The sequence below is a fragment of the Oncorhynchus mykiss genome, chromosome 19 (genome assembly GCF_013265735.2).
Source record: "Oncorhynchus mykiss isolate Arlee chromosome 19, USDA_OmykA_1.1, whole genome shotgun sequence".
NCBI classification, from domain to species: Eukaryota; Metazoa; Chordata; class Actinopteri; order Salmoniformes; family Salmonidae; genus Oncorhynchus; species Oncorhynchus mykiss.
The window spans coordinates 37,821,658-38,110,015 of record NC_048583.1 but is presented as its reverse complement, the minus strand read 5'-3'; the positions used below and the strand labels follow the sequence as shown (position 1 = coordinate 38,110,015).

The 288,358-nt window shown below is 43.3% G+C and overlaps 3 protein-coding genes and 2 long non-coding RNA genes across 11 annotated transcripts; 3 read left to right on the top strand and 2 right to left on the bottom strand.

Moving 5' to 3' along the window:
• Nucleotides 1–53,153: 53,153 nt before the first annotated feature.
• Nucleotides 53,154–68,864, bottom strand: bmp4 (bone morphogenetic protein 4). Its single transcript, XM_021574116.2, has 4 exons — nucleotides 68,528–68,864; nucleotides 63,888–64,010; nucleotides 62,811–63,175; nucleotides 53,154–57,410 (listed from the first exon to the last, which is right to left on the bottom strand). The coding sequence occupies exons 3-4, from the start codon at nucleotides 63,166–63,168 to the stop codon at nucleotides 56,545–56,547; spliced, it is 1,224 nt and encodes a 407-aa protein (XP_021429791.1). The 5' UTR covers nucleotides 63,169–63,175; nucleotides 63,888–64,010; nucleotides 68,528–68,864; the 3' UTR covers nucleotides 53,154–56,544.
• An 11,102-nt stretch (nucleotides 68,865–79,966) lies between these two features.
• Nucleotides 79,967–84,243, bottom strand: LOC118941375. Its single transcript, XR_005037605.1, has 2 exons — nucleotides 83,929–84,243; nucleotides 79,967–81,387 (listed from the first exon to the last, which is right to left on the bottom strand). It is a non-coding gene; the product is annotated as an uncharacterized LOC118941375 (long non-coding RNA).
• Nucleotides 84,244–127,800: 43,557 nt separating this feature from the next.
• Nucleotides 127,801–149,867, top strand: LOC110497764. The gene is made up of 3 exons (XR_005037711.1): nucleotides 127,801–127,936; nucleotides 148,389–148,571; nucleotides 148,981–149,867. It is a non-coding gene; the product is annotated as an uncharacterized LOC110497764 (long non-coding RNA).
• Nucleotides 149,868–152,903: 3,036 nt separating this feature from the next.
• Nucleotides 152,904–185,507, top strand: ddhd1a (DDHD domain containing 1a). 2 transcript variants are annotated; one of them, XM_021574113.2, is made up of 14 exons: nucleotides 152,904–154,223; nucleotides 156,503–156,682; nucleotides 163,309–163,410; nucleotides 168,391–168,519; nucleotides 172,298–172,445; nucleotides 178,198–178,307; nucleotides 178,828–178,934; nucleotides 181,716–181,978; nucleotides 182,158–182,233; nucleotides 182,365–182,514; nucleotides 182,813–182,877; nucleotides 182,983–183,155; nucleotides 183,696–183,905; nucleotides 184,242–185,507. In XM_021574113.2, exons 1-14 carry the CDS (start codon nucleotides 153,395–153,397, stop codon nucleotides 184,421–184,423), a joined length of 2,724 nt encoding a protein of 907 aa, XP_021429788.2. In that variant the 5' UTR covers nucleotides 152,904–153,394; the 3' UTR covers nucleotides 184,424–185,507. The 2 variants fall into 2 exon arrangements, with proteins under 2 accessions (XP_021429788.2, XP_021429789.2); XM_021574114.2 differs by lacking the exon at nucleotides 163,309–163,410 and having other exon boundaries at nucleotides 152,906–154,223.
• A 7,944-nt stretch (nucleotides 185,508–193,451) lies between these two features.
• Nucleotides 193,452–275,355, top strand: LOC110497761 (fermitin family homolog 2). 6 transcript variants are annotated; one of them, XM_021574108.2, is made up of 16 exons: nucleotides 193,452–193,906; nucleotides 194,645–194,802; nucleotides 232,233–232,466; nucleotides 245,548–245,676; nucleotides 249,610–249,642; nucleotides 255,036–255,364; nucleotides 259,129–259,236; nucleotides 262,210–262,344; nucleotides 267,324–267,373; nucleotides 268,523–268,647; nucleotides 268,788–268,894; nucleotides 269,037–269,261; nucleotides 271,565–271,585; nucleotides 272,387–272,511; nucleotides 272,741–272,882; nucleotides 273,078–275,355. In XM_021574108.2, the coding sequence occupies exons 2-16, from the start codon at nucleotides 194,646–194,648 to the stop codon at nucleotides 273,249–273,251; spliced, it is 2,094 nt and encodes a 697-aa protein (XP_021429783.1). In that variant the 5' UTR covers nucleotides 193,452–193,906; nucleotide 194,645; the 3' UTR covers nucleotides 273,252–275,355. The 6 variants fall into 6 exon arrangements, with proteins under 6 accessions (XP_021429783.1, XP_021429782.1, XP_021429786.1 ...); XM_021574107.2 differs by having other exon boundaries at nucleotides 245,548–245,679; XM_021574111.2 differs by lacking the exon at nucleotides 249,610–249,642.
• The last annotated feature ends 13,003 nt before the right edge of the window (nucleotides 275,356–288,358 follow it).

The following is a 288,358-nucleotide window of genomic DNA, read 5'->3' as shown; positions in this document are numbered from 1 at the left end:
TGTGGGACTTCACTGAGGACTATGGGTTCCTCAGGATTTATCTTGTTATCTTATCTTGTATGTTATGTTATAATTTCAGTCATGGGAATACACTGTAAATGTGGAACTAGTATTTACTGTACTTCTCTAGATGATTGAGCCAAACATTTCACAAGTATGTTCTCAACTCAAAATCTCACCACCAAACTCTAAACTATACTAACAGTTGCTGGCTGGATTATGGTCATTGTGCAAGAAAATGACAGGTGAAAGGTTATGCACAGTTCTCGACCAAACCCTGACCTTATGGTCCTGTTGTCCACCCAGTGCATTGACCATAACCCAACCAGGACAGGGTTCGGCTACTGTCTTGAGGTCTAAGGCATGAAGCAGCATACTGTATGTATGACACAACCATTCCCCATTCATGGGAGAGTGACCAAAGCAAACACAAGGCCTTGTTACTGTGGGGCTGTGTGGGCTGTTCCCCTGTGTCGTTCACATGTCAATGACCTCATGTTACAGAGGAGACAACAGACAGGCTTAACACACACACACACGCACGTCCTTCCCCCTTCTACCCAACCAGCCTGTCTCCGGAACATTCTCCTGACTTAATTCATAGCTAAAGTAGAACTGGGCAGCAGCGTTCTGGGAGTGTTTCTCATTAACAGGGGGCCTGCCTGGTCCCTGAGCTGCATGCTGTGAAGTTGTGTAAGTCCTCCACTCTGCTTACTCACTCCAACGGAGGACCATAAGGACCATAAGAAGCAGGTGCTTGCTGATCCAGCGGCCCTTTGGTCCCCCTGCTAGGGATCCCTGGCCATTTTAGATGTGCTTTATTAGTTAGAGGGAGTGATCCCAGCTCTGGCAACACGCGCCTCTGGCCTGGTGGGACTTGCACCAGGGCTGGTGGGGCTTGCAGCTGTGCATGCTAGTCCTAACTAGCCCTGTATTTCTGTTGTTCTTTCTCTTCTACACACTCATTCGATAGTTCTCTCTGTCAGTCCATCTCTCTTATTCTATTTTCTCTCTCTCTCTCTCTCTCTCTCTCTACTGTATGTTGATGTTCTCTATGACCCCTGACCCCTGGAGTTAATGACCACATCACAGAGACCTCTGCTCCGTACCAACACAGAGGCACAGGGAAGTGGAGAGGGTCGAGCTCTAAAAACAATCCTGTCTGACAATGGCCTCTCAGTCCTTGAAGGCAGGCATCTTGGATTTCTTCAATGGGGTGTGTTTGGAAAGCAATCATCCTGCAAACAGAGTTGTATACAGTCACAGGATGAAAGAAAATACTAACCTTGAGTCAGGCAAGCACCTGTGAGGTGGATTACAGGTCAGCTCCTAGTCTCTGGGAAGTATCTCAGTGTTCTCCTTCCCTCTTCTTCACTCCCCTCTTCTGCACGTATCCATAAAGACATGACAGGTGAAAGGAACATGGTGGAGGCCTTAAGGCTTCCCATCCGGAAAAGTTTGTGCATACTGTTTATTATGACAACATTTTGTGACTTTTTTTTTCTTTTTTTTTCTTCGAGAAGTAATTTTCTCGGCTGTTCGTTCACATACAAACAAGTCTATGCCCCTACGTCGGTGATTTGTCAACAGTAGGTATTCTTCAATTAAGTGTTTGTTGTCATTCAACAAGAAAAACATTTGAGAAATACTGCACCAAACATCTTAGATAGATGTAAAATTGCACAAATATGATTTCCTCAGCAAAAACTTTAATATTTATGTCAGATTTCTTGAGTTATCTTAGATTATTTTGGACTATTTTGAGGAAGTGTATACTGGCTTTGGCATCTCAAGATGGACAAACAGTACTATTGCCGCTTTCTTTTTGTTTTTTAATCAAAGCTATTTTAAGGGAGTATCCGAGCACAATCGTTCGGTTTGGATAGCCGAATTTGGCAATGCGCTAGCCGTTTCGAAGCGTGTGGAAGGCATTAGTTTCTAGGGATTGATTGAAACTGAAAAACACAAACATAATTTTTAGCACTAACAACATCTTAGTAGGAAATGGACGAATAATGATTTTAATGCTAAAGATTATCTTTTTGTGTTTGGGAAACTGACCCCAGCTATTTCAAGGACGGAAAGGAGACAAGGAGTGTGATGGCCCCGGAGGGGATGGCTGCCGTCCAGTCCGCTCTTAATCAGCCATGCTATTTGTTTGTTTTTTCGAGTTGTTTGTACATAATGTTGCTGCTACCGTCTCTTATGACCGAAAAGAGTTTCTGGGCATCAGAACTGCAATTACTCACCTCAAATTGGACAAATAGTTTTTCTTATATGAGTCGGATGGAAGGATATACTACAGACACCCGACCAGGCCCAGATCCCCGTCATTCGCTGGAGAACGAAACTGAGATTTTGCGGAAAAAGATTGGGGTGCCTTGTGAGGATCAGGCAAAGAGTGGCTAATCTGCCTTTGCCTTCTGTCCTGCTAGCTAATGTTCAATCACTGGAAAATAAATTGGACGAACTGAAAGCACGTATATCCTAACAACAGGGCATTAAAAACTAATATCTTATGTTTCACCGAGTCGTGGCTGAACGACGACATTAAGAACAAACAGCTGGCGGGTAATACACTCTATCGGCAGGATAAAACAGCAGCCTCTGGTAAGACACTGGGCGGGGCCTATGCATATATGTAAACAACAGCTGGTGCATGGTATCTAAGGACGTTTTGAGGTTTTGATTGGCTGTTGTAGAGTATCTCATAATAAGCTGTACACCACACTATCTACCTAGAGAGTTTTCATCTGTATTTTTTGTAGCTGTCTACATACCACCACAGACCAATGCAGGCACTAAAACCGCACTCAATGAGCTGTATAAGCAAACAGAAAAATGCTCATCCAGGGGCTGGAGACTTTAATGCAGGGAAACTTAAATCAGTTTTACCTAATTTCTATCAGCATGTTAAATGTGCAACCAGAGGGAAAAAATTCTAGACTACCTTTACTCCACACACAGAGACTTGTACACAGCTCTCCCTCGCCCTCCATTTGGCAAATCTGTCCATTATTCTATCCTCCTGATTTCTGCTTACAAGCAAAAATTAAAGCAGGAAGCACCAGTGACTCAGTCTATAAAAAAGTGGTCAGATAAAGCAGATGCTAAACTATAGTACTGTTTTGCTAGCATAGACTGTGATTTGTTCTGAGATTCTTCCAATGGCATTGAGGAGTACACCACATCAGTCACTGGCTTTATCAATAAGTGCATCGAGGACTTCGTCCCCACAGTGACTGTACGTACATACCCCAACCACTGAACACTGAAACATGCATGAGAGCATCAGCTCTTCCGGACAACTGTGTGATCACGCTCTCCATAGCCGATGTGAGTAAGACCTTTTAAACAGGTCAACATACACAAGGCTGCAGGGCCAGACGGATTACCAGGACGTGTACTCCGAGCATGCGCTGACCAACTGGCAAGTGTCTTCACTGACATTTTCAATCTCTCCCTGTCTGAGTCTGTAATACCAACATGTTTCAAGCAGACCACCATAGTCCCTGTGCCCAAGAACACTAAGGTAACCTGCCTAAATGACTACCGACCCATCACGCCTGTAGCCATGAAATGCTTTGAAAGGCTGGTCATGTTCATATCAACACCATTATCCCAGAAACCCTAGGCCCACTCCAATTTGCATACCGCACCAACAGATTCACAGATGATGCAATCTCTATTGCACTCCACACTGCCCTTTCACACCTGGACAAAAGGAACACCTACGTGAGAATGCTATTCATTGACTACAGCTCAGCGTTCAACACTATAGGCAGTCTCATCGTTGTCGGTGATCAGGCCTACCACTGTTGTGTCATCAGCAAACTTAATGATGGTCATGAGTGAACAGGGAGTACATGTGGGGACTGAGCATGCACCCATGAGGGGCCCCAGTGTTGAGGATCAGCGTGGCGGATATACCTACCCTTACCACCAGGGGGCGGCCCGTCAGGAAGTCCAGGATCCAGTTGCATAGGGAGGTGTTTAGTCCCAGGATCCTTGCATACAGAGGGTGGTGCGGACAGCCCAGTACTTCACTGGGGCCAAGCTTCTTGCAATCCAGGACCTCTATACCAGGCGGTGTCAGAGGAAGGCCCTAAAAATTGTCAGACTCCAGCCAACCTAGTCATAGACTGTTCTCTATGCTAACGCACGGCAAGCAGTACCGGAGTGCCAAGTCTAGGTCCAAGAGGCTTCTAAACAGCATCTACCCCCAAGCCATAAGACTCCTGAACAGCTAATCAAATGGCTACCCAGACTATTTGCATTGCCCTCCCCTTCTATGCTGCTACTCTCTGTTATTATCTATGCATAGTCACTTTAATAACTCTGCCTAAATGTACATATTACCTCAATTACCTTGACAACGGTGCATCCGCACATTGACTCTGTACTGGTACCCCCTGTATAATATCCCCGCTATTGTTATTTACAGCTGCTCTTTAATAACTCATCCTTTTTTTTTGTACTTTCTTAAAACTGCATTGTGTGTTAAGGGCTTGTAAGTTAGCATTTCACTGTAAGGTTAGGGTTGTATTCGGCACATGTGACAAATAAAATTTGATTTGACATTAGACTATTGAGATGCTCCCAGTCCCTACGTGTGGGTACTTGATCTGTTCACCACTAGAGGGCAGTGTCTTCCAATGTGATGAGGTGTGTCCTGACTGCCCCAGTGCACTACCCACCTCTTTCCTGGATGGATACAGCCATAAGAATGTGTGAACAAGACCAGAGACAACTAACAGAGGTGTTGTCATACCAGATCTCAGAAACACAGAGAGGTGGCAGTGTTGTATTATGGGTGCACCTCAAAGAGAAAGGGAGTCCTGCCATTCTACAGTTCCACAGAATGACAGAGGAACATGTTTGCTCATGCTGCAGGACGCAATGTTTTCAGAGGAAAAGCAGGAGCGATGAGAGTGAGGTAGAGAAAGGGAGAGATGAGGGAGTCTGGTGGCCACATGTCCCTTCTTTTGCTCAGTGCATGGTTATTGCAGGGTAGGGTTTCATGCTAAACATCCACAGAGAGGCTGAAAATAAACCCTCTCCAAACACAGGGGCTGGGTGGTGTTGTGGTGAGGACAGGCCCAAGACAACCCCCAGCCAAACCTCTACATCCTCAGCTTTAGCTCAATTAGACTGCCTATACTATAGTATACTCTCCTGAACCACCTTGTCCCAGCTGCATATAACCCCTGACACACACACACACACACACACACACACACACACACACACACACACACACACACACACACACACACACACACACAAGGTAGCATGTATTTCAAATGTTAGGCCAAAACATATGGCTAAAAACCTTGGGTTTCTTTGACCCAAATAGGCCTGCAGTTTCGTGGGAATATTCTGTAAAAGGAGTAAGACAATGGCAAAAGGCCTAATCGTAGTGATCCTCAACCAAAGAGATGCACACATACCAGCCAGACAGTGTTAAAGGAACACTGTGCAACATTAGCAGCCTGTAAAACATGGAAAGAAGACGTTAATTGCCGTTTGCCGTCCTTTGAAATTCTTCTACTCTTCTGGAGAACACGTTCCCCTGCCAAAAGAGAAGTCAAAGTAGGAGCGGAGTTGGGGAACCACATCAAACAGACTTTGATTATGAATCTGTCAGCGTTGAAGGGCTATTACTATAGTAGCAGCTCTGTGCCTTAGGGAGGAACCTGTCAATATCCTCATTAAAGGGCCTTCACCCTCACATGACTTTTAGCTGGTTCACTCGAGGCACTGCAACTGTCTCTGTTTCTGTATGCTTTTACATAACCCAGGCCTCAGAGCTTTGTGCTGCAAGCTGGATCATATGTAAGAGAGAGGGGCAAGAGTGTGTGTGAGGGTGTAAGTGTGTGAGTGCACTGCAGTGTGAAAACCTATGTCCATGAATGTGTATTGAACATGTGTATGCATATGCACATGTGTGCGTGTGTATGTGTCTACGGTGTGTGTGTGTGTGTGTGTGTGTGTGTGTGTGTCTGTGTGTGTGTGTGTGTGTGTGTGTGTGAAGGGATAAGTGGGGGTGGTGGGGTTGAGGGGGGAATGAGGGGGTTATGGAGGGGGGACAGGAAAAAGAGTGAGGGAGAGGCGAGAGGTGAGGTCTCGGGTTGGGGGGGCGGTAATGATAAACAGTGTTTGTCTGAGTGAGTGAAAGAAAAGAGTGCGAGAGAAAGAGATACTTTGCTTCTCTCCTGTCACCACACTGTTGCTTTTCTGTGCCTGACCCAATTGAGGTGTTGTAAGATAGCTCCTTTCTCCCCTCCTTAACGCCTCTTTTATTTCCGATAGTTAACTGATATGACACACTCACTGATGACAGTGGCTAAAAAATATATGATTGATGATTCCATTGAGGAAGTTATTACATAGGAAGGATGCATTTCTGAGAAATTTGGATGAGAATATTTGATTTCCCACTCTGACGCAGTGATTATTCAATCCCACTTAATAACATGATCTCCCTCTCTCTAGCTCTGCTTTGACACAGACTCACCCATTCATCTCAAAGTCTCTCTCTATGTTTCTGTCTCTATCTTTCTCGATCTCTCCCCCCTGTATTTCCTTTCCTCTCAAAACAGCAGAGGCATACCAACCATCTCTGTCTCTGTCTCTCTCTCTCTCTGTTTCTCTCTCTGCCTCTCTCACTCTCTCGCTCTTATAGAGCTTGTAGAGTCTATATGCATACATGTCGGAGCTGCCCCCTCCTCTCTCTCATTGGGCCAGACGGCCTGACCCTGACATTCTGAAATTGATTCACAAGAAGCTCTCTATGCCCCATGGCTCTTTGTGTGTCCTGGTGGGTCTGGGCCGGGCAGTATATTACATGACCTGTGTTCAGAGAAGAGAAGAGAAAAGAAGAGAAGAGAAGAGAAGAGAAGAGAAGAGAATAGAAGAGAAGAGAAGAAAGACAGCCCTTGTGTTGAGAGACTTAACCTTTAGTGCCTCTATGGTGAGGAGTGCTATGAGACACTCTTTGTTCCCCCTTGTTCCAATCGTCTGATCTCTGATGTACTCAGTGACCAGGGGTGTGTGTGTGTGTGTGTGTGTGTGTGTGTGTGTGTGTGTGTGTGTGTGTGTGTGTGTGTGTGTGTGTGTGTGTGTGTGTGTGTGTGTGTTTGAAGCCCTTCTGATGGTTCCTCCGGTGCACTCCAGGAAACGTTTGTCTGTGCATTGGGTGAGTTCCTCCAGATGTTGTCGTAATTCTGGTGGACTGTGTGTGTGTGTGTGTGTGTGTGTGTGTGTGTGTGTGTGTGTGCGTGCTTGCATGACTGTGTGTGTGTGTGTGTGTGTGTGTGGTGGGAGGGGGTGTGGAGGGGCATGTTCCAATTAGCCATGGGTAAACTGTTGATGTAAAAGTAGCTAAAGCTAACATTTACAGGCCATGACTCTATGACGTTTCCAATTGCTCAATCCTACTCAGGTCTACATAGCAGAATTATAAGGCTCTTTCATTCAAGAGGCTGGCTGGCTGTCCAATCAAATGTACTATTATTTAGGAGTGTCATTCACCTCGCGCAGTGTCCCTTTTGGCTCCTGAGAATGGGGTTGGCATCATCCATTTAGTGTAGAGAGTGTCCATTTTGGCTCCTGAGAGTGGGGTTGGCTTCTGGGACATCCTCTCCCTTCTCATTCAGCAGATAAGACATACCCTCTGTCTGGACATTGCCTCTGTTCTCTGGTCCGGCTCCAACATTCACATCCCTGGCTCTGGTCTTTAATAGGTCCAGCTCTCTCAATACAGTCCATTCATTCAGCTAGCCACTAATTGGCTACGGAAGAGCAGACAGTTACAACAGGAAGTAGTTCTCTCCTCAGCCTTCCATGTTGCACCTAATCCGCTAATGTGCATTTCCTCACTGAGAGGCCGTCTGGACTTGCCTTCCTGAAAATGTTACCTCAGAAAAACGACCAAATCCATACTTTCACAAACCCGGTGGGATTTTCCTGGAGATTGTTTTTTGTCTTTACAGTTTCCTGAGAAAAATAACAGTAAATGAGTTGTGAATGTAAATACCTGTGGATATAGGGGGGAAAACATCAAGGAGATTTGTGTAAGACTCAATGGTGGAGAGAGACACAATGAGCACAGGAAATGTCAGGATGAAAATACCTGCATGTGCCCCCAACAAATAAGGAGGACAATGGGACTGTGTCTGTGTCTGTGTCTGTGTCTGTGTCTGTGTGTGGGCCTGATGGCGAGCAGGCTGTTCATGGCCATTCTTCACCAGGCTTCTTATCTCCATGTAATTGTCTGACATCTTCTGTCCATTTCTCATCTGGGCTAAAGTTTAGCCAGAGGCCTCTGCGCTACGAGTCTGGAACAGAGTGCAGCCTAAAACCCCAAATATCCAACCGACAATGTGATCAAAGACAATAAAATAGTTTTAATTTCACCCATTTTCTTCCTCTTTCTTGAATTCATTCTCATATGCTCCCCCCCTTTTTGTCCCTCTCCTCCCTCTTCCTCTTATGTGTTTATGTGTTTCACTCTGTCTGTCTGTCTGTCTGTCTGTCTGTCTGTCGTTCTATCCCTCTCACACACCCTCCCTCTCTCTTCTATTAAGACAGATGGGATCTCTCAAACCCAAAATGTTCTGTTCTGTTCTCTTCACTCCTATTGTTTGCAGGTGGGCCAAAAGTAGAGGGTTGAACAGCAGATCTGAAGCTCAAAACAAGTATTTATCAGCGTGTGCACACAAAAAAAGATACACCTTGCAGGGTGATTTATTCACGTTCTGGAGCTAGTAGTGTTTCCCTCTGAACCAGGACTCGGGTGACTGCTGGCAATGTTGAATTTTGGATAAGAGTCATGACCCCTAAAAGGTAACACAAGAATATGTGTGTTAAGTCGCATGATGACTGTGATCTTTTTATCAGTAGCCTTCCTACACTGACAGGCTAAGTGTGTGTGTATATGCATGTCTCTCCTCTAGCAAGTGTGTGTGTGTGTGTGCTGTGTGTATGTGTTCTCCACATCTTATCCCAGCACTCCTAGGAATTCTAATCCCCCTCTCCCTCTGAAGAGGTGCACTTGAGCTGTGACCTCATTTAGGAGGCGAGCACCTGTAGAGTGCAAACAATTATCTGATTAGTGGCAAAAGGACAGTCTCACCCTACCTACCTATCCACCTATACCCCCCTACCCCCCAAATAGGCTTTGGTTTCTCCCAGGTCCTACATCTAAGACTGGGGAGTATTTGAGAGGTGTGGTAGCACTCTAAAGGAGAGAGGAGGAAGCAGAGAGATCAATGGTGTGACAGAGCTGGTTGACAGAGCTCAGACAAAAAGGGCCTTTTTCTCTCAGACAGCCGGGTGCAGCCCATACACACCTGGACAGGCAGAGTAGAGGGAAATCACAGGGAGGGAGGGAGGCTAACCGCGCTTCAACGCTACACTGCCACCTGGGAGTGGGGGGAAGGAGGTGAGGGGGGAGATGAATGTGACACACACACACAAGCGTGCAGACACACACACAAGGAAGCAGACACAAACACACTGTATGCTGTAACACACCACCCAAGACAAAACAATGTTTGAGACCACTAACACCATCAGGACTCCACCCCTGTATCATATAAATATATACAGACACACAAACCGCACAAACACACATACTGTACATACATGCCGATCTACAGAAACATAAACACCACCCATCGTCCTACCACCCCACCCTATAGAATACAACACAGGAGGTTATCGGCACCTTAATTGAAGAGGACGGGCTCATGGTAATGGCTGGAGCGGCATAAGGGAAATGGTATCAAATACATGGTTTCAATTTGTTTGATGCCATTCCATTTGCTCTGTTCCCGCCATTATTATGAGACGTCCTCCCCTCAGCAGCCTCCTGTGACAGAAACACACATGCCACAAAACACTCGTACACACATGATACACAGAAACGTACACTCAACCTCTCCCCACACATTGGCCCTTCGGTGTGGGGCTGCTGCATGCATGGGAACCAAGGTTTGGGGTGCTGCTGTGCTGCAGGAGCTGTTTGAAGCCAGCTGTCACAACCTGACAGGCTGTTGTTTTAGAGGCCTTTGGTATGGCCGAGGGGGCCAAGGGGAGAAAAACAACACCAGGAATGTGTACAAGTCAGGACCCAACAATAAATCCTTCGTCCATTTCCTCTCTCTCCCACTGCAGACTGGGGAGGGTAGCAGGGTCGGCTGAGGAGGGGAGCAGGGACGTGGGAGCAGGGAGCAGACTCAAGTTGATACTCAGGCTATGGGACTACATAGCCACTCCTCTCTCTCCCTCTCTCTGATGGTCATTTTCTATCTTTATCTTTCTCTCTCTCGCTCACTCCCTCGCGCTCTCTCTGTCTCTCTCACGCTCTCGCTCTCGTGTGTCGTCACTCGTAGTCTGTTTATCACTTCTGAAGCAGTGCTCAGTCAGAACAGGCACACATAAACAACTGCTCAGAGAGAGAGCAAGAGAGGGGAGAAGAAGGACAGCCAGACAGACAGACACACACACACACACATACACACTCCATGCTACTGTAGATAGTGAGACATGAGAACATCCTGAAGCAGACAAGTGTAGACAGACATAGAACAAAAACAGCAGGCCTGTTGCATCCTGGAAAATCCTGGTTGTGTTTCCAAGCTGCCCTACAAGGCTGTTCTTCCCTACCCTTCGCCCACCGCCCACCACCCCTACCACCCACAACCCAGGGTTCCTCTCAGAAGAGAAACAAAACCATCAGTAATGTCCTATGGGTTCATAGCACACTGGAGCCATGGAAACGGTCTGTTTTTATACTTTTTGGGAGGGGTGCTCAGTGCATGTATATGTGTTTTTACAGTATTTGTGTGAGATAGTGTGCATACGTGTGTGTGTGTGTTCACTCCATCCCTGAAACACACACACACACACACACACACACACACACACAACAAAGCCATGTTCCGTGACCCTGGTGGTCTGCTAAGAGCTCCAGGCCAATACATCATCCTCCTCAACACTCGGCTCACTCCTCTCCCTGCTTTGAACTGAGCACAGTTCACTGAGCTAACTACTGCCGCTCTATGGGGATACATACAGAAACCCCCACAATCACCCCAAACTATGTGGAGTAACTTTATGGGGCTCTCAATGGAAAAATCAACAGATGTTTAAGGCAGGGTCTTAGTTTTTTTTTATACCTACTATTGTTTGGTGAGTATGTCCTCTCCTCCTTTTCTCTACTGTATATTTCAGTCATTGGTTTTACGGTTGAATATCCGATTACTTAAACAGCCATACCCTGCCAGTGGTCTACATTGCCTAACATGACTGTGGCTGGGATGAGCATTCGTTGAATAACACAGGGACTGAGGGTTTTGAAAGCCGTGCTGTAAATATCTTTGGCTAGCGAGCGCTCTCCAACATTCTCAATGAGTAATTAAGTGTCTGAGTAATTCCATCAGCAGGCCACAGAGAGAGTCTTCTCCGAGAGGAATGGTGGAGTTTACGCAATTACTCTGCTATGTTTCCTCTGGAATGGTTGAGGATGTGATGTGTGCGTGTGGGGGGCTTAGAGTGTTTTGTTGCCTGCTTAGCTTCGAGGTCAAATGGTGTTGCCCTCACTCAACTACACTCTTAGAAAAAAGGGTTCCATAAGGGTTCTATGGCTGTTCCCATAGGAGAACCCTATTTTGGTTCCAGGTAGAAGCCTTTCTGTTGTTGTTGAAGAGTGTACTTGAGCTCACATCTTCCTTGATCATATGGGTAGCGTGGTTACAGCGGGCTCACTAAAATTCTAGAATGAGCAATGACTAGGGGTGTGGCGGTCACAAAATGTTGTCAGCCGGTGATTGTCAAGCAAATAACTGTCGGTGTCACGGTAATTGAGCTTTAATTAACATAAACACATTTAGCATCTCCTGGCTTCCAAACATAGCCTACATAGCCTACAAGGAATGTCTACATTTCAGAAGTCTAATAAATCCCTGTAATATAGCCTACACCTTCACAATAAATCCATTATTTTAGACAGGTCTAAAGAAGCATGATATGAAGAACATGTAGTCTATTTCAGAAGAACAGAATAGCATACTCTGAGTTGTCCTTATGTTAGGTCCTTATGTTAGGTCCTGATCAGGCTATGCCAAATGGCTGTGGGCTACACAAGTTCATTTAGCAGACAAGATTAGCTTAGCATTATTTTGGCATTATTTTATAGTATGAAAAATACAATTGAATAAAGATGAATAAAATAGAAAGGATATTTTCTCCAAACGATTTGAGGGAGTGCGCACATAACGCTGTTCTGTGTTGAGCGCTTAACAAAGAAATAGGTATTCCTATATGCTTAATTTAGAGTTATTAATGTAACTTTAGTTGTTCTACAAACGTTGGACTATATGTTTTGATTTTTAATACATTGTAAGGCTGCATGATGCGACATGATGATTTGAAAAAAAGTTTATTGAAAGGCATGAGCTCTGCTTTGTTTTTTTGCACAGGCTATACACACTAGAATTTCATGGCGGCATTTCCCTTTGTGTGGCTGTAATGCACCCTAAAAATATCAACGCCTTCTGCGGCCAATGGCTGTTGTGTCCCTCTTCCTGAGTGCTGAGCAATCTGAATCACCTCTCACTCACTATCATGTGATCAGGTCTTCCTCACAGGCTATAAGTGAAGACCAACACATCGGGGACGCAACTGCATGAGTCCTTATCCAATTCTGAGGCGCATATTGAAGATATTGGAAGAACTGTCCACATTTACTTTTCATCATCCATCAAGATGAGTAGGCCTAACGAACAGCAAAAGCATTAGCCTATGTCAATCTACTATCCCCCTTAGTACAAAAGTCGACCTATTCTATTCTGTGTGAGAAATAAATATTCCAGACATAGTCTGGAACAGTTGCGGGATGCGATAGATCCCAAATTATACAACCACTAGCATCAAAAAACTTTTTTACGCAATGTGGCTGAAGCAACAGATCAGAACGTTTAGGCTATATCTTCACATTATAAGCGCAGCAATGTGCACATGGTAGTAGGCTATAAGCAGGAATGTTCCATTAGAGGAAAACACCATTTTCATAAGTGACCACAAATGCAATTATTCATGTAATGCTTTTATTATAAAAGGAAAATTTATGTTGAAAATTATCTTCCCCAAACTTGAAACTCACGTGCTGCTTATGTATTCCAGTTAGGATCTACACCCCTTGTAAAGGGGATTCATGTGCTTCATTTTAAGAAGTTATTTGATACAAACCTTATCAAAACATATAGGCCTATGGGCTAGGCTACATGAGGTGTGATACAAACCTTATTAAAACATATAGGCCTATGGGCTAGGCTACATGAGGTGTGATACAAACCTTATTAAAACATATAGGCCTATGGGCTAGGCTTCATGAGGTGTGATACAAACCTTATTAAAACATATAGGCCTATGGGCTAGGCTTCATGAGGTGTGATACAAACCTTATTAAAACATATAGGCCTATGGGCTAGGCTACATGAGGTGTGATACAAACCTTATTAAAACATATAGGCCTATGGGCTAGGCTACATGAGGTGTGATACAAACCTTATTAAAACATATAGGCCTATGGGCTAGGCTACATGATTAGAAAAAGTGTAACGGTTTTCCTCCTCTTCTGAGGAGGGGTAGGAAGGATCGGACCAATGTGCAGCGTGGTAAGTGTTCCTCATTTTGTTAAACTGAACACTACAATACAAAGTAAACAAAAAAGAACAACCGAAACAGTTCCTTCTGGTAACTAATACAAAGACAGAAAACAACTACCCACAACCCATAGTGGGAAAACAGGCTGCCTAAGTATGGTTCTCAATCAGAGACAACGATAAACAGCTGCCTCTGATTGGGAACCATACCAGGCCAAACACAGAAATACAAAAACATAGAACAACACATGGAATGCCCACCTCAACTCACGCCCTGACCAAACTAAAATAGAGACATAAAAAAGGATATCTAAGGTCAGGACGTGACCAAAAGTCACACAAAAAAGGCATTGTTTCCTATGCTGGGCATCATTCACAAGTGATAGGCTAATATTGTCACCCATCAGGCTATTCTTGATTTAATCTTATCTTTACATATACTAAATAACATATGTGTGAAATGTGTTTTGATTTAGAATGGACCATTATCATGCACCTGTATGGAAACAGGGGCAGCGGGAAAAAATACATGTCATCTAACCGCTTTACGAGGGGTTCGTTTTCATGCCAGCCTGGTAGGCTATACTCCTGTTGTAAATATAAGCAATATAATATAAGCAAATAAATATAGTCGGCCTAGCCTATAGAAAGATGATTGGATCCTCTTCTTAATAGAGCCATCACTTTGTTTTCTCGCGCAATTGCATAGCCTATAGAAATGTTGCGCAACATGAGCTCATGGGCTCTCATTAAGTGTTTGATTAGATTTTCAATTACATTTGCATTGATGTCAAAGTTATTAGAGAGACAATAGAATGCTGGGTACCAGGCAGATAGTATGTTTGGTAGGCTACTAATGACCAGCAGCAGCATCGGAGCTTGGAGAAGCCTAATTACAGTGACTAAACCGTCACGTGGAATTTGACTGCCTTCATGACTTGTGACTGCCTGTGTGGCGGTAATACGGTCATCCGCAACAGCCCTAGCTATGACCCGTTTTTGTGGTTATGGAATATTCTTGCACCACTGACGTGCTGCTCTGTGTAAGAGAGGAAGGGTATAGGTAAAAACAAATGTCCTCTGTATATGTGAGGCCTGTACAGAAATGCTAACAGGGGTCTTCTGAGCTTAGGGCTCCATGTCAGTGCCTGAACCCCCTTTTAACTGCCCTCTCACTCTCCTCGGAATTCGTAGTAGTTGGATCACTCCAGGATTGACCCTGGGCCCCAGAGCTGCCCCGTAGTGCAGGCTGGGGGTCCCCACACACCCCCACCCCAGCCTTGGGGGTCATCCCTAACACCTCCCCAGGCCGCCCTGTCAAGTTAGGACCTATGGGGACCAATGTTAGCAACCCCACTCCTCTGGCTCTCTCCCCTCCAGGAAACAGGGCCCTACTCCTCCACCACTCTGGCCGCTGCAGCGCTTGACAGCTAATATTTGTCTGCCAAAATCTGTGTCTGTAATCCGTACTTCCACGCAGGGATCCCGTTACGGCCTGTCTTGAGTATGCCAGCTGTTCAAACATGGTGATTAATTAAAGGAATTCTGTTTGTAAAACAATCCCCCAGCCTCTCTCTCTTTTGGCCCCGTTCACCAATTCCCCCTCCCCTCCCATCCTCTCCCCTCGGACCCCCAGCTCGGCCTCAGCCTCGGCCCGTCGAGCGGTTAGCCATTATTAAGACCCCCAAGCGGCAGAGCGAGCGGTCTCCTTGCATTAAGCATGATTCTCCCAGAGGTCCCCCACATTAGCAAGACAAACATCTCAAATGGCAGGGGGGGGGGGGGGGGGGGTAATGGAAGGAAGGATTGGACCTCTCAGGCTAGCAGGACAGCAGATGGGTGGGAGCCGGTAGAGTCGGGCTAGTGGTGTGGTTGTTAGATGTATGTTTTATTGCTCCATTCCTTAGCAGGTGAGGTCTCTTGTTGCTGATTGAAACTGGACGTTCTCTCTTGCCCTCCCTCATCCGTCTCTCTCTCCCTCTTGCTTTCTCTCTCCCCCTGGTTCTCGTGAGCAGTGCAGGTGCTTTCTATTCATCATGAGTGAGACAGATGCCTCAACTCTCATCAGGCCATGGTAAGCGGTGACCTTGCTCATTCACACCACGCTGCAGCACCAGGGCTAGAGGTCACATGGGCTCCAGCGGCACCCTGGCATCTGTCTGCACACACACACACGTGCAAATGCGAACACTCTAACACACACACTCGCACAGCTGCCTCATCACAGGAACCCCAGAGCACATAAAAGTCTAGCCTTGGAGACACCAGAGAGTAGGGTGTCCAATCAAAAACGCATCTTTTGACCAATGGGTACAATTGTGTAATCGTGTAGATAATCTTCAAAGAAAACCAATGGTTCAAACCTCATGTCTCTATCATAATCCATTCAAAAGTTATTGGAGTTTTTATCCTTATAAAGGGACAAAACTAGAGTGACTAACCAGAGAAAAAAGTGGTCAAAAATCAGGAAAATGTCTATAGCATCGCATAAGCTAGGCTGGATGCTGTACGAGAATTAAGGCTACCTGACAGGCTCTCTTTCCTGTTGAACTCATCATCTTTTGATATCAATTTTGAGACATGATGTAGTATTTTCATGTTTTAGAAATTCCTGGTCTTTTTCGAAGATTTCTCACAAAACAAGTGTATCTATGAAATGTCAACAGAGCGCTGAGCATATAGCAAGATTATTATCTTCAAAGCATTTTTCATTTAATTCAGCTCGTGTCATCCTAATTTGACTTTTTGTGACTTGCGGAAACAACTTTGAAGACACGTACCACAACATGCAAAATCCTCAAAAGTGACTGTGAGTAAGCTGCATCGCTCTGTCAACAGAACTCAGTGCTTATTACCGGGGGGTATTAGGTTAAGAAATTCGACTTTTTGAAAATAATGTTAATGATATGTTAAAGAAGACACCACTGAATGATTCAGAACATGAAGAATTATATTTATCTTGGTAAAATGTATTTGATAAAGTAAGGAAGTGAAATTGAATCACCAAAGTGTGTTTTCATCCACTCTGGGCTGTCACGCCCTGACCTTAGAGAGCCTGTTAATGTCTCTATTTGGTTTGGTCAGGGTGTGATTTGGGTGGGCATTCTATGTTCTTTTTTCTATGTTTTGTGTTTCTTTGTTTTGGCCTCAGTCAGGAACAGCTGACTATCGTTGTCTCTGATTGGGAACCATACTTAGGTAGCTTTTTCCCTCCTATGTTTTGTGGGTAGTTGTCTTCTGTTTAGTGTTTTCTGCACCTGACAGGACTGTTTCGGTTTCATTATTCACGTTGTTATTTTTGTTTCAGTGTTCAGTTAAATAAAAGTAATGAACACTTACCACGCTGCGCTTTGGTCCGATTCCTCCTCATCAGACGACAACACCCGTTACATGGGCAGACACCCTACAGAGAGGTTGGCGTGCTCACAGGACGTATGTGACTCACCACCTGGATTCGGTCTGTTGTAGCAAAATTTAAAACGTGATTTCTTACATTGGTAAAAAGTAGAGACTCAGAGCTACAACGTGTTATGTCGTACACTGCATTTCTGAGGAACAATGGGGAGGAAAAATCTGCTTTTAAAGTTGCCAACTTGTTAACTTACTTTTGAGAAAAGGGCCTTTGAATGTCTTGTACCAACTGGAGAACTCTCATTTGTCTACACCCATTCAGCATTGGTCACACCCTCTTAAGCCAGCCCCACCCATCTCTTTAAGGATTCATGTGTGAGGTCAGGTGCTAAACAGTGAGCAGTGTAGTAAAGATTAAGAGTGAAAGTGGTAGAGCCTACAATAAGGAAAAAGTGTCCAGATCAAAATATTTTATAACTGTTAGATGACGCTTACCCAGACACACTTGTCTAAATTGATGGGTCATGTGAAAAAAATGCTATAACCCCCAGCCACATCCAGTGGTGGAAAAAGTACTCAATTGTCATACTTGAGTAAAAGTAAAGATACCTTAATAGAAAATGACTGAAGTAATAGTCACCCAGTAAAATACTACTTGAGTACTAAAAGTCTAAAAGTATTTGGTTTTAAAAATACTTAAGTATCAAAAGTAAATGGAATTGATACAATGTACTTAAGTATCAAAAGTAAACGTATAAATCAATTAAAATTCCTTATATTAAACCAGATGGCCTAAATGCTTTTATTTTTTATTGACGGATAGGCAGGTGCACACTCCAACACTCAGACATAACTACAAAAAAAGCATTTGTGTTTAGTGAGGCAGAAGGGATGACCAGGGATGTTCTCTTGATAAGTGTGTACTTCGGGTGTCATGGAAAATGTTTGGAGTAAGAAGTACATTTTTTTGCCAAAAGTTGCCAAAAATATAGATACCCCCAAATATCTATATACCCCACTGCCCAAATGCCTTCACAACAGTACATGAGCATATTTTATATACTGTTACACACACACTTATCACAGTGTATTCCATACATAAGTTAAGGCCATGCAACCTGAGTTGAAACCTGAGTGAGGTGCACATGTACATACAGTACATAAACAGTACGTAAACAGATTTATGCGCCATATATTTATGTGGTGGACTCTTGATATGGTCACATGATATTGTTGTGGTATGTCACAAAATCATGTTACGACCACACATATCAATATTCATTTTACATATCAATATTCTGCTATGTCTTGCTAAGTGGATGGGTCTCTACAGAAGGTGCAAACGGTACAGCCAAATGGTTAATTGTATAGTAGCAATATCAGAAATAGCATCAATATAAATAAAATATACAGTATGTACAAGAACAATATCAATATCAGTGATAGACAAGGTAGTTATATGCATACAATCAGGGGTAAAGTGGCTGAGCAGCAGGATAACTTTTTGTTTTTTGTAGCAGCAACGTATGGCGCGTGTGTGTTAGGAGAGAGTCATTTGAATAGAGGAACTGCAGATAGTGCTGATGACTGGTCCATCCGAACCACGCATGAACAAGGGAATCTACATTCGTAGAGCCTGTTTCTGTCCTGCCCTTGACTTTGGCGCAGGGCATGTGACATCCACAGCCTCTTCATCTCAAAACTTCCTGATCTTGTCAAAAAGATACGTTTGTCTGTGTAAAGTCCAGGTGGGGATTGTATAGGCAGACCATCTATGGGGAGGAAGGATGTCAGTGTTGCGCAGCAGCTGAAACCTGGTTCCGACTGAGTCCGAACACTCCATGGCGACAACAACACCAGGCTCCAGAGCACCGAAGCTGTAAAACATGGAATAACAACAACAAAAAATCAGAAGACATTACAACCTCGCACAACATCAATTCACCTCCCCAGTTTATATAAGAAGAATAACCTCATACAATGCAATGAAAATGTTTTTCACCTGAAGTGCTGGTACTGCTTGATCTGTGGTACAGAGACAGGTGTTGTTTCCAACCATAGCTTTCCACCAGCACAGTATCATCCTCCAGTCCAACCAGCTGTGGGATGTTGACTCTTGTTACACTATATTATAGTGTTCTGCTGGAAAACAGGAGGACCAGGAGATCGTAAACAGCCAGGGCCACATCTAGCACACGAGACATGCTATGGACACTGTGCTCTGAACAAACCAATGGGTCTGTCTGCAAATGCACACAGATATCTCTTCACAGAAACCTAAAGAGCTCATAAAAGCAATTGGACCGGAGCGCATCAAACACCACCAAAGGAATCTGGACTTTCTAAACAGCCAATAGGAAGTTCCGTAGGTTATTTTTATGTGTCTGCCTAATAACGGCAAAAAAAGTGTTCCAAAACGGTTCTTCAGCTGTCCCCATAGGAGAACCCTTTTTGGTTCCAGGTAGAACTCTTTTGCAAATGGAGAATTGACCAATTTAGTTATTTATGGCAATTGACTTGATCTTTCCAGTCCTGTTTATTGAAATCTACTCTTATTTCCTTCATGTGAGGTAACCAAATAGGCAGTGTGGGGTAGACGGAGGCACGGTGCTAAGCTGACAGACTGTAATGCAGAAAGGTAGAACTTACAGTGGTATTACAGCGCTCCTGAGCGGCTTATGATGGCCTGGGCTCTTCCACTCTGGATTCAGGGAAATCTGGGATTCCTGGGAGGTATTAGATGACTCTAACCGGAAATCCCCTCTCTGTGACCACTGGTGTTTGTTTTTCTTAGCCAGGCCCCGAGATGGGTGGCATTCCGGGCTAGGCCACCGCTCTCTCACTTCCAGATGCCCAGGAGTGAATCGTTAGTGGCGGTCTTCATGCCTGGCTGGCATTGTGTGGAAGGGATCCAGCCTATAACAAGCTGAGAAAACCAGCTACAGCTACAGTACACTCTTCCAACACCACCACCTCCTTCTTCCTCCACCTCCACCTTGCACTGTAGCAAAAATACCACCTGACCGGGGAGAGAACCATGCCACGCAGGATGGGGGCTCAGAGGCCTTCCTGTGTAATCATGGACATACATGGAGAGACTTTTGGTAAATTGACAATCTCACACCCTCCTCTGTTCTGTTCTTTTGGCTACCCTACACAGTTTATAGGAGTGAGCCAAGGGACAGGCAGGCGGGCAAAGAGGCAGAAATGCAGGCAGGCACAGAGGCAGGCAGACAGCCAAGGAGACAGGCAGGCAAGGCAAGGAATCAGGAAGAGAGGCAGCAAGATAGAGAGGCAGGCAGAGAGGCAAGCAGAGAGGCAGGCAGGCAGTTAGAGAGGCAGGCATCAGAAGCTAGGTATTAAAATTGCCCGTGGTCGAGGTGGTTTGTGATGACAAAAACCTGTTTTAAGAAGCCAGAAGACTGGGCTTCACTGTGATGTGTGGGGCTGATCTGGACCTGCTGTTCCCCTTCTACACTGAAGCCCTGCTTGCCTGCCTGGAAACAACTCAGAGGAATAGGGAGGGAAGAAAAAAGGAAAGAGAAGAAGAAGAAAAAACATCTTGAGCTGGAAGCATTCATTTATTCTGGCGAATCTCGGCTGCACCTGCGATGACAACGCCTTGTGTGCAGTGTAGTGATTTTGTATTGTTGAATTGGGGGCTGAGGCTGGGGTGGTGCAGGGCTACATAGAGGGAGAGAATGACATCAAGCGTTCCCCCAACCTGTATATCCATGACAAGACCCAGACGGTCGCACCGAAACCCCCACCCAGCTCCCCCCCCCATACACTACAGGGGGAGATAGGGGGAAAGCTGGGGCAGAAATCCACATCTCCCCAATACCACCCTGTTCACCAACCCTTCCTGCCCCTTTCCTGCCCCTCTCACATACACACACACACACACACACACACACACACACACACACACACACACACATACATACACTACCATTCAAAAGTTTGGGGTCACTTAGAAATGTCCTTGTTTTTTAAATAAAAGCACATTTTTTTGTCCATCAAAATAACATCAAATTATTTATCCATTACCAGCAACCATCACACCTGTGTTCCAATGGTCAGAAACTGGAAGGAATAGCCCTCATTTCTCAGAACAAGTATAGACTGATGAGTTTCAGAAGAAAGTTCTTTGATTCTGTCCATTTTGAGCCTGTAATCGAACCCACAAATGCTGATGCTCCAGATACTCAACTAGTCGAAAGAAGGCCCGTTTTATTGCTTCTTTAATCAGACCAACAGTTTTCAGCTGTCCTAACATAATTGCAAAAGGGTTTTCTAATAATCAATTAGCCTTTTAAAATTATAAACTTGATTAGCCAACACAACTTGCCATTGGAACACAGGAGTGATGGTTGCTGATAATAGGCCTCTGTAGATATTACATAAAAATCATCAGTTTCCAGCTACAATAGTTATTTACAACATTATAATGTCTACACGGTATTTCTAATCAATTTGATGTTATTTTAATGGACAAGAAAATAGCTTTTCTTTCAAAAACGAGGACATTTCTAAGTGACCCCAAACTTTTGAACGGTAGTGTACACAGACATACACATACACATTCACGTACACGTACACACGCAGACACGTTTGTTCTACTATCCTTGTGAGGACCAAACAATTGATTCCCATTCAAAATCCTATTTTCCATAACCCTTTAACCCTAACCCTAAACCTAACCTTAATAAACCCAAACCTCTGACTCTAACTTTAAATCGAACCCCTAACTCCAAAACTTACCCTAACCCTAATGGTGTTGGGGGAGGTAAACCTAACCCCTAAGCCAAAAATAGCCTTTTTCCTTTTGGTGACAGGCAAAATGTCCCCACTTCTCCGAATTGTACCTGTTTTACTGTCGTTGTGAGGATATCTGGTCCTCACAAAGATAGTAAAACCAAAAACACACACACACACTCTCAAGTTGTTTTAAATCATAATATGTAACCAGGCTGTAATCACATTATTGCACACATGGTGATTTTGACAAGTGAAGGGGAGTCATGTGCTGGGGCTTTGGCAACGTTCACACACACCACTCTCCCAGCTGTGAGCTCAGTCCTTCCTCCCCACCACGCTGCCTCCCTCCCAGACCCCAGACTATGTGCTGCTCCAATCCACTTCATTCGCTCTGCTCATAGTTCTGGACTTGTGGCAGAGTGTAGGCTACATGAAAGGTATTCATTTGTCCACCTCTATGTTGATAGTAGCTTTCTAGCCTTCATTCAAGGTGTTATGTTTGGTACCTATATGTGGCCAAGTATATTTTGGATGTGCTTTACATCTGCCCTCTTATGAGCAAAACACTTCCTTTAATCTTCCTAGCTGGTTTGGTGCTAGTCAACCCCCGCCCCTCGTGTGTCTGTACGTGCGTGGATGTGTAAATGATCTGTATCGTGTGTATGTATGGATATAATTTGATGTGTACTCGGTGTGTGTGTACTGCACATGTTTGCGTGCAAGTGTGTGTGCGCAAGTCATGACAGTGATCAGATGGAGATGGCGCCCGGGGATGGCCATGCCGTCAGGCCCCAAGCTGCAGGCCAGTTAACCGGCCCCAGAGCCTCCACAGAGCCTCCACGGAGCCTCCACAGAGCCTCCACAGAGCCTCCACGCCTCAGGATAACGTGAGAGAGGAAAGAGGTCGACGGCGGAGCACTCGCTCTTCCCATCTTCTCTTTCATTCTTTCTGAGGTGTGGCTGCACTCACAGCCGCTCTACTAACAAGATCAGGCTGTGGGTTGGGCCTCCCTCTGCCAGCTGTGTGTGTGTGTGTGTGTGTGTGTGTGTGTGTGTGTGTGTGTGTGTGTGTGTGTGTGTGTGTGTGTGTGTGTGTGTGTGTGTGTGTGTGTGTGTGTGTGTGTGTGTGTGTGTGTGTGTGTGTGTGTGTGCTAGGAAGAGGGTGTGGGGGAGAGGGTAGAACTTATTTCCAGATTTACTTCTGCAATTTTACCTGCACTCTTTTACTTGTACATGGACTAACCTTAATTATTGTTGCACAAAATCAACATAATGTCACATTTCCATTCACAACTGGAGGATGTACTAAAAACATGCTTGAAAACAGTGCACACAGAGTAAGATCTCATCTCTAAATGCTCACAGGTTCAACCCTGTCTCTTATGAGCTTTCTCTAGGACGATGGTCAAAACAGAAGATAACGCTCATGTCCCAGGAATGTCAGGAATGGCTTTGTTTGACGTTCCCTTCAGGGGGAAATATATTGTTACGATGCCTGGAAATATGATGCCCATATTTGCCTCTTATCTACATTTCTGAGGCCCAAAGAACCGAAACCGCTCCAACGCCTTGCTATCGGGCTTTAATAGCCAGAGAGATAAGTATGGTTAGTGGCTAAGCATGGTGGGGAGAGACTGTGAAACAAACACAGGCAGGCTGCAGTACACCTCTTCAGAAATCTCCCAGACTGTTATCTTGTCTCCACCACGTGGAGGGGGGACGACTGAGGTACATCTTCTTATCGGCACATGTGGGTGACTTGGCTTTAATCCTAACAAAGTATTAATGTGTGTGTTTGTTTGTGTGCATGTGTGCATGTGTGTGAGTATGCGTGCATATATGTGCAGACCATTTTGTAAAAACAAGGAATTAGTATTTTTTTGTGTCAATGGAAGTACACAGAATTTAATCTCAAACCAAGAGAGTAAGCAATAGGGTTGAGCCTTGAAAGAAAACCATGTGTTTCTGTGTAAATGTATTTGCCTGCCTGTTCTGTATTTGAGTCAGGGTGTATTCATTTCAGAAGAAAGATGGCCAGCAAGAGCGCACAGATGCCATGCCCCAGTTAGTACATAGGCTCTAATTTCTGCTCCCTTTGAAGTGTGTGTGTGTGTGTGTGTGTGTGTGTGTGTGTGTGTGTGTGTGTGTGTGTGTGTGTGTGTGTGTGTGTGTGTGTGTGTGTGTGTGTGTGTGTGTGTGTGTGTGCGTGCATGTGTGTGTGTGTGTGTCTGGGAAATATAGGCTACACTATAATGGAACATGACTATACTAGCCTACACTGAAATATTCTAGGCCGCTGACCTTAGATAAATTGGCACAAACTACAGTTCAAGGACCTTCCATGTTGCATTTGAGATTCACTGAGATGGATCCTTTGAAGCCAAATTGGTGGACATTTGGCCAAACTGTACCGTACTGTATTTCAATGGCTCAGGCTCTGGACCATACTCTCATCAGAATAACTAATTCTCCAGATATCCATGCTATTCCTGTCCACAGGCACTAGGGCTGCCATGAAAGGAGTCAACTCCCTCCACTCAACACTGCAGAGATACTGTAGAGGGGAAAGGTTGGTAGCCAGGGAGCCATTTGAGGGTACAATTGTGCTGTTCCTATGGTTGGGTTGTATGGCTTGACCTGGAGAGTCCCTTTTGTAAGGTGATACTTAGTGTATGGGAAAAGATCAGGGAACATTGTGTGTGTTTTTGTGTCTGTGTGTGTGTGCGTCTGTCTGTCTGTCTGTCTGTCTGTCTGTCTGTCTGTCTGTCTGTCTGTCTGTCTGTCTGTCTACCTACCTACCCTTAGATGGGGAAATGTAGTGAAGCTGTGGTAACAAGGCAGTTTTAGTCAGGGCCTCTGTTTAGTAATACTCGTACAACCCTCTTAGTTGGGAACATCAAAGAAGCCTCAAATTAGGGAACCATTTTGTTCAAAACAGCAGGTACCTAGAAAAATTAGGAAGTCTCTGTGTAGCAGGAAATACAATGACTCGAGTCATAAACTGACTCACAAACAGCGTTGACTCACAAAGTGACTCACAGACACAATGGACTCACTATCTGAGGAACTCCAAATGACTTTGGGTAAAAAGGTTCTGTGGCATGCCGACATGTTGTTTCCTCCCACAGTAATTGGCTCAAGAGTTTTCTGATAAAGTAACACAGATATAAGATCCATTTACAGTGCATGTAACACAGATATAAGATCCATTTACAGTGCATGTAACACAGATGTAAGATTCATTTACAGAGAGAAAAAAGGCTAATCTGACCTTAAACCAGGTCCTATAGGGCCAACTTCAAGCAACACTCTTCAACTCCTCTCAAACTTCAGACGGATCATATTAAACCCAAATAATGTTCAGCTCTAATGGAAGCAAATCTTTAATTTGGAAAAACTTGCTTGATACAAAACCCAACTATCCCACTGTCTGGCTATCTTGAATCTCCAGAGTGAGTTTTGCAACATCACCTGAGTGTTGGCATGGCGTGGACTTGTCTGATCTTGCGTCGGGAGCCATCTCCGCCCCTGGTGCCCCCATGGCCAGATAAAGTTCAGTCGCCGTCCAGATAGCGGCCCCTGAGCTGTGAATCCCCATGCTTGGCAGGATGAAGGGATGTGATAGGATGAGATAACTCACCTGTGTACAGATGGAAGCAGAGACAATGTCCAAACTAGATTAGAGAGAAAGAGGGGAAGATATCCAAACAAGATGCATAGTTTTCCCCAGAAGGAAAACATGATAAACACACAAGTGAGATGAAAGAAGGTGTTTGATCTTGTGTTTGATTCAGTGCTGGATCTCTGTGTGGGAGTGTGTGTGCGTGTGTGTATTCATATTGGAGTATTTATATAAGGGTGTGTACTTGCATGTTTATATACTGTATATGTGTGTATTTCAATATTCTGTTGTTTATATTTACACTCCTGGCCTGTGGCCACTCTAATATCAAACCACTTGCTAACTTGATATGAACCTCTCCTTCATGGCAAAACTCATTGAAGAGGAGAGTTCCTGAGAGCCTCAATCGCAATCTGATCTCCTCTCCTCCTGTTGCTTTTGGAGAGATGGTCTGTTGTCACGCAAAAGTCTTCACGGTCTGATGGCAAAAATGTCATTTCAAACAGTTCCACTGTCAGGGCGGGTGAGAGATTGGGCCATCTAATCTCTAACCACAGACGTAATAGGATCTGTTTTGTATGTTTGTAAGGACTGATGTGTGAATGTTTGTATGTATCTCCCCTGAAGATAAACTCCAGGTGGTGTGATGACGATTGGGCTTCTCTGGCATGCAGTTGTCACAATGATATGAACACTACCCTGAGTGAGTGGATGTATAGCCTACGCACAGCTAGTAACAGTTCTGTTCTGACCAACAACAATAACCCCAATGGTAGAATCTTAAAGAGATTTATTTAGAGCAAACTAAGTCAAAAAAAAGTTTTTAATTGTTTTGTCATTTTTTGCTGCAAGTAAGAAATATATACAGTTAAATATAGAAGTGTTAAGAAACATATTCTATTCTTATTTACAATAAAAGTGACTCCAAAATGACACAATACATTATTTACCTTGAATTTCGATTTGGCACAAAATAATCTGAAACACAACCAAAACATGAAGCAAATGCATCCATTTTGACTACTTTAATACACAAAGAAGTGAATTTGTTCATTTACTTTTGATCCCCTATGTACAAAGATATGGATGAAGATACCCTCAAATTAAATCTGACAGTGTGAACTTTAACCTCATAGTTATTGTATCATTTCAAATCCAAAGTGCTGGAGTACAGAGCCAAAACAACAACAAATGTGTCACTGTCTCAATACTCTTCGAGCTCACTATAGTGCTGTGGAAAAGTATTTGCCTCCTTTTAAATTGTCTCTCTGTTTGCATATGTTTTATACTGAATGTTATCAGCTCAAAACCTAGTGTTAGATAGGGAACCTGAGTGAACAAATAACACAATTACATATTTATTTCATATACAAAATTATACAACACCCAATGCCCCTGTGTGAAAAAGTAATTTCTGCCACCTTTAGCTGCAATGACTGCAACCAAATGCTTCCTGTAGTTGTTGATCAGTCTCTCTCACGTCGCTGTGGAGGAATTTTGGCCCACTCTTCCATGAAGAGCTGCTTTAACTCAGCGACATTTGTGGGTTTTCAAGCATGCAACTGCTCGTTTTAAGTCCTGCCACAACATCTCAATTGGGATTAGGTTTGGACTTCGACTAGGTCATTCCAAAACTTCAAATGTGTTGCTTTTTAGCCATTTCCATGTAGACTTGATTGTGTGTTTGGGATCATTGTCTTGCTGCTCACGGACGGATGACCTGACATTCTCCTGTAGAATTCTCTGATACAGAGCAGAATTCATGGTTCCTTCTATTAAGGCAAGTCACCCAGGTCCTGAGGCAGCAAAGCATCCCAAACTATCACACTACCACCACCACCATGCTTGACCTTTGGTATGAGGTTCTTACTGTGGAATGCAGTTTTTGTTTTTGACAGGTATAAATGGGACCCATATCATCCAAAAAGTTATACTTTTGATTAATCTGTCCGTAGAACATTCTTCAAAGAATATTGATGATCATCCAGGTGTTTCCAGGTGCTTTCTGGCAAACTTGAGTCAACTTCCTGGGCGAGATGGGTCCCATTATGTCTGGTGAAAACCAAACACTGCATTCCACAGTAAGAACCATATACCAACGGTCGAGTATGGTGATGGTAGTGTAATGGTAGTTGCAGTAATCGTCTCTGATTGATCGAGAGATTCAAGGAGCTATCATCATTAAGTAACATAACAGATGCAATATTTAAATTCATGCACTTCAAAAATAATTTTGTAACTTTGCCCCAGAAGCATTTAAAATCAAAATCAAATCAAATCAAATGTTTTTGTCACATACACATGGTTAGCAGATGTTAATGCGAGTGTAGCGAAATGCTTGTGCTTCTAGTTCCGACAATGCAGTAATAACCAACGAGTAATCTAACCTAACAATTCCAAAACTACAACCTTATACATACAAGTGTAAAGGGATAAAGAATATGTACATAAAGATATAAGAATGAGTGATGATACAGAACGGCATAGGCAAGATGCAGTAGATGGTATCGAGTACAGTATATACATATGAGATGAGTAATGTAGGGTATGTAAACAAAGTGGCATAGTTTAAAGTGGCTAGTGATACATGTATTACATAAAGATGCAGTAGATGATATAGAGTACAGTATATACATATACATATGAGATGAGTAATGTAGGGTATGTAAACATTATATTAAGTAGCATTGTTTAATATGGCTAGTGATATATTTTACATCAATTCCCATCAATTCCCATTATTAAAGTGGCTGGATTTGAGCCAGTGTGTTGGCAACAGCCACTCAATGTTAGTGGTGGCTGTTTAACAGTCTGATGGCCTTGAGATAGAAGCTGTTTTTCAGTCTCTCGGTCCCTGCTTTGATGCACCTGTACTGACCTCGCCTTCTGGATGATAGCGGGGTGAACAGGCAGTGGCTCGGGTGGTTGTTGTCCTTGATGATCTTTATGGCCTTCCTGTGACATCGGGTGGTGTAGATGTCCTGGAGGGCAGGTAGTTTGCCCCCCAGGTGATGCGTTGTGCAGACCTCACTACCCTCTGGAGAGCCTTACGGTTGTGGGCGGAGCAGTTGCCATACCAGGCGGTGATACAGCCCGACAGGATGCTCTCGATTGTGCATCTGTAGAAGTTTGTGAGTGCTTTTGGTGACAAGCCGAATTTCTTCAGCCTCCTGAGGTTGAAGAGGCACTGCAGCGCCTTCTTCACAACGTTGTCTGTGTGGGTGGACCAATTCTGTTTGTCTGTGATGTGTACGCCGACGAACTTGAAGCTTACTACCCTCTCCACTACTGTCCCATCGATGTGGATAGGGGGGTGTTCCCTCTGCTGTTTCCTGAAGTCCACAATCATCTCCTTAGTTTTGTTGACGTTGAGTGTGAGGTTATTTTCCTGACACCACACTCCGAGGGCCCTCACCTCCTCCCTGTAGGCCGTCTCGTCGTTGTTGGTAATCAAGCCTACCACTGTAGTGTCGTCCGCAAACTTGATGATTGAGTTGCAGGCGTGCATGGCCACGCAGTCGTGGGTGAACAGGGAGTACAGGAGAAGGCTGAGAACGCACCCTTGTGGGGCCCCAGTCTTGAGGATTAGCGGGGTGGAGATGTTGTTACCTACCCTCACCACCTGGGGGCGGCCCGTCAGGAAGTCCAGTACCCAGTTGCACAGGGCGGGGTCGAGTCCCAGGGTCTCGAGCTTGATGACGAGTTTGGAGGGTACTATGGTGTTAAATGCTGAGCTGTAGCCGATGAACAGCATTCTAACATAGGTATTCCTCTTGTCCAGATGGGTTAGGGCAGTGTGCAGTGTGGTTGAGATTGCATCGTCTGTGGACCTATTTGGGCGGAAAGCAAATTGGAGTGGGTCTAGAGTGTCAGGTAGGGTGGAGGTGATATGGTCCTTGACTAGTCTCTCAAAGCACTTCATGATGAAGTTTGCAAGGCACTCCCACATCATTTAAAGATATGTGCCTATCCGATTTAGAGGACACAGTGAACAGTTGGGAGTCAGGGATAATTTAATCGTAAAATATTTTATTGGTGTTAAATACAGTCTGTGTACAAACTTAAAATGTATAAATTGATGGTTCGGATTATGGGATGCCAAGGTCATATTTTTCCATTTTCTGTTCCAGTTGTTCAGATTTAATTCGATTTGTGGACCATACTTTTTTATGGCTAGCTCAGAATATGAGCTTTCCTAAAGTTGTTCATATATTATAGAGATCAGTCCTTTCGGGACACCAGATAATTTTTTTATAAATCCCATCATTGGATGGTTCGGTAGTTGGGTTTCCCAGGGGACTCCATAGGCCAGTTGTAAATATAAGTTGTAATATAGGAAAAAGAAGTTGCCTTGTAATGTGTGTGTATCTTTCAAATCTTGGAATGTTCTCAAACCATCACTCTCTCACTTGAGTATTGTTATTTTGCTCTTTTGTAGCTTTGTCAACAATGTGTATGTTTTCTATACCTGTTCTCTCCTCTCCCTATAGGCTTTACAGACACTCCCACCCCTTGGCTGCAGCCCTCCTAATTTAGTGTACTCTGCGCACAAACCCCATATGGAATTCCTGGTCCTTCTCCCTCCTGTCTCCTGATTTTATCTCCTCGACCCTACTCTCCTCCCTTTGCGCATCCAATGACTCACACTGTCCCCTTTCCTCCAACCTGGCTCAGCTCTCCTGCTCTTGGTTGAGTGACTTGTGAGCTTACAGAACAGGGATGTAGGCAGCTAAGTAAAAATTGAGGAAAACAAAACTTCCGGAGGACCTATCATGCTTTCACCCTCCTCTACCTTCCTCTGTATCCACTGCTAAGTCACTTTCTATGGCTCTTAATTTCAAGCTTCTGCCTCTAACCCTAGGAAACTATTTTCTACCTTCTCCTCCCTCCTAATCCCCCACCGCCTCCCTCTCTGCAGACAACTTTGTCAACCACTTTGAAAAGAAGTTTGACAACATCCGCTCCTCATTCATTCAGCCTATTGAGTCCACTGGTCCCACACAGAACTACCCTACGCCTTGTAACTGAGGTCCGACTGCCCGACAACCTGCCCGCTCGTCCCCATCCCCTCCTCCCTTCTCCAGACAATCTCTAGAGACTTTCTCCCATTCCTCAGTTCCCACATCAACTCATCCCTGACCCCGGGCTGCATCCCCTCTGACTTAAAAATGGCCATAGTCACTCCCCTCGTCAAACATTAAATTCCTGATGTCATAAACTACAGACTGGTATCCCTTTCTTTTCTTTCCAAAATACTTGAGTGTGCCGTCTCTGATCAACTCTTCTCTCAGAACTATCTTCTTGACCCTAACCATCATGACTGGCCAATCAATCGAGACCGCTCTCCTCTGTGTTATGGCAGCTCTCCTCACTGGCAAAGCTGACTTTCTCCTCTGTTCTCATCCTCCTAGATCTATCCTCTGCCTTTGACACCGTAAACCATCAGATCCTCTCCACCCTCTCATGGCTGGGCGGTCCAGGCTCTGCACACACTTGGATTGCATCCTACATTGCAGGCTGCTCCTACCAGGTGATGTGGAGAGAATCTGTCTGCACCATGTACTCTCACTACTAGTGTCCCCCAGTGCTCGGTTCTAGGCCCTCTTCTCTCCATACACCAAGTCACTCGGCTCTGTCATATCCTCACATGGTCTCTCCTATCATTGCAATGACACTCAACCAACCCCCCACCTCCAAATATGTCAGCTTGAATGCCGGCCCACCACACCAACAAGACGGAGCTGCAGTTTCTCTCGGGGAAGGCCTGCTCACTCCAAGACCTCTCCATCATGGTTAATAACTTCACAGTTTCCCCCTCCCAGAGTGCAAAGAACCTGGACAACACTCTGTCGTTCTCTGCAAACATCAAAGCAGTTACTTGCTCCTACATGTTCATGCTCTACAACATACGTATAGTACGACCCTACCTCACACAGGAAGTGGTGCAGGTCCTAATCCAGGCACTTGTCATCTCCCGTCTGGACTAGGCAGCTCCCGCTTAGCCCAGTCTTCTCTGTCCTGGCACCTCAATGGTGGAACCAGCTTCCCCCTGAAGGTAGGACAGAATAGTCCCTGCCGTTCTTCAGAAAACATCTGAAACCCTACCTCTTCAAAGAATATCTTAAATAATCCCACAGCAGATGTGTACAGTTCTTTATAGAAGCGGGAGAATCTTTGATTGATTTGGGTTGTGATAGTAATTCCTGTTTCAGATTCAATAGTTGTTATATAAGCTATCATTACTGGTAGCTTATTGACCAGCAAACAACTAGGACGATTACCATGGAAGTAATGGTTTAGTTCAACTCCACAAATGGCAAATTCTGCTCTCTGGCTTGACGTTGGAAAGAGTAATAGCTACCTGGTCTGAAGAGTGTTTGTTGAGAATGATGTAATGCAGTTAACAACATTTCCAATTGTGATACCTTGTTTAATTGTAATTTATTCAACTCCGATGCAGTTGCATTATTTTGGTGGCGTCCCATAGAATCCAGCTATCATCGACTGAATTTTTATTGATCATTATGAATTAATTTAGTTAAAATTTATCACAATGTAGCAATAAAGCATTGAAATGCCATCTTGTGGCTCTTTTAGTAGATTGTAAGATTTGAAGTTGGCATTAGTAAGTATGGTGGTCAGACAAGCTCATGTCGAATTTCTATTTTCTTAATTTAAGAAAATAGAGGTGTCGATAGTCTGAAATCAATTTGTGAGAATGTTTTATGCCTGTTTGAGTAGAAAGTGTACTATTTTGCTTTAGGGTTAATAATCAGAGTATATGCTGGAGAGTCTTGGTTATGTGTGGATTGTAGTTGGTCTTATTACATTTGTCCCGCATTCATGTCTGTCCCAATAATCAGATGAAATTCAGTTCATTCTAAAAAATATGCTGTTCAGACAATCCAAAAACGTAGGATATATGAATTTGGAGTGTACACATTAATAAAGGCCATTTTCTTTCCAACATGGTTTCCTTTAAAGGAAAGTGAGTCTGCCTTCAAGGTCTTCATCTTTACCAAAGATAGTGATTTTTAGTTTCTTGTGTTCCATTATGATTATACCTTCAGTTGTGTTTGGGATGATGAAAAAAACAGCCAGTTTGTAGAAATGGTTCTCTATTCTATGTGCGGCCTTGGAGTCCAATGTATTGTACAGCAATAATAATGTTCCTTTTACCCTATTGAGGGGTATTAATCACAAACTCCTAACCTCTTAACAAATGTATGTTTTAATGTGGTTCAATTGGATTGAGTACATCGGCCCCACCCATGCAGTGTACAGGAAGTCTATTTACCATAATGTAAAACATTATTGCACAATAAAGAATGATATCACCACTACTGTTGAGGCCATTCTGAGCTCAGAATCACAAAGGAGACACAACTTAGCATACAGTATAAAATGACCAGAGCACTGAAACATCCACTTCCAGCACATTTAAACACAAAGACGTGGACATAAACGGTGAATACAAAGTCAGGATAACTCCTATGCAGACTAAAAAGACTTTATGAAATCATATAAATAAAGTCAGCCAAGGATCTGACCAAAACAAATAAACAGAAAGCCACTAAAAAGAAGAAACTCCCAAAGTGCAGGTCTCTTTCTCATCTGTCTTTCTGTCTCTCTCGCTCTGTCGAGTGTCTGTGTAGTACAGCATCTGAGAGTATTTATGGACTGGCTCTAAGTGGAAGTCATTACGAGCCGTTTGAGTATACTTGTTGCTGATAGCGCTGGTTCTGGGTCCACCCAAGGCCCCTGACGTTGGTGGTCCCAGCTGGAGAGAGAGAAGGATGAGGGGAGAGAGAGAGGGCGAAGAGGAAGAGCGGGAGAAAGAGTTGAGAAATATAGCGAGAGAGAGAGCAGAACCCTTGGCCTCTGCCCTTCCCCTTCTATTTGCCTCTGCTGCAGATGTGGTTGCACTAAGGGAGGAAAAAATCTCCATAAAGTTATAATTATCCACATGAACGGAGAGCACATTTTGAACAGCTACACTCACGCATACGCACACGCAATAACCTTGACTACATAAGAAAGATAATATGGGAGCCATTCCACATTTTCCAAAGGGTTACCATCTGTAAAGTGATTTTCATGATAAATCAATGTAACAAAGGAATACAAGGAGATAAGTTACGGTTAGAATAATCAAACTGGAACGATCAGGTATTTTCTTCAAAACATTACATGGTCAGTATAGCAACACGAACCTCTTAAATGTCAACATTGATGGAGCAGCTGTAAAAGGATCACGGGGGCCATGCCAAATTGTTTCAGCCTTCAGGCTACCCAAGAGGAAAAGTCGTCGAAAGAGGCAGGAGAGTGGTGTCCTAGTGAGACTAATGCAAAGAGAGAATAGGCCACCAATTCCCTCAATTCTATTGGCCACTTGATAATAAGATGGATGACCTCCGACCGTGGATTTGCGATCAATGGGACTCTTGTAACTGCAATATCCTCAGTTTTCTGAAACATGCCTTTTGGACAAGATATCCCCATTTCTATTCATCAACAACAACTGGTGTGCTGACTCAAGTGCAGTGGTAGTCTCAATCTATTGTTCACCTGTCTTGGAATACCTGATGGTCAAATGCTGACCCTTCTACCTCCCGAGAGATTTTTCATCTGTTATCTTAATGCAAACGCTGTGTCAGATTTTTTTTAAACGTTACGAAAAAAGCCTACCATGCAATAATCTAAAACGGCGCTAAGACGTAAATATATTTCTCCGCCATGTTGGAGTCAACAGAAATACGAAATTACATCATAAATATTCCCTTACCTTTGATGATCTTTCATCAGAATGCAGTGCAAGGAGTCCTAGTTCCACAATAAATTGTTGTTTTGTTCCATAATGTCCATTACTAGTGTCCAATTAGCTGCATTTGCTACCACTTTCAACTCACGTGCCCAAAAGCTGACGCTGGTCCAGGCGAACTCGGACAAAAACTTCAAAAATATATATTCCAGGTCGAATAAACTGGTCAAACTAAGTAGAGAATCAATTTTCAGGATGTTATTTTCATATATATCCAATAACGTTCCAACCGGAGCATACGTTTTCATCTGCAGCCAAATGGAACGATGGTGATATCAACAGACAAATGCGCAACAGGGAAATTGCATTCTGCCAGGACAGTGACTCATTCCCCTCCCATTCGGTCAAAGTTCACACCAGAGGCTCCATTCCACGTTCTACTGGATGATGGCATCTAGTGGAAGGCGTAGGAAGTGCTAACAGATCCATATCTTGTTTGGAAGTGAAGAGGCGATGACTTAAAATTAGACCCGCATTCAGAATTTCACTTCCTGTTTGGAAGATTTCCTGCCCTATGAGTTCTGTTATACTCACAGACATAATTCAAACAGTTTTAGAAACTTCAGAGTGTTTTCTATCCAATAGTAATAATGATATGCATATATTAGCAATCTAAGAATTTCGGATGTTTTCACTCAGGAGACTCCCAGTTAGATAGCAAATGTTCCTTTTTACCAAAACTATTATTTTTGTTGACGAAATAGCTTTGTTTGTTCTTCACGTTTGGCTGAGAAATCGACCGGAAAATGCAGTCACTACAATGCCGAACTTTTTTCCAAATTAGCTCCATAATGTCGACAGAAACATGGCAAACGTTGTTTAGAATCAATCCTCAAGGTGTTTTTCACATATCTATTCGATAAAATATCCACCGGGACAATTGGTTTCTCATAAGAAGCGATTGGAAAAATGGCTACTTGTGTACTTTACGCAAGATTTTCTGCGGGAGCCATCATGTGACCACTTGCTCAATGTGGTCCCTTACGGCTATTCTTCAACATAAATGCGTAAAAAGACGTCACAATGCTGTAGACACCTTGGGGAATACGTAGAAAGCGTAAGCTCATTCGTAGCCCATTCACAGCCATATAAGGAGTCATTGGCATGCAGGGCTTTCAAAAAAATGGGGCACTTCCTGGTTGGATTTTTATCTGGGTTTAGCCTGTAACATCAGTTCTGTTGCACTCACAGACAATATCTTTGCAGTTTTGGAAACAGAGTGTTTTCTATCCAAAGCTGTCAATTATATGCATAGTCGAGCATCTTGTCGTGACAAAAAAATCCAGTTTAAAACGGGAACGTTTTTTATCCAAAAATGAAAATACTGCCCCCTAGTTACAAAAGGTTAACTTCTTAGGGCTGAAATCCCGTTAACTGCATCAAAAATCTCAGAATTTAAATTCCTCAAACATACATGTATCTTATACCGTTTTAAAGGTTGTCACGATTCTTCAAAATCGAACCCAGAAGCAGACCAGGACAAGGAGAGTAGGAAGAAGGTGAGTATTTATTTACAAGTGAATGTGAATGGGTAGATATATCCAGGTGGTGTAGCGGGTAGCGGTGGTGAGTTGATGGGAGTAAATAGGTGGATCCAATGGGGAAGCGGAATCCTCTGACGACCAGGCGGGAATGGGGTAAATGATCCGGGTGAGTAACTGAAGACAGAACAAACAGAGGTAAGTTCAAGGCAAGCAATACGTAACAAACAACAAAACAAATTCTATCCAACTTGAGGCTGATACACTGGCACAACATACTGTTCATGGCTAACGATCCGGCAGGGAATGGATGTCAGGTCAGAGCTTTTGAAGGGGAGAGGTGATGATCAGGACAGGTGTGCAGATTACTGATGGGATACAGGTGCGGGTGAACATTGATCTCCCAACAAGCTAATTCGCCCAGCAACCAGACAGGGTGCGTTCCAGGACACCGGAAACACACTCCAGGACAGAAACACAGGCAAACACAGACTCAGGAAGCGGGATTCGTGACAAAGGTAGTCTTGTTGTTAATCCCACCACAGTGTCCGATTTCAAATAGGCTTTACGGCGAAAGCACCACAAACGATTATGTTAGGTGACCACCAAACCACAATTAAAAACAGCATTTTCCCAGCCAAAGAGAGGAGTCACAAAAAGCACAAATGAAGATAAAATTAATCACTAACCTTTGATGATCTTCATCAGATGACACTCATAGGACTTCATGTTACACAATGCATGTATGTTTTGTTTGATAAAGTTCATATTTATCAAAATATGAGTTTACATTGGCGCGTTACATTTACTAGTTCCAAAAACATTTTGCATAGCCACATAATTCAACAGAAATACTCATCATAAATGTAGATGATAATACAAGTTATACACATGGAATTATAGATATACCTCTCCTTAATGCAACCGCTGTGTCTGATTTCAAAAAAACTTTACGGAATAAGCAAACAATGCAATAATCTGAGACGGCGCTCAGAAGAAATAGTCACAATAGCCGCCATGTTGGTGTCAACATAAACAAGAAATTCCATGATAAATATTCCCTTACCTTTGATGATCTTCATCAGAAAGCACTCCAGGAATCCCAGGTCCACAATAAATGTTTGTTTTGTTCGATAATGTACGTTATTTATGTCCAAATGCCTTCTTTTGTTAGCGCGTTTGGTATACATATCCAAACGCTCATTCTGGTCAGCGTTACGCCAGACAAAAACTTCAAAAAGTTATATTACAGGTCGAAGAAACATTTCAATCATTAGGATGTTTTTAACATCTAGCTTCAATGAAGTTCCAACCGGAGTATTCCTTTGTGTCTTAATGAGCAATGGAACGCAAGTGGAAACCATGAGGAATGCGCGTGATCAAAAAATGGCTGACTGCTAGTCACCTGATAGATTCTGCTCTCATTCAGTCCCGCAACACAGTAGAAGTCTCATTCAAATTTCTATACATGGTTGACATCTAGTGGAATCCCTCAGATTTCTCACTTCCTGTTTTGATTTCTCCTCAGGATTTTGCCTGCCATATGGGTTCTGTTATACTCACAGACATCATTCAAACAGTTTTATAAACTTTAGAGTGTTTTCTATCCAATACTAATAATAATATGCATATATTAGCAACTGAGACTGAGGAGCAGGCCGTTTACTTTGGGCAACTTATTCTTCCAAGCTACTCAATACTGCCCCCCAGCCATAAGAAGTTAAAAAAAAGTTTTTGTCTCAAGAGTTGTGTACAGGAGATGAGAATGTGTTGGCCTACGTTAGTCGCTTTCGTGAGTGCCTACACCAAGCCTGTGCTCTCGCAAAGGAAGCTCTGTCTTCCTCACAGAGGAGTTTGAAAAGACACTATAATAAAGAGGCTGTTTCTCGTCCACTACAGCCAGGTGACCAAGTACTGGTGTTATTGTCTGTTCCAGGATTTAATTGAAAATGTCAGGCAAACTATGCAACTATTGAACAAGAAGCTCTTGCTTTGTTGTTAGCTCTGCAATACTTTGAAGTATATATTGGTTCCAGTGCCCTACCAGTGATCGCATATACTGATCATAACCCCTTAGTGTTTCTCCACCGGATGTACAACCAAAACCAGCGCCTTATGCGTTGGGCGCTTATTGTACAAAATTATCATTTGGAGATCCGCCACAAAAAGGGTTCTGAGAATGTATTAGCAGATGCTTTGTCTCGTGTGTGTGAAAATAATGATTTTTGTATGTTATAGAATTGGTCTTTTACCAAATATGGCTATCTTCTGTATACCACCCCTACCTTGTCACAACACAACTGATTGGCTCAAACGCATTAAGAAGGAAAGAAATTCCACAAATTGTAACGGTTGTTGGAAGTAGTGGAGGACCAAGTTGCAGAGTGGTACGTGTTCATCTTTATTATTGGAACTGAACACTGATTAACCAAAATAACAAAGAGAATGAACAAAAACCGAAACAGTTCTGTCTGGTGAAGAAAGACACAAAACAGAAAACAACTACCCACAAAACCACGTGGGAAAAGCTACCTAAGTATGGCTTTCAATCAGAGACAACGATAGACAGCTGCCTCTGATTGAGAACCACACCCGGGCAAACAACAAATAAATACAAAACATAGAAAATGAACATAGAATGCCCACCCTAGTCGCACCCTGGCCTAACCAAAATAGAGAATAAAAGCCTCTCTGTGGCCAGGGCGTGACACAAATTAACTTTTAACAAGTCATACCTGTTAATTGAAATGCATTCCAGGTGACTACCTCATAAAGCTGGTTGAGAGAATGCCAAGAGTGTGCAAAGCTGTCATCAAGGCAAAGGGTGGATACTTTGCAGAATCTGAAATATAAAATATATTTTGATTTGTTTAACACTTTCTTTTTTTTGGTTACTGCATGATTCCATATGTGTTATTAAATAGTTTTGATGTTTTCACTATTATTCTACAATGTCGAATAAAGGAAAAACCCTTGAATGAGTAGGTGTGTCCAAACTTTTTACTGGTAGTGCGTGTGTGGTATTAGTTATACAATTTTGATATTAATAACTGCACTGTTGGGTAGAGCACGCAAGTTAAGTATTTCACTGTACCTTTGCATGTGATGAACTTGAACACAAAAGGAAGATAAGGTAGTTGATACTCCATATCTACAAAAAAATTATCAAAAACCTGCTCTTTTCAACTTTCAGGAGGCGGTGCAGGCAGTGCACTCGACACAGGGATTCAACCATCTCATGAGTGGTTCCAATGTGTTTACTATTGCCTGTCTACAACTGGTTTGATTCAGCTTACTTAACAGTATATTTTACTTCAGGACATTTGGAGAAATAACCAAATAAACCTTTCAAGACAGGAATGTTCCCTGGAGCTGCCAGGTTCAAAGCAAAGCTAGGTCCTTGTTGTCCCCTGGGTTGCCCGGGGTAGGTGCCTGCTGCCTGCCTTTCCGCCTGTGTTTGGAGTGAAACATGTTTTACCAAGGTTCCTCTGGTCACAGAGGCATTGGGTGAGATGGGGGCACAGGAAGAACATTTAGGATGTGAAGAGGGTAAGAAAAGAGGAGTGGAGATGGAGGGGGGGGGGGGGCAGCCGACAGCTGCCCCAGCTTTGACACTTTGCCCAGAAGAGCACACTGAGAATTCAAACAACATCGTCTCTCAGATGTTCCACTTCCTCTTGTAAAGCGCAAGAATTCTTTCATGTTACAAGTGCTTTTGTTTTATGGCCATGGCCCCGGCAAGTGGCTCCCTCCTTCGCCTGGTGCAAAGCCCAGTCGCTCGCAAATTTCTCCACCCGGCCACCTTACTCAGGGGTGGAGTGTGTGTGTGTGTGAGTGTGTGTGTGAGTGTGTGTGTGTGTGTGTGTGTGTGTGTGTGTGTGTGTGTGTGTGTGTGTGTGTGTGTGTACTGGTGGTTTGGACGAGGGTGGATGCGGGGAGGGTACATCCCTTTCTACTAGCCACTCCATCCATCATGTTGTCCCAGCTGCACCAAGGACCACAGTGCGGTGCATCCCTTTTGAAAAGTCAACATGATAAGAATTCCTTGGTATAAGTGGCAGGGCCCACGCTTTTGTGGCATCTGGACTGCTTCTTCATAAAGGCCTATGGTATGGTCCGTTGACTGTCTGGGGGACTGACTGTCTGTGGTTGACTGTCTGCTGAAAACTAACTCCGAGGTTGACTCACATTTCAAACACAACACTTCCTGTGTCATCATGACAATGATAGGGTGTTCTTGCACCCAGACTGTGATGTCACATTGACGCATAACGTTAAAGGAAGCATCACACTCAGCTCTGGTTTACACACACACACACACACACACACACACACACACACACACACACTATAAGGTCTGGACTCCCCAACCATCTAATTAAGACTGTTTACATGCGTCACCATGACGACAGCAAGCGGACCACGGAGGCCGGAGTTGATACCAGCCGCTACACTAACTTCATAGTGACTTGAACTAAAATAATGTTTATTTCTTACTATATAATATTTGATTTGTATAGCATGTTTTCTAAGAAATCTGCCCAACAGAAACTAGACCAGAAAATAAGGCACAGCATGCGCTCCCTGAATAACAAGCCAAGAATGAAACGGAAGTCACATACTTATTTTTCTAAATGTAAGTCTGATATGATCCTACTCTTATGCATGATGGATGGAGGGTATGATCATATCACACAGCCATGAAGAAAAAATATATGTGGCTTCAGTTTCTTTTTTATTTTGGGCTCTATTCAATCCATAGCCCTGAAGATCCATGCTACACTGCGATTGAAATGTTAAAGTAATTTCAGAAAGAGCAGACATGTGCAGTGTTTACTGTCTCACCGAGCACAAAAATATTGCCCGGTTCTTCAGTGCTACGGATTTAAATCTCATTATTTTCAAGTAGGAAGAGGATGTTCAATCCAAATTGTGAAGGCACTACACAGACACACTTTCTAAGATCAATGCTCCTCCACTGTTGGGATTTCCTAAACCCTGGACCCCATCCTTGTTTTTGCATTTCCTTCCAATTGAATTCATCATGTGTTCCACAGACAGACGACGTAGGCCAGACACCTGCCATATGGCCTTTCTATCTAGAGAGAGAGAGAGCGAGAGAGAGCGCAAAGCTCTCATCAAGGCAAAGGGTGGCTACTTTGAAGAATCTCAAATATAAAATATATTTTGATTTGTTTAACACTTTTTTTTGGTTACTACATGATTCCATATGTGTTATTTAATAGTTTGGATGTCTTCACTACTATTCTACAATGTAGAAAAATGTTTAAAAAAAAACTGGAATGAGTAGGTGTGTCCAAACGTTTGACTGGTATACGTGCCTGCTTTTGTTTTCTGGTCCAAGTGAATAGAGTCAAGGGTCTGTAGAAGAAGAAGCGGTCTGACTTGGTGTGCGTCCATGTTGAGAGAAATGGTTGTGTCAGAGGCACACATGGTACAGCGAGAAACAGTAGAAAGGAACAACACCCACATGAACAAATACTGTAGTATATGGTATAAATACTATAATATTCACTGTAGTGTTTTTGCAGACTTTACTTTAGTATTCACTGTAGTGTTTTTGCAGACTTTACTTTAGTATTCACTTTAGAGTTTTTGCGGACTGAAGTGAATACTTTATTTTCTGAAGTATACTGTAGTATTTTCAGTTAACTATAGTATAAATACTGTAGTAAAATAACTGTAGTGTATACTATTGTGATTAATGTAGTGTTTATGTATACTGTAGTATTTACTGTAGTGTTTTTGTTTTATTATCTTTGACATAGAAATGGAGGCTTTCTCCTTGAGGAAACCTGGCAGAGATGAACTAAAATACAACATTTTCCATAACTAGATATGGTTATAGATATGGTTATAGATATGACTGGGTTCTGACTGGGTTCTGAATGGAGAGTTCAGAGCTTCTGCTCTTTTCTGTAACCATATGGAACACAACATATAGCATATACTTGGTATGTAGGTTTCTCACTCATGGGTGGCACAAATTGGGATATGGGGAGGGGAATGGGCAGGGCGTATTCCTACAGTATACTACAACATTCTATAGTAAGTACTACACATGATTGAGGGATTATACTGATTGTAGTATAATATTCTACAGTATACTACAGTTTACTACAGAATTATATACTAAGTACAGTAGTATTCTAAAGTAAACTGTCATATTTTTTTTTATGTGGGCAGATACATATACCGCTGGACTGGTGCCTCAAACCTCAGATGAATTGACTGAGAATATATCTCTCCTTTCCTCCTTTTCCATCTGCCTCTCCTTTTTTCTCTCTTTCTTCCTCTTGTTCTTTCTCCCTCATTCCCTGCTTCTCTCTCTCTCCCTCTCACTGTCCCAGTACACCTGCACTCTGCAGAGGGAGATTTAGAAATGAAAGGCATTAAGGCATTAACCTAGACTCCCAGAGGCTGGAAGAGAAACGCCGCTGCACTGAGGATTGATTTTCCAACAAAATCATTGTTATTGGTGCTAAGGAGTATGGATGGTGTACATGCGTAGGTTTGTGTCCGAGTGTGTGTTCAATTGTGTGTACAAGCAGACATGCATGGTTCAGGAGTCTGTGTGTATGTGTGGGTTGGTTCTTCTATCCTTGTGGGGACCTAAAATCCCCAAATGTCCCCGCAAGGATAGTAGAACAAGAGAAATTATCCCTTATGGGGACATTTCCCACATCCCCAATGAGGACTTTATAGTTAGGGTTAGAATTAGGGTTTTGGTAACGGTAATGGGTTTAGGGTTAGGAGTTTGGGTTAGGGTTAGGGTTAAGATTAGGGTTAGGGTTAAGATTAAGGTTACGGTTAGGAAAGGGGTTAGGTAAAATAGATTTTGAATGGAAATCAATTTTAGGTCCCCACAAGAATAGAAGAACATAAAGTGTGTGTATGTCTGGTTTGTGAGTGTGTGCGTGTGTTTCCTATAAATTGGGTTAGGGGGTCCGTCCACTGCCAACTACCCAAACAAAATAAATCAAACCAGGTGTCTGATGTTACACTCTGCTTGAACATTCTCAACGAGCCCATTCCAGGTAATTCCTTTCCTTTTTTGCCCCTAATTCAGAAAACAGGGCACAGGATGAAATCAAGATTTCAAAGATAATCTTGGACATGGAAATAAAATGACCTGGTGCATCCTGTTATAGAGCAGGTATGAGGTTAATAGGATTACAAGACAATCAAATAAACTAACACTAGAAAGAACACACACACACACCTTCATATGCAGTATGTGGTTCACAATGGATGTCTGATAAGGTAGGACCAGGTGATAGGCTCGGTAATCTGTATCAACCAATCAGGAAGTGGCCTGATGCCAATTGATCACATAGTTGAAGTACATAGTAGCCAACCAGAGAAAGAGCTGGATGCAGTGATTGTCAGGTGAGTCTACTCTTCTCTGCATTAGATTAGGAGGAGAATGGGAGGAATGTGATGAGAGAGAGACGGAAGAAGAAAGAGTTGGAGGGAGAAACCAAAGAGCAAGTTTCCCTATCAATAAACACATAAACACCCCTGCTTGAGTGCTATAATCACCCAAAAAACTAGAGACTCAGCATCCCTATCCTCATTCACACATCCACTATGACTGCAAAAAAAACACACAAAGGAATTGACGGATTTCCCCTAAAAGTGTGCCCTGAGAGTGCAGCAGTGGAGGATTGTGGGTAATTGTTCCATTTGGGTTGAACACTGCACATGCTCAGTTTAAACCCTGATGTGGGCTTTGGTCTACTGGTGCAGGATAAGTGTACTTCTGTTTATGTCATCTGATATGTCTCACTCAGCTCTCCGTTCCTCATATCCACTCATCTTCTCTCCTGCTTTTCTATTCGGGAGATAGAAGGCCACAGAAGCAGAAGCCGACATGATATATGATGAATGTAGAATTTGTCTTCTCTCCTCATCCCTCTCTCTCTCTCCCTCTCTTTTTGGTCTCAAGTGAATCATGTATGTTTGATGAAACTCCGACAGAGCCAATATAAGCAGTGGTTTGACGAGAAACACCAAAAACTGTCAAACTGTTTAAGGCTGCAGTCCAAACGGCAGCTGTGTCGAACGTTTTAGCGCTCGGTTTCTCCCTCCCCTCCTCCCTCGTTCTTCCTCTCTTCTCTACTTTCTTGCCTTTCCGTCCCTCCCTCCCTGCCTTCCCTCTTTTTTCTGGGCTAGCAGTGGCTAACATTTCAATACTGCCTCTTGCCAGTCTCATGCAGGACACTCTCTTTCTCTCCTCCCTCTCTCTTCATCCCTCCCTCCTTCGTATTTGGGTTGAATTGATACCAGCCTGTGCTTGTAAGAGTTACAGTACCCTGACTGTAATGCACTCCAGACAGTCCTGACTTCCTAATGACTGGTTGTGCTCCGAGCCTTTCCGGGCACGGCTGTGGCCTCCAGCCACTCTACACACACACACACACACACACACGCACACGCACACGCACACACACACACACACACACACACACACACACACACACACACACACACACACACACACACACACACACACACACACACACAGTGACCAGTCTTAAAGCATAAGCCTCCCCCTGTCCACCTTTCTCTTCTCCAGCCGTGTTCCCCTCTCTCTCTCTTCCTCTATTTGTCATCATTCTCTCTTCCTCTGTAAACACTTGGTTATAAAGGCTGTCTTCTCCCCCTCCCCTTTCCAAAATGCCCTGTCTTTCTCTATCTTCCCACCACTAAAACCCTGACAGCGAACTGGTAAGAGAGTTGGCTTGTACGGTTCGTCAAAAAAGAGCAACATGGCCTCCTGGGTGGCGTAGTGGTTAAGGGCGCTGTACTGCAGCACCAGCTGTGCCATCAGAGACTCTGGGTTTGTGCCCAGGCTCTGTCATAACTGGCTGTGACCGGGAGGTCTGTGGGGCGATGCATAATTGGCCTAGCGTTGTTAGGGAGGGCTTGGCCGGTAGGGATGTCCTTGTCTCATCGTGCACCAGCGACTCCTGTGGTGGGCTGGGTGCAGCGCATGCTAACCAAGGTTGCCAGGTGCACGGTGTTTCCTCCAACACATTGGTGCAGCTGGCTTCTGGGTTGGATGCGTGCTGTGTTAAGAAGCAGTGCGGCTTGGTTGGGTTGTGTATCGGAGGACGCATGACTTTCAACCTTCATCTCTCCTGAGCCTGTATGGGAGTTGTAGCGATGAGACAAGATAGTAGCTACTAAAACAATTGGATACCATGAAATTGGGGAGAAACAAACATTTAAAATAAAATGTAATTCCTTTTTTTTTTTAAAGAGCAACATGAGAGAAATGCTCCCACACATCCTTACCACTGGACAAATGAATGACAGTAGGTGACACGCCCTCAGTGTATCCAGTGGAAGGCTCCAATCCATTGGGATTGCCAGTCTGGTCTTCATTAAGTTGCTTTTCATTTCCCTCCTAATGTTGTTAAGGCACATTAGAACAAAACAAAAGACAAAAGAGGCCCTCTATCCTCAAAGTGATAGACCTCCCCAGCCTTATGCCTAAACTTTACCCAACTCTTAGGCATAGTGCCTGTAATCCTGCGTGCCGAGGCAGTGCCAGTAGCACGTAAAAAAGGTCACAACCTCACACCTGGATCGTACCCATCCCCCAAATCCTGAGGGCAACACCTCAGCAGGTCTCTTCCGTTACTACGGTAACGGCCTTGTTTGTTTGGTCTGGCTCTCAATTTTTTGTAATTTGTTTTATTACAAGATGGAATGGTTTAATTGAAAGTTTGTGTTGCTGTTTTTTCCACTCTTCAACTTTTTGCTGGCCCCAGAGGAAGTATTCACTCACAGGAAAAACAACCATCACAAAGTGAGTAACACAGAGAAGAATGCAACGATACTGACACAACCTCCCCAACTCTTACACTTATCACTAATGATTCCATTAGTGAGGGATACAGAATAGAGATCGAAATCTCTAATGTGCTTGATACCAGTTAGACGGGCACTTTTCACTTCCACTGGGATACTTTTCACTTTCACTGGGATGTTGGCTGAGTTGGCTGGACATGGCTAACTACTAGTAAAATTTAAAGCTGAACATGCTCATCTATTAAACATGAATCCAGATCATGAGAACTGGACAACAACCATGTGAATTATAACAGAACTGCCATGCAATATTTCATATTAATTCCATTGTCATTCCCGTTTTTTATTTGTCTTCACTGTGTGGACATGTTTACCTCACAGGGAGGGGTAATAGTATTTATACATGACTAGCATTCACTAACATAGCCAGGGTGTACCTCAAGCTTCAATGCTGGCCCATATGTTCATGATCTCACCCTAATGTTCATGGCTGAATGTATACAGTTGTGTATGTCCATGCCAAAAGCAACAAGCAGCCTCTTGACAAAACCTTGCAATGGAGGGAGTGTCAACGTTTGTTCAAGCTTAGGAATAATCTGGGTAAAAGTGCAGGTTTATTTTCACTATGCTAGTCGTACATGTACAAATACACACACTGATACACTGGTGGATGAAACAATGTCTCTCCACAATTTGAAAATCCAGGGTTTATAAATGTCATAATCAGAAAGGAGATGGTAAAAGTCAGCATAACAGCCATTAGGTTTTATGTGGTGTTGACGGATCAGTTTTTGTGGTGACTTTTTTTTCTGAGGCTAATGTTGTTATTCTTTTTCCACCCCTACAGCCTTCACCCTTCAACCTCCATCTCCAGGTGGCAATGCCCTTGCGTTGCATCACTCCCTGCGAAACGAACAATGTTGCTTTTGGCAAAGTTCAAACCTCTTACTCTGAGTCAGGTCTCCTATCTTTGTCAAGCTATTCAAGCAGTTGCTGGGTGGTCTGACCACAGAGAAATATGTTATTGTTTACATTTTACCCATTGTGGGTGCTTACTTTTGTACTATTTTGCGCGTGCATTCATAAACATATGTGAATTGGAAATATGTTTTTTGCATATCTCAAATCCCCCTGAGACCATCAGAGTGGGGTCACGGCCAGGATCAGCCATTATTAACGTCAACCCTGGAGCAATTGGGACTAAGTGCCTTGCTCAAGGGCACATAGACAGATATTTCACCTTGTCAGCTCAGCGATTCGGACCAGCAACATTTTGGTTACTGGTTCAACGCTCTAACCGCTAGGTTACCTGCCGCCTCACCAGCAGTTGCAAACCGTCCCTGTGTGTGCACCTTCAGAGGGGTGGAAACAACTGGATGCATCCGGTTTTCAGGGGAAATGGAAAGAGAGCCTGTGACACAACACTCCAGTTTAACTCCTCCTCCACACATACTGGATTGGTTAAACAGTGCAGAAGAGAACCTCCTCCTCCTTTGTTTTTTCTCATCATGACCAGAAAGAAAGAAACACCGCTCAGGCTTTTCTTTTACGCCTGCTTTGTTAGCTTACTGTGTGTATGACGTGTGTGTGTGTGTGTGTGGCCAGACACATACAGTGTCATGTTGTATCCCACCAGCAGAGGGGGCACATAATGTACCCCTGCTAGCTTTGGCTTTACATTTAATGTTGTGACCATCACACGAGTTAACATGAGAACAATTGTCCCTGATACATCTTATGTATCTTTTACAGTGTATTTGGAAAGTATTAAGACCCCTTGACGTTTTCCACATTTTGTTATATTACAGCCTTATTCTAAAATTGATTAAATACATTTTTCCTCAGCAATCACCACATAATACCCCATAATGACAAAACGAAAACACTTTTTTGTCAATTTTAGCATTTATTTTTTTACAGAAATACCTTATTTACATAAGTATTCAGACCCTTTGCTATGAGACTCGAAATTGAGCTCAGGTGCATCATTTTTCCATTGATCATCCTTGAGATGTTTCTACAACTTGATTGGAGTCCATCTGTGGTAAATTCAATTGATTAGATATGATTTGGAATGCCCCATACCTGTCTATATAAGGTACCACAGTTGACAGTGCATATAAGAGCAAAAAATGAGCCAAGAGGTTGAAGGAATTGTCCGTAGAGCTCCGAGACTTGTTACATTATCTCTTATTCTTATCTGCATTTTTTAAAAACTGCACTGTTGGTAAGGGGCTGGTAAGTAAGCATTTCACTGTAAAGTGAAATGTATTCGGCGCATGTGACTAATCCAATTTGATTGGATTTTAGACCGGATTGTGTTGAGGCACAGATTTGGGGAAGTGTACCAAAACTTGTCTGCATCATTTTTTAAAATGTTTTATTTATTTTTTATTTCACCTTTATTTAACCAGGTAGGCAAGTTGAGAACAAGTTCTCATTTACAACTGCGACCTGGCCAAATCATTGAAGGTCCCCAAGAACACAGTGGCCTCCATCATTCTTAAATGAAAGAAGTTTGGAACCACCAAGACTCTTCCTAGAGCTGGCCACCCGGCCAAACTGAGCAATCGGGGGAGAAGGGCATTGGTCAGGGAGGTGATCAAAAACCTGATGGTCACTCTGACAGAGCTCAAGACTTCCTCTGTTGAGATGGGAGAACCTTCCAGAAGGACAACCATCTCTGCAGCACTCCACCAATCAGGCCTTTACAGTAGAGTTGCCAGACGGAAGGCACTCCTCAGTAAAAAGACACATGACAGCAAGATTCTCTGGTCTGATGAAACCAAGATTGAACTCTTTGGCCTGACTGACAAGCGTCACGTCTGGAGGCAACCTGGCACCATCCCTACGGTGAAGCATGGGGGTGGCAGCATCATGCTGTGGTGATGTTTTTCAGTACAGAGAGATATACACATACAGAAATTTCCCCCATGGAAAGCAGCAGCACATTTTTTCATGATCCTGAAGCAGCCATGCTCCAGTCGCTCAGAATGAAACCCAAAAGGCCTGGCTGGGTTCCCTCACTCATGCTCTCTCTTTACCCCTCATTCTACTCCTTCCTCTCTCCACCTCTGTTCTCTCCCTTGTCCATTGCCATGTCTATACTGTCCCTTGTCCCTTCTCCACTCCATGTTGTTCACTCATCCTTTTCCATTCTACCTATTCCTTTCTTTCTTTCACTCCCTTCTTTCTTCCATATTGTGCAACTGCAGAACTGCACACTCTGACCTCTCTCTACACTCACCTCTTTAGTACCCCCCCCCATCTTCAGTCCAGCTGCATTTAAAAAACCAGGCCAGAGCCTGGATCCAAAAGCTTCCTAGGAATTTTTTTGTTCTCTTACTGTGTATTTTTAATCCATTTTTCCCTCTCTGTGTAGAATTCATATTTGGCTGGCTATGACACCACAACAACTATCTGTTTGTGGCCGATAGAGATGGGAAATGAGGCCAACCCACCATCATCTGAGTTCAACCCTACGGGCTGGTTGTTCATTTTAAACACACACACACACACACACTCTCTTTAAAAACCACCCTGGAAACACTGCAACATCCTCTATAACACACCAGCCCTCTTCAAATAGTGTCCTCCACTGGTGCATCTTGATAACTCCTGCAGCTCTCGTTTAGTTCAGTCTAGAGAAGAGCCAGACCACCGCCCCCCCCCCCTCCCCGCACACACACACACCCCCAGCGTCCCTAACCGTGTCTGACACATCAAAGGCCTTGGTCCGTGGAGGGAAGCAAGGGAGGGTCTGGGGAATCATGGGAGACAAAGGAAGCGATTAAGAGATAAAGATCAGTCTGAGATATGACATTTCATCCCAGGCAGATCCGGTGGACACACTCCATTCAGGGAAGAATACGGCAGCGAAAGGGAGGGAGGGAGGGAGGGAGGAAGGTGGGGAGGTGCCGGTCTCTCCCTCCCTCTCCCCCCTCTAGCTACCCCTCTATGTAAGTCTGCAAACATGGGAAAGGGACGACTGCACTCCGACAAAACTGTTTCCATTAACTTCATGTCCCTCCCTCAACTTCCAACTGCCCCACTTTTAAAAAAGCAAGGTGAGACAACTTCCAAAGAGTGCACAGCCCAAAAACGACCTTTGGGCACAGCCCAAAAACTATTTGCCTGACATATGCTGTGATTACACCCCAAAAACTACAAGTATGGCTGATTTCATCCATTACATGAGTTTATTTTCTCTACTGATCCAAGAAATGCTAACGTTTCTCCTCGTATTTCCCCCCTTAAATAGTGTTTAGCAGCATAAAACAGGTGGAAGAAAAAACGGACCTATTGTTAGCCTAATTGCCTCAAGGTCGCATTACAGCTCTGGTTTCACGTTGTTGCTTTCAAACTGTAGCCCACAAAAACCCCGGGCATAATCCAACTGCCTCTCTGAGGGCCCACACAAAGGCCCTACGTACCAACATAGAGGGAGTCTGTTATCAAATAAACACTCAGGTCCAACACAGGCAGGCCGCCCTCGGTCGAGTTGTATCTCAGAACCTAGCTCTGTTTCCCTATGTTTAGGCGATCTGAATGAGAAAAGTCTAGTAACCTAATTCACAAAGGGAAACTGCTCCGATGTAAACACTATTATGTCAGTGGATGAGGTTGCATGTCTGACTATGAACCTGACCTATGTCTGAAAAGTGGATTAGTCCATTGAAGTGGGTGGTGGCAGATGGGTTAGAGCCCTTCAGCTTTGAGAGTTGCTTTGTCTCTTTAAAAGAGTGTGTTTACAACAGACCAGTTTGCAACAGTTAGCTAGGGCGTTGGTGGACTCACTTTGCGCTGAGTGATACTTATAGTGCAACATAGCTTTTGGTAAACTTCCTGCCACAGGAATACTGAAGGAAGAGGGGTGGCAAAACCTGAGTCTACCACCGTCATCTCCTTTCCTTCATGATCACAGATTTTCAAGCAAGTTTATAGGTGAATGCAATATTGTCATCTATCTGTTCATCTTTAGTTGAAGAAGTAAAGTAGGCTTAGACAGTTAAGGTAGAAACACACCTGTAGGTAGAGAGGAGATGGGAGCTGGGCCACTGCCTTAACTACAGGCCAGGAGACAGTTGGGGGTCTGGGCTGTCCAGCGGCCATTTTTTCATTAGGCATAGGGACACCCTGCCCTGACGAAAATTAGACTGCAGACTCACCCAACAAAAGAGTCATTCCGTCCACACAGCGACACCGGCACTTTCAATTTAAAAACCTGTCGGTTGTTTCTTCACCAAGTGGAAATTTCCACTAAAATCCCCCTCTCAGTGTGTAATAGTGAGAAGACTGTCGTTAAGACCTGGTGTGCTTTAATCACTGTATGTGTTTTTCCCCCGTGCTGTGTTTCGGAACAGTTATTAAGGTGAAATATCTGATAGACAAGTGAAGAAAATAACAAAATATTTGTCTTTACGTTACAGTAACCATTGACACCAGAGTTGCCAGTGAAGGACTCAACTTTTTCCACTCCTCTGAGAGTGTGTGTGTTGCAGATGACCCTGAGGCCAGTTTATTCCCTTGATGACAGTTTCATACCCTCAGCGTACAAGGGTCTGTCCTGGTACCATGTGTCAGAGCAGAGGTGTTTGATAAGTGGAGATGAGTTACAGGCAGGGGTGAGGGGTAGTGTGTGACACAGATAACCCCTACAGATGGGCAATGGTCATGATCTAGTGTTTCAACCCCCTCAGCTCGGTGTGTGTGTGCGTGTTTTACCATTCCATGAGTGGGAGAGTGAAACGAGAGGCCCTGACCTCCAGCTGCACTGACATCAGCTCTCATCACTCCCCCACCCAATCCTCCTCCACCCTCACCCAATCCTCCTGCACCCCCACCCAATCCTCCTGCACCCCCACCCAATCCCTGGTAGATGAGGGGTGGCGTGATGCAGGGCAAAGATGCACCATGGAACAGGCGACAGGGCGACGCCCCGTTCCAACAGGGGCTTTTAAGATCTCATTCTAGCGTAGGGACGCACCCCCCTTTAATCTGAAATGACCGCTTTCAAACCAATCGAAGGACTTAAGTCCAGCGAGGCCATGTGCCCAATGGCTGCCATTGGAATCTGGTCATATTAAGGGCAGGGAGAAGAAGAGAGAAGGAAAGAAAGAGCGAGAGCTTTGTCCATAAGCTCTCTGTCCATAAGAACATTGGTGGGCCCTACATGTATTCTGTCCACAAACAAAAGGCTAGCCTTCCTTTATCAGCTGTAAAATGTAGTGTTTACTGCCTCAAAGCAATAGAAACTAAACAGAAAGATGTAGCTATAGCCCAGGGTTCAGAATAGGAATGTCTGCCTTGGTGGTCTGCTGCCCTGATACATTTCAGTGATGATAATGTTTTTTTGTTAGGTCGTGTGCAGGGCCTTCAGAATACTACAACATAATCCCATTAGCCTAGTAGCCTACCTGTTATAGCTATTTAAAAAGCGAGGCTACTGCAGAGGGCTTGTCAGCAATATAAACCGTGTCTTCTAGGAAAGCAAGACTGATAGGCCTTATGTTTTGTCTAAACGTCTAACCTGGGGATCTCTGATTTATAGACAATTATCTCCATGAACTTCGAGGAAGAGATTGGAATGATAAGGATATGGAGCACCCAGTAAGGCCAAGCAAAGTGAGATCATCTTTCCATATTCTTGAAGGACAGTTTATCGTCGATAAACGCTAAACTTTTACTGCGGAAGGTCCGAATTAAAAGCTTTTTGAAGAGTTCAACCAGGAAATGTGTTGTCCCTTGTTAACAGACTCGGCGTGTAATGACTCACCTGCAATTTTGTGAGAATGGCCTCTTGCATCACATCAGAATGCATGACAAAGCACCCTGAAGGAATCTGTTCTCTAAAATAAATATTCATTTTGTAAATCCAGAAAAAGTCCAAAGTAATATATCGTCTGCATTAGAATGTATGCACAACCATTACAACTGATGAGTAATCTTAAAATAGTTTCTCAATATGCCATTTGAATAACCCCTCCCCCTCCCCAGTTCAGACTTTGAAGATCCTACATCGGCCTTGAAGTTAATAGTAGGTTGTTGACTATTGGCTCATTACATAATACGTTGCTTTCCGGGCATTTTAATAAACATGCGTAGTCTTTGTGGAAGGTAGGCTATACACAATACAAATAGAAAGTCTTAAAATACCATGATTGTGTCATGAAAAGTTGAAAAGCTGAGCTCTGGTGTTTGGCTGTAAACACAACACAGGAGGCTACTGAGGGGAGGAAGGTTCATAATAATGGCTGGAATGGAGCAAATGGAATGGCATCAAACCATGTTTGATATATTTGATACCATTCTACTGATTTCACTCCAGCCATTAGTGGAATCACTAATCACTAAAACACAGAATGTGTTTTAAAAGAGAAATGAAGTACTCTGAAACACCCAAAGTGGTTCTTCAACCTGAATATCTGTGTTTTTAAGAGAGTGTTGTGAAAACCCTTTTTGGAGTATCAGTGCATGTAAAAGGCAGCATCAAAACACAAAAACAGTGTTTCTCATACAATCAATGGTTTATAAATGCAAATGGTTTATAGCCTAAATATTGATTGATGATAAGGGACTATGGAGAATATTTTTTGTGGAATTCCACCTTCATTTTTTCAACGCTTTATTTAGACAGATTGGAAACAGGGGGGCAATAAGATGGTACATTTCGTTGGAATTTTACCCACTCAACCACACAGCAAGAAATTATTATGGGTTGAATTAAAAGTGACAAAACAACAACAGCATATACTTAATCAAAATGAATGCAAGTAGTCCAGAGCCTGTGGTCTAGCGATAACTCACCTGGCTTAGTCCCCCCCCTCTCCCCACTGAAGACCGGGGTTCAATTCCCCTCTCCAACTCTTCAATCTGTTTCTCCCACCTATCTGTATCCCCTCTGTCATTTCAGAACTGTCTCAATAAAGTTTCAAAATATCTTTAAAATAAATGTATGTAAGTTGCTTAAACTATTTGTTAATTCAATTTGACCAAATTAATGTAAGAATAAATCCAACTGAATATGTTGCTCAAAATGTAAGTATCTTTCATGAGGATAACCGAAGAGAGAAAATGTAGTGATTGAACTTATTGGAAGTCTTTGGTTTTAATTACCTTGCATTTCCTATCTTTCCAAGTGACTCTGTTTTTAGAGGATTGTGGGTACTTCCCAAAAATGGGACTTTATGATTTTTTCACACAGTATATGAAGTTTGAAGATAGACAATTATATTTATATATTAGTATTAAGCTTGTTGTGCCATCACGTGTAATGGATCATAGTGAATGAATATCAAAACCGTTAGACAAATTGACATGCAATGAGGACAGCAGAGAATTCCCACAGAATGTCATGGTTGTTAAGAGAAGAGGTAAGGTAAGAATCTTACATTTTTACAGTACACCTGACAGTTTGTGCTGGTGGTTTGAAAACTGTTTGACAATGCCTGACAAAATGATGTAAAATGTCCACTTTTAAAATACATAAAACAATGGTATACATTATGACACTTAAGAAAAGGGGATCAAATTCTTCACTAGACAGAATTCAAAACATCATAATGGTGTTTCGAAGCTTTAGAGAGAGAAAAAAACAACACCAAAAGAGAAGGTATCTAATTCTGCACTAAACAGGACTTGAATAACCAAAATAATGTTTTCAATCTTTTCTGTTAGTGCTCCCAGTCCCTAGCAAGGTGTTACACAACACTTGATGATTTTGTGGTGTTACAACACACCATGTAATGTTTCGAAACATCTCAGGATGATGTGTTTCAATACTCCAGCAGTTCAGGTTTCATCTCCTTCAAGTTGGTGGCAGCTCAGTTGCCACAAGTTTTGGTGTTACAAAGCACTTAATTTTAACAGTATAGGTGGGATAATGACCAGGCAGACAGTTACCATAAGTTGCTGATGTTATCTAAACTCAGGAGATCAGTTGAAATGTGTGTAACTGCGCTGTCAAGCTGCTAAAAAGAAGAACTCCCCTCTGCCTTCAGCCACTTCAAAATGAAATTATTTTCAGCCTCTTTTTGACGAGGCTGCGCCTGATATGCGGGCATCAAAGGCAAGCCCAACAGCTGTCCGAGAGCCTGAGGTTGACTGTGGTAAACTTCTCTGAGGTGAGCAGAAATCATGGTTTAAGATGGAAAGACTAAATAACACCAACAAAACCATGCCACACACATTCCATTGGAATATAGACAAGTCTACCACATAATTCCACCCGTCAACCTGTGATCTAAAATGCTAATTGAGTAAACCCAAAATATTGGCACATTAATTTGCATTACTTTAGCAATTGGGAGGTTAAATGAAAATCCTTAGATTTTTTTTTAGGTCAAAGCCTTCAGAAACAACCGGCTGACCTCAACCATGGCAAAAAGGCTTGTTTGGGTTTGTGTGACTCCCGTGGTGATGCATTTGTTGCGGATTGGAGACATTGCTTTTTCTGAGTGTTGTGCATTGGGGGAAGAAAAGTTTGCCTTCTACTCTTTCCAAGCACGCAGGCCTAAAACATTTCCAAGGTAAGCTGAAAAATAGAATTTCTCCAATAATGCCAAATGTATTTATCTTACATGTCCCCTAGCCTATACAAAGCTCGTGCAGGGACATGGGGGGAATGCTACATACAGTGGGATGTCCTGAAAAGTTAAAAGGACTCCCCTCTCCAAACCTTATCACATAATTTGGTGCAGTCATCCGATTGTAAATAAGTGATGTAGAAGTGCATTGTCTAATGGGGCACAAGTTGGAGACGGGCGTCTTTATTCTGTCGGCATGAGCCGCCGAAGACAAAGGATGGAGACAGACGGTCTAACCTTTGATTCTTCCGAGAACGTGTATCGCCATGTGTCAGTGTATGACCCATCGTCCACAGTCGTGCCCCGAACACTAAACCGTCGGAAACATTTGGATCACTTCTCAACTGTCTCCAACAATCAATTTCAACTATCCACCCAGATGGCAATTGGATTAGCGAGTGTCAAACCACCCCATATAAACTAATTGACATAAAAGTGAAATTTGAGCATGGTGTAGCCCATCCCCAAGTATCCCATGCCTAGGTCTATTTGGTCTCTAATTGTTACATTATTCTTTATGCTTATAAATGGCAAAAGGTGAATCTTACAAAACAGCTATGTTGAGAAATTACTAAAGGCCTTTCCTCAAGTGTGAATCAATCCAAGTTGGATAATGCCAGACCGAACATTATTTTATTTGGGAGAGAGAGCATCAGAAAGATTCCTCTGTTATAATGAATTGCAACAATTACTTGAGTACATTTTCAAAAGTATCAGACCCAAACGTGTTAAATACAAACTCATATAAAACAGTCATGGACCTTTGCTGTCAACTTTTCATTTTTCACAACCCATATTATCTGATCGATTTTTACAGTTATACATAAATCTAATTCTTACTCAAGGGACTTATCTAATAAAATAATTGGTTTAAAGATCTATGTAAAGAGGTGAATTAAAATCAATGCACATTTCTGATTACTTCGATTGATTCATAACAAATCAGTGCTTTCACACAGTGCCCTATTTAAGTACACAATTTGAGCTTCTTGTGATCTGCTCAAATGTAATATTGGAAGGCAATTTGTTTGAATTTTTTATTTTAAATGTATATAATATAAACGCAATAAATATTACCAGTAAATAAACTTTATTTTTATTTTTTTTTATACTATTTTCTCATTTTAAAAACCTTATACAATCTAATATACATTATGAAAAGTTGTACAGCTTTTTATTTATGTTTAAAATAAGGACTCACTTTTATATGTAGATATAAATATATATATATATATATATATATATATATTTTGTCAAAATATATGATCATATTGTCAAGGAAACCAAAAAATTAGACAAACATACATCGCAACATAAAAGTTATAAATAAAGGTCCAAGTGAACATTTTTGGGAGTAAAGTGGGGTCTTTTCTTAGCGTCTGTGCTGCCTGCCTAAAGTTGCCCATAGTCAGTGTTAGCGGCAACCGCACCCTTCCACTACCATTTCCTGGTAGTTTTTTAGGACTACCTTGTCGTGTTCGTCCAGGTAGAGCATGGAGATGGCACTGAGCTCCGTGGGCACGCAGCAGGCCTTGGGAATGTTGGTGTTCACCGAGTTCACCAATGTCTGCACGATGGCGTGGTTGGTAGAGTTCAGGTGGTCTGCCAGGGGGAAGGGGCACTCCCCATGGCAGTAGTATGCCTGGTACCCTGGGGGCGCCACTATCCAGTCATTCCAGCCCACATCGCTGAAGTCCACGTACAGCGCGTGACGGCGGCAGTTGCGGTTGCGCTTACGCCCCCGCTGCTTTGGGCTACGCTTGGCCCGGCGCGTCAACGGGTGGCCCTTGCCGTCGTGGCCGAAGGTGACCAACAGGGGGCGTAGCTGCTCCCAGTCCTCCCCGGGTTCCTGGTGCAGTGAGCGGCTGATGCGCACGTGGCGGCCCTGGTGGCGCGGTGTCTGGTTGAGGTGCTGGACCTCCACAGCCAGCCCGTGGTTGGGCAAGCGCTCCCGTGTCCAACGCAGCACGGCGGGGCTCACGTCGAAGCTCTCCCAGCGCGAGGCGTTATGGCGAACCAGCCGCGTGTCCAAGAGCCGCGTGATTAGCTGCCCGGCCCGCGGGGGCTTCAGAACCTCGTACACGTTTATCCGGTGGAGCCCCTCCTTGTCCCCCCCGCTCCCCGAAATGGCCTCGTCGATCTCCTGCCGGAACAGACGCAGCTCGGCCGACGAGAGCAGCTCGTCCTCTGGGATGCTGCTGAGATTGAAGAGGAAGCGCAGCGGGGCGGCCTCGCCATTCTTCGTCTGAAGATCCCCCGGATGAACCCGCTCCATGTGCTCTGAGAAAGAAAACCGGACACAGTCAATGTCAGCACTTTTATCAAGGGAGTCTGTACGAGCTGCCATCTTGACTCTGATGAAAGCATCTATAGGTTTGATTTAAGAGTTCATCCTTGAACTGAGTGAAGTGATTGCTTCAATTCAGAATCCAGTTCAATAGGAAAAAACTGTTGACCTATGTGAGCTCTCAAAGGAAGGACCTTACATGAAAAATATGGTCAAATATGAATATATTGAATTTCCTTTCCCTTCTCTCTTGTTACTATTTACTTGTTCCCTCCAAAACGATTACACCGCCGGTTGTTTAAATCCGTTCCCTTTCTGTCAATTGTCAATCGTCAGTGTAACATGCTTTAACTATACTTACTTACCTATCCATAAGGACCTTCCAGGACTTCCCACAATGCCTTTCTCTGAGCGCTTTGATGAAACATGCATTACTTAGAGGGTGGTGATTAACGTACAGGAGCTACAGTATAAACATAGTAGAGGGTAGCTATTCCATGCAAAGTCTGCAGATTTCTGGCAAGATCACCATTGTTGGGAAAGGAATGTTGTGTCTACTATTTTTCTGCTCAATCTGGCCCTGTTATTTCACACCGAGGCCTTAATCTTACCCAGGTGGTTTGCATTATTAAAACCTGCTGTGTTTTTTGATTGGCTCTGCAGTTTGTTAACTGGGGACATTTATCATTTTCATCATGAATAATCATTACGGATTCCCACAGACAATCCTTTGGTGGTGGGGCAGCTAAGACTAAGTGGAGGCCTGAAAAACAGGTTTTTTTAACCATGGTTCAAACTCCTGCAGTATTCCATGGGTAATTGAATCTTTAACCTCAAGAGGTGTCTTTGCATTTTTCCCTGTACAGTTTCTCCCAACGTGAAACTAACATGTTAAGCTTTTCACATAGTTGTCCATCCATAGCTCTGTCATTGTAAACTTGAACTTGGTGCCTTGAATAAGTACAGTTGAAGTCGGAAGTTAACATACACTTAGGTTGGAGTCATTAAAACTTGTTTTCAACCACTTCACAAATGTCTTGTTAACAAACTATAGTTTTGGCAAGTCGGTTAGGACATCTACTTTGTGCATGACACAAGTCATTTTTCCAACAATTGTTTACAGACAGGTTATTTAACTTTTAATTCACTGTATCACAATTCCAGTGGGTCAGAAGTTTACATACACAAAGTTGACTGTGCCTTTAAACAGCTTGGAAAATTCCAGAAAATTATGTCATGGCTTTAGAAGCTTCTGATAGGCTAATTGACATCATTTCAGTCAATTGGAGGTGTACCTGTGGATTTCAAGGCCTACCTTCAAACACAGTGCCTCTTTGCTTGACATCATGGGAAAATCAAAAGAAATCAGCCAAGACCTCAGAAAAAGAATTGTAGACCTCCGCAAGTCTGGTTCATCCTTGGGAACAATTTCCAAATGGCTGAAGGTACCATGTTCATCTGTACAAACAATAGTACACAAGTATAAACACCATGTGACCACGCAGCTGTCATACCGCTCAGGAAGGAGATGCGTTCTGTCTCTAAGAGATTAATGTACTTTGGTGCGAAATGTGCAAATCAATCCCAGAACAACAGCAAAGGACCTTGTGAAGATACTGGAGGAAACAGTTACAAAAGTATCTATATCCACAGTAAAACAAGTCCTATATCGACATAACCTGAAAGGCCGCTCAGCAAGGAAGAAGCCACTGCTCCAAAACCTCCATAAAAAAGCCAGACTATGGTTTGCATCTGCACATGGGGACAAAGATTGTACATTTTGTAGAAATGCCCTCTGGTCTGATGAAACCAAAATAGAACTGTTTGGCCATAATGACCATTGTTATGTTCGGAGGAAAAAGGGGAGGCTTGCAAGTCAAAGAACACCATCCCAACTGTGAAGCACAGGGGTGGCAGCATCATGTTGTGGGGTGCTTTGCTGCAGGAGGGACTGGTGCACTTCACAAAATAGATGGCATCATAAGGGAGGATAGGGAGGATATATTGAAGCAACATCTCAAGACATCAGTCAGGAAGTTAAAGCTTGGTCGCAAATGGGTCTTCCAAATGGACAATGACCCCAAGCATACTTCCAAAGTTGTGGCAAAATGGCTTAAGGACAACAACGTTAAGGTATTAGAGTGGCCATCACAAAGCCCTGACCTCAATCCCATAGAAAATGTGTGGGCAGAACTGGAAAAGCGTGCGCGAGCAAGGAGGCCTACAAACCCGACTCAGTTACACCAGCTCTGTCAGGAGGAATCGACCAAAATTCACCCAACTTATTGTGGGAAGCTTGTGGAAGGCTACCCGAAATGTTTGACCCAAGTTAAACAATTTTAAAGGCAACGCTATCAAACACTAATTGAGTATGTGTAAACTGACCCACTGGGAATGTGATGAAAGAAATAAAAGCTGAAATAAATCATTCTTTCTACTATTATTCTGACATTTCACATTCTTAAAATAAAGCAGTGATCCTAACTGATCTAAGACAGGGAATTTTTACATGGATTACATGTCAGGAATTGGGAAAAACTGAGTTGAACTGTATTTGGCTAAGGTGTATGTAAACTTCCGACTTCAACTGTATCTTATTACTTTGTAGTGATCCTTAAAAATGGACTAAATTGAAGCGGTATATAATGGAATTTATATAATAAACAACTTAGTTTATCCAGCTCAAAAAAAAGTCTCCAAGCATGTTATTAGCATAGTTTGACAGCGGGAAACAAAACACCCAAAGAGAGCAGTAGAAACAGATCTTCAAGATAGCACACACACACACATTGCATCATAGACAGGCGGCTGAGCCTCCTTGTGCCTGAGTGGCCTTGGTGCTGTGCTGTGCCGTGTTAGACAGTCTGTTAGACAGGCCCCATTAAGGCTGACTAATCCCTACTCCCCTGAGGGCAGACATGTTCTTCTTCAGCCCTTCAGCTCTGCCTGCTCGTCCATCCACTACACTAGACTACTGTCACACTGTGTTTGATCTCTGGATTATACAAGACAAATATCTGATTTAGAGCACATACTTTATCCACATATGTTATGGGAAGGTCCTTGTTGCACATAAATAGCCTACATGTTTACCTCTCTTTCCCTCAGTTTTACATGAAGCCTGTTTTAAAACTGTTCTTTCTGACTAGGCTATCCATATTACACTTACATCTTGTATAGTTGTCAGTATACACTTAGCATCCATGCTAACATATCTCTCTTACACAAACTGTGGATAACCAAAGAGCGTGAACAAAATTAGGATCTTTAACTTTAAGAACATTTCAATCACAGTGCAGCTGGCTCACCTGCTCTTTCTCTTCGCTAATGATGCGAGAATGTGTTCAGTCTCCGGTCTGTTGTGTGTAGAGTATCCTAGCCTATTCATTGACGATAGGCCAAAAAAGCAACTAAAGTTGCAAGCCAAGAAATGTCAAAATATATAATTTCACTGCGAGATACACAGTTGAAGTCAGAAGTTTACATACACTTAGGTTTTCAACCACTCCACAAATGTCTTGTTAACAAACTATAGTTTTGGCAAGTCGGTTGGGACATCTACTTTGTGCATGACACAAGTCATTTTTCCAACAATTGTTTACAGATTACAGATTATTTCACTGTATCACAATTCCAGTGGGTCAGAAGTTTACATACACTAAATTGACAATTCCATAAAATGATGTAATGGCTTTAGAAGCTTCTGATAGGCTAATTGATATCATTTGAGTCAATTGGAGGTGTACCTGTGGATGTATTTCAAGGCCTACCTTCACACTCAGTGCCTCTTTGCTTGACAAAAACTGAGTTTAAATGTATTTGGCTAAGGTGTATGCAAACTTCCGACTTCAACTGTAGCTTTTGATTGGTGATAGATCGGCCAAATGCATGGTTCTGACTCCGTCTGCCTGGTGGCCGACCTACCTATATATACACTGTGCCCCTCACCTCTTTCTCTGTCCCTTGCTAGCTAGCTATCAAAAATGTGAGTGTTTGTGTTCTTGGAAGTACGGAAACGAATCAGTCTCCCCCGTTCCAAAAATACAGGAGTCGATTACTAGCAGAAGATGTTTTTTCTTTCTACTAAATGTCTTGGTAAGTCACGGTATTTAATCAACTTGAAAGTACGCTTTTTAAGAGAGAGTGGTCAGCGTGCAGGCGGCTCGAGATTATTTGATTGACAGTTCTGGTCGCCTAGTGAAGCGGCATTCCTTTACAGAGAAGTGGTGCTTCAAAACTATCTCCAGAGAGGATTTTGTGTCTGCATTTAAAAACAGTTGTGTACCTTTACAGAGAAACAAACATGCCGTAGTCGATGCGCTTTCAAGGGTATATAGTTGTGGTAGGTATAACCATTATTCTGTGTTGGGAATTGACGTGGAAATGTATGATTTTTTTATTATGGTTTTAACGATAAGTTAGAGTTTGCACTCCAGCTCTCCAGAGTTCTCCAGTCGGTCTGCTCTGCTCCCAGTGCACACATTGTTGGCAGGAGGGACTTTATTTAGAAGACTACAGAGTAGCATTAAAGATAATTGCATGTGGAGGAAGGTCCCTCTTAAAGGGCCCTAGCTCCATCTTAACTGGTGGAGACATGAGAGAGAGGCACACTACTGCTGGTCAAGGGCTTTTTTTAAGCCCTTGTGCTGGGTGGGGTGAGAAGTGTAACTCAATAATATGATGGTATGCTTTTCCTTGAGCTGCTAACCAAACACACGGCTGGCTTTGTCGGACCGCAGATTCTCTCAGGAGTAGGGGAACTTGTCTGACTGAATTCTTGCCCCCTCTTTGGCCACCATTTTGTGACCACATCCTTAGATTTCATAGTTTATGTTAAAGGTGGGAGGGGATGTCCTACATTTATGTTTAAGTGGTGTAGGAAATGTCGGATTTTCCCATTATTTTTTTCGTTGAGAGATGGGGATTCTTTGCTTACGGGTCCACACCCAGGCTAAAAAAATAAGTTCTGGGAGATATGTGTTGCTGCCATCACTATTGGAATGTTATTGAATGGGGATGGATTGTTGATGTCCAGAAAATAAAAATGGTTCAAGATTATTTTTTAGGGAAGGCAGTGCTTCATTCCAAATAATTTGCTGTTTCAGGTGCTGGTTGGCCAATTACCTTGACTTACAGTACATTTTCTATACCAAGCTCTGTACATGGATTCTATAATGGGGCATACGTCATTGACATGCACTGTAACTGTACACTGAAATATGCACCTTTCCCATACTTATTAGAGGAAAGGTTATATTACCTCTGGATATCCACATGTACTCAAAATCCATGCAGATCGCTCTTTCTGATCAATATATTGATTAGGTTTGGGGCATAGGCCTGGGCCCCTCTGTACAGACAGACAGACATTTACCCACTCACTCTCTCTTTACCTTCGTGGTGGAAGCCCCTCACGGTGTTGGCGCGGCTAGCCGACCTCTCGGGGTACTCAAAGGCGGCATCATGGGCACCGGCCTCCTCGGCCTCACCCGACTGCAGTCGGTAGAGGTCCAGTAGGTAGCGTGGCACGGTGGCCGAGCGGCTGGGCCGCGGTCGCCTCTGCAGCCCAAACATGTGCAGCAGCGTGGCCTCAAAGTCCCGCAGCAGTTCATGGCTCTGACCAGCAGTCCGGCTCTGCAGGCCCGGGGCTTTCTTCTTCCCTTCCTCAGGTATCAGACTAGCATGGTTGCTCTCTCCCAGCAGGACTTGGCATAATAAAATGACCATCAGCATTCGATTACCAGGAATCATGATGTCTCTGGGAAGGCAAAGACAGAGTAAAAATAAACAAGTGGTTGGTAGAGAGAGGGAGTTTAAAAGAGGACATGGAGTGTGTGAGAGAGAGAGGGAATAGAAAGAAAGAGAGAGACTGTTATAAAGTGACATTCAACATTTGTCTACCCTTCCTAAATCTCCTTTTTCTAACATAACCTCCACCCCGCAGGACCCTTGACTAATGTTCTCACTGTAAATGTCCTCTAATTGGTTATAATTGTCCTGCCTGGCTTGTTTACAGTAAAATGGCCTCCGATCAGATATCTTCCCTATGCAGTTTCTCTGGCGACATCCTCCAAGAGTTAACAGCTGGTTAAAAACACCACTTTTTGAATGGAATCTGGGGGCCATTATTGTTACCCTGTCTCTCTCTCTCCCTCTTCCACTATGATTAGACACATAGGAGAAACAACCCTGGGGTCAAAGCAAAGTCTTAATTTGTTAAGTAGCCGAGTCCCTCATAAGTCTGACCCAACCAAGGAGTCAAAGGACCATGTGCCGCACATTCCACCAACATTTTCTCTGTAAAAGTGAGATTAGACGCTTTTCCTTTTCACTAGTGCCATCGAGTTATTTAATATAAAAAAATATGACCAACCTCAAATCAATGTTCTGAGAAAAAAGAAAGGGAGAAATGCAGAAAGCTGTGGCAATGGTGTCACATGGCATGAATTGAATAAGCGTGGTCCACTTACCGACAGAAAATAAAGCATGGGAAAACAGTCCATGTTTGTTGGGAGCCAGCAATGGACGCGTTCCTCAAGGAAATGTTACGTGGTGCTGGGGGGCTGCTTGAGAGCGTTGGAGTGACCCTGTTCCTGAAATTTGCAGAAGAGAAAAGGGACATTGTAGTCATTGTAGTCTAGCCAGCGTAGAGGAAAGTACTTCTGGCTTTGACTTAACATGTATGTATGTGTGTGTGTAACCCAGTCTCTCTTTAAGGATTTTCACACAGACACATGGGGTAAAAGGTTACGCTAATGTTCTCTTTTCTGTAACTGGCAAGTCAGAGCAGGGAAACCGACTAAGAGCAGTTCCCAGAAGTGTGATGCCTTTTCAGACACCACACATTAAATAGGACAGAAAATGAAACAGCAAAAACACTTAATGTAACAATATGATTTGTAAACGTTCTACTCCATAATCTTCAGACTTTAGCAAACATATTTTTAAAGAGATCAAGCCACAACATCCATCCACACTTCATAAGCAATTTGTCTGTCAATTGAAAAACAGTATTGTCTTGCTATTTTTTTGAGGTAGTAGGACCAAGTCATTGTAGAGAGCATACATTTACATAAACACTGCCATGTCTATGCAGAACACACAGACAGGCAGACAGAGTAGATGGACCCTCTCTTGTCCTCCCTCCTCATTAAGGCCAGCTATCAGATGGTTCATGATAGCTCTGTATTGATTAGTAGTGAATTAATCTGCATCCCAATGGCCTCAACAAAGGAGGCCAAAAGCGCTTTTTCAAGAAACTTAAAAAGAGCACACCCCCCCCCCCCCCCAACCTGTGTGAGCACCCATCAAAAAGAGACCCCCTCGGTCCTCCCACCCTACTTCCCTCAGTTGTCCTGAGATATGTGGAGCCGCTGATGACAGGCCTGCTGCTCTGCTCTTTGACCAGACCGGCATCAATAGGCCCAAGGCCAACCACTATGGACTCAGCCAAGTACTAATGCTTTTCTATATGCTGTCCTCCTGTCCTGCCTGCAAAAGTGTAAGTTAGACATACTATATGTACCTACACACTATCTTTATCTTTAGTACATTGAAGAAGATCACTGCATTATATACTGTAGTCTCAAACCTGTGTGATATGAGTCTGTTGCACCTGGCGGTTTGTTTTCCAACCTGATCAAAAGCATTATTTGCTGTGTGAATGTTTTTATGTACCGGTATGTACATGTATTTTTACGCTGCACAAGAGTAGCCCTTCGGGGATGATAAAGATCTATTGAATTGAATAGAACCTTGTTTTTCCAGACCAGCCAGACTTCACACGAATTTGCCACTGCAGTATATTAACAACAAGAATCGTGTTATCCAATACAACTCCAGATTGTCACGGCGAGGCAGTTCTAGAACTGAGACAATTCTCTCCAATCCCTCTATACACAGTGTTCTGTCCTGTAGATGGTTTACGCCCATTCTGTGGATCTATGACATCACAACAAGAGGGACTTGGCCCTAATGAATCTCTTGCTTAAACACACATTACTGAATCACACTAATAAAATTAACGAGTGTTTGTAAAATAGGGCCTGGGCAAACAGTACCACAGAGCAGACACTTCGACTCAATGGGTGAGAGCGACTCTGTGAGCATTTCGTCATCAGTTTGGAGCCCATTCCACTGGAAATGGACCAAGCGCTACAACAGCAAAGATGCACATTAACAATAACATCATGTCCACACTCACTGTGTGTGTGTGTGTGTCCGGGTTCATATCTCAGTGTTTATCTTTTTCCATCCATGGCTCACTGTACATGTAATCAAGGAAATATTTTCACTTTTTTTGTAACAAAATTAGACATTGACCTTTGTGCGACCTTGTGTTCTTGGTCGTGACACAAGGTCCTGTGTTGTGCGAGTGCTGACTGGTGTGTGTGTGTGTGTCTGCCAGCCCGTGAGAACCATGGCGAAGAGGCAGTAGGGTTCTGAAAATGATCAGCTCTATTACCCATGGGGTGGAGGGATAACGTGTGTGTGCATCTCTGACAACAAACGCTCATTGTGCCGAGAGGGCCTCTCCCATGATTACAGCGATTCAGACCGCTAAAAACAAAACAGTGACTACAGAACTTCTTACAGAGCCACGTATTAAGTCGGTGTATTCCCCAAGTATGTTGACAACCTATGGCAGGTAGCCTAGCAGTTAAAGGCGTTGGACCAGTAACTGAAAGGTTGCTGGTTCCAATTCCTGAGCAGACTAAGTGAAACATCTGTTGATGTGCCCTTGAGCAAGACACTTAACCCTAATTGCTCCTGTAATTCGCTCTGGGTAAGAGTGCCTGCTAAATGAGTCAAATGTAAAATAAAATGACTGTGCCAGCTGATCTAAAGAGCATAACCAACAATGATGCTCATCACATTTTTCCTCGTTCTGCTCTTATATTGTAATAACCACTGTATAAGAGGGTGTCTAAAAGGATAAATAACAATATGATTGAACCCTTTTATTGTGTTGGGTTATTCAGCTCATCAGCTGTGAGGCAGGCCTAAAGTAGCGGAGAGGGACAGTCCGGGAGAAAGCGTAAAATTCCAAGTCTGAGTTTTGAACCGAACAAGGGACAGCGCCATATTTTGCAATGAATGTATTGTTGCCCAGCGTGCAATTAAGCCTGGGCAGTTTGCTTCCTCTGGTCTGGCATAGTCCTCCTCCCTAGGCCTTTATTTGACTCCTCTCCCCTCTCTTTTTCTCTCTCTCCCTCTAACCAGAGATAATGTGATCAGACTATGCACATGGCCCTTTAGATGTGTTTCCTGAGGAATTTGACAGGGGGGGGGGGGGGGGGGGGGCATTAAGTTCACAGAAGCATTCATATCCCATGTTTCTTTTTTGTACAGTGGATTTAAAAAAAAAAACATTTTAAAAACCATGGTACACTCGATGGGTAGGTATATACTTGGTTGAAAGTAAAGCCTGATAGCTCTACTTATTTCTGACAATAAGTTGTGTACAAGAACAACAGCAACATGGTTTTGAAGACAGTTCTAAGACAACAAATGGATGTTTCCAGTTATGTCTCCAATCACAGTCAATAATTATCAGTTGGTCTGTCAAATTAGCATTTTATATTTTAACATTCTTATCAGTTCATTAAACATTAGTGTTTTTCCCCATTTGAAGTTGTAATGAAAGTGAATGGCCATATCTTTAGGGCCAAGAAGCAGTTTGACGTGAGAGCAAAGTTATTGAAGCTTGTGCCAAGGCAAGTTCATAGTTCATCGTTGAATGATAAATCTATAACCGCTAATGATCACATTTTGTATTCATCCCTTTTTTCGTTTGTTATTCTTCTTTTTAAGCTATAGGCCTAAGCATCGGTCTGTTTGTACTTAGCAAAGAGGCCAACTTCTCAAAATTAAGAACAGATACGTTTACTCTTGCTGTCAGCTCCATGCCCAAATCCTCTCTTAGAATTACTTGCTGTAAACTGTGGAATTCTGGTGGAGCCATTAGTCATCAAATCATTAATTCAAACAAACGAGTAATGTAATGATTGAAACATTTGGAATAGGCTAGTGGAAGTGGATGCAGATTGAGCAGTGCGAAGGTAAGGCTACATGCGTCGAAGAGGTCAGCTTGAGCCTGTAGTCCTGTAAATATTTACGGTAAACCTGCTGCCCCTCATTGTATTAATTAGATTTTCTACAAAAACGTCTAAATTCGATAGGCTACATAGACTTTTATGAATTTGTGTGTGTAAGCCATGTGTTTGTAGTAGCGGTATAGATTGTTTTTTTTAATGGTCCTACATTGCTTCATCCTACGTTTCCATTACGTTTTAAATCCAGACATTTGTTCTTAAATAACCATTCGGTATCGAAATGATCCTAATATTTTTTTTTATTTAAATAAGTTTTGCATTTGAGAAATTTAAAATAGCCTAATTGAACTGAGGAACGTAACTAAATTTACGCATGGAAGACCAGTGTCTCTTTGTCCAGGGGTGTCTAATCAATAAAAGTAGGCTTCGACTATAGGCCTACATATGGACTCAATCCAAAAACTGACAAATCAGTAACAACCTAGAGATAAATGTTTTGATGAAAACATGCGGGTAGCCATTCCAAACGTTTACAAAATAGGAAATACGCGCACAATACTGTTCGTGCAGGTGTCTAACCCAGAGCCAATTTGTCAACAACCACAAAAAATATCATAATCTATTTATGCAAGTTACAACAGTCAAAAAGTAAGTATTCGTAACCTTCTTTAACAGAAAAGTACCTCATTAGTTGTTTATGTTAAACACTTTCTGACACCATTGTCCTAGCGTGCGCCAGGGTATACCTTAATCAATGTATTTCACTTCGGATCAAATTATTTCCATGAAGTAGCTTCAGTAATCCGATTAAATGCAATGGGATACATTTAATGTTCAGTATCACGAACATGATACTTTTGATTGGCTAACATTCTCAATTGTGCTATTTCAATCATGTAAATGGCTTTAAATTTGTTTTTAAATGTGGCCCGTCTGAGCCTTCTGCAATTTGTAGCCTAATCCTGTACGGTACTTTGATAGATGTAATGTTCTAGGATATATTGTTGTGTCAATTTCTCGAACATGCTACAGATATGAAGTTGAGCGGGGCTTACCATCAGTAGGGGTACAGGTAGTTCCTCGAGAAAAGTAAATATGACAAAAGAAAGTGTGAGCTCTCCACACGCAATGGAAGTCCAGGTGTAAAGCATGTACTGCAAACGCCGAATTAATTTATGGAGAGGTACGGTGGTGCTTTCGGATCATTAATTCCTTAACGACCACTCTAAAAAAAAAAACAAGAGACGAGACGATGGCCGGAGACCGAAGCGGTAGATGTATGAAGCAGCGTATGTTTGCAGCGGGGTTCCTATCTCCAGAAGTTCATGAGGGCGGAACACTGCGAGGACAGGCGTACTCTCCAACTGATCATGCATCTATTGCCCCTTGCCGTTTTTATGTGTCCGCCCTATTTAGCCTTCATGCCTCCTCCTACCCCCTCCACCCCCACCCCCATTCCGCCCCATTCCGCTGTTTCAAACACCTAAGATAAACCCCCTCCACTCTCTCGAAGAGAAATACATTATGCGCAATATGTTTCAGACTAATAATGAGTTGAAACTTTCTAATACTATTTTTTTAAATTGCATTTCGACCTGTAATATCGATCTGAAATATGTAATACAACATTGCTACCCTGCTAATTATTCAGATACATTTTTAATGCCAAACCTTTTAGTGCGTTCTGTTTTAAAAGCATGAGCGCGTTATTATGTTTTGACTGCATCTGGTCGACACACCACCCAACATAGCCTAAATTGTCCATTCAATATGTATTTTTTGACTGATGTGCGCGGAGCTGCATGAATACACTTCAACTCCACATTAGACCCATCACATAGCTAATAACGGCACAATTGCGGGTCCATTACGCCTTTCTATTTCTTCCTCAATCTCAATGTCTTTCATTGCCAATGGATAAACTATCTGTTCCCTTTCCTCAGTTTATCTGTTTACTGTGTTCCTATGGAAACGATCATCTGGGGTTCAAGGAAGCTTTTTTCACAGGTCTTCTAAAATGGTTTTGAAATAGGCTACGTTATAGGACTACCATGTGGAGTGACAAAATGTGCGTGCCATGGACAGTGGATTAGGAAGTGTCTTGCTACATTTTCACCTGAATATTCACCTGAATACTCCTTTCAACTTCTTCTTCCAAATATTCCACATATTAAGAAACCCTCAGACTAAATGAATGAAAGCTTGTAAGATGGTGTGATAAAAAAAAATGATGTAGGCTACCTCACATTAAAAACTCCATGGTTGAAAAATCCTTGTTGACTGGGTAATTGTTAAACAGCGTTGCTGCTACACCTTACCCCACAGCCCTTCAGTAACATTTAAGTCTTTAAGACACATATTTTTAAGACTGCGGGGCAGAGAAATTGGCAATAATGAATCTTAAAGCCTTAAATCTGCTCTGGATCTCTCTGGTTCTCTGGCCGGGGTCACGTAAGCATCCTGAGAAATGTACTCCTAGTGAGGGGATTAGGCTGAGATTGAACAGTGGTCTAAACAGGATACGCTGGCGAGAGAACCTAATGCAAATGGCCGCCGTTGTTTCTCACGCTGTATTTACTTTAGTTTCCCCTGTAGTCATACATTAGTCGACCAAGTGGTTTCTGTTGGCGTGCCGTTGACTTTTGCCCAGTTATTACATTTTGCCTTGTATGCATCCAGTGTCGTGTGGCTTTGTATGTAAAGTTTATTGCACTGTTAGATAATGAATGTCTTGCCTCAGACATAAATCTCAATGCGAAGTGGTTATGCACATCTGCAGCTAATCGGTGCAGTAAGCTGTGTTTTTGGGACATACTCAGAGGGCTGTGGGATTCACTCAAGATACTCTTTGAAGAGGGAGGGTTTCAGACGTTTTCGGAGGATCGGCAGGGACTCTGCTGTCCTAGCTTCAGGGGGAAGCTGGTTCCACCATTGCCAGGACAGAGAAGAGCGTTGACTGGGCTGAACGGGAGCTGACCCCCGTAGAGGTGGGACGGCCAAGAGACCAGAGGTGGCTGAAGGAGTGCTCGGGTTGGGGTGTAGGGTTTGAGCAGAGCCTGAAATTAGGGAGGGGCAAATCCCCTTGCTGCTTTGTAGGCAAGCACCATGGTCTTGTATTGGATGCGAGCTTCGACTGGAAGCCAGTGTAGTGTGCAGAGGAGTGGGGTGACATGGTAGAACTTGGGAAGGTTGAACACCAGGCGGGCTGCGGTGTTCTGGATAAGTTGCAGGTGTTTGATGGCACAAGCAGGGAGCCCAGCCAACAGAGTGTTGCAGTAGTCCAGACAGGAGAGGAGAAGTGCCTGGATTAGGACCTGAGCGGCTTTCTGTGTGAGGAAGGGTCGTAATTTACAGATGTTGTAGAGCAGTGGTCACCAACCTTTTCTGAGTACAGATCACTTTCTGAGTCCAAATGAATACTGAGATCTACTACTCAGATGAAGGAAAAAAAAGATGACTTAAAAAACACTATGCAACATTAACCCATTAAAAATAGTTCTGTGGCAATGAGGTTTGTTCAGTAGGCTAGATGCCCAATACATTATCACTGCATATTGGCTATGCTTGAATTGCCCTGCCAATGTAGTTCTTCTCAGACCATTTAGAAATTATGTCAGCCAATTCATGTTGAAATTATATTTCAAATTGTAGATATATGATCGCAGTGGTAATAGATAATTTGTTGTATTACTTGTGAGGCACAGTTTAACATAATGATTTGCTTTTGATTTGATTTTACTGGACTGATGGCCTGCATCTGATGGTCAGTCTGCGGGGAGGGAGGGAGGGAAGGAGAGAGCAGCAGTGAAGCTGCCTCTCATCCGACTCACCGACCTTCCACTCTCTCTCCCTCCGCTGAGAAAAGTGGACACAGTCTTCCAGTTGATGGCGAAACTCAAGTCACACTGCATTATTTCTGCCACATGCGCCAATTCATGTTGTTACTCTTATGACCAGAGAAAGGGAAATATTCCTTGCTGTTAAAAAAGACACAAGCTGCCAATATTAACAACTATCTGATTGGCCAGAGGTAGGTCTATAGGTGCACTTGATTTGCTCTCTGGGCCTGCCGGGTATGCAAAGTTCTACCTTCAGGCACATGAAATGGTTCAAAATGGGAACACTGCTTTCCCGGCGCTAGGGATGCTGAATCAAGTACACCTACCGCCAACAGTTTCAAAAATAAAATTAAAAATAAAATTTAAAAAATAGGAACGCAAGACTTTATCGTTATTGTTTTTTACAGAAATGTTCGGTGATCGACTACAAATGCTTTGGAGATCGACCAGTCGATTGCAATCGACAGGATGGTGACCACTGTTGAAGAGCATGAACCTGCAGGAGCGAGTTACTGCTTTGATGTTTGAAGAGAATGACAGGGTGTTGTCCAGGGTCACGCCAAGGTTCTTTGAACTCTGGGAGGGGGACACTGTGGAGTTGTCATCCATGATGGAGAGGTCTTGGACTGGGCAGGCCTTCCCCAGCAAGAAGAGCAGCTCCGTGAATTATTTGTGAATGATTTCCTCCTTATGCACGGGCTCTTCCAGAACATTTGACCTGTTTGGGATCAATCCTATCTCCGAAACCTTTCAGCTTGATGAGTCAATCAAGTGTATCACACAATAACACAAACTGATGAAATGCAGACAAGCATGCTTGGAGAGAGGAAACAAAATAAAATAAAGTAACCCCATTCCTTCAGTTGGCAGGGAGAGTGGAGAGAAGTGGAGGGACTAGATGTTCTGGTTCCACAGGGGCCTTCAGATGACCATAGGGATCCTCGATCCTCCCACTCTGGAGGGATAAGAGCTTTGCTGGGGTGGGATTTCCCCACAGTACAGGCCTGATGGGGCTGAGGGCACCTGGCTGTGGGTCTTTAATGGAGGTCCACTCCCAGGCATTGACCGGGCTTAGCCCCACTGAGCCCCATTAGATCTCTCTGAGATTACCAACCCTAGGTGGTTCAGCCCTACAGGCACTGGCTGAACCATCACCCATTGCACAGTCAGGGAGGGGACCGCAGTCAATTTACTCCCCCAAACTGATGTGGAAAATACCCCATTAGCCATACTTTGTACTTTCTGTTCTTTACAAAGATTGTTCATGCTTGTTTTTACTTTTCGCTTATTGCAGTAGCATTCCTCTTTTTATGTGAGCATGCTGAGCTGAGTCATCAGGTGGCATCTGCCATTGGGCAATTGAAAAGGTCAACAGTCCTGTGCCGGTGCTTTTGGTGAGAGAGTGGATGATTTCACCTCCACGGCTATGAGTCTCTAAATCCCGCTTGGAGCCACTCACCTGTGAACGCCAGCCCATAATCAACAGGAGCTCAAAGGTAACCTGGGAGTGTAGACCCCTGGCCCCGTGTCATAACACACCTTAGTTTTCTCTTTCTTTTTTTCAGATGTTTAGTGAAGTATTCACTAGTGCAGACACGTGCCACGGCAATTGATCAAACATAGCTTTCACTATAGGTCCCAGGCTTCTCGCTGGAACATTCTTCAACCAAGCCATCTCCTATTTCTGGGTAATGGTCTGTGCTACAGCGCGTTTGGCCAGTAATCCCTTAACTCAACCCATGGATCTCAAAGCCAGTAAGTGGCGGGAGGGGTTAAATGGAGGGAAAGAGGGTGGTGGTGAGGAGTTGAGGAGGGATTGCACAAACTATTTTAATCCCTATAATGGAATTGGCATGTAAACTCATGAACGTAGAAGTAAACACAAAGAAAATGAAGAGGGATGGATGTTGGATTGGTTAGAACAAAGAGAGGTCACTGCCTCTTCCGGCCTGTCTACTTCAGCTGAAAAACACTGTTTAATAAACACCATCAGTTTGCTTTTACACGGAATGTTGAAGTTTTAAGTCACGGTTAAATGTTTTATCCACGTGAATGTAAATTTGAAGCTATAGTTTTAGCAAGAAAGCCTTATTTTGATAAACATCTTTCCATCGTCGAGCTAACGTGGAAAATGTTTTCCCCTTGAGGTCACTTGCACTGAATAGAATTTGGTTTCGATGACATGCAAGTCAAAAGAAAGTAAAATTAAATGTTTTGTCAGAAATCGAACAGATGCTTCAGCTTGTATTGTTAAAAAAAATCATTTTAAGTATTGTAAGTGTTTACCTAAATACCCCAAAATATCTTATAGCCCCTGTCACACCCTATGTTCAACAGTCAAACTCGGGTACCACAGGCTCCATTAGAGAAAGCATCAGTGACAATTCAGTCCTTTGTTTGGGACTGAACTTGGGTCAGTAGATGATTGGAATCGTTTGCCACTCTTTTGCCAAGTGAGTGACAGGTCTTTAATGTCCCTCCATCTCCTGTTGTCGCTGGTTCAAAGCTCCTCCATGCAGATGTTATCAAAGGCAACCGCTCAAGTGAGTGGCATCCCTAGCCTTTTTTTAGGTCCGTCTCTCAGTGCAGAGGGATGAGACACTTCTGCCACAACACTGTCCAGACCCTGGCTGAGTGGAGCAACGCCTGATGCCAGAGCTCTAGTGAGCTTTGGAGACTTTCTCAATGGATTAAAAAGCTTTTTTTATCAGGGCCTTGGATTGGCGCTTAGAGATACCTCTTTAATCAGAGAGGGGAATTGAAATGGCCTAGACTTGGGGTCCTAAGAACCAGAGCTAAGCCAGGAGAGAGTAGAACAAGCAGCCCAGTGAGTCCTACTGTTCTGTAATAAAGAGCCATGGTGTTATTGTCCACTGTGGAGTAGAATAGACTGGGATAGAGGGGAGTAAAAGTAGAATGGAGTAGCTAGCATAGCTTAGAACACAGATTGCCTTGTGACCACGGCCCTACACGGTGCAGGATCTCTGGCGTATCCTAGTCAGTCAACCAATCAACTTACTTAAAGGGTCTCATAGTCAACCAATCAGATTTCTTAAGAGAAGTAACTCAGCACAAAAAGCTGTTCATACATCCAGCAGAATTGACTCGCTGACAAAAGCTAAGCAGAGTTCCATTCCAAAGGCAAAGTTTTCCTAATCGAATTACCAGAGGGTCACAGACCATCAAAAGTAAACATGGCACTTGACTTTTGACCTAGAGCGCCAGCAGAACAGCAATGGCAGCAGGTAGGACGTCTTAAGTAACTCAACTTCAGTGAGTTCCAGGAACTACGGTATTGATATACTCTTCGCTACATCTATGTTATAGTTTAAGCACTGGCTGTGGAAAAGCATATAATCTTTTGAATGCAAAATAGACCGTGGACCAACCCCATGGACCTTTCAGCGACTCAAATTGGTTGAGTAAGATATTACATGAAAGCTAGTCAGTTCATACTCCCTCTTTCTGTTCTGTCTCCTTCTTTTTCTTGTTCTCTGCATATTCATTTTTACTGCACATCAATAGCCTAAAGCCCCCTGAACATTTTAGGCCATTGAGAAGCTCTTAAGTGGATGAGCGAGTGTTAACTATGTCTTTTCAAACCTTGACATTTAATACTATGTATAAATCACTCCGGGGACCTGTTATTCTTTCAAGAATGTAACTACATACTTTCAAATAAAACTTGAAAGGGCCCAGCAAGTTTTAAAACGCAGTGTGCGCTCCTAAGATGGCAGGAAGGAATTCCAAGCAGTCAGAATATGCTAACATCCCAGTGTGGGCGAACCGTGGGCAGGAAGATGGGACGCAAAGCAGAGAGGAGAGAAAGGAGAGGAGAGGGGAAAGAGGAGAAGATGAGAGGAGAGGAGAAGAACAGCAAGTTGGGTCATCATGGATATTGGGATAGGACATGGAGGACTGCTCATATGAACTTGCTCCTTCCATCTGTAGGGGACCAACCCTCTGTCAATTTAAACCGGGCCTGTCAAACTCATGGGCAGCACCAGGAACGGTTCCATTTTTATTTTCATGGGTTTCAGTGTTCAGTTCCCTGCTGAAAACACCCCTAGCATAGATCAGCATTCATTTCAAGATGGTCCATGATGGTATTTGCTGGTCTGTGCTGGTTGACCAGCATGGTCTAGCTGGTCAAGCTGGTCTGACAAGCGTGGTCTGTCTGGTTATGCTGGTTTACTAGCATGGTCTAGCTGGTTTTGCTCGTGACCAGCCTTTGATGTCATTTGAACATGGGTGACCAGTCATCGCTGTGCTTTGGACACTTGTGACCAGCCTTCACTCTGTTTTGGACACATACAAGCTTGTGCTGGGGATGCTGGAGTATGCTGGTCAAGCATGGTCTAGCTGGTCAAGCTAGTCTGATCACGCCCACCGATATCATTTTTCCCAGCATGCTCTATTGCCGTTTCATTTTTGTAATTGTTTGTTTCAATATATGTTTTGTTTATTGTGTTTTTGCATGTACATTGATGGATTAATTAATCTTATGCTACACAAGATCAATAACATACATGTTTCTAAACTAATCCAATCTCTTAGTTGGATTTATTGCACCCCTTACTGAAATGGCGGTTCCAGTTGAGCTGGTTTGGGTAGTATCATTTATATATTTTTCTAACCCTGGCAGTCATTCTGAATGCATATTGTGGGTGAAGAAAAGTTCCAATTGTTGGATATCCCCTCTCTGGCTGGATTCCAATAGGAATTAAACATCACTTTGCAAGCCAGTAGGATCCAAGATAGTACATTTAATTCCTTTGGTTTCCTATTGGTTCTGGGAACAAAGCCATACACTAAGTTTCCTGACCGGTAAACCAGAAAGTGACATTTTTGCTTGTTCTGGGAACGTACATTTTTAGACTGCTACGAGGTTCTGAGAACGCTTTATTATGGTTCCCTGAAAGTTTTCCTGGGATGTTTTATTCATGTTCTAAGAATGGGAATAATAGGTTATTTGGAGGTTTTTAATCTTCCTTAAAACTTTCACTAAATGTTTCAATAAGACTTAAAAACACTTCTAGCTTAGTTTGGGTTAACTGTTTCTAACTCCAAGCACAGATAGGGCACATGGAAATTAATTTGCTTAGGCATTAATCATGCAAATACATGAAAAAAATGATAATGGCACGGCGTCATTGAGATTCAAACCGTATAATCTTCTCTATCCATGGAATTAGTCCACTGTGCCACCAGGATAGAGCTAGCATGCAAAGTGGTTCTATTTAGCCTGTTCAAACAGACCCCATTTCAAAGGAAACAAGCACTCATCAAGATTAGGGGTGGCCAATTAGTAGGCTCGGCCAACACACCTGAACACACTTCACAAGATAGGGGATAGAGAGAGTTTTGTTGACGCTGATAGAGGAATGTATCATTTTTTTTATCCTACTAATGTTGTCTTGTGGTTTATATGGAAAGTTTTCTTAATGTTCAGAGAACATGACTTTAAATAGAACCACGAGGAACACTGTAGGAAATGGTATGCTGAAGTACTGAAATTGCCAGAGAATAAGGTTTTTTCTTAACGCCCTCGAAACAATTTGAAAACATCACTTTAAATAGAACCATGATGAAACCTGGTGGAAAGGTTATGCTGAAGTATTGACATTCCCACAGGAGAACATTGTTTCTTTACATTCTCTGAACTATTTGAGAACATTTCCAATGTCAAACCAGTTGGAGAATGTTTCTAGAACATTACCATTTTTTAAATAAATTTAACCATGTTTGAACTTTTAGGAAACATTGTGTTAAAGTATTGAAATGTCAAGAAAATAACATTATTTTGTCAAATTCCTTAAATATGCTGAGAATGTTCCAAAGGCAAGCAAATATCTTGCTCTATTTCTAGAATGTTGTGGGAAGGTTGTGTGCAAAATAACCATAGGACAACCTCACTCTCACCAATCTTAAAGAAACATATGGTTCTCAGAAAGTTATCTGTTAGCTGGGATGTGACAATGCTGGTTTTGCTAGTGACTAGTTTATGCACCAGTGTCCAAAACACAGCAAAGGCTGGTCACCAGCAAAACACAGCGAAGGCTGGTCACCAGCCAAACACAGCAAAGGCTGGTCACCAGCCAAACACAGCAAAGGCTGGACACCAGCCAAACACAGCAAAGGCTGGCCACCAGCCAAACACAGCAAAGGCTGGTCACCAGCAAAACACAGCAAAGGCTGGTCACCAGCCAAACACAGCAAAGGCTGGTCACCAGCAAAACACAGCAAAGACTGATCACCAGCAAAACACAGCAAAGGCTGGTCACCATAAAACACATCGAAGGCACATCAGAAACACAACAAAGGCACCACAAAAAATGTTGTGAAGACTGGTCACCAGCAAAACTAGCACCTATGCTGGACCAGTGGTCTATGCCGTTTTTTTCAGCAGGGTTATCAGGCCTCAACATCAGATTCAGTGACCTGCAGATTTTGAAAGTTGAAGGGATGAATGCTGACTGCTTTTGACATCTTTATTATCACCCTTTTGTTCTGGTTCTGTCAGCAAGGTTAGCAAGACACTGCTGCTAGATACATCAACTTGTGGCTTGGCTCACTGTCTAATGTGCATTGTTGTATACTTATAACATTCTTGATATGTCTAACGTTTTCTGTAAGATGATCGTGGAATGTGAAAATGAATATTGGCAAAACTGCATTGAGACTATGTACACATCAAGTTTCTATTTAGTTACAGATCATTCATTTTTCTGTAAACCAGAAAACAGAGACATTGTGTAAGCAGCTGGCGGTGATTCATCGGGGGCTCGACGGATATATCAAAACAGTAGTAAAAGCAATACATTTATTAATTTATAAGGAGTGACTGAGTTGTTTATCAAACTTGCGGTCTCCAGCTTGGATATTTGTTTAATCAAATTTGTTTGTAATGTCAACATTGCACGACAGCTTTATTTGAAAGACTGAAAAGGAAATATATGTCATATACTGTGTAAAGTGTGTATGTGTGTAAGTATAGCACTGTTACAGGGTGTGTTTCATATGCTGCAGGTCCTCTGAAAACTATACCATTATTTGATAAGACATTGTGTTAAGAAAATTAGGTTCGACCGCCAAGTCAGCTAGAAGTCAACTATTCCCCTCCGACACAATTAAATGGAAAGCCTTAATCCACCATGAGAAAGGGACTTGAGTTTGTCAAGATGTAAAGTCCCCATAGCTAGGCCTCAGATGTGGATGACTCACACGTGACATCACAGTTTACAGTCGGATGCCACACTCGGGGTGCCCAACCTCATGCTTGGAATTTTGTGGAGATGTAGGTGGTCAGGCGATGAGGTCACCGTGCAGCTAAGGGCTTTGGGAAACGCCATAGCCTCTTGTTTGGGATCCGCTGTGCTTCCGATCTCTCCGTGGGAACCAATGCCCTGCATATGTGTGCCATGGAAAAAGCACTGCAAGTAGAATGGAGTCCCAGGCCCCCAGGTTCCACCCAGCACTACATAATTAAACAAGGAGGGAATTTTACACACTTTAAAGAGAGTCCCTCTCCACTTTACTTTGGGCCAACAGCGCGTAATTGCTTTTGCTGGAAAAGCTGAAGTTTTGGGGAGCGGTCTAAATATCTTGGTGAAACTGGTAGCAACAGAGCTCTCCATGTAAGTATGGGTCTGTTGAAGTTGTTTGGGAGGAAAACTTTCAGATTAAAGCACCAAGGGATATACACACTGATTTTCCCTTGAAAGCAACCAACTAAACACATCCTGCGACTGCCTATAGAATCTACAACTAGATTCTTAAATGCATAAACATGCACCCTACTTTTATGGGACTGCAGGTTTGTGACATTCTAAGTAAATGGGGAGTTGTTGGAATGTATGGGGTTGTGGGAGGGGGAGGCCAGGGGTTTACAATAATTCCCTTTTGTAGGATATCCTATGATCTTTTTCTGGATGGCTGACTGAAAAGTTAATTTCTAGCTGGTAATTGTAGGTTATTTTGCCCTATGAGTGCAATTTCAGATTTGATAAACGAGTCCCTTTGGCAGTGCAGCGTTTATTTTCTGTGGGTTGATTTGAGAGTTGCAGCTCAGGGGTGGGATCCAGTCTACCCCACACGTCTGCCTGCCTGCCTGCTTGAGTCTAACCTGGGGCATGGCACCCTGACAGACAGCTCAGATCCCTACTGTAGTGTAGAGTTCACCCCACAGCACTAGAAAGGTTTCAAGTTTTACGGTGGTTACCGTGAGTTAAGTTATGTTATAAGTGCAAATGTGTACAAGTCGCTACTGACTTTTTTCTAAATCCAGTTTTATTTACGATGCTTCTACTGTATGTTATTTCTTCAGCCTCCATGTTTTAAATGTATTTATTGCACTTATAGGGTATGCTATGACAATTGGTCCACCTCCAGTTTATTTTGTTTACCTAGTAACGGTGTAGGTTAAAACCTCTTAAACTCTGACCCCCTCTGGTGGCATTTTCTAAACGACACATAATATTGTATACTACCCTCATAAAGTACATTTTGGTTTTAAAACTATAAACACGTGCTTAGTACTCTTAGACAGGTAAGAACTGTGGGATTCAGATAAAAGTGTCAAAAACAAAACAACTACTACAGAGGCCGAGATACAGCAGACCAAACAAACCTGAAATGTACCGTTTTTTAAATGTATTTTTTATTTGGAGGGTTGGAGTACCCCCAATTGTCCCCATGTTGAGGAATAAGAGATTTGAAAGGTTTTAGATAAAACATGTCACCAATTACTGTTCCCAAAACAATAACAAATTCTCAGATCATTTACCTAATGGTGGTGCTCTAAACATGCACAAATTCCCCCTTTCCATGCGTACTAAATATTTAGACATTTGATGACATTGCATACATCTGATTTTAAATCTGCGGTTAGGGGGCACTTTGCAACCTGAGCTGAAGTGTGCTGAGAAGCCCTTAACATCATGGTTTAGTCACATTACCTGTAATTCACAGTCAAAATCAGCATGTTGCTGAACATTTACCACCGAATGAGTCTTAGAGCTGTCATGCCACACAATGTAAAATCCCAGAATGTTACGTTGGTCATCCTAATGAAGCACAACCGCAAAAAACATGAAAACATTTGAGAGAGAAAACGTAAACCTTCAAGTGATGCATTGTAGTTTTCCTCGTCAGGCACTCAGTGCTAATCCGCCTGGCTAACTCAAGCCACATTTTCTGCTCTCTGCACTTTCACAGTGGTCCCTGGGGCTAGTTGACATGACACAAATTTTCCGCTGTCAATAAAAAGATAAATAAATTATAAAATGGTGATTTCAAAATGACTCACAAGCATTAGGCTTGTTTTATTTTTTTAAACTGAAGGACCCTTAAGATGGCTGCAGCTAGAAATCATGCACTTTTACTATGGCAGCGGCTGAGGGGCCTGGGAGCAGCTGTGTGTGTGTGTGTGTGTGTGTGTGTGTGTGTGTGTGTGTGTGTGTGTGTGTGTGTGTGTGTGTGTGTGTGTGTGTGTGTGTGTGTGTGTGTGTGTGTGTGTGTGTGTGTGGACTAATAGGTTTATGTACTATATGCCTTATCTGTGCCAGTAGATTCACCATGTCTTCTGCATATCACAAACTAAGCCTTGCTTTTTCAGCAGCTTCATACATACAATTTCAAGACACCCCTTTCCCTATGTGTTATTTCATGGCAATACTAAACAATTTGGATGAGTTGAAATAATCCCAGTACTCTGGATAAGGTTCACAGCACAGGGAGTAGAGATAGGATACCATGCTGGATGAAATGATGGACAGGCTATCCAATCTTGGATCCTCCTTTTAAGAGTTGGAAACACATCTCCCCATCATGTTTTATTGTGTTGTGTTCTCTAGGTCTCCGGTTCCACTGTAACCAACACCTCCTATCCCAATCTGCTTTTCCTCCCTTGGTGCCACGGGTGTGAAAAACGGAAAGCCCAAACCTCACCGTGTGGGCCTCCTGGTCACTGTGGCAACCGTTCAAACATGGCAGCGGTTGGTGCTGGGTTAACTGCCACATTTGTTGCATTGCTCCATCGGTTACCCCTCCAGTACCTTGTGCCATCAGTGGGGAGCCTGAAACACAGCAGGAAAGAGGAGGTGAGACGAGAAGGATGGATAGGAGGGGGAAAAGGGGGCAACCCAGGACCTTCTCTGAGGTCTCCAACCCACCACGTGTACGCTGGTTGGATCCAGAACACACCAGCGTTCCCCATGGTGTCTCTCCCAGCACGGCTCCAGCTGTTAGCAGCTTGTAAAAAAAAACGTTTTATGACAGTGTATCTGTTATTTATTTATCACTCCTGAGTAAGAAACACAAGCAATTAGCTACAGTACACACAGTCTCCTGGCAGAGAGAGGGACGAGCTGCCAGGTTTCAACCACAAGATGACTTTCCACCACTGAGGCCTATTCGTCAAAGCAGCTCGGTCAATTAGCCTTCTTTCTTAACAATTGACCAGAGGTAACCAAGGGAAACGCCTGCTTTCCTTTAATCTGGCTCAACTTCCAGATACAGCTAAATCTTTGGTATATTTTCAAGGAGATACCAAAATAGTGAAATCAACCTCAATTTGAGATCCCTGAGACTGGTGTTGACAATACATCAACAGAAACCCCTCTGCTGGCCTTAAATGGAAATGAGGCTTGTTGCCGTTAGGGAAGCACAGTAATATGCTGTTTACGTGGTTATTTTTGACTTGATTATTTGTAACTCCACAGTGTTTTAGGACATTCTTCCATCTATTGGGCGTTAGCCGTTGTTGTTATTGCCTGCATCTGCTGAAAACCAAACAATGACGGGTGGTCACCTTTCATCATGGTATGATGGGAATGGGAATGTATTTGGTAATGGGAAACGGTACAACAGCTTCGAGAAAAGTGACATCATTTGCTTTTAAACTTGTTTTCGGTATGTTTGCCAGGGGTGAAGCAAACCATCTGTGGCTGCTGGAGGGGGTCGTGGCTTTGGGGTATGGTTCAGTCCACTTTTGTTTACATGCCTGTGTTTTGTTTGGGTTTCAGGGCAATTTTTCGAGATGCGTGTTGCCTGACTGTCATTTCACAGTTATCGTGGTAGTTATCGTTGGATTCACAGACACAGATCATTTGGAGCTAAGGTCACTGAGAGCTGATCTATCCTCAAACAACTGTCTTTCTCTAATCTCTGCCCAATACTGTTCTGCAACCACACACAGACACACAGACAGACACAGATAACTGTACAGATAATTACACCCATAGAGAACTCTGTTGTGCTAGCCCAGACCGTTCAGTTGCGCTATCTCACAGCTGTTTGCTGAGGACGGTGAGGTCTCTCTGCATAAATTTCACTGATATCACCTCCATCAGAGAGCCATAAAGCTGATTTATTACAAATACAGCTCTCTTGTGTTTACTGCGCACATTCTTGGGCCTGCAACATCTTTCAAAGTGAGCACTTGCAGGTGCTCCGGCTCAGTCTCTGTGGGGCAGACTGGAATAGAAACTCAGGGTGGAAGACAGAAGGGGGAAGAGAAAGAGAGAGGAGATAACAAAGGAAGGTGGTGGGGCAAGAAAACATGGCAGCCATTACTGTGGTGATTTAGCTGGAGCTGAGGTGATAAGGATAATGCACTAAAGTGTTGAGTTACTTTCTGTCCCCACTTTCAGCTTCCCAAGAATAAATCTGGAGCTGGGCTGAAGGGTATTTTTCCTAATAGCCCAGAAGCAGATGACACGTTAACATTCCCCATTAGTCAGGGTGTTCACAGGGAATAGCAGGCTAGCTAGCTGTAGCCATCAGTAGTTTAGCTGTAGTAGTACCAGAGGTAAAGAGGGCTAGCTAGCTAACTTTAGTTAGCAGTAGTTTAGTTGTAGTATCACCAGAAGGTTAGCCATCCTTTTTTATCATCATCCATCATTGTCTTTTACCTCCCAAATGTAGAGGTACACCTCTGTAAATCATTCATTTGAACTGGTGCCTGTGCTGCTTGATTTCAAACCAAAATGAAAATGGATAGCCCTAACATCATACAGCCTCAAAATGGAGGCCAGTTGACTGCACTGACCTGGTCGGGAGAATCTCAATTTTCCCTCAGGTCGCTATATCTGTACTGTCTCTTTATCTCACCTCTTTTTCTGATAATGACACTGCAGAAAAGGCTAGAGAGGGAGAGAAGACATCTTGGCTCTGCTTGTGGAACCTTAAGTAGTTCAACAATAATAAGCGAGAGGACAGAGAGACGAGAAATGTGAGACATTCCAGAAATGCGAGGGAGCTGCTGGCTTTGTGGATACAGCGGGAGATTGACCAAACCTAACACCAGGAACTCTGACCCGCTGATCTGCATCTTTGTGTCTCTCTGCTCTGCCCTAAGTACCTCACACAGCCCCCCCTCCCTCTCTCTCTCTCTCTCTCTCTCTCTCTCTCTCTCTCTCTCTCTCTCTCTCTCTCTCTCTCTCTCTCTCTCTCTCTCTCTCTCTCTCTCTCTCTCTCTCTCTCTCTCTCTCTCTCTCTCTCTCACACACACACAGTATCAAAAGCATATGGCTTGCTGAATGCGAGTGAGAATAAGGAGGAGAGATTCTTCTGGCAACATCTCCGCACACAAAGCAAGGGAGAGAGTTGTTGATTACCTTGAGGGTCAGCAGTCACTGGAAAGAGAAGAGTAGAACAGCAGGAGCTCCAGATTTTCTGGCTTGTGAAGAGAGAGGAAAGATTATGAGGAAATCACTCACTTTGATGGAAGCCTTTTAGCAAACTTGTCAGCTATAAATGTGTTCATTTTTGCATCAGACAGGCTCCCACTCATCCCACTTCTTCGCCATTTTTCTTCTCTCTCTCTCTTCCCCTTCTCTTTTCCTCTCTCTTCATTTGGGCAATCTTTTGTTGCTGAATGAAAAAAAATCCCACTGAAATTTTAGACTGGATTTGGCCTAATGAAATATGGATCAACCCCTACAAACACATTCATTAATTATAATAATTATATTTCACATTTCCTGTTGCTGCAGGATTATTTTTCTGTTGTTGCAAACTGCCTCAGATTAAGATTTGACATCTGTATAAAGATGAGTAACAGCTACCGTAAACAGTACAATTGTTCTTTAAAGCACCTGTTTTGTCCACTGTGTGTCAAGCTCTCTGTTTGTTTACACACGCACGCACACACACACACACACACACACACACACACGCGCACACAAAGCAACATGTAAACAGATATACCCACAAACGTCCTACCGCTGGTCACAATCTGGCCTGTGTTTACTTCCCAGCATTTATTCACGGGGTGGAAATATTTATCCTTGATGAAGCATGCATTTATCCTGCTTTTTTCTCCCCGACCACAACCTCTAAAATCAAATAAACGAGAGAGCTGTATTCTTTTCTTCATGAAATCCCATCAAGAGGAATGTCTGGAAATCCATGTCCTACTCCTCCATCATCCCCTGTTCCCCTCATTACCCAACATGTTGTTCCTATTACGCCTCTACATCTTTTATTTTTATCAAGATAAATGTGCTGAGAAATCATTTCATATTCCTCTTTTGCTTATTGCCTGCTCAAACAAGGGTTCACTAAACTGAACCAATTTGCTGCGTGGTTGTGGTGTTGGAGGTATTCTCTCAGAGCATATTGCTTTGACTTCATAAAGGCTGTACATGAACAGACGTACTGAGCTTTGTTGGCTTTTTCAAACATAAGGAGTAGTTTACTTGGCTTTCATTAAGGATGGAACACAAGCCGGACGACTTTACGAAGTTACAGAGAGCACAGGCGGCTGGTGGCACCTTCATTGGGGAGGACGGGCTCATGGTAATGGCTGGAACAAAATAAATGGAATGGTATCGAACACATAAAACACATGGTTTACATGTTGTTGATACCATTCCATTTACTCCATTCCAGCCATTACTAGGAGCCTTCCTCCCCTCAGCAGCCTCCTGTGAAAAGAGGGAAGAAATACCATCTGTAAATATACCTATCAATCACAATCCAGACCAGAGAGGAAGAAGGAGAATCTGTGTTCTATAAGAATTTGCATTGAAATAAACAAAGGGGCCACATATCCCTCCAAAGTCACAGATTAACAAGTGACTTTCTTTCTTCAAAACAGTTATATTTATTCCAATTCTTTTAACAGCAACCCAGCTAGCAAACTCAATATCGTCTGATATATCTGGAAGTTAAACACCTCTGTTTAGCAATGACACGAAAGGGGCCCCAGTTGAGCTCATTGGGGGGTCCCTGGGAGCTGAAATGGCGAGGGCCTGCAACGGAGACTCCAGGGGAACCAGCCAGTGTCCTTCATCACGGCTGTCCACACAGAGCTGGGTGAAACGGGGGAAAAAGAAAAAAACAATTAGCCAGTGTGTGAACAAGCCCTTGTTTATTGACTTTCTGAGGAAACTTTATTAACCTGCCCAGCCTTGAATGGAAGACACCTGCTGTTCGCACTTAGGCTGTCATTACCACTGTGGAGGGAGCAGGGAGGGTCCCAGTGATGCTCGCTGCAGCCTGCTGTTCCTTTGTCCCATGCCCGTCATCCAGCAATTGAGCACTACGATGGTTACAATGAGATTGCACTTTGTTGGGTATCGTCGCTAAGCTGACAGACCTTTTTCCCCTCACTTGTCGGCAATCAAATTACAGCAGACAACCCCACTGACTCTGGTTTTGTTCATTTTGTCTGTCCGTAAAAATAGGCAGAGTGCTCTCCATGATTGACTTTTGTGAGGTTGCCGTTGGTGAAGTGGGTGATTGTGAAAGAATCATATTCGGACAATACGGATACAGAAACAATTTTAAAAGCAAAGAGACCAGGACGGACACATTGAGTCATTGTGGCTCAAGTGAAGTGGCAGGGTGCATGGGGAGGACTGGGTATTGGGATTTCACACAAAAATATTGACCGAGGTAAAAACTTAAATTTAGCATTATTGTCCCCCCCCCCCCCACCCTTTTATTTAAACGTTCCCCTTAAAAAAAACTCATATTGCTGAGCAACAGTTGCCCATGCCAGCAAAGTCGGTGGTGAGCTCACCCCTAAGAGGGACAGAAACATTGCAGTCTGTCCCTCCCAGGGCAGCGTGGAATGGGTAAGTCCTCCCAGTGAGTGACACTTCCTCTAAAGTGCATGTGTCAATGGCTAACTTTCAGCAGGACAGATAAAACACGACAGCCTGGCTTTTATCGTCCCTCCAGGGCTCAGGGACCAGAGATACTAGCCATTACAAGGACAGCACTGAGGCGAGTGTGGATGCGTGGGCTTTAGCATATCCGCAGCTAAACAGACACTGTGTGAGTGTGTGTGACCATTCTGCATGCACTAAAGTCTCTTTATATACAGTATGAGTGTCTATTTATTGACTTGTTCTTGTTCGGGAAATGAGGTAACTGGAAACCAAGAGTGGTCTACAACCAAACATTCACAAATATACAAGCAGTGGAGATCCAAATATGTAACCTGGCCAAGGCTGAGACCCAAAACATGTGAACCATGTGAGGTTCATGGTTCAATGTAAATCGCAGTATCTAGTGGCACACCACGTCATTTCAAAGTAGATAATTGGGTAATATTTGGTTGAGATGTTGATCAATGAGATTACAACCGACACTATATATACAAAGGTGGTGGACACCCCTTCAAATGAGTTGATTCTGCTATTTCAGCCACACCCATTGCTGACAGGTGTATAAAATCGAGCACACCGCCATGCAATCTCCATAGACAAACATTGGCAGTAGAATGGCCTTACTGAAGAGCTCAGTTACTTTCAAAGTGGCACCGCCATAGGATGCCACCTTTCCAAATAGTCAGTTCGTCATATTTCTGCCCTGCTAGAGCTGCCCCGGGTCAACTCTAAGTGCTGTTATTGTGAAGTGGAAACGTCTAGGAGTAACAGTGGCTCAGCCACGAAGTGTCGCTGATGGAGATAGCTATCGTTTTACGATCCCGTAACCAATTGTGCTATTGTGTATGTTTTTTTGCGTTATTTGTAACTTAGTTTGTACATAATGTTTGTGTCACCGTGTCTTATGACCGAAAAAAGCTTCTAGATATCAGGACAGCGATTACTCACACTGTACTGGAGGAACAAAGAGTCAGACGGGAAGGATTTACTTCAGAGGCCCAACAAGGCCCTCATCCCCATCATTTTCAGGAGAAAAAGTCAGAGGTATCGGGGACGATCCATCACAGAGAGGGTAATCTACATTTACCATCAGTCCTATTAGCCAACGTACTATCAATCGATAACAAAATAGACTACAATCACGTACATCCAACCAACGGGACGTTAAAAGCTGTAATATCTTATATTGTTGTGGCTTTTTTGGCAGGATAGAACAGCAGCCTCTGGTAAGACAAGGGCAATGCATATTTGTAAACAACAGCTGGTGCACGAAATCAAAGGAAGTCTCAAGGTTTTGCTCGACTGAGATAGAGTATCTCATGATAAGCTGTAGACCACACTATTTCCCATGAGAGCATTCATCTGTATTTTTCATAGCTGTCTATATACCAGCACAAACCAATGCTGGCACTAGACAGCACTCAATGAGCTGTATATGGCCATAAGCAAACAGTAAAACGCTAATCCAGAGGCAGCGCTCTTGAAACTCAAATTCGTTTTACCTAATTTCTATCAGCATGTTAAAAGTGCAGGGAAAAAAACTCTAGACCACCTTTACTCCACACACAGAGACGCATACAAAGCTCTCCCTCTCCCTCCATTTGGCAAATCTGACCATAATTCCATCCTCCTGATTCCTGCTTACAAGCAAAAACTAAAGCAGGAAGCACCAGTGACTCAGTCAATAAGAAAGTGGTCAGATGAAGCAGATGCTAAGAAACAGGATGGTTTTGCTAGCACAGACCAGAAAATGTTCCGGGATTCTTCCGATGGCATTAAGGAGTACACCACATCAGTCACTGGCTTCATCAATAAGTGCATCGATGATGTCGTCCTCACAGTGACTGTGCGTACATACAGTGGGGCAAAAAAGTATTTAGTCAGCCACCAACTGTGCAAGATCTCCCACTTAATCATAGGTACACTTCAACTATGACAGACAAAATGAGCAAAAAAAAATCCAGAAAATCACATTGTAGGATTTTTAATGAATTTATTTGCAAATTATGGTGGAAAATAAGGATTTGGTCAATAACAAAAGTTTATCTCAATACTTTGTTATATTACCTTTGTTGGCAATGACAGAGGTCAAACGTTTTCTGTAAGTCTTCACAAGGTTTTCACACACTGTTGCTGGTATTTTGGCCCATTCCTCCATGCAGATCTCCTCTAGAGCAGTGATGTTTTGGGGCTGTTGCTGGGCAACACGGACTTTCAACTCCCTCCAAAGATTTTCTATTGTGTTCAGGTCTGGAGACTGGCTAGGCCACTCCAGGACCTTGAGATGCTTCTTACGAAGCCACTCCTTCGTTGCCCGGGCGGTGTGTTTGGGATCATTGTCATGCTGAAAGACCCAGCCACATTTCATCTTCAATGCCCTTGCTGATGGAAGGAAGTTTTCACTCAAAATCTCACGATACATGGCCCCATTCATTCTTTCCTTTACACGGATCAGTCGTCCTGGTCCCTTTGCAGAAAAACAGCCCCAAAGCATGATGTTTTCACCCCCATGCTTCACAGTAGGTATGGTGTTCTTTGGATGCAACACAGCATTCTTTGTCCTCCAAACACGACGAGTTGAGTTTTTACCAAAAAGTTATATTTTGGTTTCATCTGACCACTTGACATTCTCCCAGTCTTCTTCTGGATCATCCAAATGCTCTCTAGCAAACTTCAGATGGGCCTGGACATGTACTGGCTTAAGCAGGGGGACACGTCTGGCACTGCAGGATTTGAGTCCCTGGCGGCGTAGTGTGTTACTGATGGTAGGCTTTGTTACTTTGGTCCCAGCTCTCTGCAGGTCATTCACTAGGTCCCCCCCCCCCCCCCCCCGCGTTGTTCTGGAATTTTTGCTCACCGTTTTTGGGATCATTTCGACCCCACGGTGTTAGATCTTGCGTGGAGCCCCAGATCGAGGGAGATTATCAGTGGTCTTGTATGTCTTCCATTTCCTAATAATTGCTCCCACAGTTGATTTCCTCAAACCAAGCTGCTTACCTATTGCAGATGCAGTCTTCCCAGCCTGGTGCAGGTCTACAATTTTGTTTCTGGTGTCCTTTGACAGCTCTTTGGTCTTGGCCATAGTGGAGTTTGGAGTGTGACTGTTTGAGGTTGTGGACAGGTGTCTTTTATACTGATAACAAGTTCAAACAGGTGCTGTTAATACAGGTAACGAGTGGAGGACAGAGGAGCCTCTTAAAGAAGAAGTTACAGGTCTGTGAGAGCCAGAAATCTTGCTTGTTTGTAGGTGACCAAATACTTATTTTCCACCATAATTTGCAAATAAATGCATTAAAAATCCTACAATGTGATTTTCTGGATTTTTTTTTCTCATTTTGTCTGTCTTACCTATGATGAAAATTACAGGCCTCTCATCTTTTTAAGTGGGAGAACTTGCACAATTGGTGGCTGACTAAATACTATTTTGCCCCACTGTACCTACAGTTGAAGTTAGAAGTTTGCATCCACCTTAGCTAAAAACATTTAAACTCAGTTTTTCACAATTCCTGACATTTAATCCTAGTAAAAATGCCCTGTTTTAGGTCAGCTTTTATTTATTTCATCACATTCCCAGTGAGTCAGAAGTTTACATACACTCAATTAGTATTTGGTAGCATTGCCTTTAAATTGTTAAACTTGTTTCAAACGTTTCAGATAGCCTTCAACAAGCTTCCCAAAATCCCAAAAAGTTAGGAGGAATGGGCCTAAATCCACCCTGACAGAGCTGGTGTAATTGAGTTATGTTTGTTGCTCGCACATGCTTTTTCAGTTCTGCCCACACATTTTCTATAGGGTTGAGGTCAGGGCTTTGTGATGGCCACACCAATACCTTGACTTTGTTGTCCTTAAGCCACTTTTCACAACTTTGGAAGTATGCTTGGGGTCATTGTCCATTTGGAAGACCCATTTGTGACCAAGCTTTAACTTCTTGACTGATGTCTTGAGATGTTGCTTCAATATATCCACATACGTTTCCTCCCTCATGATGCCATCTATTTTGTGAAGTGCACCAGTCCCTCCTGCAGCAAAGCACTTCCACAACATGCTACCACCCCCGTGCTTCACAGTTGGGATGATGTTCTTCGGCTTGCAAGCCTCCCCTTTTCCTCCAAACATAATGATGGTTATTATGGCCAAACAGTTATATTTTTGTGCATCAGACCAGAGGACATTTCTCCAAAAAGTACGATCTTTGTCCCCATGGGCAGTTTCAAACCGTAGTCTGGCTTTTTTATGCCGATTTTGGTGCAGTGGCTTCTTCCTTGCTGAGCAGCCTTTCAGGTTATGTCGATATAAGACTAATTTCACTGTGGATATACAGTGCCTTGCGAAAGTATTCGGCCCCCTTGAACTTTGCGACCTTTTGCCACATTTCAGGCTTCAAACATAAAGATATAAAACTGTATTTTTTTGTGAAGAATCAACACCAAGTGGGACACAATCATGAAGTGGAACGACATTTATTGGATATTTCAAACTTTTTTAACAAATTAAAAACTGAAAAATTGGGCGTGCAAAATTATTCAGGCCGCTTAAGTTAATACTTTGTAGCGCCACCTTTTGCTGCGATTACAGCTGTAAGTCGCTTGGGGTATGTCTCTATCAGTTTTGCACATCGAGAGACTGAATTTTTTCCCCATTCCTCCTTGCAAAACAGCTCGAGCTCAGTGAGGTTGGATGGAGAGCATTTGTGAACAGCAGTTTTCAGTTCTTTCCACAGATTCTCGATTGGATTCAGGTCTGGACTTTGACTTGGCCATTCTAACACCTGGATATGTTTATTTTTGAACCATTCCATTGTAGATTTTGCTTTATGTTTTGGATCATTGTCTTGTTGGAAGACAAATCTCCGTCCCAGTCTCAGGTCTTTTGCAGACTCCATCAGGTTTTCTTCCAGAATGGTCCTGTATTTGGCTCCATCCATCTTCCCATCAATTTTAACCATCTTCCCTGTCCCTGCTGAAGAAAAGCAGGCCCAAACCATGATGCTGCCACCACCATGTTTGACAGTGGGGATGGTGTGTTCAGGGTGTTGCTTTTACGCCAAACATAACATTTTGCATTGTTGCCAAAAAGTTCAATTTTGGATTCATCTGACCAGAGCACCTTCTTCCACATGTTTGGTGTTTCTCCCAGGTGGCTTGTGGCAAACTTTAAACAACACTTTTTATGGATATCTTTAAGAAATGGCTTTCTTCTTGCCACTCTTCCATAAAGGCCAGATTTGTGCAATATACGACTGATTGATGTCCTATGGACAGAGTCTCCCACCTCAGCTGTAGATCTCTGCAGTTCATCCAGAGTGATCATGGGCCTCTTGGCTGCATTTCTGATCAGTCTTCTCCTTGTATGAGCTGAAAGTTTAGAGGGACGGCCAGGTCTTGGTAGATTTGCAGTGGTCTGATACTCCTTCCATTTCAATATTATCGCTTGCACAGTGCTCCTTGGGATGTTTAAAGCTTGGGAAATCTTTTTGTATCCAAATCCGGCTTTAAACTTCTTCACAACAGTATCTCGGACCTGCCTGGTGTGTTCCTTGTTCTTCATGATGCTCTCTGCGCTTTTAACGGACCTCTGAGACTATCACAGTGCAGGTGCATTTATACGGAGACTTAAATACAATCCACCTGTGTGTAATTATCATCATTCGTCATTTAGGTCAACATTGGATCATTCAGAGATCCTCACTGAACTTCTGGAGAGAGTTTGCTGCACTGAAAGTAAAGGGGCTGAATAATTTTGCACGCCCAATTTTTCAGTTTTTGATTTGTTAAAAAAGTTTGAAATATCCAATATATGTCATTCCACTTCATGATTGTGTCCCACTTGTTGTTGATTCTTCACAAAAAAATACAGTTTTATATCTTTATGTTTTAATTCTGAAATGTGGCAAAAGGTCGCAAAGTTCAAGGGGGCCGAATACTTTCGCAAGGCACTGTATGTAAACTTCCGACTTCAACTGTAAACCAGAAGCCATGGATTACAGGCAACATCTGCACTGAGCTAAAGGGTAGAGCTGCCGCTTTCAAGGAGCGGGACTCTAACTCGGAAGCTTATAAGAAATCCCTCTATGCCCTCCGACGAACCATCAAACAGCTAAAGCGTCAATACAGGACTAAGATTGAATCGTACAACAACGTCTGTGCCACTGACTTAGTCTGGCTTTAATTCCAGTTTGTCTACAAATGAATAATTGATATGTTGGATTCACGTCTCCATCTTAACCAAAAGTTAAATAATAGGACAAAATCAAATCAAATCAAACGTTAAATACCCTTTAAATAAAGTTTGATTTGATTTAGTCATTTTTGGTTGAGGTGCCCTCATAACAGTTTCAATTTGTCAGGACTTGGACTCTACAAGGTGTCGACAGTTTTCCACAGGGTTGCTGGCCCATGTTGACTCCAATGCTTCCCACAGTTGTGTCAAGTTGGCTGGATGTCCTTTGGCTGGTGGACCATACTTGATACACATTGGAAACGGTTGAGCGTAAAAAAAAACAGCAGCGTTGCAGTTCTTGACACAAACCCGTGCGCCTGGCACCTATTACCATACCCTGTTCAATGGCACTTCAACTGTTTGTCTTCCCCATTCACCCTCTGAATGGTACACATACACAATCCATGTCTCATTTGTCTCAAGGCTTAAAAATCCTTCTTTAGCCTGCCTCCTCCCCTTCATCTACACTGTTTGAAGTGGATTTAACAAGTGACACCAATTAGGGATCATACCTTTCACCTGGATTCACCTTGTCAGTCTTTGTCATGGAAAGAGCAGATGTTCCTAATGTTTTGTACACTCAGTGTATATGAAATTAGTTTAGTGCTCAAAAAAGAGGTTAAATATGGGGAAGAAATAGATAAATCAAGAAAATATATCTTATGTCTTTCAGATATAGGACAGATACTTCCAAACAAACTTGTTTGTATGAATATGTTACTCAATGTGTTTCTATAGGCTGAGAGCAGTAAAGGCAAACTTCAAAGTTGAATGAAATTGTTTCATATTTTTTCTTATACCCACAGGGGTCCTAACATTTTTAATCAATAGAAAAATGATCCATGGTATGACCGTCGTAAAACATCCCCCCCCAGGGCTTAGACTTTTATTACCCGCCTCTGCTTGTGGAGAGTTTGCGTTGTTAATTAGTTATGGAATGAAGATCTTTTGAACGCCCTCTAAGGGCTCCTTCATACATACTGTAGCTGCTATAGACAGATTAATAGATATTGCTGGGCAACGTGAAAGAGCGGTCTGCAAATTCTGCCTTGATGCCGAGTCATTAACAATGTAAAGGCTCAACGAAACAATATTGTTATCCGTTTAAATGGAAAATATAATAATATATCTATACATATAACTTAAATTACATCTTAGCATTCAGTTATGTTGGTTATGGGAACAAAAATACAGTTCATTGTGGATTGTGGTTATGAAAAAAGCTGTATATCAAAAATAGCATAGATACAGGGTTGGAGGAGACATTGAACCTTTTAGGGACTTGGAAGTCTACAATATATGTATGCTATTGTTCAGTGTTCACTCCCATGTGCTAACTATAGCAGATTTGTAAGTCATGCTTCTGATCTGATCTCAACCTTCTGCTAAATGAACCAACATACGTGTATTCTAGTCTTCAGAGGGCATTCATTGGTATTATAGTTTACAGAGGCCGCCCCCCATCCCTTCTCAATCCTCCTATTCGTCCTCCACTCCCAACAGTATTGTGGTGAGAGTCTGCTTACCAGCTCCCTCAAGTGAAGCAGCAGACAGCTCAGTGTAGCTCAGAGCCGCCCATATATAAAAATAGATATTATATCAAAGTCATGGACGATTCGCTGCTCTCTGTCCATCTCTGCACTCACTCATGTGTTTCACTTTTGACTGGTCCCTCTTTCTGTGGTGCTTTTCAAGAGGAACCCCTTTGAGACACGTAGCTCCAGTGGGACTGGGGACAGGCAGCCGGCCAGCTTCCAGGGTAAACATATAATCATCCCTCGGACGGCTATAATTATATCTGGGACGTGAAGGAACAGAAGGGTGTGTGAGGGAAGGAAACCATGCAGGCAGGCAGATACACAGTAGCTAGCAAGAGGTGGGTGAGTCCAACATACGTTTAATATTTGTTTTCTACTCTGAAGTAAAGATGGGCTGGTGTTTGGGGAGACCTGACGATAGGGGTTGATGGAAAGGAAGGATGAAAGGTTGTGGGGCTGCTGCTCGCTAGCTTTGTTTTGAGCTGGGGCTATTTTTGGTAAACATGAACACATACATATGCATGTACATGTGCCAAATACAAATAGATGCACATAGACACACACACACACACACACACACACACAACCAGACACTCAGACAGATACACATACACACTTAGGCACACATCTTGAATGCACGCATGTCCCCATCCACACGTTATCACAGAAAACAGTGGATGGTTTAAGGGCTGAGATGGGGAGCTTGCTTCAGGCCTGTTCTTTAATCCACCATCTCTCAATGGAGAATTTATCCTGTATGAAGTCTGAGGAGCTTTTAATGCGGTCGACAAACTAGCATGCTCTGTGGTCACCTACCATTCAAACGGCCCTCGCTGAAGACAAATTGATTACAGCTCCTGGTTGGAAAATCAAATTACTTCCAGGATATCTTATCTGTAATTGAAATTGAATTTGTTGGCATTGCGGGAAACTGAGCAACCAAAATGGACTGTATCCATAAATACCTGCTTTTCTTTGTGTCACCTGACTCTGTTTGAAACCAGCCAAGCCTCTGTCTTTTATGTGATAGTTCCCCTCTAATTTTCTTCCTCTTTGGTGCCCCGAGGTGGATTGGGTGGGAGAAGGTGACGTCACACCGTTTACACAAATTCCAGATGAATATAAAAAAACACAAAACAATTCTCCATGAAACAGTGGAAACTCTAATAAGTTATAGGAAGTGATTAGTTGACAATTAAACTACCTTAGCCACCCCATACCCCACCCTCCTTTCTCACCCATCTCTGCTCCCCCTCCCTCCCTTTTTCCAGTGGTAGCGAGCTAGGTAAGAGCTAGCTAGGCAAGGGCTTGTCTCCGGGGCCACAGGTTGATCCATTAGAGGTACTGGGGACATGAGACGAAGGTTGAGGCTACAGCTGAGGTCAGGAGAAGGCACGTTAATCACAGCTATCCTGTCAACAACAAAGAGGGAGCCGTAATAACACCACACTGCTATTACAGGCAGGGAGAGGTGTCAGAGGAGAATGAGACACAAACTGATTATGTAATTTGAGTCAAATACTCGAAGGGGGAAGAAAAAAACTCAAGTGGCACATTTTGTTACTTAAGTATCATGTAATTACAATCATGGAGGTGTTAGCGGAAAGATCCCTACCCCCCAAATGAAAATGCTTAACATTTGAGGCAACTTGCTAATCTGCCCCACCCGTTGCTAAATATACAGTGCCTTGCGAAAGTATTCGGCCCCCTTGAACTTTGCGACCTTTTGCCACATTTCAGACTTCAAACATAAAGATAGAAAACTTTATTTTTTTGTGAAGAATCAACAACAAGTGGGACACAATCATGAAGTGGAACGACATTTATTGGATATTTCAAACTTTTTTAACAAATCAAAAACTGAAAAATTGGGCGTGCAAAATTATTCAGCCCCTTTACTTTCAGTGCAGCAAACTCTCTCCAGAAGTTCAGTGAGGATCTCTGAATGATCCAATGTTGACCTAAATGACTAATGATGATAAATACAATCCACCTGTGTGTAATCAAGTCTCCGTATAAATGCACCTGCACTGTGATAGTCTCAGAGGTCCGTTAAAAGCGCAGAGAGCATCATGAAGACCAAGGAACACACCAGGCAGGTCCGAGATACTGTTGTGAAGAAGTTTAAAGCCGGATTTGGATACAAAAAGATTTCCCAAGCTTTAAACATCCCAAGGAGCACTTTGCAAGCGATAATATTGAAATGGAAGGAGTATCAAACCAATGCAAATCTACCAAGACCTGGCCGTCCCTCTAAACTTTCAGCTCATACAAGGAGAAGACTGATCAGAGATGCAGCCAAGAGGCCCATGATCACTCTGGATGAACTGCAGAGATCTACAGCTGAGGTGGGAGACTCTGTCCATAGGACAACAATCAGTCGTATATTGCACAAATCTGGCCTTTATGGAAGAGTGGCAAGAAGAAAGCCATTTCTTAAAGATATCCATAAAAAGTGTTGTTTAAAGTTTGCCACAAGCCACCTGGGAGACACACCAAACATGTGGAAGAAGGTGCTCTGGTCAGATGAAACCAAAATTGAACTTTTTGGCAACAATGCAAAACGTTATGTTTGGCGTAAAAGCAACACAGCTGAACACACCATCCCCACTGTCAAACATGGTGGTGGCAGCATCATGGTTTGGGCCTGCTTTTCTTCAGCAGGGACAGGGAAGATGGTTAAAATTGATGGGAAGATGGATGGAGCCAAATACAGGACCATTCTGGAAGAAAACCTGATGCAGTCTGCAAAAGACCTGAGACTGGGACGGAGATTTGTCTTCCAACAAGACAATGATCCAAAACATAAAGCAAAATCTACAATGGAATGGTTCAAAAATAAACATATCCAGGTGTTAGAATGGCCAAGTCAAAGTCCAGACCTGAATCCAATCGAGAATCTGTGGAAAGAACTGAAAACTGCTGTTCACAAATGCTCTCCATCCAACCTCACTGAGCTCGAGCTGTTTTGCAAGGAGGAATGGGAAAAAAATGTCAGTCTCTCGATGTGCAAAACTGATAGAGACATACCCCAAGCGACTTACAGCTGTAATCGCAGCAAAAGGTGGCGCTACAAAGTATTAACTTAAGGGGGCTGAATAATTTTGCACGCCCAATTTTTCAGTTTTTGATTTGTTAAAAAAGTTTGAAATATCCAATAAATGTCGTTCCACTTCATGATTGTGTCCCACTTGTTGTTGATTCTTCACAAAAAAATACAGCTTTATATCTTTATGTTTGAAGCCTGAAATGTGGCAAAAGGTCGCAAAGTTCAAGGGGGCCGAATACTTTCGCAAGGCACTGTATATGTCTCATTTATGTTTTGCCTTCACCAAGGCACTCTGGTATTCCTTTTCATGTGTATAATTGGTAACCTCTTAGATAACTACTGTCTTTTGAATAACTGTCACTACTACTGTACAGTGTGACCTAACAATGGTCTAACGTTTTCAGTACCGAATGTCTAACCTTTGCGTTAAACTCTCCCTAGTTTATAAATAATCAGAGAAGTAGCCTAGCAGGAAAAACTTGGAAGGAAATGTTGCCTCCCTCTTTCAATTTATGAGAGAAGAAGTAATGTTGGGAAGAAGAGCCAGACTGGTTTAAATCCCCAGAGGTCATTAACTCTTGGTGGTCGTGATAAACATGGAGAGAACGTTCTCTCTCTCTGTCTCTCTCTTTCTCTCGCTCTCTTTTTCTCTCCAGTTTAGCCAGTGAAAATGTGTTGTTTCAAGCTTCAGTAACAAAAACACAAGACTTTCCCGTAGTGACCAGACCGTGACCCCACCTAGGGTCACCTTACTGAGCAACGGACATGTTTAGATTTCTCCCTCCAAAAGAAAACATAATTACGACTTAAGAGTAGATTTAGCTTTTGCCTCAGGTCCGTGTCTCGGAGCTTATAGCTACATCCCCCATCTAGGACCAGCACCCTTAGACCTGACCTTCAACCTCATGACCCTAACCAAATGACTCACACGCACGTCTGCAAACACACACAAAAAACACACTATAGAAGTATACATTTGCATCTTCTTATACCACCATCTACTAGTTCAACTACTGTTGTTATTTTTTATTCCTTGTTTCTGGACTCTATTTCTACTGCTGTTGTTGTCTGACACTCTCAGGCTGGTAATAGGAACGCATCCAAGTGAAACCAGAGACAATTTGTTTTGGTCTAACCATTATTCCATTTCCCAAAAGCTATGCCTCTCCCTTCTCTCTTCCGCCCCTCTTTGCATCTCTTGCCAAGAAATAAAAGGCATAACTTTAGACATTGTTATACAAAGCAGCTGGCCAATTAAAGTTTCTCCAACAAACATACCCACATTTACATTCAGTATCTATTCCTAATCACAAACCACAGGCCATTTAGGGTGCCCTGGGGCCAGAACAGAGCCCTCCTCTACCCGCTTAGAGCAGAGGGAGCAGTGGAGGAATGAATAATGGAGGAAGTTGAGTGGCTACAGTCAGCCTCAGGCAGGAAGTGACATCAGCTCCATGACGCTAAGCAGGAGTTGTTTAGAATCTGGCTCAAATTATTTTTGGAGAGGAACAAAAAACGAGAGAGAGAGAAAGAGGGAAAAGAGAAAAGTAATTTGATTACAGCAATTGCCCTCAGCAGCATTTCCAATTCTAAACAAGAAATAAACATATCTGAAGGGATAGGTTTTCACCCTCATTCTCAATGAGGCTGACACGACATTGATAAACACTGCTTTAATCGCTAGAAGCAACACATACAATTAATCTCATTGGCCACCTAAGTAAATAAGTAAACATTTTAGTTCTGTCTGCATAGCTGCTAGCAAGGCTACACACACAATCAAACAGTATTGATTCTAATAAAGCTGAAGCTGATGCTTATTTTGAATGGCCAACAGCATTGACCGATTCCCTCGTCCTTAGACTTATTGGCAGAGCTTATGTTTAAGCTTGCATCTGTCTAAACTAATGTACCAATTACATAGAAAGTAAACACAAATCACCAGGCTGCCAGGTCCACCACACCACAGCAACTACATGTGAGACAACCAAATTAGCTGCCTGCTTGGGAACCTCTTAATGTCTGCGTCCACCTTCACCTTATGGATCCCTCCCGGACGAGCCACCAGAAGGAAGGAATAAGGGGGAAAAAAGGCATAAAGCTCAGGGGCACAATGACCTGCCTGGGGAGAAGAGGAGGAAGACCCAGGGGTGAGGAGCACACAGCGCAGCCGGGCCCAGGCCTCGTAAAAGATCTGCAGCCGGCTGGGCCGAGGGGGAGGAAGAAGGCAATTAAGACCTACTACAAGTCGCCTGCCTACACAACAGGCACCAGCTGACTTTTATCATGTCAAGGAATAACTAAACACAGGATAAATTCTGAAGGAGAGGAGAGAGGAGGAAGGGAAGAGAGAAGGAGGGAGGTGAGGGTGTATGTTAGAGGGGGGGGGGGGGGGGGGTTACGGCTCACCAGACCACCGCTGAGGAAAGGGGCAGGCCATCTAGACAGATGACTTCCTACTGCAGTCTGGTTATCCCCCAGAGGCCCAACAAGAACCTCATAAAGAGCTCCTCATTAAGACAAACCCTTTTATAGGATCTTAATGAGTCTAGGCTACAAAAAGAAGAGAGAGAACGAAGGGAGGGAGAGAGAGAGAGAGAGAGGACTAGGAGAGAGCGAGAAAGAGAGGGAGAGGAATAAAGAGAGAGAGAGTCTTACCACCTTGGGGTCACTAACTGTCCCTCCACTCCTTTCAAAGCTCTCTGTCTTTCAACCCACAGCTAAGTTATCAGTCACATCCATCCTGAAAGATGGGGTAAAAGAATGGAGGTACAGTACCGCACAATGAACATTTGAAATACAAATGATCTTATCAGTCATAAATAATGAACGGCCACCACAATTTTTTTTTTATCATAATGCCGATAGCGTAGTCCCAACCACAAGAAATGAACTGTCAACACAACATAAACTTTAGGATTATAGCCCTGTGTCCCTATAGCACTCAATGTCTAGCAGAATATACATCATACAGTGGGGAGAACAAGTATTTGATACACTGCCGATTTTGCAGGTTTTACTACTTACAAAGCATGTAGAGGTCTGTAATTTTTATCATAGGTACACTTCAACTGTGAGAGACGGATTCTAAAACAAAAATCCAGAAAATCACATTGTATGATTTTTAAGTAATTTGTTTGTATTTTATTGCATGACATAAGTATTTGATCACCTACCAACCAGTAGGAATTCCGGCTCTCACATACCTGTTAGTTTTTCTTTAAGAAGCCCTCCTGTTCTCCACTCATTACCTGTATTAACTGCACCTGTTTGAACTCGTTACCTGTATAAAAGACAACTGTCCACACACTCAATCAAACAGACTCCAACCTCTCCACAATGGCCAAGACAAGAAAGCTGTGTAAGGACATCAGGGATAAAATTGTAGACCTGAACAAGGCTGGGATGGGCTACAGGACAAAGGCAAGCAGCTTGGTGAGAAGGCAACAACTGTTGGCGCAATTATTAGAAAATGGAAGAAGTTCAAGATGGCGGTCAATCAGCCTCGGTCTGGGGCTCCATGCAAGATCTCACCTCGTGGGCCATCAATGATCATGAGGAAGGTGAGGGATCAGCCCAGAACTACATGGCAGGACCTGGTCAATGACCTGAAGAGAGCTGGGACCACAGTCTCAAAGAAAACCATTAGTAACACACTACGCCGTCATGGTTTAAAATCCTGCAGCGCATGCAAGGTCCCCCTGCTCAAACCAGCGCATGTCCAGGCCCGTCTGAAGTTTGCCAATGACCATCTGGATGATCCAGAGGAGGAATGGGAGAAGGTCATGTGGTCTGATGAGAAAAAATTGAGCTTTTTGGTCTAAACTCCACTCGCCGTGTTTGGAGGAAGAAGAAGGATGAGTACAACCCCAAAATCACCATCCCAACCGTGAAGCATGGAGATGGAAACATCATTCTTTGGGGATGCTTTTCTGCAAAGGGGACAGGACGACGGCACCGTATTGAGGGGAGGATGGATGGGGCCATGTATCGCGAGATCTTGGCCAACAACCTCCTTCCCTCAGTAAGAGCATTGAAGATGGGTCATGGCTGGGTCTTCCAGCATGACAACGACCCGAAACACACAGCGAGGGCAACTAAGGAGTGGCTCCGTAAGAAGCATCTCAAGGTCCTGGAGTGGCCTAGCCAGTCTCCAGACCTGAACCCAATAGAACATCTTTGGAGGGAGCTGAAAGTCCGTATTGCCCAGCGACAGCCCCAAAACCTGAAGGATCTGGAGAAGGTCTGTATGGAGGAGTGGGCCAAAATCCCTGCTGCAGTGTGTGCAAACCTGGTCAAGAACTACAGGAAATGTATGATCTCTGTAATTGCAAACAAAGGTTTCTGTACCAAATATTAAGTTCTGCTTTTCTGATGTATCAAATACTTATGTAATGCAATAAAATGCAAATCATACAATGTGATTTTCTGGATTTTTGTTTTAGATTCCGTCTCTCACAGTTGAAGTGTACCTATGATCAAAATTACAGACCTCTACATGCTTTGTAAGTAGGGAAACCTGCAAAATCGGCAGTGTATCAAATACTTGTTCTCCCCACTGTACATGCATTCGAAAAGTATTCAGAATACTTCCCTTTTTCCACATTTTCTTACGTTATACAGCCTTGGTCTAAAATCAGTCAGCACACAATACCCCACAATGACAAAGCAAAAACTGTTTTTTTTATGTTTGCAAATGTATTAAAAATAAAAAAACAGAAATACCTTATTTACATAAGCATTCAGACCCTTTACTATGAGACTCGAAATTGAGATCTGGTTCATCCTGTTTCCATTGATCATCCTTGAGCTGTTTCACCAACTTGATTGGAGTCCACCTGTGGTAAATTCAAGTGATTGGACATGATTTGGAAAGGGACATACAGTGGGGCAAAAAAGTATTTAGTCAGCCACCAATTGTGCAAGTTCTCCCACTTAAAAAGATGAGAGAGGCCTGTAATTTTCATCATAGGTACACTTCAACTATGACAGACAAAATGAGAAAAAAAATCCAGAAAATCACATTGTAGGATTTTTAATGAATTTATTTGCAAATTATGGTGGAAAATAAGTATTTGGTCAATAACAAACGTTTATCTCAATAATTTGCTATATACCCTTTGTTAGCAATGACAGAGGTCAAACATTTTCTGTAAGTCTTCACAAGGTTTTCACACACTGTTGCTGGTATTTTGGCCCATTCCTCCATGCAGATCTCCTCTAGAGCAGTGATGTTTTGGGGCTGTTGTTGGGCAACACAGACTTTCAACTCCCTCCAAAGATTTTCTATGGGGTTGAGATCTGGAGACTGGCTAGGCCACTCCAGGACCTTGAAATGCTTCTTACGAAGCCACTCCTTCGTTGCCCGGGCGGTGTGTTTGGGATCATTGCCATGCTGAAAGACCCAGCCACGTTTCATCTTCAATGCCCTTGCTAATGGAAGGAGATTTTCACTCAAAATCTCACGATACATGGCCCCATTCATTCTTTCCTTTACACGGATCAGTCATCCTGGTCCCTTTGCAGAAAAACAGCCCCAAAGCATGATGTTTCCACCCCCATGCTTCACAGTAGGTATGGTGTTCTTTGGATGCAACTCAGCAGTCTTTGTCCTCCAAACACGACAAGTTGAGTTTTTACCAAAAAGTTATATCTTGGTTATATCTGACCATATGACATTCTCCCAATCTTCTTCTGGATCATCCAAATGCTCTCTAGCAAACTTCAGACGGGCCTGGACATGTACTGGCTTAAGCAGGGGGACACGTCTGGCACTGCAGGATTTGAGTCCCTGGCGGCGTAGTGTGTTACTGATGGTAGGTTTTGTTACTTTGGTCCCAGCTCTCTGCAGTCCCCCCCGTGTGGTTCTGGTATTTTTGCTCACCGTTCTTGTGATCATTTTGACCCCACGGGGTGAGATCTTGCATGGAGTCCCAGATCGAGGGAGATTATCAGTGGTCTTGTATGTCTTCCATTTCCTAATAGTTGATTTCTTCAAACCAAGTTGCTTACCTATTGCAGATTCAGTCTTCCCAGCCTGGTGCAGGTCTACAATTTTGTTTCTGGTGTCCTTTGACAGAGTTTGGAGTGTGACTGTTTGAGGTTGTGGACAGGTGTCTTTTATACTGATATCAAGTTCAAACAGGTGCCATTAATACAGGTAACGAGTGGAGGACAGAGGAGCCTCTTAAAGAAGAAGTTACAGGTCTGTGAGAGCCAGAAATCTTGCTTGTTTGTAGGTGACCAAATACTTATTTTCCACCATAATTTGCAAATAAATTCATTAAAAATCCTACAAGGTACCAATAAATGTCTGCAGTATTTAAGGTCACCAAGAACACAGTGGTCTTCATCATTAAATGGAAGAAGTTTGGAAGCACCAAGACTCTTCCTAGAGCTGGCCGCACGGCCAAATCGCAGGGAGGGGGGCCTAGGTCAGGGAAGTGGCCAAGAACCTGATGGTCACTCTGACAGAGCTCCAGAGTTCCTCTGTGGAGATGGGAGAACCTTCCAGAAGGACAACTATCTCTGCAGCACCCCACCAATCAGGCCTTTATGGTAGAGTGGCCAGACGGAAGACACTCAGTTTGCCAAAAGACACCAAAAGGACTCTCAGACCTTAAGAAACAAGATTCTCTAGTCTGATGAAACCAAGATTGAACTCTTTGGCCTGAATGCCAAGCTTCACCTCTGATGGAAACCTTGCACCATCCTTATGGTGAAGCATGTTGGTGGCAGCATCATGCTGTGGGGATGTTTTTTAGCAGCAGGGAGATTAGTCAGGATCGAGGGAAAGATGAATGGAGCAAAGTACAGAGAGATCCTTGATGAAAATCTGCTCCAGAGCCCTCAGGACCTCAGACTGAGGCGAAGGTTCACCTTCCAAAGGAACAACGACCATAATCACACAGCCAAGACAGCGCAGGAGTGGCTTCAGGACACGTCTCTGAATGTCCTTGAGTGGCCCAGCCAGAGCCCGGACTTGAACCTGATTGAACATCTCTGGGAGACCTGAAAATAGCTGTGCAGTGATGCTCCCCATCCAACCTGACAGAGCTTGAGAGGATATGCAGAGAAGAATAGGAGAAACTCCCCAAATGCAGGTGTGCCAAGCTTGTACCGTCATACACAAGAAGACTCAAGGCTATAATCGCTGCCAAAGGTGCTTCAACAAAGTACTGAGTAAAGGGTCTGAATACTTATGTAAATGTGATATTTCTTACTTTTGTTTGTTTTATACATTTGCAAACATTTCTAAAAGCCTTTGTCATTAGGGGGTATTGCGTGGAGATTGTAACGTAACAAAATGTGGAAAAAGTCAAGGGGTCTGAATACTTTCAGAATGCACTGTAAATGGTACATAATCTGCTCAACAGTGTGAATTAGAGGTGTCAACCAGTGCAGAGCATCTTTTCACCTCACTACAGAGCATTTGGTTCAGGTAGTCCATACACCAGCCCCCACCCCTGCACCCTGCAGCCTCGTCCCCCAAACCCAACCACACCTGCTGCCTCAGATTGCCAACTGTGACATTCTGCGTTCTCTTTGATTAGGACTAAGACCATTGCTTAATAATACAAACCATCCTACAGTACATCCATTCAACTGTTCTTAATTAGAACCGAATGTTTCATTGTGAAATGTTTGGAGAACAACGGAACAAGAATAAGAAAAAAAGAAAAACAAGCTTAAGAGCATTCCTCATTTACAGTTTGTCCAACACCACATTTAGTGCCACGTTGTAAAACCCCTGTTAAAATAATTGTGCAAATGCAGTGCCCATAAATAGTGCAATAAAAGTGTTGGCATTAGTCCTGGAATCCTTTCACAGGGCACTTCTAATGACTGCAGATGGATTTGTTCCCCTACGACTCCGCAAGCTGAGTGGCACAGTGAGTGTTGTTCTCTCGTCTGAAATAAAGAGGCGTTTTGTTCTGTCAAAAGCGGGCTGAAGGGTGGTATCAGTGCGCCACTTTGTGCCAAAGCGGCAGCTTTCAGCTGGAGAGAGAGAGAGAAGAGAGAAATTAAGACAAAGAGGGAGAGAAACGGAGATAGAACGAGAGAGAGAGAGAGAGAGAGAAAGTGGTTTAAGGCTGCTGAGTGCATGAGTAATAGTAAAATGAATGACGCCTTATTCTCCCCCAGATGAGAGCAGTCAGAGGGGAAGAGAAGAGCGGTTATATAATAAGACAGGCTGATTAGAATCTTACACATTTAATAAGATATTTCCCCTCCTGCTGATCTCTTCAGCATTTGAATCCAGGTCCAGGAACAGCAGATTGATTGCCCTTTTGAAAGTAGATGAAGGAATGAAAAACTCTGTCAGACAAACAAAGAAACAGTTTTTATTTGTTCCCCCTTTAATTTCGGCAAACTGCAAAAGCACCTTGGAGGGAGCATGAAATGTGGCTCCAATTGTTTCTCTGTGTGTCCACCCATAGTGAACGCCAGTGAAGGGTTATTGGCAGGGAGAAGGGGGAGAGGGGATGCTGAGCTGAGAATGCCTGGAATGTCCAGCCCTGTTTACAGCCTCGGCCAGTTCACACCTGCAGGTCAGGGTGCTATCACCAGCCCCCCCAGCCCTGCTCTGCCCCCCTCCCCTCCAGCCCCCCTCATTACAAGAGGGTCAAGCTTAGAGGGGACCTAATTAAAAGCTCATTACATCATAGACAATCTCCATTAGCATGCCAGGCCGGGCTGTTAATCCATTAACGCCACAGAGGCCTCCAGTGCAAGCCTCGCATTCCAGCTAACCCCTATGGCCCTCAGCCTCTCTCTACCCCCCAGCACCCACACACACACACACACACACACACACACACACACACACACACACACACACACACACACACACACACACACACACACACACACACACACACACACACACACACACACACGTATGCGTGCAAGCACACACACCTACATGCATTGTTATCAACAACAGTGGATATCTCTGAACCAAGCTAAATGAGCGAGATCCTTAACCATCACTGTTGATAGTGTTCCGGCCCATGACAGGCTCATAGTTGGTGGCTCACAAATCAGGTACTCGTTTTGGTTCCAACCACCAATCGTCGTAACTCACATTCTCAGGAATGCTGATTCACATGGGGCAGGTTCACCATAGTTTTGGTCTGCTAATGCAGATGCTGCAGAAGTCGACTAGCACACAAACAAATGTATTCTTTCTGTCTCTATTTTCACCCACACTAACTGGTGTGTCCACTGACATGTCTTGGTCTTGTGGAGTTCAAGAGAGGGCAGCCAAGGAACCTAATAGTTAGCTTTAAGCCACTGAGTTTGATCACTTTTATGAAAGCCAACCATTCAAATTAAATGGCCTTTTCCTTCTGTGGGCCCCAGCCAGCACACAAATCTGCCATGACAATGAGGCTGTGATCGTTTCACACTTTCAGGGTCTTTAGGCACAGTGGGACCGGAGGAGGCTTGAGTGTCAGGTGCTTCTCGGGATTTATGTGAGCAGGCCTGGGAGCCTGGAGTGAGCCCATCTCCACCTGAATGTCTTGGCTAGGGGGACAGGACAGGCGGGCGGGAAGCAAACTCAAACCATGTTTGTTCTCTGTCTAACTACACCTGCAGAAGAGCTGCATTTGGATCCAAGATAAATTCCTCCCCCCTTTAGAGCGTTAAAAGAAAAAATGCTTTGAAAGCTGTATTTCTTCATACCTCTTTTTTTACCTCGTCAAATAACAACCCTAAATACTTTGTATTTTCTTGACGTCAACTTTGCATTAAGGTACACTTCCAACATAAATAAAAATGAAAGAGTGAAAAGGGGGGAAAATATTAAATCTTCTCACAATAGGGGGTGGCTTGAGCATATGTCGATTGATTCCACTCCTTTTTCCTCCACAGGTCCCCAAAAACCAGTGGCCCTTAGTCCCCATAATACCCTGTCTTTGTTGTGTCCTCTAAAGCGTTTGGTGCAGCTGCGAGTCTGCAGCTCGGTCCTGTGGACTGTAAGAGTCCGTATCTATCTCCTCACTGGGGACCTGGGAGACACTGAGCCCCCTCTGCCTTCTCTTTGAAACCTCTTCTCTCTGGTGACTGGCAGACCATACAGCGCTCAATGCTTTGTAAGTGACTCTATTGTCAGCGGCAGATTGAGAGGGGGAAAAAGGGGCTAGCCTGGGGAAGAAAGAAAGGCAAGGTGAAACAAAAAGGTCTGTTCTGGGGTCTGAAGAGGCCAGGGTTGGATCAAAGGGCTTGACGCTGACCTGCAGCCTTTGTCCATCAGACAGCCCCAGCTTCATTTAACCCCTCTCTGGAGGCCTGCAAAGCCCGCTGAGATATCGAGCTACAGGAACCCATGCCCTGTGGGGACAGCTCACTGCCTGCTCTTCAAACATCTCCTCCCATCTATGCCTCCTTTCACCCCTACCCCACCGACCCCTTACCAGACAATATCACAGGTGAAAGTGGATGGGAGGGGCCGTTGCACATCACCCAAACCTGTCTCAGTCCCACCACAAAGGGAGCTGAGCCATCACCGGATGCCCAATGGCGAGGTCTTACCTTACAACATTCACAAGGCCTGCTGCAGCTGTGTAGGACTCCACTCCACTGTTAGAACCAACACATGGAGAGAAGTCAATTACCTGCAGATGATGAACCTCAGCGGGACAAACAAAGGTGGACTTCGTGGACTCATTTATTTTTGGAAAATTAAATCAACTAGTGTGAATAGAGATAATCCCTTTAGTGTAAGGGCCATATGTGAGTTTTACAGATATGCATATCATTTTCAGCTTCTATGTGTAGCTTCTATGTGTGTTCCAGTCATGAAGTTTCCATGATACATCAGATCAAATGCCTTTTGCAGTTCTATTTCAATTATCACTGCAAATCCAGAAGAATTTGAGTCCATTTCCTCTCTATATAGCCAGGCTATTGATATAAGTAGTAGCTAGTTATTGCGTGATACTTATTATGCTGTTGGACTGTAACACCAGTGTTACACTAGTGTATACATCCTGATGTTATTCTAGGGAAATTGTGTTTCCATAGCTAGGGCTGACCGTGAGTTCTTCTGAAGAGCATAATCAACAACTTCTACACAATCAAGACAATTGCTTTGTGAGAAGGTGTTATTAACCGTTGAAGATGTAATCCCATGTTCACAGTTAGCCATTGTTATGTAAATCAGGGGTTCCCAAAATGAATCACTCAGGCCTCCCCTTCCAGCATTGGGGAACATCCCGCGTCTATTTCTATGGGCACAAGCACTGTTCACACCCCTCTTGTTGGAGGAGAGGAAATGTTGCAGGTTTAAAGCTTATTTCCTGCAATTCTATACATTTTGTTCATGGGGTGCAGAGAACATTTTGCCGTTTTAAAACACATTTTCTTGCAATTCTATACCTTTGGCCATGTCTAATGTGTATTCATGAGATATTTAAGTGACTTGAATACTACTACAAAAGCTATTGGCTAAAAACCTAGTTTAAAAAAATGTTAGTTGATCTGGACATTTCTGACAAGTAAGTATGCAGAGCCTTTACAATAAGCATTCAAGACACTTTGCTATGAGACTCGAAATTGAGCTCTGGTTCATCCAGTTTCCATTGATCATCCTTGATCATCCACACTTGATTGTCCATCTGTGGTGAATTCAATTGATTGGACATGATTTGGGAAGGCACACACTTGTCTATATAAGTTCCAACAGTTGACAGCGCATGTCAGAGCAAAAACCTAACCATTAGGTTGAAGGAATTGTCCGTAGAGCTCTGAGACAGGATTGTGTTGAGGCACAGATCTGGGGAAGGGTACCAAAACATTTCTGCAGCATTGAAGGTCCCCAAGAACACAGTGGCCTCCATCATTCCATCACGCCATCATCAAGACTTCCTAGAGCTGGCCGCCCGGCCAAAATGAGCAATTGGGGAGATGGGCCTAGGTCAGGGAGGTGAATTGAACCTGATGGTCACTCTGACAGAGCTCCAGAGTTCCTCTGTGGAGATGGGAGAACCTTCCACAAGGACAACCATCTCTGCAGCACTCCACTAATCAGACCTTTATGGTAGAGTGGCCAGATGGAAGCCACTCCTCAGTAAAAGGCACACAACAGACCGCTTGGAGTTTGCCAAAAGGCACCTAAATGACTCTCAGACCATGAGAAACAAGATTCTCTGGTCTGACGAAAACAAGATTGAACCCTTTGGCCCGAATGCCAAGCGTCACGTCTGGAGGAAACCAGGTACCGCTCATCACTTGGCCAAAACTATCCCTATGGTGAAACATGGTGGTGCCAGCATCATGCTGTGGGGATGTTTTTCAGCAGCAGGGACAGGGAGACCAGCCCGAATCGAGGGAAAGATGAACGGCGCAAAGTACAGAGAGATCCTTGATGAAAATCTGCTCTGGAGCGCTCAGGACCTCAGACTGGGGCGAAGGTTCACCTTCCAACAGGACAACGAGCCTAATCACACAGCCAAGACAACGCAGGAGTGGCTTTAGGACAAGTCTTTGAATGTCCTTGAGTGGCCCAGCCACAGCCCGGACTTGAACACGATCTAACATCTCTGGAGAGACCTGAAAATAGCTGTGCAGCGATGCTCCCCATCCAACCTGACAGAGCTTGAGTGGATTTGCAGAGAAGAATGGGAGATACTCCCCAAATACAGGTGTGCCAAGCTTGTAGCATCATACCAAAGAAGACTCAAGGCTTTAACGCTGCCAAAGATGCTTCAACAAAGTACTGAGTAAAGGGTCTGAATACTTATGTAAATGTGATATTTCAGTTTTTTTTATCCATTTTAGAATAAGGCTGTAACGTAACAAAATGTGCAAAAAGTCAAGGGGTCTGAATACTTTCCGAATGATCTGTATGGAGTTCCATAATGTAAAAAATTATAAACAATTTGCCTGAATAATGGTATGGCATCGCAATACTGTTTGTGGGTGAAAGGCAGAGGGGGGGAGCTTGCAGAGGAGAGTGGATGAGGGAGAGAGGGGGCGGAGTGGAAGGAAGACCAGAGATGGGGGGTCTAACTATGTTGGGAACGAAAGCACCTAAATTGTCCACCTTTCATTAGCGCGCTGAGTGAAGCCTCTGCTGAGGGCTTGATTCCCAAGACTCTCAGATAACAAGTGACTTCCCACACTAAGGCTTTCTGTTTCCACCGTCAGTCACATAACCAGCCAGAGAGAGAGGGACAGAAAGAGGCAGAGAGAGGGAGCGGGAAAGAAAGATGGAGAGGCAGGGTAAGGAGTGATAGACGTGGAGAGAAAGGAGAGAGGGCACCCCCACGGCCCACTGTTATCTGCCCAACACTCAGTCATTGTGGGGACGGGTTAGTTTATTTTACCCCAGCCCAATGAATGGCTGTCGACAAGGCATTTCTGATGGCTTTGATAAGGGATCCCACCTCCAGCGACTAACTCCCCACCCAGCCCCACCCCTTGGTACCAAACCCAACTCCATCCCTAACCCCCTTCCCTTAAATTAACCTGGTTAACCTTGCCTCTGAGTACCTCTGAGAGCTGGCACTGAAAGACATGAAAAGGTGGTCCTTGTAGAAAAGCAGAAATGCATGGGGAGAGGAAAGCAGGAAGAGAGAGGGGGGGAGGTCACTTATGACCCCACACACACTTTAATGTGGGGTCTGGATCTCTTAAAGGTCCAGTGGAATCAAAATTCAGTTTTTTCCTGTGTTTTATATCATATTGTACAACAGCTGAAACTAACACTGTAAAAGTGTGAAAACATTTCATCTGTGATATTTCCTGATAGTTGCCTCTTAAAAATCTAATCCTACACAGGACCTTCTAATTAGCAGGTTTCCATGGGCGGGAGTTTCAGCTTTCCATGCCGACATCGCCATCCGGTAAATTGGTTAATTAACCAATAACAGAGAGAGTTCCAAACCTCTTTGCCAATAACAGCTAGTTTTCAGTTTTACCCTCCCGACTCAGAACACTCCCAGACAGTCCCAGCAAAGTTTTTGCTTGATTAATACTTGTTTTTTGCTAATTTTAATGGAAATCTATTACACTGAATACGTTTCCAATCACAGGTTTTATGCGAGTAAAGTCATACCATATAAAAACTTGGAGTCAGGCGATGACATGGTGTGTGGTCCTCCCACTACAACTCGGGAAACTAAGCAGTTTATTAGGCTACAGATTAAATCATTTATAATGAACATCACAGGGTGGTGAAAATGCATGGTATGAGCTTGATGCTCCTTTCCAATAAATACCGAGGGTCTTATTCTGGTGACATGATGATCGATGCTTGACTGCTGTTCTGAAGAAAATATATATATATTCTTGCTCTTATTCATAATGTCATCATGTAGAGTAGCCTACCTGCACTGTATCTGAGAGCTGTATCTGAGAACACACGTACCAAGACCAGAGCAGGCACATTTGCTGTTTATCGCAACCAATTTTGTGACACAACTATTGATGGAGTTGAAAATGTGATGGAAACATACATTTTTATTTGGTACATGAAAACTGAAGTAAAAAAGTTAATGTTGCACTTCGTCATGACCCACTGATTTGTATCTGCAACAAATCCGTTTGGTGGAAACACAAGACTGGTGTGAAAATGCACATATTTTGTTTATTCAGATTTTAGAATGTTCTGATTATAATATTATAGAATATAATATGTCGCAAACTGGATGAAGTCCAAGCTAGTAAGGTTCTTAATTGTTACCCAGAAATGATTTGATATTGATTAAAAAACTTCTGCATTGGGCCTTTAAGACAAAAGCATTCCCCAGGCCAGCCAGCCATCCTGTTAGTGATACCCTGTAGATAGACCTGCCCGCTATGCAGCTGGTGGTCAATCCTATAGAATGTTCCAGCGGAAGCCCTGCCATCTCAGTGGTCATAAAGACGAGGCCATTTTGAATCTACAGAGGTTTGGTCTGGCTGTTTTCACAGCTGCGTATAAGGGTTTCCATACGTTGCAAAAATGTTGAGAAAATGTTTGGGATGATGACTAAAAAGATACAGATGGTGTTCAAAAGCTGTTGACCATCTTCACCATCATGGCAGACGTGTTACATGGAGGCTATGAGAGGGTGGACATATGCATGCAAATGAAAGAGACCCTATTGTCACCTCCACCAGCTGTCTACCTAAAAGCACAGTATCTTGCTTGTTTAATATCTGTGGAAACATTACATAAGATCTCCAGGAATCTAAATAGAAACAATTAGGTTCTACTGCTCTTCACATGTTAGAGGCCTGGCAATGAAGGAAGGCAGTGTTGGGGAGTAGTGAACTAGTCACCTAGTAAGTTTACTACATTTTGCAGTAGCTTGGTGGTAGTAGAACTAAAGTAAAATCTACCTATTGTTTTCAGTAACTTTTTTTGCCATGTATTGGTGTAGTTAACTACTGGAAGTACACAATCCTCTTTTTTGCAAAAAATACAATAAAATATGTGTGAAGTAGGCAATAATTAAGGGTTCACAGAAACCATGGCCATGAGTAACTTGGTCAAAAAGAATTGCACAGATTGGCCTATAGGTGGCACAGTTTTAAGCGGTCTCACTTAAAGACTCACTTATCCTCCTCCCTGTTTGACCTATGTACTTGAAACTTTGTACGTCAGTGTCTTTCCTTATGCTGAACATTTGTCTCAAGGATCCGTAAGGTTAGTCAAGATAGATTTTCCTCCATCCTGTACATTTTAGAAAACCTTTGAAAAACGTATTGTGACCCATAATAACACAACATTTGGTACGTATGCACATTGTAGATCTCTTAACTTAGTTTGAGAAGAGCTAAGGGATTGGTTAAGAGATGGCTGAGTTATTAATGAATCAGTAAATCAGATTGAAATGGACATGTACAATCCTTTGTAAATCCACTACACAATGGACCATCAACTTGAAACTGTTTAGGTTCATCAAAGACATTACCATGATGAACCATCTTAAGTTTGGCATTGATATCTTGAAAAAGTATGAAATTATTAACAATTCCCTTCTTTAACTACGTAACGCTAATACTTTAAAAAATCATAAAAAATCTTCTCATGGACTAAAAGTCAGAATCTCTCTCAATTGGGTCATTGGACTCATCACAATAGTCCCTAAAGAGTTTGAGAAAATAACTTTGCATTCAAAGATGGCCATTGCATTCGGAAAATATCCAGGCCCCTTCACTACTTCCACATTTTGTTACATTACAGCCGTATTCTAAAATGAAAAAATAAAATAAAAATCCTCATCATTCTACACACAACACCCCATAATGACAAAGCAAAAACAGGAAGGTAGAAATATTAGCAAAATTATTAAAAATAAAACATTTACATAAGTATTCAGACCCTTAACTTATTACTTTGTTGATGCACCTTTAGCAGCAATTACAGTCTCAAGTCTTCTTGGGTATGATGCTACAAGCTTGGCACACCTGTATTTATGGAGTTTCTCCCATTCTTCACTGCAGATCCTCTCAAGCCCTGTCAGGTTGGATGGGGAGCGCCGCTGCACAGGTATATTCAGGTTTCTCCAGAGATGTTAGATCGGGTTCAAGTCCGGGCTGTGGCTGGGCCACTCAAGGACATTCAGAGCCTTGTCCTGAAGCCACTCCTGTGCTGTCTTGGCTGTGTGCTTAGGGTCGTTGTTCTGTTGGAAGGTGAACCTTAACCCCAGTCTGAGGTCCCGAGGGCTCTGGAGCAGGTTCTCCGTTCATCTTTCACTTGATCCTGACTAGTCTCCCAGTCCCTGTTGCTGAAAAACATACCCACAACATGATGCTGCCACCAGCATGCTTCACCGTAGAGATGGTATTGGCAAGGTAATGAGTGGTGCCAGGTTACCACCATAATGCTTGGCATTCAGGCCAAAGAGTTTAATCTTGGATTTATAAGACCAGATAATATTTTCCCTCGTGGTCTGAGAGTCCTTTAGGTGTCTTTTGGCAAACTAAGCGGACTGCCATGTGCCTTTTACTGAGGAGTGACTTCCGTCTGGCCACCCTGCCATAAAGACCTGACTGGTAGATTGCTGCAGAGATGGTTGTCCTTCTGGAAGGTTCTCCTGTCCTTCTGGAAGGTCACCTCCCTGACCAAGGCCCTCCTCCCCCGATTGCTCAGTTTGGCCGGGTGGTAAGCTATAGGAACAGTCTTTGTGGTTCCAAACTTTGTCCATTTAAGAATGAGGAGGAGGCCACTGTGTTCATGGTGACCTTCAATGCTGCAGACATTTTTTGGTACCCTTCCCAGATCTATGCCTCGACTCAATCCTGTCTGCTCTGACATACGTCAACTGTGGGACCTTATATAGACTGGTATATAGACAGGTGTGTGCCTTTCCAAATCATGTTCAATCAATAGAATTTACCACAGCTGGACTTCAATCAAGTTGTCAAAACATTTCAAGGATGATCAATGGAAACAGGATGCACCTGATGCAACTAAATTTCGAGTCTCATAGCAAAGAGTCTGAATACTCAAATACAGGTGTGCTAAGCTTCTAAGCTTGTAGCGTCCTACCCAAGAAGACTTGAGACTGTAATCGCTGCCAAAGGTGCTTCAACAAAGTACTGAGTAAAGGTTCTGAGTACATACATATAAATACATCACATAAATGTGATATTTCAGTTTAAAATGTTTAATACATTTGCAAAAATGTCTAAAAACTTATTTTTGCTTTGTCATTATGGGTATTGTGTGTAGATTGATGAGGGGAAAAAACGATGTAATCAATTTCAGAATAAGGCTGTAACGTAGCAAAATGTGAAAAAAGTCAAGGGGTCTGAGTACTTTCTGAATGCACAGTATGTCAATATAGCAAACCAGGCAACTAAAATAAACAATGTTTTTGGTTGGTTTCTAGCTTGTTAGAAGATGAAAATGGCACAAATGGCTACTCGCAAGGTGGAGTCTTTTATTTAGACAACAATTAACCATGATCCCATCTCATAACGTTCCTACCCAGAAATAACTAGCTAGTTTCAATGTTAACTAGCTATCTAACATTAGCCTATAATTAGAAATGCAAATGGCTCTGAGATATGAATAACATTACCACACAGATCATATATGTAATGCCAGCCAGCTAACGTTAGCTAGTGTGCAAAGCTGTCATAAAGGCAAAGGGTCACTATTTGAAGAATCTCAAATATAAAATATATTTAGATTTGTTTAACACTTTTTTGCTTACTACATGATTCCATGTGTTATTTCATAGTTTTGCTGCCTTCACTATTATTCTACAATGTAGAAAAGAGTAAAAAAGAAATGTCATTCTAGCATTCTAGTTTCTTTATTTCTATGTTTTCTATTTCTTTGTGTTTGGCCGGGTGTGGTTCTCAATCAGAGGCAGCTGTCTATCGTTGTCTCTGCTTGAGAATCATACTTAGGTAGCTTTTTTCCCCACCTGGGTTTGTGGGTAGTTGTTTTCTGTTTTGTGTCTGCACCAGACAGAAGTGTTTCGTTTTGTTCCACTTTGTTATTTTGTGTCAGTGTTCAGTTTGAATAAATGATCATGAACACGTACCACGCTGCGCTTTGGTCCTCTTCTTCAGACGAGCGTTACAATAAAGGTGTTCTAAAACGTTTGCCCGGTAGTGTTTAATATCTGAAAATGTACAGTGGCAAGAAAAAGTATGTGAACCCTTTGGAATTATCTGGACTTCTGCATAAATTGGTCATATAATTAGATCTGATCTTCATCTAAGTCACAACAATAGACAAACACAGTCGGCTTAAACTAATAACACACAAACAATTATATGATTTTATGTCTTTATTGAACACACCGTGTAAACATTCACAGTGCAGGGTGGAAAAAGTATGTGAACCCTTGGATTTAATAACTGGTTGACCCTACATTGGCAGCAGTAACCTCCACCAAACGTTTTCTGTAGTTGCGGATCAGACCTGCACAATGGTCAGGAGTAATTTTGGACCATTCCTCTTGACAAAACTGTTTCATCAACCTCTCTTGAGGTCATGCCACAGCATCTCAATTGGGTTGAAGCCACTCTGTTGTTGATTTACTTCAGAATTTTGGGTCGTTGTCCTGTTGCATGACCCAACTTCTGTTGACCTTCAATTGCCTAACAATCTCCTGCAAAATGTCTTGATAAACTTGGGAATTCATTTTTTTCAGTCGATGATAGCAAGCTGTCCAGGCCCTGAGGCAGCAAAGCAGCTCCAAACTATGATGCTCCCTTCATCATACATTACAGTTGGGATGAGGTTTTGATGTTGGTGTGCTGTGGCTTTTTTTATCCACACATATTGTGTGTTCCTTCCAAACAACTCAACTTTAGTTTCGTCTGTCCCCAGAATATTTTGCCAGTAGCGCTGTGGAATATCCAGATGCTCTTTTGCGAACTTCAGGCATGCGGCAATGTTTTTTTTGGACAGCAGTGGCTTCTTCTGTGGTGTCCTCCCATGAACACCATTCTTTTTTAGTGTTTTATGTATGTAAGTCTTTAGCTGACATTCTAAGATTCTTCTTAACCTCATTGAGCATTCTGCACTGTGCTCTTGCAGTCATCTTTGCAGGGCGGTCACTTCTAGGGAGAGTAGCAACAGTGCTGAACTTTCTCCATTTATAGACAATTTGTCTTACCGTGGACTGATGAACATCAAGGCTTTTAGAGATACTTTTGTAACCCTTTCCAACTTTATCCTTTCAACAATTCTTAATCTTGGGTCTTCTGAGATCTATTTTGTTCGAGGCATGGTTCACATCAGGCAATGCTTCTTGTGAATAGCAAACAAAACATGTTGTGAGTGTTTTTTATGAGGCAGGGCAGCTCTAACCAACATCTCCAATCTCGGCTCATTGATTGGACTCCAGGTTGCTGACTCCTGACTCCAATTAGCTTTTGGAGAAGTCATTAACCTAGGGGTTCACATACTTTTTTCCAACCTACCATGTGAATATTTAAATTATGTATTCAATATAGACAAGAAAAATACAATAATTTGTGTGTTTTAGTTTAAGCACACTGTGTTTGTCTGTTGTTGTGACTTAGATGAAGATCAGATCTCATTTTATGACCAATTTATGCAGATATCCAGATAATTCCAAAGGTACTTTTTATTTTTCTTTAGTGTAACTTAACACCTTCCAGTGTGAAGTAATTGTTAGCTTGGTAAACAGTATTTTCATAGCAGCTTCCCCAAAACTGAAGGAAGGCTAGGTTAGGGTGGGGTGGGCCCTATCCCAGCAGGCTATGGGGTACAGGTCCCGCAACGTGGCCCCGCAACTCTTTCTCTGTGTGATGATATGGATAGACCCATTTCCTCCTCCGGTCCTCAGGAAAGGACTGTTACGCCACATAGAAAGGAGTGGGGGTTCGGGCTAAGGGGTGGTTGGAGAGCTGGTATTCAAAGGGTGCCTTATTACTTCCTATCTCTAACACACGCACATGTGTAAAACCCACCCAAAGCCCCTGTCCCACTCAATCCACATAAACGAGAGAATCAGAAAGAGAGAAAAGAAAGAGAGATGAAGAAAGAGAGAGGGGTGGGATAGAGGAAGAGGCAGGGAGGAGGGCAGAAGTGCTCCGCACCCTATTGCCGAGGCATCTCAGCTCAAGCTGCTTCTCATTTGGTGCATTTGATGCATCCATTATTAAGCGCTCAACACAAATGCGTACACACACAAAATGGTCTTAGTAGAGGCTGCCAGTTGTGCCCTGCCCTCTCCATCCACCACAGGAGCAAAAGTGAGATGTAAGCGTGGAGGGGTATTTGTTTGTGTTTAAGAGCTTGTGCTGCGTGTGTGTTTATGGGTGTTTTTGTGGGTGTGGTAGTGTGTGCTTGTTTGTGTGTGTGACAGTGTGTCTGCACATGAGTGTGCGCTTGTACAGTGCCATAAAAAAGTTTGGACACACCTACTTACCTACTCAGGGTTTTTTTTTTATTTGTACTATTTTCTACATTGTAGAATAATAGTGAAAACATCAAAACTATGAAAAAACACAAATGGAAAGGGTGGCTACTTTGAAGAATCTCAAATAGAAAATATATTTTGATTTGTTTAACACTTTCTTGGTTATTATTATGCTGTACAAGCGAAAACTCACGCAGACACACTGTCACACACACAAACAAGCATACACTGTCCCTCCACCCTTCCATGTATATTATTTCATAGTTTTGATGTCTTCACTATTATTCTACATTGTAGAAAACAGTACAAATAAAGAAAAATCCTGGAATAAGTAGGTGTGTCCAAACGTTTGACTGGTACTGTGTGTGTTAAACTGTGACCTTCCCCTGGTGTTGTGGTGAGCTTAATGGTTGCCCTCACTGCACCAGCTGCTGCCCACTCAAGGTGTCTTAATTTAGTAAATGAATGGGTATTTTAACCAATCCACACCGTGCCCTAGCCTGGGCCTAGTGCCACAGGAGGAGAGGAGAGGGGGAGAGGAAAGGAGAGGGCTGGCGGGTTGGCACGCAGCGCTGGCAGTACTCAAGTTCCTGATAGCTTTCAGTGGGCCTTTGATGTGCTAGGCCCCCCCCCCACCCCGCCCCCCCGGCCTCCCCCTCGCAGGAAATTGCATTCTGTCCGCTGCCACAGCAGATAAATGAGGTGGGAGAAGGGGCTGCACACTGTCACCAGCCGACCTGGCCTGTCTCACACCGCTGCCTGCAGTGTGTTAGCAGTGTGTTAGCAGTGTGTTAGCAGTGTGCTAGCCGCGTGTTAGCTGTGTGTTAGCCGCGTGTTAGAAGTGTGTTAGCCGTGTGTTAGCCGCGTGTTAGCAGTGTGTAGCCGTGTTTGCCTCCATCCGGCACCCACCGCCCTGCCTGGCCCAGACAGGACCACATAGAGGCTACACACACATACATACATACGTACATACACATTTAAACTCTCTCTCAGGCACACACAGGGCAACATGCGCACGTAGACATATACACACATTTAAACACACACACTAACTAACACACGTAAAGACATAAAAATATACACTCATACACATTCATACACATACTGTATATAGGTGTCATACACATACTGTATATAGGTGTCATACACAGAAAAAAACAGTATAGAAATACAACATATAAGACCTAAATCATTTACAACACATCAGATGGACACCCAAACCTATGCATCCAAGGCAAGTCAATTATGAACAAATTCTTATTTTCAATGACAGCCTAGCAACAGTGGGTGAACTGCCTGTTCAGGGGCAGAACGACAGATTTGTACCGTGTCAGCTTGGGGGTTTGAACTTGCAACCTTCCAGTTACTAGTCCAACGCTCTAGCCACTAGGCTACCCTGCCGCCCCAAGATAGAGATAACTACTCGATGCTCTCAGCAATGACAACACGTCACATCAAATTACATCAGAAACTAAAAGAGTGAGATTCCTGCTGTTGTTCCAAAGAGATTGTCTGTGAATGATGGGACTCATTTTGTCTAAAAGGGATTGCTCACGCGATGGGGACCCCAATGGCACTTATGGGCAAGGATGGGACAATACTTACGGAAAGCTGTCCTGTGTGTGTGTGTGTGTGTGTGTGTGTGTGTGTGTGTGTGTGTGTGTGTGTGTGTGTGTGTGTGTGTGTGTGCGTGTGAGTGAGGTCATGTGTGTGTGAGATCATGGACACATGGAGCGAGTGGCCTCAGCTAACAACTTTTGATTAATGCTACATGTAACAGGGTTGGTTCCTGCCTGAAAAATGACTTAGAGCCAAAGTGACATCAGCCCCAGTGGAACTCTATGGGGCTACTCCACCCTCACACTATACTGTAGGCTCAGAGACACTATGCTAGGAGCCTCCAGAAGGAGAAGCTAGAATGTCATTAAACTCTAGCACATGGATGGACTGCTTCCTATGGCTCTATGGCATGTTAATGCCTCCATCTTCTCTCATATCATCCCTCAAACTTCAAATCAGGTATGCCCATGATCCTAGAGGTCAGTCTTTCTGTGGCCTCTTCAGGACAGTAAAACAATGTGGGTGTGTTATGTGTGATCTAAAGGAGAGGTTTGTGTGAGACTCATGGGTTTGCGTCTATGATTGTGATTACTCTGGGCCTATACAGAGCCATGTGGGGATCTGGCCAATGAGAAATGTGTGCGAGCATATTTAGGTCCATGTTGATTCAGGAAAGTGTTGCTGTTGATGGGAGTGATCCTGGACGTGGTGACTGAGGAGAGCAAGGACACCTTGTGGCCTTCTGACCCAACACACACACACGCACACACATACCATACCATCAGCATCCCCTCCATCCTCCCCTGAGCTGTAGCAGACCCTCCCCCCTTCAGAATCCCTGGGGTCCCTGATTGACAGGCCGTGAAGATACACCAACATAGTCTCCATTTAGCTCAAGTACCACATCACCACCACCTCCCTCTTACTCCTCTCCCCCCTCCTGCTCCCCCAACGTCCCACAAGAAAACACACTTGAGCCAAAGTGTTTCAGAGCAGGAAGTTTCCTGGGGAGAGAAGGTTTCGTTTCGGGTCAATGTGTACCGCTGCATCGGAGGGTGCTTTTGGGGAGGGGGGTGGTTAGGGGGAGGGGGGTAAAGGTCAGGACATGCAGAGAGGAGGGGAAGGGTGAGTGTTGGAAGCTGCTGCACATTGGGGAGAAGAGAGCCATGACATTGGTGGGGTGTCTGGGCTGGAGGGAGGGAAAGTGGAGGGTGAGTGGGGGGAAGTAGGGGTGTTTAGTCCTGAGAGGAAACATTAGCAAAGCGAGAAGGAAAAGCTGCCAAATTAACTTCTCACCCTTTCAATCACACCCCTGAGAGTTCCTGCCCACTTTACTTCTGCCGATCCGGCTCTGCTTTTTGAAGGGGGAGTGTTTCTTTTTTTTCTATTTGTGTCTTTTTTTGGGGTACCATGCCGGGGAGAGACATCACACCCTCAACCGACCCGAGCGAGGCCCTCTGACCCTAACCCCCCCAACCCCCGGCACCGTCCATGCACCCACTGGGCAACCGCAGACTACAAACAGAATCACCTCAGCCAATCTTCTGCAAGGACCTCCCTTTTACTTTTCTTTTCTGCCAATGAGAAGGTAGGGAAAGCTTCAAGCATGGCTGTCCATAGCCTCTGCCGAGTCCCCAACAACCGGATGTTCCGGTTTAAGGATAAATAGAAAGAGAACCTGTGATGAGATGAGACTTCCGGTTTTGGAAGTTAACAAGGCGACACTCCATGTTAACTCCTCCTCCACATTTACTGGATTGGTTGAACAGTGCAGAAGAGAACCTCCCCCGACTGTTCTAATACCTTAGTAAATTAATCCACTCCCAAACAAGGGCCAGTGAATCAGTCATGGGAGAGAATAGAGAAACACTTTCCTCTCAATGCTTCTCACTATCCAAGAGAGAACATGCATTATAGTGTTTGAAAAGATCAACAGAAAGAACCAGAATAGCAGATGATTGGTCTGTTGTGACTGATGCTTTTTTCATGCATGTGCTCATGTACCAACAACATGGGCTGGAGAGCGGTAAAACAACGTTTCAAACCTCCATAACCCCTCCCTTTCGTCTCCTCTCCCTGCCTCCGTCCGTACCCCCCCCCCCCCCCTTCCTCTCTTCTCCTGTCCCTACCTCCTTCCAACATTCCTACACACAGGCACCTGGCTAATTTGTTTGTATTTGTGCATTTTCTGCCCTCCCTCCTTTCTTTTCCCCTTTTTCTAAAAATGTATATTTTATACGTAACAGATTAGGTGCTTGGTTCCTCCTTCTCTTCCATTTCCCTTCGCATTTCAAGACAAATGTAACTTTTCTGGACGCTCTAAATCTGTTTAGGCACATTTAATAGTGTCAATTATTGTGGGGCCAGACAGGGGACTTTGGGTCTTTCTTTAGTCAGGGCCCTTAATAACATTGTGTGCAATGAGAAGCAGATGCTGACCCGCTTGGTGCCTTTGAAAGAAGATATTTGAGTAGCTCTGCTTCTAATTTATGAGCCCCTTTCCACATCTGGAATTCTTTATAATTAAAACGTAAACCCCAAAGTTCTACTTCCACCTGTCAAATGTTGAGAAGATGAACACATTAATGGGCTTCTCCGCCAATGGTGGAGTGGTGGTGGAGGTTTTCTTTTTGGGGGCGAGGAAGATGGAGGGGAGGTGGGGTAGAGGGTACAGTTTGTGATTGTTTTTCTTTTTTTGCAGCAGCATATAGGGTCTGTGTCAATGCTTTGGGAGCTACAGTACACCCAGAAAGTTACAGATGCTCAGATCCCACAGGTCCCATAGGAAAACAGCCATGACACATTCATTCAGGCTTTTCCCCCCCCAAAAAAGGATCCCAAAAGGGCCTCTGTTTGGAAGATCAACTATACCCACAGAGAATTGGACAGCAACATGGACAGATGTTGATTCTAATACAGTTTGTCTTAAACCCGTACTTCACAAGCTTTAGTGCTGCAGGAGTAACATCAGTTGAGACAAAAGCATTCTGAACACTAACGGGACGGAAACAGAGATTTCCGATCTCACACTCAAAGATCCCGGAAACATCACTGTTAAGCTTAACAGATTTGCTAACTCCTTTTATTAGCTACTAATGAAAGCAAAGAGATTGATTTGCCACGGCTGGTGAATAACATAATTGCTCATAATAGGGTTTGTTCCAACAGATCAATAGGAACCTAAAGAAGTTGGGAGTTCCGTCTGTGTGTGTTTGTGTGTGTGTGTGTGTGTGTGTGTGTGTGTGTGTGTGTGTGTGTGTGTGTGTGTGTGTGTGTGTGTGTGTGTATGTCAAAGCGCTCAGACCTCAAAGCCTCTCAAACCTCAAGCCCACTTCATTAAATCGAATTAAGATCCAGCACCCAGAAGATTAATTTTCTTAGTCTTCTTTTCTTTTTTTTATTTCTTTCTCTTGCGCCCCCCACCTCGTCCCCCCTCACCTCTTCAGAGCACGAGACAAAAGCAGCTGTGAGAGAAGTTCTGGAGGAGGGAGAGGGAGCTGGCCAATGTTGAGCAGTGCAGCTCGTGCAGCTAATCCTACTGTGAGCAAGGCCATGTGGACAGCATTCCTGCTATTTTCTCCAGTATTACCTGATCACCGTAATTAAGTCTTCAGTGTTAACAGGGCAGCAGGGCCCGACCAGGGAGAGAGCTACTCTACTGCAGCTTCCTATGGCTACTGGGGGGGGGGGGGGGGGGGGGGGCTGCTGTCTGAGCCAACACATACAGTACGCACACACACGTACTCACACACACACAACCCGGGCCTCCCTGCAAGAGTTAACCAAGCTCAGTTTAAGCATCAATTCAGCCAATCAATGTTTAGAATATGATATCATAATATACTTCCAGGAAAATCCCTATACAGAATGCATCTGTTTCAACCAGTGAGAAGGGTCTTACAAGGAGCTGCCATGTTGCCATCAGCCACAAAGCCCTCTCTTTCCCTCCTGGTAACACACACAGCAACCTACACTACATTATACTGTCAGCTGTTAAGGGGGAGCTACAATATGCGCAGGTGTGAGGCAGTTAAAACCAGACCAAAGCCAGTTCCCAACAACATAAAAATGTACAGCCTCGAAGCGGGGGGGGGGGGCGGGGGGGGGGGGGGGGGGTCATGTTCAAAGGAAGGAGGTTGCACTGCAATTCTACAGCTTTTGTCATGAAGCCAAATTTCTGCCCTGCTAGAGCTCCCCAGGTCAAGTATGTGCTGTTATTGTGAAGTGGAAATGTCTAGGAGCAACAACGGCTCAGCCTCAAAGTGGTAGGCTAAATGGAAGCAAGTCCCCGCAGCAATGTTCCAACATTAGTGGAAAGCCTTCCCAGAAGAGTGGAGGCTGTTATAGCAGCAAAGGGGGGGCCAACTCTGTATGAATGCCCATGATTTTGGAAAGAGTTGTTCGACAAGCAGGTGTCCACAAACTTTTGGTCATTTAGTGTATCTGGGGGTCCTGTCATGCCAAATAGTGTCCCCCTCTACTGTCACTATGGGATTCGAAGAGTTCTAGCTTCTCTTGCTGGGCCTGTTGCTAGAACCTGCAACATTCTGACCGGATTACATAATGAATCAAAGTGTCCGTTTCTATGCTGGTTGCTTGGTTACCTCGTAGAGGTCGCGATAAAGCAGGGCGCTGGTAGTTATAGTTCTATTTCATCTCAGAAACGCGCGCTCAGTCCGCTTGAAATGATTACCTCAGTATTGCTCTCCAAGGAGGGGGATTTTGACGGTGACAACCTGCTGACTACCTGCTGCTTCAGAGGACCAAAACGACTGGAAAGAGAACACTATTTCTTTACTAAATATTTGTATTCTTTAAGAAAATCATTTAAGCTGTTTTAGATAGATTTTCTATTGACATTGCTAGCTAATTATTTACCTCAGCCAGACAGTTTTATTGAGCTAACGTTATCTAAGTTAGCTAGCTCACTGTTATTGTAGCTGCTTTCTGTTTTTGTAGCATGCACTTTAATGGTATCCCTCGACGACATACTGTACTCGACAAGAGGCTGAAGGCACCACTGATCTCGACAAGAGGCTGAAGGCACCACTGATCTCGACAAGAGGCTGAAGGCACCACTGACCTTGACAAGAGGCTGAAGGCACCACTGACCTCGACAAGAGGCTGAAGGCACCACTGATCTCGACAAGAGGCTGAAGACACCACTGATGTCGACAAGAGGCTGAAGGCACCACTGATCTCGACAAGAGGCTGAAGGCACCACTGAACTCGACAAAAGGCTGAAGGCACCACTGAACTCGACAAGAGGCTGAAGGCACCACTGACCTCGACAAGAGGCTGAAGGCACCACTGACCTCGACAAGAGGCTGAAGGCACCACTGATCTTGACAAGAGGCTGAAGACACCACTGATCTTGACAAGAGGCTGGAGGCACCACTGACCTCGACAAGAGGCTGGAGGCACCACTGACCTCGACAAGAGGCTGGAGGCACCACTGACTTTGACAAGAGGCTGAAGGCACCACTGACCTCGACAAGAGGCTGAAGGCACCACTGATCTCGACAAGAGGCTGAAGGCACCACTGAACTCGACAAGAGGCTGAAGGCACCACTGACTTCGACAAGAGGCTGAAGGCACCACTGACCTCGACAAGCGGCTGAAGGCACCACTGACCTCGACAAGCGGCTGAAGGCACCACTGACCTCGACAAGAGGCTGAAGGCACAACTGATCTCGACAAGAGGCTGAAGGCACCACTGACCTCGACAAGAGGCTGAAGGCACCACTGAACTCGACAAGAGGCTGAAGGCACCACTGACTTCGACAAGAACCTGAAGGCACCACTGACTTCGACAAGAACCTGAAGGCACCACTGACCTCGACAAGAGGCTGAAAGCACTACTGATCTCGACAAGAGGCTGAAGACACCACTGATCTCGACAAGAGGCTGAAGGCACCACTGACTTCGACAAGAGGCTGAAGGCACCACTGATCTCGACAGGAGGCTGAAGGCACCACTGAACTCGACAAGAGGCTGAAGGCACCACTGACTTCGACAAGAACCTGTAGGCACCACTGACTTCGACAAGAACCTGAAGCACCACTGATCTCGACAAGAGGCTGAAGGCACCACTGATCTCGACAAGAGGCTGAAGGCAACACTGATCTAGACAAGAGGCGCAACATTCGTAGGGGGGCAGAGAAATTAACAATTCAAGGTAACATTAAGCAGTTAAGACGTGAGAGAAGGTTAGGAGGAGTCCCGGTGCAGGAGATGTGGCAAGCGTTTTCATGTGTCTTGTTTGTCTCATGTGGTCAATGTGCGTGAATTTGTCTGTCCATCATCCGTCATCTGTTTTGTCTGATGTTTTCCCACCCTTGTTTTCACTGCTTGAATGGGGCACCCCACCTCAAGACGGTAGGTATTTTACTATATTGCATCTTGTAGTATATTGTATGTTATTGTAAATAGCCTTAATAACCTGTCATAATATTGTTTTACATTTGTATAAAGATGTGTTTTCTTGCAGACATTGGCTGTGAAGTTGGTAAGTTGTTTGGTAAGTATTGTAATGAAACAGCAGGGAGCAGGCCTCGAACCCTCGACCTTCTTGCCCGAAGTCCAGCGCGCTATCCAGTGTGATTTCTGCGCTTATAAACCCAGGGTGATACACTACTCCCTCCTTTCAGAGAGCGCGTCCTCGCGCTAGCTTGTGACTCTACGTCTTACAGGAACGCGCTCACCGGCCAAGCACACGCACTGTCGTGGATGGGAGGTCCGATCCCTTCTGACACCACTTCTGACACCAATGTAATGGCATTGTCGATATCCACGCTTATAAACCCAGGGTCGTTACAGTATATAGCATATGTGTCTGTCTTGTACTCAAAGTAACATCCACAAATACATAAATATTTGTATTTTTTCCATTTGTTTGCTGGTAAATATTTGAAACGTACTCAAATTGACTGTAAATGTATACATTTGCATATTAAATGTATTCATTGCAAGTAGCATTTTCAATTCACTGTTCAGTTGCCCAGTTCCTTGCTGGTCCTTAACCCCTTCTCCCAAGCCATTAATATTTTGCGTCCAATCCAAATCAAATTTTAAGCCAGGGTTGGTATGGAATTACACATTGGTTTCTCGTTAGTGTGCATATCTGGAGGTTCTAGATTTGTGTATGTAATATGGCAGAAGTCTCCCGGAGTCCATTACACAGCAGAGTTGAGACATCACCATATTGCTACACCAATCCAAGCCCCATCAGGTCAAACACTGCAAAGATAAAGTACGGGGTTAAATGCCTTAATTAACCTGAGTCCAAAGAAAATGTAATATCCTTCTCTTGGCCTGTACCTTGACGTGGTGAGAGGGCTTCCAATTAAACCAGGCCCATGTTATTGAACCCTTGACTGAGACTGGCGACCTGTCGAGGACAAATGACAGGAAGAACTAGCTGCAGCACCTGATCAAGCATATCTTGATTCTGCCTCTTTCCTCTCTCCTCCTCTTTTAACTCTTTCTCTCCTCTCCCTTCATATGAAATTCTGCATCTAGTGACTACTGATTGCCCAAATATCTGCCCACTCATCCCATCCCCTCCTCCATCTCATTACATCATCTAAAGCTACTGTTATTGTCATGTTGTCATTATCTGCTAATAAAGTTTGATAGCCGTATCATACTGGGCACATAATATGTGAGATACACAGATTAACTAAAAACACTAGCACTGCAAACACTCAGAACAAAGAGAGCAGGAGTGCCTGGACTTTGCAATCTCCCTCTTCAAGTCCCCCTTCCGAGACTGCCTGTTGAGAACAAGTGATAGGCAGAACCTCCCAACCACACAGCACCCACCTCTTTATTCCACACACCAGAAATAAGTATTTCAGTCTGATTGCCACGTGAGTGCACCAAAAACAATCAGTGAAAATAAATTAATGACACAGCTGTCCCAAAAACGATCAAAGTTTATGTATTAAAATCTTAAATATTGCCAGGTTGGTTTTCACAGCCTTTTCACAAGGTATTCATCATTGTAAATTGTAAAGTATCCTTTGATGGTATTTATTTGGTCCACATTATTCATTGTTGTATATATAATAGGACCTACAATAGATACATATATATTCAACCACAAGGGTGTACTAATGAGGTATAGAAAATGAATCACAATAGAGGACTACTGAAATTATATTATTTCAGTGTAGATAAGGGAAGGGCAGGTTCAAATACAAACATGACAGCCAGGCGAACCAGTGTATGAATCAAATGGATTTGCATATGATTTGGAGTGGAAATTAGCTGACTTCGTGATCTGTAAGGTAAGTAACTTTAATGTGTCAAGAAGATTACACATTTTCTTTGACATTTCTGAAACGTAGCAACGTTTAAGACATGGATTTCATGTTGTAATGTTAACATGGTACCAAAAAGTAGTTAGAATTAATGTTTTCATTTTATTAGCTAAACAAAACTTGTTTAAACAGTGAAATTGTCGCAGAAATCAGCCTTGTTTGCATAACGATGATGAAAATAACGTAATTTAGGCTGTAATGATATCCAAAATTCGAATCATTAGGTCATCACACCGTTGATATAGCGATGGACGCTAATAGTTTATTGAATCCCATTGTGACATAGATGGGGACACTATTTGGCCCGGGGACATTATTTGGCATGACAGCCCCCCAACCCCAAAACGGTGGTTGGGGGCTCCAGTGCACGTGCCCTACATGCCCGTTCGGTAATCCGGCCCAGCAAGGGATATAGCGAGAGCTCGACACAGGAGGTAGAGAGAGAGAGCTCGACACAGGAGGTAGAGAGAGAGAGTTCGACACAGGAGGTAGAGAGAGAGAGTTCGACACGGGAGGTAGAGAGAGAGAGCTCGACACGGGAGGTAGAGAGAGAGAGCTCGACACGGGAGGTAGAGAGAGAGAGCTCGACACGGGAGGTAGAGAGAGATAGAGAGCTCGACACGGGAGGTAGAGAGAGATAGAGAGCTCGACACGGGAGGTAGAGAGAGATAGAGAGCTCGACACGGGAGGTAGAGAGAGATAGAGAGCTCGACACGGGAGGTAGAGAGAGAGAGAGAGAGAGAGAGAGCTCGACACGGGAGGTAGAGAGAGAGAGAGAGAGAGAGAGCTCGACACGGAAGGAAGAGAGAGAGAGTGCTCGACACAGTGGAGGTAGAAAGAAAGCGCTAGAGAGAGTGTTCTCGACACGGGAGGAAGAGAGCGAGAGAGAGAGTGCTCGACACAGTGGAGGTAGAAAGAAAGAGCTAGAGAGAGAGAGAGCTCGACACGGGAGGAAGAGAGCGAGAGAGAGTGCTCAACACAGTGGAGGTAGAAAGAAAGAGCTAGAGAGAGTGTTCTCAACACGGGAGGTAGAGAGAGAGAGTGCTCGACACAGTGGAGGTAGAAAGAAAGAGCTAGAGAGAGTGTTCTCGACACGGGAGGAAGAGAGAGAGAGAGGACTCGACACATTGGAGGTAGAAAGAAAGAGCTAGAGAGTGTTCTCGACACGGGAGGTAGAGAGAGAGAGAGAGATTGCTCGACACAGTGGAGGTAGAAAGAAAGAGCTAGAAAGAGTGTTCTCGACACGGGAGGAAGAGAGAGAGAGAGGACTCGACACATTGGAGGTAGAAAGAAAGAGCTAGAGAGTGTTCTCGACACGGGAGGTAGAGAGAGAGAGAGAGAGGACTAGACACAGTGGAGGAAGAAAGAAAGAGCTAGAGAGAGTGTTCTCGACATGGGAGGAAGAGAGAGAGAGAGGGCTCGACACAGTGGAGGTAGAAAGAAAGAGCTAGAGAGTGTTCTCGACACGGGAGGTAGAGAGAGAGCGAGAGAGAGAGAGAGAGAGAGAGAACTAGACACAGTGGAGGAAGAAAGAAAGAGCTAGAGAGAGTGTTCTCGACACGGGAGGTAGAGAGAGAGAGAGAGAGAGAGAGAGAGAGAGAGAGAGAGAGAACTAGACACAGTGGAGGTAGAAAGAAAGAGCCAGAGAGTGTGTTCTCGACACAGGAGGTAGAGAGAGAGACAAGGGCAACCAGTGAAGAACAAACACCATTGAAATACAACCCATATTTATGTTTATTTATTTTCCCTTTTGTACTTTAACTATTTGCACATTTGAAATGTCTTTATTCTTTTGGAACTTATGTGAGTGTAATGTTTAATGTTAATTTGTGTTGTTTATTTCACCTTTGTTTATTGTCTACTTCACTTACATTGGCAATGTTGACATATGTTTCCCATGCCAATAAAGCCCTTAAACTGAAATATAATTGAATTGAATTGAGAAAGAGAGATATTAGCGAGAGCGTGCCCCACACAGGGAAGGTAGGATTCAAACAGGAAATACATTTATATACAAGAAAAAAAAGTTTTCCCAAACACAGTGTGTCTAAACTCTGATGTCCAAACACCCAGCGCACCCCTAGACCTTCTGTCTGAGGACCAACTAGGGTCACCCAGCCACATAATAATACACACAGGCACAAACGACCTGAGAGCATAGCAGGAAAGGGTGGCGACAGCCTTCGATAGTGATTGAAAAAGCTTCTTCGACTTTCCCCAGTGCACAAGTGGTTATATGCACCCTGCTACCACGAAAATACTTCCACCCTGCTACCATACAGCGGGTAAACGCAAGTATTTCCCGTGACTGTGCCTCAAAACCAAATGTTTAGTTGGCCCACCACAGCATCCTGGACTTGAACAGCCTTTATGACTAGGTTCCCCTATACAAGGCAGCAGTGGCCACCTTCGCCCGGACTCTAAAGGACATCGCTCTCAAACACAGCCCCAACACTTCACACAGGAGCAATAGATCAATACACACTCCGCCAAGACCAGCGAGACACTCCCCAGACTCCCCAGACCCCCCCCCCGGACCTAAATATAGAGGACCCGTACCGAGAGGACCTACAACCAGACCACAACACCACCAGCCACGTCCATACTCCCACCCCAACCAATCAAAACCCCCCCGAAGTCAACCATGCCCACACCCCATTTAGGCCCCCTCAGATCAGACCTATTCCCCTCCTGCCCACCCCATGCACCCCACCCCCGCCAAGAGGGCCTCAATATGGAAGTAACACATACGCCCAGGCCGTGAGCAGGCAAACAGGCCCAACCCCCACTCTTACACTAGCCCAAGCCAATGAGATGTACCAGTTGCTCAGCAGGCTCTGCTCATACTTACACAGTGGAGGTAGAAAGAAAGAGCTAGAGAGAGTGTTCTCAACACGGGAGGTAGAGAGAGAGAGAGAGAGAGAGGCCAAACCACACGACCAACAACATTGGACACTTTATGGAACACAAAGCCTTCACTATCTCATCCTGGAATATCCAAGGCCTGAAGTCATCTGCCTTTGGCCTAAAGAGCAGGAACCTGGACTTCATCAAAGAAGTCAGAAATACAGACATTGTCATCCTACAAGAAACGTGGTATAGAGGAGATGGACCCACTGGTTGCCCTCTAGGTTACAGAGAGCTGGTTGTCCCATCCACCAAACTACCAGGTGTGAAACAAGGAAGGGACTCAGGGAGTATGCTAATTTGATATAGAGCATGCCTAACTCACTCCAATAAATTAATCAAAACAGGAACATTTTACATTTGGCTAGAAATTCAAAAGGAAATGATCTTAACAGAGGAAAATGTCCTCCTGTGTGCTACCTACATCCCCCCACTAGAATCCCCATACGTTAATGAAGACAGCTTCTCCATCCTGGAGGGGGAAATCAATAATTTCCAGGCCCAGGGACATGTAGTAGTCCGTGGCGACCTAAATGCCAGAACCAGACAAGAACCTGACATCCTCAGCACACAGGGGGACAAACACCTGCCTGGAGGTGACAGCATTCCCTTCCCCATATGCCCCGCTAGACACAACTATGACAACATAACCAACAAAAACGGGTCACAACTCCTGCAACTCTGTCGCACGCTGGGTATGTACATAGTCAATGTCAGGCTTCAAGGGGACTCCTATGGTAGGTACACCTATAGCTCATCTCTTGGCAGTAGTACTGTAGACTATTTTATCACTGACTTCAACCCAGAGTCTCTCAGAGCATTCACAGTCAGTCCATTGACACCCCTATCAGATCACAGCAAAACCACAGTCGACTTGAACAGAGCAATACTCAATCATGAGGCATCGAAGCCAAAGGAACTGAGTAATATTAAGAAATGCTATAGATGGAAGAATGTAGTGTGGAAACCTACCAAAAAATTATTAGGCAACAACAAATTCAATACCTTCTAGACAACTTCCTGGACAAAACAGGTGTCACACCCTGACCTTAGATATCCTTTTTATATCTCTATTTTGGTTTGGTCAGGGCGTGAGTTGGGGTGGGCATTCTATGTTTTGTGTTTCTATGATTTTCTATTTCTATGTTTTGGCCGGGTATGGTTCTCAATCAGGGACAGCTGTCTATCGTTGTCTCTGATTGGGAACCACACTTAGGTATCCTTTTTCCCACCTGTGTTTGTGGGAGGTTAACTTTGTTTGATGGCACATAGCCTTAAGCGTCACAGTTATTTTTGTATTGTTTATTGTTTTGTCGGCGTCATTTCTTAAATGAAGTAAAATGTACTCTCGCACAATTGGCTAGCGTCGTCCGGGTTAGGGAGGGTTTGGCCAGTAGGGATATCCTTGTCTCACCGCGAACTAGCGACTCCTGTGGCGGGCAGGGCGCAGTGCTCGGTCGCCAGGTGCACGGTGTTTCCTACGACACATTGGTGCGGCTGGCTTCCGGGTTGGATGCGCGCTGTGTTAAGAAGCAGTACGGAGTTGTAGCGATGAGACAAGATAGTAACTACTAACAATTGGATACCACGAAATTGGGGAGAAAAGGGGTTAAAATAAAATAAAATATGTAAAAAATTTTAACAGTATATTTGACCTGTCAGCTTCTCTACTAATCTAAAGATTTCAAACAGAAACCCGAAGATAATGAACAACAATGACAAATGGTTTGATGAAGAATGCAAAAACCTAAGAAAGAAATTGAGAAACCTGTCCAACCAAAAACATAGAGACCCAGAAAACCTGAGCCGTCACTGTTATGACTTCTATGAATGATGGGTGGAGAAGTCAAGCGCAGAGAGCAGGTAGTTCCGTACATGGATCTTTTATTCCAATGACAGCGGAAAAACGGACATGCAAAACACAAGGGCGCATGAAACAACCCGTCCAAATAAACAGGTGTGCCCTTAAATAGCCTACAAACAAAACTAAACTCAAAACAAGTGTAACCAATTAGACCCAACTAACAGAAACAAAAGGAAAGGGAATCGATGGCAGCTAGTAGGCTGGCGACGATGACCGCCGAGCGCCGCCCGAACAGGAAGAGGCACCATCTTCGGCGGGATTCGTGACAGTCACTATGTTGAATCACTAAAACAATACAGAAATACACGGAAAAAGAAGGAACAGCACGTCAGAAATCAGCTCAATGTAATTGAAGAATCCATAGACCCAAACCACTTCTGGGAAAATTGGAAAACACTAAACAAACAACAACACAAACAATTATCTATCCAAACTGGAGATGTATGGGAAAACCACTTCTCCAATCTTTTTGGCTCTATTTCAAAGAACAAACAGCAAAAACATATACATGATCAAATACAAATCTTAGAATCAACTATTAAAGACTACCAGAACCCAATGGATTCTCCAATTACCTTGAATGAACTTCAGGACAAAATAAAAACCATCTAACCCAAAAAGGCCTGTGGTGTTGATGGTATCCTCAATGAAATTATAAAAGAGACAGACAACAAATTCCAATTGGCTATACTAAAATTCTTTAACGGCATCCTTAGCTCTTGCATCTTCCCCAATATTTGGAACCAAGGACTGATCACCCCAATCCACAAAAGTGGAGACAAATTTGACCCCAAGAACTACCGTGGGATATGCATCAACAGCAACCTTGGGAAAATCCTCTGCATTATCATTAACAACAGATACATTTCCTCAGCGAAAACAATGTACTGAGCCAATGTAAAATTGGCTTTTTAGCAAACTATCGTATGACAGAGCACGTATTCACCCTGCACACCCTAATTGACAAACAAACAAACCAAAACAAAGGCAAAGTCTTCTCATGCTTTGTTGATTTCAAAAAAGCCTTTGTCTCAATTTGGCATGAGGTTCTGCTATACAAATTGATGGAAAGTGGTGTTGGGGGAAAAACATACGACATTATAAAATATATGTACACAAACAAGTGTGCGGTTAAAATAGGCAAAAAACACACATATTTCTTCCCACAGGGCCGTGGGGTGAGACAGGGATGCAGCGTAAGCCCCACTCTCTTCAACATATATATCAACGAATTGGCGAGGGCACTAGAAAAGTCCACAGCACCCGGCCTCACCCTACTAGAATCTGAAGTCAAATATCTACTGTTTGCTGATGATCTGGTGCTTTTGTCACCAACCAATGAGGGCCTACAGCAGCATCTCTAGATCTTCTGCACAGATTCTGCCAGACCTGGGCCCTGACAGTAAATCTGAAGACCAAAATAATGGTGTTCCAAAAAAGGTCAAGTCGTTAGGACCACAAATGAAAAATTCTATCTAGATCCCGTTGTCCTAGAGCACACAAAAAAACTATGCATACCTTGGTCTAAACATCAGCGCCACAGGTAACTTCCACAAAGCTGTGAACGATCTGAGAGACAAGGCATTCCATGCAATCAAAAGGAACATAAAATTTGACATATCAATTAGGATCTGGCTAAAAATACTTGAATCAGTTATAGATCCCATTGTCCATTATGGTTGTGAGGTCTGGGGTCTGCTCACCAACCAATAATTCACAAAATGGGACAAACAGCGAATTGAGACTCTGCATGAAGAATTCTGCACTGGTCAGGATGCTCTTGACACAGGGGAGGTAGAGAGAGAGAGAAAGACAGAGCTTGACACAGGAGAGGTAGAGAGAGAGATAAAGACAGAGCTCGACACAGGGGAGGTAGAGAGAGAGAGAAAGACAGAGCTCGACACAGGTGAGGTAGAGAGAGAGAGAAAGAGACAGCTAGGGCAGAGAGAGGAGAGCCCCCTTTGTGGATCATTGGCAGATAATGGGCTCATTAGGGCAAATGTAGCTTAAAAGGCTCTCGCTCTCTAAACAAACAGAACAGGCACTGAGGAGATGGACTTAAGGGCCAGACATGGAGAGAGAGATAATGAGCCCCCCCACCCGTCCCCCGCTCGGCCCCCTCTCTGCTCAGCACAGCAGAGTGAGGCCTACCAACACGCTGCTGGCCTACCCACTTCAAAACCCACACTATTATTCCATCTCTCATCAAGCCCCTGTTCCCTGTTTAGAGGCCAGCCAATCAATCTCCCCAGGCACTGCCCTTATACACTCACACACTAACCCACCGCTGTCCCTCACAAACACACACAGATCACATACATATGTACATGCACTGGTTCTATCTCACTCTCTTACTCAAACATCCCACTGTGCATAGATGTAATTTCACCGTCTTTTCCAGGTTGGTTCAACATAATGTCATTGAAATGACGTGGAAACAATGTTGATTCAATCAGTGTGTGCTCAGTGGGATGCTTGCTTGCTTTAGCTCTTTCTCTCCCCCTGTGATGTGTAGCTCTCCCTCTCTCTCCCTCTGGCTCTCTCTCTGCCGCTCTCTCTCTCTCTCTCTCTCGTAGTAGTCTGGTTTCCCAATAGCGGTGTACAGTTGAAGTCAGAAGTTTACATACATCTTAGCCAAATACATTTAAACTCAGTTTTTCACAATTCCTGACATTTAATCCTAGTAAAAATAGTTTTAGGTCAGTTACGATCACCACTTGATTTTAAGAATGTGAAATGTCAGAATAATAGCAGAGAGAACAATTTATTTCAGCTTTTATTTCTTTCATCACATTCGCAGTGGGTCAGAAATGTACATATACTCTATTAGTATTTGGTAGCATTGCCTTTAAATTGTTTAACTTGGGTCAAACGTTTCGGGTAGCCTTCCACAAGCTTCCCACAATAAGTTGGGTGAATTTTGGCCCATTCCTCCTGACAGAGCTGGTGTAATTGAGTCAGGTTTGTAGGCCTCCTTGCTCGCACACGCTTTTTCTGGTCTTCCCACGAATTTTCTATAGGATTGAGGTCAGGGCTTTGTGATGGCCACTCCAATACCTTGACTTTGTTGTCCTTAAGCCATTTTGCCACAACTTTGGAAGTATGCTTGGGGTCATTATCCATTTGGAAGACCCATTTGCGACCAAGCTTTAACTTCCTGACTGATGTCTTGAGATGTTGCTTCAATATATCCACATATTTTTCCTACCTCATGATGCCATCTATTTTGTGAAGTGGACCGGTCCCTCCTGCAGCAAAGCACCCACAACATGATGCTGCCACCCCCGTGCTTCACGGTTGGGATGCTGTTCTTCGGCTTGCAAGCCTCCCTCTTTTTCCTCCAAACATAACGATGGTCATTATGGCCAAACAGTTCTATTTTTGTTTCATCAGACCAGAGGATATTTCTCAAAAAAGTATGATCTTTGTCCCCATGTGCAGTTGAAAACCATGGTCTGGCTTTTTTTATGGCGGTTTTGGAGCAATGGCTTCTTCCTTGCTGAGCGGCCTTTCAGGTTATGTCATATAGGACTCGTTTTACTGTGGATATAGATATTTTTGTACCTGTTTTCTCCAGCATATTCACAAGGTCCTTTGCTGTTCTGGGATTGATTTGCACTTTTCGCACCAAAGTACATTAATCTCTAGGAGACAGAACGCGTCTCCTTCCTGAGCGGTATGACGGCTGCGTGGTCCCATGGTGTTTATACTTGGTTACTATTATTTGTACAGATGAACGTGGTACCGTCAGGCGTTTGGAAACTGCTCCCAAGAATGAACCAGACTTGTGGAGGTCTATAATTTTTTTTCTTAGGTCTTGGCTGATTTCTTTTGATTTTCCCATGATGTCAAGCAAAGAGTTTGAAGGTAGGCCATGAAATACATCCACAGGTGCACATCCAATTGACTCGAATGATGTCAATTAGCCTAACAGAAGCTTCTAAACCATGACGTAATTTTCTGGAATTTTCCAAGCTGTTTAAAGGCACAGTCAACTTAGTGTATGTAAACTTCTGACCCACTGGAATTGTGATACAGTGAATTACTAGTGAAATAATCTGTCTGTAAACAATTATTGGGAAAATGACTTGTGTCATGCACAAAATAGATGTCCTAACCGACTTGCCAAAACTATAGTTTGTTTACAAGAAATGTGTGGAGTGGTTGAAAAACGAATTTTAATGACTCCAACCTAAGTGTATGTAAACTTATGACTTGTATTATGTAGTCTGGTTTTCTAATGTGGGTGTGGTGCGTGGAGTATGTTACTAAGGACAGAGTAGTCATCTTGGATCATCTGGTAAAGTCAATGTGCGTACATAGAGGTTAGTCGAGATCATTTGTAAAGTGATTATACACAGATAATAGACAGCGAGTAGCAGCAGTGTAAAAACAAAGGGGGGGTCAATGTAAATAGTCCAGGTGGCAATTTGATTAATTGTTCAGCAGTCTTATGGCTTGGGGGGTAGAAGCTGTTAAGGAGCCTTTTGGTCCTAGACTTGGCGCTCCGGTACCGTTTGCTGTGCGTTAGCAGAGAGAGCAGTCTATGACTTGGGTGACTGGAGTCTTTGACCATTTTTTGGGCCTTCCTCTGATACCGCCTAGTATATAGGTCCTGGATGTCAGAAAGCTTGGCCCCAGGGATGTACTGGGCCGTACGCATTACCCTCTGTAGCACCTTACAGTCAGATGCCGAGCAGTTGTCATACCAGGCAGTGACGCAACCGGTCAGGATGCTCTCGATGGTGCAGCTTTAGAACTTTTTGAGGACCTGGGGACCCATGCCAAATCTTTTCAGTCTCCTGAGGGGGAAAAGGTGTTGTCGTACCCTCTTCACGACTGTCTTGGTGTGTTTGGACCATGATAGTTTGTTGGCGATGTGGACACCAAAGAATTTGAAACTCTCGACCCGCTCCACTTCAGCCCCATCGATGAGAATGGGGGCCTCTTCAGCCCTCCTTTTCCTATAGCCCACGATCAGCTCCATTGTCTTGCTCACATTGAGGGAGAGGTTGTTGTCCTAGCACCACACTGCCAGGTCTCTGACCTCCTCCCTATAGGCTGTCTCATCATTGTCGGTTTCAGAGGAAGGTGTTAAGTCCCAGGATCCTTAGCTTAGTGATGAGCTTTGAGGATACTATGGTGTTGAACGCAGAGCTGTAGTCAATGAACAGCATTCTCACATAGGTGTTTCTTTTGTCCATGTAGGAAAGGGGACCATGTGGAGTGCGATTGAGATTGCATCATCTATGGATCTGTTGGGGCGGTATGCGAATTGGAGTGGGTCTAAGGTTTCTGGGATGATGGTGTTGATGTGAGCCATGACCAGCCTTTCAAAGCACTTTATGGCTACTGACGTGAGTGCTACGGGGTGGTAATCAGTCACCTCGTAAAAGTGGTTAACACACGATGTCATGCAATATTAATCACTCATGATGCTTAATAACTCAACACTGTCCTTTTCTCCCCTAAACCCTCCAAGGACCCATATTGCTCAAACCCTCACAAGAACACAAATAAAATGTTATTAAGTAGGCAGGATAAGAAAAAAAACATTTTGTTTAAATCCCAAGCCTTCAAAACTTCTCATTGAGCAACAGGGAATTCAGTTGCTTTCATGAGCAATATGCAACCGAGTTGCGTTCATGAGCAATAGGCAACTGAGTTGCAATCAAAAGCAACAGGGAAGTGAGCTGCATTCATGAGCATCAGGCAACTGAGTTGCGTTCACAAGCAATAGAGAACTGAGTTGAGTTCACAAACAATAGAGAACTGAGTTGAATTCACAAGCTACATAGAGAACCCTTTCTGCCCTCCTATTGCTTCAGTGGAAAAAGAAATCCTCTGAAGGTCCAAATTGATATTGTATGACATGTCATACGATTTATGTCGTCCACTGTAGCATATACCCTTAAGGTACCATGTCTGTAAGCAATAACAAGGAGAATTTGTTTGTAATCAACTGGAGGAAACGTTACCACAGAGCAAGCCCATCCAACTATTCGAACTGCCATGAGATTTATTGTGAGAATAACTAAAGAGACTGCTGTTTCTCTGAGAAGCAGCCCGCATACCTTCCTTCCAATACCTTCCCTACTCCCATTCCAGAATGTTAGCCTTTGTTTGCCTTTATTAATACCAATATATTACGTTGGAAAAGGCCGGGAGTGCATTACAATCAAGAGACGGAGAAGCACCGGGCAAAAAAATGGAGGCATTGTGAGGGGGCCGGGGTGGTTTCTGTTCATCTCCAGCTGCTTCTCTGCTCATCACGCTGTGAGCTAACATGAAACACACTCACGCTATACAGCCTCCTCTCTCTCACAAACATCTGTCAGCCATTAGGGACAGAGAGAGAGAGAGAGGATGGACTGAGAGCCTCTGTGGGGACTTGTGGTCCCATCTCTCAGGTCCGTCCTCTTGGGGGGAGGAGGGGGGAGAGGGGGAGAGGAGGGAGGAAGCTTGAGGAAGAGAGGACGCAGGGGTGGAAGAGAGAGAGAGAGATAGATGAGGGGAGGGGGGATTTGACCAACCATACTTTGAGCCACAGGTGGGTTTGAAAAGCACATACACTTGCCTACATCTCAAAGCATCATACAAGGGGGCTGCCAACACTGCCAACCTTTTCATTGAAAAAGCATGTAGGTTGCAAGACCGCTAGTCAGCGTTGCTCGTCCCATTTAAGTAGCTATAGTTTTAACAGTGGATGCCAGAAATGAAGTTCCATAGGGGCATTTTTGCGGGTCCCCTGGCCATTTTGAAACAACATTCCAAGGCTGACTCTAGATGTCTCTCTATTCCCTCTGAAACTTTCCCCACTCAGATAAGTCAACCCTGACAGTGTTAAACAGCTCTAAAAACACTGTGGACTGACACCGACACATGTAGGTCTCCACGCAAGGCCACAGAGGTTGGGAGGGCAGAACATTCACCCTGTAAATGGCAGGCAGATCTAAAGGAGAAAGCTTACTCATGGAGAATCTATTACACACCATCCACACCGGGGCTGGGCCCCCTGTTGGACATGTAGGACCACTTGGGGCTGTGAAGGTTATTGAGGCAAAGAACACAGAGCCTGCGGGTGCACACACACACACACACACAAACATACACACACAGCAACATCCTTACAGAGGGGACAAACTCACAGGTCTTCCCAGTGCTGGTGGACCCTCCAATTCTACCACACTGATACCCACAATTCCACTCTGCTTACAGGTCAGTTTCTTACTCAACCATGTTAAACAACTATCAAAAGTTCACTGGCTAATGAAAGATAAAAAAGTTACTCATTGCATCAATCCATAGGTCACTGTGAGGCAAACACACAGCAGTTAAACAAACAAACTTTCATGGAGGACTGAGGAGGATGCATTTTGAATTGTGGAGAGAAGAGGACAGACATGTCACAACAATGGCAGATTGAGGAGACCACATGGTGAGAAAATGGCTTTTAGAGAGTTTTTGTCCAAACAGGATTACAAAAAGCCCAGTTTGATGTGTATGAAGTTAGGTACTGCTAATGTCACCATTCTGTCTCTTCACCATACTTACCTCAGCCAACTACACCACAGTGGCGGCCCATCCCACACACACACAAACAGACGGAGAGAAAGAGAGGGATGGCGTGAAGGAGAGAAAAGACACACTTCATTAATCTCTTTGACACTTTCCCACTCCGCCGCTGTCTGTTGAAGCAGCCCCGTCACCCACAAGTAATCATTTACAGTTGGTCATTTTCATGCCGTCCTATTTTCTTCCTACCTTTTTTGAGCACCCTGTCTCATTCTTGTCTCTTAAAATTGAATTTGTAATAAGTTAGGATACATAGTTCTTCTTCCACGGCTGATATTTTAAGGAGTACCCGTCGTACATGCAGTGTGAGTGCACATCAAAACCTACATGTACAGATACTGACCAGAGCCCTATACTACGAATCAGGTTTGAGGAGTTACGAAGGTAACTTTTGGTCAACTCTGAGTTCAACTCAGGATAACCGCTCCTCTTTTAGCCAGGTACATTTCTACAGCAACGAATCCTTCAGAACTAACCTTCTCCGGGGCAGGCTAATTCAGGGATAACTCCATTTATTCCGAATTAAGGGTCTGAGCCACGAGTTGATGTCAGCTTCCCTCTCTCTTGCAAATATTGTGTCATCATCCATCCCCTTCATTTGAGGAAGGCGACTGATTAAATATTTTATTAATCTAATGTTTTCTTGTGTGTTACAGAATGCATTTGAAACTTCATGCACAGTAAAACTTCTGTATGACTTAATACAATAATTTTATCGATAGGACTGGGGAAAAAGGGGCTTATGCACGCCAAAGACAGCATTAACGATAAGTAATCAAATAATGACGGCACTTTTAGCCTATTTCACACCATAGCCTGCTGAATTTGCAAGATAACTCTTCTTTAATTTTGACTTCAGCACAAATTCAAATGTAGCACTGACTCGTCCATGGATTGATGTTTCCGCATTGTCTCAATGAAGAGTTTGACGTTCCAATACCCATGTGTGACATGATTGCACAATTATAAGCCTGCTAAATCTAGGGGCAGGCGGACAAGCAATATCCACTGTCGTAGTATGGATGAAGCCAGAGCTGAGTAGATCTAGCTACCTTTGTGGTATACCCCTCAGGTTCCCTTTTTAAGTTTGTTTCATCCTGTGATGATGGTCCCACTTGCTATGCTTAGCCCAGAGAGCGAGAGAGAGAGAGAGAGAGGGACACTTTGCTAGGACGTAGACCAGGTGGTGGACAGACTTGTCCTGCTTACATAGAATGTGTGGTTGGTGGGACACTTTGCTAGGACGTAGACCAGGTGGTGGACAGACTTGTCCTGCTTACATAGAATGTGTGGTTGGTGGGTTCTTTGTTCTGCAGGGAAGGAGAGTTCCAGAAGAGCAGTACAAAAGAGACAGAGCCTGGCTATACCGTGTACATATCTACCAGTGCATCTTTATTTGTGTCTAATGGGGTAACAACATACAGTGCTGTTCCCTTAATTAGTGTCTGTCTGCTTCAAGCAACCAAAAGGAAGCCCCCCCCCTAAAAGAACACACACTCACCTAGCTAGTCTCCAGGGCGGAGAATATCAGACCTGTGAATTGAAGGGGGAGCTGAATCACAATAGGGCTGGCAGCCCTGGAGGAGGTCATTAGGTCCAGGCAGTGGCTACGGCACGCTGTAGTCAACAGCCCCCCAATCACCCACCTGGCACATGGATCCCAGACGGCCTGGGATGGAGAGGGTGCCTGGGGGGAGAGAGGAGCCGTTGGGCTAGAGAAGCGCTAGACGAACCCAAAGGTTTGGTCCTGTGGGCCCGGTGCCTCTGCCCCCCCCCCCCCCCCCCAACCACCATTCTATTTCCTTCTATCTACAACCCCCCCACCACCCGCCTCATTCTCAAACTAGCAACTCCCCCCCCCCCCCCCACACACACAACTCTCAACTGCTCTAACTCTGGTGTAATCACCTCTGAATGTGAGTGGGGTGGGGAGAGGGGGGGATGGGGCTAGAAAAGAAAGTCACACATTACATAATTTATTTACTTATCCAGGGTAGCTAGCTAGTGTTGCCCGTGTCATGGAGGAGGGCAGTTTTGGGTGAAAGGTGAAGGATGCGAGAATAAATTAGTCATGACCAAAGTGGTGGGTTAGAAACTGGGGTAGGGGGGTGTTCAAAAAACCTGGGTACTCACACCACTCGCTATAGCATTGATAGAAGCAAAACATCTAGACACTAACATGACATTGAGGGATTTTTGGCATCAATACAAAGTAAAACGTTTTCACTTATTTCTAGACCAGGCTGTGTTATGAAAGTACGAAATTAACCTTTTTAGCAAAAGAACCTGTAATGTTCAGTATTGGTTGTGATTTTACCAAATCACCGGCAATTAAATCCGCAATCTTCAAAAAAAGGGGGCCTAGAAAGCATAATTCAATCCCCTTTTAACCACACGTAGCTAGTAATTACTAATGACACACAACCCCCCTACATTTCAGCATAGTGGTGCAGCCCAGCAAGACCCAACAACTCCAACAGGAAGAGGCTGCAGATTGTTCCATTTATCACTTAGCACAGGGTCTTCTTTTCTACAGAGATCTCCCAGTTATGTCAAAATGGATCAGAGAGCGAGAAAGACAGAAAGAGAGAGATAGGGAGAGGGATTTCCACTCCTCCATCTCCCTGTCCCGAGTGGCCCTTGCCTGTCTGTTGGAGCGGCAATGGCCCACTCGGAGACATCAAGCACATTCCAAGGGTCGGTCCAATTACGGACAGATGAGGGGCAGTTCTCTTTGTTTAAGAACAAAGCCAGGAGTGACACAACTGGTCTTTAAAAGGAGCTCTCGCAGCCACGGCGGTGGAGGGGGGGCTCAGCGGGTGGGGGAGGTGACCAGCTGGTTATAAATATCTATTTGGTCAGTTACTGGAAGGAAAATGTGCAGTTTGTTCGTCATCCACTCATCCAGGTGGTAGGAGAGAAGGGGAGGGAGAGAGAGAGAGGAGGGGGTTGAGGGAGGGAAAGGGAGAAAGAGATGAGGGAGGGAGGGAGGGAGGGAGGGAGGGAGGGAGGGAGGGAGGGAGGGAGGGAGGGAGGGGAAAACAAACCAACCTGTTTGAGATTGACTTTGCCAGGAATGAGGAATTTGACTAATTGTTATATAAAAGCCATATGTCATCCCCAAATGGAAGCCCTCAACTAGTGTGCGAGAGCAGGAGTGAGAGAGAGCAAAAGCGAGAGAGAGAGGAGAGTAGGGAGAGAGAGAGAGAAGGAGAGAATAAGAGAGAGGAAAGATCTGGAGGCCATCTCCATAGCTATTTAGCCTGTTAGTGCTCAGACCATACAGCGAGAGATGTTCATGTGGATTAGGCTTCCACTCAGAAAATTCCACCACAATCTTGTGTTGCTATCCTCAAGAGAGGATATGAATACGATTCATGAGTTGGCTCGAGTTCCTGTGTACTCACCACACACTTACTAAAAAGAATATTTCTGGCATGGGACGTTTCAACATGATAACATTGCTGAAATACATATGGCCTCAAAACAAAGGACTCTGACAGTCTAATAATCTAAGGTCTCCTAAAGAAAAACAACAGTATCCCCCCCAAAATCCAATTTTGTAGGACAAGACATATGGCCTCAGAATAAACAGCTCCAAGAGCTGAATCTAGAAGCCTCCTAAAACAAAAACAGCACTATTCAAATTAAGTTGGTGTAAAAAAAAGAGAGAGAAAAAGCTTGAACGTAAGTTTATGAGTGTTGAGAGTATGTTAGGAGGTGACTGTGGTTGTCCCTCTTTGGCTTTGGTTGTGCAATGGGATGCTGGTGGCCAGACACTGGCGTGTTTGACTGCAGAGGGGTGGGACATGTTTAGAGTTTGATTCCCACTCTGCAGTAAATTAGAACACAGCGGGGTAATCTTTGTTTATTCAAAATACAGCTGCACAGGCCTCTCTCTCTTGCTGTGTCCTACCCTAGCTCTCCCCACCACAAACCAGACCCCGGTCTGGGGTTCACCTGTAGACTACTATGACTAGTACAGTACACCCCCCCCCCCCCCCCCCCCCCCCCCCCCACACACACACACACACACAAAGCATGGACAAATAGGTTTTTGTGTACAATTCATTAAAAAGTGAAGTGGAACATTATTACAGCTGAACAGAGTATTGAATAAGTGTATGGTATTATGGTCTGACTACCTACAGACTACATATAACATGTATCACATTTATTAAATCTCTGAATTCAATGTCAAATCAAATCAGTGTTAATCAAATCAAAGGTTATTTGTCACGTGTGCAGAATACAACAGGTATTACAGTGAAACCTTACAGTAAAATTCTTACTTACATGCTCTAACCAATAGTGCAATTAAGGTATTATGTGAACAATAGGTAGGTAAAGAAATAAAAACAACAGTGAAAAGACAGGCTATATACAGTAGCGAGGCTGCATACAGACACCGGTTAGTCAGGCTGATTGAGGTGGTATGTACATGTAGTGACTGTTATTACAACTGACAATGAAGCTCACTAAACCCCTCCAAATGAAAGAGCAAGAAACATTTGGGAATAAATAATTCTTCAGACATATGTTGCACTCTTGTGGTGAGTTGAACATTTACAAGAAACTGTTGTTGAGCTGTTTCTCAGTCAATTTTTTATTTCTACTCAGAGAAAAATAGTTTGTCTCCATCTAGTGGCAGTAGCCTATGTTGTACATTGGTCAGCAGGACAAATTTCACTTATTTGTACACTTTGGGGTGTAGTGGGGGCAGTTAAGATGATACATCGTACCAAGTTTGGCAGAGATGTAGATTTATGTACCCAGAAAAAACAAATACTTTTTTTACAATTCAGAAAGACTGCTTTGAGGTAAAGGCACCTAATTTCTCACAGAGATATATTTATGGACCCTGAAAAGATTTAGACATGAAGCCACTACAGATTTGGCTCCAGGGTGCTGAGGCGACCATCTTACAAAATGGCCACGGTCGGTAATACAATGTTGAAATTCTGAAGGCACCTTTTGAGATAAATACACCAAATTTGGCACAGATGTAGATTCATGTACCTTGAAAATATTTAGATATGGAGCCAGCACAGATTTGATCCCTGGGGGCCTTGGCAGTCATCTAATGAAATGTCTACAGACAGTAAAACAACTTTACAGTTCAGAAGGCCTATTTTGACACATACACATCATATTTGATGTACCTTAAAAATATTTAGATATGGATTCACCACAGATTTCACCCTTGTGAGTCGTGGTAGCCATCTTACTAAATGGACGTAGACTGTACCACCTTCTAACAAACCTTTAATTAACAAAAGGTCATGGCCTGTACTTCTTTGACTTTTAACCTTTTCACATGCAAGTTCTAAATATCTGTAACAGACCCCCCCCCCCCACCCCCACCACCCCAGCATGAGTTTGTTTTATGCTTGATGTCAGAAGGCACTCACTGTTCCAGAACTATATTGTTACGCGAAAGGACAGTTAACTTGCGCTGCCCTCAAACCAAGGCACGCTGCCTGCTAATTATCTATAGGTGGTGGCGACCCATCATTCAGAGCAGGTAGGGCAGCTTTCCACCGGTTTTGAGCCCCACATTTATTTTTATTTTTATGATAGGTATATATAAATATTATTTTGGCATTAATACATGTCACAATATCATTGAGTTAATAAAGCCGCATACAAACAGGCAGCTACAAAATGCAGGTATTTCAGCCTAGCTCAGTGTTTTCTGTGGTGTTGGGGCAGGCCAGCAGAAAGTAGAAGCATTGCACCATGATTGGCTCAGCATTGCACCGTGATTGCCTCAGTGTTCTCACTCATGGGACACGACATCACCTGCTTTTAGTAAGGGGAGACATCAAGAATGTGAGCCCTCCTGTGTCCTGCCATAGACTTAGATTAGAAGTGCCCTTCCAAGAAGGCTCAAGGTCATTGGCCACAGAAATGACGTCAAATCACGTTATATGTCCAGTAGCTTTGATTGGACTGATCATGTCAACATCTTACTTTCACAATCTTAGCTAGCAGTCATCATCATGATTCATGAATCAAGTCTACTGGCAAATCCTTTTTAATTCTTGTCCTATGAAGAGAAATAATGAAGAGAAAATACAGATAAAACGTATCGGTGCTCATCGGCCATTGAACATAAACATTACACAACAAGTTGGAAATCGCTAATTCAACAATGAGTTGTTTGGAAGGAATCGGTGACATTGGCTAACCGCAAGCATTGCAACTGGGAAGCCAGACTGGGAAAATATGTTTTGAACAGTCTACCAACTCGGAATTGTAATTATTTTTTTTGATGACAAAATTTGCCTTTGAAGGACCGCCGCGCACAACTAGGTGAGTCCAAAAATGTCTTATACGCTGCTGCATAAATGATGTAATATGCCAGGGAGATATGGTCAGCCATATCAGCTCTGTTTTTTTAAAAGGCAGTAAATGAGGCTGAATGAACTGATTCGCTGCCAGACAAGGCTCCGCTGACAGCCAGGTGTAGCAGTGGTAAGGATTCACTCCATGGTGCTGAAAGGAAAGCTCTGTTGTTGGGACAGTTTTATGTAGACCCATTTATGCAACAGTTTATGGGCACCGCTTGTTGCCGTTATAGTGCAATAAATGTATTATTTAGTGTTATGTTGTGCAGTGGCTTTGCTGAAATGCAGCTAAAAAATGTTGGGGGGGGAGTTTGCCCCACCAAGATTTACATGCTAAAATCGCCACTGTCTATAGGTTATGTTTCAACTTGTCAATTTCTAGTTGTATTCAAACCACTTTTATTTTCAAACAACAGCCTGAATATTGATGTGTTCCGCCTCCTCATTAATTCACATTGAAGTAGCCCATTTCACTGTGGTGGACAATTTACGTTTGAGGCATGCTATGCTAATATAAGTAGAGGATTAGCTAGATGAGCCGGACAAACTTCTCTCTTCGATGAGAGCCCAAGCAATCCCCCAGTGTTTCCACAGATCAAATATGCAAACAGTTGCACATCTCAAGTCAGAAAAGAACCTGCACTAAATTTTTCCCCCCAGCGCATTTTCCAGCTGGCGCCCAAATTGTCTTCATTGTTGTTTTCCTTACTAATAATAACTTTAGACGTGTGCATTCCTATCAAAGTAAGTGCCTTATTACATTATCATAATCATTTCTGTATATTGTTGTATGTTGTTTCTACTGTAGCACACCATGTATGTATGTATGTATGTATGTATGTATGTATGTATGTATGCATGCAGCATAGTGTATTCTGTGTGTACCCCTTTATAACCACAGACACGCAAGCTACTAATTTCATAACCTTTATGGTGTTGTACTCAATTATGCTTATGTAGCTAGCTACATTCTTCTGTTAGCTCTGTAAAACAATGTTAATGGTGTCAGAGAAGTGTTATCTTTGAAGCTGTATACTGTATATACTGCCCTGGCCTTATATTGGCCTGTGTTTTCATTTGGCCCGTTTAGCATAGCTCTGCTTTTCCCTGCCATGCCCCTCCGTGGAGCTCTTCAGTCACTGTTTCTTATATCATTCATAATGGTCATTTTGTCAATGCAACCTATTGTTTTTATAGCAGTGTTATGTTACTTCATTGTAACATTGTTTTATTGCTATATCCTGATACTGTATTCTAATTACAAATATTTCCTCTTTATTCTGTACTTTCAGGAACCAACCACACAAACAGCATTGAACCTTATTTGACAACATCATGACTAGAACTGGATATCTTTCTTGCAGAAGATTGAGGCCAACTTTAGTATTGAAGCAATTGAAGTATTGGTAGTGGTTGAACAACAAAAACTTAAACTAGGTTTACTAGAGGTAAAAAAACAGCAAGAAAAGACTAACAACTTATTAACATGCATAACTTATATTTCTGCATTCATATGGTGATTGAACAACAACTGCTTTTCCACCCCACAGCCCCAATGGCTTAGTACCTGTTAAGTCAGTCAGTCAGTAATTGCTGCAGATGTGCTCAGTAGTGCTTAAGCATAAGGTACTCCCCAAAGCATGGCACAACACACAAGGGTGTGTCACAAACTAAACACGTACATTGTCAAACTCCCCTGCTTCCTTCTGCTTGTGCCGGACAGGTAGACTTTGCATTGCCTCTGTGTGCGACTGCCTTGAGCAGCAGTCTGAGGGACTTTGCAGGGAAAATGCCGTGCAGTAAAGCGTAGGGGATTGTCTGCAGCAGGACGACCCTCAGTGGATGGGCGCCGAGGGGTGTGGTGCTCCTCCAGCAGCTTTCTCATGAGATTCTCTCTGTCCTTTTGGTAGGTAATCACCTCACCTATAGGGGAGAGGGAGAGGGGAGGATGAGGGAGTGGGGAGGATGAGGGAGTGGGGAGGATGAGGGAGTGGAGAGGATGATGAGGGAGTGGAGAGGATGATGAGGGAGTGGGTAGGTGGGTGAGATATTTTCAATATATTTGTATGTGAACTGTATGTCCAATTACAAAAAACCTTGTTTAGTAATCTTCTCACCTATTAGCTGGTGGTGAACTATGTGACCGTTGAGGACGGCAGTGTTGACCAGATTAAAAAACATCTTCTTATATCACTTATACCAGTTTTCCGAGCGCATTCCACAAAGCTGTTTATCATGTCCGCCTTATCCACTGCCCCCATTTTGAGGTTATAGTCAAGGAGACAGTCTGGTTTGATCTTTCTCTCTCCCGTCAGGTGGTCCACCTTCCCTGTGGCCGACATGATCGCTGTATGGATAGTGGAAAGGACATGGATGTCTCGTTTGTCATGTCACTTTACTGCCAACCTGTTACCTGTTCTCCTGGAACTCCACCTCCCCCTCTGCATCTTCCTGCCTCCGAATGCCGGCATCCCCTTCCTATTCGACCGAACCGTGCCACAGGTCCCAGTGCTGTTGGAGAGCAGAAGCTGGAAGAGTGTTGTACCAATTCAAATAAATATCAAATGTTATTGGTCACGTACAGATAATTGGCAGATGTTATTGCAGGTGTAGCTAAATGCTTATGTTACTAGCGGCAATAGTGCAGTAATACCTAACAATACAAAACAATACACACAAAGACCAAGAAATGTAAAGAAAGAAATGAAGAAATAATACAAAGTGTGGCCCTTCTCAAGATGAGGGACCAGCATGGTCCTCATAAGCATGGTCCTCATAAGTCCCTCATAACGTTGGATGTCAGTGGTGGACCCTGTGTAGACTATAAAGTCTTTGACAAATCCTGCCTTCACTTCGCATATAACAAAGAACTTCACCCCAAACCTGTGCCTTTTAAAGGGAATATATTAACGGAACACCAGCATATCCTTCCGTAACATCAGGGACTAACTAACTAACATGCTTCTACATCTGCATTGCTTGCTGTTTTGGGTTTAAGGCTGGGTTTCTGTGTAGCACTTTGTGACATCTGCTGATGTAAAAAGGCCATTATAAATACATTTGATTGATTGAACTAATGCAGCAGCATAGGTGACTTCACGTAGGCAGTTAAGAGAACGAGGTTAAGAAAAGGGTTAGGCTTAGCAACAATCCAAGGGGCCAGGGTTCCAGTCTTGAAGCACGATTTTGACTGCTCCTACAGTTTTGCTTTGGTACTGCAATTCAACTGACTCCCGGCCCAGAAAGACAATTTCCATACACGGCCACATAGAGAAGTCAGATTTGAAAATTCCTAATAAGACACTTATAACATCCATTGAATTATTTAAATGGAATCACTCACAGCTGAAAATATTAGCATTTTATATTCATTCAATGCCTGCCATGTTTTTGGATGATGTGATGATGACTTTGTTGCTGCTCCCTGTGCGCAGTGAGTGCTACAGTAGTGCACATGTGATGTTGGTCCTTATTAACTGGATGCAAAAGGGGAGGGTGGTGCAACTCAATATTAGGAAGGTGTTCCTAATATTTGGTATGCTCAGTGTATATACTGTATTCTAGTCAAGGCTCATCCTATATACTGTAACTACTGCTCTACAGACTTTTTCTATTTATATACTGTCCATAATATTCTAGTGTCAAAATTGTGAAGTGTAAATAGTATAATTTTGGTCATAAAGTTAGTCTCGTCCAAAAAGGAGATGATAGGAAAATGTATGTCACAGAATGAAGGGTACATAACAGTTTTCTGTGGGCTGGGTTTATTTTATTCCTACCCACATTCCCACAGCTGGCAAGTAATCATCAATTCGGAACGCAGCTGCACAGGACCCGATCGTAATGCTCATGGTCAATTTGGTTTGACATTCGATATCCCTATGGGGCTATTTGTACATCCCACTGGGCACACACTGGTTGAGTCAATGTTGTTTCCATGTACTTTCAATTAAATTACGTTGTGGAAATCAATGTGGAATTGATGTTGAACTGATGTCTGTGCCCAGTGGGATGGGGCAATATTTTAAAAGGTTAACAGCTCCAACTTTCTATGACTTAAAAACCTCAAACCAACTTTAAATTCAAGGAAGTCATATACAAATATTGAAAGCATTTAAATGAGACAACTGAAATATGTGCATTTACATTGTGCAATTTATTGACAGTCCCTAACTATCCCCAGAGAGAGGCTATCCAAAGTCAAACCAATTTTGCCACGGTTGCACACCAGCCCTTTGAAGATAATTGGCGAAATAATTTGGCTAACTCTTACCACCTACGAACACACAGAAGAGACACCCATATCAAAACACACCCCAAAACGAACTCACGTTTGAATTCAGTCATGGTCGCCAGCTTTTGAAAAAAATCTAAGACGTGGCCAAATGAGGAATTGCAGTCGCCCTTTAACAATTTACACAGATATTTTTCAAAAACACATTTACTGGAAGAACTGTGCAGATGCAAAGTTAGGTAAAAGAATTTCGGTAAAATATCAGTTTTTTATGTGACCACGTTATCCAAAAAACTCTGTTAAATATCTGCTCTAAAGGACCTCCCGTGTGGCGCAGTGGTTAAGGGCCAGAGACCCTGGGTTCACCCCCAGGCTCTTTCGTAATGCGAAGCACAAATGGCCTAGCGTCGTCCGCCAGGTGCACGGTGTTTCCTCCGACACATTGGTGCGGCTGGCTTCTGGGTTGGATATGCGCTGTGTTAAGAAGCAGTGCAGCTTGGTTGGGTTGTGTGTCGGAGGACGCATGACTCTCAACCTTCACCTCTCCCAAGCACGTACAGGAGTTGTAGCAATGAGACAAGATAGTAGCTACTAACAATTGGGGTAAAAAGAAAATCTGCTCTGTACTGAGATTCAAAGATGTCTGCAGCAACAGCTTAAAAAAAAAACATGTTTTTATTGTCACATACACCGGATAAGTGCCTTGTTGGCTCGGGTATTCGAACAACAGCTTTGTTAAATAGTACCCGCAAAACACCAGTCTCAATGTCAACAGCGAAGAGGCGACTCCGGGATGCTGGCCTTCTAAGCAGAGTTGCAAAGAAAAAGCCATTTCTCAGATTGGCCAATAAAAATAAAAGATTAAGGGGGGCAAAAGAACACAGACACTGGACAGAGAAACTCTGCCTAGAACGCCAGCATCCCGGAGTCGGCTCTTCACTGTTGACGTTGAGACTGGTGTTTTGCGGGTATTATTTTATGAAGCTGCCAGTTGAGGACTTGTGAGGCATCTGTTTCTCAAACTAGACAGTCTGATGTACATGTCCTCTTGCTCAGTTGTGCACCGGGGCCTCCCACTCCTCTTTATATTCTGGTTAGAGACAGTTTGCGCTGTTCTGTGAAGGGAGTAGTTCACAACGTTGTACGAGATCTTCAGTTTCTTGGCAATTTCTCACATGGAATAGTCTTCATTTCTCAGAACAAGAATAGACTGACGAGTTTCAGAAGACAGTTCTTTGTTTCTGGCCATTTTGAGCCTGTAATCAAACCTACAAATGCTGATGTTCCAGATACTCAACTAGTCAAAAGAAGGCCAGTTGTATTGCTTCTTTAATCAGACCAACAGTTTTCAGCTGTGCTAACATAATTGCAAAAAGGTTTTCTAATGAACAATTTGCCTTTTAAAATGATAACCTTGGATTAGCTAACACAACATGCCATTGGAACACAGGAGTGATGGTTACTGATAATGGGTCTCTGTACGCCTATGTAGATATTTCATTAAAAATCTGCCGTTTCCAGCTAAAATAGTCATTTACAATATTAATGTCTACGCTGTATTTCTGATCAATTTGATGTTATTTTAATGGACAATTTTTGCTTTTTATTCAAAAAGAAAAACATTTCTAAGTGACGCCAAACTTTTGAATGGTAGTGTATATTACTGCTTTAATTTTTGCTGGACCCAGGAAGAGTAGCTGCTGCCTTGACAGTGGCTAATGGGGATCCATAATAAACACAAATACTGTTGAAATGGTTTTTGACATGCTGAACCATCCTAAGGGTGGATTATATAAAGTTTAATGGGGTTGAGGAGGGTGTAGTAGAAGTTGGGAATGTATTTGGTTTGTTATTCTATTTCAATGGCAGTACAGTTTTGGGCAGATCATGAGTGATCGTACATTCCAGCACAGTAGTTGCCTGCATGCACTTTAAACGTTTGTTTGCGGACCGCCATGAAATCGAAGAAGAAGAAGAAGAAGGTTCGCGTACATTCTACGTGCGCGTTCACATCTGGGCGTAGGAATCTTGTGATACTTGCGTCAGCTGTCACGGGGAGAGAGAGCTAGTTGACGCACGCGCTTGTGTCTCCATGCTAGCCGGCGAGTTGTTTAGACACGAAATAATCTGCAATTCTACTCGCAGGAAAGAAAGAGATATCAACTTGTTACAGGACAGTATCAATATTAAACTGGACCAAGCGGATTCTGTGACCGAATCCAGCAGGAAAGGGGCTGTGTACCGCTGCAGAAGGTGTAGGGTTTAGTTATAAAATATTTGGTGTAGGTCAGGTGGTTGTGCCGAAGAGAGAATAGCAGGTTTCTCGGATGGAAGCTGGCTAGGGCTAGTTTATTTCTTGTCAATTAATAAAATAGCTAGTTTTACCTCGTCAAACATACGACGGATTGCCAGTAGTTGCTGCATAGCAAAACATAGCTAGGCCGGGTCGGCCGGTTAGCTACCGAGCTAATGACAAGATAGCTTGCTCAATAGTTATGTCGAGCAGTTTCACAAATAAAACGTCTTTGCTAAGCAGCTCTCCACAGAGCCCTGAGAATAGGGTCTCATCAGTCGGCAACAACAACAGAGACTGGGACTTGGAAAAAGATGTATTTGTATGCTGCTATGAAGAGCCTATTGGCGAAACAATGCTGGCGGGGATGCACTCGGTTCAGCCAGGTCTGGACAGGCACATGCCGCTGCTGCGAGGCCGCCACCGGGTTCCTCCGGACTGTATGATACTAGAGGAACCTTACCCCGGCTGTCACAACAACCGGAGTCCTCCCGCAGCCTACCTAGACACCGGTTCTCTGGCCTTCAGTGAAAATGACCGGAACGCCACCCCGGTGTTGGAAAGCAGAAAGAGGACTCGGAGCAGTAGTTCAAGGAACCGGTATAACGAGGTTGTCACAGAATTGGGACCCGAAGAAGTGCGGTGGTTTTACAAAGAGGACAAAAAAACGTGGAAGCCTTTCATTGGACACGACTCTTTGAAAGTTGAGGTCATGTTTCGTCATTTCTGCGAACTGAACCCTGGAACAACCAAGCGCCAGGGTTCTTTGGGAATGGATGAAGCGTACGAGGAAGATAATGCAAGCGGGGTGGAAGCGACAACTGGGGGGTCGAACGGAATCGAGCGAGCTGGACCAGTGCCGGCGCCGAGAACTACGGTGAATAGGGACAGGGGTTCGATGGAGAGAACGGACTCCTCAGACGAAAGAGACCTTGATTCAATAAGCATCAACGTAGAGGCTGTATGTGTCAGGGGTGGGCTGTATGAGGTGGATGTCAAAGACAGAGAATGCTATCCTGTGTATTGGAATCGTAAGTATCAATAGGAAGCATTCTCTTTCCTCCTTATATACCCAGCATTCCTGTATATGTATGTTTTGCTTGCAAACCAATGTGTGCAAGAGGGTTACGCTTTAAAGTATTTTAGTCTCAACCCATATTGCCAAGTGCTATTCATCTGCCACTGGCAAGCAAACGCATCAGTGCCAGATGTTGAGTGGTGCCCATAATCTCTGGTCTTAATTCCTGCTGCGTATCTCTCCAATGAGAGGCTGCAGACTGCATGGACAAATCACTACCAGGTCACTATAGAGATGACCTTGTATACACTCACGAGATCAGAGATGGCATGGTGTCACCATCTCTCATTCATGCCTACTACGCAATCTGTCTGTCTACAATATGCTTTAATGTACAAATATAGGCCACATACAGTACCTGTCAAAAGTGATATCCCAAGTACAAATACAGTAAGCACACTAAAGTTAAAAAATATATACAGTACCAGTCAAAAGTTTGACACCACCTCATTCCAGGATTTTTTAAAATATTGACTATTTTCTACATTGTAGAATAATAGTGAAGACATCAAAACTATGCAATAACACATGGAATCACAAAGTAACCAACAAAAAGTGTTAAACAAATCAAAATCTATTTATATTTGACATTATTCAAAGTATCCACCCTTTGCCTTGACAGCTTTGCACACTTGGCATTCTCTCAGCCAGCTTCATGAGGTAGTCACCAGGAATGCGTTTCAATTAACAGGTGTGCCATGTTAAAAGTTAATTTGTGGAATTTCTTTCCTCAATGCGTTTGAGCCAATCAGTTGTGACATGGTAGGGGTGGTCCAAATTTGATATTTTTGGTTCCAACTGCTGTGTCTTTGTGAGACGCAGAGTAGGTGAACGGATTATCGTAAATTTGGACCACCCCTACCATGTCACACAACCGATTGGCTCCAACGCATTAAGAAGGAAAGAAATTCCACAAATTAACTTTAAACAACGCACACCTGTTAAATGAAATGCATTGTCATCAAGGCAAAGGGTAGCTACTTTGAAGAATCTAAAATAACATATATTTGGATTTGTTCAACACTTTTTTGCTTATTGCATGATTCCATATGTGTTATTTCATAGTGTTGATGTCTTCACTATTATTCTACAATGTAGAAAATAGTAAAAATAAAGACAAACCCTTGAATGAGTAGGTGTGTCAACTTTTGACTAGTACTGTATAGTCACAATCTGGAATAGGGTCAGAAACATTACCTTTAAGCAACCTAATGAAGCCAAAGTTTATTTGTGCTACCTATCACAAACCCACAAAAGTGGCCTATTATTAGTCTAGCCACCATCCCGGGCACTGCCTCCAATGAATGTATCTGGACTGTGCCAACTAATTCATGGAGATTTACAAAAAAGTCAGCCATGGTGGTATAGCTGGTTCCTATAGAGCCCTGGATTACTTGAGCAAGCCAGCGAGAAAGCCATGCATCCCTTTAGGGAAAATGAAATATCTCGCTGAGTTCGCCTGAGGCAACACTAAGTGACAGTTGGTTTACTAGGATCTTCCAGCTAGATGTTGTAGTCAGTTTGAGGCTCTGACTATGTTTGGGCTTGTAATATCAATGTTTGACATGCATTAGCTAGCTTAGGCCTATATCTTCTCACTAGAGTCTGTTTTGTTGAGTAAGACATTTCTAACATTTCTATTGGTGTTTTCATTATCCTACATCTGTACTCTCTGTACCACATCCAATGATAAATTAAAGCTGAATACAAATGTAGGCTACTGTAAAAGTGATTTCCGTAAGAGCTTTTTTCTGTCTTTGCTGCTATTTACTATAGATGATGTGTGTTGGTTACTACCTGCTTGTAGGAACAGTCACACCCAAGCTCTGTGCCATTAGATAGAAAAACACACATTACAGAATTAAATGTTGTGGTCATGCTCTCACCAACGACTACTAATTCTAAACTAATCAGTTCTGTAATCAACTTCGCCTCCCTCCACACTCCACTGAGATTGCCAATGCCTAGCTTTATAGGGTGCCTAATTAGGCCTACCTGTCATTGCAGCCTTCACAAAGCAACTACCTAGATGTATTTGCATTTGGTGTCAGCACCACATACACACACATAGCATGAGCCAGCAGGTAACAACTAAGTTACCATTTTTTGTCTGTCTAGCATTTTGTTCCCCGCAAACAATCAAGGGGAACATTGAAAAGAAAAGGGGGAAAAATTGAATGCTTTGTAAATCTCTCTAACTTCCCCCTGCTCCATTCTCTCTCCCACCCTCAGAGCAGGAGAGCATTCCTGTCATGAGGGGCCAGTGGTTCATCGACGGCACCTGGCTCCCATTGGAGGAGGAGGAGAGTGACCTCATTGAGGTGGAGCACTTGACCCGTTTCCTTGGGCAGCAAATGCAGGACAGCTTCGACTCTGACTCTGTGGTGGCCAAAACAGTCGACAGCAAAGATGGTGAGACAACACCAGGGCGTGTGGGAGATATGGTTTAGGCCTAAATAAATATTTACCAAGTGTAGGCTTATATCAAGTATATAATGCATTATTCTAAAGACTGAATACTGGTTGTCTCCAACCCTGGTCCTGGAGAGCTATAGTCTGGGCAAGCTTTTGGTCCAGAGCAGAACTGAAACGCTTGATTTCACTAACCACGTCTTGATGATTTGTTGATTAGCTGAATCGGCTTGTTCTCCAGGACCAGGGTTGGATACCAGTGCTGTAGCCATGCTCTCTCACAATTTTAATCTGCAACGTTCTGCCAGGGCAATCACTACTAACCTGACTATAATTCCACCAAGGTACTTATCTATAGAGAACTTATAGATAATGTAGTGTGGTAGCAGCTGTCAAATGGGGTTCTCTGTAGATGGTGTCTGGGTTAGTTATGGACTCCATTAAAAATATCACCCACCTTTGCCCACCTTATCAGCAACGGAAAAGTGTTGTTGGGACTCATAAACCATAACGTATTAGCTATCAGGATCTCCCTGTAGACCAGAAAGGGGAAACATACCAGATTGTCTTTATGAGGATGTTGATTGTATTTTGTTAGGCCAGAGTGTATTATAGGTAAAAGGGGTATTTCTCATGCAAGGCTCAGACAGCAATTTGTTTCAGGAATAGCTTGTTGGTGCACTCAGAAAACAAGTGACAAATGGAATCTTTCAGTCAGCAATTCCCTCCTGAATGCACAGTCTTCAGCCCTGTGAAATGGCTGCTCCTTCTGTGATGAATGTGTGTGTGAATGACTTTCGATACCAGAGGTATTAAATCAGTGTGTCACCAGGAGAGATTGTGTGTATGTGTGTGAGAGAGGGAAAGCGAGGGAGAAGGAGAGTGTCACCTTTGTTTGCCTCTGTGTTTGTGTGTATGTGTGTAAGGGAAAATGCCACCAGTGTTGGTGTGTGTGCTGTATCTGTGTGAGAAATAATCTGACACTTCAATGCTAAGCTTGAAGACAACTTCTATCTCGAACTGAGAATAAGTGCTGCTTTCCTACCAACCAAGGCCAGCGCCATCTCCTCAGTGTGTGGCACTCTGAATTGGACCATAACAGTGTTTGCACAGTGATTAACCTCCCATTGTGAATGATCATGACTTGCTCTGACTCAGTGTTAATCAACATAAGTTTAGTCCTTGAATGGGTCCCTGATCTAGCCTCTATTTCAGACCTGTTCTGAATGCGTCCAACAGTACAGTCTGTTCATTCATACAAGGACAGTCTCGCCCTTCAGGAGCAATAGGGGACTGTATATATAGTCATGAGTAGACTGGCTGGCTACTGGAGTTTGCCTTATTGCCAATGCAATGTTCTCTCAAGCGCCTGCATGGTACTAGCTACGCCACTCAAATTTAATCACAGACATGAACTGGTGGAAAGACAGAGGCCACTCGCTCTCTACTAATCCATGTGGGGACCAAACAATTAATTCCCATTCAAAATCCTATTTTCCCTTAAACCTGACACTAACTGTAATTCTAACCCGACTTGTAAACCTAAAGCCAAATGTCTCCACTTGTCCGAATTTCCCTTGTTTTACTACCCCTCCTCCTCCCTCTCTTTCTCACACATACACAAATATCAACACACACCGAGGATACAAGTCATAATCAGTGTGTTTGAAATGGGATCAGGATTACGGCAACGGTTGTGTCACTTTCACGTAGGCACCCACAACCCAGCCCTTTCCAAGTCCCCCTTTGAAAGCACTGCCACATCCCATAATTTCCATTATGAGTCACCTCTTTGAGAGAATACAAAACTGTTCTAACGCTTCACCACATTTTATGAATTCATTCAAGGATTCACTTCAAAGTTATTTGTTAACACATTCTGCAAAAGTCAATGTCTTGAAAATGACAGTGAGTCTATTGTAGCTTACTGAATCGGATGCTCTGATCAAGGCATAACTTCCGAAAACATGTTAGCCTGCCTGGACGAAAATGAAAAGGTGTGATTTATTTTTTGTGTAAATAACCCCCCAACATTTTGGAGTTATGCCATTTCCCAATGTTTTTGAACTTGGTATTATATTTGAAATCTTTGTCATATATGGCAGAGCACCCAGCTAATAAAGCGGGAGAGTGTACCTGTTACCCACTTCACAATACTGCATTACCCTCTCTCCTTCTCTCCCTCTCTCCTTTCCTCTCCTCCACCATTGTTCTCCCTCAACTCTCTCTGTCTTTCTTTCACCCACTCACTCTTCCTCCACTTCTCCCTCTTTCTCTCACCCTTCCTCCCCTCTCTCCATCTTTCTCACGCTGAAACCCAGCAGCCAGCTCCAAGACTAATGGAGCAGAAAGCAAGTGTTGCGGCTCGCAGGCATGTTATGTAGGCATGAGATCATCATAATGCAAACGGCATGAGATCATCATAATGCAGACGGCATGAGGGCTCTGTTCTCTCCTGCCCTTGGTTATTGCTGCTGTGTCAGTCAAAAAGGGTTCCTCATTCCTCAGGCTTCTATGGGAAAGGGTGACCATGACAGTTTGACACTTCATTTGTAGTTGATGGCTGCCACTGTCGTCTAATTTGAGGATGGAAATTGACAGTTGCCACAGATGGTGGCCCACATGGCAGCTATACTGTGGCGGGTTTACCAATTTCAGCAGCTACTGAAGCTGGCAATAGGCTGGTTCACAGAATACAGAGTGTCTTACTTGCTAGCCTGGCTTGGAAGTTCCTCTCAGAGGAAGAAAGTACAAAGTATCACTATGAGAGTGTTTGTTGTACAGAAACCGTCATTTGGCAAAAAAAATGTTTATACTGTAGGGCAGGCCTGTATGCTCAGTCTCTCACACACACATGCACAGAGTTGCTCCATGCATTGTGACTGAAAAGTCCCATTGGGGCTCCATGACCCTCTCACTGTGATTCCATAATCTAAGGAGCATGGTGTTAATAGCAAGAGACCAAGAGACCCTGATGGCTCCCCTGTCAGGTTTTAGGAGACCCGAGGAAGCTTTATGTGTCTTTTTGGTTGTGGACACATTACACCTTTTGTTTGTCAGACCTGTTTAAAGATGCACTGGCTGTGTATCACTTAGGGAGGCTGATTATGGAAGAATCCCTGGTGGATATGTGTGTACTGTGTGTATATATGTCTGTGTTGGAGTGGTGGGTGATGGCAACAGAGAGATGCGGGTATGTGAAGGGACTGTGTACTGATGTGAGAATCTATCATACGGATGTTTTTTGAAGGCGTTTGAATCAGTAGAGAGATTTGCATGTGGGCTGGCTGGAGGCTGGGCCAGGGCTCATGACGGTGGGGTGTACTTCAGTCCGTCAGGCTCCTGGAGCGTCACGGCAAGCAAAGCCCCACAGGCACACAGGGTCATATGTCAACAACACACACATGCCAGAACATCACATAATGTCATGTCACAGCTAGGGCTGGGAATTGCCAGGGACCTCAATACGATATTATTAGGATACTTTGGTGCCGAAACGATAGGTACTGTAATTTTGTGATTCAGTGTTCCAAACATATTGCTCACCACATGTCTGCTGTAGAGGGACAAGAGAGAGCCATGAGAAAACAAGGTTTGATCCGTCATTGAAATAAAAGTGCTGAAAACAAATTGTCACCCTATTTTAAAAAGATGGACAACAAGCTATGAAGGAAAAATACTGCAGTTAGTGAATAGGCTGCAGGTACATCCAACTAGCAAAATAAATGATATTGCGATATTGTCAAAGCGATACGATATATTCTCACAAGTAATATCTCTATGTAACTATAGATGTTTTTCCCTCCATCACTAGTCACAGCTCTCGTCTACAACCCAGGACAATCGTCATGGCACACTGACATTTGACATTTAGCATACTTATTCTCTAAGCTTTCAATAGCTAGAAGGCCTATCATTCAAAATACACTTTTTTTTAATCATAAGAGTTTTAGACACACAGTTTAGTAGTGTAATGCATTTTTATGTTTATTTGAAGGCTGAATACCTCAGGCTGTATGTCGCTATGTGGGTGGATGGCTGGATACTCTTGATGGAGAATAGAATGGATGTGATGTGCTTGACCAGATACTGTAGCATTCTGTTGTGTTGGTCTTTTCCCTGGCCAATTAAATCCAAAGCTCCCAGCGGAGTAGACAAGCTCTTAACCAATATGACATTTGGAATGTCATTCCTTTTGAGAGGTTTATGGTGCTCTCTCTCAAACCGAGAAGTCCACACCAATGGACCTTTTGATTCAAGATGTAGGCCAAAACAAGCTCAGTGCGGGCCATGTCAAAATGTAATCTATACTCCATAACACTGCCGTTTTGTCTCCAATTGTCAACATCCAGAAATGTACCGCATTGAAACCCTAAACCCAAGATTAGCATTTAATCACGGCCACACAAGCCAACTTCAGTTCAGAAAACAAGTCAGATATATTAGTGCTACATTAGTAGTAATTTAAATGATACAGTAATATACTTCCTAAAGCTGGACAGCCCCAGACAGTAAGTTGTTAAGCAGGATAAAGCCTATTTGTTTCCAGCCACTGTTGTTGTGATGTGGTCCCAGATGGATCAGCCGATTCATGTCTGTCTCCAGACACTCTGAGGGTGGCGTTTCTCTCTTTCTATATAACAATCTTTCTCTCCCTCTCTAACTGTCTCTCTCTTTATTTGTCGTTCTCTCTCTCCCCCCTGTCTCTCTTGGTCTCTCTCGCTCTTTGCTCTCTCAGCCTGTCCTGACAACACTTGTACAATCAGCAGGTTTCAGCCCAGCTGAGGAAAGCACTGCTGTCATTTGCAAGTCTGATCTCTTGGTCCTAACCTCCGCTCAAATGGTACAATTATAGCCCTGTCCGGAATGGAGATCCACATTAATTTGGTAATCAAATTCCTGAAAGGATAGGAGACATCTCAATATCATATCCACACCCATAGTTATTCTGCTTGACTGATTATGATACTATTTACATTCCAGTACACCAACGTTATCCTAAAGGCTTATTATTATCCAAATACAACTCCCCCTTGACAACTTGCTTGCCTGGGTGTTCTTGTTGGACCGATCACAGCCTATTTATAGCTGTGAGTAAATGTGAAATATGAAAGCAGTCACAGCACAGCATAATACCTTTATGGCCAAATGAGCTCCCAGCTCAGGGTTCTTCTGGTTTAATAGGAGCACCCTCATTTTGACTAACACTCTTTAAACATAACCCCAGTTCAATCAGCTAAGGACCACAAAGGTCCACAAACAGCTCTGTCACAGGGCAAGACCTAGGTCATGTTATCTGAGTCAGTGTGACAGTGGTGACTGGTCCTTTTAGGTCAGGGCTCAGACTGATTCCCAATGTCCTTATCACTGCACAGTCTGACTGCAGCCATAGTCTATGTGATGATATCAAGTCTGACACAATGGTCTAATGGAAGGACATTTCTCTAAATGAAACCCTGGTTGCTTGATAGCTGTGAGAGAGAGCGAGACTTACTGTATGGCCAGTGTGTGGGAAGGAGTGAGCAGTTGCTTGGACTTTAGGACATATCTTAGAGGGCAACGTCCTCCTCTTTGTTCTCAGAAATGGTTCTCGCCTCTGTTCTCAGGAATGGATATCCTTCCCTGAAGTTTTTCTGACCCACTAAAATAATTTAGCTCTTTCGTTTTTTAGACTCAACATGAGCAAGGGGGGAAAAAAACTTTAAGGCGGGCTACTTCTAAGAAACTTCTCTGTAGGCGGCCCACTCACTTTTGGATCGTTGTGAAATCCTCTTAAAATATTACGCTGTTAAGTCTGGCTTTTACTTTGATAGCCCTCCAACATTCTTTCAGGAAAATACTTTTAAATTTGATGTTAGAATGTTGTTTTGCAATTTGTACTCAACCTGTTTGACAAGATGATGAATGACAGCTATCTGGCTGAAAGTACTATACAACCATGTATCCCTCTTATCACTCTGAATATGTTATGTCATGTAGCCTCCATTGACCAACCATTTTGTCAGAGGCAAACAGTCATAATTGTCATGTTTTAAAATAGTTTTGTATAAAATCATCTTTTCATTACCAGCATATGATATAGTCCACACGTGAGTGCCCTAAAGGCAGTAAAACAAGAATAAGGTTCAGGTGCTACCTCAATCATCTTGGGCATATGTCAAACAGCGCTGCAAATGGGTTTTAATGTTCCCTCTCAGCTCAAGATTGTGTGTAACAGCAAATATTGACATGTTAATTAAGCCACCACAATGAAGAGTCATGTTCATATGGACAGGTTGTATTCAAATGAAGAACTTTGCTTGTCAGTTGAATGAAGCTAATGAAATTTAACAAAATGTATTAATGGTTAGGCTATACGCTTCAAAATTTTCCTCGTTATTTTTTTAATCACATTTGAACTAATGCACATTTCTGTGACATTTTCTGATGTGAATACTAGTCAACAGCTTCTAGTCAACAGCTTCTAACCAACAGCTGTACTATACACCCACACAAGACCCAGGGTGTCTACCTGATACCAGCGCTGCTTGACAAACGCCCTCCAGTCTAACAGTGATTGCAGTGGGTAGCCCTCTGTGACAAAACACCAAAGTCATGTCCTTCACTCACTCTCTCTTGGTTGTTAGTTCTCTCCCACCTGCCCCCTTTCTACCTCCCCTTTCTTTTCAAATGGAGTGGATATCAACCGAGTGCTACAACTAAATGTCTCAAGCGCAAACGCTGCTCAGGTACTGTAACGCCAGCCTTTTTTATCTCCTACATTATATCTGCTTTGCTCCCTCTCTCCTCTAGATCTTAGGTCTTGATTGAACTAGATCTTCGCTCACCCCTTTGAGCTCTCCCTAGAACTAAGTCCAGTTAGACAACCCAACCCGCTCTAGTAGAACTGGTCTCTAGATTAGACGGCTTCGCACTCCTTTAGTTTATATTGGGCCTAGTCATTAGAATGCCCCCCTTCCTGTGTTCCAGAGTATGTCACTGTTACTGCTGCTGCTCTCTGGACTTTTGGATGATACCTGCAAGTCTTGCTCCGGTCTGTCTGTTAGTGGTGGTAGAGCTAAGTAAGTGGAGAGTCAGTTAGCTAGTAACATCTTTCCAGTCTCTCTAAATCCAAATAGGAAAACGAAGGATCTGAGCTCAATAAGCTGGTTCTCCAAAAAGCCTCCCCTTCTCCGCCTCCCCTTCCCTCTAGCGGCTTGATCACATCTTAATGAACCTCCCGTATCACCACCACCGCTCTGAAGAGAATGAACAAAGCTCTCGTTTAGAGGCAACAGAGGCACCATTCAGGCCCACATAGCACACTGCTCTGCAGGCTGCACTATAAGCTCCTGCATTGCCTCAATGGATGGAATAACTGCTCCTTTAGTGCAGACTCCTATTGCCAGCAATATCTGCAGCACCGTAGGGCAGGGGTTAGCAACTAGATTCAGTGACAATTTTTGTCGGGGGTGGTCGGGAGGCCACAAAATAATTATAATAATTTTGTACACTGCACACCAACTAAGTCCAAAAAATAACAATTTCATACCTTGATTACATTGAGACATGATCATGTCTCTTTTTATTCGTAGGAGTACATGGGAACAGATTTCCAAATGAAACACATTTTTATCTGAATTTATGTCGATTTGTCTTTTGACCAAAAACTAAAATCCCCCTTTTTATAATGAGCTTTGGGGGGCCAAATAAAGATCACTCGTGGGCCAGTTTTGGCCGACTGTTGCTAACCCCTGCCCCAGGGCCAATCTAATTCAGGACTGGGTTGCATTCAGCAGACACAAAACGTTCTCTACCATCTTGTGGTTAATGAATGTGACCCTAGTGTCCTAGCATTGATCGTAGTACTCCCTCTGTGGCTCTCTACATGATGTGGAACCCTTCAGAGGCTAGGAACATATCTAAGATGTTTGGCAGACCCTAGTTTGGCGTTGCCTGTAATTGTCACACTAATTCTCCCATGCCAATTAAGAGACAATACTGCTCTGAGCTAGCATCCTAACAATAACACTGTTTAAACATAACAGTAATTCATTTGAGGAAAGGAGCTTTGCCTTGGTTTAGTGGCATAATTCCCTATCTCAGGAACAAAGGAACAAGAAGCGCTCTTGCTCTGTTCCTCTCTTTCTTACCTCTTTCACTATAGTTCTAGCTCTTGGTCTCTCACACGGTCTCTAAATCTATCTACAACTTTTTCTCCCTCTTCCCTCGTCCTCTCTTGCTCTCCGGGGCATAGTTGGAAAGCCTCCCATGTAAACCTCTTAACCTCTCTGTGGCTGACTGTTAGATCCTCTGGTGTGCTTTGATCCAGGCCTCCCCCTCTTCCCCTCGCTGGCTTGTCTGCTCTGCCCTGGGCTCCCCTGTAAAACAGGATGTTGTCTCTGGGAAGCTTGTCCATCTCATTTCCCTTCTCATTTGGCAACATGAGCACGTTCCCCATTCCCCACCCAGTCAGCCATGATTTATTTATTCCTATGGCTGGCTAATGGGTAAGACTGAGTACCTGCTGCCTCCTCAAGACATCCCGTTTTACAGTGGACTCAGAGTAGGTGTAAGCTAAATGGTGAGATTGTCTTTCCCTACTGTACTTCTCTGATCATTAGAACAGATCATTCTATCCTCTGCTGCACGCCACCGCTTCTGTAGAGTACTGTAGTAAGATGATGTACCGTAGTGTGGTATAGTGCTGGTTGTCAATTCCATATAAATTCACCTCCTGATTTGGCTGAATTGAAGTGGAATTGATTCCAACCTTGGTGTGATACTTGTTGTGAAGCATGCTTGTTATCCCAAGTGATTTCCAATGATAAATGAAAACATGCTACTCTAACCCGGTGAAAAGTTCTGCAATACTGACAAATCTTTACCCTCAGGTCTTCCAATGCAATAGATTCTTATGACCATCGACTGGAAAGAGTTTTCTTTTTACTTTGTCTAAAGCTGCTTGGTTGGGATTCAGTCCCATCCCTTCTATACATCCCTCCTCTCTTAAGCCCCAATGGGTTACCTCTCCTAAATGGAAACCAATTCCAATGCTGTCTGCCATCAAACACAGCTTCTTCTCCATGGGTTAAGTCCTGAGCTCCTGCTTGTCATTCCATTAAGCCATTTTGGATTATCAGGCCCCTGAGGGGCCCTGAATGGAGACTGATCAACTGGAGCATCCATGACTGCTCCTCAATCCTCACCGCGCTGATGAGATTAGAACAGGGACGTCCTGCTTTACCCCTCCACGTGACTCTCACAAAGACACTGTTCTATTCCCCGCTGGTGGTTCTACAACACTTCTCAGATGCCTCCAATTAGGAGGTGGAAAGAAGGAGAGAAAGAGGGGGAAGGAAGGGAAGAAGGTGATTGAAGGCTTTGATGTCCCCTACTCTGTAGATTGTACTGCATTAGTTAAGAGTTTTCTGAACACCTGCTGAGTGTTTTCAGAGCATTAACAAGCTAATGCACCAGCAGTAATCTGGACACGATCTGAGGAAGTGAGCGCTCTGGACAGAGTGTGATACCATTGTGCTAAGTGCCCCCCCCCCCCCCCCCCCCCCCATGCTAAGTCTCGCTCGCACTCTCACTCACACATGATTAGTCCTGCGCAAGTACAAAGCACTCCAGACTTGCATAAAAAATACAAATACTATTTTGCCCAAAACATACAGTTCCAGTCAAAAGTTTGGACACACCTACTCATTCAAGGGTTTTCCTTTATTTTTACTATGTTCTCCATTGTAGAATAATAGTGAAGACGTGCTTTTAAATTCTAAATAAATCACTGACCCTGTCACCAGCAAAGCACCATCACACCTCCTCCATGCTTCACGGTGGGAACCACACGTGGAGATCATCCGTTCACCTGCTCTGCGTCTCACAAAGACACAGCGGTTGGACCCAAAAACCTACAATTTGGACTCATTGGACCAAAGGACACATTTTCACTGGTCTAATGTCCATTGCTTGTGTATCTTGGCCCAAGCAAATCTCTTCTTCTTATTGGTGTCCTTTAGTAGTAGTTTCTTTGCAGTAATTTGACCATGAAGGCTTGAGTCACGCAGTCTCCTCTGAACAGTTGATGTTGAGATGCTTCAGAGTTCAAGTAGGAGACACATTTATTTGGGCTGAAATCTGAGGTGCAGTTAACTCTAATGAACTTATCCTCTGCAACAGAGGTAAAGCTGGGTCTTCCTTTCCTGTGGCGGTCCTCGTGAGAGCTAGTTTCATCATAGCGCTTGATGGTTTTTGGGACTACTCTTTCAAAGTTCTTGAAATATTCCAGATTGACTGAACTTCATGTCTTAAAGTAATGATGGACTGTCGTTTCTCTTTGCTTATTTGAGCTGTTCTTGCCATAATATGGACTTGGTCTTTTACCAAATCTTCTGTATGCCACCCCTACCTTGTCACAGCACAACTGATTGGCTCAAACGCATTTAACAAGGTACTCCTTTTAATTTAAATGCATTCTAGATGACTACCTCATGAAGCTGGTTGAGAGAATGTCAAAGCTGTCAAGGCAAAGGGTGACTACTTTGATATGTTGAAAACATATTTTTTTAACCTTTTATTTAACTAGGCAAGTCAGTTAAGAACATTCTTCGTTCTTATTTTCAATGACGGCCTAGGAACAGTGGGGTAACTGCTGGTTCAGGGGCAGAACAACAGATTTTTACCTTGTCAGCTCGGGGATTCGATCTTGCAACCTTTCGGGTTACTAGTCCAACGCTCTAACCACTAGGCTACCTGCCGCTACATTGTATTATTCTACAATGTAGGAAATAGTAAAAAGAAAAACCCTTGAATGAGTAGGTGTCCAAACTTTTGATATTTGTTTAACCCTTTAGTATGTGTACTTTACTGTATTTGTACTTGGGATATCACTTTTCAACAGTACAAGTAAAAACAATCGCTGGAGGACGTCTTTTAATGTCCACCTTTTCTAGGAATCCTTTTGTCCTGGACATTTTAACACTGTCCTTTTAATCCCTCCTGATTGTCTCTATGCACCCCAGGGTTCGGTCTGGACCAATACCAAAGTACCCGGTCACCTCTTCACGTACTGTACCATACAGTGAATCTGTGGCAATAAAACCTCAATGTGACCAGCTCAACCCAGTCAACCGGTTTTCATTTATCGTTCATGTTTTCACTCTTACTTGCCCTGTTGCTGTTGCCCGCTAAGATAATGAGGCTGAAATCTAATCTAGTCCTCTGTATGATCTGCACAATCTGAGTGTAGCCCATCCACATTGGTGATTGAGCTTACCATAGAGACCCAATTGGGAATTGTGTGGTACAATATTATTTCACATAATCTACTGTACACATTCAATGACACCCAAGCAATCAATGGGCGGGTAACAGTTGAAATATGCAGACTTTGTGAACCTTTGTGCTTCTTCAATATGTACTTTTCTGGTTCTCTAGTGACCCTCTGCAGATCAATGCCTTAGGGTGTATTTGATCGAGCACTAGACTACACCAAACTTTCTCCTTGTGGAGTTGTACCATGAGGAATTTGTAATCACAATTTTGATGAGTAATTTGATGTGTATTTTGTCTTTCCCCCTGCATTTGTTCATTGTTCCTCTTGTCCTTTTTCTGCTTGCTCTCACATCTCGTTCCCCCCTTCCTTGCTTTCAAATTTTTCCATCCCTCCATTTTGCCCCTTCCTCCCTTTCCTACTTCTCCATCCCTCTCTTCTTCCTCTGCAGCTGTCCACAGTTTGAAATTGAGTCGGACCCACGTGGACTGGCACAGTGTGGACGAGGTCTACCTCTACAGCGATGCCACCACCTCCAAGATCGCCCGCACTGTCACCCAGAAACTGGGCTTCTCCAAAGGTTAGAGGTCACTGACTGACTGCTCACTCTTCTGTTGAACCCTTCCTCCCCTTCCCCACCCCAATATCAAGTCAAGTGAAGATGAAGAGGTGGATCTGGCATGAGTTCTCAATCTCCTCTGACACACAAACCCACTACCGCTGGAAATCTCCTAAAGGCTGTGTCGGCCAGCCAGCAAGCAGCTAATCCTATTTCCCTATTGTGTAGAGCAGGTGTTCTCAAAGTGGGGTCAGCGGACCCCTGAAGGTACTGTAGGGGTCGCGGCCAGATCAAAAATGAAAGGAACAAGGGATCTGTGGAAAAAGTTTAGATGGTGTAATACAATAAAATATTATTCTACAATGTATGTTTTTAACCCTGGGCAACATGGGCCTGGGAGGCTAACGGATATTGGTATCCACAGTACCCTGTCAGGGTACAACTCAATACTTTTAAGTATTTCCCCTATTTATATACACTATCGGTCAAAAGTTTTAGAACACCCCCATTATTCCAGTTTTTATGAAATTTAAGCAAATCAAGTCCAGTGAATAACCTGAAATGGCACAAAGGTAAGCGGTAAACTGCCAGAGGTTTTAAAAAAAGTTTCAGTTACTGAAAAATAATGTACAATTAAAAAATAAAAAGCCCTTTTCAGGGAACAAGCAATGGTTTAACAACTTACAGCTGTTCTGCAGCAATGAATTAAATTAAGCCTTGAAAGTTGATGCTAACAATTCCTGCAGGTGTCCCAATTTTTGTTGATTACTTACAAAACCCTCTGTCTGTATAAAATCAGTGTTGGAACAGACTGTTACTACATCCTCTTAATCATTATTTTGACAGTATTGTACTGCAGGAAGTAGTATATTGCGATCATAAAAAAGGAAGGAAGGAAGACAGACAGACAATTATAACCCTTAAAAGTGTGGATCTTTCCTTTAGAGAAATTACAAAGAAGCCAAGGTGTCAGTGAGTACAATTTCCTAGACCATCAAAAGGCACTTGGAAACTGGAGGAAACTCTGACCGGAAGAGATATGGCAGACCCAAAACCACAACAGAATCAGAAGACAAGTTTCTGAGATAGGTGGCTCACAGGACAACCGCTTCAAGCACAGCTTAACACTGGTCGAAGTAAGCAAGTCTCCGTTTCAACTGTAAAGAGAAGACTTCAAGCTGCAGGTTTGACAGGTCAAGTGGCAGTAAGAAAGCCATTGCTAAGATGGCAAAATAAGAAAAAGAGGCTTGACTGGGCAAGGAAGCATCACCAGTGGACTACTAAAGACTGGAAGAAGATCTTATGGCCGATTAATCAAAATTTGACATCTTCAGTTCATCACGCAGGGTTTTTGTACGCTGTCGAGTAGGCGAAAGGATGGTTCCTCAGTGTGTTACATCAACTGTCAAACATGGAGGAGGAAACGTCATGGTCTTTTGCTGGATCCATAGTCGGCGACTTGAACAGAGTAAGTGGCACCCTGAACCAAAACAACTACCACAGCATTTTGCAGCGCCATGCAATACCCTCTGGTGTATGCCAAGTCAGGGGTTCATCCTACAGCAAGAAGTAACCCAAAACAGCCTGGAGGTATGTCAGAACTACCTTATATGAAAATAACAAGACGGTAGGCTACAAATCATGGAATGGCCAGCACTGTCTCCAGACTTAAACCCCATCGAGCTGGTTTGGGATGCACTGGGCAGAAGGGTGAAAGCAAAGCAACCTACAAGTGCACATGTTTTGTGGTAACATCTTCAACAGTGTTGGGGAGAACTTTCTAAACAATATTTGATTTCCATTGTAGAAAGAATGCTATGAGTGTGTTTGGCTGTTATGTCTGCAAAAGGTGGCTACTTTGAGTCAAAAGTAGATTTACATTTTGATAAACAGAACAATTCCGTTATTTATGTTTTGTCTCCAATTGTTTATTTGTTCTATGCTTTAATTTCAGAATACATTAAACTATGAATTTCAATAAAAACTGGAAAAATGGAGGTATTCTGAAACTTTTGACTGTTATATATATCAAAAGTTTGGGGTCACTTAGAAATATCCTTGTTTTCTATGAAAACATACATGAAGTAGTTGCAAAATTAATAGTAAACATAGTCAACATGTTGACAAGGTTATAAATTAATTATTTTTAATTGAAAAAGTAATTGTGTCCTTCAAATTTTGCTTTCGTCAAAGAATCCTCCATTTGCAGCAATTACAGCCTTGCAGACCTTTGGCATTCTAGTTGTCAATCTGAAGAGATTTCACCCCATGCCTCCTGAAGCACCTCCCGCAAGTTGGATTGGCTTGATGGGCCCTTCTTACGTACCATAAAGTCAGGTTGCTCACACAACAGCTCAATAGAGTTGAGATCGGGTGACTGCTGGCCACTTCATTATAGACAGAATACCAGCTGACTGCTTCTTCCCTAAATAGTTATTGCATTGTTTGGAGCTGTGCTTTGGGTCATTGTCCTGTTGTAGGAGGAAATTTCTCAAACTAGACACTAATGTACTTGTCCTCTTGCTCAGTTGTGCACCGTTGTGCTCCCACTCTCTCCATTCTGGTTAGGGCCAGTTTGCTTTGTTCTGTGAAGGGAGTAGTACACAGCATTGTACGAGCTCTTCCGTTTCTTTGCAATTTCTCGCATGGAATAGCCTTCATTTCTCAGAACAAGAATAGACTGACGAGTTTCAGAAACGTTCTTTGTTTCTGGCCATTTTGAGCCTGTAATCGAACCCACAAATGCTGATGCTCCAGATACTCAACTAGTCGAAAGAAGGCCAGTTTTATTGCTTCTTTAATCAGAACAACAGTTTTCAGCTATGCTAACATAATTGCAAAATGGTTTTCTAATGATCAATTAGCCTTTTAAAATTATGAACTTGGATTAGCTAACACAACGTGCCATTGGAACACCGGCATGGTTGCTGGTAATGGGCCTCTGTAGCTATTACATAAAAAAAATCAGCCATTTCCAGCTACAATAGTAATTTACAACATTTAATGTCTACACTATTTCTGATCAATTTGATGTGATTTTAATGGACAAAAAATGTATAGTTTTTTCTTCATAAATGCACTACAATTTTAAGCTTTAAAACTGCAATGTTTTCTCTCTGCCTTGTGGCAAAATGTGTAGAATTGCAGGATATTAGCTTTTAAAGCTGCAACAACAAAAACTCTCTGCCCCATGACAAAATGTGGGCCTTTTAAATTGTTCGTTCCCAGGGCCGAGACTTGGTTTGTCCGGCCATGCACTGCCGACGTCATAGTAAAACTCCTTGTAATGCAATTTTTTAAAATTTATCTCTAGTTGTGTTCTGATTATGAGGGGGTCCCTGATGAATTTACTATCACAAAAGAGAGTCCCGACACCAAATAGTTTGAGAACCCTGGTGAAGAGTAGTGTTAGCATAGGAAGCCAGCCACGCATGCAGCCTGAGCCACAGACACAGCGGGAGGCTTCCAGTATCCTACTGCCCCTGTAAACTCAGTCACCTTATTACTACTTTCAGATATAGGATGGCCTAGGATGTTCATCACCATAACTGTATGCATGTTGTGTGGTCATTTCATTGTGACCTCTGTGAAATGTAATTTCACGGTTTGAGTCTATCAAGCCTTAATCATGAATCAAGACTTTACCAATGTTGAACACAAGTGAACAAACGCTGATGAGCGATACATTGTTGGCATTTGTTGGGCAATGTGCAGCCACCCAGTATGTTGATATTTTCCTGACACTGTCCCTCTCTCCACTGCCTGTTCACCCTGTCTCCATCCCCTGTCCCCTCTGTAGCCTCCAGCAGTGGTACACGGCTCCACCGGGGCTATGTGGAGGAGGCCTCCTTGGAGGACAAGCCCCCCCAGACCACACACATTGTCTTTGTGGTCCACGGCATTGGACAGAAGATGGACACAGGACGCATCATCAAGAACACTGGCATGTGAGTGCTCTCTCATTCACTGTGTGCATGTTATAGTTATTCTACTGGAAGACATGGTGCTGCCAACATCGTGGAGGGTCATGTGTTGAACTCTATATCTATGGCTCTGAGGTAACATAGTATGCATCCCAAATGGCCCTATTCACCCTGGTCAAATGTAGTGCACTATAAATGGAATAGTGTGCCATTTGAGACATAGCCATGTTGATTTTTCTACTGTTTGTGGAGAGGCTGGGACAGTTTGATCTACTGTGGGATGATGTAGCTACATGCACTGCTGTTTGCTGATCAGGTGGCATGAAGCTTCAGCCCACACGTCTTGATGTGGGTTTCCATGGAGATGTGAATCGGTATGGAATGTACCACAAAGTGTTTGTCTGTTGGAGAACATGTTCACACACACGTATGTTTGAGAATGCACACCTGTCTTAACGTGGATGTGTCCTGTTCCTGTCCTAGATCTTATTCGTTCATAATTTGGTCGATTGCCCCAGCGCTGGACTTAGACCGAAATAGGTGCCTGTACTCATTTTTGGTGCCGGTACTGTTTACATTTAGGTGCAGGAGCTCCGCAATACTTTTCAGCTAATATGTTATAAGAGTAACAGGAGCTCAAGCAGTAGAACATTTGAGGTGCCGTACTCCGCTCTGGTGAGCTCCTGCCCAATTCAAACACTGGATTGCCCTCATTGATGTCATTCTCAAAAAGTTATACAATACAATAATTGTGTTTTGGGTTATTGTCCTGCTGAAAGGTGAATTTGTCTCCCAGTGTCTGTTGGAAAGCAGACTGAACCAGGTTTTCCTCTAGGATTTTTACTGCGCTTAGCTCTATTCTGTTTATCCTGAAAAACTCCTTGGTCCTTGCCGATGACAAGCAGGCCCATAACCTTATGGGCTTGAATATATGAGTGGTACTCAGTGATGTTTTTGTTGTGTTGGATTTGCCTCAAACACAATGCTTTTTTAAAAAACAGTTTTACTTTAGTGCTTTATTGCAAATAGGGTGCTTGTTTTGGAATACTTTTATTCTGTACAGGCTTCCTTCTTTGCACTATGATTTAGGTTAATATTGTGGGGTAACTACAATGTTGTTACGTCTTCAGTTTAATCCTACCACAGCCATTAAACTCTAACTGTTTTAAAGTCACCATTGGCCTCATGGTGTTGTCCCTGAGCAGTTTCCTTTCTCTCTGGCAACTTAGTTAGGAAGGATGTCTGTGTATTTGAAGTGAGTGGGTGTCCTGATACACCATCCAAAGTGTTCACTTCACCATGCTCAAAGGGATATTCATTGTCTGCTTTTTGTTTTTGATCTACCAATTAGTGCTTTTATTTGCTAGGGATTGTAAAACCTCCCTGATTTGTATGTCACGTGCTGAATACAACAGGCATGAAATGCTTACTTACAAGACCTTAACCAATTCAGAATTTTAAGAAAGTAAGAAAATATTAGCAAAAAAATTACGAAAAATACAAAAAGTTATACAATACAATAATAACAGCGGGGCTGTACACAGGGGTTACCGGTACCAAGTCAATCTGTGCGGGTATAGGTTAGTTGAGGAAATATGTACATGTAGGTAGGTTTAAAGGGACTATGCATAGTTAATAAACAGCAAGCAGCATAAAAAAGGGGGTCAATGCAAATTGTCCAGGTTGCCATTTGATAAACTGTTTAGCAGTCTTATTTATTGGGGGTAGAAGCTGTTAAGGAGCCTTTTGGACCTAGATTTGTCTCTCAGAATGCTCTAGATGGTGCAGCTGTCAAACATTTTGAGGATCTGGGAACCCATGCCAAATCTTTTCAGTCTCCTGAGGGGGAATAGGTGTTTTTCACAACCGTCTTGGTGTGTTTGGACCATGATAGTTTGTTAGTGATGTGGACGCCATGGAACTTGAAGTTCTCTATCCGCTCCGTTACAGCCCTGTTGATGTGAATGGGGGTGTGCTTGGCCCCCCCTTTCCTGTAGTCAGCTATTTTGTCTTGCTCATGTTGAGGGAGAGGTTGTTGTCCTGATACCACACGGCCAGGTCACTGACCTCCTTGTAGTCTGTCTCATCATTTTCGGTGATCAGACCTACCACTGTTGTCGTCAGCAAACTTAATGATGGTGTTGGAGTCGTGCTTGGCCACGCAGTCATGCGTGAACAGGGAGTACAGGGGGGGACTAAGCATGCACCCGAGGGGCACCGTGTTGAGGATGTGTGTCGAATGTGTTCCTGCCTACCCTTACCACCTGGGGGAGGTCCAGGATCCAGTTGCAGAGGGAGGTTTTTTGTCCCAGGGTCCTTAGCTTAGTGATGAGCTTTGAGCACATTATGGTGTTGAACACTGAGCTGTAGTCTAAGAACAGCATTCTCACGTAGGTATTTATTTTGTCGGTGGGAAAGGGAAGTATGTAGTGTAATAGATTGCATCATCTGTTGGGTTGGTATGGTGTTTGAGCCATGACCAGCTTTTCAAATCACTTCATTGCTACAGACGTGAGTGCTACGGGGCAGGTTACCTTTGGGTTCTTGGGCAAAATAATTATGGGTCCATGCGCTGAGTACGCCTCTTGGTAATCTGTCTGGACCTGCGGCCTTGTGAATGTTGACCTGTTTAAATGTGTTCATCACATCGGCTACGGAGAGCATGATCACACAGTCATCCGGAACAGCTAGTGCTCTCATGCATTGTTCAGTGTTGCTTGCCTTGAAGAGAGCATAGAAAGCATTTAGCTCTTGCGGCTGTATTTCCGCTTGTAATCCGTATTAGTTTGCAAGCCATGCCACGGAAGCTCTAGCCTTTAGCTCAGTGTGGATGTTGCCTGTAAATCCATGGCTTCTAGTTGGGATATGTACGTACGGTCACTGGGGATGACATCGTCAATGCAGTTATTGATGAAGCCGGTGACCGATGTGGTATACTGCCTCAATGCCATCGGATGAATCCCGGAACATATTGCAGTCTGTGGCAGAAAAACAGTCCTGTAGCTTTGCATCCACATCATTGGACCACTTCCATATTGATCGAGTCACTGGTACTTCCTACTTGAGTTTTTTCTTGTAAGCAGGAATCAGGAGGACAGAATTATGGTCAGATTTGCCAAATGGAGAGCTTTGTAAGCTTCTCTGTGTGTGGAGTAAATGTGGTCTAAAGTTGTTTTTTCTTTTTCTGGTTGCACATGTCAAAAATTAGGTAAAACGGATTTGTTTTCCTGCATTAAGTCCCCGGCCACTAGGAGCGCTGCTTCTGGGTGAGAATTTTCGGCCTTAAAGCTTGTTGAGTGCTGTCTTATTGCCTGCATCAGTTTGTGGTGATAAAATAGACAGCTACGTTAAAAAAAATATATATATATATATGTGTATGTGTATGTGTATGTGTGTGTGTGTGTGTGTGTGTGTGTGTGTGTGTGTGTGTGTGTGTATGTATATATATATACAACTTGTCAGTGAAGAGCACTTTTTGCCAGTCCTGTCTGGTCCAGCGACGGTGGGTTTGTGCCCACAGGCAACGTTGTTGCCGGTGATGTCTGGTGAGGACCTGCCTTACAACTGGCCTACAAGCCCTCAGTCCAGCCTCTCTCAGCCTATTGTGGACTGATGGAGGGATTGTGCGTTCCTGGTGTAACTTAGGCAGTTATTGCCATCCCGTACCTGTCCCGCATGGGAAACAGTGTTTAAACTCTTTACAATGAAGATCTGTGAAGTTATTTGGATTTTTGTGAATTCTTTGAAAGACAGGGTCCTGAAAAAGGGACGTTTCTTTTTTTCTCTCGTGTGTGTGTGCACGCGTGCTCTCTACATCAGGAGAGCAAAACCTCAAGACTTCCTTAATATTAGAGGTCACACACCAGCAGTTTTTGACAAATAGACACAGTATACCACCCATCGTCTTACCAGAGGTGTCTGTTCTGTCTTGCCGATGCACGGAAAACCCAGTCAACTGTATATTATCCATGTCCTTGTTTAGCCACAACTGAGTGAAACATAAGATATTACAGTTTTTAATGTCCCGTTGGTAGGATATTCTCGAACAGAGCTCATCCGGTTTATTCTCCAGTGATTGCACGTTTGCCAGTAAGACGGATGGTAAAGGTGGATTATTCACTCGCCGAGTAATTCTCACTAATCACCCGGATCTGCGCCCCCTGTATCACTGGAGTGTTATGCATGGAACTTTAGATTCAGCTGTTACTACTACATTTTTTTAAAAAAAACGAATTTTCTAATGAGATTTTAGGATGGTTAGCTGAAGCCGAATAGTCACAAAAAAGATTAAGCGCCAAAACTCAAAGCGGGCAAGATATACAGTGCCTTCAGAAAGAATATACACCGCTTGACTTTCTCCACATTGTTTTGTTACAACCGGAATTTAGACATGTTTTTTCACTGGCTTACATACAACACCCCATAACGTCAAAGTGGAATTATGATTTAACAAATGCATAAAAAATTAAAAGCTGAAATGTCAATAAGTATCCAAATCCTTTGTTACGGCAAGCCTAAAAAAGTTCAGGAGTAAAAATGTACAAATTACATTGACTCAATCTGTGCAATAATTGTGTTTAACATTCATTTTATATATATTTTATATATATATATATATATATATATATAGCGCCTAGAAGGTTCTGGAATAACACAACTGCCCAATGCCGGCCCTTTACAGTAGCACAGAGGGTGCTGTCCCTCTCTCTGCCAGGGGCTTAGGGACGCTTAGCAGGTAGCAAAAGTAGACCAAGTCAGGCCAGCCCCGACTGTAAGCCTCATTCCCTACACTGCTAGGATCAGACTATTGGCTTTCTCTCAAGCCTCAAGAGGAAAGATCAGCTATGTCTAGCCAGCTGTCTTTCTCTCTCCCCCTCTCTCTCTTCCATTTCTCTCTCCCTGGAGGCTTGGCTGTGTCTCACTCTCGAGCAACACTCAAAAGCTTTCACTCGACATCACCCTTCCTTTCTATCTCTCTCTCAGCCAATTCTCTCTTCCCCCATCTCTCCTTCCATACTTCTCCTCTCCATTTAGGAATAATGGCTGCTTGTTCTGAGGGCATTAAGGACAGCCACTCGGTACGATCCTCTTCATGTGTCAGAAGGGGTTTGTGTTAAGACCATTAAAGGCAGTACTACGACCCCGTTCACCAGTTAGCCGCTCAAGATAAATTCTGCTTGCCAATGATACCTAGCCTCTAAACATAAAAGCCCACTATACAAGTGCCTAAAAGCCCACCAGACAGACTTCATGATAGACTGCATTAGCGCCAGGTTGCGTCACAGACCAGTTCACCTTTAGGCCGAAGTCACTCCCCGGTCGCCCCTGCAATGTCAACAGCAGCCACACTAATTTTGTTTGTGTAGCTAACGTAGTACGCTAACGTAGCCTGCTAGCAGCCATTGTGAGTGAATGGACTGTGTCAATGAGTGGTACGTCAGTCCTCTCAAACATACATAGTCATAAGTGAAAGGGAGAGCAAACACAATGCACAAAGGATTCCCTGGTTGACTTGGAGTGTATATGGACCATATTGTAAAGCCATTCACCCAGCAGTAATGATGTACCGGTAACAACCTGCTGCCGAGGATGTTTGCTCACAATAAAATGTGTGGATGTTGGTATGTTTGTTTGTTTGTTAGTGTATTTTTCAACATTTCACAGAGCATTAGGAAAAACGTAGATGATATGCGATCTATAGAATGATACCTTTTTAAGATCGAACAGCAAGAGACAATCCTTGTGCACATGGCAACTAAGGTGTGTGTGTGTCCAGGCTAAGGGAGGCAGTAAGGAAGATGGAGGAGAAGCACTTTTCTGAGCACACAGAGGAGCACGTGGAGTTTCTGCCTGTAGAGTGGCGCTCCAAACTGGCACTGGATGGGGGTAAGGTTAATGCTTGTGTGTGTATTGTGTGTCTGTTCTGAGTTGTGTATTTCTGTATGTGTGGTCTTGTTCTATCCTCGTGTGGTCCTAAAGTTCCCACAAGGATAGTATAACAAGGAAAATTCTCCCTTGTGGGGACATTTCTAACATCCCCATGAGGATGAGGCTATTTTAAGTTTAGGGGTTATGGTTAAGGGTGAGGAGTTGGGTTTGGGTTACGGGTTAGGTTTTCAATCTTAGGTCCCCACGCTGATGGAACATACACAATTGTTTTTCTATGTACTATCCTCTGCCTGTCCGGTCTCATACTCCCTATAATTTCCTAATATGTCTGTGATGCACATAGTAAAGTTATAGAATAGATGTAGATACTAACTGTTTTAGCCAAGTTAATAGGTGATTTATTGATCTGAATATAATAGATTAATAAAAATAGAGGGGCTGAACAAAGGCTTTCCCATAAAAAATACTTAAATATATCTAGATGGTATTGATGGTTGAATTGTGTGTTTTCCTGCAGATACAGTGGACTCCATCACCCCAGACAAGGTGCGAGGACTGAGAGATCTGCTCAACAGCAGTGCCATGGACATCATGTACTACACCAGCCCCTTGTACAGGGACGAGGTGAGACTGAAACACACACACACACACAGTGGGTTTAATCCCTCATCTCACTTGACGAGCAGCCCAGTGACGCGAACCTACCAGATGAGCTAAATGCCTTTTATGCTCGCTTAGAGGCAAGCAACACTGAAACATGCATGAGAGCACCAGCTGTTCCAGACGACTGTGTGATCACGCTCTCCATAGCCGATGTGAGCAAGACTTTTAAACAGGTCAACATTGACAAAGCCGCGGGGCCAGACTGATTACCTGGACGTGTACTCAAAACATTCGCGGAACAACTTGCAAGTATCTTCAATTACAATTTCAACATTCAGTCTGCATGGTCAATACAGCACATGCAAAAATGTTGATGACAACGATGCTGTTTTCACTTTGCTTCTTAATATAAACCCACCAGCGTTCTATAATGACACTATTAGCTTACACTATTAGCTTGTGTTTCTTCCATCTGCGAAAAGCTAGTTTGTCTTTTCTTAACAAGTTGTTCCTAAATCTTATACGCAGCTGATTGTTAGCCGCTAATGCTAAGCACTAGCTAGCTGGCTAGCTAATAAATGTACTGAGTAAGAGCAAGCGTAATTAGAAATACAGCCTGATAATACCAGTGATGGTGTAGACCTAAATCAGCATGTTGTTTGTGCAACAGTGTCTTCTAAATTCGAGGTAAACGCAAAGCAGATATATGTTAGCTTCATGAAGTAGCTAAGAGGAAACATTCAATGTTGTCAAAGATTATAGGCTCCCCTAGGAAACACCTATCAACACATTAGTTCCTGTCACAATAACTCCTCCCTGGCATTTTCATTCGTTGTCATGTCAAACACTATTAAAAGTGTCCACTATTATATTCCAACTATAATTAGAATATACATTATTTTTCCCTGATTCCAACCATTAACCCAAGTGTTTTGCTCTAAATCGCAAGTCAATCTGCAACTTTTGGTTAAAAATAAGGCTCAGATTACTTGCCCATGTCGTGCAGCCCAACGTGACAGTATGGAAATGATCTCAAATGTAGAAATGTATGAAAATGATGATTTCTTTGGGGGGGGGGGTTGAAGTTTAATTAAACAGTACAGTATAAAACAATCAGAATGGAGAAAGACCCATTAAAATCACTTAGAATGTATGTGTTGCCACCCTAGGATCACTCACTACTCATAAAGCAAATGTACAACTTTTATTATTAAAAAACTAAATAACCATCATACCGTCCATTTTTTTAAATATAAATACTGTGATCCAATATTTAGACCGCATCGCCTAAACTGCCTAAATGATTACCGCCCCGTAGCACTCATGTCGGCACCATGGAGTGCTTTGAAAGGTTGGTCATGGCTCACATCACGCCAGAAACCTTAGACCCACTCCAATTCACATAATTCCGCCTCAACAGATCCACACACCAATTCTGCCTCAACAGATACACAGATGGCGCAATTTCAATCGCGCTCCACACGGCCCTTTCCCACTTGGACACTTCCCACTTCACCTACGTGTGAATGCTGTTCATTGACTACAGCTCAGCGTTCAACATCATAGTGCCTACAAAGATTATCATTAAGCTAAGGACCATGGGACTGAACACTTCCCTCTGCAACTGGATCCTGGACTTCCTGACGGACCACCCCCAGGTGGTAAGGGTGGGCAAAAACACATCTGCCACACTGATCCTCAACATGGGGGCCCCTCGGGTGCTTGCTTAGTCCCCTCCTGTACTCCCTGTTTACCCACAACTGCGTGGCCAAGCACGACTCTAACACCATCATTAAGTTTGCTGACAACATTAAGTGGAAGGCCTGATCACCAAAAAAGATGAGACGGCCTATAGGGTGGAGGTCAGAGACCTGGCAGTGTGGTGCCAGGACAACAACCTCTCCCTCAGTGTGAGCAAGACAAAGGTGCTGATTGCGGACTATAGGAAAAGGAGGACCGAGCACGCCCCCATTAACATCAACGGGCCTGAAGTGGAGCGGGTCGTGAGTTTCAAGTTCCTTGGTGTCCACATCACCAACAAACTATCATGGTCCAAACACACACAAGAGAGATGTGAAGGGGGCATGACAACACCTTTTCCCCCCCATGAGACTGAAAAGTTCTACAGCTGTACCATCAAGAGCATCCTGACCAGTTGCATCACCGCCTGGTATGACAACTGCTCGGCATCTGACCACAAGGCGCTACAGAGGGTACTGCGACGGCCCAGTACATCCCAGTACATCCCTGGGACCAAGCTTCCTGTCATCCAGGACCTATATACTAGGCGGGGTCAGCGGAAGGCCCAAAAAATTGTCAAAGACTCCAGCCACCCAAGTCATAGACTGCTCTCTCTGCTAACGCACAGCAAATGGTACCGGAGTGCCAAGTCTAGGACCAAAAGGCTCCTTAACAGCTTCTACCCAAGCCATAAGACTGCTGAACAATGAATCAAATGGCTACCTGGACTATTTACATTGACCCCCCCCCCCCCCCTTTTTTTGTTTTTTGTTTTTACACTGCTGTTACTCACTGTTTATTATCTATGCAAAGTCACTTTAAAAATGACCACGGCTAACCTGCACTCCCTGTATATAGACTCGTTATTCTTATGTTATTCTTATGTAAATGTATTGTTACTTTTTCATTTGATTTAGAATATTTTGTAAATATTTTCTATTTCTTAAACTGCGTTGTTGGTTAAGGGCTTATAAGTAAGCATTACATGGTAAGGTTGTATTTGGTGCATGTGACAAAATTAGATTTGAATTGACCCTCCCCTTACCTTCTTTTGATTTCCAGATCACCAAGGGCCTGACGTCAGAGCTGAACCGCCTCTACACCCTGTTCTGCTCCAGGAACCCAGAGTTTGAGGAGAAGGGGGGCAAGGTGTCCATCGTGTCTCACTCCCTGGGCTGCGTGATCACCTTTGACATCATGACAGGCTGGGACCCGGTGAAGTTCTGTCTGCAGGAGCATCAGGATCTGGAGGAGGAGCTGGACCTGAGATGGGTCTCCTATGAGGAGAGATGCCTGCTGGAGCAGCTGCAGCTCACCAGGAACAGGTAGGCAGGGTGGTGGGTCATTGGATGGGTGTCTGTCAGTCCTCTAAACTGTGGCAATCTCGACTGTGTCTAGAGACAGCTTGGGGGGTGTGTGTAGGAAGGCGTGTGGTATGAGTGTTTTGTTAATGGTCTGAATACTACAGGAACAGTATTACTCAAACTCCCCCTCTCCTCCTCAGGTTACGAGAGCTGGAGGATCAGCTTCAAGGCCTGGAGGCCTCCAAACCGCTAGCACTCCCTGCTCTTAAATTTAAGGTACACTCTGCTAACTGCTCAAAAGCAGTCACCCAGGACACAGAACCCAAGGTGTTAATGTAAGAAAGTAACAAGATGACTAGCAAAGATGTGAAGGAAGGATATGGTGTCTGTTTCTTCCTCTTCCCCAGGTGGAGAACTTCTTCTGTATGGGCTCTCCCCTGGCAGTGTTTCTGGCCCTGAGAGGGATTAGACCAGGGAACAGTGGAGAACAGGACCACATTCTGCCTCGCTCCATCTGCCAGAGGCTATTCAACATCTTCCACCCCACGGACCCAGTGGTGAGACACACACACACACACACCGCGATGCCCTTCACCAGGGCTATTCTATTGGACTTGGAGGGCTGAAACACCAGGTAGTTGTTTCTACCGGGTAGTTGATTGCATTATAAATCAGTCCCTGATTAGAGTGGAAAAAATGTAAAACCAGCATCGAATCCCAAATTTGAATAGCCCTGTCCTAACCCTCAGCTCTGAGCCTTGATCATCTTATGGATGATTTATACAGAGGGATTTTTCCTGACCAGAGGATAGACTGGGTGCTAGACTGACTGTGAATGGTTTGTCCCTCCTGCAGGCCTACAGACTGGAGCCCCTCATTCTTAAACATTACAGCAACATTGCACCTGCACAGATACACTGGTAAGAGTTCACAAAGTTCATTAATTGAATTAATTATCTTGTTACATATGAACTTATGAAACTAGTACTTACTTTATGGACAGTGACATGTTTTTCTTGTCCTAGGTGTAGTGCTATAGACCCCACGCCGTACGATGAGATCCGTCCCACCTTCATTAACCCGCAGAAGGACCCGATGTCGGACACAGAGAGCATCCCCAGCCCCACCACCTCCCCTGTCCTGGCCAGGAAATACTATGGAGAGTCTATTGCCAGCATGGGCAAGGCCAGCATACTAGGTACATCTGTCAGTCATCTGGTTGATTCTCTGTATAGAACTTTGTTGCATCAAATAACCATGCATGTTGCATGCACATTATAATGACCTTAAATGCTTGAATAGGAGTGCCTTCATTACCTGCACACATGACACAGATTCAAACAAAGCTAGAACAGAAAGAATCAACTTCATTGTAAGATTACCTCACTCAGCAGGTTCCCATAGATTTTACAGCCAGTCATTTGTACAGCAGGTATTCGTAGACTGCACAACATGTCCTGAGCAGACAAAGCAGGTGGTTCCATTTAAATGTGCTTCAGCATGTTCCCAGCCTGTTGTGATGGAGTTGACATCTATTATTGGACTCCCTCTACAATATTTCCATCACAGACCCACCTGACTGATCATTGGAGATGACACTGGTAACACTGCCATCTTGTGGAGAGAGCATGTAAAGACTAGAGCTGTAGTACTGGGTCTACTTCACTCACCTTTGTTGCACCCTGTCTAAAATTAAGCCTTTGCTGTTTTCTCTCCGCCCCCTCTCTTGTCTGTCTAGGAGCGGCCAGTATTGGTAACAGTATAGGGAAGGGAATAGGAGGGATCCTGTTCTCTCGGTTCTCTCGGTCTGCGCCCTCCGGAGTGTCCTGTGCCATCGAGGCAGGGACCCCAGAGGGGGAGGAGCCGAAGAGGACCGTCGATAGCCAATCAGATTACGGCCTGTCGTCCACCTTGTCCCAGTCCCCCTCCACACTCATAGACCCCTCAGGTTAGTTCAACTACATTTGTGTACAATTGTTTTGAGTGGGGAAAAAATGACGGATTCAGGAATAATTGTATCGTGATCCATGTAATAACAAGTGCCCTTTCCCACCCCTTTCAACCCCCCTAAAAGTTATTTGTTTTATTAAAAAAATTGTGGAGAAGGAATACATTATGCTAATTCACATCAATAAGAGTGCTTGACAGTTGCAAGCCACTGTCCATGTTAACTTTTAAGTACCCTTTTGAATGTGTAGCAGGTAGGCCTATGACAGGTAGGCCTATGCGGTATACAGTAGTTAGTCTAAAATGTATTCTCACAGTGAGTCTCTTTGTTCTACAGTGGAAATGGAGCGCCGCATCGACTTTGAACTCCGTGAGGGCCTTGTGGAGAGCCGCTATTGGTCAGCGGTGACCTCTCATACAGCCTATTGGGTCTCACACGATATTGCGCTCTTCCTACTGACGTTCATATACAAGCAGGCCAACGTGCCGCCACCCACAGACAGTCCTGACCCAGAGTAAACACACAGAGAGCGACTTCACCATGTCCACACTCACACATAGCATCTTTATCACCCATTGTTACTCCATTCTCTCTAACTAGTTTTATACTGACACACTTCTACTAACACACAGACCTCCTTTCGTACTGTTTAGGATGGATACACATTCACCCAAGGGTGACACATTGGATTATGGCCCCCTAAGGGGGGGCAGCCTGCCTGTCACTGTGATGACCAGTCCCAATGCATGCTCTGTGAAGCATGGGGGATAGTAGAGTCCTCCATCTATCCTTCCAGCCGCCAACGAGTATGTCAGAGATTTCATTGCACGCTCCCAAAGGCGTCTCCTCTTCCTCTTAAGATCACATTCTCTGTCTGAAACTGCTGCCCTCTCGGATGTACCAGTCTCGAACTCCCCCCACCATCTCAAACTCCCCCCCCCCCCATGTGTAGCAGGCATGGTTCAGCCATAGTTCAGCCCAACCCAAAGCTCTACTCTCCTCCACAGACTCTTTATGGAGCTGTGGGATGCACAAGCCAGCCTGGACCTCTCGGTAACCTCCCTCATCCACACTGGTCTGTATCTTCTTACCCTGAGTTACGTTTCCATCGACAAGAACCCGGCTGGATACTGGGACCCTCAAATAATGGAAAGACTTATGAAGGAAATGAAAGTTGTGTAACTTTGTCTCAAAACGTATGTTACTGTCTGAGTGAACTCAATGCAACTTTCAAAGGGGTCTAAATGTTATTTCTATAATAGAATGTTAATATATTTCACTAAGAAAATAATACTACAGTTTGTTTTTTCTTTATTTGTTTTGGAAATGTAAAAAAAAAAGTGGGAGACGAACTCGTTCGCTGTACTTCGAGTTAGTGTTCCTCCTTTTCATTACCATTTGACCATCGAGTGACTTTTACGAAGAAGTATCAATTGACAGTAGTGAGCATGAGCCTCGCACAAAGCTCTGCAAAAAGCCTTTATTTTTTATTTTTTATACAACAAAGTTATTAGATGACGTACAGTTTAAGTCGGAAGTTTACATACACCTTAGCCAAATACATTTAAACTCAGTTTTCGCAATTTCTGACATTTAATCCTAGTAACAATTCCCTGTCTTAGGTGAGTTAGGATCACCACTTTATTTTAAGAATGTGTTTGAAGGTAGGCCTTGAAATCCACAGGTACACCTCCAATTGACTGAAATGATGTCAATTAGCCTATCAGAAGCTTCTAAAGCCATGACATAATTTTCTAGAATTTTCCAAGCTGTTTAAAGGCACAGTCAACTTTGTGTATGTAAACTTCTGACCCACTGGAATTGTGATACAGTGAGTTATAAGTGAAATAACCTGTCTGTAAACAATTGTTAGAAAAATGACTTGTGTCATGCACAAAGTAGATGTCCTAACCGACTTACCAAAACTATAGTTTGTTAACAAGAAATTTGTGGAGTGGTTGAAAACAAGTTTTAATGACTCCAACCTATGTGTATGTTAACTTCCGACTTCAACTGTGTAACAGCGTTACCTTATGTCTTTGGTTTTAGTAACTGAATGGTGCTGTGTGGCAAACTGTTTTCTTTGAGGTACATTTGAAGGTCTCATCTTTGGCTCCAGGGAGTGAGTGGCACTGGCTTGACTTTCACTTGATTTTCAGATGACGTTCATACAATGTCAGCAGGACATTCAAGTGACACACATCCGTCCATGTTAAAGTCAAGCTTGGTGAGTGTCATTTTGCCTGTAGCCAGCCTTGACTAGTAACTTACATTATTGTCATTAAATGTAATTTAGTTTCTCTTTTAGTCACCGAGAAGCAATGTTAGGTCCCTGTATGGAGCTCTGAAATGTACCCTCCATTTTATGTTACAGAGCAACTTTTCATTCTAACCAAAACACAGGTGAAGTCAGTTCTGTTCAGATGGATAGTCTGAAGTCTAATTTGCTCCTAATGTATACAATTCAAGTGTCAAAGAGAGATCATGTCAATGCTTAATCCAGGCTGTATCACAACCGGCCGTGATTAGGAGTTCCATAGGGCGGCACACAATTGGCCCAGGGTCGTCCGGGTTCGGCCGGTGTAGGCTGTCATTGTAAATAAGAATTTGTTCTGGACTGACTTGCCAAGTTAATTTTGTGGTTGGAAGGAGGAGCTGTCACTCACAGGTTTGAGCCAGTAGAAACTCTCCTAAGAAACCTTAAAGGTTATTAACAGGAAGTGACCTTCAGGCACTAAAATATTTACATTGATTCCCTGATCAATAAAATGGAAAGAGGATGTATATATTTTTTATCCAATTTATTTTTAATTATCATTTTCAAATATATAGTAGTGTTAACATAGATCCCTTAAAGGTCCAATGCTGCTGTTTTATCAATATCAAATCATTTTGGGGTAAAAATGAAGTACTTGGTTAATTAAAAAGGTCCTATAGAAAAAATTGCTTCTTAGTAAAGAGCAATTTCTCAACAAGAATTTGTCAAGGACTGTCTGTGAGTGGTTTTAGTGGGGAGGGGAAACTGAAAACTATCTCTTATTGGCAGAGAAGTTTGGAACTCTCTTTTTTATTGGACTATTAACTAATTTACGGCCTGGTGATGTCACCAGGTAAGCCAGAACTCAATCCAACCAAAACAGGCAGACTCTTACACTAAAAGGGCATTATCATCGTTTTGAAAATGTTCTACCTCATAGTGTGGAAATGTATATAAAACACAGGGAAATTAAGTTTTTGACTGCACTGGGCCTTTAAGGGAACAGGGAATTCAGCAGGTGGCCAAATATTACTGTTATTTTATGCGTGCTTTACTCTTAATGGCTAAGCCAGTATGAACAGAGCATGTTGAAATACAAGGGCGTTTTCCCTCTACGAAAGGGCTTCAGGTTAGTTATTCAGCTTTAGTCACTTTTTCCAAGAACAATATGCAAAGCTAAACAAGCTCAGTACATTTGTTTATGGCTCAGAAAGAGAAACATGATGCCTGAATCACTTTGCATCCCATCTGGTCATTTTAAATGTAAATGTGTCTCATCTGGGTTATTGCAGTGTTGCCAACAGATGTTTGAAATCCTAAAGCTGCATTAAAATGGTCTGGCACTGGCTGCTCATCATCTAAAAAAAAAACACAAGGCATGTTTTTAAATAAACCGTTTTTTGCAATAAGATGCGGGATGATGAAATGGAACTAACCTCAAATTAACTTGTGTGTTTGTGTGTGCTGCTCACTGCACATTGTTATTGTAGCGTTCCCTGTATGTCCTATGCTTTGTTATCTGAATAACAGTCTAATTAATTGTCTAATAATATGTATAGCACACACTCTTGCTAAGGGCTGGGGTCTAGTAATCCACACAATGGATTTCTTTTAGTTTTTATTTTGAATGTGCTCATTTGGGATCATTGCAGAAGAGTGGCGTGCATGTTATTGGGGCCTATTTTGTGACTCAAATCAAGTGGACTCAGACCAGGCTGCCTTGAAGAGGACCAGATAACTCTTGATGTCATGGGCAGTAAGGGAAAATGACTTGGAGTTGTTCAGAATGAATGTTGATGGTGGATACACATTCTCAATGGCTATAAATGTCACAAGAGCGCTTTAGACATGGATCTTATTGCTTTTGTGTGTTTCTGTTAAATGTCTGACGGAGGTGAAAGACTATGCCTCTTTTCTGCCATTTAAATCAAGTTGTTTCCATATTGGGCAGTCATGCAACTAATTCTCTCTTATGAAGGGTTTGAACACTCCCCAACATGTTGTTTTAAGTATACTGGTCAAGGACAGTTTAACTGATGTCTCTGCATGCTAAAATGATACCTGCTGGGTATGGGGTTTAGAATGATGGTTGGAGGGGGCTATCATAATTGTGGTTGGTTAAAGTTCCGATACATCAGGCCAGCTATCACAAGGTGAACCTTATTCAAATACAGGCAAGCACCGAATGTCAACTGTGTTCGGAAATATATTGGCTGAAGAAATTAGTTTAAATAGTTTGATGTGCACATTCTGTTTTTTGTTCTGTTTTGATAATGGTCATGGGACTCTCTTGTCAGGGAGGTTTCACAAACCTCAGGGATATGTCTGTTATATTGTCTGACCAGCTCAGCTCTGAGCATTTAGTGAAGCCACAGGGAAGTCAAAGTACAGTAGCTAGCTGGTCTATCACAGAGTCGCCCACAGTTTGAGAGCTTTGGTTCACCTTTGAACCCTAAGGGATCATCTGTCAAACCGGTTGTGTTCAGTAGGGCACACTGTAGAGAATACAGTATGTTTGGGATGAAATATAGACGTCAGTGTTCTTATTAGATAAGTTCTGATAGTACCGCCTTGTTTTCCTATTACAAAACAATTTCCACCTAATGATATGCCCCAGAGCTCTCGCCTTTCAGATTATGTCCACAGAATGAGAAGTACCATCTTGGAATGTCTGCATTGTCTTGAGTCGACTGTATGAACTCAACCTTTTTCAGTAAGACTGTTACTTTCTGCTGGAAAAGTGACTCCCTAGAGCTGTTCAATAACCCACCATGCCTGTAATCAAACTGCCATCCAAAACATTTTATTTTATTAAAACATTTTTCTTATTTTATTCTGTACTCTCCCATCTGCTTCTTTTTAAAGTTGTTCTGTCATGTCCCAATGATGATGATGATATCTGAGAGGAAGGTCTGTACTGACCTCTGGACTGTCTTGTCTGTCTGAATGAGAAGTGCTAAAATGTGTGGGAGGGGGGTCTGGGACGAGGCTGAGGGAGGAAGATATTGTCAAAATATTAAGCAGGAACGATTCGCTAGTTTCCAGGTTCTGTTGGAGCACTATACTGCTATTTGTTTTCTTTGAACCTTAGATCAAATTCTTTCCTCTGCACTGCACAGACTTTCCAACCACACCACAATAGCTGATTGATAGTTTATGAATAGAGCTTTGTGTGATTGAAGATATTGGGTAACACTTTTTATGTATCTAGATTGGTACAGTAGTTGAATCCAAGTGCACTTAAACAATATCTGTAAAGCAGAGTTGGGATTAGTTAAAAGTTAAGTGAATGCAACAAACACTGGACTGCAATACCTATGGCAAAAAAACCTGGCAATACCATTGGTTCTAGGTTTGGCCACAAGATGGCAATCCTCCCCATGAGTTCCTCTAAATCAATGGCTCCCGTTGACCATCTGGTCATCAGAGACCTCTCCCAAGTCCATTTCCTCTCTCCACTAACAATGAGGCAAGAATTAGCATGAGTCAGTTGTTACTGATCAGCCCTGTGGTGGTCTGTATATCTGAGCTATTACAAAGGATTTATAGAGTGATGTACTTGATCAACCCTTCATTTAGTTTGTCCAGTACTAACTCCTAGTTAAATCACATGCAAATACTTTGGCAGTGAATATTAAGACTGTCTGTACACCATGCTATAACGCTGTAATATACTTTCTAGCTGAATGCTTATGTCCATTACTAGGACTGTTTGCCAGGATTGTGTCATTTAAGTACAAAGTTACACATTTCCATTGGACACTGCCATATCCACTTGATTACAGACACTGTTGTGAACTTCATTAGAGGATACAGTACAAGTTCCACATCAGTAATTGACTGTCTGGATTTGATTGAGATTATTTTTGTGACGGGTCGTTCCTGAATTGCTTTGGCATTTGGGCATGGCATTTTTGAAAAATGTAACTTTTTTTCTATATTTGTATTTGGTTATGTCTTCCTGTCTAAATCAACTAATATGGCAGCTTAATGACTTTAAATCATGTTTACCATTATGATATCAGTGTGCCACCCGTAGGAGTAGTAACACTGATTATGGTAACACCAGTGAGACATTTTAGGGTTCTTTAAATTCCCAAACTTGTCACTACTATATCACTACTGGGACAAGCCAATACGCTTACACTAAGTACTTTAAAAATGCATAAATAGAAAGTTTTGCGGTATGACGGTTGTGCGTCTAGTGGTTAGAGCTTTGGGCCAGTAACCGAAAGGTTGCTGGATCGAATCCCTGAGCTGCCAAGGTAAAAAATCTGCCATTCTGCCCCTGAACAAGGCAGTTCCCCGGTAGGCTGTCATTGTAAATAAGAATGTTCTTAACTGACTTAAATAAAGGTTTAAAAAAAAAATGTAACGGTTATATCTTTGATACACGTTTTTGTGTATATTCAACTGTTTTAACTATTAATCATTTGAAAGGGTTTTTCATGTTTACAAAAGCAAGGGACGTAAATGCCACCACAATTCAAGAACGACACTAGACCAGTGGTGTGAAAGTCAGACATTGTACAGAGAAACCTGACGCAGACAGTACAGTTAGTATAAGAGAGTACTATCTCCTGCTCTGCAGCACCAGTCCCCACTCCTGGCTGCGCTGCATCTGATTCCAAATGTTTACTCTGCAATTAAACAGAGCCTATAAAAGGCAATGGGTTGGCTGCCAGACTCTGACTAGGGGTTCAGAGCAGCAGGAGAGAGGTTATAAATCGCTTTGATGCAGACCATAGTCTGAGGCCCAAATTCCTTTGCTGGAGCTAGTAAGAGCAGAACACTAGAGGAGAGCCAGAAACACAGATGATTCATGCCTTGCCCCTGACCACTTGGAGCAGGAGTGCATGCTGCTGTGCAGAAGAGCAGATGCAATGGGGGAAAAAAGGATACCAACTCAATCTTTGCCAAACTAGCCATTTGTCTGTCTATGGCTTTGAATGCACATCAACAAGTAGTTTGGATAAATATGTCATTCTCTAGAGTGGTGGAGTCAGTGTGTGGATAGAAAAACACAAATTCCACACATTGATATGTGATTTATTTTGTTTATAATGACTAACAGCTAGGTATCCATACAGACTCAACAGGGTTTTATTTCAATAGGGGGTTGATTCTTCTGCCCTTCAATCGTCCATTACTCTTGCCTGTTAATCTTCTCATCATTTAGGATAAAGACTCAAACTGTAGGCCCACGGTGTACAATACACTCATGTTGGTCTTGGAATGATGTATCAGAAATGAAAATACAGGGGCGAGAGTTTCTCTCTTTATTTGATTTAGCTATGCTTCAAGAAAAATAATGCACAGAACATGTCAGTCTGATAAGAGGAGAGGGTAGAACATAATTTCAGGAAAACAAATACAATGCCTGTTATGATAAACAGTTTACATTTTATTCAAAACCTCTTAAATGTATATTCCCCATATTTGGGGACCCTATTAGATATTTTTTTTATACAATTCATTCTGGTATGAGAACGGTAGCCCTCCCCATCTGCAAAAGCAGGGTTTCTGCGGAAAGCTGAGTATCTTGGCTATTGATCGGTGCCTTCAAATCTTTGTTGTGATTTACTACCACATATGGGCAAACAAATGTATAAGGGCAGGCTGAGCCGATGACCTCATTTCAAGATGATTGCTACCTACATTTCGGTTTTCGTTGTGAAGCATAAACTAAATAAACACTGACTACGTTGATACTCACCGAAAGCCGGGACTCCACAGATCATGAGGATATTGTATTTGTCTGCCTGTGACCTACCGTTATTGATCACCAGTCCCGAGAGTAAAAATGTTTATTTTATGCTACGTTATCTACATCATACAAGGTACAGTAAACTTGGATTTAGTCTGTGTTTGAGCAATAGCTACAGGGGAGGTATCAAATTAATCCTGAGGCTCGTAGGAACAGATCTAGCATATTACCAATGTTATTGGTGTATCACTTAGTGGCAACATCGAATGTCCACCGAGTGACTATATATCTTTGCGCATCAAAATATGACGTTGCCCTCTTATGCGCTGTAGGCATCCATTCCACGGTAGTGGCTACTTTGGCACATTGACAGTATTGTAGTCAATGAAATATGCTTTCCAGGGCTATGCAGTTGACCTGGGTGGGACAAAGCAAGGGCTAGAACCTTTTAACATCCAGTGTGCAAAAAAAAGTGCAATTACCACATTCGGACACTTTGGAGAGATTGAAAGGACACTTGAATGTACCCTGGATACCCATAACACCCGTGAGGTTGATATGGTATAAATTGTGTTTTTATACAGAACAAATAATATTTAGGGATTGCAAATATGTAATAGCACTGGAATTATCTCATTTACAGACATATGCCCCTTTGGAGAGGTTTAGGGACATTTGGAAACGTCCCGTGACCACACTTGACACCACTTACTAAAACAGCTGCCCATTTCTTGTTGTAGGTCTATCATTCTAATTTTTTTTCTGATATTGTTCACGGTGTGGAAGCCATCTGATGTGTTTCCAGCTCTAGTCATCAATAATTCACGTATAGCTTGTCAATAAAAGATGACTTTCAAAATGAAATTAAAAAATGTTATTTTGTGTGTGCTTGATCTTGTGTATTCTAAGCTATGTAACTCCTATCTATCTTCTGATCCTTTCCTCATAGTCTCCCAGATGTCTTCTTTCCAAATGTTTGCATGTCAGAATAATGTAATTACACATTAATAGCAGTTACTTTTGGGTATGCCTATTTAGGCGGAAATCTAAATTTTGCCATTACACCTTATTAATTCAAATTAATGAGCAGTAGCTAGGCATATCCAAATCGTATTTAAGACTGGACACTGGACACTTTGTAACATATTTACAGTGAGAGCGACATAGTGCAACATTGTATTTTAGACCAGTGGGCTCCGTCTCTGGATTTGATAGTTGGATGGGACTTTAGAACGTGTTTTTTAAATGAGTAATTGTGTGCAATTCTGTAGGCCCCATAGCGGTCACCGGATGTACCACCGCAAGCTCCGTACTATTTCCATAAAAGGCATGCAGCAGCGGATATGCCCTTGTTATTCCCTACCAAACTGTTGACATTTCCTCAAATTAGTCAGTTATGAATGAAAGCATGGAATAAAACGACAGACAATGTATTTCTAAATAAGAGTTTGTATTTGGGGAAATAATTGAAACTCAAAGCCTAGAGGCAAAAAATACCCGCGAGAAAAGGACCCGATCGTAATAAAAATGATAAATTACATTGTGCGTAATTTCCCGCGTCACATTGTAACATTTCCCTTCCAATGACTGATAAAGAAAGTATAGTAGGAGCAGGGGCGATGACCGGTCGGGTCGTGCTATCCGGATTCCTTGGGGCGTCCCTACCCTAACCTTAACTCCTACCCTTACCATTTTATATTTAAACTTCAGTGGCATAGGGACGTTCCAAGGATCCCAGATAGCACTGATCGTGCTGGGAGAGAGTCCCTGCTGCACTATTTGAAAGGAAAAGACGGATTGGAGCTGGAGCAATGAGTGACGTTATCTGGTGGAAAGAGGGAGGGCGAAAAAGAGACGGCTGGACTCCATTAGCTGAAGCCTGAGGAGACCCTTTGGGATACTTCACTTGGACGAGTTCTTTGGGATTTTCTCTTTGAACAGACCTAGATACAGGATTTAGAAGAAAAAAACGTGTTGACTATCGAATCCTCTGAAGTTTTAGTGGCTTTTTGGATTTGGCTTGGTGTATTTGAGAAGGTGAGTGGACACAAACTGATTTAAATGTTCGTCCTCCCAGCTCGCAATAAATGTAGCCTAGTCAGTATTTTGCTCACTCTGCTGCTAGGAATTGAGTTTTGTACACCTACTGCGCATAAAAGACTGGTTATATCTGGTAAATAAATGAGGATTCATGTGTTTTAACTTCCTTTTTACTTCATGAAACTTAATTTAGTTAATTTATGGGCATGTTTTACTGGTTGACCATATTGTGTGCTCAGGAGTTCTTGCATGGGGCTGCTTACGTAATCAACTTCATATTTTGAATGGCTCTCTTTACCGTTAGAAAAAGCAGGTGAACACACAAATGGGAAGTGTTATTGTTTGCCATAACTAGGCCTGAAGCCTACCCTTTGTTCTCATTTGGTTATTGAATAATTGACTGCGTCCTCTGTTAATTCCAAACAAGCATAGTGATATCACAAGCATTCTTCAAATGGCTTATAAGATAACTTATACATTTGACTTAGATTCAAGGAAAGACACTGTTGAAGTTATGGAAGCGCAACATTTTCCCAAATCAAAACACTAACACTGATCGGCTATGGTGGTGAGGGTCCTGTGCGTCCTCAAGTCACTTTCAGCCTGCATATGACAAACTAAATGAATGTAGCCTATGGCACGCACCAGGGTAACAGGTTTGCATTTTTCCTACCAGTTGAATGGAACAATGTTTAATATTGGGCAATTTTTCCTAATTGTTATGATTTGTGTCAGGATGGCGCTGGACGGTATACGGATGCCCGATGGCTGCTATGCCGACGGGACGTGGGAACTGAAGATGCACGTGACAGACCTCCACAGGGATGTGTCTTTGAGGGTCACTGGCGAGATCCACGTTGGTGGGGTCATGCTCAAACTCGCGGAGAAACTCGGTGAGAGATGTTTAATGGTGTCACACTCCTTTTAGTACAGATCTGCTGAAAATGTGCCTAAATGTTCTGTTTTTATGTCCCATATCATTCAAACCTTTTGGAATATAAATAATGTTTTGTCCCTTTTGATTTATGTCAATGATTTTTATTTCCCCACGTTGTTTTATGCTTCTATTCAACATTTGTTTTCCTTCTGTGGTTGACTAAGGAGGAGGAAGGCCATAGTTGGTCATGAGGCAATGTTCTTTAGCCCCTTTACCTCCCATCTGCAGATGGGTTCTCTATGGCAGTTACCTTGTCATATTTGTGGAACAGTAAATATCTTTGTTTGAAACATTGTTACTCAACGGACCACTGGAATGCCAGTTCCGGTAAACACATTAACAGATAATAGCAACCTGTAACCAGTGAGTGACATGTATGAAAGATCGGGCTACTGTATTGGCTTAAGTGGGAATTCAGAATCTATCTAGCCAGTAATGTTTTATATGGACACACGGTTGTTTCATGGTGGAAAAGGGTCATGGTGGCAGTGCAGTTTGGGTCTTGACAGCATGTCGAATGTGCCTGAATACCCAACTTTCCTCCATTGCACAAAGTTTTATTCCCTGGCCTGCCCGTTTCCCTGTTTAGCCCTCCTGTTAAAGCTCAGGATAATTGGGGCCTTTGTTCCCTGTGGTCGTCTGTGCTGCATTTAAACCAGGCTCATAATCTTCATTGCTGCTGCACCATGTGGGAAGACATGAATGTGTGTGGTTGTATGAAGCTGTGTATGCAATCCTCACTCTTCTGATGGCCTGGATTCTTTGTTCCAGGACAAGGGTGTGTGTGTTTGAAGGGGGTTGTCCAGCTTGTTGAAATATTGAACTCTTTCACTGCTCTTAATATTAGTCAATAGGTTGTGTGTTCATGGTACTTTTCTCAGTCTGCAGGAATCATATTATGCATGGTCCTGACTACCTCTGGCTACCTGTTGGTCTTTTGAGTTATCGCCAGTAGATTCCAGTGGTTTGATGGCCATGGATTAGAATAGCTTGGTTCGGCTGACCATGACTGGTGGTTGTTCTGGTCACACTGAACCAAAACAACACTATGTGAGTGGAGTAGGCCTAGTTTGTATGTGAGGAGACGCACACAAGACTCCCCATTGGCAACATCACCAGTGTCTTCATTATCTCTTGATTACAGTAAAAGCACTGCCGCTGGGCTAACTAGTTACTAGTCACTCCAGTCATATTGACTTCTTAAACTATTATTTGTTTTGATTACACTCACGTGAGGGTTGAGAAGTTTAAGTAGCTGCCATGGCTGTCCTAAAACACTCCCCACAGTTTACTGGTTGGTTGATTGTTTTCACATTAAAATAGGTTTAGTCAGGTTGTTTTTGATTGTAATCATTAACCCAGCCCCTCTGTAGACTTCACACATGACTAGTCACTCCAGTCACCACTACTCACTACCTTTTTCAGGTACAGTACATTGGCCTGTTGCTCGGAATACTGTACCTATGACCAACAGAGAAACCGGTTAGTCAGTTGCATCAATGTGATGATCAAGTATGATCAGAGTTTTGGGTGGAAATCAACAGGTTGGCTTTGAACTTGAGTGGGAGCATGGGACCCTCACATGATGAAACCGACATGGGCATCCCCCTCCCCTCTCATGTGACACTGGTGTAGGCACCACCTCTTTGTGCTTTTCCCCAACTGTAAGTGACCTGCTTTCATGCCTCAAAGTCCACCCACCTTTCTCACTCGTGACATTGTTGAATAGTTCAGAACAGACCCCTCTGAACTGTTCTCAAGTGCTCTAGTTACATGTACACATGGATTCGCTGTTTGGTTGGATGCGATGCGAGTCCTATAGTTGTCTTGTAGTATGCAGGCTCTTTTGTAGGGCACTTTTTGAAGGTAGTGAACACACGCACACATGCTGGGGGACACTTAGGTGCCACACACTTCTGGCATGCATGTCCTCTGTCACAGACACAAAGGACGTCCTTGTGTTTCTGTTTGTGGGACAATCTTTGGCATGCCTTACACTGCATTGTGTCACACACACACATACTAAATTAAGATCCCAGGACCTCTCATGATGGTTTCACAGCTATTGTTCACAGTTATTATTCAAAGCACAGCACTTGTTTTTTTTTTACCAGCAGTTGTCTTATTTATTGTGTTTGTTTTGATATATAGTGGGCCGTGGCATGTCTGCATCATGCATGTCCGTGTGTGTGCTGTTCATGTCCATTTGCGAGTGCTGTCCGTGTGTGTGTGTTCTATGTCTTATCCCTCAGCCCTCCATCTCCTTCTATAAGCACTGGTCTTCCTCCTATCTCTGAGTCTCAGATGGGGAGCAGGAGCTCCAGGATGATGGATTAAACTGAAATGCCAGGAAAGCACTTTGCTATTGATTACAGCCTTCATTCTCCTTCAGCCTGCAGAGAGGAGAGCTGTATTTAAGGCTGCATAATTGATCACCCCCCCTCTGATTGCCCCCTCACTCACTACTTCACTTGTTTGTGTCTGCTGGCTTTGGACATTGAAAAATAACAGAGTAATAGAGTGCTTCCTTTGAAAGCTTTCTGTTGGAATCGAAGAAGGGGAAACAAACATCCAACATAACAACATTAGCAGTCAGCTTTATTTGATGAAGATAGAACATTTGTCATACTGTATTATATAAACCATTGTAGAAAGTCTAGCTTTATCTGTAGAACTTCTATTAGATTATGGTTCACGATCAACTTCGGGTTAATGAGTTGCACTAATTGTCCAACTTGGTCCAACTTGATTTTACACTCAACCATGAGCTGCTCAGTTTCACACCGTAAACCATCGTTTGCCACATCCTGAGAACATTTCAACACCAGACATCGCCTCCATCTAGAGGTCTGTGAGGGACGGATTTCTTCATCCCGCAGCTTTTCATACCGCTCCCGCTGGCTTTCTGTCCGACTCCCACCAGCTCCCGCTGGCTTTCTGTCCGACTCCCACCAGCTCCCGCAAGAACTGGTCTAGAACCCAACCACAGTCCCGCAATGTTATTTTTGGCATATGTGACGCAGCTCGCTTGCCAGCCGTGGTCACAGACTCCTTGCTCAGTCCAAATGCTACGCCACGCCCAAGACATTCGTGTCTATAAAGTTCATTTCTGGAATTTCTTTCCTTAATGCGTTTGAGCCAATCAGTTGTCATGACAAGGTAGGAGTGGGATACAGAAGATAGACCCACTCGGTAAAAGACCAAGTCCATATTATGGCAAGAACAGCTCAAATAAGCAAAGAGAAACAACAGTCCATCATTACGTTAAAAAGGTCAGCCAATCTGGAAAATTTCAAGAACTTTGAAAGCTTCTTCAAGTGCAGTTGCAAAAACTATCAAGCGCTATGATGATGATGAGCTCTCATGAGGACCGCCACAGGAAAGGAAGACCCAGAGTTACCTCTGCTGCAGAGGATAAGTTCATTCGAGTTACCAGCCTCAGAAATTGCAGCCCAATAAATGCTTCACAGAGTTCAAGTAACAGACACATCTCAACATCAACTGTTCAGAGGAGACTGCGTATCAGGCCTTCATGGTTGAATTGCTGCAAAGAAACCACCACTAAAGGACACCAATAATAAGATGAGACTTGTCTGGGCCAAGAAACATGTGCAATATACATCAGACCAGTGGAAATCTGTCCTTTGATCCGATGAGACCAAATTTGAGATTTTTGATTCCAATTGCTGTGTCTTTGTGAGACTCCGAGTAGGTGAACAGATGATCTCCGCATGTGAGGTTCCCACTGGGAAGTGAGGAGGAGGTGTGGGGGTGCTATGTTGGTTACACTGTTTGTGATTTTATTTAGAATTCAAGGCACACTTAATCAGCATGGGTACCACAGCATCCTGCAATCCCATCTGGTTTAAACTTCGTTTGTTTTTTAACAGGACAATGACCCAACACACCTCCAGGCTGTGTAAGGGCTATTTAACCAAGGAGAGTGAAGGAGTGCTGCATCAGATGACCTGGTCTCCACAATCACCCGACCTCAACCTAGTTGAGATGGTTTGGGATGAGTTGGATCGCAGATTGAAGGAAAATCAGAAAACAAGTACTCAGCATATGTGGGACCACCTTAAAGACTGTTGGAAAATAATTACAGGTGGAGCTGATTGAGAGAATGCCAAGAGTGTGCAACGCTTTCATCAAGGCAAATGGAGGCTACTTTGAAGAATTTCAAATTTAAAATATATTTAGACTTTAACACTTTGGTTATTACATGATTCCATGTGTGATAGTTTTGACGTTGTCACTATTCTACAATGTAGAAAATAGTAAAAACAAAAATAAAAAAAAACCTTGAATGAGTAGGTGTGTCCAAACTTTTGACTGGTACTGTAAGTATTCAGACCCTTTCCTCAATACTTTGTTGAAGCACCTTTTGGCAGTGATTATAGCCTCGTCTTCTTGGGTATGACCCTTTAAGCTAGGCACACAGGTATTTGGGGAGTTTCTCCCATTTGTCTCTGCAGATCCTTTCAAGCTCTGTCAGGTTGGATGGGCAGCATAGCTGCACAGCTATTTTCAGGTCTCTCCAGAGATGTTCGATTGGGTTCAAGTCCTGGCTCTGGCTGGACCACTCAAGGACATTCTGAGTCCCGCGTTTTGTCTTGGGTGTGTGCTTAGAGTCGTTGTCCTATTAGAAGGTGAACCTTTGTCCCTGAACCTGCTCCAGAGCGCTCAGGACTTTAAGGATCTCTCTGTACTTTGCTCCGTTCATCTTTCCCTCAATCCTGACTAGTCGCCCAGTCCCTGTCGTTGAAAAACATCCCAACAGCATGATTTGTGCCACCACCATGCTTCACTATAGGGATGGTGACAGGTTTCTTCCAGCTGTGACACTTGGCATTCAGGCCAAAGAGTTCAATCTTGGTTTCATCATACCAGAGAATCTTGTTTCCCATGGTCTGAGAGTCTTTAGGTGCCTTTTGGCAAACTCCAAGCGGGCTGCCGTTCCTTTTACTGAGGAGTGGCTTTCATCTGGCCACTCGACCATAACGGCCTGATTGGAGTGCTGCAGAGATGGTTGTCTGTCAGGAAGGTTCTCCCATCTCCACAGAGGAGCTCTGTCAGCATGACCATCAGTTCTTGGTCACCTCCCGTACCAAGGCCCTTCAATCCCGATTGCTCAATTTGGCTGGGCGGGCTGCTCGAGGAATAGTCTTGGTGGTTCCAGTCTCATTCCATTTAAGAATGATGGAGGCCACTGTGTTCTTGGGGACCTTCAATCCTGCAGACATTTTTTTGGTACCCTTCCCCAGATCTGTGCCTCAACACAATCTTGTCTCGGAGCGCTACGGACAATTCCTTCGACCTCATGGCTTGGTTTTTGCTCTGACATGCACTGTCAACTGTGGGACCTTTTCATATAGACAAGTGTGGGCATTTCTTAGTGTATGTAAACACACTGTAGATTTCTCCTGCACAATGTATTTGGGTTGTGTATCAGAGTTCCAGGAATAGGGTTTGTTAGAAAAGCCAAACATTCGATTTAGGGGTTGTGAGGAAGTTCCTTTAACAATACACAGTACTCTGAGTGATTTCTGAGGGAGGTGGAAAGCTTGGAGGAGAGGGGAGTAGGATTCAACTGCACCTAGACATATTTTGTTTTCCCTTCCTCTTTCTAATGCATATGGCTAGTATTCGAGGGGGTTAAGCTGATCCTAGAGCTGTGTTGTAAGGGATAGAGTGGCGCAGGGCTGGTTCAGAGGAAGGGGAGGTGGGGATGAGGGGGGGGGGGGGGGGTAGAAGGGAGGTGGGGGGGGTTGAAGGGAGGGGGGGGGGGGTAGAAGGGAGGTGGGGATGAGGGGGGGGGGGGGGGTAGAGGGGATGTGTATGATGTGAGCCACTGCTCTAGAATTCCATAAAAGTATTCTGGGGAGCAGGAAATGACTTCCAGGGTTTGGCATGTGGACACTGCAGTGCCGTCATTCCAATACCTCCTGCTGCCTGCTTCAGCTCTAACCCTCTCTTTTTTCTTTCCGTCTTTGGTTCACTTTCTTTCTCTGTTCCTGCCATCGACTACTCCCTTCTTGGAAAATATATTGCGTATGAGGAGCCTGGGCCCTGAACTTTTTTTTGGGTGGGGGGGTATTTATAAGCCATGTATGCAATGTCAAAGTAGTTGCCCTCTTTGCCCTTTTTTTTATTTTGATGTCTTTTTAATGAGTAGACACTATTTAAAAGTCGGATGTATTTATTTTGGATTTGAATGTGGGAGCAAAGGTCTGCCTGGGTATGTTTGTAGTATGGGGGCGTTAGTTAGCGATTTGAGATGTATTGGCCTTAACCAACTGACATTTCCTTTAAAAAGCGGTGACTAGGTTTTCCCAGTACTCCAATCAGAATGGGAGGTTTGAGTGGTCTATTACGTTGTTGTGTTTTGGACAGTTTCCCCCCTGACAAACCTGTCCAATTCGGTGCTTCATTTATAAACGTTGGGTACATTTTTAAACTAAATGTCTGCATGCTCTGTTTCTGAAAAGACTGCATGCACAAAAATATTGAGATTCATAAACTTGGCACACGCCATACATACACGTCTCCCGTTATAAATCAGAAAAACTGTGAACGAGCATTATAACTCTGCATGAATAACGCCCATTATTCACCTTTTTTATGGTGACAATAACGCCCTTATTTGCTGTATACTTTGGAAGTATTGGAATTAGGCCAAGACGGTAGGCTGTCTAAAGGAAATGGCAATTGCAAACATGATCAAATGCCTTTGGAGGTGTTGGCAGAATGTTTTCTTGTGTCATTTGCTGTAGCTGGCTGTTTCTGAAAGACAAAAACAATAGCAAATTGTTGTGGACCTGTAAACGGATTGTTTGAATTCAATGTTTTGCATTTACTGTTTCCCAAACCTAAATATGCTGCACTGTCCCTGAATTCTGAAACATTGTCTACTCAGATTTTTTTTTAAAACAACAGTAGGCCATTTTACAGTGGTAGCCTGTTAAATTCTACTGTGTTGTCAACTGTGCTCCCTTTCGGATGTATAGAGCAAACACTTGAAATGATATTAGCCTATATAATAGGCCCAATTAAATGAGATGTGTGTGCTAATTTGTTGTATGGCTACTTGGGGAATATGAACTCCTCATTGCTGGAAAAAGTGTACACTTGAAAATGAAATGGTGCATCTTGAGATTTCATCCTGCAAAATGTCAAATACATTTGCACAAGGCAATGAACTGGCGCATGTATAGAGTTGAAGTTTACATACACATAGGTTGGAGTCATTAACTTGTTTTTCAACCACTCCACAAATGTCTTGTTTTGGCAAGTCGGTTAGGACATCTACTTTGTGCAAGAAATTGTTTAGACAGATTATTTCACTGTATCACAGTTCCAGTGGATCAGAAGTTTACATACACTAAGTTCACTCTGCATTTTAAACAGCTTGGAAAATTCCAGAAAATTATGTAATGGCTTTAGAAGCTTCTGATAGGCTAATTGACATATTTTGAGTCAATTGGAGGTGTACCTGTGGATGTATTTCAAGGCCTACCTTCAAACACAGTGCCTCTTTGCTTGACATCATGGGAAAATCAAAAGAAATCAGCCAAGACCTCAGGAAAAAAATGGTAAACCTTCACAATTCTGGTTCATCTTTGGGAGCAATTTCCAAACGCCTGACGGTACCACGTTCATCTGTACAAACAATAGTACACAAGTATAAATAACATGGGACCACGCAGCCGCCATACCGCTCAGTTCTGTCTCCTAGAGATTAACGTACTTTGGTGCGACAAGTGCAAATCATTCCCAGAACAACAGCAAAGGACCTTGTGAAGATGCTGGAGGAAACGGCTACAAAAGTATCTATATCCACAGTAAAATGAGTCCTTTATCGAAATAACCTGAAAGGCTGTTCAGCAAGGAAGAAACCACTGCTCCAAAACTGCTATAAAAAAGCCAGACTATGGTTTGCAACTGCACATGGGGACAAAGATTGTACTTTTTTGGAGAAATATCCTCTGGTCTAGAACTGTTTTGCCATAATGACCATCGTTATGTTTGGATGATAAAGGGGAAGCCTGCAAGCCGAAGAACACCATCACAACTGTGAAGCGGGGTGGTGGCAGCATCATGTTGTGGGGGTGCTTTGCTGCAGGAAGGACTGTTGCACTTCACAAAATAGATGGCATCATGAGGGAGGAAAATGATGTGGATATATTGAAGCAATATCTCAAGAGATCAGTCAGCAAGTTAAAGCTTGGTCGCAAATGGGTCTTCCAAATGGACAATGACCCCAAGCATACTTCCAAAGTTGTGGCAAAATGGCTTAAGGACAACAAAGTCAAGGTATTGGAGTGGCCATCACAAAGCCCTGACCTCAATCCTATAGAAAATTTGTGGGCAGAACTGAAAAAGCGTGTTTGTGCAAGGAGGCCTACAAACCTGACTCAGTTACACCAGCTTTGTTAGGTGGAATGGGCCAAAAATCACCCAACCTATTGTGGGAAGCTTGTGGAAGGCTACCTGAAACGTTTGACCCAAGTTAAACAATTTAAAGGCAATGCTACCAAATACTAATTGAGTGTATGTAAACTTCTGACCCACTGCGAATGTGATGAAAGAAATAAAAGCTGAAATAAATCTTTCTACTATTATTCTGACATTTCACATTATTAAAATAAAGTGGTGATCCTAACTGACCTAAGACGGGGACATTTTACTAGGATAAAATGTCAGTAATTGTGAAACTGAGTTTAAATGTAGTTGGCTAAGGTGTATGTAAACTTCTGAATTCAACTGTATTTTGTGGGTATGCAATGTTTATAATGAGGCCCCAGAGAAAGCTGGTCTGTGTTTGACAATGGCACGGACAGGGGGTTTGTGAGGAAACGGATGCGATTTATCACAGGATGTGACTTCCTGTGTAATTTTGCTTCTTAACCTCCCCTCCACTCTCCTTGTGTTTAGGGGCTTTCTGGACGGATGCAGAGCCTTCCCAGAATTGTCTTTGGTTTGGAATAAGGGTCTTTGCTGCCTACAAAGAGAAAGATGATCAGATGGTCTCCCTTTCTCCCTAAAGAGCAGGAAATGTCTCAAATATCCCGCATTGTTAGCTGTTCATGCTTCATCTTCCCTATCGTGTTGCCATGACAAATCAGAGGTAGCACATGGATTGAGTCGTGACTGTGAAGCAGCCTTGTCCATTGGTCAGAATCCTTCACAACCATAGAGGGAGAGATGGCCTGACTGAGCCAGGCGATAGCCCAACTCTGCTCTAATCTATCATACAGGAAGTAGTTAGGCTAAGTAGCAACCCTGGCCTGCCCAGAGCTTTCCTGTTACAGTAGCAAGATCCTGCTGGGATTTAGTCTCCAAATCCCCCCCCCGCCACACACACACACACTTTGCGGCCTCCACCATCCCCAAGAGGTGGTGGTCTACTCCCACAATCACAAAAATGTTGCACAACCACCACCTTGTCAAAAGCTGAGCACGACACTACAAATGGTCTTGAATTGCCCATATCGAGACTAAATCTAAATGCAAAATGTTTCCAAAGATGGCAGAGATCAAGAACTGTTCCCTTCTCTCCCTCCCTTAAGCTAGCAAATTGCCGGTTCTTGGACCGTTCTGCTTGCTGTTAAAAATCCAGCTACTTTCTCAATAAGCTGTAGTAGTACAGTTAGCTGTGTACATTGCTGTATTTATTGTGTTTTTGTGTAATTATTGTAATGTGTTCAATGTGTTTTTACTACGTGCTGAAAAATGAATTGCCCCCCCGGGGACAATAGACCACTTTTAATTATGTTTGGCAACTCAAACGTGCAGTGGATAGGCCTTTCATGGCTCCTCCTTTTGGAATCTGATACTGTTGTTTTTGTTGTCCCCGACCTCTGTCCTCTCCCAGTGCTGCTTGGTGGCTTGGCTGTCTTCTGTCCTTACGCCCAAGGAGGAAGCTGTCTGCCGGCCACATTGTCGGAGAAACACCAAGCACCTGTGGGTCAATGGAGTAAACTGATATTGTTTTTGTTTTGGTGCCTAGCCTAAGTTCCATTCCAAAACCCTGTCTCCTCCCCCTCTATCCTCATTTAATCTCTTTTAGGAAACCTAGGGCCTATTGGAAAGAGCTAGGCCTACTTTCGAGATGGCGGCCAAGGCTATGGGGGTTTTGATACTTTTGCGAAGGTGGGTGTGAGCGAAGCAAGGTTATGATTTCTCTGAAAATTATACTGGTCAGAGATTGGGGGGATATCACATTAGCATGATGGATTGTCCGTGAGTATGGCAGATCTCCCATCGCCGATGCCTTTGGGGATGTATGGATGTCTTCTGGAGTGAGTGAGCCTCTTGTTTTGTTATCTAATAACCCCCACAGCAACAGATCTCTCCATCACCCCCATCTCTCTGAGACAGGCCCGACTCTCAGTAAATCCTAGGGGTCATGTTCAGTAGGTAAGGCCAGACCTCTCCACTTACGAACCTGTCTCGCTGTCTCGCTCGCTCTCTCAATTTGCTTTATTGGCATGACGTAGCAATGTACATATTGCCAAAGCTTGCTTTGGATATTTACAATATGAAAATAATAAGAATCAAAATTGTTAACAAAGGAACAGTAACAATAACCAAGGGTCAAAATAACCATACAATAAGCATACAGTAAAGGACATGTGTAGGTTGATTGGTCTGTCAGACACTGTCCCTCATCTTATGTCAGGCAGCAATGTAGTGTGCTGCCAACCCACAGCTCTCTGCGTCCTCCCCCAACAGGACGGTTAGTCTACTCTCATCAGAGGTCTTTGAAACCTTGAATAAGGGTTTCAAATTTGGGGAAATTACACTCTAATTGTTTTATATTTTTGACATTTTGTCAGGAAATGCAGCTCTGTCTCGAGTTCTGCTGTTGTGCAATGGTTGCACAGCCTTTCCTGCATCTACCCTTCTCAATGGCAAGGCTGTGCTCACTGAGCCTGTACTTTGTCAAGGTTTTGATCAATAACTATGGTCAAATAGTTAGCCACGGTGTACTGTTGCTTGTGTTTCCCAATAAGCAATGTAGTTTTATTTGGACTTTTATTTAACTACGCAAGTCAGTTAAGAACAAATTCTTATTTTCAATGACGGCCTAGGAACAGTGGGTTCTGCCCCAGAACAGCCGTGTTCAGGGGCAGAACAAAAGATGTTTATCTTGTCAGCTCGGGATTCGATCTTGCAACCTTTGTCTTACCAGTCCAACACTCTAACCACAGGGCTATTTAGTAAATTAACAGAAGTTGGGAATTGTTTGGGATATTTGGGAGGATTTCTCACAGTAGAGGAAAAAGTGCATTTCTGTCTCCACCTCCTCTGTTGTGCCGTGACCACAGACACTCCTTTTTGGGATTCCCTTTCTTATAGCCAATTAGTGGTCTGAGCCTGTACATGGTGAGAATCTCTCTGTTTTGTGTCAGAGAGTAGAGATATTCTGCTAATTTGTATTCTCTTTTGAGGGAAAAATAGCAATTTAGTTAATTCTGTGTTTTTGTTTCATTTTCTCAAATAGGTTTTCATTTCTGTAACAATGATTAATTTCCCCATGTGTTTGGATTATATTAGGGTTGTTTTGGGTTTCCAATTGTTTTGGTGCTTAATTTCAAATGGTGCCAAAATGTTGGTGTCCTTCTCTTTTATATTTACATTTAAAGGTAATCTTCCGCGTTCCGCTCTGCATGCATTATTTTGTACTTTATTTAGGATATCTGCAGAATTCTGTATGTAGATTTTATATTGGGTGTTTTTTCTTCCAATGCTTATTGTAATTACCGAATGGACCTCTTGGTCCGTCTCTCTCTCTCCCTATTTCTCTCTCGGTCTGTGTTTCTCTCAGCTCTAACCCTAGCTCTGAGCTTATCCTGGGACTCAGGTAGCTCATGGGTCTTCTACACTGATTCTCCTTCACCATAACACACATTGCATCTTTGGGGAAAGCCTGGGTGAGCCTGTGAGGGAAATCCTCCAGGATACTCCTAGCTCCACCTCTAATCCACAAGTTGCTGCCTGGCTGAATGCTGAGCATGGGCTCTGTGCTAGCATCTAGTAGCATCAGGAGCATGCTTAACCATGGACAGTAGCTAGGGCCTTTAACTGGAACGTGTCTGTCTGTCCTCCTGACCTGGTCCTGTTGGACCTCCTGACGGGGTCTTTTTAGCTGGTGTCCCAGAGGAAGGATTAGTGTGCCTGGCAATAAAATCTTCAGGATTAAAACTGTCCAATGGCCTGTCTTTTCTGTCTGGAGGCCTGTCTTCAGAACATGTTCACACCTCTTGACTTTCTCCACATTTTGTTGGGTTACAAAGTGGGATTAAAATGTATTTGTTTTTTTTCAACGATCTACACAAAATATTCTGTCGAAGTGCTAACATTTGTAAAAACCCCTGAGTCGATACATGTTAGAATCACCCGTGGCAGAGATTTGTCTCTACGAGCTTTCCACACCTGGATTGTGCCCATTATTCTTTCAAACATTATTCAAGCTCTGCCAAATTGATTGTTTATTGCTTGGCATAGATTTTTAAGCAGATTTAAGTCAAAACTGTAACTCGGCCACTCTGGAACCTTCACTGTCTTCTTGGTAAACAACTCCAGTATAGATTTGGCCTTGTGTTTTAGGTTAATTAATCTCCGTGTCTGGTGGAAAGCAGACTGAACCAGCATTTCCTCTAGGATTTTGCCTGTGCTTAAAGTAGATTTTATTTTTTTTTATCCTGAAAAGGACTGAGGAGTTTAATGATTACAGGCATGCCCATAACATGATGCAAGCAACCCCTATGCTTGAAAATATGGAGAGTGGTACCCAGTAATGTGTTGTATTGGATTTGCCCCAAATTGTCTTGAATTGCCCATATCGAGACTAAATCTAAATGCAAAATGTTTCCAAAGATGGCAGAGATCAAGAACTGTTCCCTTCTCTCTGTATTCAGGATAATCTTTTTCTGTGTGACCTTAGTGCCTTTTTGAAAACATCATGATGCACGTTTTGGAATATTTTTATTCTGTGTCTGAGGACTTCTGTCAACTGTCATGTGATTGAGAGGATCAAGTCTGTCCGTCTATCAGTGCAGCCCCATTATAGCACATCGAGCCTTCTCCACTTAATTCACTGCTAGAACTGTCTGGGCTGCATTAGCTCCCCAGTCGCCACTCATGCTGCACAGAAGTTAACACTTGAATAATATAACACTGCATGTAGAAATGTCAACTGTTCCTTACTTTTCGCAAAACAATGTCCAGACAGGCTAGAACTCTTTTTTTTTTTTTTTTTTCCAATGCAAGACGATACCGGTAGCTTCCAGCTTTAATTATAGGCTAAGTTTCCTTGCTAGTTTACAGATTAATTCACTATCCTAGTACTTACTGCAAAATATGCTGAATTTAAAGCTGATTGTCGCCAAAAACATTATTAATTAACTTAGTCTTCCCTCGCCATCAAACTCATTCACTTCTTCGTCTTCCTTTGCCTCCCATCTGGTTTACACTAGATTTCATGTTCATGGCTAGAAAGAAACAAAATTTAGTCAGTTTTGACTTTCCGAAGCAGGTTAGGAGAATTAGGTTAAGGTTAGGAAAAGGGTTAGAGTTAGCTAAAATGCAAAAATAAAAAAGCCGGATCCCTTATAGTCATGATCAGAAAGCATTAGAAACTTCAGCGTCTGAGAAAAGGGATACAAAGGCTATACCATATGTATATTTCATGTTAGTGCATGATACACTATTACAGAACACTCTGATTGGTTATTGGCAACTCTGGCCTGCTCTTCAGAAGTGTAATTCTAAGGTTAAAATAGAGACACATTTAGAAATAAGGTTTGAATGTGGTACAGCATTAGTACAAAAGAAACTCCAGAGGGAGATGGTAAGAATAGATCTATTCCAGTCATCAGCTGTTTGTTGTTTATTGTATGTGTTGTTGATGTACTCTTCGGCTTTCTAGAAATACTTCAAAATGCATCCTTTATTGAGGGAAGATTTATACGAGACTCTAAATCTACAGCCCTACTTTGCTCAAAATATTCCAGGTTTCTAAATCTTAGACCAGGGTTTCCCAAACTCTGTCCTCGGGACCACAAGGGGTGCATGTTTTGGTTTTTGCCCTAGCACTACACAGCTGATTTGAAATAATCAACTAATCATCAAGCTTTGATCATTTGAATCAGCTGAGTAGTGCTAGGGCAAAAAACAAAACGTGCATCCCTTGGGATCCTGAGGACCGAGCTCAGGAAATGTGGTCTTGGAAAACTATCTATCTTGAGGGGTGACGAAGTTTTATCAGAACTCTTCAGTCAATATCTAAAGATCTCTCCTAGTCTTACCATAAGTTTTCCTGTGTGCTTTGCTCCAATCTTTTCACCAAAGCCTTTTCTGATCTACATGGATATTTACAAAATAGCTCTGGATTGTGCGTCCCCAGGCTGAACGCAATATTTCACAGTAGCATCTCACACTGCAACACCATGTAATGCCATTTTACATGCATGCCACAGTTTGTCACCACTTTAAACCGCAAATTAGTTTTTGCGTTTTTCTGTTAAACTATAAGGAAGATTGATAAAGTTCCATGTGAATTCACAATGCAGAATATGATCCTATTTCAGTATGACTGCTCGGGGGAAATGAAGTTCAAGCTACTGCAGTTGAGTGGCCACTTGCTCTTGTGTGTGTGTGTCTGATAGTGATCATTTGAGGGAAAGGGTTTTGGCTAAAATAAGCATTGAGACGATGCACACTTGCTGTCCAAATTGCCGCCAGCAGATACCATAGACTTCCAGTCCTTGCACTAACGCTAGTTAGCATTGGCTTGTGAAACTAGCTTTTGATTTCTATGATATCGCCTACAGTAGCCAATATGTGGCGTTCAATGCAGGCCAACATTGCATGAGACTTTTTTTTATTTTTTATAACGTTTTTAAATTATGAATGGCTTGGTGTTAATTGATGATTAAGCCATGGGCCAAATAGGTGAGTAAACTGTATTGTGCTGTATGATGCAAGAAACCACTTTACAAAATAAAAGTAATTATTACCATACAGCGAATTAGACAATATAGGCTACCCCTCTGCCTATTGGCTTATTTTCAACACATTGTCTCAAAATACAACACTACCCCTTTAAGACATTAAGCTTTTTACCTGACTGTCTTTTCAAAGACAGCTTGAAATGTAGCCTTCACCTTTTGTTCTCTTGTAGAAAGCAGTGACTCCCCATTGCTGACCTATACTTATCTAAAACTGGGCTAATAAATCGCTAACTAGCAAAGAATATCAACCTGTGTTTATCTGAAAAGCCTCTCGTGGGCTACCCCAGCCAATAGAATTAGACTCCTTTGAGCTCTGGCTCTGCCTACAACAAAATCACATACTCAATCTTGCAAAGTTAGATTTGTTTTGGTTTGTTGCATTGATATGTTGCTTTATACAGTGCAAACTAATGGGGTGAACTCGGTGAAGTTCAAACTCTATTTTGTAAATATCCATGCGAGGCCTTGCATTTCTGAGGCAACCTGGAACATATCCCAGTCCACGTGATCAAAACAATCAGTTGGTCAGACCAATGTTGAACAGTCCTTACCACGGGAGATTCCTGTTTTAAGTTTCTACGTATAGGTGGGGAGGAGAAGAATTAAGGGGTGATCTGATTTGCTGAAGGGAGGGCATGGGGGAGGGCCTTGTATCTGTCCCTGAGGGGAGAGTTGCAATGATCCAGGGTCTGTGTTGCGTGAATAGCAGAGATAGCATTTTGGCTGCGTTTACCTCAGATTTCCTTTATTAAAGTTCCTATCTACAATAAATGTGGCCTTGATATGCTGTTATCAGTTTGCACATAGTCCAGTGTAGCTTGTCACTTATTTACGATAGTTTGACCGCTTACTGTTCCGAGCAGACAATCGGTACTTGAGCATGTTTCCAAAGCACCAATCGCTACGTTGTAACATTGTCGGCTAAAAGCACAGCAGACCTGGCTGTTTGCTGCTGTCGCTTGTCTTTCTGTAATTTTTCCAACTTAACGACGATTACATGCAGAGTGCTTTATAAACTCAGCAAAAAAAGAAACTGCCCTTTTTCAGGACCCTGTCTTTCAAAGATAATTTGTAAAAATCCAAATAACTTCACAGATCTTCATTTGTAAATCTTCATTGTAAAGTTTCCCATGCTTGTTCAATGAACCATAAACAATTAATGAACATGCACCTGTGGAACGGTCGTTAAGACACTAACAGCTTACAGATGGTAGGCAATTAAGGTCACAGTTATGAAAACTTAGGACACTAAAGAAGCCTTTCTACTGACTCTGAAAAACACCAAAAGAAAGATGCCCAGGGTCCCTTCTCATCTGCGTGAACATGCATTAGGCATGCTGCAAAGAGGCATGAGGACTGCAGATGTGGCCAGGGCAATAAATTGCAATGTCCGTACTGTGAGACGCCTAAGACAGCACTACAGGGAGACGGGACATACAGCTGATCATCCTCGCAGTGGCAGACCACATGTAACAACACCTGCACAGGATCGGTACATCCGAACACCACGCCTGCGGTACAGGATGGCAACAACTGCCCGAGTTACACCAGGAACGCACAATCCCTCTGTCAGTGCTCAGACTGTCTGCAATAGGCTGAGAGGCTGGACTGGGGGCTTGCAGGCCTGTTGTAAAGCAGGTCCTCACCAGACATCACTGGCAACAACGTCACCTATGGGCACAAACCCACTGTCGCTGGACCAGACAGGACTGTCAAAGTGCTCTTCACTGACGAGTCACGGTTTTGTCTCACTAGGGGTGGTGGTCAAAATCGCATTTATCGTCGAAGGAATGAGTGTTACACCAAGGCCTGTACTGTGGAGTGGGGTCGATTTTTGGAGGTGGAGCGTCCGTCATGGTCTGGGGCAGTGTGGCACAGCATCATTGGACTGAGCTTGTTGTCATTGCAGGCAATCTCAATGCTGTGCGTTACAGGGAAGACATCCTCCTCCCTCGTGGTATCTTGACGTGACCCTCCAGCATGACAATGCCACCAGCCACACTGCTCATTCTGTGCATGATTTCCTCCGAAACAGGAATGTCAGTGTTCTACCATGGCCAGAGAAGAGCCCGGATCTCAATCCAATTGAGCACGTCTGGGACCTGTTGGATCGGAGGGTGAGGGCTAGGGCCACCCCCCCCCCCACACCCCCCACAGAAATGTCCGGGAACTTGCAGGTGCCTTGGTGGAAGAGTTAACATCTCACAGCAAGAACTGGCAAATCTGGTGCAGTCCATGAGATGATGCACTGCAGTACTTAATGCAGCTGGTGGCCACACCAGATACAGACTTACTTTTTATTTTAACCCCCCTCCCCCCTTATCCAGGGACACATTATTCAATTTCTGTTAGCCACACGCCTGTGGAACTTGTTCAATTTGTCTCAGTTGTTGAATCTTATGTTCATACAAATATTTATTTACAAGTTTGCTGAAAATAAACTCAGTTGACAGTGAGGATGTTTCTTTTTTTGCTGAGTTTATCTAGGGACTAGGGAATTTCTTTCCCCAAATTCAGTTTTTTTTCCATTTTAATTTAGTATTTTATAAATTAAAGGTAACATGTAATAAGATATAACAGTACATCTGTAATGATGCCACACAACATTGCACTATTTTTTATTAGTTTCATTATAAATGAAAAAAGTAATGCAAGTATCTAGGCAATAATGCAGCAATATGCAAAACCTATGAAACTAACTTATGAGCTCCTATGTCTGTCCATTGTAAGGTTTCCATCTATCACAGACATCTCCATTGAAGTACATGATTGTCAGCCTCTTTTCTGTTGAGCTCGGTGAGTGCCTCTCACTTGTCTGTGAGTGGAGTCTTGTGTTTGCTGAAACTCCTCTCACAGTTGACTGGGAAGTAGATGTAGGGCACGGCCACTTCTGGAACTCAGGCCCCTCCAGTTCCACTTGGCAAGCAGGTGAGGGCTCCCTGGACACAGCTGATAGGAAATCCATTCTTCACTGAGCTCTGTTGATGGGCTTGCCATGGGTTTCAATTGTGTGTAGGCTTCAATCTGCTTTTTCATGGCTGGAGCCTGCCTAGGATTGAACACCCTAGCCAGCTTGTAGTCCTCTCTGGCTGGATATGTGTCCCAGTGCTTTAAGAACTTTGAAGGTCAAGTGGAATGCATCATGGAGATGGTCAAGCAACTCCTTCCTCTCTCCAATCCCCATCTTTCTCAATAGCTCATCTGTCTTGGCACCATATCCACATGTTTTTGCTATTCCATTCACTAGACATTGTATGCAGACACTGCTGTTGGACGATGGGTTCCTTCCAGGATTGACATAGCTGTCATCAGTTTGGAGCATCCCTCTGAGATGGTTAGCTTAACAGTGAGGGCCAGCACCTTCTCTGTTTCCTGCTGACTGAGGATGTTTGTGACTGCCCGGGATGACTTTTCTGCAAGCTCACCCATCTTCTCTTTCTGGCAGGCTTCTTGAATAAGGCAGATCTCATCCATGTCACAAGTGATGCAACTTCAGAGAAGTATTTGTAGTGCTGCCAGGTTTCACACACCAGATTGATGACATGACAGAGACCGGTTACATGGACATTGTTGGGCATCACTCCTTTCAGAACCTCCTTGTATGCCTTCAGGCAGTAGGAGGCATTATCTGTGACCACTGCTCAGGCATCTTTCAGGTTCAGATCGTTGCTGTGGAGGGAGGCTAGTATAGCTTGGGAAAACGTTGAGTAGTTGCATCCGTCCATGAAAATGACATCCACCAGAAAGTACTGGTTTTCAACACCCGCAATGAAAGATAAGGATAAACTTTATGTTTTAGCCTAAAATAAATTGTGACAATAAGTGTTATTTCAAGTGTAAACACCCCAATCAAAAACTGAATTATTTATCTAGGCCTACTCGTCTGTAATGTTATAATTCACGTTACTACAATAATTTGGCCTACTTTAGATTAAAAAAAAATAAAAATATCTGCCAAATTATGGAAATTTCTGCAATATTCCACGTTTTACAGTTGATTCCATTTTTATTACCAAATTCCGCGCAGCCGTCCGCGTTTCCGCATTGCGGAAATAATTTGAAATAAGTTACAGCATTGTTGCGTTAGGCTTTGGTTTAATTCAAATGTTTTCCATGATGATGATGATGATGATGATGATCGGGACCTGTTAGTGGTAGTTTTGTGATAACTGCACTGTAACTTAGTTTGGAAGAATAAAAGTTCATCTGTTTTTTTCTTAACATTGTCACAATTTTGTTAAAACATTTACTCGTTAATGCCCCTAGTCATCACCTCCCTAATCAGCTTCCTCGTATCATATAACTTTTGTGACATGAAACTCATAGCACTATTTACGCTATAGATAGTATCAGCAACTAGGAGTACAATAAAAGACTGCTAAATGCCATACAACTACATACGATGTACAGTTAAGCTAATGGAATGACTGTCTCTCAGCTGGTCAACATTGACCTACTCTGTTCCCTCCCCCTACTCCAAAGACAGTCAGGGTATATTTCCAAAAAGGAGCTCATGTTATAGCAGGCAATGCGATTGAATGTTGCCATAATATCTATTTACTTGATTCAATAATGAATTTTATGTTGCAACTTTGCACATTGCCACACTAGTGGTATATTATGGTACTCTTTGGCCATTTTATATGTGACTCAAATGGCTGCTTTTAAAATGAATATACAGTAAAATACATTCTGCCTGTGTTCTGGATGTGAAGTGTTGTCAATGTTTCCAATAGAAGTCAGTGAGCTGGAGGCCATGAGGGGAGGACAGCCATGTTGTTGTATGTGATAACATTCTGCTCGCCTCACACCACTAGTCTACACCTGAGAAGTCAGTCGCCAGGGAAACGCACACCAGGGCACAGTGTGATGTGACCAAACCTCACCCAGGGTGTAATGATGTCATCGGCCAACTACAAACCTGTGTGTTTGTAAGATGTTGCACATGAATATGTTTGTTGCTATGAATATAATGTGTGTGTAAGAAACGGTCTTGGAAAGGCTTAATCCATTACAGAGCCATCAGGAATGGAGCAGAGCAGTCATGTTTCTCTGGAGAGGCAGAATAATCCTAGAGCTCTAGGTTTGCCATGAGGAAATTCAGATTATTTAAGGCCATTGGGTTCACAGGGCCTGATTCTGGGCCTTACTCTAAGGCTTCTTATCAAGTTAATCTCTGGTCCTAGATCAGTCTTCTACAGACATGAGACTGTTGTTGCTATTCTTTAACCACTAAGTTATAATGTAGTTTGTGACGGTCAGCTAGGGTTGCATCAGTCAATAGGCACAAAATGGGAGGTGGTTCTACTTGAGGTTGTTCAATGTTAATTTGAAAGTTTTTCCCACTTGGCTTTGACCCTTCTGACATGACACAGGCTGAAATGGTCAATGTGTAGGCTATGTTTTGAAATGGAAATATCTGGCTTGTCACAAATGTCAGAATAGCTTATGTCTACTTTTATGGGCATTGTAAACTCCAACAGAAAGCGTGTGACTTCTAGCTTGGCAGCTGCCAACATGTGACAGGATAATGTACTTCCCTCTATCCCACTCCTTTCTCACTTTCGCTCTCCCTCCCTCTCTCTCTCCTGTCATAAGGCTGGGCAATATGGCCTAAACTATATATAGATATTTTTTTTCACACTTATGGGTGATTCACGATATTATTATCTTATTACGTTTTCTCTAAACAAGCTTTGTTGCACAATTTTAAAGGTCAATTCGCCGCATTTACCTAGGCTAAATATAAGCTAGAACCGCAAGACCCACTAATAATGTAATTATTTTATCAAAATAGTTCAACCTTTTTTGCAATAATTACTGATCTGGCTTTCAAGTCTATGAAAAAATGCCATTTTGTTACAAATTTTACCAGAACAATGCACATCCACTAATAATGACCAACTTGTTGTTGCAGGCATTATAGAACATTAACACAGGTCTCAAACTATCATTCATGCTCAAGCCCACGTGGTAGTGAGTAGACAGCTAATCTTTATATTTCAAGTCAAGCCAACTTGAATCTATTTACTTGCTGACAAGATAGAACAATTAAACTATTCTCAATATACCATATCGTTTGGATAGTCTCCAACTGTTTGAACAGCATAGCATGTTCACTTTAAGATATTGAAATCAAGATGCTTATTTAATTTAGTAGGATCTGCTCTGTAAAACATTTGAGTTGAGACATAACTTAAAAAGGGTGTTAGAAAGGTTATTGTTTATTTCAGTAAAATAGTAGCGTTTCGGTGTCTATATGACCAATTTTGTTTGTTCTTGTGTATATAGGGGGAGGGGGGCGCAATACAAATACTCTGGGTAGCCATTTGATTAGGTGTTCAGGAGTCTTATGACTTTGGGGTTGAAGCTGTTTAGAAGGCTCTTGGACTTAGACTTGGCGCTCCGCTACCGCTTGCTGTGGGGTAGCAGCGAGAACAGTCTATGACTAGGCTGGCTGGAGTCTTTGACAATTTAAGGCCTTCCTCTGACACTGCCTGGTATAGAGGTCCTGAATGGCAGGAAGCTTGGCCCCAGTAATGTACAGTGCCGTTCGCACTACCCTCTGTAGTGCCTTGCGGTCAAAGTCCGAGCAGTTGCCATACAAGGCAGGGATGCAGTCAGGATGCTCTCGATGGTACAGTTGTAGAACCTTTTGAGGATCTGAGGACCCATGCCAAATCTTTTCTCCTGAGGGGGAATAGGTTTTGTTGTGCCCTCTTCATGACGGTCTTGGTGTGCTTGGACCATGTTGGTGATGTGGACACCAAGGAACTTGAAGCTCTCAACCTGCTCCACTGCAGCCTCGTCGATGAGGATGGGAGTGTGCTCGGTCCTCTTTTTCCTGTAGTCCACAATCATCTCCTTTGTCTTGATCATGTTGAGGGAGAGGTTGTTGTCCTGGCACCACACGGCCAGGTCTCTGACCACTTCCCTATAGGCTGTCTTGTCGTTGTCAGTGATCAGGCCTTCCACCCTTATGTCATCGGCAAACTTAATGATGGTGTTGGAGTTGTGCCTGGCTGTGCAGTCATGAGTGAACAGGGAGTGCAGAAGAGGACTGAGCACGCACCCCTGAGGGGCCCCTGTGTTGAGGATCAGCATGGCGGATGTGTTGTTACCTACCCTTACCACTTGGGGGTGGCCCGTCAGCAAGTCCAGGATCCAGTTGCAGAGGGAGGTGTTCAGTCCCCGGGTCCTTAGCATATTGGTGAGCTTTGAGGGCACTATGGTGTTGAATGCTGAGCTGTAGTCAATGAATAGCATTCTCACAGGTGTTCCTTTTGTCCAGGTGGAAATGGGCAGTGTGTAGTGCAATAGAGATTGTATCATCTTTGGATCTGTTGGGGCGGTATGCAAATTGGAGCTGGTCTAGGGTTTATGGGATGATGGTGTTGATGTGAGCCATGACCAGCCTTTCAAAGCAACTTCCTGGCTACAGACGTGAGTGATACTGGTCGGTAGTCATTTAGGCAAGGTTACCTTAGTGTTCTTGGGCACAGGCACACACTTTGGCTGCTGCGCCTTCTTCACCACGCTGTCTGTGTGGGTGGACCAATTCAGTTTGTCCGTGATGTTTATGCTGAGGAACTTAATTTACTACCCTCTCCCCTACTGTCCCATCGATGTGGATAGTGGGGTGCTCCCTCTGCTGTTTCCTGAAGTCCACGATCATCTCCTTTTGTTTTGTTGACGGTGAGTGTGAGGTTGTTTTCCTGACACCACACTCCGAGGGCCCTCACCTCCTCCCTGTAGGTCGTCTCGTCGTTGTTGGTAATCAAGCCTACCACTGTAGTGTCGTCCGCAAACTTGATGATTGAGTTGGAGGCGTGCATGGCCACACAGTCGTGGGTGAACAGGGAGTACAGGAGAGGGCTCAGAATGCACCCTTGTGGGGCCCCAGTGTTGGGGATCATCAGGGTAGAGATATGTTGTTACCTACCCTCACCACCTGGGGGCGGCCCGTCAGGAAGTCCAGTACCCAGTTGCACAGGGCGGGGTCGAGACCCAGGGTCTCGAGCTTGATGACTAGTTTGGAGGGTACCATGGTGTTAAATGCTGAGCTGTAGTCGATGAACAGCATTCTCACGCAGGTATTCCTCTTGTCCAGATGGGTAGGGCAGTGTGGTTGCGATTGTGTCGTCTGTGGACCTATTGGGGCAGTAAGCAAATTGGAGTGGGTCTAGGGTGTCAGGTAGGGTGGAGGTGATATGGTCCTTGACTAGTCTCCCAAAGCACTTCATGATGACGTGAGTGCTACGGGGTGGCAGTCGTTTAGCTCAGTTACCTTAGCTTTCTTGGGAACAGGAGCAATGGTGGCCCTCTTGAAGCATGTGGGAACAGCAGACTGGGATAAGGATTGATTGAATATGTCCTTAAACACACCAGCCAGCTGGTCTGCGCATGATCTGAGGACGTGGCTGGGGATGCCGTCTGGGCCTGCAGCCTTGCGAGGGTTAACACGTTTAAATGTTTTACTCACGTCGGCTGCAGTGAAGGAGAGTCCGCAGGTTTTGGTAGTGGGCTGTGTCAGTGGCACTGTATTGTCCTCAAAGCGAGCAAAGAAGTTGTTTAATCTTGCTCCCAGACAGACTAAACATCCTGGTCTGCGAAGGGGCTGGTTTTCTTTTTGTAATCCGTGATTGACTGTAGACCCCGCTACATACCTCGTGTCTGAGCATTTGAATTGCAACTCTACTACTGTCTCTATACTGACGCTTACTGACCAGCCTTGCTCTGGTTAAAAGCAGTTGTTCGCGCTTTCAGTTTTGCGCAAATGCTGCCATCAATCCACGGTTTCTGGTTTGTGGATGTTTTAATAGTTGCTGTGGGTACGATATCGCTGATGCACTTTCTAATAAACTCGCTCACTGAATCAGCGTATTCATCAATGTTATTTGACTCAGTGCGGAACATATCCCAATCCACTTGATCGAAGCAATCTTGAAGCGTGGAATCAGATTGGTCGGACCAGCATTGAACAGACCTGAGCGCGGGAGCTTCCTATTTTTGTCTCTGTCTATAGGCTGGGAGCAACAAAATGGATTTGTGGTCAGCTTTTCCAAAAGGAGGGCAAGGGCGGGCCTTATATAGGTCTCGGTAGTTAGAATAACAATGATCCAGGGTTTTACCAGCCCTGGTAGCACAATCGATATGCTGATAGAATTTAGGGAGTCTGTTTTCTGATTAGCCTTGTTTAAATCCCCAACTACAATGAATGCAGCCTCAGGATATGTGGTTTACATAGTCAAATAAAGTTTGTTCAGGGCCATCGACGTGTCTGCTTGGGGGGGAATATATGCGGCTGTGATTATAATCAAAGAGAATTCTCTTGGTAAATAATGCGGTCGACATTTGATTGTGAGGAATTCTAAGTCAGGTGAACAGAAGGACTTGAGTTCCTGTATGTTGTTATGATCACACCACATCTCGTAAATCATAAGGCATACACCCCCCCCCTGCCCCTCTTCTTACCAGAAAGATGCTTGTTTCTGTCGGCGCGATGCGTGAAGATACCAGCTGGCTGTACCAACTCCGATAGTGAATCTCGATTGAGCCATGTTTCCGTGAAGCAAAGAACGTTGGTCTCTTGTGTCTCTCTGGAATGCTACCCTTGCTCGGATTTCATCAACCTTGTGGTTAAGAGACTGGACATTAGCGAGTAGTATGTTCGGGAGCGGTGCGCGATGTGCCCGTCTCGTAGCCTGACCAGAAAACCGCTTCGTCTGCCCCTTTTACTGTGACTTGTTTTGGTTCGCCGGTTGGAATCCCATCCATTGTCCTGGGTGGTGGGCAAAACAGAGGATCCGCTTCGGGAAAGTCGTATTCCTGGTCGTAATGACGGTGAGTTGACGTTGCTCTTATATCCAGTAGTTCCTCCCGTCTGTATGTAATAAACCTAAGATTACCTTGGGTAACAATGTAAGAAATAACACATAAATAAACAAAATACTGCATCGTTTCCCAGGAACGTGAAGCGAGGCGGCCATCTCTGTCAGTGCCGGAAGTAATCCATTTCAGTGTGGGGACCACGTCATCGATTCTCTTTTTGATGAAGCCAGTGACTGATGTGGTGTACTCCTCAATGCCATCAGCATATGATCATGGAACAAGATTTTGGTGCTTTTGGTGCCTGTATACTTCGTACTGTATTTAGAAACATATCATCACTGTTTTTTCTCCCCTTTTATTAGTTCAAAACAAGCATAGCCTCCCCTCTTAATGAAGACTGTTTTTCTTTTTGTCCTGCCCAATGTAATCAAGTAGGCAAAATAAGACCATTGATAGTGTTTTGCTCGTGAGACTGTTTGGAAATAAACCTTAATCACCAAAGCTTTATTAAAATATCATTTTGGAGAAGAGCAAAACAGTGAGCCGACGTTACTTATTTTTGATCTATGTTTTGAAGGCAGGCCTACATTATTTTAGCCATGCTTTGGATGTGCATAAAACCCCCTCCATTATGTGTCCAGACCTATCATGAAACAAGCGATAAGAACCTTGTATTTAAAGGTATTTTCCTGTAACACTTGTTTGTTTTTCCGTTCCATATTTTTTTAAACCCATGCACTCCGTATGCTACCCTTACCCTAGGCCTACTATAACGAAGTCTGAATCAACAACAATGCGCTATCTTTTTTTTATCCTGCCAATTTTATGATATCATCACATTTTATTTATTGTTGAAAAAACAGTACTTGTTTAAAAAAATAAATATTAGAATGAATCATTATTCTGGTTTTATCGTGAGAACTTCCGTGGTGCGCATGCAATGCAACTTCTGGAGATGTGTGAATGCGACCGGTAAGATGATTCCAATATGTACAGTACCAGTCAAAAGTTTGGACACATCTACTCATTCCAGGATTTTTCTTTATTTTTAATATTTTCTACATTGTAGAATAATAGGGAAGACATCAAAACTATGAAATAGCACATGGAATCATGTAGGAACCCAAAAAGTGTTAAACGAAGTAGCCACCCTTTGCCTTGATGACAGCTTTGCACTCTCTTGGTATTCTCTCAACCAGCTTGTTTCCCGCTGTATGTATGAAATTAGTTTTGATTTAGTGTGGACCATTATCATGCACCTGTCTCCAGAACAGGGGCAGGGGAAAAAATGTAATCTAACATGTAATCTATGTACTCGAATAGAGGATAGTTTTCATGCCAGCCAGGTAGGCTATACTCTTGTTGTAAAGCTCCTTAATGTGCTTAATATTAGGAAAGTTGAGAAATAAATATAGTAGGCCTAGCCTATAGAAAGCTGATGGGATGCTCTGTTAAAAAGAGGCCACGAATAGAATATTTGCTCAACATGAGCTCATGGGCACTCATGGAGTGTTTGATTTAGATTTTTGACTGCATTTGCATTTATGTCAGTATGATTAGATGGACAATAGATTGCAAGTTTGGTAGGATACTTATGACCACCAGCTGCATCGGAGCTTAGAGAAGCGTAGTTACCGTGACTAAGCGGTCACGTGGAATTTGACTGCAGTCATGACTCGTGACTGCCGGTGTGGCCCCACTTGAGAAAATGTCCCTTGAATGTTTTGCTGCACCTATTAGAGAGCTCTTTGTTTACACCTATTCAGCATCATTCACACTCCCTTAACCCACCCATATATTTAAGGATTCATATGTGAGACCATGTGCTAAACAGAGTGTAAGGTAGTGTAGTAAAAAAAGGCTGTGGTGAAAGTAGTAGCCTACGTGAACCTTTTTCACATGTACCAACAAACGTGTATGATCATTCCGATTTTGATCAGAACACTTATAATGTTTCGATTGACGCAACAGTCTGAATTTTGAGCTAGCCACACTGTTTTTCAAACATTTGGCACAAACACAGTCCTTACAAAGTTATGTCCTGAATGTGACCAGTATATTTTTGGATGCAATGTTCAGACATTCACAGAAGTAGCAACAGCATACAAATCATCCAAACCAGAAATTGTAAGCTACGTTATTCCTAGCGCTAACTGAGGAAATATTAACGTAACACAAGCGGTCATATTTAGAAACCACAATATGAATATGTTAATAGCAATTACTATCTGTAATTAATTGCGTCACATGTGAGCTCAACATTGACCAAAATAATTTTGTAAAACACTTTCTAGAAATCGAAAGTAATCTGATTGTAGTTTGTGCACACCACCATGTTTGTTATTCGCATCAAACAAAGATGGGAGGAGACAAGATGAGATTGGTCTGTTTGCAGTATACATGTTGAAGGGGCTGTGTCGTCTATGATCATTCACTTCACCTAATTCACTACCGGAATTTTACCCAAAAGATATGTGAACCATTCCTTCACCTCATAACATCTTTGGTCTGACATGTTTACATGCCTTGTATAATGTCAACAAACATGGCATCGCACTTAGCTGGCAAATAGCTTAGCATTAGCTCATTATAATCAGTACAACCTTTAAAGTATTTTACACACGTCATAGGTGTCATGTGAAAGATATGCTATAACCACCTCTAGCCACATCTAGCTAAGTGGATAGGTCACTATTGTGTAGACATGTTAGCTACACATGTTCATGAAATACAATAGATGGCCGTAATCACCCCCAAACGCACCTGGCTTTAGTTTAGACATGTAGCTAGCGAGCTAAACAATGAACCATATTCCCAACACACACAGTAGCAATACAAACAGATTGTCATAGCTAGCCACCATGCATGAAATTATGTAGTAGGAATCTGCACTTAGCTAAAGCTATAAAACTAGGTTCAATGTTAGCTAGCTAAGATTGGGATATAACTAGCAAATCAAACGGCTTTGTGAGATATTAATAATATTACCAATCAGACACAACGTTAGCTAGCAAGCTAACGTTCGCTAGCTAACAGTACACTTTAACTTGCAACGAATGACTTTTTGACAAAATTAGAAACTTGTAATGTCTGAAAATGTAGGTAAACTCGTATACATGGTTGAATGCTTCACGGCAGTCTGGTGCCCTGTTTATTAACTAAGACGTCCTGTGTCGTTTACATTTTTTGTTTGTACTGCTTGGCCCTTCGTGTGAAATCACTCCGGTTTACACTGATCGTGTTCAGAAAGTTGTCAATCACAACTTTTTCCCACTGAACTTTGTCGATAGCGCCTGCTAAATTCAGGGCAGCAATTTTCAGAGCAGTAGCAAGACTTTTGCCGTTCTCCATGGACAACGTTATGTCTTAGAAAAAACTGTGATACTAAAGGGTTATCTACACATACCAAGCAGCTCATGTTATAGCCTGAAGCATACATGGCAGACCAATCTGGACTCATCTCTTATCTCAGCCAATAATGGCTAGCGGGAAGGTTCCTGCCTTTTTCTGTGGCTAAACTAACTAGGCTCGTAATTTGACAATTTTATTGATATTTACAGATACAGGTTTGTTATTAAAGCACATAAGATCACATGTTCCAGCAGGCATTTCTGCCCCATTTTTTTTATTTTTTTTTAACATTCAAATACCTCTCCTGTGAATTAGTGAGGTGCGTCATATGCCTAGCTTCCTGAAATGGGACACAATTAGCAAACATGGGATAAGTTTACATTTAATTTTTATTTAAGCTTTTTTAACAAACTATAAGGGACTAACATTAGAATTGGAGTTGATTCCAAGACAATACCCAAAAACCTTTAATACACAACTTGAAGCAACCACACATTTAGCCATAGAGCACGTTCTGATTGGTCGGAGAGGGGCCAAGCCTCCACCCACCCAGCAACTGCGCCAATAATTGTGCTTGTGAAAATAGCAACACACCCTCGAACCTATAGCACTACTGCCCAGTGCTTAGATTGACTGACTGTTGCGTTAGGCTTGTTAAAATAGAGACCTGAAAAGGGATGGGGCTTGGTTGGTTTATAAAGTGTTTGTGTTAACCGCGGCAATTCCATGGTCGTGATGGTGAATGAAAAGCACTGTTTGACAGCACTTACCAACTCAACTTACTCACATTAGTACGCAGACTACGCACTCACTGTACAGAAAGATGATAGATTGATATGCGCGCGCACACACTTCCTTTCAGAACATGTGCCCACAGAGTTCATAAAACATTATTTCTACCACTCTACAACCTCTCTCCATCCATCCCTCACCACTCTTCCCAAGGACTCGGGGTCTGCATTTAATACACCCAATTACTTAGCCCCCCCCATTACGTCAGACCTGGCAAGCAAGCAGGTAGCATTTTTATCTGTGAGATGTCATTGGCCCACTCTCTTCCCTCTCTCTCCTCTTTACAGATTGAATTACCAGGTTTTTATTGAGGCTGCTTGACGGATATTTATAGGACCAGCCCTCTCCCAAGCACAACGCAGTGATGTCATAAAATAATCATGAAAATGCTGGCCAATGGGGTTTGGCAATGGGCGGGGAGGTTGGGACAGAACCTCAGCAGCAGCACAGCCCTCTGGGAAGTGGAAAGAAACTGACTCCATCTGGCGAGGGAGAACAACTGCTGTATGTTGTATACATGTAGAGCCAAGGAGAACCGCTATAGCTACACATTGGACTGTGGTTAAGACCTACATTGCCCAATGCATAGTACTCTTTGCAAAAACACCAGAAATTGCTAGGTTGCATGAAGGAAATTCTGAGGATAGCTATGAAAATACACACGCGTCTATTTTCAATATCCCTTTCTCCCTCTTTCCTCAGTTCAGCCATAACCAGACTTCAGAAATATACTAGATACGTTTGTTTGGGGCAATGAAGTTGTATGCCACACAGCGGAGGCATTAGAACATGCTGGTGACAACTAGACCCCACATATACACTCTCCTGAATAGAAAGCGTGTAATGTTTACAGTCAAGTGCCAAGATAACCCAGATAGATAAACACTCCAAAGCAACAGCTTGACAAACAACTCCCTTACCTGCACAACACCGTCATCATTCATCCAGACCAGTGGTTCCCAAACTTTTTATAGTCCCGTACCCCTTCCATAATTCAACCTCCAGCTGCGAACCCCCTCTAGCACCAGAGACGGCGCGCTCTCAAATGTTGTTTTTTGCCTAAAGTGAGTTTTTGTGACAACCCGGCTCGTGGGAAGAGCTCTTATAGGACCAGAGCACAAATAATAATAATCAATAATTTTGCTATATCACATTTGACATTGTCCGTAAGCTAGAATTCATTTCCACACAAAAAATCCTACAATGATGCAAAAACTTGTGTGTTGTTAATGCAGACAGAGAAGAGCTCCAACTTCTTAATCATAGCCTCAATTTTGTCGTGCACATTAAATATAGTTGCGGAGAGTCCCTGTAATCCTAGATTCAGATCATTTAGGCGAGAAAAAACATCACCCAGATAGGCCAGTCGTGTGAGAAACTCATCATCATGCAAGCATTCAGACAAGTGAAAATGATGGTCAGTAAAGAAAGATTTAAGGTCATCTCTCAATAAAAAAAAAAGTGTCAATACTTTGATAACCAACGCACTTTTGTATGTTGTAAAAGCGTTACACGGTCGCTCCCCATATCATTGCAAAGTGCAGAAAATACATGAGAGTTCAGGGGCCTTGCTTTAACAAAGCTAACCACTTTCACTATAGTGTCCAAAACGTATTTCAAGCTTTCAGGCATTCCTTTGGCAGCAAGAGCCTCTTGGTGGATGCTACAGTGCAACTGCTTGTAACGCGCGTTACCACTCCACTATGTCTCCCTGTCATGGCTTTTGTGGCATCAGTACAGATACCAACACATCTTGACCATCAAAGTCCATTTGATGTCACAAAGCTGTCCAGTACTTAAAAGGATGTCTTCCTTAATTGACACCACATATACCAGGAGCTGTGCCAGGCCCTGTTGACTCATCCAGCTGTAACGCATATAATTCACTGGCTTGTATGCGAAGCAGTAATTGACTCAAAACATCTCCGTCATGCCACTGATGCATCGGGAAAGTGTTGTTTGATGAAGGTCTTGTCTCTCTCGTTTTTTGGGCCTTTCCCCCCAGCATTGTCCCAGCCAAATCCACATCAGCATGAAGAATTAAGCCCTCCACAAAAGTATGGGGCTTGCCTGTCCTAGCCACTCGGTAGCTCACCATATAAGACGCTTGTAGCCCCTTCTAATTAATGGTATCTGTTGCTTTTATACATGTCTTACTACTCGAATGTCATCTTTATTCTCACTCAAAAACCTCTCATGGCTTGTTTTTCAAATGGTCATGTTTCTAAATGTCTGCAGAAGAGTGAAAGTTTCCCATGAGAGTAACAGTTAATGTGATTGGATGTTACTTATTTGACTAGGCTTATCTGTATTTGACATTGTATTGTTATTTCACTGAACATTATGGTTTAATTTTATGTTTGGCAGTGAAACGAGGCTACTCAGGTGAGGAATAAAACCTCACCCAAATGTATAGCCCCGTTGGAAAATATAAATGTTTGAAAATACAGAAATTCTTTATTTTAAAAATGTTTTTTTTTACATTTCAATCACATTTTTATTTGTACCCCAGTTTGGGAATACCTGACCCAGACCTATCACAATATTATCCTACACAATATTATAGTATCTGAACCAGTTTACACTGAGATGCTGTATCTCTCTACTTTTGCCTCGTCTTAATCTGAAATCACTAGACCTCAGCCAGTTTGGTTAGGTTTGCTAACAGTCAGTAGTTGGGTTCAGTGCACACTGTAAATTCACCCACGTCACTCACCTGTAAGAGTGATTTAAGGTTGTCAACAAAGCACAGTATGCCCACTACCTTGCCTGAGGTTGCCATGGCACCCAACTCTGGATTTGAAAGGTAGAAGCTGTGCAGAATGAATCAGAAGTAGGTTCTTGTTGAATGTGCCTCCGATGTATGAGACTGCTTAGCCATAACCAGTTAGCTCGTGTCATACAGAACAAATATTTCCGGACTCTCCCTTGGTAGTTTGGATTGGAAATTATATTCGCTGATGGACTAGCCTACAAATCCTGAATATTAAGTAGATTATAGTGCACTTGGAAAGTACTCAGACAACTTGATTGGCGTCCACCTGTGGTAAATTCAATTGATTAGAAATGATTTGGAAAGGCACACACTTGTCTGTATAAGGTCCCACAGTTGACAGTGCATGTCAGAGCAAAAACCAAGCCATGAGGTCAAATTAATTGTCCATAGAGAAGACAGGATTGTGCCGAGGCACAGATCGGGGTAAGGGTAGCAAAAAATGTATGCAGCATTGAAGTTCCCCAAGAACACAGTGGCCTCCATCATTCTTAAATGGAAGAAGTTTAGAACCCCCAAGACTTCCTAGAGCTGTCCGACCGGTCAAACTGAGCAATCGGGGGAGGAGGGCCTTGGTCAGGATGGTGAACAAGAACCTGATGGTTACTCTGACAGAGTTCATCTGTGGAGATGGTCTGATGAAACCAATATTGATTTCATTGGCCTGAATGCCAAGCGTCAAGTCTGGAGGAAGCCTGGCACCATCCCTACGGTGAAGCATTGTGGTGGCAGCATCATGCTGTGGGGATGTTTTTCAGCAGTAGGGACTAGGAGACTAGTCAGAATCAAGGGAAAGATTAATGTCAAGTTAACCCTGTTTCTTGTCTGCATCAAAGTAGCGGCCCTTATACCTAGCATCGAGCATGGTAGCTACACAGTAAAGAGGCACAGAGAGAATGCCACCGAATTGCTTGTTCACAGCCTCTTGTAGAGAACATTTGAGAGTTTTAACCCCACGGTATGTGTCGGAAGTTTTGTTGAGCAGGTTTTTCAATGCCATGACAGAGGGTATCACTTCTGCTGCAAACGCAGTTGAGCTTATTTCTCCAGTCAGTTGTTTGAATGGTGCTAGAAGTGTGTCCATGTTAACAAGTTTCAAACATGTTCTCAAATGCCATTAAAATGGCAGCAGCGGTATGAGAACCAGCATATTCTTGAACATTCAATACAGCTTTCCTCAGTAGGAAATCCTTGTCGACCCACTGCTGTCAGACTCTGCATGCTCATGGGGCTGACATCGCTGGTCCAAATGTCCGTCATGAAGCTAATAGCAGTGACGCTCATAGCAAGTAGCTCATGAATGTGCGTTTCAACAATATTGTGTAACTCCGGTAGGTCAACATCTGAAAAATAGTGCCTACTTCGTAGTGTATATCGGTGCTCGACCAGTCGGCGAAAGCCAACATCATCCACGACCGAAAGCGGTTGATTGTCAAGGGCAAGGAATTCCATTTTCTTGGCTTTAATGGATTTTGCCTTTTGAGTTGTCTCGCTGAAATGTTCTTACTCTTTCAAATGACTGCTGGACTTGAACTTGTTTAGTTGTTGGAAGTGCGCGCTTAGTATGTTTCTGCTTTTGTTCTGTGTAACGCTGTATTTTCCGTGGCATCATTACGTCATATAGGTATGCACGTCATCTACCTACGTCCATATAGGTATGCACGTCATCGACCTACGTCCATATAGGTATGCACGTCATCTACCTACGTCCATATAGGTATGCACGTCAGCTTTGACATCGGTTTTTCACATCAGCGTTAAACTAGACATCTGGCCAATGGCGATGTTGCCATTTTTAGCTAATATCGGCCGATTTTCAATATGCTTGCTTACTTAATTATTTATTTATTTATTCTAATTATAAGCACAGCCATGTGCACATGGTAGTAGGCTATACGCGTGAATGTTCCATTAGCAGAAAACGCCATTATCAAAAGTGACCACAAATGCAATTATTCATGTAATGCTTTTATTATAAAGGTGCATTTTTATGGTAAATTATCTTCCCCAACCTTGAAACACACCGCTGCTTATGTATGCCAATTAGGCTTAATTTAATTTGAAGTTATTTGGCCACTAGTTGATACAAACCTTATTAAAACATATAGGCCTATGGGCTAGGCTTCATGAGGTGTGATACAAACCTTATTAAAACATATAGGCCTATGGGCTAGGCTTCATGAGGTGTGATACAAACCTTATTAAAACATATAGGCCTATGGGCTAGGCTTCATGAGGTGTGATACAAACCTTATTAAAACATATAGGCCTATGGGCTAGGCTTCATGAGGTGTGATACAAACCTGGATCATTATCACGCACCTGAATCAAAACGGGGCAGCGGGAAAAAATACATGTAATCTATGCACTTAAATAGCAAATGGAGGACTTTTCTCTGTGGTTAATTTTCATGCCAGCCTGGTAGTCTATACTCATGTTGTAAATATAAACAATGTGCTTAATATCAAGAAAGTTGAGAAATAAATATACTAGGCCCTGCCTATAGAAAGCTGATGGTATCCTAAAGCAGATGGTTATTGCATAACCTATAGAAATGTTGCGCAACATGAGCTCATGGGCACTCATGGAGTGTTTGATTAGATGTTTGCATTGATGTCAGTGATTAGAGAGACAATAGAATGCTGGGTACCAGGCAGTTAGCAAGTTTGGTAGGCTACTAATGACCAGCAGCAGCATCAGAGCTTGGAGAAGCCTAATTACCGTGACTAAATGGTCACGTGGAATTTGACTGCCTTCATGACTTGTGACTGTCGGTGTGGTGGTAATACGGTCACACCGCAACAGCTCTAAACGTAACAAAATGTGGAAAAAGTCTAGGTCGGCATACTTTCCAAATGCACTGTAAGTACTCTAAATGAGCATCATACAGATGACTCCCTTCAGGTAGTCATAATTATAATGGTAGCTTTCCTACACAGAGGCGTGCTCTAAAATAATGACCCTCCCAAAGTCTAGGCTATTACCTCTAAACGGAAAAAAAACATGTTTCTAACCACAACCACCTTTTTATTAATCGAAGAGGGATTAGAATGCCACAACACAGCAGTGGGTCCCAACCTACTATATAGGGTCATACTGCTCTAAAACGGCAGAATTGAGTCATCTTAAGGGTCTGTGATGATGATGACTCAGTGATATTCTAGAAATAGAAAGAACGTGGAGGTCTGGCCCCTGGAAAGACTGACTGGATCAATGTCATAGTCCACTAGAAACAGTGACTCAGTGCTTCACTCAATGCCTCCAGGAGAGAAGGGGGTGGGTGAAAGGAGGGGGAGAGGGATGGGATGGGACACCACTCAGGAGAGTGTCTTTCTGGACGTGTGCCAGAGTGATTATGTCGTTGCTGTGGGGAACATCCGCTGATACGCCCGTTAATGTTGTCCGTGCTTTTTTCCAGGACAATCTCACAATGGTTACGTCATGATTACTTGTCTTACACACACACACACACACACACGTACGCTTAGTGGTATGACATCCGTTTGAATCTGCAAAAATCAGTAGATACTTGAAGTGCTTGATCCCCGATATGTCTGCATCAGAAGTGTAAACCGTGCTATATTCCCCATGTATCCCAGTGCCATCAGATATGATATCCATTCTTCCACTGCCAATATGTGGGTCTTAAGGAACAGTACAGGCCGTCCATCTTTCACCTGTGAGTGGTAGCATGAAAACATATTTTCTCTGCTCCTGGGCTCTAAGGTATTAGAGGTTCAAAGGGAAAACAGCATCAGAAAGCAGGTCATCACAATACTGCATTTGGAATAGAAAGCAAAGTAATCTCTTAACCAGCTGCTTTCAGTTTCCTCAAATCCCTGGGCTTTTCACGTTCTCTATGAAGACAGCGCTCAAAGGGGACACACACTTATATCCCTTCATACTATTACTTTTTTCCACTAACTTTTTTTTCTCTTCCTTATATTTGAAAGCTATTGCCGGCATCAAAGCCAAAACTTGTATTTCCCCCAAACGACCTAGTAATAATTCCGTTAACGTTCTGCCTACGGCTTAGTATGGAAGGTAGGAGCAATGCTGAGGCGACATTGGCAAGCACTATGCTCTTAAACTCTTGATGGTTGCTAGGCAGCGCCAGTTAACCATCCTCCTGCCAGTTCTAAATGTTGCAAGCACTTCACATAGCCCACCACTAAGCATGTTTCCTTACCCACACCTGGATGGATTCATAAAGATTTACTGTGGGAATACATATCAGTGAATGGCAATTAAGGCATGTATTCAATTGTTGCTTACTGAAACTCCCAAAGTCATCCAATCCTTGTAATATATTTAAAGCAATAGCCTACCCGTGTGTGGTCAACTAGAGGATGATTTCAGCACTGTTTTGATTGGGACAGCGCCAGCACACTGCTTTGAGACAATTGTGGGGACTCGTCTTGATAAATCAATAAATGTCAGTTTTTTTTGTTGTTTGGATATTGGTTAGGCTACAATTAGGTTGGGGAAATGTTAGTTGAGGTGAGAGCTGCACATGGTCATCTTGTCTAGTGGGCTCAAACATTTTTCCATGTTATTTAGTTTAACAAGTAGATTATTTTGCTTTTCACTCAGTTGTTTAGTAGCCTAGACCTACTCCCAACCAAAAGCATGTGACTTAACTGACTGGTCTGATAATCAATCAATGTGATTTTGTTAAACTGAATCTGTCTTTATAGGCTATTTGGTTAATTGGTTTCTGACTGGGAAAATAAGTGGAGGTGAGGTGGTATAGCTCATCGATCACTGATCAGAAACATTTAGCAATAATGTAGCCTAAATCAAGTGTACTGTAGGCCTATTGATTTCATTTGGATGGCGCAGCAATGACTTCACAGGCCCTGAACAGGTCTAATTAACCTCAAAATATGCTATTTTATTATTTTGAATTTTTTTTTTTGTATTATGTTTCTTAGGACATGCATAAATTAATACATTTATTTTTGATGGTGTATATTCTCAGCAGTATTACAGAAAAACGCACACACCCAGGTCCAATGTCATTGTTTTGAACCCGTCAAACAGTCTACTGGGAGGTGAGGGGTTTTGGGTGGCATGTCTCTGGCATTACTGGGATCACTGTGTGACTCTGGAACAAAGAGGGAGTTTTGAACCTGATATCCCCACAGTGTCACGTAAACAGCAGGCTTCTTTCACACTTCTCCTCCCTTTGAGTTCCCTCTTGAAATAATCCAGGAGCCTTCACTCTCTCAACCTCACCCACCTGGTCCTAAACGTGTTCCATCAATCTGTCAGTGACACACAGAGGTTTCTCCTTTCATTTGCATTGTCTTGATTTTAGTTGTACCATAATTCAATTAATGAGGACTGTTGGCTTTAGCGTCATCGGTTTAGTATAAATCTAGTAGTTTGGCCATAGGCAGGACATAAAACGGTCATTGCAGTGACATGAATGAATTCCATACACAGTACAGTTTTGTGTTACTCAACTCTTTTGATAGTTATGAAACAGACAACTAAACTGACATCCAGTTTGTTTCTGGTCACTGACATCCAGTTTATTTTTGTTCTGGCCACTGTATCAAACTAATAAATGTGGTGATGGTTACTGACCGACAAACTAATACTCTCTCCTCCCATCAGATGTGAAGAAGGACTGGTCGGACCACGCCCTGTGGTGGGAGAAGAAGAAGACGTGGCTGCTGAAGACCCACTGGACCCTGGACAAGTATGGTATCCAGGCAGATGCCCGGCTCCTCTTCACCCCCCAGCACAAGCTGCTGCGCCTGCAGCTGCCTAACATGAAACACATGAAGGTCAAGGTCAACTTCTCTGACCGCGTCTTCAAGGCCGTGTCTGACATCTGCAAGACTTTCAGTAAGTCAGATGTTTTGTCAACTCTAACTATAATGCACCTATCCTACCAAAGGTCCTGTATAGTCTACAGTGTATACTCTTTCTATAAGGTTGGTTGAGCATGATGGTACCTCTCGTCCACTCTAACCTTGCCATAATACTCTTGCTATTTTTAGATGAACTACCGGAAGTGTTCTCTACCTCCAATCTAGTCTGCTGCTCTTTTTCCCTTTCAGCCTTTTGTTGTGTTTATCCAACAGAGCCTGAGCTATCAGCTCTCACTTCACCACCACTTCTGACAGGTGACTGTTCAGGCACCTTGACTCTGCTAGACCTGTCCTTGGAATAGCGCTGTCTGTTGACTAAACAGGATTCAGACAGGTTTAGCAGAGTTTATCAATCTAGCACCGCGTAATGACTCACACGTTCTGAGATGGATATTATCTCACACACACACACATTACCGTGTCCAGATTTAGCCCTCGTGGCCCTGCCCCCTGACGAGCACTGAGGTCAGACACCCCTCTATCGATATCTGCCCCTGGCCCTGTCAGCTAGAGTTCAGAGGAAAACACCAGTCTCATTTTATTTGATTGATTTTGGATCCCCGGCTATACTTCCTGGGGTCCAAACGGGGAACAAAACACAACAAATACATAATATACAGTGCCTTCAGAAAGTATTCATACCCTTAAGGCTTTTATGTTGTTACAGCCTGAATTTAAAATGGATTATATTTAGATTTTTTGTCGCTGGCCTACACCCAATACACCATAATGTCAGTGGAATTATGTTTTTCTAAATGTTTACAAATTAATAAAAGCTGACATGTCTTGAGTCAATAAGTATTCAACCCCTTTTGTAATGACAATCCTAAATAAGTTCAGTAACAATGTAAGTCACATAGTAAGTTGGATGGACTCACACTGTGTGCATGATTTTGTTTAACATGATCCCTTTGAGCATGGTGAAGTTATTAATTACACTTTGGGTGGTGTATCAATACACCCAGTCTTTACAAATATACAGGCATCCTTCCTAACTCAGTTGCCTGAGATGAAGAAAACTGCTCAGGGATTTCACCATGAGGCCGATGTTGACTTTAAAGCAGTTAGTTTAATGGCTGTGATGGGAGAACTGAGGATGGATCAACAACAATGTAGTTACTCCACAATACTAACCTAAATGACAAAGGGAAAAGGACGCCTGTATAGAATAAAACATATTCTAAAACATGCACCAGTTTGCAATAAGGCACTAAAGTAATACTGCTAAAAATGTGTCAAAGCAATACACTTTTTGTCCTGAATAGAAAGTGTTATGTTTGGGGCAAATCCAATACAACACATTATTGATTACCACTCTTCATATGTTCAAGCATAGTGGTGGATACATCATATTATGGGTATGCTTGTAATTGTTAAGGACTGGGAAGTTTTTCAGGATAAAAAACTGAATGGAATGGGCCTAAGCACAGGCAAAATCCTAGAGGAAAATATGGTTGTCTGCTTTCCACCAGACAATTGGAGATTAATTCACCTTTCAGCAGAACAATAACCTAAAACACAAGGCCAAATCTACACTAGAGTTGCTTACCAAGAAGACAGTGAATGTTCCTGAGTGGCCGAGTTATTTTCGACTTAAATCTACTTGAAAATCTATCACAAGACCTGAAAAAGGTTTTCTAGCAATGATCAACAACCAATTTGACAGAGCTTGAACATTTTTGAAAATAATAATGGGCCAATGTTGCACAATCCAGGTCTGTCCAGAAAGACTCTGGGTAAGTAATACTCTGGGTAAGCACCTTTGGCAGCTGTAATCGCTACAAAGGTGCTTCTACAAAGTATTGATTCAGGGGTGTGTATACTTATGTAAAAATATATTTATTTCATTTTCAATACATTTGCACACATGTCTAAAAACAAGTTTTCACTTTGTCATTATGGGATATTGTGTGTAGAAAAACATAGGTTTAATCAGTTTTGAATTCAGGCTGTAACACAGTGGAATAAGTCAAAGGGTATGAATATTTTCTGAAGGCACTGTATGTAATATAATATACATACCACTACATAATCTTAAGATGTTCTTTATCTATTTTTTAAAATCTGGGTTTATTACTAGCTTGAGTTGTGTCAGAGTTCCATGTAGTTTCCCCAGCCTCTGTTCTGGACCTGGGGACTGTGAAGAGACCTCTGATTGCATGTCTTGTGTGGTACCGATGAGTGTCTGAACTGTGTACCAATGCCCTCCTGACCCTGTAACATGGATCTCTGTCACCCCTCCATGTCGGCTCCAACCAGAGCCCTCTGTCGCCACTGAAGATTGCAGCTGCAGGAGGGGAAACGCTTTTTATATGAAACATTCATCAGGCACTTTCAAGGACATCTGTTAGTCTTTTTTTCTTTCTTTTTTTTTACCCTGGCCCATGTCATGTCTCAGGAGTTATGGCTACTCTACTCTTATGGTTGGCTGTACTAGGTAACACTGGAACTTTGTTTCTTATTTAGCTAAACAGGATCTTTTATTTAGAAAGGCGAAAAGAGGCCCACAATGAACTAGTATGAGTTTATTTTCTTTGAAATGAGAGTGGAAAAACACAATTTTGATGTAGTATTAAATAAACTGAATGTGCTGGATGACTGTTATTCAGGGAGAGGTGACTAACTAAATGAACAGGCTAGTAGCAGGCTCCTCTCCTCTATGCTGCTCAGTCCTTGTTAGGAATGTGTCTACCTCTGCGGTAATAAATCTATTTTAGTTTTGGAGAAATTCAGGACAAATTGCTCTTGGCTTACTTGGCGCGTGCCGAAGTGTCATACAATGACTTACGGTGGCTGGGAAGGAACACGCAGTGCATCTCTCTCTGCCTCTCTCATACTTACCTCACCCTTTCCTCGTTGCCTTTTAGAAGTAGAATTTATAGGGAAATTCTAGAACATTGAAGTTTTCAATCATGTCCTTCATACATGTTCACAATGACCTAGTCTCTTCTGGAACTACCGTGCCTATAGAAAGTCTACACGCCCCTTGGATTTCTTCACATCTTATTTGATTTATTTCTTAAAGATTTAATGAAAAATAAACACTAGTATACCTTGATTAAATAAGTATTCACCCCCCCCCCCCCCCCCCCTTGATCATTACCTTTGGCAGCCATTACAGCTGTGAGTCTTCTTGGGTAAGTCTGAGCCTTCCACACCTGGATTGTGCCATATTTGCCCATTTGATTATTTTCAGAATTCTTCAAGGTCTGTAAAATTGGTTATTGATCATTGCTAGACAACCATTTTCAGGTCTTGCCATATATTTTCAAGCAGATGTATGGTCCTGTGTGGCTCAATTGGTAAAGCATGGTGTTTGCAACGCCAGGGTTGTGGGTTTGATTCCCACATGGGACCAGTACGGTGAAGAAGAAAGTGTGAAATGTAAGTCACTCTGGATAAGGTTGTGTTTCGGAGGACGCATGGCTCTTGACCTTCATCTCTCCCGAGCCCGGGAGTTGTAGCGATGAGACAAGATAGTAACTACTAACAATTGGATACCACGAAATTGGGGAGAAAAGGGGGGGGGGGGTGTTCCTTTGCCATTTTTTTTTTGTTTTGCAGTATTACTTTAGTGCCTTGTTGCATGTTTTGGAATATTTTTGTTCTTCTTTTCACTCTCAATTGTAGTCACTACAATGTTGTTGATCCATCTTCAGTTTTCTCCCTTCACAGCCATTGAACTCTGTAGCTGTTCTAAAATCATCAATGGCCTCAGTGACGTTCCTCAGCAGTTTCCTTCCTGTCAGTTCAGAAATACGATTGAATCTTCGACGTCTTGATTGATTGGTATATACACGGAACAAAAATATAAACTCTACATATAAAGTGTATGTTTCATGAGCTGAAATAAAAGATCCCAGAAATGTTCCAAACACACAAAAAGCTTAGATCTCTCAAGTTTGTGCACCAATTCATTTGCATCCCTGTTAGTGAGCATTTCTCCTTTACCAAGATAATCCATTCATCTGACTGGTGTGGCATATCAAGAAGCTGATTAAACAGCATTATCATTACAAACAGGTGCACCTTGTGCTGGGGACAATAAAAGGCCACTCTAAAATGTGCGGTTTTGTCACACAAGACAATGCCACAGATGTCTGATGTTTTGATGGAGTGTGCAATTGGCATGCTGACTGCAGGAATGTCCATCAGAGCTGTTCATTTTTGAGCCGCCTTGAACATCGTTTTAGAGAATTTGGCAGTACCTCCAACCGGCCTCACAACCGCAGACCACATGTATGGAGTTCTGTGGGCGACCCTTTTGCTGATGTCAAAGTTGTCAACGGAGTGCCCCATGGTGGCACAATTACTTTTTATCAATGGCAATTTGAACGCACAGAGATATCGTGAACGAGATCCTGAGGCCCATTGTCGTGCCATTCATCCACCGCCATCACCTCATGTTTCAGCATGATAATGCACGGCCCCATGTCACAAGGATCTGTACACAATTCCTGGAAGCAGAAAATGTCCCCGTTCTTCAATGTCCTGCATTCTCACCAGACATGTTACTCATTGAGCACGTTTGGGATGCTTTGGATCAACGTGTACGACAGCGTGTTCCAGTTCCCGCCAATATCCAGCAACTTCACACAGCCATTGAAGAGGAGTGGGACAACCATAGGCCACAATCAACAGCCTGATCAACTCTATGCGAAGGAGTTGTTGTGCTGCATGAGGCAAATGGTGGTCACACCAGATACGGACTGGTTTTCTGATCCACGCCTGTAACTTATTTTTAAAGGTATCTGTGACCAACAGATGCATATCTGTATTCCCAGTCGTGAAATCCATAGAATAGGACCTAATCATTTTTTGGTTCTATTTCCTTCTATGAACGTATTAAAAGGTATTAAAAAAAAGCTTGCTGGTCTTTGTAGCTGAATCTGCGCTTGACATTCAATACTTGCTTTGGGGACCTTAAAGATGTACAGTGGCAAGAAAAATATGTGAACCCTTTGGAAATACCTGGATTTCTGCAGAAATTAGTCATATAATTTGATCTGATCTTCATCTAGGTCACAATAATGGACACGGTCTCCTTTTAAACTAATAACAAAAACAATTTGTTCATGTATTTATTGAACACACCGTGTAAACATTCACAGTGCAGGGTGGGAAAAGTATGTGAACCCTTGGATTTAATAACTGACTGACCCTCCTTTGGCAGCAATAACCTCCACCAAATGTTTTCTGTAGTTGCGGATCAGACCTGCATGATGGTCAGGAGGAATGTTGGACCATCCCTCTTTACAAAACTGTTTCAGTTCAGCAATATTCTTGGGATGTCTGGTGTGAACTGCTCTCGAGGTCATGCCACAGCATCTCAATCGGGTTGAGGTCAGGACTCTGACTGGACCACTTCAGAAGGCGTCTTCTCTTCTGTTGAAGCCATTATTTTTGTTGATTTACTTCTGAATTGTCCTGTTGCATCACCCAACTTCTGTTGCACTTCAATGGGAATTAATTTTTATGTCGATAATAGCAAGCTGTCCAGGCCCTGAGGCAGCAAAGCATCCCCAAACTATGATGCTCCTCCACCATACTTTAGTGGTTGGGATGAGGTTTTGATGTTGGTGTGCTATGCCTTTATTTCACCACACATAGTGTTGTGTGTTCTTTCCAAACAGTATCGCTGTGGAATATCCAGGTGCACTCTTTGCAAACTTCAGACATTCAGCAATGTTTTTTTTCTGGACATCAGTGGCTTCTTCTGTGGTGTCCTCCCATGAACACCATTCTTGTTTAGTGTTTTATGTATCATAGACTCGTCAACAGAGATGTTAGCATGTTCCAGAGATTTCTGTAAGTCTTTAGCTGACACTAGGATTCTTCTTAACCTCATTGAGCTTTCTGCACTGTGCTCTTGCAGTCGTCTATGCAGGACGGCCACTTCCATTTATAGACTATTTGTCTTACCGTGGACTGATGAACATCAAGGCTTTTAGAGATACTTTTGTAACCCTTTCCAGCTTTATGCAAGTCAAGAATTCTTAATGTTGGGTCTTCTGAGATCTCTTTTTTGTTCGATGCATGGTTCACATCAGGCAATGCTTCTTGTGAATAGCAAAGGCAGCTCTAACCAACATCTCGTCTCATTGATTGGACTCCAGGTTAGCTGACTCCAATTCGTTTTTGGAGAAGTCATTAGCCTATGGGTTCACATACTGTTTCCAACCTACACTGTGAATGTTCAAATGATCTATTCAGTATAGACAAGAAAAATACAATTTGTGTGTTAATATTTTTAAGCACACTGTTTGTCTATTGTGACTTAGATGAAGATCAGATCAAATTTGATAACCAATTTATGCAGTTATGCAGGTAATTCCAAAGGGTTCACATATACTTTTTCTTGCAACTGTATGTATGGGGGACAGAGGAAGGGTAGTCCTTTAAAAAAATGTCAACCCCTATTATTTGACACAGTAAGGCCATATAATGTATTTGATTTGTTGTTAAGCCAAATTTGACTTCTGAACTAATTTAGACTTGCCTAAACAAAGGTGATGAATATTAATACAATTACTATTTTAGTTATTTCATTTGTATTCATTTATAAAAGTTTGTAGAACCTTTAACATGATGGAGTATTTTGTGTAGATCAATGACAAGAAATTACAATTAAATCCATTTTAACCCCACTTTCTAACACAACTAAATGAGAAACGTTCAAGGTAGTGTGGACTTTCTATAGGTAGTTTCATTTGTAATTATCTGGGTGACTTTCAGTTTGTGTGACTGACATAGAGCTGCACAGCATAGGGAATGAGATGGGGAATAAGCAGGGCCAAGAAGAGAAGACTGGAGGCCTGTCCAACTGGCTCAAACTGCAGACAGATAGAGAGATGGATTCTCTGAAGCTGTGTGAGACAGTGACCATTCAGATTGACTCCCACGCTCATTTCATTCCGTCTTCCCCTTTCTCTCACTTTCCTCACAGTGATTGATTTGGAGAGTATTTTTTGGGGGGTCACGCAGTAGCTGTTTCCTGGCGCAGACCAAGTTTACTCCTCCACTACAGGGATTTCTGTCTCTCTGTCCCTCTCTTTCCCTTTTCAAACAAAATAGACTAACATCCAAGCACACATCACTAACATTCAAGCACATATCACTAACATCACATTCTCTCTCTCGCTTTCTATTTGACTTTCCCCTACACTCTCTCTCCCCTCCCTCCCTACATACCATTAACCAGATGTGTAACAGAGCTGGGGTCTCTCTAGCCATGTGAATCACACATACATTTAGTGTGGGCGATCAATCTAATTATTACTGCAGTGCTGCTCTTCTCCCATGTCCACAGCAGCTGGCTAGAGCCCCCTCCTCCCACACACACACAGTCCATCTGGGGCTGGATGGGGCAGTGCAGTGGGACCCAGAACACAATAGTAAAATGTCAGAATTCCCCTTCACTCCACTCCAGCGTTGAACTGTCCTACTATCATCGAATTACTGGCAGCTCTGTGTTCCTGGACAATGATGTGTGTTTGGCTTGTCTGTCAGTGAGGGGGAGACATTTCCTTGGTTTTGATCGCTTAGATAATGAAATGCCATGTTTATCCTTCACACTCGGAGCCAATCTAGTAAATGTTTTTTCTTGATTCTTTAAAGCTGGTATTGTGTTGGGGCAGTAGTACCAGCCCATACAGCCCAGGAGGGCAGGCCTGGGACAGATGTGTGAAACTGGTCTATAGTGGGCGACTGACTAAGTGTCAACCATGACATTGTTGTGCAGCGATCCGGAACACCCTCACCACCACGTTCTTTTTCCTTCTCGGCCCACAAAGCCTCGACTCCGACCAGCTGGCAGCTTGCGTCTCGTCTGTCTCCTCATATGAGAAAGGGCGTGATCCCAGAGCGCGCCAAGAAAATGTTGGGGCGCGGCCCTGCCACCCTGTCTGTCTGCAGAAGGAAAACCAATATGGGTGGGGAAAGTGGACTACTGATGAAAAGAAGGGCTCTGTCCATTCTGGAGTCTAGGTTTTGTCTGGTGTTTTTTGTTGTTGATGTAGTCTTATGAATGGGATTACAGTCTGTTCTCTTCAATAAGATATTTGTTTCCCCCTTTATGTTTTTAATTTACAGCTGAGGTATTGCACACAGACAGTGCTGCTTATAGGGCCCTATAAAGCCTCTTCCATTCCACCAAGGGAGACCGCCAGGAAATGTTGGCCGTCACTTATGACTTTTTCAGGACTGTGGGACCTGACCTGGCAGTCAGGTCTTAGCGGAAGACGGGCCTCTAGCCTCTACCAGTGTGATCAATGAGACGATCTAGAGAAGCAGTCTGTTCTGGCCAATCAGGCGATCCAGAGGACCAGTTAGTGCTAATGTCAGTCTTGCTGCTTCACTGGCCTGCCTGATTTTATAGAGACTGCTGCTGAGAGTGACACTGTCCTGTTACTGTGTTGTTGGTCAGCCCTGCCCTGAAGTTAACATATAAGGAAAATGGGGAGATGTGGCGAGAGAGAGCGAGATGAATAGAAGGAGAACACAGATGGATAGAAGGGGAGAGCAATGGATAGGTGGAGAGTGATGGATAGATGCGGAAGAGATGGTTTGTGGGGTGCAAGAGATGGATGAAGGGACTGACAGATGGCTAGATAGGGGGACAGACGAAAATTGATTGAGGTATAGAGAGAAATGGATGGATAGAGATTGGAAGAAGTGGGACGTGTGGTCAGTTCCCAGGCTTTGTTCTGTTCTCCATGGTCAGTGACATTAGTGTTCGATGTATCAACAGTTTTACTGCGGTCCAGTATATTTGTGGACAATCGCACTGACCTGGTTCGAGTGGCGAGGCTTGGTTTTTGATAATATGTCAATGTGGTTTGACCACAGTTTCATTTTCTACTCCACAAGTAACATGTTAGCCAGAAGTTAAATATTTTAACATTGTATTTGCCCATACACAAAAACTCCTGCCCCTAGTTATAATGCAGAAAGGGCCTATGTCGCTCTGGAGAAGTGTGTCTGCTAAATGACTAAAATGTAAATGGTTCTGTGAGGTGGGTCTCACTCCCATGGCAATGAATCATGTCTTACTCTTACAATCGTACTGCGAGGCTGGCAGTCAGTCAGTCTGTCCGTCCACCTGGCTATGAGCCTGGATCATGTCAAAATGATTTGAATGAAGCTGCTTCTTATGTTATGGGCATCATGTTCTGTAATGAACATCAACCACTTGTAGACCTTTGCTTTGATTCTGCATGAATCTGATTGGGTAGAAGCGTTGCACTTACCCACAGATCTAGGATCAGGTCACGCGGCCCAAATCCTATTCCGTCAACAACACCTGCTGTTTCTGGATAGTATGACAGTGTTACTTCATCCTGCACCCTGTCCTCTTTCTCTCGCTACTCCTTCTAATTATTGGCAGCCTACATCAGGGGCCTGCATTCCTGATGTTACTACCCCGCTCTCTGCTCTTCTCCCACTTTCATGTGACTGATGAAAAGAAGGGCTCTGTCCATTCTTTCTTCAGCCCATCTCTTGTTTGATATTTGAAATGGTCATGTAAAATGGTATTTTGCTCACAGATTTTAGTCTGTGGATAACAACAGCACTTGACACTTGGTGCAACTACAGTAGACACTCGCTCCACCTCTGTGCTCAGGCCAGGCAGCATGCCTGCACTTACATGGCTGTATAAGGGCACAGGGCTTGTGCTGTGCAAGAGCGATGAAGGAGGAGAGATGGAGGGAGTGAGGGAGAGCGAGCTACCATCTGGTTGTTCTTAAACCCTGGAATGCTTTTTGCTTTAGTAACACAAACTAAACAAGAAATTCTCACCAAGCCAAGAAGTTCTCTCTCGCTATTCTTCAGTTGCTCTCGTTTGCTCTCGCTCTCTTTTTCTCTCTCTCTCTTTTTCTCTCTCTTTTTCTCTCTCGCTCTCTTTCGCTTTCTCTCCCGCCGTTCTTGCTCTTCTGTCTCACACATTGTCCTCCCTAGCTATGGAAAAAGGAGGGAGTGAAAGTTGTAGGGCATGAGGGATTTAAATAGATTTTAAAAGGCAAAAATTTGACAATAGCCAAATTAATATTATGAAATTGAAATTCCAGTCATCCACACATCTCTTAAATGAGTGTAGAAGCATAGATAAAAGACAGCACAGACATTTACCCCAGCTGTGCTTTTAAACTCTAGATGGTGCACATCTATCTTTTCCAGACACATTCTGGCATATTCAGCCAGCTCCTCCGAACCGTTCCAAAAACGTCCTGAACACTGGAGATTAATGTTGACTGATGGTTCCCTGGCCTCTCCAGCTAACAGAGGGGAGTGTCGCGAGAGGAGAGGAGTAGAGAGCAGAGGCGTGGAGGGCGGGAGGAAAGAGGGATGTTGAGGGGGTTGGTGCAGCTCTGTTTGAGTCATTAAATCAGGACTGCAGTATGTCTGTCAGAGGAGACGTTAAACAAACGCCCAAGCATAGTTTCATTCCATCTACACACGCACACAACCTGAATTTGAAAATGGATTAAATTTAGATTTGTTTTGTCACTGGCCTAAACACAATAGCGCATAATGTTAAAGTGGGATTGTTTTTTTCAAATAAACTGAAATATAAGTAAGTATTCAAACCCATTGTTATGGCAAACCTAAAGGTCAGGAGTAAAAATGTGCGCAACTAGACTCACAAATACAATTATCTGTAAGCTCCCTAAGTCAAGCAGTGAATTTCAAGCACAGATTCAACCACAAAGACCAGGGACGTTTTCCAATGCCTCACAAAGGGCACTTATTTGTAGATAGGTAATAAAAAGCTGACATTGAATATCCCTTTTTGAGCATGGTGAAGTTATGAATTACACTTTGAACGTTGTATCAATACACCCAGTCACTACAAAGCTACAGGTGTCCTTCCTAACTCAGTAGCCGGAGAGGAAGGAAACCGCTCTGGAATTTCACCATGAGGCCAATGGTGACTTTAAAACAGTTACTGAGTTTGTGATAGGAGGAAACTGAGGATGGATTAACAACATTGTAGTTACTCCACAATTCTAACCTAATTGACAAAGGTAAAAGAAGGAAGCCTGTACATAATACAAATATCCTAAAACATGCATCCTGTTTGCAACAAGGCACTAAAGTAATACTGCAAAAAGATGTCCTGAATACAAAGTGTTATGTTTGGGGCAAATCCAATACAATATATTGCTGTGTACCACTCTCCATATTCTCAAGCACAGTGGTGGCTGCATCATGTTATGGGAATGCTTGTAATTGTTAAGGACTGGGGAGTTTTTCAGGATAAAAAACTGAATGGAGCTAAGCACAGGCAAAATCCTAGAGGAAAACCTGGTTGTCTGCTTTCCACCACACACTGGGAGATTAATTCTCCTTTCAGCAGGACAATGACCTAAAACACAAGGCCAGATCTACACTGAAGTTGCTTACCAAGAAGACAGTGAATGTTCCTGAGGGGTTGAGTTATAGTTTTGATGTAAATTTACTTGAAAAACTATAGCAAGACCTGAAAATGATTGTCTAGCAATGATCAACAACCAATTTGACAGAGCTTGAAGAATTATGTCCAGGGGCATGAATACTTTCTGAAGACACACACGCTCAAACTGAACTGCAATGTGACTGTTTAATTCATCCTTTCCTTGCCAGCCAGTCTGATATAGATATAGATGCACACACACAAGCTCTGTGCTGATGTGTAGTTGTTTATGCCATCTGCTGCAACTCCGCTAGTCTCTCATCCAGTGTGTTGTGAAGAAGCGCTAGGTTAGAGGCTATTCTCTCATCCAGTGTGTTGTGAAGAGGCGCTAGGTTAGAGGCTTGTGTCTCATCCAGTGTGTTGTGAAGAAGCGCTAGGTTAGAGGCTATTCTCTCATCCAGTGTGTTGTGAAGAAGCACTAGGTTAGAGGCTACTCTCATCCAGTGTGTTGTGAAGAAGCGCTAGGTTAGAGGCTAGTCTCTCATCCAGTGTGTTGTGAAGAAGCGCTAGGTTAGAGGCTAGTCTCTCATCCAGTGTGTTGTGAAGAAGCGCTTGGTTAGAGGCTTGTGTCTCATCCAGTGTGTTGTGAAGAAGCGCTTGGTTAGAGGCTTGTGTCTCATCCAGTGTGTTGTGAAGAGGCGCTAGGTTAGAGGCTAGTCTCATCCAGTGTGTTGTGAAGAAGCGCTAAGTTAGAGGCTATTGTCTCATCCAGTGTGTTGTGAAGAAGCGCTTGGTTAGAGGCTTGTGTCTCATCCAGTGTGTTGTGAAGAAGTGCTAGGTTAGAGGCTAGTCTCTCATCCAGTGTGTTGTGAAGAAGCGCTAGGTTAGAGGCTAGGGTGTTATGACAGATACAGTGTTTGTTATTACCACTAGCTCATTGTTTAGTGACTGCTGCTAAACACACACTGTGTGGTATCAGAGGAGCTGTTACTCTGCAGAAATATTTAGTGTGTGTACTAAGTCGACCACACACCCCTCTCGTTGGGAGGGGGTTAGGAGAGGGTTGGGAGAGGGTTAGGGTGGTTTAGGGAGGGGGTTGGTGGGGGGTTATTGGTGACCTGAGAAATGGGATTATACATTTTCCACCTTGCATGTGCACCGCTGTTTATCATTGTTTCCCCTCTCGATCTTTCTCTCTGCCTCTTTCTGTCTCTCCATCACATCTTTTGACTGGGTTTACCTTCTCCCCCATTCAAATTCTTTAAACTATGCGTTAGGGTGAATGAATGTGGTTTGTGTGAGGTCTGTAGTTGAAAGACTCCTAACTGCAAACCAGGACAATAGCACATCTCTTGGGGTCAGGGTTAGGTTAGTCTAGTTGCTAGTCTGTTTTATTTTTGTGATTTTTAAGCTGAACTCTCACAACCCCCTTGACTCTTGGGCTGTCTTTCGCAGTTTCTCTCCCCCTCTCTCTCACTATATTTCTGTCTTTCCCCCATCTTTTGTTCTCTCACTTGCTCACTGTCTTCCTCTCCATGGGGTCCCTGGGTTTGGTTAGTGTTGGGCTACACTGTGTTGGGATTATGTGATAACTCCTTGACTCCCTCTCTCCCCCCTCATCTCCCTCTCTCTTCCCCTCTCCCCCTTTTCTCTCTTTCTCCAGATATCCGTCATCCAGAGGAGGCATCTCTACTCCGTAAGCCCCGCGACCCCAAGAAGAAGAAGAAAAAGCTGGAAGAGGCTGAGGAGGAGGCTCTGGAGCTGGAGGGGCCACTACTCACCCCAGGATCAGGTAGTAAGTTCCACTCATTTACCTCAAACTCAGTCACCCCTTGCAGGCCTACCCTGAACCCCATCTCCAAGAGCCTTCTGGAGAATTATGTTAACACTTCCACTCCTGGAATGTCAAAGGTGCAATAACTTCTTCCTGGTCTAATAGTAATTAATTTGCATTTTAGTGCATGGCATAAGTATTTGATCCCCTACCAACCAGTAAGAATTCCGGCTCTCAAAGACCTGTTAGTTTTTCTTTAAGAAGCCCTCCTGTTCTCCACTCGTTACCTGTATAAAAGACACTTGTCCACACACTCAATCAAACAGACTCCAACCTCTCCACAATGGCCAAGACCAGAGAGCTGTGTAAGGACATCAGGGATAAAATTGTAGACCTGCACAAGGCTGGGATGGGCTACAGGACAATAGGCAAGCAGCTTGGTGAGAAGGCAACAACTGTTGGCGCAATTATTCGAAAATGGAAGAAGTTCAAGATGACGGTCAATCACCCTCGGTCTGGGGCTCCATGCAAGATCTCACCTCGTGGGCCATCAATGATCATGAGGAAGGTGAGGGATCAGCCCAGAACTACACAACAGGACCTGGTCAATAACCTGAAGAGAGCTGGGACCACAGTCTCAAAGAAAACCATTAGTAACACACTACGCCGTCATGGATTCAAATCCTGCAGCGCACGCAAGGTCCCCCTGCTCAAGCCAGCGCATGTCCAGGCCCGTCTGAAGTGTGCCAATGACCATCTGGATGATCCAGAGGAAGAATGGGAGAAGGTCATGTGGTCTGATGAGACAAAAATATAGCTTTTTGGTCTAAACTCCACTCGCTGTGTTTGGAGGAAAAAGGAGTACAACCGCAAGAACACCATTCCAATCGTGAAGCATGGTGGTGGAAACATCATTCTTCGGGGATGCTTTTCTGCAAAGGGGACAGGACGACTGCACCGTATTGAGGGGAGGATGGATGGGGCCATGTATCGCGAGATCTTGGCCAACAACCTCCTTTCCTCAGTAAGAGCATTGAAGATGGGTTGTGACTGGGTCTTCCAGCATGACAATGACCTGAAACACACAGCCAGGGCAACTAAGGAGTGGCTCCGTAAGAAGCATCTCAAGGTCCTGGAGTGGCCTAGCCAGTCTCCAGACCTGAACCCAATAGAAAATCTCTGGAGGGAGCTGGAAGTCCGTATTGCCCAGCGACAGCCCCGAAACCTGAAGGATCTGGAGAAGGTCTGTATGGAGGAGTGGGCCAAAATCCCTGCTGCAGTGTGTGCAAACTACAGGAAACTTATGATCTCTGTAATTGCAAACAAAGGTTTCTGTACCAAATATTAAGTTCTGCTTCTCTGATGTATCAAATACTTATGTAATGCAATAAAATGCAAATGAATTACTTAAAAATCATACAATGTGATTTTCTGGATTTTTGTTTTAGATTCCGTCTCTCACAGTTGAAGTGTACCTATGATAAAAATGACAGACCTCTACATGCTTTGTTAGTAGGAAACACTGCCAATTTTGCAGGTTATCAAATACTCCCCACTGTATCTACCCTTCTATCAATATCCGCCCATAGGGTTTTAAAAACAAGTCGAGACAGTGCCAAAACAGTTGTTTTTGTATGTGCCCAAATAAGAATGTGAGTGAGGAGCAGCGGTATGATATGATTTGTGGACTCTGGGCTCCTTACTCAGGGAGGGAGAGAGGGAATGGTTGGGATTCTTTGCGTAGTTGGTCACCATGCCATTTTATATCCAAACCAGGCTGCAGAGCTTGAGCTACACCAGCCCCTCTTCCTCCTGCCTGCTAGTCTTGTCAATAAATTAGCTACACTGATGTGAGGGAGGAGGAACACTTGGGGCATGCTGTGGTATCTATGCAGCGTTAGTTAGCTTTAGCGATTTTGGCTAAGGCGTTGTGAATGGTCCTCATTGTCCTAAAGACCCAGCCCAACCCTGTAGCTACTTGGCCCGGCATCACACACACACACACACACACACACACACACACACACACAGACACAGACACAGACACAGACACAGACACAGACACAGACACAGACACAGACACAGACACAGACACAGACACAGACACAGACACAGACACAGACACAGCCATTAGGCTCAAGGGAGGGAGGGGGGGGGGGCAGGAAAGGGAAAAAGGGGAGAGTGTGAGAAGGGGACAGAAGGGGGAGAGAGGCAGGAAAGGGAAAATGAGGAGGGTGTGAGAAGGGGACAGAAGGGGGAGAGAGGCAGGAAAGGGAAAAAGAGGAGGGTGTAAAAAGGGGACAGAAGGGGGAGAGAGGCAGGAAAGGGAAAAAGGAGGGTGTGAGAAGGGGACAGAAGGGAGAGAGGCAGGAAAGGGAAAAAGGGGAGAAGGGTAGAGAGGCAGGAAAGGGAAAAAGGGGAGTGTGAGAAGGGGGAGAGAGGCAGGAAAGGGGAGAGTGTGAGAAAGGACATTAAACCAAGCAGCTCTGACTCTTGGCTCCCTCGTCAATGTTATGACAATTATATGCTTGTTGGTTCCCATTGCCATTTGACTCCATGGGAATCCTGGGAGTCTTTCTGATTATTAGAACAAAGCCAGAGTTTCCCTAATTCCATGAGTTACACCCTTATGTATGACTGGTATTGCTCCAACTACATCCACACTTTGTTATCCTAATGAGCTGTTAACCAGGGGTTTCTAAAAATGAATTAGGCCAAGTCATAACTCTGTACAAATATTCGGAATCGCTTTAAGATAATAGACATGCAGGAAAACACTTGTGTACAGTGCACAAATAAAAAATGTGCAGAAGTTGCACACACCTCCCCCAGCTCACATGGTAGGAGTGAGTATTTAATGTGCAGTGTTTCATGGCCAAGCTGCTGGGAGTTATTCCTGATGTTGTGTTACCTCCCCTCTGGGGAAAGGCTGGGGTCTCCAGCACCACACCGCCTGATGGTACTCACAAGGGCATATGCTGCAGTCTGCACGCACGCGCATACACACACAGCCTCTCCCTAACACTTGATGCAATCTGTATGGGGCTCAGCCACAGGCTCTCCCTACATACAGTTCAGTCCATTCCACCCTGCTGAATGGGGCCCTCTGTGGCCTCTGAGTCAACCCTTGATAAGTCTTCACCTCCTTCCTTACACACTCACTGGACCACAGGGGAAACTGGGTAACGGGTCAATACTGAGGTCAAGTTGAGTTGGCAAGATTTTAGTTTAGAAGTTCACCCAAGACCAAGAGGATGTGGGGGCTTGATCTGTGCTCTAAGTCCAGTTAGAAGTGTTTAGATTAGAATCAGTCTTTTTCTGAGTCTAAAACCACAACCTACTTCCACCCACATGTCTGGGAAATCCCAGACCCCTACCCACATTCCATTAAGAGAAGCATGCATGTCGTTACTATGGAATAGCCCATATTACAAACCGTACCCTACGAATAACAACTAGGACCATGGCCCTGTCTACTCCTTAAGGGCCATTGGGTCTGCTACTCTGCTGAACTGTTCCTCTCAGATAATTATCTCTATGGGATTCTCATGGTGGAAAGTTGATTTGTCCATAACTTTAATTTCACTAGAACTGTTATGCAGTGCTGGGTCATTCCAACCAACACCCTGCCTGGCTTTTCAATTAGAAATGACATTGGATCCTGATGAATGGGCGGATGGATGGGAACTGACCAGGGTTTGTCATGCCATGTTTCTTTTCCCGTCGCTGAGAGGGCAAAGTGACTCATCTAATCTTGGGTTGGTTAGGTTGGCACACTGGCACAGCCCTTCCCTGGTTCTCAATCTCGTCCATTTTCTTTAAAAAAAACTCCTCCTCCCTCCTCTCCCTCGTCTTTTTAATATCTATCGTTTAATATTTCTTTAATCTGTCCTCTGGTTTTTATTTTTCCTCTGCTTTCCTTCCCTCCCTCTTTCTCGTTTTCCACTCCAGCCTCTGAGATAATTTACATCGGGCCGGTCAAAGGTAAGGTTTCTCCTGGTCTTCTGTCCTCCCTCTTCCTGCACTGCTTCCCCATTCCCTTACCCACTCACCCCTCAGCTGGAGTGATGTTCTGGTCACCTGCCTAGGCTGTATCCCAAGGAAGCCAGCTGCTGCCCTTGTCACTTGAGGATATCTGCTGACTCAGGTCACGTGATAGGCTTTACCCCACTCCAACAGGACCAAACTCGCTCCCGTCTTTTTTTGAAAAATATAAAAAAAGCTTTGCACACTATGCATTTGTTCTGCTGGAAAGCTCAGCTGTTCACATTTTGCTCAACAGGTACCCTAAAGTAGGGTATCCCAAAGTCTGTCCTGGGACCTGTGGAAGGCACTATCCCACATAGTCAAAGGCTGGGAGTAAACACATGAGGCTGCACGACTCTTTTTCTTCTCTAGAGGAGATGGGGGGTAAACTGTAATCAGCTTTCTCTAGATATTTGGGATGTCTCCTGCGACCATATGGGAGAGCAGCACTCTAGCTGACCTTGTTTTCCTCCCTCCCTTCTAGAAACTCTCCATAAACCCTTAGGGGTGGGTTGTTGTGGCCTGGTCCCTGTTCTCATGACCTCTACTGTATTACACACACACACACCATTTCCTGTTTGGATTTTGGTTAGTGGTTTGGCCTGCCTGCTTTTTTTAGGCCAGTGGGGACTGGTCAGTGTGTTATGGAAGTATTTAGCTGCCGAAAATCTACTGGAAAGGCAAATGGTACAATATTAAATCAGTATCATGTTTGCAATTCCTTTTCCTAAATGGGTGTGCATTTTTTGACATTCTAATTGAAATGCAAAAAAAAGATATTGCATTGTCATTTTCATGTTTGAGTATGCATAATATCTGCCAATTTGAAAAATAAATAGCAACGTGTGTTTGATATTTTATCCAGTGCAACACTATCACATTTAAAAATCAAATGTAAATCCTTAAATTATAATTTCTCATGTTTGCCATTTAATTGCCTTGTTGTGTTAGTATGAATTGTGACAAATTCTCAATTGACAATGCTTTTCCATCCGTGTGGTTGACTGTAAAAATGCAAATTCGATAAATCAATTCTAATTCTTTATTTTGCGATTTAATTTCCTCATTTGTGTTATCGTTTTCGACGTGTTGATTGTCGATCCATTATGGGTGGGTTTTCGGTAACGTGAGGCAGAAGAGGTTGTCTGTGCTTCCTGGCAACAGGGGAGGCTACATGGACATGTGGAGACGAATGGTTTCAGGCTAGTCAGTCGTTCTGATGAGCCCTTCCCAGCTAGCTAGTTTTTGCTTGTGGCTAGAAACTTCAGAAAATATTTTAAACTTGTCTACCGAAGCTGGGACTTAGGAGCGTTTTTCATTTAATTTTTTTTTTAATGTCATAGTTATATATATATTTTTTTGTGAAAATCACTACAATAAATGTGATTTTAGCTGTCACCCTAGCCTGATATTGGCTACAATTTCAAGCTAGCTATTTCCCTTCTTACTGTGACAAGGGTGAGCGAAGGACTGTGTCCGTGTAGTTGTTGCCGGCTTGTAGCGCAAGTTCTCCCCATTGAGCAGTGTAGACTGTATCACGGTGACATCCACATGGTTACTACCAATATTACAAGTTATTTATGGTGAAGGCTGCTGTCCGACTCTAAATAAAATCAAGTGGGATGGAACAAATTGGAGATGGTGACCAAATCCAGATGGTGACCAATACTACAAGTTATTCCTCCCTTGCCCATCGAAATAAACATCACTATCATCACTAAAACATCACTAAAAGGACATTCTACTCCAAAATGAATGAAAATAAATAAATGTATGTACAGTTGAAGTCTGAAGTTAACATACACTTCGGTTGGAGTCATTAAAACTCGTTTTTCAACCACTCCACATATTTCTTGTTAACCATCTATAGTTTTGGCAAGTCGGTTAGGACATCTACTTTGTTCATGACACAAGTAATTTTTCCAACAATTGTTTACAGATTATTTCGCTTATAATTCACTATCACAATTCCAGTGGGTCAGAAGTTTACATACACTAAGTTGACTGTGCCTTTAAAACAGCTTGGAAAATTCCAGAAAATTATGTCATGGCTTTAGAAGCTTTTGATAGGCTAATTGACACCATTTGAGTCAATTGAAGGTGTACCTGTGGATGTATTTCAAGGCCTACCTTCAAACTCAGTGCCTCTTTGCTTGACATCATGGGAAAATCAAAAGAAATCAGCCAAGACCTCAGAAAAAAATTGTAGACCTCCACAAGTCTGATTCATCCTTGGGAGCAATTTCCAAATGCCTGAAGGTACCAGGTTCATCTGTACAAACAATATTATGCAAGTATAAACACCATGGGACCACGCAGCCGTCATACCACTCAGGAAGGAGACACGTTCTGTCTCCTAGACATGAATGTATTTTGGTGCGACAAGTGCAAATCAATCCCAGAACAACAGCAAATAATCTTGTGAAGATGCTGGAGGAAACAGGTACAAAAGTATCTATATCCACAGTAAAATGAGTCCTATATTGACATAACCTGAAAGACTGCTCAGCAAGGAAGAAGCCACTGCTCCAAAACTGCCATAAAAAAGCCAGACTGCAGTTTGCATCTGCACATGGGGACAAATATCATACTTTTTGAAGAAATGTCCTCTGGTCTGATGAAACAAAAATAGAACAGTGCTCATGATGACCATCATTATGTTTGGAGGAAAAAGGGGAGGCTTGCAAGCATCATGTTGTGGGGGTGCTTTGCTCTAGGAGGGACTGGCGCACTTCACAATATAGATGGCATCATGAGCACTGGTGCACTTCACAAAATACATAATTTTCCTTCCTCATGATTCTCTGTGGATATATTGAAGCAACATCTCAAGACATCAGTCAGGAAGTTAAAGCTTGGTCGCAAATGGGTCTTCCAAATGGACAGTGACCCCAAGCATACTTCCAAAGTTGTGGCAAAATGGCTTAAGGACAACAAAGTCAAGGTATTGGAGTGGCCATCACAAAGCCCTGACCTCAATCCCATAGAAAATGTGTGGGCAGAACTGAAAAGGCGTCTGCGAGCAAGGAGGCCTACAATCCTGACTCAGGCTACCCATGCTACCCAAAATGTTTGACCCAAGTTAAACAATTTTAAAGCAATGCTACCAAATACTAATTGAGTTTGTAAACTTTTGACCCACTGGGAATGTGATGATAGAAATAAAAGCTGAAATAAATAATTCTTTCTACTATTATTCTGACATTTCACATTCTTAAAATAAAGTGGTGATCCTAACTGACCTAAGACAGGTACATTTTACTAGGATTAAAATGTCAGGAATTGTGAAAAACTGAGTTTAAACGTTTTTGGCTAAGGTGTATGTAAACTTCCGACTACAACTGTATGTGGGCACCATCTCAAATATAGTTTCCAACTCCAGAATGAACCCAATAACACATTTGTTACAATTATTTTAACAGATTGGGCCATGTATATAGCCTATGCATGGTCCATATTACCAGGTATGCTATTAGCAATAAACATTATCACCTGTAGCCCGACTGATGCAGCAAAGTGCAAATAAATAGGCAACCCCTCCTTAGCTTCAGCCTATCTGCATTTACCCTAATGGCCTAAACATATATATATTTTTTTCACCTTTATTTAACCAGATAGGCCAGTTGAGAACAAGTTCTATTTTACAACTGCGACCTGGCCAAAGCAGTGCGACAAAATCAAACTTAAAAATATATACACTGAGTATACCAAACATTTAGGAATGCCTTCCTAATATTGGATTTCACCCCCTTTCTTTTTGCCCTCAGATCAGCCCCAATTAGTCGTGGCATGGACTCTACAGCGTGTCAAAAGCGTTCCACAGGGATGCTGGCCAATGTTGACTCCAATGATTCCCACAGTTGTCAAGCAGGCTGGATGTATTTTGGGTGGTGGACCGTTCTTGATTCACACGGCAACTGTTGAGCGTGAAAAACCCAGCAGCGTTGCAGTTCTTGACACAAACAGGTGCGACTGGCACCTACTACCATACCCCGTTCAAAGGCACTTAAATCTTTTGTTTTGCCCGTTCTCCCTCCGAATGGCACAGATACACAATCCATGTCTCAAGGCTTTAAATTACTTCTTTAACCTGTCTCCTCCCCTTCATCTACACTGATTTGAAGTGGCTTTAACAAGTGACATCAGGCATGAGCTTTCACCTGGTCAGTCTGTCATGGAATGAGCTGCTGTTCTTAATGTTTTGTGTGTGTAATTATTATTATATTTTTCACTTTTTTCTTCCACCTCACATTGTTTAATTTTTCAAATTGTCAAGTGTCATGCATACTCAATCATGAAACTAATAATGCAATATATTACCTTTTTAAATTAGAATTTTGTCACAAAATATGCATACCCATTTAGGAATAGATATTGCAAACATTATATTGATTTGTCATTTGCCTGTTTTTAGAATTGAAGGCTGAATTAAGTCACTTAAAGACTTGCATAGTGTGTGGGCTGTTACTATGCCCTAACATACTGGCCAAAGCCAGCCAACAGGACATTTCATGGTTTCAGATTGGTTATTTGTTTGTTTTTTGGCAATGGCTTAAATCCAAATAGAACAACATTTTGCATACATACACATCTCTCTCTACACACACTCCCCAACCATACATCCACGTGCATACACTCCTCTACACTCCTCCCTCCAAACACACATCCACCCTTTTTTCCAAAAATGGAACACAAACAAAGCAGAGTGACGCTAGCTTTTGGTACCATGCTGTCTCACTTTGGTGTACCACCCTCCACTGCCCCATCCCTATACCCATATCCCTCCCTATATGCTGCTGGTTGTGCTGTATAGTTTGCCATGTGCACCTCGCAGGTTGTGGACCATGTGACCACAATCGTGTGCAACATCTGCATGCTAAGGCGCATCATAATTCCCCAGCAGCAACAGCAGAGCATCAAGACCACCTATCAGATAGGTGGCGCTACCAGCCACATTGCTGTCAATTGCAGGCTGCAAATGTGTGTTGTGGAACCATGTTCACTTAATTTTTGGAGGTTCTTGTGCTTGGTACCAAATGTGTGTCTTGTAGATTGTTTTGCAGTGGACTGTATTGTGAGCATGTTTTTTTTTTATCATGTTCAGTATTTTGCAGGTATGGTGATGTATTTTTCTTTGTCTTCATGGATCTCAGTCACACAGTTGGGATCAATTTCAATTCAGGAAGTTAATTGAAATCCCAGTCTAAGAATTGAAAAAATAAATAAATGAATCGTGCTTTTCAGTTTTTTGAAAATTGGAATTTCAATGAATCTCCCAAACTGAAATGGAATTGAGCCCAATGTTCCTCAGTCTACCCCAGGGTACTAAACATGTGTTGTCTGGTTTGCAGGGAGCATCTACTCCAGTCCCGGCCTGTACAGTAAGACCATGACCCCCACTTATGACTCCAGAGACGGAAGCCCCCTATCCCCCACTACCGCCTGGTTTGGAGACAGCCCCCTGTCCGAGGGCAATCCCAGCATCCTCGCTGTCAGCCAGCCAATCTCCTCGCCCGATATCCTGGCCAAGCTCTACAAGCCCCAATCTCTCCTGGACAAGGCCAAGATCAACCAGGGCTGGATGGACTCATCCAGGTCTTTGATGGAGCAGGATGTCAAGGAGAATGAGGTGCTCCTCCTGCGGTTTAAATACCATAGCTTCTTCGACCTCAACCCCAAGGTACAGTATGTGGACCATTCTTTCCTTCAAATGAGTCTTTATTAAAAAATGTTTAGGGGGTAGATCAGCTTTAATATTGCAGCTAGATTGTGGCTTCTATCAACGTAATTGTCTGCATCATTTCCAATCCCCCATTTGGGAAAGTATTCATACCCCTTTTCCCACATTGTTACGTTACAGCATTATTTTAAAATAGATTAAATACATGTTTTTCCTCATCAATCTACACACTATACCCCATAAGGACAAAGCATTAACAGGTTTTTTAGAAAAACATATACCCTATACATTGAAATTGAATTCATGTGCATCCTGGTTCCATTGATCATCCTTCAGATGTTTCTACAACTTGACTGGAGTCCACCTGTGGTCAATTGATTTGACATGATTTGGAAAGGCACACACCTGTCTATATAAGGTCCCACAGTTGGCAGTGTATGTCGGAGCAAAAACCAAGCCATGTGGTCGAGGGAATGGTCCGTAGAGCTCAGAGAGCAGGATTGTGTGGAGGAACAGATCAGGGGAAGGGTACCAAAATACCAAAAAATGTCTGGAGCATTGAAAGTCCTCAAGAACACAGTGGCTCCATCATTCTTAAATGGAAGAAGTTTGGAACCACCAAGACTCTTCCTAGAGCTGGCCGCCCGGCCAAACTGCGCAATCGGGAGAAGGACCTTGGTCAGGCAGGTGACCGAGAACCCTATGATCACTCTGACAGAGCTCCAGAGTTCCTCTGTAGAGATGGGAGAACCTTCCAGAAGAACCATCTCTGCAGCAAATCAAATCAAACTTTATTTGTCACGTGCTGAATACAAGTGGGGAAGTTACTGTGAAATGCTTACTTACAAGCCCTTAACCAACAGTGCAGTTCAAGAAGAGTTAAGAAAATATTTACCAACTAAAGTAAAATAAATGATACAAAGTAACACAATAAAGATACAGAGGCTATATACAGGGGGTACCGAGTCAGTGTGGGGTTACTGGTTAGTTAAGGTAATTTGTACATGTAGGTAGGGGTGAAGTGACTGCATAGATATTAAACCGCGAGTAGCAGCAGTGTACAAAACAAATGGGGGGGGGGGGGGTCGGTCAATGTGAAAAGGCCAGTGGCCATTTTATTAATTGTTCCTCAGTCTTATGGCTTGGGGATACCGAGCAGTTGCCATTCCAGGCGGTGATGCAACCTGTCAGGATGCTCTCGATGGTGCAGTAGAACTTTTTGAGGATCATGCCAAATCTTTTCTGTCTCCTGAGGGGGAAAAGGTTTTGTCGTGCCCTCTTTACGACTGTGTTGGTGTGTTGGGCCCTTGATAGTACGTTGGTGATGTGGACACCAAGGAACTTGACACTCTCGACCCGCTTCACTACAGCCCTGCCTGTTCGGCCCGCCTTTTCCTGTAGTCCCCGATCAGCTCCTTTGTCTTGCTGACACTGAGGGAGAGGTTGTTGTCCTGGCACCACACTGCCATTTCTCTGACCTCCTCCCTATAGGCTGTCTCATCGTTGTCGGTGATCAGGCTTACCACTGTTGTCGTCAGCAAACTTATGATGGTGTTGGAGTCATGTTTGGCAACGCAGTTATGGGTGAACAGGGAGTACAGAAAGTGACTAAGTACACACCCCTGAGGAGCCCCAGTGTTCAGGATCAGGGTGGCAGACGTGTTGTCTACCCTTACCATCTGGGTGCGGCCCATCAAAGACCAGGATCCAGTTGCAGAGGGAGGTGTTTAGTCCTAGTGCCCACAAAGCTCATTACTATGCTAAGGACCCTATGGTGTTAAACCCTGAGCTGTAGTCAATGAACAGCATTCTCACATAGGTGTTCCTTTTGTCCAGGTAGGAAGGGCAGTGTGGAGTGCGATCGGAATCTGTTGGGGCGGTATGCGATTTGGAGTGGGACTAGGGTATCCGGCAGGATGCTGTTTATGTGAGCAATGACCAGCCTTTCAAAGCACTTCATGGCTACCGACGTGAGTGCTACAGGGTGGTAATAATTTAGGCAGGTTACCTTCGCTTCCCTGGGCACAGGGACTATGGTGTACTACTTGTCACATGTAGGTATTACAGACTCAGGGAGAGGTTGAAAATGTCAGTGAAGACACGTGCCAGTTGGTCCGCGCATGCTTTGAGTACACATCCTGGGAATCAGTCTGGCCCCCTCGGCTTTGTGAATGTTGACCTGTTTAAAGGTCTTGCTCCCATCAGCTACCGAGAGCATTATCACACAGTCATCCAGAACAGCTGGTGCTCTTGTGCATGCTTCAGTCTTGCTTGTCTCTTTAGTTCGTCTGGTAGGCTTACGTCACTGGGTAGCTCGCCTCTGCGTTTTCCTTTGTAGTCCGTAATAGTTTTCACACCCTGCACATCCGATGAGCGTCAGAGCTGGTGTAGTAGGATTCAATCTTAATCCTGTATTGACGCTTTGCTTGTTTGATGGTTCGTCTGAGGCCATAGCGGGATTTCTTACAAGCTTCCGGATTAGTGTCCCGCTCATTGAAAGCACTCCTCAAATCAGGTCTTTACCATAAAGTAGCCAGATGGAAGCCACTCCTCAGTAAAAGGCATATGACAGCCCGCTTGGAGTTTGTTGAAATGCACTCAGACACTTGGAGCAGGAGAAACAAAATTCTCTGGTCTGATGAATCCAAGAATGAACTCTTTGGCCTGAATGCCAAGCGTCACGTCTGTGGGAAGCATGGCACCGTCCCTACGGTGAAGCATGGTGGAGGCAGCATCATACTGTGAGGATGTTTTTCAGCGGCAGGTACTCGGAGACTAGTCAAGATCGAGGGAAAGCTGAACGGAGCAAAGTACAGCGAGCTCCTTGATGAAAACCTGCTCCAGAGCACTCAGGACCTCAGACTGGGGTGATCCAAATTGCGGATTTAAATCGTCAGCATACAATGAATGACACCTTTGTTTTTAAACCCTGCCTTCTAGTCCCTTGATATTATTGTTGGATCTGATTTTAATAGCTAACAATTCGATAGCCATAATAAATAGATTAGCGGACAGCCTCGTTTTACTCCTCTTGACAATTTAATACTTTCTGAGAAGTAGACATTATTTACTATTTTACACCTAGAGTTACTATACATAACTTTAACCCATTGCATAAGAGATTCTACAAAATTAAAATAGTCCTGGCATTTATATATAAATTCCAGTCATAATTCATCAAATGCCTTTTCAAAGTCCGCTTTGAATACCGGGCCTGGTTTCCCAGATTTTTCATAGTGTTCTATTGTTTCCGGTACTTGTCGTATATTATCTCCAAAGTACTGTCAAGTGTAAAAAAAATAAAAATAAACTGTCCGATAGATGAATAATATCCGACAATACCTTTAATTCTGTACGCCATGCATTTTGCTAGGATTTTGACATCACAACACAAGTGTAAGGTGTCTCCAGTTTTTTTTTTATAGGTTGACTGGATCTTTATATTTACCATCTGGGTCCTGTTTCAGTAATGGCGAAATCATAGCTTCTTGCTGAGTATCTGATAGTCTACAATTGTTTTTATAGGAGTGGTTAAAACATGTTAATGCCACATTTAAACATGCGCACACACACACACACAACTCCCCACCAGCCTTCAGCATCTGCAGCTGACAGATTTGGGGAGGTGTGGAGAGGAGGAAGTACCCCTCTGGGCTGTCCTGTTTTCTCAGCTGGACTGTCTCGGAGTGCTTTGTGTGTGGATCTGTGCTTGTGCAGAGACAGGCTTGGTGCCAGGGCTAACAGTATTTGTTCTCCCCCTGCAGTATGATGCCATCCGGGTGAACCAGCTCTATGAGCAGGCCAAGTGGGCCATCCTGCTGGAGGAAATAGAGTGCACCGAGGAGGAGATGATGATGTTTGCTGCCCTGCAGGTGAGACCTATGTAATGTATGTGTGTCAGTTTGTCTGTTTGTGCGTGTGTGTAGGGATCATGTTAATTGGCCCGATTGAGGACTGCAGTAGTTATCTTCTCCATGGTCTCACTGCCTGATGAACAGAAGAACAGCAAATTATTTGAATGGGCGTGTTGTCCACTGTTGACACTGACGTGGTGGGTGACTGGTCTGCTTCAAATCAAATTTTATTGGTCACATACACATGGTTAGCAGATGTTAATGCGAGTGTAGCGAAATGCTTGTGCTGCTAGTTCCGACAGTGCAGTAATATCTAACAGGTAATCTAACAATTCCACAACAACTACCTAATACAGACAAATCTAATTTAAGGGATGGAATAAGAATATGTACATATAAATATATGGATGAGGGATGACCGAGCGGCTTAGGCAAGATGGTATAGAATACAGTATATACTTATGAGATGAGTAATGCAAGATATGTAAACATTATTAAAGTGACTAGTGATCCATTTATTAAAGTGGCCAATGATTTTTGAGACCTGTATATAGGCAGCAGCCTCTGTGTCAGTGATGGCTGTTTAACAGTCTGATGGCCTTGAGATAGAAGGTCCCAGCTTTGAGGCACCTGTACTGACCACCTTGCCTTCTGGATGGTCGCGGGGTGAACAGGCAGTGGCTCGGGTGGTTGTTGTTTTCTTTTTGGCCTTCCTGTGACATCGGGTGCTGTAGGTGTCCAGGAGGGCAGGTAGTTTGCCCCCGGTGATGCGTTGTGCTGCCCGCACCACCCTCTTGAGAGCCTTGCAGTTGTGGGCGGTGCAGTTGCCATAGTAGCCCGACAGGATGCTCTCAATTGTGCATCTGTAAAAGTTTGAGGGTTTTAGGTGACAAGCCAAATTTCTTCAGCCTCTTGAGGTTGAAGAGGCGCTGTTGCTCCTTCTTCAACACACTGTGTGGGTGGATCATTTCAGTGTGTCTGTGATGTGTATACTGAGAAACTTAAAACTTTCCACCTTTGCAGCAGTACACAGAAACATGGTCCCCCTGATAACTGTATGCAAGGCTGTATGCTTGCACGGAGCAACTACAATTAAACCAAATGATCCTGTCTGTGATGCCTTGGCTCTAGATACAACCCATTCCAGATACCTGCCATTGAAGATGGTTAGACTAGACACGTCACTGACACTTAGACTTGTTCAAGTGCTGTTCAACACCATAGTTAACTGCTGTGGACGTATTGATTATGTCACTGCTTCTTTTATACAAGTTGTGTAATATAAGAGGAATAGTGAAGAGCGGGAAGGACAGTGAAGGTATGATTTTGGGGGGGTGGTGGGGATCCGAGTCTCTTGTGTCCCTTTGGGACCAGGGCAGCCCTGCTATTTCCGATCCTCGTAAAGCCTGAGGGACAGGACATGGGGACGCCAGTGTGTCCTCTCTCCAACGGGTAATTATAGAGTAGCCACCGGACTCACCCCACTGGAGGGATCACTCCAACCCAACCTGTAATCTCCTACACATTCCTCAATATCCCCAATTACACTGAAAGGTGACACTGCTAGGGTCTTCAACAGGAGCCGAGGTGTTTATTAATACTTCATTGGTTGTCGGTTTAGTGGTTCATCCCCCCCTGAAGAGATGCTCAAGATGCTAATCTGTAGTGTGTTTGGATTAGCAGCTAGCATGTCGCTACCTGTCTGTTAGCGCCACTATCTATCGTTATCTCTTGCTAAGTTAATGGTAGCTGTGACAGTCATGGCTAAGGTGTCACTGAGGAGATCAGGCAGGAAGAGAAGGGGTGGGTTTATTACAGTAAGAGTTGAATGGTCTCTGTGTCCAGGGATTCTGCCTATCACCTGGATATGTCCGTGTGGCTAAGTATAGCGATAAGCCTGCCATGTTCAGCACAGTAAACATGACTGTATTTGGGGGATAAAGGTCCAGGGCATGCCTGTTAGCCCACTACCCCCAACTCCAACCCTACACATACAAAACATATGCGCTAGAAATACACATGTACGCACAGAAACACACACACACACACACACACACACACACACACACACACACACACACACACACACACCATCCCCCTCTCCCCAGTGTCAGTAGAGTGTGGGCGTCAGAGATGGTGACATGGAGGGAGAAGCCTTTGTCCTACATTCTGAAACCCTAGCTGGCTATGGCCACAGAAGTGCAGTGTGTCCTGAAATATGCCTCTCTTTTCCTCTCCCTCTACCTCTCTCTCACCCCCACACTGTCTCTCTAACTCACTCGCTCCCTCTAGGCAGCTGTTCATTCATATTGAGGAGGTGGGGGTGGGAGGGGTTGACAGTATAAATACAGTTTGTCAACAAGTTGGTCTTAGTGTTGTTGAGGCATAGGGGGGGTAGACCAGACCAGAACATAACATGGTGAGACTGGCTCCATGTTGGTCCAGAGGATAGTATGAATGAATGGCCAGGCCAGAGACGCCCCAATATAACAAACAGGATTCTGACCAAACTAGATGGTATTTCCATTGTGAATCAATGCAGAAATGCTGCACGCAATGTCCCAAGTCTGCACTACTCACATGTGCTCCAAGTAAAGACACATTTACAGTCACTAATTTCACCAACTAAATATCTCCCCCCACCCCCCCTCTTTACTCCAAAGTAATTATTGTTAATCAACAGTTAGTGCTTCATGGTACTCACTTCTACAACACCCAAAGAAACTCAAAAGTATTTATTGGACAAGCAGGTATTTTTTTGTGTTTTGACCACTTTACCACTTCATATGCTATGAAAGGGTCGAGGAAATCACTACCAATGTACACAGAAACGGACGCCAGTGGAGCAAACCAGAAAAGTTACATTACCAGTAATGACATTCACAATATCAAACAGGAGACTGGTTTTGACACATTATTCACAGTCATGGCATATAATGTAAAGGACTGTTGGCTAAACATTAGTCCCTTTTCTCTATCTCTCTCCCCCAGTATCACATCAACAAGCTGTCCATCATGTCGTCAGACAACCACATGAACAACAGTGAGAAGGAGGTGGACGAGGTGGACGCTGCCCTGTCAGACCTGGAGATCACCCTGGAGGGAGGCAAGACCTCCAACACCCTGGTACTATACCTTACTGTCCTATACTAACCCCAACCCTAACCCTGTCAGACCTGGATATCACCCTGGTACTACACCTTACTGTCCTATACTAACCCCAACCCTAACCCTGTCAGACCTGGAGATCACCCTGGAGGGAGGCAAGACCTCAACACTCTGGTACTACACCTTAGTGTCCTATACTAACCCCAACCCTAACCCTGTCAGACCTGGAGATCACCCTGGTACTACACCTTACTGTCCTATACTAACCCCAACCCTAACCCTGTCAGACCTGGAGATCACCCTGGTACTACACCTTACTGTCCTATACTAACCCTAACCCTGTCAGACCTGGAGATCACCCTGGTACTACACCTTACTGTCCTATACTAACCCCAACCCTAACCCTGTCAGACCTGGAGATCACCCTGGTGCTACACCTTACTGTCCTATACTAACCCCAACCTTAACCCTGTCAGACCTGGAGATCACCCTGAAGGGAGGCAAGACCTCAATACACTGGTACAACTACTGCACTTTACCGTAAAACACACTAGTTATGCAGTTTACTGTACTTTACCTCAATGATACTCTAGTGGTACATTCAATTAGAGCAAATGTTATTGGGCACATCCAGAGTGGCATATTATGGTTGAATCGGAATGTTAAATTCAAATCTCTCTACCATCATATTTATGCCAATATGACACCAATGTAGATGAAAATTTGAGGTACACAACACACCTCTCGTCATAATCCATCCGGCCGTTACCGAGAACCACTATACTGGATTGTTGACGGGGTCTTGTTAGTATTACGGTTGTCAGAATTATTTTTGCCCAAACCTAGCTCAAATTCTACACGTCAGATTAAAACGAGGCTACAGCGTCCATATGGTGACCATTAGACTTAGATCCATTTAGACTGGATAAGTTAAGAGGCACTACATGCACATTTCTGCCCAATAAAAATCAATGTGCTACCTTTTTTTTCTGACAATTCATTTCTGACAATGCTAATATTTTTTTGCCAAATCTCAGAGTTCTAAAACCGGTGCTGCGGTCAAAACACTTAGAAGACACACCCTCGTCCACTTACCCTTCTTATGCCCTTGGGGAATCGCCGTTGCCATCTTGGAGGGTGGTCCAAATGATTAGACAAGGGAAGTTTTCAACGTAAGTCCCTCAGCCCCCGTTTTTAGTCGGCTTTGTGAGTGTACAATTATATTCACTCTGGGGCCTGAAACTCCACATAATTCAATTTGCGACGATTGTACATCCGCTAAGGAAAGTCTCCGAAAACTTAAAAACAACAGCAATGGAGAAGTCAACATACCGTAAACTCGTACATCGCCTTGGTCCGTACAATTGCCCTTATTTTAGCACCCCAAAACGTAATACTTCCAGATCAACGGTAATGTCCATACCATTGTAAAGCACAATTTCTCCCCTTTCCAACAGAATCAATTACATGACCTAAACGCTGCCCATTTCTGCATAATTCAAGCAGGCAATGAGCCCCGTTTGGTCTTTTTAAAAATGGCAGGTGGGGAAGCGAAACTAATGCGTGATAGTGAGAAGGAGAGATGTATGTTTTTTTTCACTCGATCTGTCCAACTTATCACCTTATCGCCTTTAAAATGTAAATAAAACACAGAGTTTATATAATGTGTCATTACATACCTATATGAAGGTTTGTGTCGAATTTCAATCGGGTTTTTAGGGTGGTTAAGTGATCTTCGAAGTTAACAGCGGCTTTGAGAATGATGATCGCATGAAATGATGACAAAAAAAATGACTAGGTATCCCCCCCTTACCCCCGTCGCTGTCCATTTCTTGTTTCTAAAGGATGAGAGAAGTGCTACACCTGGTGGAGAGAGATTGTAAGACAGAAATAGTTGCTTAATGCGTGCTGTACGTTACGACATGACACGTCACGATGTAACGGAGGGTCAGTTTTTTCAACTTTTCTCCAATACTATAGAGCCATTACCATGTCGATCAACGCTTGAATAGAAACCTAGTTCACACCCCCGATTTTGAAGTCAACACAGTCACTACAGTCCCATTAGTTTTCTTTGAAGCCTTGTTTGAATGTTGCAGTTGCACGGAATGGGGTGCGTTTACGTTACAAGTGTAAGTAAAAACGAATGCAAATAAGTTTGAAATTGTGCTACTGCTACTAATGCACATGACGGCACAAACACGTCACATAAATATACATTTTTTAAAATCTTTTGGAAATTGTAGAAATAAAACATTTTCCTCCTTCGGAAGTTCCAGCTAGGCAGGCTAACGTTAATTAATTTGATAGCTATCATACAGTAGGTGAATAATAATATATTTCATATACATAGACATGCACTCATAATTGACATGTGTGCATGTGTGCATGCATATAAAGCACACACACAAGCTAGTGTGACGAATTTCCGGCCAAGGATGGTCCATTTAAAAATAATTCCTTCCTCCCTTGCCCTGCAAGTGTATACTTGTCAGACATCATGATACGTCATCAGAAGTATCCACAACATTTGAGGGCTGTGAGTGGCTTTGGACCGCAGCCCGGGTAGAGCAACTTGACTAGTAGAAAGCTAGCAGCTGTAGCTAGTTAGCTAGCTTACACCAGTTGGACGAGAAGCAAAAGGAAGGTAGCTAGGTATATTTTGCTATAGAGGGTTTTTCATATGGCTGAAATCATCTGTGTAAACTGCTGACCTGGGAACCTGGATATCCATTTAAATAGTGTTAAGTTGATGTATCTATAACAGGGTTTGTAGCGTAACGGTTGGCATTACTGCCCTGGGATTTGAAGGTCCTGGGTTCACCTACCGGAGGGGATATTTTGACCATTCTCTGTCGTGTATAGATTTTGACCCCCCCCCCCCCCTCCCTTTCCCAAAACACGCACTCCATCCCTACAGTACAAATGCACACAATAAATTGCACAGGTTGTAAACGTTTCCTTTTCTGACGCCACTTTCTTTTGAGAAGCTAAGAAATTTGTCAAGCTGGCCTGGGTGGAGCTGAAAAATGACTTGCTCATCTTCAGCATATTGTACACTATCAGTAGTACTTAAGCAGCCTATGTTCTCTTCCAATTGAGCACTCCCATCTGTTTTCATATTTATTATATTATTATTATTATTATTATTATTATATATTATTATTATAGTGCCATTTACAAATGTGTGCTCTTTTACTGCCGTTGGACAGCTGTGTAGAGCATTACTAAGAGCATTTGTAAGCTAAAGGATTTAGCGTGCCAATCCAATGTCAGATTTGTAAACATGTGTTCTTAAAAGTGTTTTGTACTTGTCTATTGACTTTGTATTTTACAGGTGTTTCTCAGCAGTTTGCCACAGTGTTTGTATCAGGAGTTACCAAGATTGCTGTTGACAAGCCACAGGGTTATGCAGGCTTTTTTTGTTCAAGCCCCGTGCTACCACACCTGATTTTACTACTCTGCTGTTGATCAAGACCTCAGCTGTTCATCGAGACCTTGAATAGTACAGTCAGGTGTGGTAGAACTGTGCTTGAACAATAAATCCTGCATAACCCTGTAGCTCTTAAAGAGCAATTATGGCCATCCCTGAACTATATCTGATGAATATATGATTGTACATTGTATATTTTGTAATAACTCAATATTGTTTACAGGTAATGTATCCTACTAGGCCTTTCTTCAGTAGACTTTAAAGTACATTTTCATGTTAATAGGTACATGTTGATTATTTTGTGTATTTTCCAGTAGCTTTCTCGTTTTTATTGTTACACGAGATCAGTGAAAAATAATTCAGTTTACACCATATATTAGCTTAAATGGGTTTCTGGTTTTTCGCTTCCCTCTGGAAAATCAGCTGTTAATATAAAATAAATACTAATAACTACATTATTTCAGTTGCCATTTGTCATTATTGTGTACTTTTACTTTACTTTTATTGCTATGTTTTGCTGTATTATAATGTTGTGAAATAGTGTTGTATAAGCACCTTCTGGTGTAAAAACCATGGCAATTAGTCAGGTTGTATGAGAAGGTTTGAATCCTAAGCAACCTGCCTACACATTATTTGTATTACAATAGACCAGCATAGCTACTATAGTACATTAGGTCAAAGCTGTGTGCTGGAAAACCTAAGAGCATCGGTGAAGTACGTGGTGTACGTTTCCTTTTTCGGCTTCAGACCAATGCCTACTTCTCACTTAAAACATTTTTTTTTTTAGTTTGACTAGGGTCTGGGTGAGAACTTCACTGCAAGGCAAAAAGCTACTTCAGAAGGTGTACGTTCTAATGATGTATATAAAGACTAGAATGCTGATGCTATGTGTTGGTCAGTGAGAGGCTTTAAAGCCACCGGTCGGCCATATTGGCACTCCCCAGTAATAGCGGTCCTCCACAAGAATGAATGGAATTCAGGATAAGGATAAAATGACGTGTATTTAAGTATTTTGTTGTTGTAGTGGGGACTGTAACATTAACACTTTCTAACAATTATACTTTAAGGAGAATGTTATATATTTGATTATTTCTATGTTTAGCTCACATAATATAATTTAAAAGTATGCATTAGGTAATATAATAAATGTGGTAAAAACACATGTAGACATTAAGACATTTCTATAGCTTCCAAAATAGTTTTTTACAACGGTGGGGAAGTGCCAAGATGGAGGTACGGTGGCTTAAAAACAGCACCCCCTGTCAGTTATCTAGTGTATAAATTATTGGTCAATTCTGTATGGGTAGTGGGTATCACATGATTTGGCCATTGTTAAAACTGTCTGCCCCAACCAACTGAAGTTTATACAGCTTATCTGAGGAAGTTGAAGCTTGATTAACTAACTGTTTTCTTTTATATGCAACTCTGAGCGATGACATTGCAAACATAGAAAGTCAAACTTGAGGTCATTGTTAAAGTTGTGCTTTATAATCCTGTCCTTGTCCTTTCTCAATAATAACCATTCAACCAGCACTAAACATGTTTGTTCCTCTCTTCCTCTCAGGGTGATATCACGTCCATTCCCGAACTGGCTGACTACGTCAAAGTCTTCAAGTAAGTTCAACAACTGCTTCGGTGGTAGAAGTTGTCTTAATCACAGATCTAGGATCAGTGTATCATCCTAAAATCCATTAGGGGGACATTCTAAACTGACCTTAGAATAGTAGCAAAGAGCCAACTAGCCAGTTCCTCCTAACTCTCCAGACTGGCTCCGTTGATTCATTTTAGCCCTTTCTTGATGTTTGCTAATGACTGGCCATGCGCCTTTAAAGAAGGCATTGTCCCTGGGATGTTAAATCTAATACTGTGGGAGCAGGAAACAAGGTCTGGGCCTAAATTGGAGAGCTGTTGTCTGTTCAGTATCAAACTTGGCTGTATGGATTGGGTTTGTGGGCTGGCTTGTTCCCAGGACCAGCTTATTTGTGGGGCTCAGGATGTATCAAAAACACTGATTACTGCAGTGATTCGGGTTTACGTTAGGACTAGGACCAGTTATAATGGTCCTCTTTAGCTCATGGCGGGTTATAGTGGTCCTCAGTAGCTCAGTTGGTAGAGCATGGCCCTTGTAACACCGGGATAGTGGGTTTGATTCAAGAAACCACCCATAAATAAAATCTATGCACGCATGACTTAGATGCTTTTGTCAAAAGCAACTGCTAAATGGCATATGTTATATTATTATTATTATATTATAGGCTCTAACTAGGGCACAGAGCAATATCTTATACATAGCTAGGCGCCCAAAGTTTTTCCTGGTCTGGTCAGGTGGTGTGTAAAACCCCTGGCCCTAGTCATAAAAGCCTTTTGGCCACAGGCCCGTGTTGACAAGCAGGTAGCTCTTGCAGCTTAAATAATGTTGTAAAAATATAAGCTGTAGACTATTACTGAGAGGTATTTCCACAGTAATTGTCCTCCATTAAAACTCATGTCCAATGTTGGCTCCTCTCCCATTCATGCTACTGACTCTGTTATGGACCACAGAAGGAGGCTGAGAAAGCTTTCGCTGTCTCTTTCTCTCATCTTTTTTCTGTTAGACTTGGCCCTCTCAAGTGGAAAAAAGCACCCCTTTTTTATGTGGCTTGACGGCTCTCCTCTTGGTGTCTGGGGTTGGGTTTGCGTTGCTAAGCTATGTGTTTTGTGATTCAAGCAGAACCGACTTACCCCCCTGTCGCTCTTTTTCTCTATCCCCTATGTGTTTTCCAGGCCAAAGAAACTGACACTGAAAGGCTACAAGCAGTACTGGTGCACGTTCAAGGACATCACAATTTCCTGCTACAAGAGCAAAGAGGAGGCTCATGGGACACCCTCTCTCCAAATGAATCTAAGAGGTACTAGTACACACACACACTCACTAAAGAATTCAACAGTTCCTTTACTACCTGAGTCTGTGTGATCCCCAATGGTGTGTGATGGATGGCTTTGACCACCTACCGCCCCCTTTCTCTCTGAACTGTTCGTGTTTTTGTAGGTTGCGAGGTGACACCAGATGTCAACATCTCCGCTCAGAAATTCAACATCAAGTTACTTATCCCGGTAGCTGACGGCATGAACGAGATCTGGCTGCGGTGTGATGCTGTGAGTACGACTCTTTGGCCCCCCACAGGCAGACCCCCCCCCCCCAGGGGAAACACTGATACTGTAAATGCAGTCCATATAGTCATCTTATAATCATAACCACCATCCTTCTCTCTGTCTACTCCCTCCCCTCCCCATGCAGGAGAAGCAGTATGCTCACTGGATGGCAGCGTGCCGCCTGGCCTCTAAGGGGAAGACCATGGCAGACAGCTCCTACAATCTGGAGGTCCACAACATTCTGTCCTTCCTCAAGATGCAGCACATGAACCCTGACCCCCAGTTCATTGCGGAGCCAGCCGTCACCAACGACATCAACTCTGAGTGCCTGGTGTCTCCACGCTACCTGAAGAAGTACAAGAACAAGCAGGTAACTGGAATAACAAGGGTCTGTGTGGAGAGGAGACCCCACTTATGTAGCCTACAGCTGAATGGCCATGGATTCAAATATGCATGCAGGTGGATACATACACTGCGAGTGAAGAGACAAAGCTATGGCAGCAGAAAGCAACCCTGGCGAGATAATGGGGAAATAATTGTTCCAGGGGGAGTTTGTTGTTTACCCCCTACCCGATGCACCCCAGCTGGGCGCCTCCTGGCGTCTGGGTTGTCCTGCACAGGAATGCAACCTCCCTCCCTCTCTCGCTCCCACCTTCCCTCTAAGGGGAACCCAGGACAGCGGACCATGCACTCAGCAGTCTAAAAGGGAGGATTACCACAAGTGAAGCTCTAAGGCGATCTCCTTACTCTAAACTAGCTTCCTTCCCTCGTCTCCTTTCTGTCATTATAACTGAAAGGTGACTAGCAAGGAAGCTAGTTGACTGGAAAGAGGTCCAAAATGTTAATTTCACCCATCCATGCCCTGCCAGATATGTGCTCAAGAAGGAAAGGAGAAGAGGAAATAATATAATACTGAAGACTATTGAGAGACGCAGCCAGAGAAATCCAGACAACCTAAAGGAGTTGTCTCACTGAGAACTCGGAGGCAAACCACCAAAAGCCAACCAATGATAAGTCACATTTATGCATTAGATTAACTTGTTTAAGGGGCAGTATAATTGTGCTCTGTACTTAGCAAATTCCCATGTAAATAACAGGCTGATGTATATACTGTACATTTGACCTGCAGAGCACATGCCTCCACAGATGGGAGGGGGAGTGGCCTTCCCTCGCTGACTCACTCAATGTGGTTCTGATTAAGCTGTATAGGAAAAGTGGGACGTTATTTTGGTGTGGGTGTGTGTGTTTCGGTGGTTAAGTGATGACTCCATACTAGTCTGGGTTTGGACTGTAACCATAGCTTCAGCCTGGCGTGTTACTGGGTTGTCTAGGAAAAGAGCATGGGGTAAGACCACTCCTGATGTGTGAGTGAGAAGGGAGGAGGGGAGGGCTCATCAAACAGGAAATGTCTATCCTGGGTGGACATCCTAAAACAGTCATTACTGTGTCCACTGAATCACATTGAAATAGTTTTTGTTCTAAAAAAAGGAATGAGAAAGAGCCAAACTTGTTTATTTGGCATTGCTGCCTAAAACAGGATAGGTGTGTGAGTGTGTGTGTGTGTGTATATAGTCTGTAGTGTGAGGGGCCTCCTACTCAGATCTCATTCAAATTCTCACCCCTCCTAGCCTCTTTACACAGGCCTGTGGGGCAGTCTGTCTGTATGGGGCTGTGGTCCTGGCCCGTCTCCAGTCTCTGTCTAAGTGTGAGGCTCTGAGCTCTAACCCAACCGAGCCTAGCTAGGCAAGCAAGGGATGGCCCAAAGGCACCTCATGAAACACTCCTTTCATCACTGGCTGGACAGGGCTACTGGTAGTGGGATTAGCAAAGGAAGTTTTGAAGAGCATTGTGTGCTTTTTGTGAATTTGTTCTGTAGTTTTTGTGTGTGTTTGGGAGGAGAGTTTGAGGAAATTAGTTCTGCCTGGGAATGCAGAATGGGAAGCTAGGCTGAGAAAAGCCACTCTGTCAGTCAGCTAGTTGTGCTGTGGGAGAGATGTTTTCAGGGTACTGCCTCTCCCTTTACCCCCCCCAAACTGGACTTCCTCTTCTCAACCCCTATGGGACTTCGTGCTCCAATCCCAGCAGATACGCACAGGAATTTATAGATGGTTTCATACCTTCCTAGCCAAACATACAGGATTTTGCTAGTTAACCAAATCCAGAGAGCTGTAGCTCTCTATACTACAGCTGTGTGATGCCTTGGTAGGTATTGCCACCTGGTGGACATAATGGGAATTGCACACACAAGGCTACTGGCCTGCCCTATAGTATAGTACTCAAGCTAGTTAAGTGTAAAATAAAACCTTCACCTGTCACCCAGGTCTTTCAAGAAATAATTACTCCAATTAAATGTTTCAAACTTGTAAATCAATTAAATCAGTTTGTAATCGTTTGTGTCCAAATAACTAAACCCTCTGCTTGCCCTGACAGATACTATACTGTGACTGCTGCTGCTTTCTCTCCACGTGGAGACTGCTGCATGATCCTTCAGACCTCAACTCTCCTGTTCATTTACCCTGTTCTGATTCGGATTCTGCTGCTTTGTTTTGGAGCTATTTTCTTTGCTCGATGGCCTTGTTCTCACCTGCTTGTTTTTCTTTCTTCCTTTCTGTTTTCTCTCTACCTCCCCTCCTTTTGCACTCTTCTTCCATCCCTGCCTCCCTCCCTCTTCAGCCAGGCTATATCAGGGACCTGGTAAGTGGAAATGGCTTTGTCTTGGGGTCGTGGTTGATTTACCATAGTAGTAGTTGTTTAACAGTCTCAATAGCTAGTTTGTTTCACCTTTAGTCTTAGGAAAACTGAAACTTCCCAGTCTAAGGGTGATTGCTAACTGAGTTTTGTTCAAGCCTCATTTCCCCATTTCTCCTTCAACTACTAACACACTCTGAATGGGATAGTAAGATGGTCAAGTGGTGAGTCTGTCCTGAAGACCCAGGTCAGCATCTGTCCTACTCCTCATCCCACTGACTCATACGCCATGGGTTTGGGCTGCTCTGCTCCGAACTCAACTTTAGGGCTGTAAAGAAACACACTTGCGCCAGGGCGGGGAGGCACTTCATGGGCCATTAGACTTAGACTGGCCTCTGGGGATCTCAACTGTTGGTTCATACTTTAGTTCGGTGACCTTGTGTGCCTTCCTATATTTACGGGAAGGTGTCTTTGGGTTTAGGGGTTTATAGCGTGGTTTTAGTGTGGTGAGGGTGGGGCCATGTGTGCACAGTAGACCAATGTCTTTGTGTCTAGGGCAGGGCTGTTCAATTCAGGTCCTGGAGGGCTGAAAAACATCCATTTTTGTTTTGTTTCTACCTGGTAGTTAATTGCACTCACCTGGTGTCCCATGTCTGAATTAGTCCCTTACTAAAAAGGGAGGATGAAAACCAGAAGTGTTTCAGCCCTCCAGGACAAACATTGAACAGCGCTGGTCTAGGGCTTGGTTTCAGAGTGGAGGTGTTGGTGTGTCACGTGTTCAACAGCCTTTCAATGTGTGTTAATCAGATTTCGGCCCGGATCCTGGAGGCCCACCAGAACGTGGCCCAGATGAGTCTGATCGAGGCCAAGATGCGCTTCATCCAGGCTTGGCAGTCCCTGCCCGAGTTTGGCATCACTCACTTCCTGGCCAAGTGAGTCCCTCTCTCTTCTTCATACAGAAAATAACAAACATTTTCCCCAAGTTTGTGTGTCTCTGTCTGCCTCTCTCGGTGTCTGTGTGTTTTTGGACTTGTTGTTTTATGGCTAACAGAGATGTTATTGTCGGATACAAAGATGCATTGTTAAAATCCAATAATCATATTACTTCCAAGAACTACATCCCAAGCAGTGTGCTCACTTGGAATTCTCTGTCATTCCCAGATTCCAGGGTGGGAAGCGGGATGAGCTGATCGGCATCACCTACAACCGTCTGATCCGGATGGACGCCAACACCGGAGACGCCATCAAGACTTGGAGGTTCGCCAACATGAAGCAGTGGAACGTCAACTGGGAGATCAAGATGGTACAAATTTCAGCTTATAGACCAGGAAATTAACAGTTTGAGACAACGCATTCAGTAATCTAAACAGTCACCGTCAGTTTGTTTTCGCTTTACCATCTTAACATGGCATTTCACATGTAAATCTTTCACATCTTTACTAAATGAATTGTCAGTAAAGTCCTATGGTTTTGACTGTGTGATCACCCTGTGCCCTAGGTGACGGTGGAGTTTGCAGATGAGCCCAGCCTGGCCTTCATCTGTGCGGAGGTGGACTGTAAGGTGGTACATGAGTTCATCGGAGGCTACATCTTCTTGTCCACGCGCGCCAAGGACCAGAACGAGTCTCTGGATGAGGAGATGTTCTACAAGCTGACCAGCGGCTGGGTCTGAGTCTGACTACCCTATGCCAGTGGTCAGAGATTAGGGGTCAAGAGGGGAGGGAGGGTGGGGACTAGATCTTATCAGTTTATTTTATTTGTTATATATTTTTGCTGTTTTTATTTTGGAGCTGTGCTGAAGAGGCCCATGCAGCCGCCCACTATCGTTATTGCTGTTAAGAAGCTGACACCCTTTATTTTTTGTTGCGTTAATGCTGACAAAGGTATTTGTAAACACTAATATTTTGCGTAATGCTGCAGCCCAGATGATCTCTGAACTCCAAACCCTGCCTGTGGCTCCCCCATCACTCTCCAATGCACAGGGGACATTGTCTACTTCCTCAAGCAGCTATCACAAAGCTATGTCCATGAGAACGTATCACATGTCAGGAGACCTCTCCCTCACAAAACGGCGACACACTTTTACTTCCTCGGCAGAGACAGGAAGTGATATGGGGTCATTTCCTTCCGTCATTAAGGAAAGGCTGAGGAACGCATAGCTCATGGAGAGACTGTCCTCTCCACCCAATGAAGGATTTTCATTTGATCTAACTAGTCCATATGAAGTCACGTGTAAGCACTTCTCCAGTGTACATATGATCCCTTTATGAATAAGCTGTAGTAGTTAAATGAATATGTTTGTTTTTTTATGGTGTTTTCTTTCTGAGCATACCTCCAGTGGCAGTTTCCTCTCCCCTGTGTTCAGTAGTGTGCTTGAAGAGTTGAAACAAGCCTTGGTGCACACCTACAGTTGTGTTTTCCTGTTGTCTTGATTAGTTAGTATGTCAGAAAAACCGGTTCTGAATATACACAGAGCTCAACCAAGGTGAATGTCCTACAATGTTCTGTAAACACCTGAATAACCATGCCTAGTTCTTACAGCTAAAATATGTCAGTGTGGTGCTTGATCATCTAGAAGGGGTCACTCAAGGATACTCTTGTTTGAGAAGTTATTTTTCTGGTTATGTTGACAAGTCCTGAGGTAATTACTGAAAATGCGAATGAGTATGTTATTGTCATGGAACATGTGGTGCCATGAAGGCTTGTTGGCCAAATGATGTGGCTCAGGTACATGCTGCCAGCCACATAGGGTTGTCAGATGCCCACAGCATGTAGGAAAGGCCTCAGCTCTGCCTTGAGACTCAGACCCTTGCCATTGCATTGTGCATGTATAGTACAGCTGGAGGGATATTACCAATAACAGCGTTCCCTAATGCAGCTGCCTCCTTTATGTTATCGACGTTCTTTATCTTACACCGTATAGTATTACTATTATTCAGTAGCGTTTTCATTGTTACGCACCAGCAATAGGTCACCAAGTTTGAAGAATGAATTATGCAAAGTCCGGGTTTCTTTTTTCCTCGGTATGAAGGAACATTAAATTAAGTATTCGTTTTTTGTAACTTATGTAAAAACACAGGTTTAATTGAATTGTACAGTTGTTCTTTTGTTGCTGCTTTTTTTTTTGGGGGGGGGGGGGGTATTTTTGTTTCCAGATAAGAGCGGGGAGCCATTAGTCAACATTGTGTAGTTTGAAGATTTGTGTCTGCCAATGTTACGGTCTTATTGAGTTAACATGATCTATATATGAAGATAACACTAGTCTCAAACTCCAGGTTGGTAGAAAGTTAATGAAGATTTGTCTCACACTACTTATTATTATTATACTCAGAAACATTGATAAATGGGCTTTTCAATGTACTTTTTTCTTCTTGCCTCTCCTATAAGCAGAATTACATTGCTAATTTCTATTCTTGCCTTTTTTTTGGGGCACTGAATTTGCGCTCTAGCGCTGTAAAATTCCACCAATGACACCTCCCTAGGCTATCAAACTCTTACTCTGTTCAGTGCCTTTAAAAAATATATCACTTCATTTTCAGATTTGATCACCATTGTAGCTTTTCTTTGAACAATGTTTTTGGTATGAAGGAGACCTTTTTAGTTGAGACAAACGAGTGTAAATGAACTGAAGAGAAGGAAGCTTAGCCTATTTTTTTTCCTACTATAATGTTGTTTTTTGTTTGCCTCCTATGTCCAGAGCAGCAGTGCATGGCCTGCTGTTTTCAGACTGCAAAGAAATGCATTTATTTTAAAAAATAAAAATACTTTTTATTTAAGGTTTGAGTTATAATATTATATTCCTACTTGTTCAAACATCGAGGCAGTAATGATTACTGAGGACCAGAAATCATTCAGGATACCGCTTTAAAGCTAAAGTATGTCATTTTCTGTATCTGCAACCATTTAAATTTGGGTGATTCTACCCTGTCTCCACCAGAGGGCAGTACGTAACCACCCCATCTTCCACCCACTGCTGCACTCACATCATATCCAGGACTGGATCCAAACTTCTCTAAAGGTCACTCACTGTTCTTAAAGCGGCTTCCAATGTTATCTGGCATCTGTCAAACAGAGTGGCAGATTGATGGGGAGTTAAAATGAGCTCAGAGTTACCAACCGTCTTCGTTTACAGGCTCCCCGTCCTGCCACGGCAACCGTCCGTCTGTCACCTGTGGAGCAGCTATGGTGTGGAGGTGCCATAATGATGGCACTCGGGCCACCTGGTGCCCGCAGTGTCTTTGCATCCTGTAGGGTGAGGTGGTGGGGTGTGACTCAGACAGGCGACAGAGGTGGGGGGGGGTCATGGGGGGGATGCTCAGCAGGTGTGTCAGAGGTGTAGACGGTTGGATTTATTCTGTCTCTTTGGATTATACATATGTGATCGTAGCTACATTATCTGAGAGAAAATGTTAACATGCACATCACAGTGCAGTTTAGAAAACAAAATGGGTAGTATAATCTAGTCATGTTCATGGAATCGCAGAGACATCTGAGCATGTAGGATTATTTAAGATTACTGCCTTGGGCTATTACATTCAGTATCCCTCTATGTGAATAGAACTCAGTGCTTGTCCACTCGTCTCCACCCTCAGTCCAGTCCTGTCCTGAGGTCAGATGAGGTGTTAATCGTGTAGCTCTGGGTACAAATAAATCTACAGGGAACACCCTGCCCTTCAAAAAGATGTCAGAATGACAGAATCGGGACAAAACGAGGCATTCTTCTGCAGTAGCATTTACACAGTAAAGTACTATTCAAAGCACCCTTATTTTTATTAGGGGTAGTGGTTCAGACATGTATATCTGCATGGAGGATGTCACTCAACCAACTAAAGCTGTGTGTGTATCCTCGGTGTGCTTTTGTGTCAGTTCCTCATCTCACAGCCAGCCACATCCTTTCCCCACGCTCCCTTCCCTGGGTCTTCTCCAGAGGGAATATTCCCATTGTGTGTGTGATGCTGAATGGGAAGTGGGGAAGTGCCTGTCCTCAACCCGTCGCCACTCCACCTAGTGTCACAGAATTCCTGTGACCTCATGGTACAACAGGGTGACGTCCACCAAGATGTGAGCAGAAGGAGTCGAACTCTTCAAAGAAGAGTAGAATTACATTGCGTTTCAACTGATTTAATTAAATGACATGCATTACACGGAAGGTATCTGACACCACCTGTAACTACTGAAGTGCCAGCTGTCTTCCAGTGCTTTAATTTCTAGGAAGCATATTTCCTCGTCTTCCTCATACCTAGTTAAGGTAATGGAACTGAGGGTTGATTAATTTTAACTTGATTGGTTGAATGAGGATTTTTGTTTGTTAGGGGGGGTGCAACTATTAGGAAGGTGCTCCTAATGTTTGGTGTGTGTATGTACGTGTACACATTCATCCTCATCGAGGTTGATGTTTAAAATGTGTGCACTGCTTACATTTCCTCATGACTGCATCAAAAGGCCAACTGTATTTGGCAGGCAATTCTATACTCCCAGTCTATCGGAAAAGTGAATGTTACACATTGGAATAGTGTAATGCCGTCCAGGAAAGCAGACCACAATAGGCTATAAACCAATGGGCAGTTAAACAGTCATTCTCTGGAGCTGGGTATTTATTTATTTCGGGACTAAGGCATCTTCTCATACTGGGGAAACATGTTTGTCTTTGTGTTCAGATGCTGCCTTAGTAAATACAGTGATTGCATTCTGGACAATGGATGTATTATGTCCACCTTGTAGGATTTCTCCTTGCCTGTAGAGGGTACTCGTTTCCTCAGGTGCTATGGAGCGCACATGGTTAAGGTACATTAGTGCACGTACATCAAATCATGTCAAGTCACAAGTCAAGTCATTAAACACTCAACTTGTATTCAACGTCCTCAGCCTTGTTTGATTAGCAAGGACCATTGATACGTACCAATGTACAGATGTCAGTGATGGACCTGTTGGCTGGGGCCAGGGCATGCGCCTTAAGTGTGAAGCTTGTACGTCATAAAGACTTTGGCACATGATCTAAGGGTGTTCTCTCTGATGAGGTCAGATGGTGTTTATAGAGATGAGCTGTGTCTGTAATGGGAGCCAACAAAGTTTGTATAATTTGCGGCCAGTCGTTACTTTCACAGGCACACTGTGAACACCCCTCTACACACACTCAAAGGATATTGCACATTTTTTGGGGGGGGATCAAATTCTAACTAAATATCACAAAATAATCACATTTTAAATATAATTTCCCAAGTCAAATCTACATCTTGGTAAACATTTTATTATCTCTCTAGTTGTGTTTAGTCAGAACCTCTCAAGGTATAATCCTCTCTCCCAGGGTAGGTTGCAGCTTCAGGCATTCTGACTCAAAATTGGCTCATTTGCATTACCGTCGCCCCCGAAAGCCTCTTTAATTCAGTAAAATCTTGTTTCTCACACGACTGCTAATGCAGTCTGGAGCATTGACCTTATTTAAGAACATGGGAAACGGGTGTGAGGATCAACAATGAGTCAGGGGTGCTGGGACCTGCATGTCCTAAGGGGTTTGTGGGGTGTGGGAGAAGTGCTCCATTGACATAGGCCTACATTACATGTTGTGTAAGAGTCGTAAAAAAACATCAATCTCAACACTAAACCACTGAGAACGATAGCCAAGGGAGGAATAAAAATGTATGCAAATTAATTACATACAGTAGCCTATTTCGTTATGTTTGGAAGAAACAGCCTTGTCTGAGAGGTCTCAGCGAGATCTCTCTTAATTGTGTGTTGCCAAATGACATCAACTCAACACAATCAATTATAAATGTATTATTATCAATGATCTTGTCCTTGGCAGATCACTGTGACAGGAGCCGCCCACCGGGTCCAAATCTACCCTCTTCTAAGTCAGCTCATCCGTTTCCAGGTATCTACTGATTCCATATCTGCTGCTTCACATCTCGAACACCCCCCACCATAGAAACGTAATAGGCAATAAGCTCCGTCTCCACCATTCAACCCCGGGATCCGACAGCCTACGTGTTGCCACATTAGCCCTCTGCAGTATAGATATGGCAACTTCCCGATGTGACACTCTGACTGTTATAAAGCCCAAATTGGACTTTGGAAAATAGAATTGGATCCTCAGCTGCTTGTCATACCCAGGGGCTGTCCGGCCATTGATTGGCTAAATAAGCTGGCCGGCTGACAGTTATCTGACGGCAAAACAAAGAGTCGGCACTGATTGGGTTACTGCCTGCTGGGGACATGGGGAGACAAGGGTGGGATGTGTTGAAGATGAGGTCTCTGCAGTTGATACAGGGACTGCAGAGGAGAAGCTATGATGTGAACTGTAGTGTATATGTAAAGATAGAAGACTGCACTAAGGATCTCATTCGTCCCAGACCGTGATAATGCATTAGTTCTTGTTAGCGTTGTGCTGATAAGTGAGGCGGTGTGAAATGTTCTGATGAAGAAAGACCCAAGCTATACTGTAGGTTCTATATTGGCTGTATAAACTATAACTAATGGCCATTTTTGTTTTCTTGGTCAGGGTCCTAGTGATGACTAATGTTGGATGCATCACAGCCCATTTAGTTAGCACTGTAGCAGTAATACTCCACATGGCTGAATATTAACTGATACAGGGATGCCTGCTTTCACGTCTAAGTTAAGATGCTGCCTTTAGGCAAAGCGCGAGATGAAATGTTTTCTCAGTGTTAGCACAATGCACTTCATATTGTCACACACTGGAGAGGTTAAGTGTAATGTGTTGTTTTACCAGGTCAGTCATAGCAAGCAGTACAGCACCCCTGGAGCAAATCAGGGTTAAGAGCCTTGCTCAAGGGCATATCGTCAGATTTTCACGTAGTCAGCTCGGGTATTTGAACCAGCAACCTTTTGGTTACTGGCCTAGTGCTCTAACCGCTAGGCTACCTACCGCCCTACTACAAGTACTGCTTGAAAGCCCTTAATTGATTCATACTTATTGCCTCAAAGTCTAATCAAAGTGATTTTATATAGAAAATCAAAATGCTGTAAATGTCTTTTCAATTATATTTTCCTGCTGAAATGGCTTCTCAGGGAAGTCTCCATATAAAAAGGCACTGGCAACATGTGAAGCTTCCTTCCAGTTTAACATCAGTTCCAGAGTGCATCGTTGGCGGCCCACTATTTAGTATATAATTGCTCTGCAATACATGTCAATTCTCCCTTATGTGTTTATTGTGATAATGTTCAAACTAATTTGTTTATATTGGAGCGCAGATTCTTCTTCTTTGCTGATAAACATTATATAACATATTGGGATAGGAAATAATGTATTCACAGCAATACTCAGTAAGGGTTCCCTGAGATGAAATAATTGCATAGTACTGTGTTGTTCAAACATATTTGTTGAACGGGAAGTGATGTAAGGTAATACAGCAAGCACAAAACAAGTGTATGTTTGTGTACAGTCTACTCTTTTTCTTCCTGGTGTATGCCACAGGCCAGGCTGTAGTGTAGAGTGGATCTGCTTTCACCTTGTGATTGAAAGGTCATTGAACAATTCTAGTCACGTGACACATTGTTCAACAGCAGAGAAAGTATTTCTAAAGACGAACCGTTGTGCCTGACCGAACCTCATCAAGGAAGTAGTAGTTGGAATTATAAAGCATACTGCACCTTCACTCTAAACACTTTCAGTGTTTTCTTTAGAAATGTTCAGTCGTATTACCATAGTGAATCTGATCCAATTCGGAATGTTCAACAGAGCTTAATTACTTCCGCTTGTGTGGAGCATTGTGCTAGAATAAAGTATGATTAGGTATTAAACTGAGATATACTCGAGCAGAGGAACTTAATTGAACAAGGGAATTGTGAGACATAAAGCAGAACACAAGAAAAGTTAGGTTATTTATAATGCGAGTCAGGTCACGACCCAACTGTGTGACTCAAATAAATGGTTTGGCTATGGGTGACGTGTCACAGAAATTCAGCCTACCTCTCCTGTCTAACGTTAATAAAAGGTTGTGAGATGAATGACGATTAGCGTTTGACTTCACACAAATCTACTCGAATTGGAACAAAATAATTTGGGTATGCACTGTCCCCACTTGCTTCAAGATGTCCACTATTGGTGCGGTCTGCCCAACGCATCACCGGGGTCACACTGCCTGCCCTCCAGGACACCTACAGAACCCAATGTCACAGGAAGGCCAGAAAGTTCATCTAGGATATCAACCACCCGAACCACGGCCTGTTCACCCCGCTACCATCCAGAAGTCGAGGTCAGCAGAGGTGCATCAAAGCTGGGACTGAGAGACTGAAAAACAGCTTCTATCTCAAGGACATCAGACTGTTAAATAGCCATCACTAGCCGGCTACAACCCGGTTACTCAACCCTGCATCTTAGAGTCTGCTGCCCCATATACATAGACATGGCATCACTGGTCACTTTAATAATGTTTACATACTGCTTTACTCATTTCATATGTATATACTGTATTATATTCTACTGTATTTTAGTCAATGCTACTTCGACATTGCTTATCCTAATATTTATATATTTTCTTAATTCAATTATTTTACTTTAGATTTGTGTGTTTTGTTGTGAATTGTAAGATACTACTGCACTGTTGGAGCTAGGAACACAAGCATTTCGCTACACCCGCAATAACATCTGCAAAATGTGTATGTGACCAATAACATTTGTTTGATTTGAAATGTTGAAAAATAAGACCAGATTTAACAAGAGCCAGTAAATCACTCTGATGAAAGAATATAAAACATGCTCTTTGTTGTTTGATTTACTCCCACTGTTTGGTTCAAGGAGATACACAACCAAACACACACGCTAGAAATGAAGCCTTGACCTCCTCTATAAACTATACACATGTATATTAATCTTACATGCAGATCTCATGCCCTGCTTTCCCACCCATCAGATAATAAAATACCAATTCCCTCCTACATTTCTCACATAATCCTATTTCACTGTAATGACCAGGGTATGAACTCTTCAACATACTGATTTGAATAAACAACAAGCCACATGAATGCCCTGTTTGAATGGAGTGTTTGATCAGTCAGAGGAAGGGAAGGGAGATACCTAGTTAGTTGCACAACTGAATGCATTCAACCGAAATGGGTCTTCCGCATTTAACCCAACCCCTCTGAATCAGAGGAGGCAGCCATCTGTCCGCATGGGGAGAGGAGAAGCGGCCCGCGCTAGGAGAAGAGCAGAGGGTCCGGCCTTGCCGTTGCGCTCGCCTCTCAACCCCCTGTTTACCCTATTCTCTACACAGGGACTAGGGCGCCTTGTTCTCACTCCCTCCTCTCCTGGAGCCCAACTCCAGCTCCACCACAGTGATGTCATTGGCAGGAATGATGTTTATGTTTTCCACTGTGAGAGGTGTGTGTGAGAGGTGTGTGTGTGAGGAGTGTGTGTTGCAAGGGTTGGAAGGGGTGAAAGCAGCCCTCAAGGTGATGGAACTCAGAGAGAGGGAGTGCTAGGGTCTGCAATACTGCTCCTCAACCAATCACAAAGTTATATTAGATAGATGGATACGGTGTAGATACAGTTCAAGTCAAAAGTTTGGACACACCTACTCATTCTAGGGTTTTTCTCTATTTTTATTATTTTCTACATTGTAGAGTAATAGTGAAGACATCAAAACTATGAAATAACATACTGAATCATGTAGTAACCAAAAAAGTGTTAAACAAATTAAAATATATTTTAGATTTTAGATTCTTCAAAGTAGCCACCCTTTGCCTTGATGACAGCTATGCACACTCTTGGCATTCTCTCAACCAGCTTCACCTGAAATGCTTTTCCAACAGTCTTGAAGGAGTTCCCACATATGCTGAGCACTTGTTGGCTGCTTTTCCTTCACTCTGCGGTCCAACTCATCCCAAACGATCTCAATTGGGTTAAGCTCGGGTGATTGTGGAGGCCAGGTCATCTGATGCAGCACTCCCATCACTCTCCTCCTTGGTCAAATAGCCCTTACACAGCCTGGAGGTGTGTTGGGTCGTTGTCCTGTTGAAAAACAAATGATAGTCCCATTAAGCGCATACCAGATAGGATGTCTTATTGCTACAGAGTGCTGTGTGCTGTCAGAATGCTGTGAACTCTGTAAAGCATTTATTTGGTCTACAATTTCTGGTAACACCAATGAACTTATCCTCTGCAGCAGAGGTAACTCTAGGTCTTCTTTTCCTGTGGCGGTCCTCATGAGAGCCAGTTTCATCTTAGAGCTTAATGGTTTTTGCGACATCACTGGAAGAAACTTTCAAAGTTCTTGAAATTTTCCGCATTGACTGGCCTTCATGTCTTAAACGTAATGATGGACTGTCGTTTCTCTTTGCTTATTTGAGCTGTTCTTGCCATAATATGGACTTGATATTTTACCAAATAGGGCTATCGTCTGTATACCACCCCTACCTTATCACAACACAACTGATTGGTTCAAACACATTAAGAAGGAAAGAAATTCCACAAATGAACTTTTAACAAGGTATACCTGTTAATTGAAATGCATTCCAGGTGACTACCTCATGAAGATGGTTGAGAGAATGCCAAGAGTGTGCAAAGCTTTCATCAAGGGTGGCTACTATGAAGAATCTCAAATATATTTTGTTTTGTTAAACACTTTTTTGGTTACTACATGATTCCATATATGTTATTTCACAATGTTGATGTCTTCACTATTATACTACAATGTAGAAAAAAGTAAAAATAAAGAAAACCCTTGAATGAGTAGGTGTGACCAAACTTTTGACAGGCACTGTAGATAGATACATAGGTAGATAACAACCATAAAAAAGTGTTCCACCCATCTGGCACGTCCACATAGCCTCTTCTGCCCAACTGAAGATGTGGCATCTGTCTGGTCTCTGTGGTGTACAAAACACCTATTTACAAGATCTTACAGAATTGAGCAATAACTACTCTCTGTTTTTCCACTTATTGGGCAATCCTTTCCTGCAGTTTGAGAGGTGAGTTGAGCCTTTGTAACCTTGACTCAGTTTCATGCTTAATGTTTAGTTTCTTTCATCGTCTCCGCTTCTCAAATTCCCAGTCTCTCCTCAGAGATACACAGCTGCCCAAATTCCCAGTCTCTCCTCAGAGAAACACAGCTGCCCAAATTCCCAGACAAGCCGGCAGGAAATACCTGATGGCCCTCTCTAACCCCCTGGATTCTCTCTCACCCTCTCTGTTTCTCTCTCTCTCTCTCTCTCTCACGCACACACATACACACATTCCACATGGAACTACTGAAGAGGAAATATGACATTAGTTTGAGTCTGTTTGTCAGAGTGGGGTACCGTAGAGACGGTAATGCTACTAAATCCCTGCCTCCACCTTGTCCTGTCCCAGTTGGTTCTTGGTAAGAGCAGCAAACTGCTACCATACAACATACAGGTTCAAATGTACTAGCAATAATAAAGCCCCAGTAAATTACATTGCAGAGGTACGGGAAAAAAGTATGTCCCAGAAGAGTCCCAAGAATCACAGTCAAAATGTAAATTCTTTCAATGAACGCCCTCCACATGTTGAACTAGATGCTTGCATGGTTCGAGATATTGAAAACACAACACAGAACTTCACAAACTATTGGAAATTGGTCCAGAGGAAGTTTTGAAAGTCAGAGAAACAGTTCTATTTTCTATGACTGCCAACATAATCTACTGTATATCTAGGACTATCAGTGCTTGTGCTTAGGGAATTTTATACTGATCTCCAAATGACTCATATTCATGGGGCAATTAAATTTACCTTACCCCTAATTCTCCAGAATGGTGGATTCATGCCAGTGGTTGATGTTATGATCAAGTCAACAGGACTACAAAGAGTGTAGTGTTTTCTGAAAAGCAGGGAAGCAATGGCTGGTGCAGTACTTTCTGCAACAAGAAAATAGGTGATAGATAGCGAGAGGATTTATAATCTCTTATTCAAAAATCATGGATCACCATTGTCATAGCCCCATCCAAGTGTCCCAATAATGTCCAAATAGTCTTCAATTATTTCCTTTGCTAGTTTATTTTCCTCGTGACCAGTCATGAAAGAAGAAAAGGAGGAGAACCTTTTTAAAACTACTGAGACACATATTAAACCTGTTCTCCCTGTCTTTGGTGTATAAAAGAGAAACTCTGCCAGGACAAGAGTTAGAGGTCTCTAAAGAAACTGGATGACTCACACACAACCAAGCAGAAAACTGGACACAGCACACTCAGGGTCTGATTAATGCAGGGGCTCACCAGGGTTGGATCTAAAAAGTAAAACAAATAAAAAATACAGTATATATTAAAAATACAGTATAGATTATATATGTGTATGCATATATGTGTGTGTATATATATTTACTGCAACTGCCAACCACAATGAGTGTGGATAGCCTGCTGCTATGCTAATTGTCAGATGGGGGAGGAAAGAAGGTAGGGGGTCCACATGGATAAGTGGGTGGCCCTGCCTTGATTGGGTAACTGATTCATAGAAAAATAAAGATAAACTGCATAACAAATAAATGTGACTGGTCAATTGTGTCATTCAGGGGCTGGGCCCCCAAAAAATACATATACAAATAACATACTTTTTTTGCCAATCACAGGAATGTTCTCAATGTTCAAAACACACCAGAGAGCATAATTTACCCACAGAGGATCAATAGTTTATAAAAAAAATAATTACTGTGGATCACAGGAGGTTAGTGGCACCTTAATTAGGGAGAATGGGCTGATGGTAATGACTGGAGTGGAACCAGTGGGTGGAATGGTATCAAATACAGCAAACACATGGTTTCCAGGTGTTTGATGCCATTCCATCTGCTCCGTTCCAGACATTATTATGAGCAGTGGATGAAGTTTTATCACAAGCACATACAGGTAATTGCCAAAATAAAGGAAACACTAACACAAAGTGTCTTAAAAGGGTGTTAGGCCATCACAAGTTGCTAGAACAGCTTCAATGCGCCTCGGCATAGATTCTACAAGTGGACCTGAACAATACCAGGAAAATGCACCTCACACCATAACACATACTTTGTATCCCTCATTTACTCAAGTGCTTCCTTTATTTTGGAAGTTAACGGTATACAGTTGAAGTTGGAAGTTTACATACACTTAGGTTGGAGTCATTAAAACTCGTTTTTCAACCACTCCACAAATTTCTTGTTAACAAACTATAGTTTTGGCAAGTCGGTTAGGACATCTACTTTGTGCATGACACAAGTCATTTTTCCAACAATTGTTTACAGACAGATTATTTCACTTATAATTCACTGTATCACAGTTCCAGTGGATCAGAAGTTTACATACACTAAGTTCACTGTGCCTTTAAACAGCTTGGAAAATTCTAGAAAATTATGTTGTGGCTTTAGAAGCTTCTGATAGGCTAATTGACATATTTTGAGTCAATTGGAGGTGTACCTGTGGATGTATTTCAAGGCCTACCTTCAAACTCAGTGCCTCTTTGCTTGACATCATGGGAAAATCAAAAGAAATCAGCCAAGACCTTAGAAAAAAAATTGTAGACCCCAACAAGTCTGGTTCATCCCTGGGAGCAATTTCCAAACGCCTGAAGGTACCACGTTCATCTGTACAAACAAACAATAGTACGCAAGTATAAACACCATGGGACCACGCAGCCGTCAAACTGCTCAAGAAGGAGACGCGTTCTGTCTCCTAGAGATTAACTTACTTTGGTTCGACAAGTGCATATCAATCCCAGAACAACAGCAAAGGACCTTGTGAAGATGCTTGAGGAAACAGCTACAAAAGTATCAATATCCACAGTAAAACGAGTCCTATATCGACATAACCTGAAAGACCTCTCAGCAAGGAAGAAGCCACTGCTCCAAAACCAACATAAAAAAGCCAGACTACAGTTTGCAACTGCACATGGGAACAAAGACCGCACTTTTTGGAGAAATGTCCTCTGGACTGATGAAACAAAAATATAACTTTTTGGCCATAATGACCATCATTATGTTCGGAGGAAAAAGGGGGAGGCTTGCAAGCCGAAGAACACCATCCCAACTGTGAAGCACGGTGTGGCAGCATCATGTTGTGGGGGTTCTTTGCTGCAAGAGGGACTGGTGCACTTCACAAAATATGTGGCATCATGAGGGAGGAAAATTATGTGGATATATTGAAGCAACATCTCAAGACAACAGTCAGGAAGTTAAAGCTTGGTCGCAAATGGGTCTTCCAAATGGACAATGACCCCAAGCATACTTTCAAAGTTGTGGCAAAATGGCTTAAGGACAACAAAGTCAAGGTATTGGAGTGGCCATCACAAAGCCCTGACCTCAATCCTATAGAAGATTTGTGGGCAGAACTAAAAAAGCGTGTGCGAGCAAGGAGGCCTGCAAACCTGACTCTGTTACACCAGCTCTGTCAGGAGGAATGGGCCAAAATTCACCCAACTTATTGTGGGAAGCTTGTGGAAGGCTATCCAAAACATTTGACCCGTTAAACAATTTAAAGGCAATGCTACCAAATACTAATTGAGTGTATGTAAACTTCTGACCCACTGCGAATGTGATGAAAGAAATAAAAGCTGAAATAAATAATTCTCTCTGCTATTATTATGGCATTTCACATTCTTAAAACAAAGTGGTGATCCTTAGAGACCTAAAACAGGGATTTTTACTAGGATTAAATGTCAGGAATTGTGAAAAACTGAGTTTAAATGTATTTGGCTAAGGTGTATGTAAACTTCCGAATTCAACTGTACTTACAGTCGGGAGTCCACAGTTTTGGCGGCATGCGTGCAAAATATACAGCTTGTTGCGTTGTGGCCATAGACATATAATCCATAGAAAGGTTTTGGAGCCTCTTACCCTTGCAATTTGACTGTTAAACTCATGGGTAAACTAGCAGTGGGTGCCAGCCCTGACTTGAATGGGAACTGCCATCTATGGATTATATTTCTATGGTTGGTTGCGGCTGTAGGTTTGCTTTTTGCAGATTTCAAAACACAATCTCGGAAAAAAAATTCAGTTTGGAAAGTAAATTCCCACTGCTGTCTGTAGAACAAATAGAACGTTTTTTCAGGGCCGCCCGAGTGTCGCATCTTTCTAAGGCACTGCATCACAGTGCTTGAGGCGTCACTACAGACCTGGGTTCAATCTCAGACTGTGTCACAACCAGCCGTGACCGGGAGTCGCATAGGGCAGCGCATAATTGTTTCAGCATCGTCTGGGTTAGGGGAGGGTTTGGCTGGGGGTGGCTTTACTTGGCTCATCGCACTCTAGCGACTCCTTGTGGTGGGCCGGGCACCTGCAGGATGACTTCAGTCATCAGTTGAACGGTGTTTCCTCCGGCACATTGGTGTAGATTTGGTAAGCTATTGCCACAACAAGCACATCGGCCATCACCATGAGTAGCCTATGGCTTCATCTTCATCATTAGTAGCTTACTGTAGCCTATAATATACATCTCCTCCTAATATTGTACAATCTGTGTGTCATTTCATTGGCCTGGGCTATTGCTAAATCAAGACCAGTTTGTCAGTGTCAGAGTAGCCACTCATTTCAGTCATTTGTGTGGTATTAAAAAAGATTAAGCTAATGTCTTCCATCATGTAAATTAGGTGGAATTGCATGAAATGCATTTTTAAAAGGCAGATTTATTTTCAGACCCTGCCCCCCAAAAAATCCCGTGGGTGGAATTATGGTCTGGGGGGCGCCATAAAAAAAAAAGTCCTGGGGTCTATGATTTCTTAAACTGGGCACAGTCTGTGGGAATTCCTATGGAACAGCACACTGTTGGCATGGCTATGGGAATGAACACACTGGCAGGCAGGGTGGCAACAGCTGGCATTTTGGGAGAGCAGGCATGTGGTGT

Coding starts and splice junctions, on each gene's coding strand:
- bmp4 (XM_021574116.2), bottom strand. CDS start 63,168: ATGATTCCTGGTAATCGAATGCTGATGGTCATTTTATTATGCCAAGTC. Junction 57,411..62,810: donor GAGGGGCTTCCACCACGAAG/GTAAAGAGAGAG, acceptor TTTCTTTCTCAG/AGCACATGGAGCGGGTTCAT.
- ddhd1a (XM_021574113.2), top strand. CDS start 153,395: ATGTCGAGCAGTTTCACAAATAAAACGTCTTTGCTAAGCAGCTCTCCA. Junction 154,224..156,502: donor CTATCCTGTGTATTGGAATC/GTAAGTATCAAT, acceptor TCCCACCCTCAG/AGCAGGAGAGCATTCCTGTC. Junction 183,156..183,695: donor GGGCAAGGCCAGCATACTAG/GTACATCTGTCA, acceptor TTGTCTGTCTAG/GAGCGGCCAGTATTGGTAAC.
- LOC110497761 (XM_021574107.2), top strand. CDS start 194,646: ATGGCGCTGGACGGTATACGGATGCCCGATGGCTGCTATGCCGACGGG. Junction 262,345..267,323: donor GCAAGACCTCCAACACCCTG/GTACTATACCTT, acceptor TCTTCCTCTCAG/GGTGATATCACGTCCATTCC. Junction 272,883..273,077: donor TCAACTGGGAGATCAAGATG/GTACAAATTTCA, acceptor CCTGTGCCCTAG/GTGACGGTGGAGTTTGCAGA.